The following is a 288,358-nucleotide window of genomic DNA, read 5'->3' as shown; positions in this document are numbered from 1 at the left end:
TCATGTGCTTCCTTTGCCTCTGTCTGGTTCTCAGATGTATCTGAAAACTTAAAAATGCTGCATTTTGGAGGACACATTCCAAGGTACTGTTATTAGCTTCATATTAGCTAATGTTATTAGCTATATTAGCTTCATTTCCTGTCTCCTGAGATACCTTCATCTGATTGATTTTTGAAGGCAGCATAAATGTATCCTTCACTGCCTTTAATATCCAACAATCCTGTGCTTCCATTTGCAGACAGAAATAAATATGCCGTCTGAAAGTTGCAGTCGTTGGTCAGTTTGTGTGCGTTCACAGCATGTTGAAATTACCGCAATTTCAAGGTTTCAACTTGTAAAAAGCGTTCATGTCCTTGTAGAGCTCGTAATTACAGCTTGTAAGAGCTTTTCTGAGAGCTCCTACTTGTACCACGTGACCTCCGTACCACATGACTGATGCAGATACATTTGGGCGTTGATAGTGTTGCCATAGAAACACATAATTCCCAGTCTGAGGACAAGAACAGCTCCTAATAGAAAGTCACGTGTTGTCATCTCGAGCCTAAGATAATTACGACAGGGCGTGAACACAGTATTTTTGTACGTTTTTGACCAACGTTCTTTACTTCTGATGTCATTTCTAGTGAGATGTCTAATTGTTGTAGATCATTAAACTGTTATGCGGCGTCAGAAGTCTGTCAAAATCAGTTTCATGAAGTACCTTTATGCGAAAATGCTACCTACTGTCACGGTCCCCTGTCTTTTGTTTTGTATGGACTCTTGCACCACACTAACTGTTGCACTTCACCCCGGACTACATTTCCCATGATCCGTTGCACTGATTACACACACGGCTGCAGCCAATCACACACCCTACATAAGCCACGGACTTCCTCTCTCTCATCGCCGAGTATTGTTTAGCATTTATGCTGTTTAGCATTTAGTTTTAGTCTATGTCTAGTCACGTCTTGTTTCCTGATTACCTCCCTGTCTTGGATTTCTCTCTCGTCTTGTCGTCTGATTTCTATTCGCACCTCTCTTGGATTTATTATCTGTCTATGAATTACTCACTTGACTCAACCTTTGGATTATGTTCGCCGTTGATTGACCTATGCCTGTCTGTCTTGCCCTCTAAATACCTGTGTGCCATTGTCATACCCTTGCCTGTTTCTCGTCTCAGTCACCTCGTAACACCTACAAAGTCATTGCCTAATAATGCAGCGAGGCAACAAGTCAGCCGCCTAAGTTTTCGGACACGGTCAAAAAGTATGTTTGACTTGAAGCAGCACTACTCAAAAATTGTCTTGATTGCTTTCAGGTGTGTCTTGTTTAGTTCATGTGTATAGCCCTCATATTCCTATTATCACTTGTCTAACTTTGGTGAGTGTAGTCAGTTCTTTTTATGTCTTCTTTACAGAGTGTAAGGATAATGATAGCATGGAAGGTTGAACAGAAACCCCTTATTTGGAGATGTTTAACTGCATTATTAATACACAGCATGTTCAAAGGTAGACCATGAGCTATTACCATTAACTTCAGGTTGCTGTATGAAGACAGTCTCTGTAATAGGTATAATGTCATAACTCTCCAGCTAAATCACAGCATGCTATATAATATATATTTCAATCAAAGTACCAACAGACACCAAAAAGACCACACTAATTGAGGAATTCCTGGAGTGTCAAATGAAAATACACATTGTGTAAAATTTATAGCCCATAAAATTAGACGACCAGGCTATTTTAGTGTTAAGGCAATTATTAATGAATAACACCCAATGATAACATCTGTTGTTGTTTTTTTAAACTGTTTTCTACTTCTGGGTTTTAAATAAGTCATCATTAACATCACTGAATGTGTGACTTTGCACTTTTGACTGACACTTCAAACAGTGAGTTGATGACATTGGCCACAAGCGTTTGTTTGCATGGTACAAAAATAATTAGGTGTTTTTGCATGGCTTCCCTCGTGATATTGACAGACCAACAGGCTTTCAATTAATGACCAACACCTCTGAAAGGTTTCATGCAGCAAACGTTTTTGCATTTTTGCAAATGTGGAAACAAGAATAGATAGAATGTGTTGAAACAGTTGGCTGCTTCATCTTTCAACAAAAGTTTCTTTGCGAACTCTCCATTACACTGTGCCTCTTTTATAAAACAAAATGCTCCGAACAAACATATAATCCTCTGACGCAAACCAGAGCCGGCCCCTTATATAGGCAGTATAGGCAAGTGCTAAGGGCGCAATCTCGCTAGGGGGCGCCAAAGAGGTCGGATGTGTGGACAGGGGCGGATCTACCGGGGTGGCACGGGGTGTCACTAAGAAAAAGCTTTGCCACCCCAAAATTATCACAGAATAAAATATATAAGTAGTGTTTCAAGTACTGCTTTTCAGGAGTGGCGCTTCAATATGATGTCTAAAAAAATTGCGTAACACAAAGAAAACACGTCTTTCAATAAACTGTGCATGATGGTTGCACGCAGCGCGCCCAGTGTGCTTCATTAACAAATGACTCTTGTGAACCGGTTCTTTGAGAGTCAAAAACACAGCGCAGCCAAGTTCACTTGCGATTTTTTTTTCCCCATATTTGTACGCGAATCGGAAAATTACTGCTTCCCGGCTAACTCAGAAGTCATGTGAGAAATGTAGTCCCATCCGAATATGTCAGATTAATTTTTGTAATTTTTTGGCAAGCTGATTCAGCGACCGCCCGCTTCACTTTCATCATGGATAAAGGTATTTTTGCCATCCGACGAACCAATAACATGAAATCAATACGGAGATCCCGATCACAGAAACTAATAGCAGAGTTGGGGTAAGAATCTAAACGTATTTTAGCTTTTCTCGATTGATAACACATTAGAAGTGATTCAGTTGGTCCAGTTTCCCAAACCATTCGTTCAGTTCTCAAAACAAAGACACATTTCTCAAAACATTTAACAATGACAACACTAGTGTTCACTGGGCAGTGCAGTAGTCTGTGTATTTATGTTTTGTGTGTCATCTGATGCCAAAGTTTGATTTTGTCAGACAAGAATAAGTTTTTGACTAGAACATTTTATTTTGACCTGGATGTTTGAGGTTTGTGCAAGTTGGTGTATAGCTGTGAGAAAATGTTGAATTGTTTCATGAAAAAAAATAGAGACTGAAAAGTTTGAAGGACAAATTTATGTTGGCTTGTCATAAACCGAACTTCAAGTCTTGTTTAAAAATGTAAAAACTTTGGTCAGTTAGTCCAGAATAAAGATGTTCTGGGTGATTGCTAAAGTTTTGCTAGGTGGTTGCTAAGAGATTCTGGGTGGTTGCTAGGCTCTTGCTATGCAATTGCTGATGTGTTGCTAGAGTATGTGGTTGATAGGGTGTTCTGGGTGAACACACACAGACATTCCCACCTAACAGAAACTCAAAAATAGTTTTGTTGCTCTTTAACGTGCACTAAAATGTGATTTATACCATTGAAGTAGCCTGTGTAGTATTAATAAAACTGCTCATCTCCTTTAGTGAGATCAGACTCATTTAGAAGTTTTTCATATAGTGTTTACTTGGTGCCATGATGGATATTGAAATTTTCTTATTTATTAATTTCATACAGTTTATAGATACTTTCTGGTAATGCAATGTTTGTGAACACAATTGTGTATGTAAGGCTATAAATCTCCAAAAACTATACATGAGCGCTTGCTTTGGTGTTGCCACCCCTTTGCCACCCTATAAATAATTTTGTAGATTCGCCCCTTTGGATAAATCGCAATATAATGGGGCGCCAAAAAAAAATCTTGCCTAGGGCCGGCACTGAACCAGGTTGCCATTAAAATAAACCATCCAATTGTGGGATCCTTCTGAAGTCTCTACAGAGATGCAAACAAACTGTTTAAACTGGACCCGTTAAAAGCAAACATTCTTTCACTCTTTCATTTGTCCTGTTTCGACAGACTCAAATGTGAGGAGTATGTCAGAAACTGAACGCGCATCTGTATACTGTATTCCAGTGTAGCAAGATCAGTGATTATAATGGATTCTATTTGCTTTTGATGTGACGCTCATATCCGTGGTGGCAAATGTCAGCCATTAAAAGGTGCTAAAGAGGATCTTTTCGTCAACTGAGAAACCAAAGACTGTTAGTGAGTTTTTGAAATGAGCGCATGCGTAAGAACAACCCCCCTCCTTCACAGCTCATTTCAAAGGAACGCCTCCCAAAACTTGTGCACGAGTATTGGAAAACGAGTGTTTACCACCGGCATTCGCTGTGTCATGTTAGTGGATTCATTATGTTGGACTCACCGCAGGTAACTCATAATCTGCAGTTGTTACTCCTGTCTCCGGACAAAAACATTGCATGCAGAGCCTGTGGAGTGTGGAAAGTTACTGGAGCGCGCAGCCGTGCTCGTCTCTCACAAGGAACGTCATGGCAGTGATTGACAAGCCAGAGGGCTAATCGTTTACACGATTGGCTGATGTTTTTAAGGCCCTACCTCGTGCATAGATGATGTATATTAATATTATTCCTTTCAGTGCACCTAATAAATAGTCTTTTATCAGTTAGTAAAGACCGTTTCAAGTATTGCAAAATGTATAAAACAAAACATCCTCTTTAGCACCTTTAAGCGACTGAATGCCAGGGGGCAGAGCCTTTGGTGCGATGATGTAACCATTCATCGATGTCTTGCTCTAGAGGAAGTCATATGCAAATGCCTTTGTCTTTGTGATCTCACAAGTAGCACAATATCCAAACGAGCCATTTTTTGGAGCTTGATTAAATAAACACTTATAATGAGTACGTTTTAAGCTATGAAACTCAAAAGCAAGGTAAATTTGATTTCTCATGTCAAGACCCCTATTTCTTAGAGTACAAATAACAACAGCTTGCGTTTGTTTTTGAATGAAACGACAGATGCAAAATGGTCTTTGTGTATTTGTGAATTGTATTATGAGCTTACAAAACTAATATATTTTAGCATTTTTTTAGTAAACTGTTTTGATTTTCGTTGTGCATTTGTGAGAAGGGATTCTGTTTATTACTATCCCCCTTTTCTCAACAGCTTTCAAAACTGGTGAGAACCGATAGAGGGATTCATGACACTTTGCGTAAACCAGAGCTAAAAATACACAGCTATAAAGTGACACTAAAGAATTCAAGTCTACAATTTATGCAGCACGAACAGCAATGGAAAAAATAAAAGCTATAATTTATTTAGAGAAAATAAATTACATGGCATGTTTTTGAGTTGCTGACAGGTTATCATGAGATGTCAGGTGAAGAACATTTATAAAAAAAATAAAATAAAAAGTCAGAGCTAAATATGGAAGAAAATCAATTATAGGGAACAGCTCTCATTTAAATGTAACAATTCCTGAGGTAAAAGACATTGCAAATGTTAAGCAGAGGCCATATGATGGACTGTTTCTAAACAAAAAACAGAACCTTCCTGTTGCAACAGATTGTGTTGCAGTCATATTTTTTTTGTGAAAATCTAGTGGATATGGATATAAAATTGATAGTTGGTGAAGTAAAGTGAGCTAGTATTAGGAACATGTCATTCATACAGTTTTGTATTGCAGCTAACATTATTTTTAATCATAACTTTAATTGTAACATTCCTTTAAACAACATCCAATATATCTATCACTCTCTCATGAAAAGAAAAAGAAAATAGCTAGCTCTCTTGGTTGTTCTTTGACTATGAGTTGTTAGCTATAAATAACAAAGAAAAAAAAAAAAAAGAAAGAAACTTTCAAAAGGTGAACTGCAACTTTGTGCTGCATACATGTTGCAAACAATGTTATTTCAGTGACAACTACCTGATTGCTAGTAGTTCAAATTGAATGCACTGAGACCTTGAATGTGGTAATTATGTTGCTTTCTATAGGGGATAAAAAAAACAACTATTTTTAATCAAAAATATCTTAACTCATGTTCCGAAGATGAAAGAAGTTCTTACGGGTGCGGAGCGACATGAGGGTAAGTAATTAATGGCAGAATTTTTTTTTTATTTTTTTTTTTCAGGTGAACTAACCCTTTAACCACATTCAAGTGTTGATAAAAAAATAATGCATGAAGCTATAATAAAATGGGTTTTTTGTTTTGTTTAAAAGCAGAGGCTTTTTACTTTCTTTTGATATGTTGCATGTTCAGATATTTATACAACAAAATATTCCTGGGGGCCATGAAAGTTTTGTCAAAATGATCAAAAATGCTGGCGGTAGCTGGCAACTTATATATATATATATATAAAAAACACCCGTGATAGAGTGACATTGCCATATGTGTTGCCCATAAGGCAGTGTATTATTATCACATAGATACATCCTCCGGATATATGAAGAGATAAGTTTATAACATATATAAAATACCCACAGTACAATTGTATGTATACATTTTAATGACATGTATTTAATTATGTTTAATGTAATATTATATGCAGAAACTTTCTCTGCACCCAAATCACATTTCTCTCCGGGTCTGTTTTCATCTGATCCTGCAAAACTTTATTTTCTCTGCTATTTTCTCTTCTTTTCTTCTAATCCCTGTATATCATCCTTTACTTTGAGACTGTTGTCAGAACATATGTCAGAATGACAGAACATTTTTAAGTATCTGTCAGTGTTTTTAAAATAAGCTAATCAGGTAATAATAATAATAAAAAAAAAAAAAAATTAGTTAATGAAAATATTTGTTTGGTTGGATTTTATTGCTTCTTATTCTATTGTCTCAGTCAAAGCACAAATCAATTAAACATGATATGTGCTGAGTGTTGAGTAATGTATTACATTTTGAAAATGTGTCCATGTTTTCTGTGTTCATTATAATTAGAGGTCCAGGCAGTAAAGTTATATTGTTTCTTTTAATATTCTTCCTTTTTCAAAAAAAAAAACAAAAACAAAAAACATTAACTTGGTGACTGTGTGCTGAAAGTCAACAAACTTTGTAAGCAGGTTATTTTTGTGGCTAAATATATTAATCGCAATTATGGGGTAGATTAGTGCTATGGTTGCTTAGCAACAGATATGCAAATTTTGAAGGACCAACGGAGCTAACTCATTTTTGAGCAAAGGACTTCACACACACATATGAATTTCACACACACATATCCCTCATCTCATAAAGAGTGCATTTGCATCCTGTGATATCCGTTTTTGGGACATTAACTGATATGTGTTTTCCCATGATGATGTGTGTTATTTATACATTTCAGAGGATAGTGGTTAATGTATGAGTGATTTTCCTGGTATTGAAATAAATTATATGCTTCTGTAAAGACCACATTGCCATCTTTACAGACAGACTACATTCATGTGTACACTCACTTGGGACATATTTGAACAGATTTACCAGCTGCTGTAAACCCAAAGGTAGGATAACTGTTGTCAAATTGTACTGTTTATAAGCAGATGTTGTATGTGTTCATAGTGATAGATTCCGTCTGTGTGGAAAATGTTATTGCAACTAAACTGCTTGGCTGTAGCCATAGAAATAGAATAAAACTGGGCTACATTGTGATATGTTTAGTCCTTTGTGTTTTAAACAAGCAACGTCAGACTGTGTGACATCAACTTTATCTTTGGTCACAACCGACAACATTACTCCACATTGATTCTGACCGTCTCATGATTAACATTTACAGTTCCATTTACATTTATTCATTCATGAGACTTTTTTATCCAAACCAACTTACATTTGAGGAAATGTACAATATTAAAATGATACCAAGCAAACCCAAGTGCTAATGTTGGCAGTGTTTTGCCAAGAATATTTTGGCAGTTGTCTGTGAAAGAAGAATTCTCTTGGGCGGCACGGTTGCTGTGTGCAGAAACAGCTTGCCTCTCAGACACTCAATTCCCATTCGGGGCAGTTTGCACCCACTCTCCATTTAAGTCACCCCTCCCTTTGAAAATGAATTTTGTTGTAGCCGATAACTTTGTCTGAGTAGCATTCTGTGATTTACTTTGCCGCCTCCTCTCACTTGAGCTGCTATCTGTCTGCACCATAGAAATAGGATAAGTGGTCTGGCAAAGAAGAAAGTCTCTTTATCTGCATAAAAGCCAAAAATGGGGCAGGGATGATATTAGTGCGGTCAAGTTAATGAAACAACAAAATAAAATGTGCCCCATGCCTAATATCCACTGACACTTGCGATTTGACTTGGTTTCTTAAGAATAAAAATATGCAACTTCAACTGCAACTTTTTATCACTCTATAGCAGCATTCACAGAACTTTACCAGCTGGTTAAACAGAAAGCACACTAGTGTGATAAAGAGTTCAATTTTTGTTTCATAAGTTATTAAATATTGACAAAAGTATCCACTCAAAATCTGAGGTGCAGAAGCTCAGATCAATCAGACCCAAAAAAAGAAATACAAAACCTGTGCTAATTGAAAGAAAACAAGCTGACAAAAAGACTGAATGCAATATTTGGTGATAAAATAGCATAACAAAAGATTTATAAATAATTTTTGTGTAGGCTAGACATTTTTGTCTGGGAACACCACAAGTTTAACAAAGTGGGGGAAAAAATGGGAAGTATTTTTACCCTGTGTAAGCAAAGTCAGTAAGTTTTAGTCCACTGTGATAACATTAACATTTTCTGGAAAAAGAAAATCCTCTCCGGGTCAAAATGACCTGAACACAACATAAGGATTAAAAGGTACAGTGTGTAAATTTTAGCGCCATCTAGCAGTGAGGTTGCAAACTGCAAATAACGGCGCACACCCCTCCCTTGCGGAGAAGCTATGGTGGCCGTCTGGCCGACATGTCATCGTCTGAGAGACAATGAGGTTTTTTTTCTTACTTCTAAAGAACGGTCTCTGCTTCTAATAAACCAGATGACTACTCCTACTACTTGGTGCATATTCAACATAGTGACGATGTAAGCTGCCTCTAAAAACACGAACGATTTAGAAGAAGAACAACATAGTGATGAAACGCGCTCTGTAGAGTGTTTATCCGTTTAGGGCTGCTGTAGAAACATGCGACTTGAAATGGAGGGGGGATCCGTAGTGTATGAGATAGAAATGGCTCATTCTAAGGTAATAAAAAAATAACGGTTCATTATGTAAGGTCTTTATGCACCACTGAAAACATAGGTATGTATATTATATTGCATTTTTGCCAATAGATCCTCCAAAATTTTACGCATTGCACCTTTTAATGCACCACTTTTCTATCTTTAATTATTAATTTTTGGTTAATATTTTGTTTTATTTTTTTATACTATAATATAATTTAGCAAAACTATGATTATATTGTTGCATGTATTAATATTGGCTAACTTATATTTTAGATATATTGCCTATTACTTTTCTATTTTTGCTCCACAAACAAAAGTTATTGTAAAGCTAAAATAAATGGAAGTAAATGAGACCGGAAGCCTTGACACAAAAAAGTTACAATAGCCACACCCACTTCGAATAAGGTAAATACAAGCAACTAAACATAATAAGTAACCATGGAAACCAACAGGACAATCAGAAACCAAGGGAACTAATGGAACAGGAACCAAAACTAAAAAACAAAAAGCTACAATGCAGAAACAATGTGATTTAAATTGTGATTGATATTACCCTTAAGAAAATTAACCATTGTTTTACTACAAATAAAACCAATATATTGTAGTTATAGTTAAATTATAGCTAAACCATGGTAACCACAAATTAACCATGGTTTTGCTACTCTAACCAGTATAACCATGGTAATTGTGATAAAACTGTGGTTATACAAATGGTAATCAATCCACCAAAAAAACTTGGTTACTACATTTTTACTAATATTTAATTTTCATAAGGGTAAAATTAGAACTGAACTTATTCATTTACTTACTTATTACTTAACAAAGGTGACAGTGCCCCAATGGCAGTAGCTGCCCTACACAAACTGTATCATTTCTGTATAGATTGAGAGTGGCTGACATGTTTTTAGGATTATGCATATGTGTAACAAAGCAATAATCTATCGATGCTCTCTCTTTACAACAACAGTGCCACATTATCAACATGCATTTTAGCAGTGTTAAATTTTGTTAAAGGGTTAGTTCACCCAAAAATGAAAATTATGTCATTAATGACCCTCATGTCGTTCCAAACCCGTAAGACCTCCGTTCATCTTCGGAACACAGTTTAAGATATTTTAGATTTAGTCCGAGAGCTTTTTGTCCCTCCATTGAAAATGTATGTACGGTATACTGTCCATGTCCAAAAAGGTAATAAAAACATCATCAAAGTAGTCCACGTGACATCAGTGGGTTACTTAGAATTTTTTGAAGCATTGAAAATACATTTTGGTCCAAAAATAACAAAAACTACGACTTTATTCGGCATTGTCTTCTCTTCCGGGTCTGTTGTCAATCCGCTTTCACGACTCCGCAGCGACGCTGCTTGTGACAGCGGTTGCTGCTGTGTTGGAGCTTCTTCCATCACTCTTAGTTCTTCTTCCATGTATTCGGGTTCAAATAAATATGGCTGAGCAAAAAAATGCAAGTCTTCCTCTGTGTCGAATCCTTAGACATGTTTGCGACGGTTGTTTTGTTTACAGCGTGTGTCTCCCTCAGACTGTAAACGAAGCTCGGGCGCACCAGATAACACGTCATCAGCATCTTATGTCAGCAGGAGTCGTGAACGCGGATTGACAACAGACCCGGGAGAGAAGACAGTGCTGAATAAAGTTGTAGTTTTTTGTTATTTTTGGACCAAAATGTATTTTCGACGTTTCAACAAATTCTAACTAACCCACTGATGTCACATGGACTACTTTGATGATGTTTTTATTACCTTTTTGGACATGGACAGCATACCGTACATACACTTTCAATGGAGGGACAGAAAGCTCTCAGACTAAATCTAAAATATCTTAAACTGTGTTCCAAAGATGTCATTAATGACATAATTTTTGGGTGAACTAACCCTTTAAGGCTACAGTGACAAAAGTAGCATTGGTTCGAGCGATTCATTGTAAAACTGGATTGATTAAACATGATGGAGTTTTGACTTCATAAAAAAAGGCACTTTTATTTATTTATTTTTTGCGTGGAATTACTGAACTTAGGCGTAATTAGCACTCGGATAAACAAACCAAAATTAATGCACGCTTTGGGATTCACTGAACAAACAAAGCCAAGGCTTAACTCCATGGTTTCTATTTGAATACAGACAACACAAAGCTTACCTCATTTAGCTCCTCTTCTCTTTCAGCCTCCATGACAGTCTTTCAATGTTAGACAGTATTTCTCACATACTTTTGACACAAAACTTCTCCATACCATCTGAGCATGCTCTAGGCATTCAGGTGTCAGGGGAGACTCTCAAGTGGATTCCTCTAAACCCAGGTCATCTTTGATATGCAGCACCCAGCTCTTTGCAGCCAGGGGATTTCTCTGAGGTAGCTCTCTGATAGACAGTGATGGAAAAATACAGGTAGAGACACCAAAGATGTCTCAGCAGACCCTCTCTGAAGGGTGATGAACAGTGTTCTTTGGTTAAAACTAGTTACAAAAACTGGTTTCTTCCTCAGGTAAGGAAGACTATGTGAGTAACAGCTCCACCCCACCTGTGAGCCTTTAGGGCTTATGTTTCTCCAGCTAGTTTCAGACAGACTGATATTTGTCACAGAGAATGTTTCTAAAGTATTTATTTTTTTCAGCCTTATGTTTTATTCATTATAATTCTTCTGACAGAAAAAAACAGTTCTTCTTCTAAAGATGGAGTTCATGATTGTAATAGTCAAATTAAAAAGTACAATGCAGAAAAACATGTTGTTTTGTGAATAATCATCACAGTATTCCAGTATTCACAGCAGATTATTTCAGTCTTTGAAACAGCTTCTTTCATTTAGAGAGTTTTATTTTTCACTCTCTGTTTAAAATCCCAAAAGCAAAGCTGCACAATCTGCTGTCTTTCCAAGGAGCCCTAAGTCCTTTTTGAATGGGACTAAGTTTCTCTGAGGACATGACGCAAATTCGTATTTCAGAAATGCACTTTGTGACTTTATTCCTTTCTGAATCAAACACATCAACTTTTCCTCGCACAACCTTTGAAATCGAGGATAGGAATCTCTCTCTCTCTCTCTCTCTCTCTCTCTCTATATATATATATATATATATATATATATATATATATATATAGACTATATTGCCAAAAGTATTGGGATACCCCTCCAAATCATTGAATTCAGGTGTTCCAATCACTTTGGCCACAGGTGTATAAACAAAGAATATACACTAACAAGAAGCGACACTCAATAGAATGTTCCATTGAAACACCGGCGCCCAGCAGCGGCGCTGCGTTTCCGCCATTTTGTGGCGAAAGCGATTCGTCAGTCCACTAGTTTCTATGGCAATATCAGCTGCTTTGTTAAAACAAAACATATATAGAGTACCTCAGGAATGACGCATTTTTGTAGGCAAAACCCGGAAGCGAGTTAGCATTTTAGGGCTTCCGGTTCCAACGCCGTAAAGTCTATGGGTTTTTTGAATGGATTTTTGCAAAATCGCCTGAAATAAGGTCTGGTTAACAAAGCCTCTAAATATTTTCACGTTTTGATCTATGACATAAAACACACCAGTTATTACCCGCTTGTAATTTTTAAAACCTTTACTGTGTCTTAAAAACGGCGGTTGCTAACAAATTGCTAAAAGGGACTACTTCCTTTGGCGGGGACTTTAGACGTCATCATGACAAACAGGACATTTGGACAGCATTTCTCATGAAAAAGTGGATAAGTATTCATACACAGCACAGATCATAATCAGCGAACATGTTTTTAAATAATATTGTTCCCTTTCATGGGAACTATCGACGCTACGTCGAAACGACGTGATGGGAATCCCTTATTCAGGGAACCAGGGTTACACAAGTAACCCGAGACGTTTTTTAAATAAAGTTTGAAGAAGCTTGGTGGTGATGACGTTGATCCGCAACCATGGTGTGCTGTAGTCCATTTATAGCCTACTGTTAGCTTTTCATATCTGACGACTTTATTTAGGCTTCAAAATGTATTTATGTTGTTTTAACTTGTAAAGATTATCTTGATAGACAAAACATGTAAGTGTCATAACCCTTTGTTATACACAGAGCTTATTTTCTGTGATTTTACAAAAGTCTATGGGAAAAATGCATAGGCTTTCAACCGAGGGAACCCGTGCACCGCTAACTTCCAGGTTGGCCTACAAAAACGCGTCATCCCTGAGGTACTCTATTACAGCTGAAATCCAACATGAATGATGACAACACAGAATAAAATACTATCACTAATGATCATTAAATCTTTTTTACAGTTTATTTTACACGCTTTGCTCTCTAGAAACCCAGTCAGTTTGAGTTAAAATTCTTTAAAATATCTAGTATTAACATTATAAACAATGAATTAATACCAACATATGAAATTAAATTAAGGACATGCATCAGAAAAATTGGGAATGTTGGACAATAAATATATGAATATAACAGCTTGATTTTGCAGTGTTGTCTAATGTCCGTTAAAGCAAAAGTGTCCAAAAGTGGGAATTATGCGATAACGGACACAGCAATGCATCATGTATTATAAGATCGTTATGTTTGTAGAGTGATCCATTAAAACGTACAATAGCCTATTTCAATACAGACCTAGTGATACTATTATTAATAGGCTATTACTCCATTAGGTCTGAAATATATTGTTCGCTGCAAACATGATGATCTTAAATTTATTAATTATTAATTTACTATTAATAAATGTTTAAAGTTGCATAAAATGGAAATACTTAAAGTAGGCTAACTACATTACCTCAGATGGAATGGTTGGATTCCACAACTGGTAAAACAAAACATATATAAGACAATACAACATTTACTGTAGGAGCCATACAATTTACTGGTGACTTAATTTAAAAAAAAACTGTTCTATTGCACTTCTGATTTGGCAGTGAAATTCGCCGATTTTGGGTGCGTAAAGCCGAGTTCAGACTGCACGATTTTCAAAGTAGTCGGGTCACTGTTCTTTTCACACTGCATGACTATCTTGGCCAGCATTCAGTCGCTGCTGTGTTCAAACTGCACGATGGATCGGCGACAGAAGGTTTCACACTGCATGATTTTACAATAGGAAGAATCACCGACAACTCTGTCTGACACGCAAACTACGTTTCACAACCAAATATACGCAAGATGTGACAAGTAAACAACGTGATATCATGTGTGCAAGAGTTCTCACGTGAGACTGGGTTTATTATTAAAAATGGTAGCCCGCAAGAAGCTTGCAATACGAATTGCCTTTGCGCTGATTTGCAGCAAAAACAAGAAAAAGAGAAGAAGAATATGGAGGAGGAACTGGTTGGGGAGACGCGAGAAACAAGGATTGTGTGTTCTGCAACTAGAGTGGTCTATAACTCCTCCCCAAACTCCCGCTACTCTGTATCTTGCTCTCTCATTGGCTGTCGGTCATCGCTGATGTAGTTTTCAGTCAGAACACTTTTCACACAGCAGGATTTTGAATCGCTGACAGGTCCAGATATTTAGCATGCCAAATATCTCACGGGCGTCGGCGACTCGTCGGCGATTCTCTAAGATCGCGTCTTTGCTCATGAACATTGCGTGATTTTCGCACACGGTGGGATTATTATTAAAAATAGTAGCCCGCAAGAAGCTTGAAATATGAATTGCCTGTGTGCTGATTTGCAGCAAAAACAACATAAAGAAAAGAAGAATATGGAGGAGGAAATGTTTGGGGAGAAGCGAAGAACAAGAATTGTGTGTTCTGCAATGACAGTTGGAACTTTTCAATGTGCTGCTGTTGCGAATGGTCAAGCAAATGTTTGTGCTTTGTTTCTGTTTGATAGAATTGCAATGTTTATCTGAAACGAAGCCATGCTTGCTGATATTGTGGTCTATAACTCCTCCCCGAACTCCCCGCTGCTCTGTATTGTAGCGATGTACAGTTATTAATCAATTTATGGATGAAATATGAATATCATAATTCAGAAAGCTTTATGACGTTCATATATCGACCCAACGGGGAATTAAACATATATGGTGAATTAACTACAACGAATTATAATCAATCACATATATGATTAGTTCTGGTTGAATAATTATGTGGAAAACTATCAGTTCGTCCACCGAAACGGACAATTATCCACAGATTATCATGACAGAAATGTTATTCTCGGGCCGGGAGACTAACTTTCTATCATAGCCTTCAAATATAGAGCAAGGATATTAGAATCAGAACGTTAAAGTGACTCGGTTGTTGCTAAAATGAGCAAGTGAACAAAAAGCATGGATAAAATGAGTTTAATATACGAAACGGGTAATACACAGGTTATACGGCTAAATGGACACAAGTAAATACAAATACATACAAAGTAGAGGGAAAGGCAGAAACGAAAGAGATGATCAAAGTAGGTCAAATTGCAACAGTTCACCTTTAAGAGCCAGCAAGGAACCCTCAGTATTTAAGATCGTAAAAACGTTATACTTGCATAGGTTAGTCAGGGTGCTTGGAGTTTTGGAGCGCTCGGTTTGATAGTTGCTTCTTCTTCCGGAGGTTGTTTCGGCGAAGTTTCAAACGAAGGTTTAACTGTTGTAATATGACCGGAAAATAAAGAAGAGAGTCCGTCTTGACGGCAGGAACTCGTGCAGAAAACTTGTGCCTCCAAAAGACGCGTGTTGTGGTATTTTAAAGACAACAGACCAGAACGCCTTACTGATAACGTCCTCCAATGATAGCGTTGCAATTTGGCGGGTTTCCACATTCCTTTGTCCTGTCTCCCGAATAAATTTATGGTATGTTGAATCAGTGCATTTCCTTCATAGTATTATTAAACATTGAACGATGCATTTGGCAGAAATGTAACGTACATGAGTGAGTAGCTCGGATTCACAGCTTTACGGAGAGATCAAACTCGACAGGTGTCGCTCGTCATATAAAGAAGATACACTTTACACTCTATTACTATCGTTTAACATGAAAACTAACCTACTACAGTCAATTCTACGATTCTATACTAGTAACACATACATGCAGCGAGCACTACAATGGCAGGTACATTCATATTTGCAGGTATAATATTTGTGTATACAGTCTTTGTATGTGAGTGTGTGTCTGTGGGTGCGTGCGTGTATTTTCTCTTTTTATGACCGTTTGGAATTCGGGCCTGTCTTTCGAAACCCGATCCGTGGCGTTCGCATCTCCTTTGAAGTCACAGAGGAGAGGTTTGGGACTTATCGAAATAGTCATAAAAAGAAGGTCTCGTGGTCCATTAGTGTCTGCCGGGCCGGAATCGATGTAAGATTTACAAACCAAAGTTCCGTGAATTGAGGCTTAAACACAATTTATGGTGGGACCTGCTCATCCTTGAGACTGTGCAGACCCTACAGTTTCCCTTTCGGCCAGTGAGATCCCCGTGCGGATCTCACAGGACGTTAGCGAGGTCGGATGGCACAGATGACCGACAGCAGTTGGTCCCTACTGGTCCTCGGTCTTTGGGTCGTCGAAGGGAGAGTCCATTTCGATGAGATTTGGTACGTTCTCCATGTTGGTGCCTCCTCTCCTTGGTTTCCTCTGAAACCCCGGGGAAGGGCAGGCAGGCACTTGTCCATGGACGTTTGCATCCCCTTCATCCTCTTGAAAAGGATGAAGGCTAGGCCTAGGTCAGTATGTATCCGATTGCCATGGAGAGGCAAAGGGCTGTGTCGGCGGCAGTCCAAGCTTGGGCTATAGGTGAGCTGGTCAGAATGGGCAGTCGGGAGAGTGCTTGGAGGGCGGCGTCGACAGGAGCAATGTCAATTAACTGGGACCCCCCCTTTCTCAATCCTCAGTTCCAGCTCGGGGGCCAAAGTGAGGTTGTGGTTCATGAAAAGGGTGGGATCTCCAGTTCTGACTGGTACTCCTCACTTGAGATGTGGTACAAGGCCAGGTCATCGAGGTGGAGGATGGCACCCAGGGGTACCTGGATCCACATGCTTTGACTGGGCAGGCTGACCCGAGTGGCAGTGTCGTGCTGATCGTAAGTCAGGGTGGCGGTGCGAGTGGGAGTGTTAACAAGCCATCGATTGCCCACAATCTCAGCTTGTGTTCCGACGATTTGGGTGCGAGGCTTGGCTCGGCAGGGCAGCGTGTGTCGCTGATCATGGGCTGTAACCCGCAGATTCCTTCAGTATTGTCTCTGAGGAAAGGTTTGCTAGGGCAGAGGTAATGAATGTCTTTGGTCAAAACACACATGCGTAAATTGGGAGCCAGGTACAGTTGGGGGTTGCTGTCGTGGTATGCTACCACAGCTGGAGTGTGTATCTTGATGTGGGTGTTACCCTTCCAAAACCCGACATTGACAATGTCTTTGAGTCGGTAGATGTTATCTGGTTCGATGATAGGTAGGTTTAGGAGGAAGGCCAACTCCCTTGTTCGGGGTCGACATGCAGTAGGATGGCACTACCCAGGGAGTAGGCAAGGTGGGTTTGGATAGGGTCCGTGGGTCTGACGGCAGCAGAGGCCAGCACAGTTTGTACGAGGCTCAGGGGTACGAGGTATGGGGGAATCCTTCCCATGGCCAGGTTGTCCATGGAGGAGCTCACTTCCCGCAGCATGTCCGTCATTAGAGCAGTGACGAGCTGAGTTTGGGCGAAGTCATTTTGGAAGACAGTAAACAGTTGCTTCCTTGAGTTCACCGTTTGGATCAGCAGGAAACTGTGAGTATAGAGAACCACCACAATACCTTTCCGGGATTTGCAGGTGGTTCGTAGTGTTTGGCTCTGTGTTGCGAGTTGTTTTCTCAGTGGTAGGCGGAGCTTGTTGCGATGCTGATGAGGGGAGCAGGCTGTGATGAGACTCAAGTCTCCCGGTTGGTACAGGTGCAACGGCAGTGGCACCTGCCGTGCCATCAGTAGTTCCGTGGGGAACACCTGAGTTGACTCCTGTATGGTGTCTGTGATGGCCATGAGCATCAGAGGAGGTTTTACAGTCCAGTCTTTCTGGTCGACTGACCGTGGAAACGTGACTCCTCGGTTTTGCAGTGGAGCTCGGTGCTTTGCGTTTGCAGTCTGGACGTGACGGCAAACTTGACATCCTCTGGCGTGCTCTGCCACATCTTGCTGCATGCTGGGCCAGTACGCCACTTGTTTTAATGTCTCATGAGTGATTCTGGTGCCATGGTGTTTGGCACATGGTGTGTTGTGGGCGTACATCAGTTCACCCCCCTTTTGGCCCTGTGGCAGTACAAGCTTTGGCGCAGTGAGGACATCAGGGACATATTTTAGAAAGTTCACTCCCACACGCAGCATGTGGTTGGACTCATGTAGTCGTTTGTGGCCAGGGGCCGTCGTGGGACCATATGCCGTGAACGGGAGGTTGGAGGGGTCTGAGTGGTGGCGCAAAACATTTCGCATGGAAGTGTTGGCAAGTTTGGTTGTCAGTGGCAGTGGCAGTAAGGCGGGAAATGTTGCAGGAACAGTCCGCTGGCTGCGGGTTGTTGTTGCCACACTGAGGGTGGGTGAATGGGGTGGGTGTGACCATAGCTTGTTATGCAGTGTGCCAGCCTTGGCAAGGGCATTAGTTTGGCCTTTGTCACGCCCTGGTTGCTTTAAGCATCTTTTCACCTTTTCCCCGTAAGTGATCGTGTCGTGTGTTTGGGTGATGTCATCACGTGTTTGGAACATGTGTTGACGTTTCACCTGCTTGTTGCATTTAGTCTTGAAACCAGTTTGTTTCCAGCCCAGAAGATGGTATGTGAAACAAGATCTAGCATAGTGTGCGTCTGTGCACATGAGTCCTCTGATGTTATGGACAGAGGAGACTTGAAGGGTTATGAGGGTAGCTGCTGCTTCACCATACTGACGTGACTGGGGACCCCACCTGCCGTTCTGTGGTTGGCAGGGTTGGTTGTTTAACCATCGTACCCCTGCACTTGCCTGTAGGATGCCCTCATGGCTGTAGGAACGTCCATCGACGTAGGCCGTGGGCATTCCTTGGCACGCATTCTCTTTGAGGTACCTGTGACAGGTTGGTTGCTGTTGTTGGGGTACCATTATCTCAAGTGTCAATGCTGGTGTGCTGTTATAGCCGTTTTGGCAGGCAGCTGAATCTCCGCTCCGTGCAGACTTGTGCTTTCTGGCACGTCGTGGCAGTGGCACTTGCTGGTTCAGCTTCCTGAAGTCGCTGGTGGGTCGCCACTTGCTGTCTGGTTTGACAATGGACCAGGTAGGGACTGAATAGGTGCTGTTGCATGGGCAGGTGACACCTTTTCTTCCATGAAACGACTAGTTTCCTGCACTGGTTCATGTGAGGCAATAGGACCATTGTACTGTTTGATGCAGGTGGGAGGAGTGTTTGGGTGTGTGGAAACACCCATTGTATGAAAGTTAGTGAGGCCACAGTCTAAAGAGTCTTTGGCAAATGACACTCTGGATTTGTTCAGGAACTGTTGAAGTTTTTGACAGTCTGCATCATTCTTTGGGACATTTGCATTTTTCTGGATCTGTTGGCCTTTAGGCTCAAACCTTGGGAATGGCTCCTCTGTTGTGGGGTTAGTTGTCAGGTTGGCTGTCAGTGGTGCAGCGCCTTTTTGAGTTTCGCAGGCAGGCTGGTCAGAGACTGTGGGTACTGCAAGGTGTTTGTCCTCCATCAGCTCCGTTCTGTGCACCTGTTCTGTGGGTACCAGTTTGATGGGGGTGATGGAGATGCTCTTGAAGGATGCTGTGAAACTTGTGTTGCTTAAGCTTCCTTCTGGGGCCATGGCAGCTGGTATTAAGTTAATGACTGTTAACCTGAGTTCAAAGTCATAGGGGCTGTGGTCCATTATCCATTCTAGATGATAGGCTTTGGGAATGCTGATGTCTGTGACCATGCATTCGTTGAGCCAACTGTGGACTACATAAGATGACACTTCAGTTAAGGGTGTGGCTTTTTAGAGTGAGTCTAAGTTCCACGCCTTCAGGTGAAAGTGTGAAGGAGCCCAGCATGTGGCTTAAGGTTTGACCACATTGCCTGTTGAGCCAAACAGCACCCCCTTTGGTGTAAGGTGGTACTACAGTTTCCTGTGTGTGGAGCCAAACAGCACCCCCTTTGGTGTAAGGTGGTACTACCGTTTCCTGTGTGTGGAGCCAAACAGCACCCCCTTTGGTGTAAGGTGGTACTACAGTTTCCTGTGTGTGGAGCCAAACAGCACCCCCTTTGGTGTAAGGTGGTACTACAGTTTCCTGTATGTGGATCAGGATGCAGACCTCTTGGGTGGTCTGGCCTGACAGGAAGTTGGCAGTGTTGACAGGGACAACAGGAAGCTGTACAGTCATTGGGGCCCACGACAACTCATTTGCACTGTCCGTGTGAGCATTAGAGTGCATCAGGAGGTCTGGAAGGACCAGGAAGGGATGGGTTAAATGCCGGTTGTTCCATTTGCAGTTCAAAACGCAGATGTCCTTGACAGTCATCATGGTTGGCAGACGAAAGTCTAGTGGAAAGTGTGTTTGCTTGTTGACAAATGGGAGGTCCGGTGTTCCTTCACTGAGAGCACTTAACAGCGTGTGGCTGAAGGCTGAGTTGTCTGCCCACAGTGTGGGAATAATGTCTGTGGTTGTTAAGCCATTCAGCTGCAGGTCTGGTGTGACCTTGGGGCAGAAGGAGTCAGAGTCTGTGGTGAGCTGAAAGGTGCAGAGGAGCGAACTTGAACTTTGCCCTGGTGCTGAGACGGGGTTCCCGCAGCTAGCTGTGGGGTTTCCCGTGACCTCTGTGACCTGACAGTCTGGCTCAGATGACCTGGGTGACTGGAAAGGCCGCGGTTCTCGTACTTGAGCCCAAATTTTCAGCTGTCTGAAGTCCAATAGGGGCTCAAAGCGATCTAGCAAATCTTTGCCAATGAGCAGGGGAAACGTGTCCATCGGTGAGATGTATACGGGGTGTACCAAACTCATTGGACCGATGGTTAGATGAATGGGAGCTATTTGTTCAAGTTGGATCTCAGTTTGGCTGTATGACTGCACATTTAGCTCACATTTTTGTGATTTAAGAGTTCGATTTTGTTTCTTTGCTTCATGTCTGAGTCTTTCAAAAAGGTTAGTTGACATCAAAGTTAGGTCTGCTCCCGTGTCTACAAGGGCCTCAATCCTCACATCATTTTCCACAGTGATGGCTATGTACAGCTTTCGGGCCACCCCTTTTCGATAAGGTTTCCCAGGAGTCTTGGTACCGGGGCTTGGGTGCTGACCGATAAGCAAGTGGGGCTGGTGTTATGTGATTCGTTTGGGAGGCAGACAACCAAAACGGCACTTTCTGGTACCGTGGCGTCCTGGTCGTCGGTGGGTTGATGTGAGCTGGTTTGCTCGGAGTGTGCGGTTGTTGGCTGAGGTGACTGTGTGATGAGGTCACTCTGTGATGTACTAACTGACTGTGTGGTAAGTCTCTGGTCAACTGTGAGTTGGGTGTGAGGTTGTGTTAAAGGGCTGTCAGGGCAGACGTTAGGGGCAGACCTTGCTTCTAGTCATAAGGAGTCTGACTTGTCCTTCTTGTCCTCCTTTTTGGGCTTTTCCTGGATCAGCTCTTTCAGGACTTTCAGAATCTCCGCAGACTCAGACATAACTGCGTTGCTCGACTCCTGTGAGGGCTCGGACTTGGACTTGTTTGATGCACGTCGCGAGGCCTTCTGTCTTTGGCGATTGGGGCTTGAGGCTCTATCCGATGAAGGCCTGCCATTTCTGGGTCGCCGGCTGGTCTCCCATGCGGCCCCGCCCTTTGGTTGCTGGCTGGATGTGGCCTGTCCCAGAATCTTTCAGAGTGTCCGCTCTGGTGCTTGGGACGGGCGCCCTCGTGGTGAGGCTGCCCTCTGCTGGCTGGGAACTGTCTTGCCTCTCGGTTGAACGGTCTGTCACTGTGGTGTGTGTGTGCGCCCTCTAGGGCCAGTTCGGGGCAGTGATCAGAGACCGGGTAGATGGTTGGATTTTTAACAGTCTTTTCAGATATGGCCCTTTGCTTGGAATAAGCTTTGTAGGCTAAATCTCGCAGCTGTTGAATAGACATACTTCGTGGGCAGGCCAGGACTCCCAGATGATGACTTACTGCAGTGTGCAGGTTTCTAAGAAACAAAGTCTTAAAGTTGAAATCTTCCTCCATTCCTGGTTCGTTGCGTGCTCCGAAGTAGGCCTTTCGTATACGGTTGTAATATGCTTGTGGAGTTTCCAGTCGGCCCTGTTTAAGATCCATGGCCGCGAGGAGCCCTTGGTCCGATTCAGGGTCAGAAAACTCTTTGATCAGAGCCTGTCGCAGCAGCTGGTAGTCTGCTTTGACAGCTTCTGGCTGCCGATCCAGGAAGCTGCGCACGTCACGGCTGGACGTGATGCGGAGTAGATACAACTTGTCCCATGCACTCACGTTGGCCACATTTTGCAACAGGAAGTCAATGTCTTGCAAATACGCGTGCACGTCGACACCCCCTGCTGGGTTTGGAGTGAAAGTGGGGATATTCTTTGCTAGCTTGTCCAGCTCTTTGGGAATCACGCCATAGCTCGCAGCGCGGCTTTTCTGGGGTGGCTCCCATCCCTTTGCTCCTGACCATGGTTCTTGGAGGCTGGATGTTTTTGGCAGTGGGCTTTCACCCCCCCTCGCGAACTAGGGACTCCTTGACTGGGGCACTTAGGTCCAGTGGCTAGAGGGAGCTGCATGGCATGCAAGTCTCCTCCCAATTCGCTTTGCAGTTTATAGGAATGCTTTAGTTCTCGGTGCACAGTGTCCAATTCATCTCTAAGATAGTCTCTTTGCTGTTTCAGAGCAGTGATCTCACTTCGGGCCAGTTTAAGGTGATTTTCACAGGCCCGGGCTTTAGCATCTCTTTCTTTCAGTTCAATCTCTGCTCTTGCTAGAGAGCTTCACCTTGCTGGAGTTTTCCAGTTAGTTCCTCTATGGATTGCTTTTCCATCTGCTCTCTGCGCCCCGTCTCCAAGTGGAGCTCTTCGAGGGCCTTTTGGAGTCTCTCGACTTCCTCCTGTAGCTCAGGATCAGATTCCTCCGCTGTCCTACGCTGATCTGGGGTTTCGAGGAGTAGCTGATCAAGACGATGTTGGGTCTGAGCCTGGTTCCTCCGGGCTTCCTCAGCCTGGAGCTTGAGCGCCGCGACTTCCTGCTCCAGAAGTGCGTTGCTCCTTTCATTGAGCCTTGCCTGGGCGATGAGGTTGTGGGCGAGGCCTCCGATGAGTCTTGCCCATTCTTTGTGACTGTAGCTCTGCATCGGATCGTGGGCCATCAGTCGATTCAAGTCCCCGTCCAGCTGCTCGCGGCTCAGATGCTGGAGGTCGCCGGCGGCATTGGGCAGGAACGGGTTGGTCATGACGCCCAGCCAGGTCTCGAGATGGTCCCAGTGGGTGTCAGGGCTGGATGCTCGTGACATAGTGGCTTCTACTGTTGACGAGAGAAAGACAGCACAACAAAGACAAGAACCAATGCAAGCTTGTGCAGGGATTAGCGGTTACGTAATACGTAATTAGATAATTCTTTTGTGTGGTTCCAATTAACTGGTGCAGACAGTTAGTGGGAAGGTAGGTTTGACACTTAATTGTCAAACCAAGAAGGACCACGTAGGTCAATTTGTGTGAGTGAGTGCCGGATTTAACTATAGATTTTGACAGGCGGTAGTTCTAAGAGTCCTTTGGTGACTCTCGCTGCTCGGTCGTCTATCTATTACTCAGTTTTCCGTGGTGGCTCTCACAGGTTCTGCTTCTACGTGAACTGAAAGAAACAAACACAGCAGAAAAGAAAACAGAACAGAGTGGATGCAATTAAATGAGAAATAGAACAGTAAACAAAATAGAAAGGAATAGACGTAGAATAGCAATAAAACAAAATGTGAAGGGCTAAAGGGGAGAAATTGAGCTTAAACTTCCTATCGCCTCTGGGATTATGACGGGGCCAGGCGAGGGCGCCGTTGAGTCATAAAACTGAGAGGGAGGGTATGGCTTAAAAGTAACAGCGTTGGCCAGAACCTAAAGGAATGAAAGATATGTAATATCTTGTAGTTTTCACTAAGGGAAGGGACTGTACGTTGTTACTCTAGGCCTGGGGTGAATTGCGAGTGCCCAGATGAGAACTCAGTGACGGGGCAGCCTCTCCTAGACGTTCCCACACCCGACTGCGGTGTCCGCGGACGTCCTGTCCTTCTTGCACCACGACGCAGCCTCTCAAACAGTGACCTTCAGCACAATTGCGTTTTCAGGCGAGGTATTAACGCCGACGGCCAGATTGGCAGGTCAAAATTGAATTTTTCCCAACCCCTGAGTCTGACCCCGCAGGCAGTTACTCAAAGGGCGGTTCTGTCGAGCAGAAACAGGGAAATTAAACAAAATTGCCTTGGGTTCCAACTGGACTCGTCGCCTCCCTGCACCTGACACACCCAACCTGCTAATGTCTCTGCGTGCTGCCCGTGGTGTGAGGCCAGAAACGTCCTGCGATTCACACACAGGCACGTGTCAGATTCGCCAGGCCAGGCAACTCCACTTCACTGGAACCCACTGGAACAACCGTCAACTCACCACCGGGTGCTAGAGGGCCTTGTCTGCAAGTACACAAACAGTCAAGTAAACACAACTTAATTGTACATTCAAATCTCAATTTAAATCTTGTTTAAACCAAATTTAAATAATCAAGTGTGTAGGATGACAGGATAGGGATCTTAACTGAGCTGGAAGCCGGACAAAAGGCAAAATAAAACAAAACAATTCAGATGCATTTGATTCAAATTTGAATTAAAGCCTGTTCAATTAAATTTAAACCAGTGCATAGAAATAGAATGGGAAAGGAGAGAGAAAAGAAAAACACAATTCAGAGGCACTTGATTCAAACTTGAATTGAACTCTTGCTCAATTAAATTGAAATAAATGCACAGAAGAACAGCGTGGGGCAAAGAGAGGAGAAAGCCTTCCCTATTTGTGAATTCCCTAAAGAGGAGTGCTTCTTGGTAAGCAGAATGCCAACTGATTGACACTACTTAATCTTAAATTACAATTGAATGTTGTTCAATTAAATTTAAAAATAAGTGTATGAAATAAGGGAGGCTTGGGTGTGTGTGTGTATGTTATTGCCAGCCAATAACATACAGGACACAGGACTAAGAGTGAATAGAATACAGCATTAAGTAATACAAGGGAAAGAATTTCCGAAGTAAATAAAGCAAAATAAATAAACAAACAAACAAAAAAACAATTACTAATAAAATAACATAAAATAAAATAAAATAAAATAAAATAATAACTCAAGAGAAAGAGAGGGAGAAGAACCAACAAAACTGAGTTAAACCAAAGGAGTAGAATGGAGTAACATAAAATAAAAATAGAATAGAATAGAATAGAATAAGTCTGTGACCAAAGGAACCAAGGAGAGGAAAGGACACACAGATGGCAGGGAATTGACTTCCGGATCCGTCCACACGGGGGAGCACTTCCAGGAAGTGAATTCTCTGGTTGGAAGGGCAACTTAAACTAAATTAAAAATTTAAAACGTGTTTAAACCAAATTTAAATAAGTAAACCACCTTCCAAAAACGATTGGAAAGCATAACCATCAACAAACAGTTATAACAGCAACGTTGAAGTAGTCACGGGCGAATTTGGAGACAATTCAGTTCAAAGTACGGAGAGCAGCTTTGACTCAGAACGTCCACACGGTGGCGTTACTGAGTCCACACAACAGTGAAGTAGGGGGGTGCCCCACCTGGACAGACTGCCCTCTGGCGTCTGGTCAGCGTTACTGCATCCACCTCTGTGATATTTTTAAATTAGCGTTTCAGCTGATCTAACTGCACATATCACATACAAACTCTTTTTAGAATCTCGGCGGATTCTTCTGTGCCAGTTCACTGACTGGTGCAACCTTTTATCCTAAGTATAAAACTTTGGAACCTCGGGGTTTAGTGACCCCGTTTTTGCACAAATTTTAGTGCACAAATATGTAACTGCAGGATAATTCACTGCTGTTATTAGTCACGCTGGATCAGGGCGTTTTTTCGACTGGCCTAACTTTACAAGTCAAATCGGATAAAGCAGGAACTGTTTTCCGATTAGACTTGTATTTGGTAACGTCTTTTGGGTAGCTAGTCCAATTAGTTACCAAGGGAGCGAGACGCTATTTTTGAATAATTGGACGACACAAATAATTCAATTAAAATAGCGGCAGATAAGGCCTTTGCAGAGATTAAATAGGAAACTCGCTACAAAATCTCGTTTCAGAACACGCTTAATGACGATCAATTCGTTTATTCAAGCGGAAATTAATATTCAAAACTGTAACTTACTGCAAAGATTGTCGTCCTTCACAGATAAGAGCTTGACATATTAATGGACTGCAGTGTATTTCACGTTCAACAATTTACTACCGTGTTTTTAGACACAAAAGCAGCTTGTTAACGGTGAGTAGTGTGAGGACTCGTGCGTCTTCTCACTGAATAAAGCGCGCATGAACATTAAATCACACACCAATTATTCTACCTTGCTTTTTTTTTCAACAACCAAGTTTAAAACGCTGCTCGCGAATACTCCACCAAATAAATGTAGCGATGTACAGTTATTAATCAATTTATGGATGAAATATGAATATCATAATTCAGAAAGCTTTATGACGTTCATATATCGACCCAACGGGGAATTAAACATATATGGTGAATTAACTACAACGAATTATAATCAATCACATATATGATTAGTTCTGGTTGAATAATTATGTGGAAAACTATCAGTTCGTCCACCGAAACGGACAATTATCCACAGATTATCATGACAGAAATGTTATTCTCGGGCCGGGAGACTAACTTTCTATCATAGCCTTCAAATATAGAGCAAGGATATTAGAATCAGAACGTTAAAGTGACTCGGTTGTTGCTAAAATGAGCAAGTGAACAAAAAGCATGGATAAAATGAGTTTAATATACGAAACGGGTAATACACAGGTTATACGGCTAAATGGACACAAGTAAATACAAATACATACAAAGTAGAGGGAAAGGCAGAAACGAAAGAGATGATCAAAGCAGGTCAAATTGCAACAGTTCACCTTTAAGAGCCAGCAAGGAACCTCAGTATTTAAGATCGTAAAAACGTTATACTTGCATAGGTTAGTCAGGGTGCTTGGAGTTTTGGAGCGCTCGGTTTGATAGTTGCTTCTTCTTCCGGAGGTTGTTTCGGCGAAGTTTCAAACGAAGGTTTAACTGTTGTAATATGACCGGAAAATAAAGAAGAGAGTCCGTCTTGACGGCAGGAACTCGTGCAGAAAACTTGTGCCTCCAAAAGACGCGTGTTGTGGTATTTTAAAGACAACAGACCAGAACGCCTTACTGATAACGTCCTCCAATGATAGCGTTGCAATTTGGCGGGTTTCCACATTCCTTTGTCCTGTCTCCCGAATAAATTTATGGTATGTTGAATCAGTGCATTTCCTTCATAGTATTATTAAACATTGAACGATGCATTTGGCAGAAATGTAACGTACATGAGTGAATAGCTCGGATTCACAGCTTTACGGAGAGATCAAACTCGACAGGTGTCGCTCGTCATATAAAGAAGATACACTTTACACTCTATTACTATCGTTTAACATGAAAACTAACCTACTACAGTCAATTCTACGATTCTATACTAGTAACACATACATGCAGCGAGCACTACAATGGCAGGTACATTCATATTTGCAGGTATAATATTTGTGTATACAGTCTTTGTATGTGAGTGTGTGTCTGTGGGTGCGTGCGTGTATTTTCTCTTTTTATGACCGTTTGGAATTCGGGCCTGTCTTTCGAAACCCGATCCGTGGCGTTCGCATCTCCTTTGAAGTCACAGAGGAGAGGTTTGGGACTTATCGAAATAGTCATAAAAAGAAGGTCTCGTGGTCCATTAGTGTCTGCCGGGCCGGAATCGATGTAAGATTTACAAACCAAAGTTCCGTGAATTGAGGCTTAAACACAATTTATGGTGGGACCTGCTCATCCTTGAGACTGTGCAGACCCTACAGTATCTTGCTTGTACCGTGATGTTGCCACCTGTGCAATAAGTGCATTCGTGAAATTTCCTCACTACTAGATATTCCACGGTCAACTGTTAGTGGTATCATAAAGTGGAAGCAATTGGGAACAACAGCAACTCCGCCATGAAGTGGTAGGCCACGTAAAATTACATAATCACATTTCAGAAACACAATTAAATTAGTATATGACACAAAAGACATACTAACTGTAATCCAAATTTTCCAAAAAGAATCCAAAAAGAAAATTAATTCCATCTAAACAATCTAAAATCATACAATTTTCAAATGTACAGAAGTGGTTCAAGTCCCCTCCAAATGACAGCAGAGGCATTTCTGGGAAAAAAACAGGGTTTATAACACTGAAGCAATGAGGGCTTGTAAAGTTGTGTGCTGACACTGCTCTTTCTGATAGCTCGTCGTCAGCCCTTTTTCAGTCAGTCTGGGAACATCCTCATTCCAGGGTTTATGTGAATGGATATGTTTTATTGTGCTTATAAAACACCTTTCTTCTTTCAGGTTAATTAATTTAGCTGTTCCTTGCTGAATAGTATTTTGGCAGGAGCAGTCCCGTAAGTTTGGGAAAGCCAGTTAGAATTGCCTAGGCCGCCAGAATCGTTTAATAAACTCTGCTGCCGTCATGGCTTTTCAGATACAATTTGGAGATTGGCAATAACCATGAAAGAGCTTGTAACAAAGGACTTTGACATCTCATTGAAGTTCCTATTGATGTCTGGCTAGAAACTTTGTAAAAAAAAAAAAAAAAACACAAACTGCTTGTACCCTCTCTTAGAGATAAATCAGTGATGAATACAATTTGAGTGAAGAGCAAGTGGTTTCAATGATGGTGAGAAATCCTTGTTTTAAAACAAGATGTGACAGTGTCATGACGTTCTTCCCTTTAACAAGCAATCAAACTGGAGTGTGTTGCCAGCACTTCAGACATACTCCAAGAAGTGTGGAGAGGGGTAGGGTAACAGGGTGTGTTAATTGAAGTAGAGAAGCCCTGCACCCTGCAAGTGTCTGTCGTAAACACGGCTCTTGGATCTTAAGTACCGGGTAGGGACCAACATGGAAAAACTACAGAATTAAAAAAGGTGATTGTCAATGTGAACATCAGAGTGAAGCATGGACTATGTCTGCAACTGAAAGCAGATGCCCTGCTCCCCATTTAGTCACAGACTGATATATTCACAAGTGCCAAAACCATTAATTTTGCAATGTGGGGTGTTCTGCAGCTGCAGATTATTGCAGGAATAGCAGGGGCACAATTAGTTGCACTCCCATGCATCACTGCTGGAGAGAGATGGAGAACTTAAGTCAAAAAAGCCAGTCTTGTCTTGAATAAAAGTCGACCTTTTACTTAATGTCTTGTGTTTTAACACATTGTTATGCAGTTGCTAGAATGATATTGTTTCTGTGTGGTTGCTTACAAGACACCTCCAAGTTTAACTGATTTTCTGGTATCTATATATGTGACCCTGGACCACAAAAGCAGTCATAAGTAGCACGGGTATATTTGTAGCAATAGCCAACAATACATTGTATTAGTCAAAATGATCGATTTTTCTTTTATGCCAAAAATCTTTAGGATATTAAGGAAAGATCATGTTCCATGAAAATATTTTGTAAATTTCCTACTGTAAATATATCAAAACATTATTTTTGTAAGAGAATATGCATTGCTTTTTTTCATAGATTTTTTTGCACCCTCAGATTCCAGATTTTCAATAGTTGTATCTCGGCCAAATATTGTCCTCTCCTAACAAACCATACATCAATGGAACGCTTATTTATTCAGCTTTCAGATTATTTATTCAGCTTTCAGATGAAAATTTGACCCTTATCACTGGTTTTGTGGTCCAGGGTCAGATATGGCTTGAGTCCCACTTCAATAGCTGAATTAGCTTACACCCAAATAATCCATTTGTATTCAGATTGATGGCTCAATCAGACTGAAAAGCTTTTTCCAGGTGAAAAAAGTACACTTCTATAATGTATTCAAAGTGCTCTATTTTTGCACTCTAATTTCGTACTTAAGAAGTACTAAAGAAGAATTTTAGTATTTTAAGATACTCTTAAAACATCTAAGTGTACTCAACAGTGCTATTTTGAGACACCATGAAATATGAACTAAAATGTGCTTTCAATATACTATTTCTGTATTTAACATTTTAGTTCATATTTCATGGTGTCTCAAAATAGCACAGTTGAGTACACTTAGATGTTCTTAATATTATCTTAAGAAGTACTAAAGAAGAATTTTTAGTATATTTAGTACAAAATTAGTGCACTAAAATAGAGTACTTTAAGTACATAATAGAAGTGTTGTTTTTTTTTTCACCTGGGTTATGACTGAGCTCAATCCAAGTGAAATTTTGGCCGAATTGAAAGAGGTGGTGAAGACCTGAAATAATCTAATCAACAGGAAAAAATTAAGCATTTAAACAATTAAAATTGACCATATGTTCTCAATCAGATCAGCAGTGCCGTTATGTGTATGTTTACATCATATGAACATATGTTCATGTCTCATGTCTTACAAATTTGTCAGTAGATGAGACTAAATGTCTACTAAATATTTACTTAAAAAAAGCTCTTCTGACATAAATCATGAAGGAAAAAAATGTGGTAGCTCCATACGCTGCACTTGGGTTTTTTTTAGAATACATGTAATGCACATGTAAACTAATATGTCATTCAGATTGCAATGTTTAGGGTTCATGTAAAGAGCACTTTCAGAATCAGAAATCGAATTGGATTCATTCCGACTGATGAAAATTTGTCCATGTAAGCATACCTACTACTGTGAGTCAATGGATTTTTTTCAACCATTTTTCTTTTATGATCACTTAGAAAACCACTAAGAACACTTCTCCTCAATAAGTTGCACTTTTGGGGTTGCACAATTTGGGGTATCATTCATGTTTGCAACACAGAACTAGTTCCAGTGTTTAAAGGTGCCGAAGAAAATGTTTTCAAAAGATGTAATATAAGTCTTAAGTGTTCCCTGAATGTGTCTGTGAAGTTTCAGCTCAAAATACCTCATAGATTTTTTTAAAATATTTTTTGTTAACTGCCTATCATTATAAATGAGCCGATTCAGGGTACGCGGCCCCTTTAAATCTCATGCTCCACACCCCAAGAGCTCGCGCTTGCCTTAAACACCATAAACAAAGTTCACACAGCTAATATAACCCTCAAAATGGATCTTTACAAAGATCATGCAGCATGTCTAATCGCGTAAGTATAGTATTTATTTGGATGTTCACATTTGATTCTGAATGAGTTTGAGGCTATGCTCCATGGCTAAAGCTAACATTACACACTGTTGGAGCGATTTATAAAGAATGAAGTTGTGTTTATGCATTATACAGACTGCAAGTGTTTAAAAAAATGAAAATAACGAGTCTTGTCTCTGTGAATACAGTAAGAAACGATGGTAACTTTAACCACATTTCACAGTACATTAGCAACATACTAACGAAACATTAAGAAAGACAATTTACATCACTAAAAATATCATGATATCAATGATCATGTCAGTTATTATTGCTCCATCTGCTATTTTTCGCTATTGTCCTTGCTTGCTTACCTAGTCTGTTGATTCAGCTGAGCACATATCCAGACGTGCCCTTGTGTAATGCATTGAACATGGGCTGGCATATGCAAATATTGGGGGCGTACACCCCGACTGTTACGTAACAGTGTGTGTTACGTTGAGATTCGCCTGTTCCTCGGAGGTCATTTAAACAAATGAGATTTATATAAGGAGGAGGAAACAATGGAGTTTGAGACTCACTGTATGTCTTTTCCATGTACTAAACTCTTGTTATTCAACTATGCCGAGGTAAATACAATTTTTGAATCTAGGGCACCTTTAATGTTTAGTGTTTGGAGTTCATTGAAATCCCTAGCCCTAGAATTAGTAATAGTAAAAGTGATACTTACCTTAGCAAAAATTTGGTCCTTTGACATTTTAAGAATCTCCAGAATTTCATTTTGTCTTTCATCTATTTAACATGCAGACATCTGTTGCAGCAGACATTTCCCTAAACTTCCTGCTTGGGAAGATATGATAGCAGAGAACAAAACCCAAAGGTGTCGCAAAACCCAGCTTGCCTCTGGAACAAAAATACTGGGGGAAAAACAACACAGGATAATATATCTTACTTTGATGTATTTATCAGTTCTGTTTTACAAATAACCCAATAAATATGGCAGTTAGCACATGCTGATAAGTGAGGCAAACACATTGATATACATGAATGAAACCACAGAGAAAACATTATTCAGAGTCTGTCATGAGATTATGTAACAATCCCACCATGAGAGCTTCAGCAATCATATTTCTCCTGTGATCTAAAATGGACTGACTGGCTATGGATTGACTATGATTGGACAAGCAAATGTAATCATACTGTAGGTAAATGTTAGCTAACCAAATGATTCAGTGGAAATTGTATTTAAAATCACAAACGGCTAGAAACATTATTTTAAGGGAATAAAAAATCTCTAATGCGCTTTATCTTTGGAGAAGGTTCTGCAACAGTAGATTATTGCAGCAATAGCGAGGGAACCATTAGATGTGAACTGTGCCTACACCTCCATGCATCACTGCTGGAGAGAGAAGGAGAACTTTAGTCAAAAGAAGCCAGCCAGCAGAGATCTGCTTCTGATGAGAGCATACTGAGACCCCCTGCAAACATACACCATTCCTCACTGCATGGGAAATGGAACTTAGCGACGCTAAAAGTTAAAACTTTTCAAAGGTGATCCCGGAATTGCTTCTGTGGAAGGCTTTTTTAAAAGAATCTAAGGCCTCATTTGTCCCTGTCACAAGATTATCTCTGAAAATTGCAAATAGGACTTTCTGTTTTGCTCTGTCACCAATAAGGACTGTTTTGTGCCTCTCCAAATGACCCATGCTGTGCATCATCAATGGGATGGAGCAAGACATATCTTTCCATTAGGATGGTGTTATTTTAATTACTCTAGAAATTACAGCAGATGGTCCATATTTGCCAGGAGCGGAAACAGAAGTCGAAGATCCAGTACATTGGAGAATTGTCTATTGAATAATGAATTAATTTGAGCTTCACACCTCCTTCCTTCGAGATTTGCCCATTTTGGAAGTGACAGGCTGGAGCTGTGTAATTAGATGCAGCTTTACAAATGGTGAATATCAAACATGCCGCGTTCTCCTGATTTCTTCCCAAAGTGCCTTTGTATCTGGCCTTTTGTAAAACATTTGGAATGGAATGCTACCATATGCATATTTTGTGCTGATTTTGCACTGTCAACATGGTACTTCAATTTCATTCAGCCACAACAAATAAATCTAAATACAATCCTTGGTGTAATTGTAAGGCAAGTATCAGCGCTCTTGGCTACATGTATTCTGGGAAGCTTAACTCAAATATGTCCCCTTGGAATAGTGGTGCAATTTACAGAAATGGCTATTTCACTAAATGGCTTTCTTTTATGTTTGCTGTTTAGAGGCACTTATCTTGCTGATTCATTTTTACTGTTCCCCTGGTTTTCTCTATCCAGGACACTCTGTTCTGTTACCTTCTTGTGTTGTGATAAAGATTTTAAAAAAAAAAGAAAAGAAAGAAAGACATAATAATATGGTGGTGAAGGTCATCCATCTCTAAAGTAAGGATGGGACACATTAATCTTCCCCCACTGTCAATACAGTATCTAAGGCCACATGTAGCCATAACTTCTCAAGCATGTGATGAGGTGTTGACTTACCAAATTTTTGCCAAATTTTAGTCATACTCAGAAATTTTGGAATATTGTTTCTTGAGAAGAGGTCCACTAAAAGCCTATATTTCATCAAAGGTGAATCTGAACTAATTGTTTTAAATCAAAAGCACTGTACATAATTATTTCAGCTACATTATTGAGTGGTCATGTTCTAATAAGGCACGATGCAATAAGCAAATTTGCCTGTCCTCACCAGATGTGACAAAATCCAATAAAAAATAAAAATAAATCAAAGCCAATCAAAAAAGCATGTGGGCAGCTTTCACTCGAACATTTCACAGTACATAATCTAACAAATATTGAATTATTTTAAAATTAATAAAATTATGATTGACTGATCTTTGTCATAGAATTGACTTGTTTGTTCAGATATAGAGTTCATAGTTTGAGCAATCTTGTTTCCTTTAATTAATTTTCAAGATCTGAGGTCAAATATCCATTGTCGCTTTTAGTATTGGTTACTGTTTAAAGGTCATGCAAAATGATCTTTGAACCTTTTTAACATAAACAGTTTGCATGTTCTTTTTGGCTTGTTAGGAAAAAAACTTAATGTTATTAACATGATAATTATTGTCAGGACACAGTGTTAGTGGTCACATCTTCACTCCCTTATACATCTTCAGAAAATCCTACAGAATCTGGCTCATCCTACAGTAATGTGACGGTGTTTCATACAAGTTAAGCTCTGTGGACCACATCTGTGACATGCTATCGATTACAAAAGAAAAAAAGACTTATCCCTCAGTTTGTTAAAACAAGCACAAATCATGTTTACAGCGATGCACTTGGAAATAGAAGTCAACCCGTTTAAAGGAGTGAGTGCACTACAAGTTTGATTGCCTTCTTCAGAAGAAAGGTCAGGGATGATTTCACATCTCAACTTATATGATCCGTTTACTTAAAAGTTTAGAGTCTGGTTGAGAGGATGTTTCCCTGAGATAAAGGTAGGGTAGGCAATGTTTTTCATAAACACTTTTTGTTATACTAGTTGAAACTCTCTTCACATCCCAATAGTAATCAATAATAGAAGTGGTCTATATATATATATATATATATATATATATATACTGTTACAGATCCCTTGTTCCCCTGGACTCCATTTCCCATGATCCTCCTGTTCTCCACACCTGCACCCACTTCCTCGTCATCTCCCCATCTTCACAGATCACCTGCACCTGGACTCTCTCATTAGCACACCCTTTATAATGCACTCACTCCCTGCACTCCTTGTCCGTTCTGAATGTTGTTTGATGTGTATGTTGGCTTTCCTGGCCTTTGTTTCATTAAAGTATTGTCTTTGATTGTGGAAATCCGCATCTGCCTCATCTCTCAACCAGCATACCGTAACAGAAGAACGGACCCAAACCGACCGGATTTCCACAGTCTAGAAATATGGAGACACTCCCCGGCTCCCTGGCTACCGCTCCTCCAACGCCTCTCACTCACCTTTCTGCTGGCGATCGCCTCATCGGGCTTCTTCAGGTTGGTCGTTCACTGGAGAGGTATGTGGAGGAATTCGTTGAGCTGGCTTATCTGACTGACTGGCCCGATGCTAATTTAATCGCCCTGTTTTTGGACGGTCTGGATGACAACACTCTCCGTCTCCATGAACCTGATTATCGTCTCTCCTTAAGTGAAACTATCAATTTTATTTTGTTTTTGAATAATTCCAAATTCTATGTGGATGAGTGTTGGTCTCCAGTCCGTCCAGAAACACGGTCGGCTGGGCCAGTTAGTCAGCCTCCGTATTCCTCCGCTTACCCCTCCAGTGAACGTCCTTCCTGCCCCACGTTGGACCCAGACTCTCCTGCTGGGTCCGGAAAACGGAAGAGGAGGAAAAAACCTTCTCCAGAGCCCGCTCCAGTCTCTCCAGAGCCCGCTCCAGTCTCTCCAGTGCCCCGCTCCAGTCCCTCCAGAGCCCCGCTCCAGTCCCTCCAGAGCCCGCTCCAGTCCCTCCAGAGCCCGCTCCAGTCCCTCCAGAGCCCGCTCCAGTCCCTCCAGAGCCCGCTCCAGTCCCTCCAGAGCCCGCTCCAGTCCCTCCAGAGCCCGCTCCAGTCCCTCCAGAGCCCGCTCCAGTCCCTCCAGAGCCCGCTCCAGTCCCTCCAGAGCCCGCTCCAGTGCCTCCAGAGCCCGCTCCAGTGCCTCCAGAGCCCGCTCCAGTGCCCGCTCCAGTGCCTCCAGAGCCCGCTCCAGAGACCGCTCCAGTGCCTCCAGAGCCCGCTCCAGTGCCTCCAGAGCCCGCTCCAGTGCCTCCAGAGCCCGCTCCAGTGCCCGCTCCAGTGCCTCCAGAGCCCGCACCAGAGCCCGCTCCAGTGCCCGCTCCAGAGCCCGCTCCAGAGCCCGCTCCAGTGCCTCCAGAGCCCGCTCCAGAGCCCGCTCCACCGCCTCCAGAGCCCGCTCCAGAGCCCGCTCCAGTGCCTCCAGAGCCCGCTCCAGAGCCCGCTCCAGAGCCCGCTCCAGAGCCCGCTCCAGAGCCCGCTCCAGTGCCTCCAGAGCCCGCTCCAGAGCCCGCTCCAGAGCCCGCTCCAGAGCCCGCTCCAGAGCCCGCTCCAGAGCCCGCTCCAGAGCCCGCTCCAGAGCCCGCTCCAGAGCCCGCTCCAGAGCCCGCTCCAGAGCCCGCTCCAGAGCCCGCTCCAGTGCCCGCTCCAGAGCCCGCTCCAGTGCCTCCAGAGCCCGCTCCAGAGCCCGCTCCAGTGCCTCCAGAGCCCGCTCCAGAGCCCGCTCCAGTGCCTCCAGAGCCCGCTCCAGTGCCTCCAGAGCCCGCTCCAGAGCCCGCTCCAGTGCCTCCAGAGCCCGCTCCAGTGCCTCCAGAGCCCGCTCCAGTGCCTCCAGAGCCCGCTCCAGTGCCTGTGGGGATCTTAATTGTATTTGAGGGAATGAACTGGCCCTCAGCTCCAGTCCTCCAGTCTCCGCCGCCGAGCAAAGTTCTCCAGTCTCCGCCGCCTACGAGCCCTCAGCTCCAGCCGGAAACATAAAGGCCAAATCATTCATCACAATGAGTAAAACCAAAGAATATAGTTCTGATGTGCAGCAAAAGATTGTTGGGCTTCACAAAATAGAAAGTGGCTGTAAGAAAATACCTAAAACATTGAAAATCCCCATTTCCACTATCAGGGCAATACTTTAGAAGTTCCAATCAACTAAACATGTTACAAATTTGCCTGGAAGAGGATGTGTGTCTAGATTGTCTTAATGCAACACTGAGGAGAAAAGTTTGAGTGGAGTTTAAGTTTGCCAAGATGGTGAGAAATAAGATTCTCTGATCTGATGAGACCAAGATAGAACTTTTTGGCCTTAATTCTAAGCGGTATGTGTGGAGAAAACCAGGCACTGCTCATCACCTGTCCAATACAGTCCCAACAGTGAAGCATGGTGGTGGCACCATTTTTCAGCTGCAGGGACAGGACGACTGGTTGCAATCGAGGGAAAGATGAATGCGGCCAATTACAGGATATCCTGGATGAAAACCTTCTCCAGAGACCTCAGACTGGGCCGAAGGTTTACCTTCCAACAAGACAATGACCCTAAGCACACAGCTAAAATAACGAAGGAGTGGCTTCACAACAGCTCTGTGACTGTTCTTGAATGGCCCAGCCAGAGCCCTGACTTAAACCCAATTTAGCATCTCTGGAGAGACCTAAAAATGGCTGTCCACCAACGTTTACCATCCAACCTGACAGAACTGGAGAGGATCTGCAAGGAGGAATGGCAGAGGATCCCCAAATCCAGGTGTGAAAAACTTGTTGCATCTTTCCCAAAAAGACTCTTGGCTGTATTAGATCAAAAGGGAGCTTCTACTAAATACTGAGCAAAGGGTCTGAATACTAAGGACCATGTGATATTTCAGTTTTTCTTTTTTAATAAATCTGCAAAAATGTCAACAATTCTGTGTTTTTCTGTCAATATGGGGTGTTTGTGTACATTAATGAGGGAAAAAAATTAACTTAAATGATTTTAGCAAATGGCTGCAATATAACAAAGAGCGAAAAATTTAAGGTCTGAATACTTTCTGTACCCACTGTATATTATATATATATATATATATATATATATATATATATATATATATAATTTGTTTGCGGAGCTCAGTGACTGTCTGTACAACTCTGAATAGCCTCATGGAACACGCTGATGATGTGATGTATATGTATATTATAGTACATATCTTCTGTGGAAGTCTTAGGATGTCTTACCTACCTGTCAACTTATGCATTTCCATACCTCCGCACACCCTGCTTGCGCAAACATCACACATCATCAGCGTGTTCCATGAGGCTATTCAGAGTTGTACAGACAGTCACTGAGCTCCGCAAACAAACAGCAGCCACATTATACAGTTCTTCCTGAACCAAAACAACGAGTTAATGCTGCATTACACCATGTTGTAATTACCGAATTAAGAAATGGCAACCCGTGACATTCTATTTGGAGCTGTTCAGAATTGTGTTTCAATGGCAAAACTGTCAATGACAAAATGAGTCTGCAGCAGTCAGTTGTTTACGTTCATTATTTCTATAATGTTATGCGCTCTGAGACATGAGGTAATTTAGCGCCATCTCTCTGAAAGTATTGCCATGTGTTTTGGAGGAGACGTGGTTTTGGAGAGTGCTCTGAAGGGAGGGTGGGATCTTATATTTTAAAAGCCAGCTTGCTATTGCTAGACACTCTGAAATTGCCTACCCTACCTTTAACATTACCTGAAAGACATGCTTATATCCTAGTCATGACTCTTGCTCTATCAAATTCTGGGTTAGGGAAGACCAACAGTTATGGATCTTTTTTTTTTTTTTTTCTGGGCTGCTATTGGATCTTTTTGTCTGTCTGTCTGTCTGTCTATCAATCTGACAATTCTTCTACTGTAACAGAAGGCTAGACATCATTATGGTCATAAGAGTAAGATGTAAGCTGTCGCTGTCTATAGGAACAGGCTGTGTGCTGTCTTTCAAGGTAAGAAATGCTTTAATCCTGTCTTAGCAAATAAAATACTGCAATGACCTTTACATACCTTTGCGTGGTTGGAACTACAGCTCTCGACTACAACTACAGCATAGTTTCTTGTTAAAATGACATGTTGACTTAAATAGTCATGGTCTTGGGCACAATAAGCAACATTCAGTACATTCTATATCTTTAATCCCCTTTAAATCAATCAACAACATTCTTACTACAGTAGATCCAATACCCACTAAATTACTGAAAGAGTTGTTACCTGTAGCAGAAGAACTCCTAAGCAGAAGGCTCCTAAACTCTGGAACAGCCTTCCTCATAATGTTCAGGGCTCAGACACACTCTGCCACTCTGCCAAAGACACATCTCTTTAGCCAAGAAATCACATAATACATTTTATAACCTTGTACTCCAGTTATATCAGATGAAATGCACATGGATATCTTTTGCTTGAAATGTTATGAACAGTAGCTATGCTAATTATTTTCCATTCACTTTTCTGTTTCTAACTTGGGATTCTCCAGTTTGGACCGAACCTCTTACAAAGATATCAAATGACCCTAAAACTAGAAGAGATGACACCAACCCCTGTGAGGATTTCAGATGATTCCAAGTCTGAATCAACATACACAAGCGCCAGATTTGCTATGTATTATAATCATTATGATCACAATTTATAATAATAATTGCTTTAATGAGATCATTGTTTCTGCCAAAATGACTACACTAACACCATGATTTGTACTATCTTAGAATTGTACATTTCTGGACATATGGACATTACTACATATCAGTCACTTCTGATAACAAATTACTCTAAACTGTAATGTAGAAACATGCATTTTCTGTAGAGATGCTTTGAAATAAAATAAATAAATGTATTATGATTATGACGATCATTTACTCACTCTCATGTATTTCCAGATCCATGTTATTTGAAAAAAATTACTTTTCCATGTAATGAAACTGTGTGGGGACTGGAAGGAAAAAAAGTAATGCGATTATGTGATAACAAGAGAGTGAGCAAATGAGATTTAATTTTTGAGTATTATCATTTAAACCAGACTGAACTCTCTTTCTCTCTCTCACTGGGATTCCAAAAGCCGTTGTAGTCATGTAACTTTTCAGAAATGTTCCAAGTTTGGACATTTTTGTTGAATACCCACACAGAGAACTTTAAATTAAAACCAGAACATCAACTAACGTAATCACTACAAGGCCAAAGTGAGCAGTTAAATTGGATAAAAAGTAACTATTGATGCATATTTGCCTCTAGCTGCCACTACTGGCATTAACTTAATTTGTTCAAGAAGAAGACAGTTAATTAACTGAATCACTGTCACTTCTGCTCAGAAGGAGCAGGCCACGAATCTGCAGTATGAATGATCTTCGGTGACTTTTCACAAGCTGTCAAATGCTTACTGGATTTTACTCAGAATGAAAATTTTGGACAGGGAAAGCATGTAGCCCACTATCTGGTGAAATTAATTGGGGACTATAGGGAGACTCTTCACCCTCAGCTCATGGAAGTGAAAGAAACATTGAAGACATAGTGTCCCGTTTTTTGTTTTTTTGTTTTTTTTTTCCACATTTAATTCCTAACCATGAGCATTTCCCTCATACATCATAATAACACCAAATTAGTATTATCTCTAATGCATTGTCCTCCAGTTTTATGTTCACCTCACAATTCCTACAGAGTTTCATGACTTAATTAATCACATCAAGTTTATGAAGCCCATAGTGTTGGCGAGAGGAATTTGTTTAAATAAGCCAGAATAAATGGCTTAGTGTTTTGTTAACCATATCACAGGTTCGCAAGGTTTACAATTCAAAATGAGAAAATGAGTGCATGTGAAAACATGTTAATATTTGTTCACTTGGGACTGAAATTGTTCCACTGAATATGAAACAAAGGTAATTTTAACAAGCAGACAAAGCCAGCAGTACCAGTTATCAATTATGTGCACAAAAGTTACCTGAGATGAAGAAAGTGTTGATGTAATTGTTATCACCAGTATTTTGTCAACCTGTCAAAGATAGAAAAGAGCAAGAGAACAAAGTCTCTGGTAACAATGGCCATGTTCACAAAGCAGAAGAATACGGTTGTCAGTCCTGTATTTGAGTCCTTAAAGTATTATTTTACTTTCAAATTAAAATGACCTCCAGCTTTACTCACCCTCAAGCCATACTAGGTGACTTTTTTCTTTCTGATGAACACAGTCAGAGAAATATGAATAAATATCGTGACACATCCGAGCGTTATAATGGCAGTCAGCGATAACAAAGAGCTGAAGAAAGTGTCTTCATCCACATCCATCCATCATAAACATATTCCACATGGCTTCAGGGGGTTAATAAAGGCCTTCTGAAGCAAAGCGATGCATTCGTGTAACAAAAATATCCATATTTAACAAGTTATGAAGTAAAATATCTAGCTTCCGCCAGACTGCCTTCCGTATTTTATTTATGTAGAAAGTGTAAAACTCTCACAGTTCGAAAAGCTTATACTAAATCCTATACCTTCCCTATTCAACTGACGTGATGCCAGTTTACACTTTCTTCGTAACTCGAATATGGAAGGCAGTCTAGCAGAAGCTAGATATTTTACTTTATAACTTGTTAAATATGGATTTTTTTTTACACAAACGCATTGCTTCGCTTCAGAAGGCCTTTATTAACCCCCCGAGCCGTGTGAGTACATGTTTATGATGGATGGATATGAATGAAAGCACTTTCTTCAGCTCATAATCGTGGGTCCCGTTCACTGCCATAATGCGTCAGGATATTTATTAAAATATGTCCAAGAGTGCTTGAGGGTGAGTAAAGCTTGGGCTAATTTTCATTTAAAAGTGAACTAATCCTTTAATATGGTTACATTCACACACAGTTCAGTTATTTACTCGCACCTGTAAATTTTCAGGACTAACAACCACAATCTTGGAAAACCCGCGGTGCAAGAGAGCTGCTCTGTGCTGCACAAGCACGTGTCTGTTTCCGTGTGTTGTTTCTTTAACTTACAGCGACAGAGATATGAGCTGTGTGTCATCTGAAGGTTTTATAAACAGTCACTGTTCTCCACCGGATTGGCTCCTGTCAGTTTTGTTTTTTAAATGCGACTGAAATGCTTTACTCTCAACCCAGATATAAACGGTACTGTCAGTTAATGAAGGTTTGATGGATGAACTCGCAGCTCAATTGGACTCTTGTTGTGTCAAAAGTTATAAGATTTTCAGTTTTATGGATGTCGCCATCTTTGCTATAATGTTGGTCACTGTCGCTGTGGTTACTTGTAAAAGAATACAGGCTTGACTCCAGTTGCACATTCATACAGACAGTATTTAAAACACAACTGTAAATTGCTGTATGAATGGTTCATTTCGAGACTCACACCGGTAATTAAATGTGGTTTTCAATCCCAAAATATGACAGTGTGAACTTAGCCATTGATGTTTGTTAAACTATTACTTTTTAATTAATGATAAAGGAATAGTTACCTTCAAAATGACAAGTCTGTCAACTTTTGTCCTTATAATACACAAAGATAACTTTTCAAGTGATAAAATTTCTATTTTTGGACTAACTACTCTTATAAAACTACAGAATGTAAAACTCATTTTCCCACCAGCATTTTTTTTTTTTTTTAAGTTGCCAGGCAGCGCCAGCATTTTTGATCATTTTATACAAAATTTTCATGTTCCCCTAGAAAATTTTGAATATCTGAACATACAATATTTCAAAAGAAAGGACAGAGAATCTGCTTTTAAACAATGTAACAATGTAGAATATTATATATATATATATATTCTAGCTTAATGCATTCTCTTTTTATCAACACTTGAACATGGGTGTTATATATATATATAAAAAAGCAAAAAGCTGAAAACTCATGTTTTTGTCAAAGACTATGTCCAGAATGAATTCAGAACGATGATAAAAAACATAGATGGAGTAGATCCAGCCCATCGACACCCCCAAAGCCTCACAGTCCTGTACCTCTTGACATTTCATTTGGTAACACTAGGCAGTTTTGATTTATATGCTGCTTTATGTTTTATGATCATGCTAGATTACACATAAGCAATGCTTCAATCACTTGTTTCTGCTTCTTCGCATGTTTTTGGACCTGGAGATTCATTTCTCTTTCAGGAGTTGCGTAATAGTGCCCCCTACCGTACAACTGTTAAAACCTGGATTGCTGGAAATGTCCATCAATGGCGGGGAAAAAGTTATTAATCTCATGAATCACTAAACATGTTTTTGCCAACAGATATGTAGGTATATGTGTTGATAATAACTGACCCATGCTGGAAATGGAGAAGGGTGGCAAATAATTTTGTTAAAAATTACATATGATTTGATTTACTATATTCAAGCTGGTTTTCATCTAGTGAACAGTATAGTAGATTAAGACCCCATGTCCACCAAAGCGTTTTTAGCCTGCTGAAAAGGCCTAGCTGTGAGCGCTTCTGCAGCACAGTGGGGTTTTTTTTTCAGTCGAGACGCTTTGTTGCTATGATACAGAATATCCGCGGCACTGTTACTTGTAACTGATTTCACAGATAATTTGTTTCAGATTAAATATGTCAACACAATGTTGAGTACATGCTATGTACGGAAGAGGATTAGGGCCAAGCAATAATAAAAAATTAAAACCATCTCGAGATTAAAGTTGTTAAATTTCGAGAAAAAAAAATTTCGAGAAAAAAACATTTTATCTTGACTTTTTTCTCAAAATTAAACAAGTTTTTTCTCGTAATTTAATGAGTTTATTCTCAACATTTTATGTTGAATTTTTTTTGTAATTTAACCTTATTCTCAACATTTTATCTCGACTTGAGAATAAAGTCATTAAATTACGAGAAAAAACTTTTTGTTAAATCACGAAAACAAATTCGTTAAATTATGAGAAAAAACGTTACATTTCGAGAAAAAAGTCGAGATAAAATGTTGAAAATAAAGTCATAATTTAATGAGTTTATTCTCAACATTTTATCTTGACTTTTTTCTCAAAATTTAACGAGTTTTTTCTCAAAATTTAACAAGTTTTTCTCATAATTTAACGAATTTGTTCTCGTAATTTAACGTCTTTTTTCTCGTAATTTAATGACTTTATTCTCAACATTTTACCTCGACTTTTTTCTCGAAATTTAATGAGTTTTTTTCTCGTAATTTAACGACTTTATTCTCAACATTTTATCTTGACTTTTTTTTCGTAATTTAACGACTTTATTCTCAACATTTTATCTTGACTTTTTTTTCGTAATTTAACGACTTTATTCTCAACATTTTATCTCGACTTTTTTCTGGAAATGTAACGAGTTTTTTCTCGTAATTAAATGAGTTTATTCTCAACATTTTATTTCAACTTTTTTCTCAATTTAACAACTTTAATCTCGAGATGGTTTTATTTTTTTATTATTGCTTGGCCCTAATCCTCTTTCATAGCTATGTATGTTCGGAGACCAGCAATATTATTTTCTCATCCATTTTGTTCCGTTCTTTGCTCGTTGATGTCGTACAGCAAGAATGTTGTGACAATTGGTCGGTGTTGTATTTGTCCTTCCCCTCCTCCACTTTGATTGGATGGCTGGCAAAAAAGTGAGTGAGGAACACAGCATTTTACTCAAAGTTGAACATTCTTCAACTCAACGAAAAAAAAAAACAACTACAAAGGACGTTATTGAAAATGAATAGTCAAAATGCAAAGTTTATTTTGTTGAAAGTGGTGTTGTGTAAATGGCCCTCAAAAAATCATTAAGAACACATGAAAAATGAGCTTATACATACAGTTTCTAGGGACCACATTTTTGAGACTTGGCCTCTTTTGGACACCTTAGCAACCACATAGCAATACCACCTAGCATCATGGTGGCAAGTTTTGCACAAGCAAGTGAAAAAATGAAAATAAAATTTCACATTAAACTGTAAATTGTTTTTTTTGGGTAACTGAAATGTTTTGTGTAATGTCCCATTTTAGTGTGATGGGTAGTTTTCATGTTTTCTTTTACAATTTATCAGCACTGTACAACTGCAACTCTATGACAGTGCAGCAATAGTCATTTGATGACAGATCTGTCAAACAATATTCACACAAATATATATTTCAAAATGATTGATGCTCTGGGACTCATTAATTACATTGGGGAATCGATTGAGCACAAACATTTCCATATGTTTTGTTAAAGATTGTCTAAACACTGCAATGTTTGATATGGGGTCATCAACCTATTTGCTGTGGCTAAAAAAAAGGAGGCATGATTGGCTGCAGAAGCAATGAAGCTTAAGCAGACCAAATGGCCAAGTTATTAAAAATGAAATGCTTTTTGCTTGTCTGGTGAAATTCACGTCTCACAACAGATACCTTAGTGGCTGTCAGTCCCTTGAGGCCCAAAATCCAATTTAATGGAAGTATTCACTCCATAAACGGCAACAGAAAAAAAAGGGTAGGCAGGGTCTGGGAAATTTAAATGGAAGGCTTAACCCTTTCTGGTCTTAATAGTGTTGTAGTCTCAAGTGAAAATGTTCGCTGGTTTGAGTTTGCTGTTCTTTTGATAGATTTTAGTCATGATACACAATGCAATTGCACCATAACTAAGAGTATTAACAGAGAATTGCTGGAACTGAAGATATTGTGTCGTCAAAACATGTTCCAAAGACAATTGTAAATATTGATTATGATGCACTGCTAAATTATGGACTTGCTTGATTTTTCCTCCTTTTGGCTGTAATATAAGCTGTGAAATTCTAAACAAAAAACATACATGCTGGAATGGATTTTTCCATTGACCTACAAGTGACCTACAAACTGAATTGAAATGCTCGATTTCGTTGTTTCCCCACAGGAAAATCCTTCTATGTGTGTGTGTACACAAAGCTGAAACATGACTGACGCATGTACATCATGACTGTATTTTTAATGTGAAACCATTTCACCCAAACATGTAACGGCATTGATGTTTCAGCACTTCGGACAGGGATTGTACAGATCTTATTAAAAGCGACTAGGTGTGAAATGACTAAAATCCTCCTGCCAGATCCACCTGGAATTATAAGAGACTGAGGCTGTTCACTACTCAGCACACATGCACCACCAGCTCAAAAGCGTTGTCTAACATCCAAAGCAGATCTGATACCTGGAGAAAACAGTGGACAAACGCTATTAGTCACCCGAACCTAGACACAAAACAAGGCGCGTTTACCTCTGGCGCTATAGCTCAACAAAACAGCTCATGGGAATACACTCTATTTGGATGCCACAAAGACAATTGAGACCAGACCTAAATCTTGAGTCCACAAGCATTTGTCTCAACTACATAACAATTCATTATGTCTGCCACTGCAGTCAATAACAGCGATTTTTCTCCCTCCCCCTTGTCCTCGATCTTGCGATCCAGAGGAAGTACCATTGACAGAATTCACAGCGAGCCATTTATAATGACTGTTTCATCTCATCTGACCCTCTGCACACATTTTTCATTTCCTGGTTGGACAGGACAATCTCAAACCATCCAAGAGCATTTCGCACATGATGATAAATCCCAGAGTTAAAGACAATAACACTTCCCTATTTCAAAGGGAGAGGCCGCAGTGTGAGAGCGGGGCATAGTGAGCTGGTTTAGAAAGTATGGAGAAATTATTAGATTGGTTTCGAAATCAGAATCTACAAATCACACATTACTTTTTTGTTGTTTTTAAAGGAGAACTGTCGAGGAGAAGATAAATGTATTCTTGTGTTAAGTTTGTTCTTTTTTCCCAAACTTATAAAGTATGGAACACAGAGTTTAGGCAGTTGCAACAGTGAGGTCTACTTTCACATTAATAAAACAGCAGTTTCAGAGTTTAAAAGAACATTTCAAATGTCAGAAAACTGCTTATGCTAGCAAATTTCAGGAAAATGTAAAAAGTCTTCTTGGACCTACAGCAATGGAAAAGATTGGTATGATTTCTGCCAGTTTAATACAAAGAACAGCATATATGACATAGCATAAGGCATATTGACATAAATCATAAAAATATCTTCAGAGTTGCCTGTTGAAATGGCTTTTTTTTTTTTTAAGTGTTTTTGTTTGGGTACAGAATCCTAAATACCTTTGTGCACTATGGCATGAATAAATTATGCACATTTTTATCCGCTAGTTTATTTCACTGTTTTTTTTTATTTATTTTAGTTGAGTTTTGTATGCTGAGTGTTGATCTGGTTGACAACTCATACTGAAAGTTCTGAACAACTCGCCACAAATGCAATTTAAACAGAATTCATTAAAAGTGAATAAGGTCTAAGATCCCAGCAGTTATTTTCTATATAATAATTATTATTAACCTGCAGTGCAGCAGAATGTTTTTGTTATGTGCAGTATTTTGTTGTGTGATGACCAAAAATTACCTAGTCTGTATTCAATTTTGATTAAAATGTATCACTGTAAGAAATTACTGTGAAATCTGTGTGTACAGTATATTGTACGGTGGCCCAGTAGTGCACAACACAACGAAATTAAAAAAGCAAACATAAGTTCACAACACAACGAAATAAAGCCACAACACAACGAAATAAAGCCAGAACATAACGGAAATGCTCCCGACCACTAGGGGGCTCTCAGAGCTTGTTAATATTAGTATTCCATTAATATTAGTATTGCCAATGTTCTATAAAGTCGACAGTCTTACAAAGATATCAATACCATGATTAGTTTTAAGTATGTAAACGTTGTATATCGACATGAAATATTAATTCAAAATCACTTGAGTGCACAGTAGCTTCATATTTATACCTGTGAATGATTTGACGTGCTACCACGGATGAAGGGAACGACTGACAATTCCACCAAGTGGTTAAAACGTATAATTTGTATTCATTACAATGACTTTGTTTAACATTTAAAAACAGACATGTTCACATTCCAAAGCTTGTTACTTCCTGTTGGTAAGACAGACAGGTTTTGTAATTTGAACATGTCTGTTTTTAAATGTTAAACAAAGTCATTGTAATGAATACAAATTATACATTTTAACCACTTGGTGGAATCGTCAGATGTTCCCTTCATCATTCGCCGTGGTAGCGATTGTTATTAATTGTTAATAATGATAGCCGTTGTGTTGTGGCTCAATTTTGTTGTGTTGTGGCTCGATTTCGTTGTGTTGTGGCTTTATTCTGTTGTGTTGTGGCTCGATTTTGTTGTGTTGTGGCTTTATTCCTTTGTGTTGTGGCTCCATTTCGTTGTGTTGTTGCTTGATTTCTTTGTGTTGTGGCTTTATTCCGTTGCGTTGTGGCTCAATTTCGTTGCGTTGTGGCTCGATTTCGTTGTGTTGTGGCTTTATTCCATTGTGTTGTGGCTCGATTTCGTTGTGTTGTGGCTCAATTTCGTTGCGGCTCGATTTCGTTGTGTTGTGGCTTTATTCCATTGTGTTGTGGCTTTATTCTGTTGTGTTGTGGCTTTATTCTGTTGTGTTGTGGCTTGATTCTGTGGTGTTGTGGCTCGATTTCGTTGTGTTGTGGCTCGATTTCGTTGTGTTGTGGCTCAATTTCGTTGCGTTGTGGCTCAATTTCGTTGCGTTGTGGCTCGATTTCGTTGTGTTGTGGCTTTATTCCATTGTGTTGTGGCTTTATTCTGTTGTGTTGTGGCTTGATTACGTGGTGTTGTGGCTCGATTTCGTTGTGTTGTGGCACGATTTCGTTGCGTTGTGGCTCAATTTCGTTGCGTTGTAGCTCAATTTCGTTGCGTTGTGGCTCGATTTCGTTGTGTTGTGGCTTTATTCCATTGTGTTGTGGCTTTATTCTGTTGTGTTGTGGCTTTATTCTGTTGTGTTGTGGCTTGATTCCGTGGTGTTGTGGCTCGATTTCGTTGTGTTGTGGCACGATTTCGTTGTGTTGTGGCTCGATTTCTTTGTTTTGTGGCTTTTTTTCCGTTGTGTTGTGGCTCGATTTCGTTGTGTTGTGGCTTTATTCTGTTGTGTTGTGGCTCGATTTCGTTGTGTTGTGGCTTTATTCCTTTGTGTTGTGGCTTTATTCCGTTGTGTTGTGGCTCGATTTCGTTGTGTTGTGGCTCGATTTCGTTGTGTTGTGGCTTTATTCTGTTGTGTTGTGGCTCGATTTCGTTGTGTTGTGGCTTTATTCCGTTGTGTTGTGGCTTTATTCCGTTGTGTTGTGGCTCGATTTCGTTGTGGCTTTATTCCGTTGTGTTGTGGCTCGATTTCGTTGTGTTGTGGCTCGATTTCGTTGTGTTGTGGCTTTATTCCAGTGTGTTGTGGCTCGATTTCGTTGTGTTGTGGCTTTATTCCGTTGTGTTGTGGCTCAATTTCGTTGTGTTGTGGCTTTATTCCGTTGTGTTGGGGCTCGATTTCGTTTTGTTGTGGCTTTATTCCATTGTGTTGTCGCTCGATTCCGTTGTGTTGTCGCTCGATTCCATTGTGTTGTGAACTTATGTTTGCTTTTTTTATTTCATTGTGTTGTGCACTTACTGGGCCACCGTAATACTGTCTTAAAAATGATCAACATTTGACTAGCCCTATGTTCACATGTGCACCAATAATGTGATTATTTACAATAATCTGAGTAAAGAGCAAAAAGATTTTTACTCCTGTTTATGCAATTTTCATTATGATTATTTGCTAAGTGTGGTTATGTTTACCGCCATTCTTCACACATAGCACAAATGATGAACTCACATACAGTAGGTGTGTTACTGGTGATATTATTCTGCACTATGATGAGCAGAAACATAGATATGCCGCTGAGGGTTGCCTACGCTGCCGTCGTGCTCTTCGCAGTCTCTGGATGAAGGTAAGGAGCAGAGAGTTGTGTTTGACAGAGTTCGATTTGGAGTGGAGGGAAAAGTGCAGCATAATATCAGAGTTCATTCATGACGTTAGCTGTGTCCCAATTCAGAGGCTGCATTTTTCGAAGGACGCAGACTTCAAAGGCCACGAAGGTCGGAACGAGCGTTGTTAAATGGGACGGTCTAGCCTACGGTGGATTGTAGCCTAGCATTTGCACTAGACTAAAACCATAATAAAAATGTTTGTTACTTAAGTTGAAATAAAATGAAATTAAGTAAAATTTAACTGAAATAAAACATTTTAAAAAAATGTGAATGAGAAAAAAGAAACATTCTCCTTGTCATTTAGTTTAACTTGATGAGCTATAGGCCCATAACTAAAAGTAAAACTTAAATTAATCATTTTAAAAAATATATATATTATTATTTAACTGTCACAGTAATACTTCACAGGATAATACACAAAAACAGAGAAGCATACAACACATACAAGAACTGACGACACCAGACAACTTAAACAGAACTGAACATATTGAATAGTTTATTAAGCAATTCCTTGCTTTCAACAAAGAAAATGTTTCTAAAATGTGTACTTTTGGTCGAGTTTCAAAAGTCATCTAATCATCTTAAAACATTAAATTTAAGATATAAGAACAGAAAACATGCTGTTCCAAGGTGTTTGGAGGGTTTGGATTCTCCTCTTATTTGAATATGTAAATGAGCTGGATCAGAATGTTAACATGAGCATTCACACTCAAGTCACAGCATCAGCACATCTGTGAACATACATCAACTCATGTGGAATTATGTCAACATAATTTATCCATAATGTGTTTGCATTGTATCTCCAAGGTTGTTCCCTCTTCATATAAATGATTTTATTAAAACAGCTCTTGTACCCAAGGGGATCTTTAGCTCGGTTTGTAATGTATGTCTGTAGCAGCCATGATGTGAGTGCAGTTAGCCTTCTCTCAGCTTCCTGCTCAAAATCCAACTGCAGCCAGTCTCTGGGGAACACTTCATATGGAAGCACCACAGAACCCGCCTGGGTCCTTGTCCTAAAATACACTCTTCTAGTCTCAGAGCTAAAGTGTCCCAATAGTATTTTATTTTGGTGATTATGGGTCTGAAGTCCCAAGAGGTGAAATCAGTATAGGGTACAATGGGGCTAAAGGTGCCTTTGATTTTATTTTCCTCTAAACCACTAGGTGGCACAAAAACTTGCTGTAGCACTTTCCTAAATATCCGCTTTTCAAAATGCACGTGTAAATTTGTCTGATTCTGAGGTAGTGTGATCTAATATTTGATGTTTTTAAAAATGTTGTTGATTTAAGTAGCAAATGAGAATCTATTAAATTAATGTTTATATTTTCAGACAAAGGTCTTCTTAATGATTTTCAGTTTTGTTCAAGGTAATTAAAGCAACAGTTTTTCAATAACAGAAGGATATGTAAAAGTATGGTATTTGGGGTAAAAAGCACATCTGCTGTTGGGGCGAAAGGCACAATAATTAACATGATAATGAACAGTTGGCTGACTATTCCATTTGTTGACATGATATGGTTAGATTCAGATGGTAAATATTTTATCAAATTGTGTATCCACCTTAGAGATAATACCCATATTTATAACAAAGGAATCATATTTAGAAATATGATATTAATCATATGATAATAAAATATCACTTATTGTTACTACTGTAAATCTAAATTAGTAAATATTATGGGATCTCCTTCAATGTTTTCAGAATCTTTACTTTTTAAAATAATTTTGTTTCTGTATTTTTAAAATATTTTTTATATTAACATATTTTAATGACAGTAGCCTATATTTATTGAACGAAAAGTAATTATTTTATTTATAAAAATAAACGGATAAAGTGATTCTTTTGAACAAGTATTAACCTATACATTATTAAAGACATAATATTTTAGCTAAAGTTTCGATACTGTGTGCCTTTTACCCCATGTTTGGGGTAAAAGGCCCCCTCGCCACCTCATACATTTATAAGATTTTTAAACAAAATAAACCACTTTTACGAATTATTTTCACACAAAATCTGTTTTTCCATCAATGTTCAATACAAGCATATATATATATATATTTTCTGCAATCATACATTTTGAGAGTAGTGAAAAGTTAATTTTTCTTAAGGTGTGCCTTTAGCCCCATTGCACCCTACTTCATTTGTTTTAAAAGGTGCTAAAGAGGATGTTTTGCTTTATACATTTTTGCAATATTACTTGAAACTGTCTTTACTAACTGATAAAAGACTATTTATTAGGTGCACTGAAAGTAATAATATTAATATACATCATCTGTGCACAAGGTAGGGCCTTAAAAACAGCAGCCAATCGTTTATGCGATCATCACGTAAACGATTGGCCCTCTGGCTTGTCAATCACTGCCGTGACGTTCCTTGTGCGAGACGTGCGCGGCTGTACGCTCCAGTAACTTTCCACACTCCACAGGCGCTGCATGCAATGTTTTTGTCCGGAGACAGGAGTAACAACTGCAGATTATGAGTTACCTGCGGTGAGTCCGACATAATGAATCCACTAACACGATACAGCGAATGCCGGTGGTAAACACTTGTGTTCCAATACGAGTGTTTACGAGTTTTGGGAGGCGTTCCTTCGAAGGAGGGGGGTTGTTCTTACGCATGTGCTCATTTCAAAAACTCAGTAACAGTCTTTGGTTTCTCAGTCGACAAAAAAATCCTCTCTATCACCTTTAAGTCAATGAAACCTTGCAATACTGAAGTTCCAATTGACACACTATACACTATGAACTCATCCATGTAGTGTATGAATGTTATAAGGTTATTTTGTCATTCAGCATCAAAGTCTAATAGCCCCTCCCCCTCCACAATGTAATTAAAGCCAGCTGAGTGCATAAAGTGTCCAACATTCCACACTTTGTTTTTTTCTGTTAATTTAGTTTTACTTTTCACTTTTACTTTTTGGAATTTTCCACGTGAACGCACTACTCACCTTATTCATACTTAAAAATGTAATAGAATAGGCCTTCCCTGTTTAGATATCCACTAAGTTTACGGACATTTCCTTTAAAGAGGCTATACAATATGCATGTTTTAATCGCTTTTTTTTATTGCAAATGTGTGAACAGCTTGTAACAAAACTTAAAAACGAGACCTTCCCCAACTTCCTAGGTTACCTACGAAAGCCTTTAGACAGGCTTACAATGTTCAGGATAATGGCGAAAGAGCTTTTCTGTACTGTAATGTCAATGTGCCATGCAAAGAAAAGGGATTAATTTAAACTATAGTCTCAAATAGCCAAATCTTTATAGTCTATAGTCTCAAATATACTTTATAATCAAACTATCATAACAGCGTAATGTTAATTACCTCATCTGTCGACATGATGCCGGTGAATTGCAGAGCTGGTGCAAACATATCCACATCGCTATGATCAGATGCTTTCTTAACTGCTGTTTTCTCATCGCTGTCATTTTTGTTGCGTTTATTTTGTTATCGAGAGTAAAGCGCACATCATATATTCATCCAAATGTCGCTCTGAGCAGCGGGGACGGCACTGGAATGTTCGTTAACAGCATATGGCTCCAATGGTATTTGACTTATTTTTTTTTACCTATAAGTGAAGAACAAAAAAAGGCTTCGCCATGAGTATATCGTGACCTTGAATCACGTTCAGGCTCTTGTACTTTACGTGTCCACAAACGCAGCACTAGTAATAGCTGGCTGCAGTTCACTTAACGGCCACCGGTGTCACTAATAACAAGGGTTTCTGAATTCTACATACCTTCTTTAACTCTAAAACACAATTCATTGCAGTGCGTAATTCAAAATACAGGTAAAACACCTGTGAAAAATATTCCTTCTTATTAACAGTACTTTGGGCCCTATTTTTACAGACTGTCTTTGAGTTTAGCTTGTTAATGATTTTATCAAAAGGATGGTGGTCTTGGGTCAAAATGACATTTTACACTGACTTTTTTTTCCCCCCATATGCTTATTTACTCTTATCTTAAAACATATCTGTCAGGGTTATGTTAGCAAGTAAGTAAAGCTTCATTTATTTAGCACCTTTTTAAATAGTGTTACAAAGTATTTTACAGAAGAGAAATACACAGAAATAAAAACATACATACACATATAGAAATAAGATAGGGCACCCCTATCTGAATAGAAGAGTCAGAGAGCCTCGGTTTGTGATTTACACTAGCAGCAACCCTCGGCTTCCTAGTGTCTTTCCACCTCTACTGAAGTGGAGCATCCAAAACACACCGTCTGCCTCTAATGGCATCCAGTGTCTTTCCACCTCTACTGAAGTGGAGCATCCAAATCCACCTGTCTAGTATGTCTAGTTTCATTGTGTTTCTGTGCATGTGTCTTGGTATCTTTTAAGTTGTGTTTTTTTGTGACCTTAATTACTCCCTGTTAGTTTCCTTTATTACAGATCACGTTCACCTCGTTTAGTTCACGTTTGCTCCTGTGTATTTATATCCTTGGTTCTGTTCAGTCCATGTTTTAAATTAATGTGGTTAGTGTTGTATTTCTATTTTTTTCTTTTCTGGATATTCTCCTTGTTAATTAAAAGTATCCTTGTTATATACTCTGCGTCATGCTTCTGATCACTACATGTTATATACATGACAGTATAATCTAGAAACAAACAAAATAGCCAGTATAATGCTGGGGAAAGGAGGTTGACTACGTTTCCATAGTGTTCATTTCAGACGTACTGCTCAGGTCCAATTTTTGTTTAACTGTTCACCTTTTTTTTTATGTGGCCAATATCAGGTCCTGGTCACAGTCCTGAGCTGCCCTGCATGCATAAAAAAAAAACAATAACAAAGATGTCACACAGCACAATGTCATGAGAGATCACACTGGTAGGAAATAGTGAATGAAATGTATTTTTAGCAAGGTCCTCGATCATTTCAGGAAAAAAAACTGACATTGCAATATTTTTTTTTTTTACTGTGATATTAGACATGAATACAGTTTCACCTAATGACTTGAATAGCTCTATTTGGAATGAATTAATCATTCTAGAACAGTACTCAGGTTCAGAAACTGAATAATCAAATGTAAATAACACTACACAGTTTCCACTGTATAAATTAAATATAATGAATCTATTTTAAAGCTACAAAATTTTTGTCTTTGTATTTTGTTGTTTGATAAACATTAATGGCAAACAGCAGCAGGAATATAAGGCTGCTGTCACTTTAGGACTGAATGCACGGATCCAATATAATGATACGCATCCGTTTTCTTTCTCAATTGTTTTATGTTCACATAGGCCATAAGCAACTGTGTTTACGAGGATACACACCGAGATGGGCATTTGCCGAAGATGCCGAAGAGACTAGAATTCAGTGTTCAGGTGCTGTTTGCACACACAGAAAACAGTGAGCGAGATCCTTCTTGTGCTTGAATTGTTTAAAATCGCTTGAATGTTTATACTGACAGGACCTAAAACACATGCAAATGATAAACGTTCATTCTATAATGGTTAAACTTTGCAGTTAATCTGGGAATCACCTGGGTTTTGAACCGTGTGGCCTACGATTCCAATACTTGACTGCTGCAATGTGATGCAAAGACACTGTTGTTGAAGGATGGGGAAGTGTCAACAATATTGCACTTGACAGCTTACCTGACGCCAGTTACTAATCTAAAATAAGCTTGGTTAAAGGATTAGTTCACTTTCAAATAAAATTTTCCTGATAATTTACTCACCCCCATGTCATCCAAGATGTCCATGACCTTCTTTCTTCAGTCGAAAAGAAATTAAGGTTTTTGATGAAAACATTCCATGATTATTCTCCTTATAGCGGACTTCAATGGCCTCCAGACAGTTGAAGGTCAAAATTAGTTTCAGTGCAGCTTCAAAGGGCTTCAAACAATACCAGACGAGGAATAAGGGTCTTATCAAGCAAAACAATCAGCCATTTTCTAAAAAAAATGGTCATTTTCGGGAAAAAAATACAACTGTATATGCTTTATAAACACAAATGATCACCTTGCATGTGCTTCCGCTTTACATATTCTTCAAAAAGCTTACGCTGTATGTCCTACGCCTTCCTTATTCTACTTACGGAAAAAAAGGGAACAAGCACCGCGTTCGTTCCATAAGTAGAATATGGAAGGCGTAGGACATACAGCATAAGCTTTTTGAAGAATATGGAAAGTGGAAGCACGTGCAAGGTGATCATTTGTGTTTAAAGCATTTACATCTTTTTTTATTTATTTTTTTAGAAAATGACCGATCATTTCGCTAGATAAGACCCTTATTCCTTGTCTGGTATCATTTAAAGCCCTTTGAAGCTGCACTGAAACTGTAATCTTGACCTCCAACCATTTGGAGGCCATTGAAGTCCACTATAAGGAGAATAATCCTGGAATGTTTTCATTAAAAACCTTACTTTCTTTTCGACTGAAGAAAGAAGGACACAGACATCTTGGATGACATGGGGGTGAGTAAATTATCTGGAAATTTTTATTTGAAAGTGGACTAATCCTTTAAACTTCAGGAAGTGTAATTTTAGAGCTATATGGTGATTTAGGATTGGTTCCACCAAACCTGTTCCAATAAAATGGCTCGTCAGCCTTTCACACCCAACCTGCATTAAATCTGCCGATAGTAATTTGTGAAAATCCCCTTTCCCCACTAGTTGATGAAAGCTGAATGGAAATGTGGATGAAACTCGTAGCTTCATTTCCAATGGCCCCTCTAAATTCTTCCAAGTGATATGAAAGTCATCCAATTACTCAGATAATTAAATCTGCAGAGTGGTGACAGTGGAGAGGAGCAGGTGGCCATCATGCCTCAGCGTTATAGAATCCTGCCTGCAGTTAATGAGCACAGAGCAGAGAAGCGCCTTTATCTTTGGATCTCATGTCTCTATATCGGATGTGATGCATTTCATACTGCGTCTTAGACCCGTATTCTGTTTGAGAAAATAAGATTGAATATTCTAAAGATGCTGAAAGGAACAGGTCAGAAAGATATCAGTAGTTAAGAATTTAAATTCAGTCATTATTTATTTATCATTGCTGTTCTAAACCTGCATGCTGTTATTTTTTTCAAGGAACATCAAAAGGCAATTTTTTTAAGAATCTTTATGAGGCTCTAACCAGGCAAGACTAATAGTCTCATGGTTTGTTAATACAGGATATGATCAAAATATGGAATGAAATATATTTTATAAATAACTTCTTCGGATGATATTCTTTTTTCAAGCAATTCTGCAAAAGGCTTAACACTGAAGCACATTGAGTGCGTTACCTCCCCAAACCCCCAAGTTCCTCCAAGAGATCTCATGAGCTTTAAAAAATGTTAACCTTAAATGAACCAGAGTGTAAGAGAAGAGATTTCAGCCTCAGTTGACTAACCTTGTGGTTTCATGAATATAAAATAGGCTTTGCTCAGAGAAATGTCAAACCATAGTCATTAAGATAGTGTCCCTAAACAGTCTATTAGCAACCAAGACTTTTAGCAATTAAAAGCATATCGCTTTATTTAAAGTGAATTAATTAAATGAAGGCTGAATATTAACAGACTAATGATAGAAATTGGACAGTGCTTCTCTTAGCTTTTATTGGATTATTAACTCTTACGGAATTATGTAATTAATCAGCACCTATTTTCTCAATATATCTCAAATATATGATGAAATTAATGCTGCAACTTAAGATTCTAATGATAATCAATAATTATTTGCACACATCAAGATGTATTTGCTTCATTGTACCACTAAACTTTGTCAGCAAGGCCGGCTAATACAACATTCAATCTGTATTGTGATCACAATGTATGCCTTATTAATAAAGTGTGGTCTAGACATTTTCTGTAAAACATTTATGTAAATTGTTTTTTGCAGCCTGACACCCATGAGTTGTCAGTTACTGCAGAATAATGTTAAACTGAGAAAAATGTTGGTTATAAATACAGTCTTTTTTCTCCTCAAGACTGGATTACTGTAATGCTTTGATGTCTCTCTGGATCTCACAGCTTATTCAAAACAACAAAACTTTTTGCTATATATGAGAAAATGTATACACATCATGCTCATATTTATGCATCTTGTTATCATACACTGACTGACAAAAAAAAAAAAAAGTCATTAGACTACAAAATTTCTCACAAGTGCAACAAAAAACTGCCTCCCACATCTGCTTTAACATGGTTAACCGTATTTACTATAATAATCTATGTACTATGTAACGAACCAAACTGAACAAGAAGTTTTTAATGACAATTATAGGTAAATCTGAGGTGAGCAAATTACATGATACTTGGATTTATTATTAAACACAAAAGAATATATTAGGGAATTCCCTTTATTTAAATGTGGTACTCACTGCCAAAACTTTACAGTGCATATGTGGCCTGAATGTCATAAGACATGCCAGTAACAAATATGCATGTGGACCGACAACACTAGACTCACTGTCATATACTCTTACAAAAGTTGGCAAAAAAGTCTATTTACTTTATTTTAGAGATGGAGAATCTACCCACTTCTTTAGGCAACACTATTGTCATTGTTTTTGAGAAATGCCAAAAGTAAGCTTGACTGCACCCCACAGCTAGATACTGTATAGGTTCTAACATTCTTCTTCATCATTTGATGAAACTGCTGTTAGAAAAGGTACACACACACACATCTCTTTTAAATAAAATTCTGGTCACATTTCATTTTGTGACCTTATTACAGTGTAACTACATTGTAACAGTGTAATTACACTGTTAATTACACCTTATTTCAATGGTTCACCTTAGACGTTATACTAACTATAAGTAACTTTGCAACTACATGTCAACTCTCATTAGCATATTAGTAGACTGTTCGATATCTGCCAACATTTTATTTTGATGCTCCCCAATACTGAATATAAGTGACTTTGCAACTACATGTCCACTTATACTAGTACTACTACTACTTCTACTAACCTGAACCCTAACACCAAACCATGTTGACATGTTGTTGCAAATCTATTTATAGTAAGTAGAATGTCTAAAGCGGACCATTGAAATAAAGTGTTTCCGTAACAAGGTGGTAATAGTGTACCAGTTTGTGAATAAAATATATTCTATGAACCTTTAATATTCTCTATTTTATGAGCCTATAAATAACATAGAAAGAAGCTGTGTTTATGCTGAAAAGTAAAACTTAATTTAAAGCACAGCACTATTTCAGTACATATACAGTGCCCTCCACAATTACTGGCACCCTTAGTAATTATGAGCAAAGGCGGATGTGAAAATAAATCTGCATTGTTTATCCTTTTGCTCTTTCATTCGAAAAATTCACAAAATTCAAACCTTTCATTGAAGGAAAACAGTTGAAAGTGAGGGGAAACTCACATTATGAAATACATGTATTTCTCCAATACATGTTGGCCACAATTATTGGCACCCCTAGAAATTCTTATGAGTAAAATATCTCTGAAGTATATTTCCATTCATATTTACATTTTTTAGCACACCAGGGTGATCATGGACATGAAATTGTGCAGCCATGACTTCCTGTTCCACAGGAGAATAAAGATGAGGAAACACAGAGGCCAAATTCCCGTAATCATTCATCACAATGAGTAAAACCAAAGAATATAGTTCTGATGTGCAGCAAAAGATTTTTGGGCTTCACAAAATAGAAAGTGGCTATAAGAAAATAGCTAAAGCATTGAAAATTTCCACTATCAGGGCAATACTTAAGAAGTTCCAATCAACTAAAGATGTTACAAATCTGCCTGGAAGAGGACGTGTGTCTAAATCGTCTTAATGCAACACTGAGGAGGAAAGTTTGAGTGGACAAAGTTTCAAAATTTCTGGAGAATTGCAGAAATTAGTTGAGTCTTGAGTCTCAGAAAGCCTAAAAAAAATGATCAAACAGCACCTACATCCCCACAAGATGTTCGGGAGGGTTTCAAGAAAAATCCTCTGCTCTCATCCAGAAACAATCTCCAGCATATTCAGTTGCCAGACAAGACTGGAACTTCAAACGGGACCGGCTTCTGTCAGATGAAACTAAAAAAAGAGCTTTTTAGAAGCAAACCCACCAGATGGGTTTGGTGCACACATGGATAAAAAGTACCCCATGCCCACGCTTAAATATACTGCTGGATCTTTAATGTTGTGGGCCTTTTTTTCTCCTGGAGGTCCTGTACATCTTGTTCAGATTCATGGCTCATGGATTCTATCAAATACCAACAGATGAAAAAATAAATAAACCTGACCGCTTCTGCTAGAAATCCAATAATGGGCAGTGGTTGGATCATCCATCAGGACAATGATCCAAAACAAACATTAAAACCAGCACAAAAAATGTGTCACTGAGCCCAAAATGAAGCTTCTGCCACGGCCACCCCAGTCCTCTGACCTGAACCCTAAAGAAAATGAGTGGAGTGAACTGAAGAGAAGAAGCACCAGCATGGAGCTGGGAATCTGAAGGATCTGGAGAGATTCTGTATGAAGGAATGGTCTCTGATCTCTTGTCAGGTGTTCTCCAAACTCATCAGGCATTATAGAAGAAGACTCAGAGCTGTTATCTTGGCAAAAGGAGGTTGCAAAAAGTTTTGAATAAAAGGGTGCCAATAATTGTGGCCAACGTGTTTTGTAGAAAAACATTTATTTCATAATGTGAGTGCAATGCAGATTTATTTTCACAGCTGCTTTTGCTCATAATTACTAAAAGGTGCCAATAATTGTAGAGGGCACTGTATATAACACAAATCCCCTCCTTCAGCTTTGAGTCAGAGTTTTAGAAAGCTCAGTCTCTTTTTACTTTTAGTAGACCTAGAGCCCAGAGTTGAAATAATCAGGGTTTGGTTCCATCTTAAAATTTGACAGTACCTGTTTGGTCAGGTCACAGGGTGGTTTGGAGGGTTGGATTGGGCTTCAACTTAATGCCTGTGGAGACCTCCACCCTGTTGCACTCACACCTGTCATAATGGAGTGATTTGTGCTGCTGATCTTGACCCACATCAAATCCTAGACTTCAGGCAGTCAAAATCCATGAACAAACCTCACAAACTGTCAGCATCAAGCCAATTCAAATGTTTTGTAGATAATATCAGCTTTAAATGTTTTTGATTTTAAAATTTTTTATACCTTTAAATTTAATTTTAAATTTTGGAAATCTTCAGTTCACTTGCAATGCTAATGTTTCAAAATGTAACTGATTACAATGAAATCGTGATACTTTCATACTGATTTGATTAATCTCTTTTTTTCATACATCTATTTAAATAGTGAAGTGTTGATTTATTCATTCCGTATTTAACAATGTCAGCCACAATTTGCAATGCATAATGAATGTGTTAATTCATTTGTGCAGCCAAATGAAACCAAGATGCATGGTGAGGGTTACGTAAAGCTTTACCACTATTATTTTGCTACCTTGCAAGTACTGGTATTTCCTTTAGGAAATGCAAATATAGTTGTTTAGGAGTTAGAGGTGGAAATATTCAACGCATTTTTCATACATATTCAACAGGTTATTTGGGGTTCATGTCATTTAACCTCTCTTACAAATTGAATATCTCCCTTTTGAAGAAGGCGCAACCTGCATTTCCTCAAGAGGCTGAAAATCTGTGTAAAGACGGACATGCTCAGAGGAACTGTGGATGGCATCCCCATCTGGTTTGGGCTGCTCCACCTACAGCTAGTTTAGACTGTACAACATAGTACTGGGTCTAATAATGATTGATGATAGACTCCACCTTTGGCCTATCTGCCCTTCCTCTTTCTGGGAAACGGCTCAGCAATGTTCATTCCAGAATCACTATCAAGCGTATTTTCTGCCCACAGGCTATCGGAGTAAAGCTCTACCCCCTACCTCTCAATCACAAGGTCTTCCAGGCACTGAGAAGACAATTTTTTCTATATTGCTGTGTACTATTATGCATCATTCTATTCCTTTTTACAGTAAAAAATGTACACAGTTTTGATTCTTCCCCTAAATTCAAAAGCATTCTGTGTTTCATCTCTTTCATTTAAAGAGGTCCCATTATGCCCTTTTACGAAGTCTAAGGCTATAAAAAATCTATATCTATATTATATAATCTGCTTTTTGGTGCACAATTGGAAGTATTTTTCTATTTTGATTCAATACCATGTTTTGTGGCACAGAGGTGTCATAAATGTATTTACGCAGCAATCATGATTGCAGTTATTTTACTGCTCAAAAGATGATTGTTCGTTCACATACTCAGCCATGATTGTCATGACAACTAGGATTCTGGTGCCTTTGAGAGAATATCATGGACTTTGAAGTAAGCCTAAAAATATTCTCTAAGACATCATGACTTTGGAGGAATAAAGTCTTGTTAACCATTACACTAGTTTTAATTGAGCGCTTACATTTACTATTATGAGTTAACGTATTAGCTATCGCTAGCAGCATCACAGTAACTTTTACCATCACTACCCTATTGCTCCTAATATTTTGTATGGCTTCAGGGTGTTTTTCATTTTGTATATATAAAAGCATGATGCTCATGTGGAGAGCCTATTTTACACAATTTTACACCATTTTTTTTTTTTTTCAGTCACATTTTTTCTCCTTGCATTTTCTGATGCATTTGCTATTTAGGGTTGATTCTTCCTGCAGGTTCAGACTTTTTCCACTTAGAGGCAGATGAGGAATCCAGTGAAGTCAATAAATAAGCCAAAGAAAAAATAATTATATTCCCAGAAAAAAAGTACACTACCATAACTGTACTTAAAGTGCTCTATTTTCATGCACTAATTTTGTACTTAAGATAATCTTAAGAACATCTAAGTGTACTCAACTGTGCTTTAAGTACATTTTCTTCATGTTCTTTTTTTTTTTTTTACCTGGGCTGTTTATGTTTTGGGCATTTTAAAGCAAAAATAAAATAAAATAATCCTTCTGACATTTTTCTTTGTAACACTAATGGAACTTTAATGGTAATTTCATTTCCTTGAAATCCTTTCAAGTCATTTTCTTGAAATACTACAGTAGAATCGTTAGAATCTTTCACAAAAGATCCTTAAACAAGTTGTTGAAAATGTCTCAAGGACCATACTGTCGAACAGAACATGATGATTCATAATTTGATTTTTTCAGTGAATGCATCAGAAAAGCTGTTGGCATCTCAAAACATAACCACTACATTAAAAGAATAAAATTACTCTCTGTGACACTAGACTTTGCTTTACAAACAAAGCAATATGGCATTTCTGCCAAATCAGCCTCACATGGTTTGTTATATTCAATGTAAATGTTGGGGGAACATATTGCTTTTGGTAAGAATGGATCAACCATGAGAATATAAAAATGAAATTTAAGTGTCATAAATGAAAAAAAAAAATTTACCATGAAAGTTGAATTGCTCAGTCAACTTAACAGATATTGTAGTTGAACCAAATGAGTAGCTCCTAAAAATTCTTCAAGAATTAAAAAAATAGAAACAAACAAGAAAATAATCAACATACAATAACAATATGAGTGTAGCACAGTCAAATGAACGTGGATAGCTTATAGCTTAATTAGAAATGTTATTTGAGTGAAATCTATGACTTCTAAGAAAATGTAAGTAAATCCTTATCTTGGCAGGCATTTAAAAATTCCAAGAGATTCATTTGGATTGTATCCATCATTATCATTGTTCAAAATATACTCTATGACTTGGGGACTTCACTACCTTTCAATGTGGCAGCAAAAGCAGTAACCATGGTTATCAGGCTTCTTATCCAGCCCACAAAAGCAGGTGGACTGAAAAACGTTGCTTCTCCACAGAGAAACAGCCCAGCATAGTCCTGTCGGAATCCACATGACTCTTCATTTGTCATTCATAATAAGCAAGCCCTCAAATCGTGAGGCCCACTAGGATTTTCTTAAGTGGATAATGAGTTTTCTGTATCTTTTTAGCTGTTACCTAATTATACAGTGTGTGTCATTAAAACGCCTAATGGAAACCAGGCAATTGTGTTAAAAACCAAAGGGAATCTGTAATATTTGCCATTCTTATTAAATGCTGAAATCTCTGATCTGTAACCAATTTTAGTCACCATATGTTGTCCACATTTTCCACACATTGTCCTTTATTTTATTTAACTATCACTGTTATTGTCATGGTTAAGGGCTTTATATTCTGTTTTGTTTCCCTTAGTTCCTGTTTTTCTGCTCAGTTTAGTTTTGGTTACTGATTATCTCCTCATATGTTTTTATGGTTACATATAATTAATCACTTCTCAGTCATTATGTTTGTCTTTTATTTAAACTCCCCATTATGTTCGATCCCTTGTCAGTTCTCATGTGTGTTTATTGGTTTATAATTCCTCCTATGTATGGGTTCCTGAGTATTATGAAGATTGAATAAAAATCTATTCTGAGTTCATCTATTTTGTCTATTTTGTTGCAGACCAGACCAGTTATATTGGTTTAGTGTCCAAGCACTAAACAGGAAATAAAGGAAACAAAACAGAATATCAAAATAGGAGTTTATAGTATGGTGACAGCTTGGTTATCTTGTTTCAGGCAATTTAAATGTTGATACTGTACAAATACACATAATAAATCAAAATACTTGAAAATAATCAATAATCTTTAAACCCTAAACATCAGTGGGTTAGTTAATGATATTATTTGCATTCAAATAAATGAGAATAGATTAAAATTATTTTTTGTTATGAAAGGCAATTGAATGAAATATATATGCTTTAGAGAAAATGTTACTTTTGCAATTTTACATACTGTGATAATCAGTTAAAAATGCCTTGTCATTAAAAAAATACAATTAGTTTGGAGTATTAGAATTTAAAAATGGCTTAAAATAACTAAACTCTGAAGAGGTTTTTTTTTTAAATTTTGTTATTTTGAATTAACGTACTGCTCACAAGCAAGCAAAGGCGAGAAAATAATTAATGTATTATGTGTCTTTTCTTTTATTAGAATCAAATAACATCTGACACATTGAATATTTCAATTTTAAGACCCATGTGTTATTTGCAAGGTAAAATTGTCGTGTTTCAATTATTCACTCTCGCCACAAAATATGAACATATACACTAGCGCTTTACTGCTCTACTAATCACATAAAAGTTATCTTAAGTCACTCAATTTACCCCAATGACAGAGCCAAGCTCAAAATGTCTGCTCTTTATGTCAAGCAGCCATTAAAAAGGATGAATTATCCATACTGTAAATGTAGTTTCACTTGAAAGACATTATAATTCTGTAGAGCTGGAGACTGACATGGATTTTTGAAGATCAGATTCAGGAGCGACTCTAAACACTTAGTTTTAAATGGAGGTAATCTATGGATCAGATAAAGAACTCGGTGCACGTTTCCTCGCAGTGGGAGACAGAGTAATGTATTCTATTGAGCTGGAGGGAATCTTTTCATGTGAGAGGGCAAATCATACGGTTGTTATTCAGTATTTGGCAATTTAATGTGGTTACTGGAGGTGGGGATTAAGAATTTGTACTTAGTAAAGTTTTGCGTAAATATGGAAGCCTTCAATGTAATAGAATATCGGGTCTTTAAGTTCATTGGGAAATTGGTGAAAACTATAGTCGCTAAGCAAATCAAATCCTTTGCAACTTCAGTGAGAAAGAAAACTGCAATAGCCTTTGGACACTGGTCATAATATGCTGACATTAAATCAGCCATTTTAAATGAGAACTTCGGTGCTGCTAAAAGTTCTTACGCATCAGCAACTTAATATTACTACTTTCCTGCAATTTTGATCATCTGTCTAGAAATACCAGCAGGGAAGGAACTCAAAGTTACGGAGCACAGTTCAATGAGAAGGCAGAAATACTCAATGCAGTATGACCTTTTGTCAGCACAAACGAACGTTTCGCATATTCTTTTAAAGGTTACGGTTTGTGATACTGCCCTTCAAATACAATACAGCTCTACAAAAGAAGCCAATGAACATGTAACACAAAGAGATTTGAAAACCTTTGCGCAATTAAACAGCAAGAGTGACACATTTAGTTGTGTACGGCCCAGTGTGCTGATGATTCTGCATTTTAGTGGCATCAGGTATTCAAACAGTACAGAAATACTTCTACTGTCAGCAAAAAGAGACCTAGTAAACAATGTGATTGATTCTTAAAGCAATTATAAAAATAAAAGTAACAATAACAATAGTACTGTATGTGGCATTACTTACTGACATTACAGGGTAATTAAACTTAAGAATGTTATAGAAAGGTTTTCTGAAATTGAAGAGGAGAAATTGTTTTGCACTGTAAACCCAAATAAGTTGGGCTAACTCAAAGAATTTGAGGTAATCAGTTACATCAAAATTTTTTTTGTTATGATGTTCCCAATTTTAAGTAAGCAGAACAATCAAGTTGAGTCTGTAGTACTCATGCATGTTAATTGCTCCTAACTTGAAGTACTGAGTTAGCTAACTCATACATTTTGATGGCAATTACCATAAAATATTTAGTTAATTAACATTTTTTTTACTTCTGATTATTAGTTCTTGCAACTCAAATGAGATTTAAGAAAATAAAGTGTAATAAAATTGACCGTTATACTATGATGTTCGATCTTAAAGGTGCCCTAGACATTTTTTTTAAAAGATGTAATATAAGTCTAAGGTGTCCCCTGAATGTGTCTGTGAAGTTTCAGCTCAAAATACCCCATAGATTATTTTTTTTTTTAATTCATTTTTTTAACTGCATATTTTGGGGCATAATTAGAAATGAGCCGATTCAGTGTGTGTGTCCCTTTAAATCTGGTGCTCCACACCCCAAGAGCTTGCGCTTGCCTTAAACAACATAAAAAAAGTTCAAACAGCTAATATAACCCTCAAAATGGATCTTTACAAAGTGTTCGTCATGCAGCATTTCTAATTGCGTAAGTACAGTGTTTATTTTGATGTTTACATTTGATTCTTAATGAGTTTGAGGCTGTGCTCCGTGGCTAACGGCTAATGCTACACTGTTGGAGAGATTTATAAAGAATGAAGTTGTGTTTATGAATTATACAGACTGCACGTTTAAAAATGAAAATAGCGACGGCTCTTGTCTCCGTGAATACAGTAAGAAACAATGGTAACTTTAACCACATTTAACAGTACATTAGCAACATGCTAACGAAACATTTAGAAAGACAATTTACAAATATCACTAAAAATATCATGATATCATGGATCATGTCAGTTATTATTGCTCCATTTGCCATTTTTTTGCTATTGTCCTTGCTTGCTTACCTAGTCTGATGATTCATCTGTGCACATCCAGACGTTCTGCCCTTGTGTAATGGCTTTCATCCAGACATTAATGCTGGCTGCCCTTGTGTAATGCCTCGATCATGGGCTGGCATATGCAAATATTGGGGCGTGCACCCTGACCGTTACGTAACAGTCGGTGTTATGTTGAGATTTGTCTGTTCTTCTGAGGTCTTTTAAACAAATGAGATTTATATAAGAAGGAGGAAACAATGGAGTTTCAGACTCACTGTATGTCTTTTCCATGTACTGAACTCTTGTTATTTAACTATGCCGAGGTAAATTACATTTTTGAATCTAGGGGACCTTTAAATACATGCTTTTTTTGTTTACTGACACATTCAGTTCCACAAATGCTCACTAATCAATTTTTTTCATAACATGAAAAACTCTTTTCATGTAAATTGTTAATATTGTGTCATTAAAATAAAACAAGAATAAACCCCACTTTACTGGTATCTAAATAATATAGGCTCATTATGCTGAACTTCATTCTTGTACATATACAAGCATAGTATTAAGCAGTAGCTAAGTATTTAATGAACGTCTGTTTATATGACAAAAGCTGACAAATGCCTCTAACCAACTTCATATGCAATAAAGACAGCAAACGGCGTGAGCATCACTACAGGAATTACAGGGTGTCTGTTTTGAACGCTCAATTTCCAACTCCTCTCCTGACTTCAAGGGGAAAATCTTGCCAATCGGTAAGTTCATTTGAGATGTTAAACACCTTGCCTTGAAAGTAAACAAGAGTAGGCGGCTGCAGTCATCTTTTAGCACAAGGGTGCCCAATCCTGTTCCTGGAGATCTACCTTCCAAGTTCAACTCCAACCCTGATCAAACACAACTGAACCAGCTAATTGAGATCTTCAGGAACATTCGATAATTACAAACAGGTGTGTTGGATTATGGTTGGATCTGAACTCTGCAGGTAGTCATCTCCAGGAACAGGATTGGGCACCAATGCTCTGGCAGTATTTGTGGCGGATGTACAAGAGACTGGATGAACTATGCTGGCGGAAGTAAACGCACCATTTCGAATCAGAATGGAAGTTATGTGACATCATGTGAAAAGGGTCTAGGTTTTTGATTTGATGGTTGTCGTAGGAGAAGCCACACTGCTAGACTGCATCTCAAAACCTCTGCCAGATAAAATTTGATCGCAATGGTCACGTCAAACTAGTGATCCAAGTCTTCAGAGGAATCTTTTAGGATTCTCAAATTTGTCTCAGACAGCCAAATCATGGCCAAAATCAGCTTTAGCAACCAATTCGACAAAACGTACCATGTAACCATGAAAGGGTGTTGGCAAAACCATGATTTGCTACTGGCTGTTATGGTCTCACTTCACCAGTGGGAATCTGTTGTGTGTTGTGTGATCTGTAAATGCAATGAAGGCCATGGAACTAAAGCAGCTCCAGAAATCACAACAAACTAAAACGCATGTTAGTCACAATCTTGTTGCTTTATCTAAATTAATATTAGAACAGATCATGATAAGAGTCCATAGAGATCTCAATTATGTTTTTAGACATGGGAAACAGCTAATCATATAAAGCGATTTTATGCCGTCCAATTTAGATTAGCTTTCTGAATAACTTTCCTCAACCTAAAAAAAAAAGTAACACTATAATAGTCTAATGGTTAAGAAAATGTAAGAGAACTTGAAACATTTGAAACCTGAATCATTTGCAACCCTGAACATACGTGAATGGTGCAAATGTATCTGAACTACAAAGATGGAATATTCCTGACTGGTGGGTTGAAATTTTCTGGCTGCAGGACATATTACACCTTCCACAACATTGAAATTACCTTTGCTCCCTTTTAAGCCACATTTACTCTACACTTCACTCACAAGCATATATGTTTGTAAGCATCTTCAAGCCTCGTGGGTATAATTATCTGCTGGAGTTCTGAACATGTTTCCATTTAGTGAAAATACTTACAGGAAATCACAACTGCCACAGGAGATGGGTAAAACGGATAACTCTCTCCGGCTCAAATACAGCTTGTTCATGAAGCAGTATGCTCAATAAAAGCAGACACAGCCCAGTGGAATATCGAACACCTGGAACGAGGTTTTAACTGCAGTGTGTGGATGTGAATATGACGGTGTGGTGCAGCACTGCCCCCTGCTGTTTCCGTGATCAAAACAGATCCCGGAAACAACATCCAATTAAACTGGAGATGAAGTTAGAATAAAGAAAGGTCTTTGGAGACGAACGTAATGAGCACAAGGACGGGAAACAGTTATTTTTTTAGTTGGTCTGGAGATTACAAAGATCAGGAAAATAAAGTGTAGACAGAAACATTACAAATTCTTCACACAAACAGGTTCACAAATGGCGTTTTATTCTTTACAAAACTACATCTGTGGAAATAATAGATTTTAAGATAGCTTCTTGTTTGTTTAGAAGCCTGCACTGTCCAACAAAATACATTTTAGGATGATAAATTGTAACATTTTGTTCAGAAAATCCTTGCCAATTGCAATTATCATAATTACCACAACGTAAGTGTGTTTTCAGTGTGCTGTAGTTTAGTTCCTAAAACACTACTTAAAAATGTGATTTTAAACTCCAGATTAGGGGTGTCTTATATAATCATTGTGTGAAAAATGATACTGCAAGTACTGTAAATAAATGTTTCTTGCTCAAATACAGTATTACAATGAGAATCAATGAGAAGTACAAGTAAACTCAAAAGGCGCATTAGAGTTACCACAATTTGAGGGGTAAAACATGCGTATTTGTCATGAAAATAAGGTCACAATGCATCTACAAATAGAACTATGTGGCTTTCTTTTGATTTTGGGGTGAAATACTGTATGACCAGGATATGTTTTTGTGAGAGAACTGAAATAAAACGTCCTTGAAGTAGCCACTGGAAGCCCACAACAATTCATTATGGAAGCTGTGTGATTGCTATCAAGTGTTGGTTTCTCTTGACTGAGTCTCAGAATGCATTGTTACCTGGTGAGGGTGAGAAGCTAAATTTACACTCAACCAGACTGATTTTAACAAAACAGTTTTGCCGCAGGTGGCTAAGACAATACCTCTGCTGTGTCGCCTGGGAATGTGCAGGTAATGAAATGGTCTGCTTATTTAACATGCAGATTTATGCATGCTGTAATTAATTTGCCATTACTCCTTGATTGATGTCCCTGTGTGTTTTGAAGCAGACATCAGGCTATAATTACTCCCCATGTTGCGCTCCCTCCATTGTTTCGTTACAATAAACAGATGCTAAATTTACCATGGCAAACAAGTAATTGTCCTGCTCAATAATTGGGTAAAACAGTGACCGTCTGCCATTTGCTGGGAGATCATTCAAACACGCATGGTATTTGTTTCTTTCGTTTAATTTCACTAAAAACTTCCATTCAAAGGTAAAACATGTAGTCCCAAAAGAAGGTGGTACTATGCATTACAATGATTGTGGAAGTGCTTTCAGTCTCTTTATTTAGACGATAAAATCACTATACTTTTCTCATCCGTTTCTTTGGCCGCTGGGTGAAAGGTGACGTGCCCATGAGAGAGTCTGGTGAATGGGACATGTAACTTCCTTCTGAACCGCCAGGAGATGGTGGGATGCCAGCTTCACTCATAGTGGACATGGGACCCTCTTCAAAGACGTCGCTGCCCAGAACCCCATGACCTGATACCTGGCCCTCCTCACTGTCCTGAGGTTCCATCTTCACCTGGGCTAGGTGCCACAAGGGAGAGCTGTTGCCTGCTGCTCCTGTTGAAGATTAATCTGGATTATTAACAGACTTTCCGAATAATGCAAATCCTTGCTGTTTCCATTATTATGCTCTTTTACAAAGCCTCGGGTTACGTTCGAAATCGCATACTGTCCGAATAGGTACTACATTTGATTATGACAGTGGACTGCTGCAAGCTAGTGGCAAAAACATTATTATTTATTATTCAGAAACTGCATTTGGAAAGGAAAATATATTTTCGTATGCAAATTTTATTAAATTCTATATTTGAGATAAATTGCTTAACGCTTGACAGCCCTAAAATAATTCTCTGTAGATGTGCTGAAGGCGGAAACACCTGATCCATAATAAGTAGAATTCTGAAGTAGTTGTGTGGACAGTTTTGCCTTAACTCATCCTCTTTAAAGTACCACCACTACAGCCGCTTGTGTAACAAATTCGGTGCCTTCAACAATAAATTTCAAAGACAATCGCAGTCGGACGTTAGATTGCCTGCAGTGAGCAATGCTCCTGTTATTATGCAGAATTCACATGTTGATTTGTGAGGTGTTATTTGCAGATTAAAGGACAACACTTCTCTAAAGTCTGTTGCTGATTCTTTATGCTGTGCTGCTCACTCCTGATTGTCTGTCAGAACAAACGGATGACTGCTTTATAAAATAGCTGCTGTAGAAAAAAAAAGGATAACAAACAGCTAGACTTCAATTAGATGTTTTGAATGCAATAATTCTAGTCTATCAATTAAACCTATTAATTTTGTGATTATATGTGGGCTTTGAAAATGTTATAGTAATTTACACCATGGGTTTTCAAACCTCCACGGGGCCACAATGGCGTGCTTGGGGGTCAGCAGAAAATTTGGTAGAATTTTTTTTTTGTTGTGATTAACAATATACAAAAAAAAAAATAAAAAAATTTAAAATGTTTCTATTCTTATGTTTTTGACTTAAGGACAATATAAATATATACAATAAAAATATATACATATAAAAGTATATAAGTGTGTGTGTATATATATATATATATATATATATATATATATATATATATATATATATATATATATATATACATACATATACATACACACACAAACACACATTTATATATATATAATTTATTTGTTTTTTTCCCCCTCACTCACTGAATAAATGGCACTTGATAGATTTATGAAAACATATACCTGCCTTTATATTTTAGGAAAGGTGTTCCCTGCACAAAGATAATATTTTTTTGGAATGCTTAACATCAGAAAGAAGGAAAAATAAAAATCCTGATTTAGTCCATACTGTATATCCCAAAGATACAGCTGACCAGGGTGTGGTGAACATAATGCAGCCTAGTTACACACAGCTTCCTTAAGGTTAAGGTTAAGGTTAAGGTTAAGGTATACTTTATTGTCCCTGAGGGAAATTTGTCTTGCGCTAAAAAATATAGTCACTACATCAACATAAAGTAAAAATAACAAAATAACACAGCAACAACAGCAACAACAACAACACATACATTAAAAACCACAACCAATCAACTAAACATTCAGATAACCCACTGACTAGTCGAATACAAAAGCATTTAGTTCACTTCAGATTTCAAATTTGATCATTTAATCACTACCTGTGTCATCCAAGATGTTCATGTCTTTCTTTCTTCAGTCAAAAAGAAATTAAGATTTTTTAAGGAAAACGTTCCAGGATTTTTCTCCATATAGTGGACTTCAACAGGGTTCAGCCAGTTGAAGGTCCAAATTGCAGTTTCAATGCAGCTTCAAAGGGCTCTACACGATCCCAGCTGAGGAATAAGAGTCTTATCTAGCGAAACGATCAGTCATTTTCTAAAAAAAAAAATCAAAAAATTTGTATACTTTTTAACCACAAATGCTCGCCTTACTCTAGCTCTGTGATGTGCCACACATTACATTGGAAAGATCATGTGTGAAGTAGGCGGGAAGTACCAACCCAGTGTTTCAAAAGATTTAAAAATCCAGGATACGCACACGAAAGGACCATTATGAACAATAAATCACAAATACATATATATATGTGTCATTCAACATAAAACAACTTTTGAACAGTCCTCCTCCACGTTTGTAAACACTGGGTTGGTACTTCTGCCTACATCACGTGTGACCTTTCCAATGTGACTACGTAATGCGTGGCACATGCAGAGCTAGTGCAACACAAGCATATGTGGTTAAAAACTTTTTTTTTAGAAAATGACCAATCGTTTCGCTAGATAAGATCCTTATTCCTCAGCTGGGATCATGTAGACCCCTTTGAAGCTGCATTAAAACTGCAATTTGGACTTTCAAACTGTCATCCTGGAATGTTTTCCTCAAAAACCTTAATTTCTTTTTGACTAAAGAAAGAAAGACATGAACATCTTGGATGACATTGGGGTGAGTACATTTTAATTCTGAAGTGAATTAATCCTTTAAAAAAATTGTTTTATTTAGACCTCAAAGAATAAACTGTTTATGAAGATGTCAAAGCGAATGGTGCATTGCGATGCAACGTGCAACAAAGGATGTGTCAATACAACACCATCATACGTTTCCAGTGAAGACAGCCTCAAACAGCTGTGTTGCGTCATGTTAAAAAATGCACCCGGTGCAGATACGTTGGGGTTTATTTTAAGCAAGATGCTCACATTTGCTCTAGACAGAGTGTTCTTCTACTCGCAGCAACCCAGTTCAAGTATAGCTAATATGCTGGACCTTTTACTGAAACTAGCCTATTTTTACCTGTTGAAATATGCTTTCACAAGCACCCATATGAGCTGTATTTTGTTTTGAAGGGGGATGAAAATATGCTTTATGTTTGTAATTCCGCTAGATGCCACTAGTGTCGCAAAAACTACATACTTCACATTTAAGGGACTCTAAAGTAAAGTATGAATAAATAGCATGATTTTCTTTTGAACATTTAAACTTGTCTTTCTTGTGCACTAATAAGGATCCTTCAGAAGGGAGTGAGGTACCTGATGTGTGAGGGGAATGTCCTTCCTCCAGTCCTCCAGCCAGTCTTTCACTGGATGTTCCCAGCACACCGATGGGCAGGGCCTGGTCACCTGAGGCCAGATCCGCTTCCATCTCCTCGTTCAAAGGAAACACAATATCACTCACTGGCTCCTCTTTAACCTTCAAGGGTTTGGAATCCTCCAGAGCCTTTTCTGGATTCACGAGTCTCTCGTACTCTTCCGAGAGCTCCTTACTGACCTACAGTCAAAGACGACACTAGTCAGTCAGAGTCAGAGCAATGTCAATAAAAGCTATATGTACAGTCATGTAGCCGAAGCTGACAGAACATTGGAGATATCTCACCTGCAGCATGTAGCTGTGGTAATCTTTGATGCGGACCTGCCAGAAGCGTTGAAGCGCTAGGACGCTGCCAATGCCCACCTCATGAAATACCTGTTCCACCACATCAGGGAAGGGTGTTGTGCCCTTACAGGCCTCTCTATCAACAGCCACACGCAGTAACTTGGTGAGCCGCAGGTAGTGTTCGTGAACCATATCGGTCAAAGTCTCCAACACGCTCTCATTTGCTGACTCAAATCCAGCATGAGCGAGCACTGTGGCGACCGACTGGTACAGAAGCTGACGGCAGGACAGCCAGCTCAACTCAGTGACTGGTTCACCTTTACCTCTAAAAGGAGGGAAATATGGAGAAATTGGGAAAACAGGTGAAAGATAGAGAAGAAAAAAACGATTTTTAGAATCACAGGACAATAAAGTGTGGACTTTTTCTACACAATCTCAAAGGAGGAAATATTTCAAATGTGCCGGTTTAAATTTGTTGCTAACCAATGTGTTTTGTTTTGTTTTTTAATAACTAATGATATCTAGGTAATAGTTTCATATTCGTAATCAGAATCAGAAAGAGCTTTATTGCTAAGTATGTTTGCACACACAAGGAATTCATTTTGGTGCCTGGCTGTTCTGGTGCTCGGTGCTCTGTAGCGCCGGCCAGATGGCAAAAGTTCAAAAAGAAGGTGGCTTGGATGTGACCCAGAGTGATTTTCTGAGCCCTTTTTCTCACTCTGGATGTATACGGTTCTTTGGAGGTTGAGCAGGGGAGCACCAATAATCCTCTCAGCAGTCCGAAGGGTCCTCTGTAGTCTTCTGATGTCTGATTTTGTAGCTGAGCCAAACCAGACAGTTACTGAAGTACAGAGGACAGACTCAATGACAGCTGAATAGAACTGCATCAGCAGCGCCTGTGGCAAGTTAAACTTCCTCAGCTGGTGGGAGCCTATGTGACTGTCCATTTCAGTTCTGAGAGATGGTAGAGTCCAGGAATCTAAATGAATCCACTGCAGCCACAGTGCTGTTTCATGATGGTAAGTTGGGGAGTGCTGGAGGGTTTCTTCTTAAGTCCACTATCATCTCCACTGTTTGGAGCATGTTCAGCTCCAGGTTATCACTGCACCAGACTGCAAATGACGGGAGTGCAATTTGCAGGAGTTTGTAGGAGTTTGACAGAGGGGTCTTTGGCGTGCAGTCATTCGTATACAGTATATTTCATATGCATTTGATAATATTTCATAATTTGTATTCATGTTGGTATTGTATGCATTTGATACTATTATGCTATTTTTAAAAAAAAGTTGGCAGAAACCTAATAAACCTGCTGCTGTCTATCTCTCTGATGTTAAATAAACAACACAACACAGAGAGAAAATGACTCACTGCTCTTGACTGAATAACTTTCGTAGCTTTAAGAATCATGGTATGTTTAATTCAAACAGTGAAGTCTATGTAGTGTTTTATTTTTGCATTTTTTTATTCAATGTCTTGAATGCTACTGTTACAGCAAATACTCTTACTGTAGCTGAAAATATTAATACACCATTTATTCAATTTGTATCTTATATTGCATTTGTCCTTTTATTTATAATAGTAGGTATGAAATGTATGAAATCATTTCCTGCTTTGAGTTTTGCTACATATTTTGTTTTCTACGAAAAAATAAATATCTGCTTAATAAAGTTCTCTTTTAATGAATTTCATTCTTTCAATGAGGCTTTTTTTTCTTCATTATAATAGAAAGATCACCCTGACATTTTAACTTTATGCACCCATCAAATATCTTTCAAAATTCATTTTAATGCAGAAATTAAAAACGTGTTCATCCTAGAAGTCATTTTATGTAGGCTATGAATTGCATTTTAATGGATCTTTAAAATATTTTTAGGCAAACAATGACCAATATAATACAGTCCACAGCATAAATGAGTACACCCCCTCTGAACAAATACAAAAAATGTAATTTCTTTATGATCACTAATACAATTCATGGAAAGAATTAAAAATGTATTAAACATATACAGTTGTGCTAGAAATTATTCATACCCTTAGTAAATATGACCAAAAAAGGCTGTGAAAATAAATCTGCATCGTTAATCATTTTGATCTTTTATTTTAAAAATCTACAAAAATCCAACCTTTCATTGGAGAATAATAATTTTAAATGGGGGGGGGGAAATCTCATTTTGAGAGAAACGATGCAGATTTATTTACACAGCCTTCTTTGGTCATATTTACTAAGGGTATGAATCATTTTTAGCACAACTGTATGTCATTAATAGCCATAAAATAAGTAAATTAGCCAATTTTGTTTAAATTAAGGATTGCAGAAATGAGTACACCCAAGATTTAATTAAACAAATATATAATATTCTAGTACTTAGTATGACCTCCATAATTTTGAATATACTGCTCTGACTTTTCTTGGCATGGAGTATACAAGTTCATGACAAATTGTAACATCTGTCCTGTTTAACCTTAAATGCCCACAGATGCTCAAAAATATTAAGATTGAGTGTAGTACATGTCCACAGAAGGTTTTTCGCCTTTTTCGCCAGTGAGAATGCATATCCTCATTGTCATGTTGAAAAAATGCCCAACAATGCAGGGAATGAGGAAAGGGTAACATCTTCCGTTTTTTTAAGTTTGTGTATTAAATTACACAGTGGTGTGGGAATTCATGACAGCATTGATAAAGCACAACTCCCTCACACCTTCCGCACTCATACATCCCTATATAAGAGCTTCACTCCACTGAACTTTACTGTGGGAACCAGGCACTTCTCACTTTACTCATTCTCCAGCAACACCATAACATTTTGGATGCTTTTAGATCCAAAATGATTGATTTGGTCTCATGAGACCTGAGTATTGATTCCCAGAATCTATATTTTGAAAATATGGGCTTTGGAAATGGCTAACTGACTTTGTTGTGCTTTGGCTACAGTAGGTAGTTCCAGTGAGAACAACAAACATGCATGCCATTTCTGCCTCTTACTCTGTGAGATAAACAGTCACTCTTTTCATAGCTTTTGCTGGCTCTGAGACACTCACTTGGTATTTGTCCTGCTCTTTATCTAGCAAAAAAAAAATCCCTCATCACTAAATGAAAGCTTAAAATGAAGGCCTGATTATTTCAGGGGCCTTGTCACAAGTCCATTGTTTTTGAATTTCTGTGTTACTTTTGCTATATTTTCATACTTAAAATGATTTGGTAATCCTCTTGTATCACTGTCCTCTTTTGTGCTAAGAAATACATCTCCTGACAGGTCCCTCCCAAGTGGTTCCATTGTTGTCAGCATTAAGTCTGAGAATGATTCAATGGGCTATATAACACATTTAAATTGTCAAAAAATTACTTATCTTTAAATGTTTTGTTTCAACATACTTACCTTTTGATCAAACATTGCCTTAAACTTACACCAGAAAAATGTTATTTAATTTTATTTAGTAACATTTAGGAGGGTATACTCATTTTTGCGACTCAACATTTTGACACCTTGATAAGAAAATCTTATTTTCCAGAATAATTTTGACATGCTTCTTTGGTAATTGATTAAGCAGACTTGCTGGAACATTATATCTGTAAAGATCTCTGACATGTCTTCTAAGTAATTGAGTAATTGCTGACTTTCAGAAGTTATAGAGGGGGTGTACTCATTTATGCTGTGCACTGTACATGATGATACTACGTACTTGTAGAAGTCGCTCTCTGGGTCACTATGGCGTAGCTGGAATGGCTGTCGAGGAGCTTTACTATCCAGTGGAAGCAGATCATCAGGTACAGTGGGTGTGACAGGGCGGGGAGGTAAAGCATCCACATCCTCAGGTTTGAAGACACCCTGGGGATCTAATAATGTGGGCAGAGGCTGTTGGCCCTGCTGGGCAGCAGCAATGAGACTCCGGAGACGACGCGCATGCTGGCTCAGCTGCACTGTGTGGATTGTGAGGCTGCAGGGCTCTGAGGGGATGTCCAGCATGGTGGTGGGACGTGGACGCTGTGCAGAAGGTTGGTGCAGGGGAGGGTCCTGCATCTCCACCTGACGGAACTCGCGCTGCAGAAGGTCAAAAGAACTGCGGCCCGAGGGAGCCGAAGCCACTGGGAGCTCACCCCAATAACGCATCATCTTCACACAGTGCTGTCAGTGCTTCGTTTGACAGTGGTACAATTCTTCAGGACAATCTGAAAACCATAGAAAAAACTGTTCAAGTTGACATTACTATCATTACTATAAAGAAGTATCACAAACATTTCCTATCACCTGATGCACATGTAGAGGTTATGGATGATTACCTTCAACATAAAAAAACAGCAACAACAATAAAAACATCTGTTTTCAAAATTTTCAATTTATCTAATTAAATATACCATAATGTGCACACATAAAATTATTTAATTAAGGTATTGATATAAAAAATGTAGTATTTGTTGTGCTGCCTTTATTCAAAGCAAATTGTAAAAAAACAAAGTGTTTAAACAAAGTTTTTAAAAAAAAAGTGTATTACAACAATGACAATCTAACGTTAGACAATCACAAATTCAAAAGTAAAACAACAACAGCTATAATAGTCCTAAAATATGATTCATTTCTTTTATCGTTTTTTCTTTTGATTTTGGTATGAAAGACCTGGACATGTTCTTGATAAGATTCCCTTTCAGTACTGAAGATTACAGTAATTTCTAGGTAGAAACCGAATAATATACTATAATATGCATATCAAAAGTTCATTTTCTTTTTACAAACTTTCTTGCTTTCGTTTATTTATTAACTTAAATTTTAAATTGACACTACACAACATTAGACGCCCTGCAGACTCCATGTTTAATGTAACAATTATAAAGCCTAATCATCAGAAAACAAACTGCTTGCTTTACCTTTTATGAGCAGATAATCATAACGATGAAGGATGGCAAAATAATGTAATATGTATCATTTATTATCAGTTACTTTCAACAAAAACGACATATAAACGATGAGCGGTTGTCAGGTACAACACTCAAATATTTCCGTGGAAAATGTAAATAGTTCCTAGACAGTGAAGATAACGGATAATGATTTAAGATGATTAATTGGCTATAAATATATGTCAAATAATTATTATACATCCACAATAAAGTGTTCTGATACATTTCTAGTTATGAAAAAAAATTAGATCAATCAATATCACAAATTCAAGACTACAGGAACGGAATAATTAAAGTGTTACACCAAACACACCATGTCGACTGCTGAACACACGATGGAGTCTAAATGCAGTGGGCAAATAGAAAATAATCTCACTGAAATGGAAACAGAGAAGAGCTCGGACCCTACCTGTGATGATAAACAGGACGTCACCAGCACTAATGAAAACACAGATGATCCTTTTAAGAAACCGGTTATTTTCGTGGCTCCGTCTCTCACGGTGAAGAAACCAGGAGGATCAAAGTCAACCAAGAAATCCACAGAAGAATTAAGCAGCAGCAGGTCAGAGAATAACGACGCAGATCTTGATACTAAACAGCAACAACCATCTGCAAAGCCCACAGACACTCAGACAGACCCATCGGATCATCCATCATCCGAGAGATCAGAGGCACCGAAGGTCCAGCCCAAACCAAAAGACATCAGACCCAAGATCCCTGCCAAACTACCCCCGGCGGGCAAATTTCCCCCGCTCCCGTACACTGAGCCCCCGTGGGGGTGTGTTCCTGACATCAGCTACTCATTTGAGCTGCTGAAAAATGGAGCGATACTAGATACGGTCCCTCTGACCCAGAGTAGTTACTTCGTGGTGGGTCGGCTGCCGGTGTGTGATGTGTCTCTGGAGCACCCGTCCATCTCCCGCTATCACGCCGTGGTGCAGTACCGGGGCAGAGCTGGGCAGGACGGAGTCGTGGGAGAGGAGAGGGGCTTCTATGCTTATGATTTAGGCAGCACTCATGGGACTTTTGTGAATAAGAACAAAATACCCCCTAAAACATACATAAGGCTCCGAGTGGGACATGTTATAAAGTTTGGGGGAAGCACGAGACTCTTTATTTTGCAGGTATGTGTTTATTAAAAATAGCACATATACCACACTTTGACTACCTGATAGAAATCACTGTCATTCCGTGTCTAACCAACCAAATTTCAGAAACTCAGAGAGGTATGCACTATGAAGTTGTTTTGATAGAGGGAAATAAGATGCATTTCTTAAGTATTATTTGTTCTTCAGATATTATTCTTTAAATCTTCTTAAAAGGATTTTAAGATATCATATTCAGAGTTATAGGCACACAAACCTTGGAAAATGACTTGATGTTTGGTAGAAAAAAACAAAACAAGATAAATTTCTAGTTTCAACATTATTTGCTCTTCACATATTCCTCTTTAAAAAAAACAACAACTAACAGCTGTATTCAAAGTGAGTCATAATTAGTTGTTGACCACTGAAAATGTGTACAATTTAACAATGTACTTATGGAGCCACACTGAAATCCCCATATTTTTGGGATTGAACCATTTAGGGCCTTAAAATGAAGAAACCAAAAGAGAAGTTTAAAAGGATATTAAGATATTTTTTGGAGTAAAACTGTAAACTTAAGGCAAAAAACACAAGATGTGCTTTTTCCCATTTTTGAACAGTCACTGTTGGCATATAATACAAAAAAGATTGCTAAATTCAACAGATTTTACCAATAGACCTACCAAACTCTGTGTAAAAAAGTAAAACGATGCCGCCATTTTTCTAAAGTCATTTTTACCCCCCCCCCCCCCCCCACCAGAAAAGAAATGATCAAAATCAAGATTTTTTTGACACGGAACGATCCTGTGTTTGTTCTGAAGAACTCTACTGTTACTAAAAGTCCAGCAGTTGATGAAATGAATTTTTTTATTTGAATGTAACTAATGATTGGTTGACCCAATAATTATTATATTATTTAGGTTATTTTTATATTTTTATTAAGTAAATGACATGTAACTAACATTTTTGCCTTTTTTTTTTTTTTTTTTTTGATTAGATGTTAAATCTCGTAAACAGATTTATCTCATGCTCATCAGTATTATTTCTTGAGCGAGAACATTGATTATTCTGGATTACGTCTTTTCCCAGGGTCCAGAGTTTGACGAAGAAGCAGAATCTGAGCTGACGGTGACAGAGCTCAGAGAGCGTGCTAGAAAACAGAGAGAAGCCCTGGAGAAGAGGATGATGGGTGATGGCTCAGATGAGGAGGAAGAGAAAGAGGAGAGTGAATCCAGTGCTACAAGGAAAAGCTCCTCAGAAGATATTGGCTGTTCTTGGGGAATTGGTAAAAAAGACAACAGATGATCCTCAATTATAACTACCTGCCTGTTTTTAGTGAATTTACACATTGTCTTTGTTATTTGTTTAGCTGAAGAGGCAGCGCCAGAAGAGGATGAGAATGAGGAGAATCCATTTGCCACAGAATTCCAGGAGGATCAGGAAGCAGCATACTTAAAAGATCCTAAAAAGGCTTTACAGGGCTTCTATGATAGAGAAGGTAAAATATTAACTCAAGACAATTAAAAACAGAAAACTTTTTATGCATTTTGTCTGTTCATTTACACGACAACCACGTTTTGGGAGTTTCATGGTGCAAGTTTTTGAAAACTATACTGATATTGCCTCCATGTAAACAATAAAAACGCATATTTGTGAAAACAGTGATGTTATGTGAATGCGTATTACTACAGTCTATAGGCGCGTACCCGCGTAGTGATTTTTTACAAAGTGATGTCGCCATCTACTGGCCTGGCAGCATAATACAGCCTTTTTAGTCCTTTTTGCGGATCCATGTGAAAGGGGATTGTTTTCACAACATTGTTGTCTGAATGCAAAACTTTTCAAAAACGCAAAGGAAAACTTCCCGAATTATAGTACATCGTTGTTGTGTAAACGTACCCTTAGATATAGAATCATGAAATTTCTGTGAAGTCATTTACATGAATTTATTTTTGTTTCAGGAGAAGAACTAGAGTTTGAATATGAAGAAAAAGGCCATGGCACTTGGCTCTGCAGAATTAAGTAATCACTACATCTCTATCTACAGCCAAATCACATTTGCACCTTTTTTGGTTTTATAGCAATTTAACACCAGCTCAGTGTTCAGTGGCTATACAATCTCCACTTAATAATAAACAATACAGGTGATTTTGGTAACATTTATATGGAAGTTGAAAATATCTTGTTTGATTTCTGTGTCTTTTAGGTTGCCAGTGGATGATGCTCTGGGCAGGCAGCTGGTGGCTGAGGTGACCCACTCTGGGAAAAAGAAAGAAGCAGCTGTCCAGTGCTGCTTAGAGGCGTGCCGCATGCTGGAGGCCCGTGGTCTTCTGAGACAGGAGGCAGGTAGGCAGACAACAAGCAGTCACACCGAAAGCAGACTTAAAGGGTTAGTTCACCCAAAAATGAAAATTCTGTCATTTATTACTCACCTTCATATCGTTCCAAACCCATAAGACTTTCGTTCATCTTCGAAACACAAACATAATTTACAAATATTTACAAGATATTAATCTCCAACACGCGTTCACACAACATCGTCTACTTTCGCATCAAAACCACATGCATGCATTGTGGTGATCTCGTGAACGCGCCTTGGAGGTAAACATTTTGTAAATATGTATATATATTTTATTGCGTATGGACTATTTTTATATTTTGTAGTATACTATAAAAGTATGGGCCATAATAAACTACTAAAAACAAACAACATTCATAATCTAATAATCAAAACGTTTTTTGTGTTCCCTTGCCATCTCTAAATAATTTTTCAAATTATAACATTGTTTATTATGAAATGCTCTTAATATGCTGATTAATAATGCTAAATGTATGGGAAAAAATCAAAACGTCTAAAGGTGCCATGTGTTAAATGGTCACAGACCTGGTTTAGTTAAATGGTCGGGGTCATCTGTATAACAGATAAAAATAATTGTATTTTCTGCATTCTTGTTTTCTGAAGTGTTTCAGTGCAAGTATCTATTTTGCGGTTTACTGTGTTTCTGCTACTGTTGTGAAAATAACCACATCATCTGCAGCTCTTAATGTGGCACTTTACGTCCTTAGCAGGAGAGAGAAGTAACACGCACAGAGCAGAAAGGGCTAGAATGAAGCGCGTTTGGCTTTAGATAAAAATATCAGAGGATCTAGCGCCGAAAGATCATCACCATAAACGACCTTGAGCACTTGTGGTGTGAACCACTCCATTGTTTTGACGTGATGTTCACTTTAAGCTATAGAAATGGTAAAATGGCACAATTGTGTCCCACGGTCTGGATGGAACCAAGAATTACACATTTGAAATTCCAGTATTATGACAACATTATGCTTGCAGATTGCAAGTAAAGTACCTCTCAGTCTGCGCCCTCTAGAGTTTTATGACTGAAATAGATATTTGTCATTGAGAACCTGTAATAATGCAGATTTTATTTTTTTATTTTTTTTACCTCATGTTAACCCACTCACACGCATTCCATTTTTGTCTCTTTACAGTGTCCCGCAAACGCAAGAAGAAGAACTGGGAAGATGAAGATTTTTATGACAGTGATGATGACACGTTCCTTGACCGGACAGGTGCGGTGGAGAAGAAACGTAAGGAGCGCATGAAGAAGGCCGGAAAGATTCAGGAGCGTCCTGATACATATGAATCACTGGTAAAGAACCTGCATCATATTTCTTTTGTGATCACCCATGCTCTGTGTGTGCTGTACCTGGTACTGATGTAATACATTTTCTTTCTTAGCTAACCAAACTGGCCAAGGTTGAAAAAGAGCTGGCTGACACTGAGAAAAGGCTCAATTCCTCTGGGAAAGGTGTGGTGAAAGTCTGTGTCCTTATTTGTATTTTTCTCCAAATTTCATCATGTAAAAGGCTACACTTTCTGTTTGTTGTGCTCCTTCAGGAGGCTCCAGTTCTTCCACAGAGGATCCACTGGATGCTTTCATGAGCGCAGTACGGAGCGAGGTGGCTCTGGATGGGGTGGAGAGAAAGAAGCTACATTTACATGTAGCTGAGTTGAAGAAGGAAGGTCAGAGACTTCGCAAGCTAGCGGATCTGGCTAAACCTACCCAGCTGCCCTCATTACAGCCCGGCGGGTGAGCTCAGTGTTCCCTCCAGATCCGACTGGGCATTTGAATATAACATGCATTTCATTTTGGATACTTGATTTACTAAAGGTTTAAAAACAAAACGTTCTCTTTTTGCCAGCACACTTTTCTCTGTTCAGCATTTGTTTAGAACAGGTGATTCCCCGGAGGTTGGAGATTTAGCTGCTCCATGTCAACCTTTCTCGCTCGTTGACAACTAACCTATGCCAATCCCACACCAGACTCTTGCTGGAGCAACTTTTCTCTATTTATGGACATGACGAGACACGCACAAACGAGATTTTCATTTGATAAAACTATTGTCAAATACACACAGAAACTCAAAGGTCTTCACTACAACCCAACAAAATAAATGTTTGGCTTAACTTGATGAAAATTATGAAAGAAATATATTGGTATTGTACAGCAGAATGTATTTCTCAAAGTAATAATAACAATAATAATACAGTTTATCAAAACACTTTTTTAAGAAATAATCTGAACCTCTAAACCTCTGTTGTTCAGCACTTTGTTTGCCAAAAATGTGTAATTTTATTACATTTTAAAAGTTTAATTATATTTAAGGCTGTTCATTTGTGTGATTACCGTTGTTTTTGTTAATAAATTTGTATTAAATCATAAAAGGAAAGAATCCAGAAAAAAAAAAAAATGATAACAGAGTTTCTTTAGAAGAAAAAAAACATTTCAAAGGGCAATATTATTGTAAAAATTTTATTTAATTTAGACATCCTTTTATTTATTAACTTTTTAATTAATTTAACCACTAAAACGGAATCCAGAAAATGTTTAATAGCATAACAAAAACCAATAAAACTGATTTCATAGGGTCCTAATTGTGATTTTTTTTTTATATATATTACAGCTCTAGTCAGTCCACAGACAATGAGAAACCTAAGAAGTTATCTCTGCCTATGTTTGGTGCCATGAAAGGAGGGAATAGATTCAAACTGAAGACTGGAACTATTGGAGTGAGCCTTTTTAAATTGATATAGAAAAAATAGATAATTACATTCAAATGAGTACTGAGTTAATTAAATATAACTCTTTCTCTCTCACCTAAATGAGCAGACGTTGCCCCCAAAGCGTGCCAATCTGCCTGCTGAACTCTTCAATATGAAGGAATTGCCCCCTGGTGGTGAGGAAGAGGAAGAAGAAGAAGAAGAAGAGGAGGAGGAGGCGGAAGAAAAAAACAAGACGACTAAGGATGGTGTCACAGACGGTGATATGGAGGATATTCAGTCTGCCGATTCAGTCAGCTCAGAACATGCCAGTGCAGACAGAGCTGAAACCCTGACATGCCACCCTAATGGTTAGACCTTTACCAAAATATCTACCCATTGCCTTAATAGCAGGTATTTAGGAATGTGTTAGGAATTTCAAAATGATTAACTCTAGATTTGCAGCATAGAGCATAGTGTAATTCTATTTCCGACCACAAGTAGGCGCTGTTGTGCTGCTTAACTAGTGTGTTATTTGTTGTCCACCTTTGAGATTTGTTCACAGAATCCAACTAGAATCTACTACATTAGATAAAATCTAAATTAACCTGTAATCCATAGGTTCATATCTAGTAGGTATTTACAAAAACATTTCTATTTGTGTGTCTAGAGAAAGAAGACCATGAGGACCAGCCTGCTAAGATAGCTAAATCTCGTGAAAAAGAAAAATCCAAGTCATTCCATCTTCAAAAGAACAAAAGTGACTCTCCTCCAAAAGGTAGAAAATCATATATTTTGTGACATAAAGGTGAAGTTTCTTCCATTGGTTCATTGATCTAACATCATTTTTAAGTGAATAATGGCTGATAATTGTCTGATCCACTTTAATTATGATTTATATCCCAACAGAAGGAGTAGACAATGGTGTCTCAAATGTCCAGAATCCAAAGACAAGTACAAAGAAGAAAGTTATGGGCCCAAGCAGGGTAAGTGTTTTAGTAATTACTATTTATGTAAATGACTCTACTGAAGACATAATAAGATATGTAACCAAATATTATTTAACTAAAGTGCTTAATAAACCAATTATGAATTGTATTTATATTGGCCCCAAAATAATAAACAAAGTGTGATTTATTTCATTGGTTTTAACAGAAATAAACTGTTTTGACAAGAAATGTTTCTTGAGCAGCAAATCTGCATATCAGAATGATTTTGTTTAGTCTGCATGTTCTGAGATGCAAGTCATTTATGATAGAAAAAAGAGCCACAGTTTCTTCCCCAATTGCATTTTTTATTACAGATATTTCGCGCCAATTTCACTACTAATAAATTTGCTACTTTGTTTTCAAACATAGCTAGTGAGGTTCTAGTAGTTGGTTTTCTTCTGCCCTGATATTGATATATTTCTACCCATATTTCTAGCCTCCTGTGACCATGTCCAAGCAGTACCCAGAGGACGACCCTGACTACTGCGTTTGGGTTCCTCCATCAGGTAAAAAGCTACCCTTCTTCATCCGTGTAGGCTGTGATATTATTATAAAGTTCTACCCGTACTGTCATATGAAACCCTACATAGCTTCTTATTTCTTTGTGCAGTCAGAAAAATGCATCAGAAATCAAGCGTTCTTGGCACTTCACCCTTTAATCTCAATTTACAGGCCCTCGCTGAACACTACTAAACATTATTTTCAGTGATTATTAGCTTTTTTGATCTTAGGACATTTCAAACACAGTTCTGACATTTCAGAGGATTAGAGAAGTTGCATTATGGGAAAACATTAATACCAGGCCAAGGAATTTACTTTAAAGTCACAAGGTTATTACAAGATAAGGTTCTCTTTATTTCTTAAAATAATGATTTCCAGTTTCTGCCAGAAGCCTTTTTTTTCTTGCTTTGGTGCTTAAGTTTTAAGTTGTATTCATATTATGCATTATAAATCATGTTAAGCTAACCTAAAACAAAAGCAAATGGTCCTCATCACTACACTATATTAACCATATGGTTATCTATGACATCGAAAGATAAGGATTTAAGGATGTAACGTTGGCCTAAAATGTTATATACTACCATTTAAAAGTTTTAGGTTGGTAAGATTTTTTTAAATGTTTTTAAAAGAAGTCTCTTCTGCTCACAAGGTTGCACTTATTTGATCCAAAACACAGCAAAAACACATTTTTACAATTTAAAATAATTGTTTTCTATTTTAAAATGAAATTTATTCTTGTTACCAAAGCTGAATTTTCAACCTTATAAACATTTTTCCTTTTTTTTTTTTTTTTCAAGTTTGGGGTCAGTAAGATTTTTTTTTTTTTTTTTTTTTTTGAAAGAAATTAATAAAAGACATTAATACTTTTATTCAGCAAGGATACATTTAATTTACATTTATAATGCTACAAAAGCTTTTTTTATTTCAGATATTTCAGATAAATGCTGTTCTTCTGAACTCTTTGTTCATCAAAGAATCCTGCAAAAAAATTGTACACAACTCTTTTCAATATTGATAATAATAATAAATGTTTTTTGAACAGAAAATCAGCATATTAGAATGATTCCTGAAGGATCATGTGACATTGAAGACTGGAGTAATGATGCTGAAAATTCAGCTTTGCATCACAGGAATGCATTCAATTTTAAAACGTATAAAAAATAAAACCTGTTTTAATAATATTTCACAATATGACTTTTTTTACTGTTTTTGATCAATTAAATCCAGCCTTTGCTAGACTTCTTTTTAAAAGCTTTTGAATAGTAGTGTATTTTAGAGACTTTCACATTAGACTTTAGATATTTTTAAATTGTTGACCATTTCCCATAATCCTTTGTATGTATCCTTTCCTGTTGACAGACTGAAGAATATTAGAATTTTATTGTATGAAAAAATCTTCACATAAAACTGGTCTTTCTCCCATTTACAATCTCAATAAATGTCAGTAATGGAAAAAATAAAGGGTAACACTATACAATAAGGTTTGTTTGGTACTGAGTTAGTTAACAAAGAGCAATACATTTGTTACAGTATTTATTAATCTTTGATAAAAATACAACTGTTCATTTTTAGTTTGTTAGTTCAGGTCCATTGATTAAATAATATTAACAAACACATTGTGATTTTAATAATGTATTAGTAAATGTTGAAATTAACATTTAACTACACTCTAAAAATGCTGGGTTAAAAACAACCCAAGTTGGGTTGAAAATGGACAAACCCAGCAATTGGGTGGTTTTAACCCAGTGGTTGGGTTAAATGTTTGCCCAACTTGCTGGGTAGTTTTATTTAAACCAACTATTATTTAAAAATTGCTATATGGCTAGCTTAAAATGAACCCAAAATAGTTGGGAAATTAAAAACCAGATGCAATTAGAGACAACAATAATAGACAAAAGGTGAATGTTTATAAGCTTTAATATTTTATTAATATAAATTTAATAGTTTATTCATATACATTTATTAATAAGCAATTTAATAAATGTTTATTGTTTAATAATTATTCATTGAACATTAATAAATGTTCATTTCCAACATACTTTGGGTTAATTTTAATTAAGCAATACAGTAATTTTTAAACAATAGTTGAGTTAAATAAAACTACCCAGCAGGTTGGGCAAACATTTAAACCCTACCTCTGGGTTAAAACAACCCAATTGCTGGGTTTGTCCATTTCCAACCCAACTTGGGTTGTTTTTAACCCAGCATTTTTTAGAGTGTAAGAATAATAAATAATTTAGAAGTATTTTTCACTGTTCATGAAAAAAAATAAAAATAAAAAAAAATTGTTTGAAATTAATGTTTTTGACTTTTAAATCACATCATGGAAGCATTGCAAATGCTATTTCATGTCTTTAACCAAACATTTTAAGCGGGTGAAACAAAGACATGATTTTATCCTGTGTGTCTGTTTTGAACAGGTCAGACTGGCGATGGTCGGACACATCTGAACGATAAGTACGGATACTAAATACAACAAGTGAAGACCGCCTCACTAAAATGGAATCAGCCCATCCATTCATCTTAGCCTTTAAGAGTGGACTCTCTGTGTCTCTGTATTCCCAACCTCATACTTCATCTGCAAACAAGGAACATTTTGACTCGAGTAGCTCAGATGAACTGAGATGTTTCTAGCACTTGGTAATGGAAACAGTTTGGTCCTGTGACTAATTTTCACTTCCCTTCGCCCAATTTTCATTCAAATGCATTCATTTTCCACACCTGGTCTGGGATGAAGTTGCCAAGGATAGTTTTGTGGTAGTTTTGAAGGGAAAAGATCTGTTTTCAGGATTGTTTTCATAGGCACTTACTGACTGGTTCGTCTGCACGCTAGCATAACAAACAATTTCAGCGGTCCAGAAAAATGAATTTCTCGAACTATATTTTGGAGTTTCACTTTTCTGCTTAGCCAATTGGAATATATTGGCTTTGACATTGCATTTGCTTCAAATGAATCATGCCGGTGTCATGCCAGTCCACTTATGTTTAAGCACTGCTGTTGTTGACAAATCTCTACCCACAACTTGCTGTTCTGGGATCATTTTGACAGCCTTAAGCAGGCTCATTGAGCACTCAATCCGCCGTTCTGGGTCGTTCTCTGAGCAAAGCCGGACTCCCTCCTCAGTTTGGCTGAGTGGCCACGCTCCGTATGGCGAGCGCTCCTGTTGGATGTGATTCTGTTGACTGCTAACGATGCCTCCTCGGAGAGAGGCGGCTTTACCAGCCATCTGGACACTTGCTTGGCATTCTAGGATTGGGAGCAAGCTGTTAATGAATCAGTTTGTGTGTGAGCTCTGTGTACATTATTTGTGTGTATATTCGCTTCTCTTGATATTAATGAAGAGTGACTCAGTGTTGGTGATGTGCGAGCGTGTGTTGGCGTGTCCAATGAAGGATTAGGCCCCCCACGTTCACTACTACGCGCTGGTCTCTCCCTCTGTTTATCCAACCCTTTTAATTCTCCATTGTTTGGAGAGTGTGATTAGTCGCATAGAAATTGTGTATTTTGTTACGTATATTTTGTAAAATAAACTTTTTTTTTTCCTGTCTCTCGCCAACAATGGGGGCTTGTGTTGAGTGTTTGGGGTCTTTTAAAGTTTTAACCCTATAAAGGCTACTGTATCATCATCTCAAGGCCTTTAAATGATCATCATTATTAAAACTTTGCTTAAAGACCTGTTGTACACATTCTACTGCATGCCTTCTTGTCATCTGACTGATAGTTTAGACTTTTGTTTAGCAAGTAAAAGTGATTCTAAACACACAGTACACATAATTTAGGCTGTGTTTGCATACCTTTGCTCAGTTTGAGCCTCTGAATATTTTTTATTTTTTTTCCTCCTAGAGTGCGAGTTTAAAAAGCCTGAAGTATCAAATATGATAATCAACTTTTTTTTGTTGTCATAGTCGAAAGGTACAATAAACTTTCTGATTTTTATCTTATATGCCAGGCTTTATATAATATGGTTGAGGCATGTTCAGGCATGTCTCTGGTTACACTCACTGGCAAAATTATCAAGCACCAAACCCACTAAAATACTTTAATGTACAATATTATCACTGATCTTTTAAAGTAATGTTAAAGGTTCAATAAAAGTTGCTTGCCACAAAAATAAAATAGGACGGCGGCTATTTGCACTGCGTAATTAGCGATGGATGCTATTCACACTATGTGAAAATAGCAGTATTTTCTTTTACTAAGTGTAAATAGATTTATATGTAGTACAAATATTGGCAGATACTGTTTGCATCTCAGTGTATTGTAATATTATATTATTAAACATTATGTAATAAAAACAACAAATTCAGTGTATATCTATTACTTTTGTTATATTTTAAATGGATGCTGCTTTATTGTGACATTACTAACCCTACCCATTACTTTAGCCCCACTACTAAATACACATTAGGAAATTTATTTCCACTTTTTGTATATTTTCTTAATTTTTATTAAAAATATCTCTCCGGGCTGATTTGCAATGGGAAAATAATACGTTTGGGAAAATAATACGTTTGGGAAAAGGCGGATTCAAACTCGGGTCATTCGCATTAAAAGCTAGCAACTCTTGCCTTGACAGTATTTCTTTTTATAATTTTGTTTGGCTCAATCACACAATGGTGGACGGAGTTAGTGTAAATAGCTTCTGCCATCAAGGCGGGCTATTTGCACTTGGTGTAAATAGACACTGATTAAATAAATAAATAGCCTTCGATCGGTTTTGTCAAAACAGATAAGAAAAATGTTTGCAGTAACACAGTAAGGCATTCCTGGAGTTCTAGAGGGTGTAGAGCAGATTACCAATCACATAATGTAAATAAGTTGTCACAGAATAAGAATATGTGAATAACTTAAATTTGACAAAAATGTCAGATAGAACCTTATAATTCCAAGGGGACGATATATTGATGTATAGGCAGACCATGTTATAAGCAATTTTATCACATTTATATTTAAGGATGTTTAATGATTGTGACTACACTGTCTTTTACTGTTCATCCCTGTGCATTTCCTTGCAACCTAGACTTTCAAGTCATGATAGTGCCATACAGTATTTTGCAACACAAGTGCTTTAGATTACTTTGCAACTGAACAATCAACTGAACCCATTCCAAACTCTAAACTGAGTGTGTACATACTGCTTATCCTACAGGAAACTGGATTCGATAGGCATCAGATTGAACTGTATTATTCTAGGGTATCTTCTGATCAGGCTGCACACACCCATCTTGATGTCTTCATTCCTGGCTTATTTCCTTCAGCCCCTCATCATAGTCGAGCACTGACGTCACTCTCTGGTTCCCTGTACACAAACACACAGCTTATTTCTCTGTTTGGGATCTGGCATGGTTAGGCCTGTGGAATCAGCCCACGCTGGAATGAGAATGCTCCTTTAGGGTGGATATGGAACCTGCAATGTTGGCAAGCTCGGTTGTCGCCCGACAAACACAAACACCTTATTACATTAAGAAACAACTATCGTGAGATTGGAAAGTGGCTTTTGTAAGGTTATGTAATGTAATCACTAGTAAAATGTGAGTCAAACATTTAGACAGCTCTTGCTTACACTCCATCCACCCCCAAATGATGGCTCAAAGTTGATAAAAAGCTAATTAAACACCATGTAACTTTTCTAGCAGTTTTTTGGTCCACAAACCATGCATTTTGCAGAAGAACATTGTTTTGGTTGTACTTCGATTCTGCATGAGGTAGCCCCAGTAGTAATGAAAAGATTTATCTTGAACTATGTCATGTATAAACCTTAATTAAACAATTTAATAATCAATTAAAAAGGAATTTATACCTTTTTTCATTTATACCTTATGATATAACAACCATTGTGTCAACTCCTCTAGGGAACACTAGGGGCGCAGGGTGGTGTAAAGGCAGGAACACACCAAGCTGACGGTCGGCCGACTAAGTTTTCTCAGTGTGTTCCGCACCGTCGGCTGAAGTTGGTCCTCGTCGGCCTTTTTTCGGCCGATTCGAAATGTTGAATCGGCGTTGGAGCTCGTCGGTCCGTCGGGCCTTCTGATCATTCTGATTGGCTGCTCAGCTACTGCCGCCTGCTGTTTCGGAAAGGCATTTCATCTCACGCAGGCGCAGAACTGACGTGCTGCTTGGCCGTCGGCTGTTTAGCGTCGGTTTGGTGCATAGTGTGGCAGGGCAACTTTGGACACTGACGCTGCCGACGTGAGCCAACCCCCCAGTTTGTTTTCGTCGCCACTAATTCGTCGGCGTCGGCTTGGTGTGTTCTGGCCTTAATAACCCAGAAAAGGGTCAACATCAGTTCCAGACATGCCTTTGCAATAAGAAAAAGCATTTGAAGAAAATTAACAAGACACAAACTGGGAAGAAACATTTATTCCCCTCATTTTAGGCATAAAGACAGAAAAGGACAACTTTTCACGTTGCAATCATGTACTGTAATGTATGTCCATATAGCTATATTTAAAAAATATTGTATTTGTTTCACATAGATACATTTAACACCTAGGTGAAACTTATGCAACAACTATGAATTATTGTCCTTATTGATCACCCTCCGGTTGGCCTAGCTTATCGACCCTTACGGGTTCCAACTGCAGTTTACATTCAGTATTAAAGTATGCTGCTAAGTACATTACATCCATAGTCAAAATCCTCAGAAGAATAGTTTCTGAAATATACTGCATGGATAGGATTCCTGTTGTCCACATATCACATGTTGAGTTCTGTAATTTTCTACACATCAGAAGAATAACACATAGGCTATGTTCGGAATAGCATACTAGCATACCCATGTTACTATTTCTGCAGTATGTTGTTTGTATACTGTGCACAGTATGCATATTTTCTGGAGAATACTACTGTATATCCCACAGTACATTGTGTTCAACTTTATCTTTCATTTAAAGTTTGATTAATGACTGAATGCAAACAAACCTTCCCAAATAAACAACATACCTTTTGCAACATTTATTGCAAATATAATGTATCCTGTTTCACATTCTATTTTTTTTATTTATTTTTTATAGTAAACAGTATACAGTGTGTACTGCAGTACGCTAGTATTTCATTCTGAACACATCAACTGTGTGTAAGGGCTATGATTTAATCCCTGGTGTGTGTTCAAACAGTGTCAAACATTCATAAAACTAGATATTGATGGCAAAAGTCATTATATTTTAGGTACATAGTACTGAGTATGCTACATAGTAAGGCGCACATTTAATATATGATGTTGAAAGACTCTAGTATAGTGTTTTTTTGTTTTCCCCGTTCTCCATTTGAGATTTAATTACTTTGGAATACATATCAGATAATCTGTGATTACTGACACATTGTTATGGTCAGATTGCGTAACATCTGAAGTCGAACAATGACTTGGAAGATCTGTCCTGTGCTGTCATTATGATTGTTAGTTTTCCGGTTTACCCTGGTTATAGAGCAAAAAGCTTTATTTTATTAAAAACCGGTTTTAATAATTAAGGCCCATTCTGGCATCAAACTGATTGTCTCTCATCACATTTCGCTGTCTTAACAACCAAATGCCTTAAACCTAAATAAGGTCTTACACTTTACCTTCAACCCAATGGTCACAACATAACCACGTGGCCCAATCATCAGACGTTATCTACAAACCGCTGACCAATCTCTGCTCACTCCTATTAAACACATCAGAGAAACCACCAAACCATTTGGTTATGGTTTTATAGATAGCGCAGTGGTCATGGCCTTGTCATTATAATAAGTTCTAAGTGGGTTTCCTGAGAGATAGAGAGGATGAGACGGCTAAAGGCGAAAGGTTGCGTCTCCTCATTCCTCTCATACATTCTGGCCCTGATCATATTTCCTGTTTTGTCCACAAGCCTTATCACAGGGCCTTTGTTCACACTAATATCCTGCAAAATAAAAGGCAATGCAAACATACATTGTCTTTATGTTGGGGATTTTTGGTCCACAAATTTGTGATGTTTTGTCTTTGCAAATTTCCAGTCCTTTCCCTCAAGTACACGGAGGTTCCTCAGCAGAAAGCAGGGGGCTGCAGGGCGGAGCGTTGCTCAGAGGGCGGAAAGCGAAGATGGATGGATCGTAGGAGTATCGGGGTGCGTGACGGCCGCCACTCAGGTTCTGTGAGGGAACCACAAACAAAACAGAAAAAGATGAAGTGGGAAGAAACTGGGTTTGGTTTATTAGTGAAGTTACCTTTATACAATACAGATTGTTTCAAAGCATCTTTATTATTCAGCCCTTTCAATGACTGTGTAAAGTTAATCAATTATTAAGCAAGTTCAATTCAACTACAAGCAGCTCTACAGAAGGCAATAGTCATTATTCAGCTTGAATAAAAACTTATATTTGGGATTTAAAAGCCATTTAAAATAAAGAGATTAGATTCGCCTAATCAAACACTTAGGAAAGAGTAAACAAAGAACAAATTAATATTAAAGGGTTAGTTCACCCAAAAATGAAAATTCTGTCATTTATTACTTACCCTCATGCCGTTCCACACCCATAAGACCTTTGTTAATCTTCGGAACACAAATTAAGATATTTTAGTTGAAATCCGATGGCTCCGTGAGGCCTCCATAGGGAGCAATGGACACTTCCTCTATCAAGATCCATAAAGGTACTAAAAACATATTTAAATCAGTTCATGCGAGTACAGTGGTTCAATATTAATATTATAAAGCGATGAGAATATTTTGAGCACCAAAAAAAAAAACTAAATAACTTATTTAGTGATGGCCGATTTCAAAACAATGCTTCAGCATCGGATCATAAATGAATCAGTGTATTGAATCTGCTGTTCGGACCGCCAAAGTCACGTGATTTCAGTCGTTGGCAGTTTGACGTGATCGGAATCATGATTCGATACACTGCTTCAGGAAGATTCGGAGCACAAATGAATCAATGTTTTGAAATCGGTTTTTGGCGCTCAAAAAATATTCTCGTCGCTTTATAATATTAATATTGAGCCACTGTACTCACATGAACTGATTTAAATATGTTTTTAGTACCTTTATGGATCTTGAGAGAGAAAGTGTCATTGCTCCCTATGCAGGCCTCACGGAGCCATCGGATTTCAACTAAAATATCTTTATTTGCGTTCCGAAGATTAGCGAAGGTCTTATGGGTGTGGAACGACATGAGGGTGAGTAATAAATGACAGAATTTTCATTTTTGGGTGAACTAACCCTTTAAATAAACTAAGGGTACATTTACACGACAACGTCGTACTAAAAACGGAAAAGTTTCGAGTACAGACAACATCATAAAAACGATCCTCGTTCACACGGATCTCGAAAACAACTAGAACTGCTGTATTCTGCATGGCAGGCCAGTACTTGGCGATGTCACTTTTCAAAAAACACTACACGCCTATAGACTGAACATACGTGCGCATGACGTCACCGTTTTCACAAATTCACGTTTCTGTATCTACACTGAGACAAAGATGGTATTGTTTTCAAAATCATGCACTTTGAAATCCGTTTTCAAAAGTTTGTGTTTTCAGGCCCCCAATATGCTATTGTAGTGTAAATGAACAGAAAAAGTTTTTAGTTGAAAAATGTGTCGTGTAAATGGCCCGTAAGACTATTTTCTTTCAATCTTTGTCTGTCAAAATCTATCCATCTGCTGAACTTTGTCGAAAATGTTCCTCTAGTGTATAATCACTGGCTTACATGACCAAAACAATCTTTAAAACAAAACCGGAGTAAAACCAAATGAGCAAAAACCTGAAACAACCAATGAAAGGAGGGGTTCCTGTCTCGGGGAATGAAAGAAGTAGTTAATATGTTTCACATATGGTCATCTAAATCTAGCCCGGCTTAAACTGCACAACTCACAAAGATATATATACATGTACCACAAGGTTAAGCTCTTTTCCTGTCAAATAGCCACTCTGTTTGAGGTTTTCAAATCCATCAAGGGGCCAGATCAACACTTCATCAAAATAAAAAGAGTAGGCCTCAGGGTTTCATTGGAGTGATACATGATTCCATTTACTTTCTACAAGCAGCTGTTTTCCATGAATCTCCCTCCAGGAAGCAATGTTCTGAGTTTAATCATTTTAAACTGGTTTCATCCATGCATTCCTAACAGCAAATGACAAACTATCAAATACTATTCTTTATTTTATGTTTTTAAGAGCCCTATAGGCCTTTAGACTGACAAATACCTGCAACTGTAGGAAGACTAATTATTATTAACTAATTATCACAAATAGTTCAGGCTTTTTTCCCCTGGTACGTTTTACGACCACAGAATGCTTTTAAAACATTACACTATACACTATACTGCTTATACATGGGAACGAATTAACCCCTCAAACCATAACATCTGTCTTGTCAACAAGTTTGGACCATCCAGGCGATGAGACTGTCTTCTCTGGTTTCATCCACCAATCACTTTCTTTTTTTCCCCCCCTCCCTCCTTTGGTTTCATTTCTTTCGTGTTTCTGAGCCCTCATTCTCTCTGGTCTTGTCCCAGACCTCAAACCCCCATGATGATTTTCCCTCTTCCCTAACAGGCCCCCAGATAGCCGCTTCCCACTCCATCACTAGCTTTCACCTGGAGCGTGGCCAGCAGAGACAGGGGCTCTGAGATAAAACGAGGGGCCCAACCACTACATGTGCAGTTGGGGAAGGACAGAAGGGCAGAGTGAATGGGAGAAGCAGGGTTATTTTTGTACTCTAAAACCAAGACAAAAGCAAATGATTTAAAAACTTTTTCACAAACTGAAAAATAAATGAAATAAAACTAAAACGTATTACTTAAGGGTTTAAAAGATAATTATTATTCAGTAATATTATCGATTTAACCGCACAGATCGGAACAAAACTTGAACTGAATAGAGCTGGATAATATCCCCATCTTTGCAAAATAAACACTGTTATTGAACTGAACTGAATATACATTGAGCTGAATAATGACAGTATTGTCTTATGTAGAGCTGCTTTGAAACAATCTGTATTGTATAAAGCGCTATGAAAATACTAACATAATGAATAAAACAGATTTTCTGGTCTCTTTGTCTGTATGAGAGAATACATCCTGCCTGTAGATGGCGATATATCATGTATCATGTAAGGTTGCCAATACCACAGCTGAAATTGTCTGAGAAAGTCTGTTTAAGTCCATTTTTCTTGTGCAACTAAATCATCCAAGTGAACAACAGAGGGAAGTGAGCAAGTAAAGGGCATAAAAATGGACTTAAACGCAGCCCTGGTACTACATTTTGGATAAGGAACTTACTTTGCAACGTTTCCATGCAACTGTGCATGTACGTAGTATGAATGCAATCCAGATATACTACATTTGCCATGTTGGCACTGTCATGTAATCTACATCAGTTGTTTCACTTCACTGCTATTCACAACTTCTCTCCCTCATGGGAGTCTCAGGGGAGTAAAGTGTAAAGTAGTAATGTGTCATTTGGATTCACACTCAAAAACTTCCCCAGAAGTAGTAAACCATATTTCTCACCTATTGTTTCATGAATAATAAGGATTTGGATATATATACTACTCTTCAGCTCAGGTTTTACCGATCATAAGGCATCAATGCCAGAAGTCAGCTCTGTTAAAGGGATAGTTCACCCAAAATTGATCCCATGATTCTCACCCTCAAGCCATCTTCTTTCAGACTAACACAATCAATCAAAGTTATATTTAAAAATATCCTGTCTCTTTCAAGCTTTATAATGGTAGTGAATGGCGCTTCATCCATCATAAAAGATATCCACATGGCTCCAGGGGGTTAATAAAAGCTTTCCGAAGCGAAGTGATGGATTTTTGTAAGAAAAAATATCCTATATAATACTTGAACAGTGTGCATATGGTTGTCTGCTGGAAGCTAGTTATTTTAGTTTATAAAGTTTTAAATAGGGATATGAAACCAATCACTTCACTTCAGAAGGCTTTTATTAAACCCCTGGAGCTGTATGGATTACTTTTATGATCGATGGATGCACTTTTTGGGACTTCAAAATCGTGAGTGCCATTCACTACCATTATAAAGCTTGAAGGAGCAAGGATATTTTTAAATATAACTCTGATTGTGTTCATCTGAAGGAAGATACTCATATATAGCTAGGATGGCTTGAATTTGAGTAAATCATGGGATAATTTAAATTTTTTGGGTGAACTATCCCTTTAAGATGTAACATTGCTTAAAAGCTAAAATAACCTTAGACTGGACTAAAACACTTAAAATGATTCAGAAGTCCACCACATACCACTGGTGTAAAATGTTTTTTTTTTTTTTTTTTTAAATATATATATAATATGACAATAAAATATGAGTCAACAATCAAGGACAAAAGGCAAAGGAAAAGAGAGTGGGAAAGCAAAAGAGAGAGAGAGTGGGAAGAGTGAAAGGAAGTTGAAAACAACAACAAGGCGGAGGAGTGAAACGAAGAACATCTTTCTCTCTGACTGTAGATCCTGCAACAGCCGGCACTCTATAAATGGAAAATGACTTCATCCTAACACACACACACACACACACACACACACACACACACACACACACACACACACACACACACACACACACACACACACACACACACACACACACACACACACACACACACACACACACACACACACACACACACACACACACACACACACACACACACACACACTTCCTTCTCCCTCTCCTTTTTCATCCCTTGCTCCTCTCCTCACCTCTTTCCATTAATCTAATAAAATGGTCATCCAATCTCCTGCAGATGAAATGGAGGTTTCTTGATGTTCATTGGATAGAAAGACTATTATGCAACAATTATTTTGCAAATAGAATAGTCTACATGAGGTAAACTGCATTTAAAAAAAAAAAAAAAAAAACATTTTAGCACTGCAAAATCTGGAGACTTGATATATTTTGGACACTGAAGGTGTTCAGAGTGTTTTTTTATGAGTGAATTTCTATGCGGTTGCTAGGGCCTTCTAGGTGGTGGCCTACTAGCTCAGACCAAAAGAATTCCAAGGCACCACAGTAGTAACACTAGGGGCTTTTGCACCGGGTAGTTATAGGAACTCAGTTATTGGAACTAGTCACAAGGGCGGTCCCCTGAGAACTATATGTTCCCCTAGGGCCATTTTCCTGGTTGCATTCACACCGCCAGTAGGAACTCTGAACTAAGTGACGTAAGCCGACCAACAGCGACATCATTTAAGCGCAGCATTCAACAACGTCAACAACTCTTTAGCATAAGGGTTGAGAAGTGCCTGGACTTCAGAGTCGGTCCATCTATTGCTGTTTTTCATGTTTGTTAAGTTAGCTCATGGAGTAAGTATATGTAAACATTGTGTTTTATAAAATGGCGGGCCAATCAACGTGCATACTTACGTCACTCGTAGTTCTTTTTGTGCTTGGTCAGACCCAACTCTGAATTAGGAGCTGATTTTGCATTAATTCTTCTAATGCAAAAGCCTATTTGTTACACAAATTTCAAAGGCCTCTTAATAATCAATAGGATCAAAAGTTTTCTTAAAACCTGTTGTACACAGTCTACTACATGCCTTCTGTCATCTGATTGATAGTTTATACTTTATCAAGTTAAAAGCCTTTTAGTATAATTTAAAAAACCTTTTATATATATATATATATATTTTTTGATGTGTAATCATTACTGATTTGTATTAGGTAAATATAAGAATAACTTATATTGTTAGTAATATTTCAAGATAAAAACATACTGACTGAAGCAACTTAGGTTTACTTGATTATCCATACATCATTTTTTTTTTTTTTTTTTTTTTAGAAATTTTAAAATATAAGTATCAAATATGATGCAAAATGCTTTTGAGGAATGTTTATTTGTACATCTCTCAATTGTAATACATTGCATTATATGTTTTGCCCCATAATTAAAACCACATAGCTTTCATCATAAAGCATTTATATATCATCTTACTAAGACATATTATTGGGAGATATAGAGTTACAGCTGATATTTATAGACATTGTATGATTTACATTACAAGCTATCAGAATTTCATGGCCACTTTTTGGCCATATAAATATAAGCAACTGCACCATATTGCATATTTGCTAAGGTGGGCCTCTGAAAAAAAATAAAAAATAAAAAATACCATAATATTTTTTCATGTGAGCCATAAAGTCCTGATGTATCGAATATGATACTCAATTAAAAAAAACATATGCGCAAACTTTTCTTTTCCTTCAGTTTTTTTTTTTTTTTTTATGTCTAAAAAGGTTCAATAAACCATTCCATAAACCAAGATTTTTCTGGTATTTCAGAGAATACAGCGGTATTATTATTATTATTATTATTATTATTATTGGTAAGGGGCCCCTGAGAGATAAGACAGATTTTGTTTCTAATTCATTTCTCTGACTCCAGCAGCCTGGTCTGCAGCCAGGGTTTCCCATGAGTGTTCTAGTTCCTGTGCCATGCATGAACGGAGGTGGCAAGCAGGAGTCACTGTTCTGCAGTCCAAAAGGTGCCGAGCTCATAATGACATCACACACTGGCATCATTCAGCTCGGGCCTTCTGGACCAGTGCGATGAGTGCCAAAGAAACACCCGGGGTCCACGGCCATTGCTATGAGGGTCAGCGGGTGCGCTTTGGCCAGGCTCCAGCGGACCGCCGAAACGAGGCATGCTCACAGGTCAGGGTTTTATAAAGCAATCCAACCACTCTCATTCAAAGAATTCATGCTACTGTATTGACCACATAGACCTGATCCAAGACCAGAATTACAAAAACATTTCTAAATAATTTACTTTCTGCAGAAAATTAACTCTTTGAAAAATGCCACAATCCCCTTCAGCTTGCAAACAAATTGTGTAAACAATGACCACATAAAGTATTTAGATCATTAAGGTTGAATGTCATTGCATTAGAAAACAAAAATATCAAACCATTTTATTTTCTAGATGTATGAGTAGAGTAGTTCAACACATTAACTATATTAACTCTTTCCATGCCAGAGTTTTTTTTTTTTTTTTTTTTTAACATTTGCTAGCCAGCGGCAACATTTTTGATCATTTTTATTAATTTTCCATTGCCCCCGAACATTTTGTTGTATGAATATCTGATCATGCAATAGATCAAGAACAGAGTCTATGCATTTAACAAACAAACAAACAAACAATTATTCTAGCTTTATGCATTACGTTTTTCAAAATCAACCCTTGAATATGTGTAAGTTTCATAAACAAAAAAAAAAAAGCTGAGAAAATGGCGCTTTTGTCAGACTACATCTGGATGGGATTCCGAACGAAGATCAAAACAAAGATGAAGTAGATCGAATCCATCAACATTCCCAAAGCGTCACAGTCCTGTACCTCTTTCTAGGTCAACATTTCAGTCGGTAACATTAGGTAGTTTTGATTTCTATGCTGTTGAATGTTTGATGATTGTGTTATTTTACATGTGTGTAAGCAATGCCTCTATCACTTGTTTCTGCTTCTTCGCCTGTGTTTTGATCCGGAGATTCTTTTCAGAAGATGCATAACAGCACCCCCTACCATATAACAGTGAAAACATGGATCACCGGAAAAAAAATTCCATCAATGGCAGGGAGACCGTTAACATATTCTTCAAGATTTGAGACCCAGATAGTGTTAAAACACTTTTTTTTAATTGCATATCTGTTTTATAATTCTTTTTGTGAAATGTTATTCTTGAAAAGTGTGCTTGTACCATTTCTTTAAAACAAATGACACTTTGGTTGATATTTTGTTACCTAATGCAATGACACTCATACATATTTAAGTGTGGTTTAAGTGTCTAAATACTTTTTTGGGGCCACTGTATGAAAAAAAAAGAAAAAAAAAAATCATTTATTATTTTGACACACTCACCCGAATCTTGATAGTCCTTGTTTTCCCTCCACAGTTCTTTTTTAGAAGCATTTTCTGAAGCAAAGAGCAGAAAGGAGAAAATATGGTTAAAAGGAATGACATAAACCTTCCATAAGCCTCACATGTTGTCTATGCAAAGCCAAACTCCACACAACAGCACACACTGAGGAAACAAGTTTCCATATTGTCAGTATAAACATTTACTGCTTTTTTGCCCTTGAGCTGTTTTGGAAGATCCCTGGAAGCTCTGGTCCACTGTGGCTACCAAAACTAAGGAGTCTTTATGTAACAAAGCAAAACATCCTGTGGGCTGCCCTTTCAGGACAACCATGGAACTCTGTTTGTTTTCCTTACCCAGAACTCTACTGTTAGTGCTAAACTGAGGCAGGGAGACTCAAAATCAGAGGTTAACTCTGTTTCTTTACAGGACAGAGTATAAACTGTTCATTACATTAAAAACAATCAGTGCTCCTCAAAGATTACATTTATTTTAGGTTTTAAAAAACTGATAGGAATGCTTTGCCCAAAATGAAAATTCTGCACTCATTTCAAACCATGTGATTTTTCTCTCTCTTTTTTTTCATTTTCTTTTTATTGTGTGTGTGTGTGTGTGTGCGTGCGTGTGGGGGGTGGGGGGGGGGGTAAATCCAAATGACTATGCACCATATTCCAAGACATGCACTGGTCAACCAGCCAATGATCCAGAACCGGACGGTTTTTGCTCCAAACAAGTTTTTTTTTTTTTTTTTTTTGGCCGATCTCTGTTCCAGACTAGCACACAAACTGCATTGCAATCATTTCCCAAAATGTAATTTGTGGAAATATTATGAAGTCTGTAAAGGCAGGCCAGAGACTGGAAACACTGAATACAGAAGCAAACAGGAGAGGAGAACACAGATGCACTTGCAGAGCAAATATACTGACTGCTCAAAATATAGGAAGAAAAATACAAATACTGACTAAGGGGTGGGGGTTTAAATGAATGTATCTCTGAAGGGAACTTACGGTCTTCAGAAAGGTTTCGATGGCATTTTCTTTTCCTCTTACCACCATATACAATACAATCCTAAACCTAACCCAAGGAAACGAAATTGCTGCCGTTTCATAAGCGTCACCTGCCATCACAGACCGAGTTTGCATTTTCATTCAGTCCGTCTGCCGTTTTTGTTTTGTGTAGGTATGTTTTATGTAGCAATTTCACAAAGCTAAAGTCAGACCATTCTGTATTTGCTTTAAATCTTAAAATGATCTAGTTTAAATCAAATACATGTGTAGCATCTTTGTTTGGATTGTGATGCAGTGGTTGCCTGTAATTTCAAATGGCTACAGATATTTTTTGTTTGTTTGTTTGAGGCCAGTTTGGCTTGTAGTAGAGTAAATAAAAAAATTTGCTTAAAGAAAAAAAAAAAAATAATAATAATAATAATAATAACAACAACAATAATCGGCAATCGGTATCAGAACCTGCAGAGAAAACAATTGGAATTAGCCATGAAAAATTATGACTGGGGCATCCCTATATTTAAGTCATTATTCAACACTTTGTATGCATCAAAAAGAGAAGCATGAACGTGCTGCAAAACATCTTTCTTTTTTCAATATATAAATAAATAACATGTCATGCCTCTATGACAACACAACATAAATGACAAAAGTAATAAGTTAACCCTTTAACTTCGAGAGAATTAAAAAACATTAAGGACAGGGTTTTTCGTTACAGTAAAAACAACCTCTTCAAAGTTAGTATGTTATAATAAATTTATGGCAAAAAACCTATAGGCAATGACAGATTAATGTACATTTCAAGCAGTCTCTTTGTTCTACAAGGGAAACTCCCAGTAAAAAAAAAAACAACCCAGGAATTGTCAAATTTGTCCAGATCTGCGTGACTGGAAGGCAGCCATGGTTAAAGCCCAAGTGAAGTTTGAAATGAGCTCGGCCTCATTTCAAAGTTCCCAAAAAAGGAGATAATGTTTGTCAAGCTCACTCAACCATGGAGGGCAGCATTTAGACATCTGTCAGACAGACCATTCATTTCGCTTGAACAATAGCTGGACCCCTGCATTTGAGATATAAGTAACTGCATATGCAGAAATGGATTAGTTGGTAAGGATTAATAATGAAAAACTAACATGGACTGTCGCCCAAATTTGGCTCAACATATTAACATAACAGCTGTTGTATATAATTAAATGTGTGATACGTAGTAGGGTGAGGCTGGATATGGATTATTTCTTGTTTAGTACTGAAGGCAATAGGGATGACTTAATTTGTGTATGTTTTTGGATAAAAACTGAAGTGATTTTAAAGTGCTTTTTCGAACATTACCTATATAATATAGCCATTTGTGAATGTAAAGGTCTGCAAAGTTTTAAAGTACATAAATAAAGTTGTCTCCTAAAACAAAGAATCGATTCTGAACTGCCAAAATGAGTCCTCAGTGGCTGCCTGCGAACATTGTCTACTTTAACCCCCCTTGAAGCAGTGTAGATGTAGCTGAGACCTGGAAGAGTTTAGTTCATGTTGCCTACATGCCGAGAAGACGCTATTTTCAGTGCTGCGCATCTACTTTTCATGCACTTCAAAAGGACTTGCACTGGAATTGATATTGATAAAAACTGATGGCATCATCCCTTTTCGTATCACTGTTTATAAAGTAGAAATTCAGATATGGTAACAGGCGTTTCTTTTATGACACGCGGAGTAAGCGGTAGACCAATCACAACACACTAGGCCGTCTGACCAATCAGAGCAGAGTAGGCTCACGGAAAGGAGGAGTTTAGAGAGACTGAATCGAACAAACCATTTTCAGACTCCTATAGAAATTAGCTAATGTTCAATGTACATTATGAGAAAATTAAAGTGTTTTTTGATCTTGGATGCATGTAAACCTGTTGTAGGAGATCTCTAAAATAAAATTAGGAACCTTTAAAATAGCATTCTAGGGGCACTTTAAAAGAGTTGTGCTACCAAATAAGCTTTTAGCATATTGTTTTTCCATCAACACCTCCCATTCCACTTGACCAAGCACACACACAGTGCACTCCAAGAGTCATATGGTCCCTCTTTTCTCTGCTGTTCTCGTCTTTTTGCTCTTTCCGTCTCCACATATCCTTTTTTTTTTTTAATCTGGCACAATCTGGCCTGTATATTTGAACACCTGAAGACAAAACAACTAGGTTAACATTTCCCACTTTGCCATTTCATTCACTCACAGATTCACTCAATCGGGCTTTTGTTTAGAGTGAGGGAGGGGGGCTGACATCTGTCATCCTCTCTTTCTCTCTGGAGGTGGCGGGCACAAAGCCCTGGAGCACATGGAGTTGTCTGAGTAAGTATAGTTGTGTGCATTTGTCTTGCATTGTTTTCAAATTCAGTTACTCTTGATCTGAAACAGTACACTGAAGAGATTCTATACCAGAAAGAGTCTTTATTAAAACTTCAGACTAAGGTTTTTTGGTGGCTATATAAAGTCAGTTCAGTTCCCCTCAAGTTTATACAGGTGTCCTAGCAAAGTAACCACAGTTTCCCATACTTTTTGAGAACCAGAAAGTTTCCAAATACTTTGAATTGAACAATATCCATTGTTTTATCATTTAAAACCCTACCTTTTGTGAATGTTTTGTTTGATAAGTGAGCTCACACTTGATCTAATACTTTGTTTCTAATGCAATGATATTCATGCATTTTTTAAGTGTGATTTAAGTTTCAAAATATATTTATACAGTGGCCCAAAAAAGTAAGTACTCTACTTAAAAGACTGCATTGATACAGTGATACAGTGGTGCAACTGATTAAATCCATGTCCCGGATTTAACCAAAAACAAGTAAATTATACTTTTGATCTGTGTCTGTCACTCTTCACATTCACACTTTTGTACCATGATTGATAAATCAAAGTTCCCCCATATTTTTTTTACTTTGTCCCCACATATATTATAGTTCATCCGTTTACACAAAGCATGTTAGGTGAATTTGACACCGTTTGCATCCCCATGCTTTCCTCTCTACAAATTTTTCCCACATCAATTTGTGTTTTTCAAAACTTATCAATATTAATGGCCAGTACTGAAATATGGGGTTTTCATGTCATATCAGGAACTTTTAGCTATTAACTATTACAAACTATTTGGAAAAAGCAAGTTCTTGGTGACTGATTTTGCCAAAAATGCTTTCTGTATATGTATATACTAGTTGGTCATGGAACAACAGCCCTATATCAATCAATTAGACAGAAGGGTTTCTTCTACATTCTTAATTATCGACCTATCATATTTCCCTCTGATTGTAAGGGTTAAGACTACGATTGTTGGATAGGATATGTTGTTCAAGGACCAACAAAAGATGCTCAGTGCTTCCCACACATAGACTTTACTTGGGCGGGCCGCCCACATATAATAACGGCCGCCCAAGTATATTCGGAAACACATTTTTGCATTTATTATTTTTATCCTCTTATACTTTTATATCCGCGCAAGATAATGAAACCATCCGCTATTGATTAACTAGTCGTTTCGTACCTGCTCGTTATGTGTGCGTCAGAACTGTTTACTCCCACTAACATTCAAACGGGCGCTGCATTTTGCAAAGTCACAAGGGGGTGCTGTTGCGCGTTCTACAAGCTCACGCGACAGCGCTTCAGACTGCTTCAAAGTGATTCTCAATCAATGAAAAGCGCAGATTTATGCCAAGCGATTGCTAATGAACTCAGTTGATGAATTACAATGTCTACTTTATGGCCTTTATATAATATGTTTTAGATGAATGTAAGAATCTGAAGGATCAGCCCGCAATAGTGCAGACATTTCAAAATAAGAGTACCTGTGTATTTTGGGCTTGTTTATAACTTAAAGTCACACGCTAAGTTTTTTCTTTTTCTTTTGGGCATTATTGGCATTTTGGTTACACAATAAATTGTATTTAATTTGATTTCCATTTAATTCATAGTAAATTATTGTAGTCTCCCCCACAAGAAGAAAACACTAAGAACATTATTTGACACATATATTATTCATTTTATAAATTTTACTAGTAAAATCTGTGTCCCATTCACTGAGAGAGACACTATATGACAACAAGGAGAACATAGGAAAATGTAAACCATTTAAATGCTGTAATTTTGCATAATTTACAAATGCATAATAATGCATAATATTAGTATGTAATTAAATGCAATATGTTATGTAATTAAAATTAATTTTAATAAATAAAAATACTGTTTAAAAAAAAAAAAAAAAATCACACGTTATTTGTTTTCTCACATGTAGTAGACCATATTTTTGCCGTGGGAAATAGGAGGATTTTTCGCCCGGCTACCACCGCAAGTATATTTCAAACCTGTGGGAAGCATGTCCTCCCTTGCAAAACCACCCAAGTTCTTTCTGGCTAAGAAAGGGAGGACATCAGCATAAATGAGTGTCTCTTACCTGCTGCATTTTCTCCAGGTCTAGGCTGGGGCGACCAGGTTCTCCTGTGTAAGTGGGCCGGTGCCGCCAGTAAGGCATGGATGGTTGTTCAAAGTGGCTGAGAATGATGGGCCTAACAGGGAGGCGGGTTGGCGTGTGGGAAGGCTTGAGAGCTCGAGGAGGGGAAGAGCTGAAGAGAACAGGGCTGGGAGAGGTGGCGCTCAAGCGAGCCCCGGCCGACGGTTCATTTGGCCCACACAGGTCCTTCACCTCCTCGTCACTAGAGGCGCTGCTCATGTCTCCATGTCTGTGCCACTTCCGGCCCCCCTCGGCCCCTGTGGCTCCTGAGATGCGCTCCAGCTCCTCTTCGGAGCTGTGGCGGTCCAGGGTAGGGTCCAGGAGTAAACGGAGGCGGCGTAAATGAGCGGGAGAAAGAATGCCCTGGTTGTGTTGCTGACTTGTGGCTAGAGGGGTCAAGGCGCAATTCCGCCGGCGCTCTGAAGAGGGGCGAAATATAGCAGAAGGTTGTCATTCAGCGGAACTTTTTTAAAAAGAAACTTAAAATATATTTGATACATGGACAATCCCATGGAGTATCTTGGATTTACGTGTCTTGGGTTTTGAGAAGTTTGCGAATTTTCTGATAAAAATTGATTGCAAATTAAACTGATTAAAAAAAAAAAAAATTCAGAATAACTGAGCATGTTTGTAAGTGCTGCACAGTTTGGCCAAAAAACTTTGTGATTATGTATCAATATGACTATAAAATAGTAGTAGTAGTAGTAGTAGTAGTAGTAGTAAAAGTGTTGGTAGTAAATATAAATCCTAAAAAAAAGCAAAATAAGAAATATTACTATTGTAATATTTCACTGTACATTTAAAAAAAAAAAGTATTTAAGAAAAATAATATAATAATCATTTTATTTTACATTACAACTGTAAACTTACAACACTATTATTTATAGCTGTCTTAATGGGTTTTTTTTTTTTTTTTAAACGTTGAACCATCAAACTTTTATTTTGATGGAAAACCGCAGGTAGCCCCTAAAGCTTGTCTTTTGATGATAAGCGCTTCTCATTACTAATTTAGGAAGATGCTTGACACATGGTGTTTCCCAAATGAATGTTAAAGCGATGCAAACTCAGAGTAAATGCAGAGATGGAGTTTGCTCTGAGAAACTGCAAACACAGGCGGATAATAAGATGTTCATGTGTAAGAACACAGTGCTACACTTCACACTGATACATACATGTTTATTTAATAAAATCACAGCCTTTGCCATTTGATAATCACACTAAGCCATATTGCAATTTTGGTTCTTATTTTGATTTATCATGCAGCCCTACCGATGAAGACAAGATTGCCAAGTCAGCATTCCTACTGGACTTCATGAGACGGATCACTGTTTTCATTCCTACTGGTAGTCGCCATATTGAGTCAGTGCTCACTCATTTGCATAAACTTCAACTCTGCCCGACTGTGTTGTATCACTAATGATCGCTGTTGCAACTTGCCATGTCTCACTGAAAATGATTTGACAGGCCTTTAGGGGAAACGACCTCACACCATATTATATCAGACCAAACCATTTCTCATTTCTCTAGCTACAGTTATGGCAGGAAGTACAGAAAGTACAAGCAAAGTATGATTAAAGTGCGTATGTGGTGTAGATTTTAGATTCCTGATAAAGTTTATGGTTTTGAGGTTGTAACCTAGAAGGACCTGTATGTGACTGACTATTAGGGTTTCAACTAATAACTACTTTAAATTTGTGAATTTTATCAGTTTTTAATCAGTCATTTATCAGTGAAATGTATGTTATGCATTGTGTACAAAAAGGTTAAAATCGGATTTCAAGATCAAGTCATTTGAAAGCAGCAGAAACAAATTTATGAAAGCACAGAATATTCTGCAGGAACACACATATTTCCAACTTTGATCATTGTGATGATCTAATTTAATCATATTACTTTTCCTATTACGTCTAATGCCACATGTGTAAACTTCATTTAAGTAATCCCACTACTGTAGATATAAAAAACAGCATAGTTGCATTGCATAGAGGGTTTTAATTTTGTTTCATTTAAAAAAAAACAAAAAAAAAAAACACACATTTTATGTTTTGTTTTTTAATTATTTGAATGGTAATAATGACAATACTTCAACTTTGCTTTCAAGGCACTATTTAGCAAAACTGAAAAGCTTGCTTCTAACAACATAACAGCAAATTTATTTATGTATTATCATTGATTTCATCAATTAGTTGTTGAAGCCCTGTATGCTATAGGTATACACATGTAGCAAAAAAACAAACAAACAAAAAACAAATACACACACCTCTGTCAATCTGTGCCAACTCTTGGTTTTCACCTTCCGAGTCTTCACTCTCCCCCCCTTCCTCACTGCCATGGTAGGAAATCTGTTTCAAAAGCAAAGCAAAGGTCAAACAAACCTGAAATCACCATGATACACACAAGTATACTCAAACATGTCCCACAGCTCACACAAACAAATGGAAAAGGTTATTCATGAATCTGTATTTTAGTTTAGTGGCATAAAACTATTGCTTATTATTTGCTATCACAACAACACCAGTGACTAACACTTGGGCAACTTCTTAGGAAACCTTCTATACCAAAGGGTGAGATAAACTTATGCTGTAAGTGCTGAAAGTTCCTTGCAAACAATCCAACCTAAACAGGGATTATCTGTTTACTAAGAAACTTCTAATGAAAATCACCCATGCAGAAGATGTCTTCATTACGGAAGAGTGTTATGGGTGATTGCCAGACATTGCTATGTGGTTCCTAAGGTATTCGGAGTCGTTTTTAGCAAATTGTGCTGTTGTTGCTTGCAAGTTCTAAGTTGTCTAAGTGATAAAAACTCACCACCAAATCTCCATGAGAATCTGTTCGCTAGATGCAAGTCTATGGGACTTTTAGCCAATTTTTATTCCATGTTACATATGGCACAATTAATGGGTTATGTGTGACATGCCAATGTTTAATACCCAGTTGAAATCTCTAACCCCAAGTATGAGCAATATTTACAGTGATCTGCACTTCAACGTTTCACAGATCTACACCTCAACTGAGATAAGAGAAAGGTGTTGTTAGACTAGAATGTGTGATAAAACGGAAAAGATCTGCCCACTTGCCAAATGAAATGCATTTCAATTTAACTTAAGCATATGCATTTCCTTGTTTCCCTGTTTGAGTTAAGATCCGAAAGTGTGAAAAGAAGAAACAGAGCATGAAGTTAAGAGAAGTAAAAACAAGAGGCACACCCAATACCACAACACCAATCGCTGTGAAAGTTTAGCTGAGTCTCAGTGTGCTAGTTCATTTAGACAAGATTATTTTAAGAGCAAAATTGTTTAGAAGTCTATCAGAGCACAAAAGTATGGAACAGGGACAAAACCCAACAGATTGCACCAGTAAAGAGTTAAGTAACACAGTGCATGGTAATTACCTTGTCTAAGCCCAGCTAACCAGCTGCCATCTGTTCTCAAGTACACACACACACACCACTTCTCTTCTCATCTCTTTCGCCTTTCACTAAGCAAACAGTGAGAAACTGAATGACTCAAATGTGTCACTCTTTCTCACAGGCACTAAAATCTCACAACAGCTCAGGGCCCCCAGAAGAGCCATTTCCACTCACTGAAATCCAGTCCGTCTCGAATCTCAAAGCCACCACAAATTACCATTCCCCACCACCAAAACTCCTGCCAGACAGTGTCTCCGGTTGTAAAAAGTCATTGGCAATTTTTATTTAATATTCTAATGTATTTGGAAACTTCTGCCAATTGCACACTGCATTCTGGGGCATTACAAAAGATTTATGGGTGATAACCATACTTAAAGGTGCAGTAAGCGATTTATGAGAAAAATCAGCAGTAGGGGGCATGTCCACTCATGATGGAGGAGGAGAGAGAGTGAGCAAGAGGGAGATTTGAACTAAAGAAAGACTGGCTGAGAGACATTACAAAAGAGAAAAGAAGGGTTATGATCAGGCAAGAGCTTTAAGACCCATGTTAAGATTAGAAAAGATTTACAGCTCTGGAGAAACCTCATTGGGAAGGCCTGAAAATGGACGCAGAGGTTGCGTTGTTTCTGCTCCATATGTGAGTAACATTGGTTTTGCTGTGTGTCACAGAACCAAGATATGCTGTTGTTGTGATGTTAGCTATAGTAACAGGACAGTTTTGAGTGTCATTGTTTGTCTGGAGCTGGTGTGCTGCTGGAGACTAACAATGAACTCTTGCTTGTATACATTCTTGTGTACTGTGTTAATTTTTCTTCTTCCTTGTTGACCGTCCATTATCTTCACTTTATCACTTTATCACGTCACTTTGCTATGATAAAGTGACATCCAATCTTGCATCGGGTGTCCGTGCATTTTGGGGGCGGAGCAATGAAGGGAGGGGTGTGTTTGTGTGGGTTGATTTCAAAACAGTGTTTCCGAGAAAGGGGTAATTATTTAATGGCAAGATGAGCTTTTAATAAAACTTGGCTGTCTATGCAGTAGAAATGTGAAAAAAATGAAATGAGAAGAGAAACAATGCAAATGCAAAATGGCCATTTTGCCAAAAACACCCATAATGCACTTTTGATTTTGGCACTACCCCCTTGACGATCCGACTGTAGTTCAATTTGTAGTTTTAACAAAAATACCTGGAGCAGTCAAAAGTCTATCGTGTGATGCAAAATTATGCATTTGGTGTCATCCGAAGACTTTTGCTGACAAATAAACAGGAATATATGGAGCAGGAAACACAGAGAAAGAGCAAATACTGTTAATTTACATACACTACTGACAATATAACAATAAAAAGCTGGTTGAAAAATGGCAGACCTATCTTTTATAAACTGGAGTGAATCCCCCTTATTGTTCCATGTGTGTACAGAATACAAAGTCAAATCGCATTACCATGAGAAAACAAAAAAAAAAAAAATCAGTTTGGTTCTGTTGCAACTAGAACAAGTTTGGTTGCAGAAATATCACCCCTGAGATTTCTGTGTGCAGAACAGTATTACACACTGATAAGTGAAGGTACAACAGTATTTATCCACAGTAGGTGGCAGTGTGAAGTCTATCATCTTTGAGGTGAACAGTGTGTTTGTATCAAAGATGTGCAATATGAAATATTATCAAAATTGTTTTTTAATGGGGTTATTTCAGGAAACCCTGTATAAATCAGAGGCAGGTTTACAGTAATGACCATTTCTTTGTGATGTATGCTTGCTAAAGCGCAGCCTTTTAATAAGTAACTAACAGATATTCAACAAATAAAAAAGCTAAAACTGAATTGTCAGTTATTTTGAAATTGAAGGTTATGGCAGGAAGTACAAACCAAACAAACTTACTCCCATACTTTTCAGATGAAACCACAGTAACTGAAAGTGTTTCTTTCCTCAAAATATTGTGTCTATAGGTAAGGATCTATGTATATCAATGTACAGTAAAATTTCCAATTCTATTACAATAAGAACTACAAGCTTACAATATAAAACTGTCCTAACTAGAAAACAAGTTTCCAGCAAAACATAATTTGAATCCCTGTTAACTTTTTAATCAACTTGGCTGTTTACACATGGTTAAGACTACAACTTTAAGGGCCTATGATCAGCTGAGGTGTCTACTGTCAACACTATTTCTATGGCTCTACGATGAAAGCAGAAAACTGCCCAAATCCTGAAGCCAAATGATAAATGAAAAACAATTAAATGAAGGATCATAATATATCTCCCTGTAGATTCTTACTCCTACTCCTACTGCAAGGCTGTATTGTGACAACAAAAGAGTAATCGCTGGAACGAAAATGCCAACCAGAAATTCAAACATTGCGTATAGCATTAGCAAAACTGTTTTTTAATTTTTATGTAATTATATATTACGAATGTATACATTTATATCATGTATAATGTAATGTACAATCAACCTGTAAATACTGAAAAATAAACCTTAACATTGTGTTCTTGTTTCACTCTGACAGGGTTTACTTTGTGATAGTGAACGACTGATAGTACAGTAAAAGTATTTATTAATGATTTGGTTATGTAAAGCTGTTTTACCATCCCAATAAAGTAAATATGACTAGGAACCAAAAGTTATAGCCAACATGTGTGCCTTTACTGTACACACCGACCTCTTTGTCATAGCTTTCTCAAGTAGGCAGAGGGTGACAATGCCAGCGCTACAAGCCCTGAACAACATGCTGGCAGGTGACCTTGACAATGGTGACAGCCAATCAATAGACCCCCAGTGTCCTTATACATCCAGCCTCGTTTCAGCTCACTTCAGTGTTGAAAGAGAAAACATCACTGATACTGATATACTGAAGTTGACTTCTGCATGGTTCTTTGCCTGCACTGAAAAGCTCTGATAGGATATCATGGGTGCAGACACAAAAAGCTGCTGAAGAAGGAAACAGCAGTTCCAGTAATACACAACTGGAAAAACAGGCTCCGTGTACACCGATGGGCCAAAACACAATGACCAGTCCCAGGTGATGTGAATATCATTGAACATCTAACAAGGCCACATTTTAAGGCCACAATCAATTCTCATGATCAATGTGTTAGATGCAGGATAAATGGGCAGGAATCTCCGTGACACGGACAAGGGCTAAATTGCTGTGGCAAGGCGACTGGATCAGATTATCTCTGAACCGGCAAAGCTTGTGGGTTGCTCATGGTCAGCAGTGGTGAGAATTTCACAACAGTGTCTGGGGAGGGACAAACAACAGGGTGTAGGGAGCCAAGGCTCATCAATGCATAAGGGCAACAAAGGCTGTCTAGTCTGAGCCAACAGAAGGTGTACTGTGGTCAAACAATATTTTAATGATGGTTATGCTGCTTATTGGGCTGCGTAGCCACAGACCAATCAGAATGCGTATGATGACCCCTATTCACTGCCGAAAGGGCCTACAATGGGCAACTTTTCAAGCACCATTGCCGACGCCAGCCAATCAGATTACCAAATGCCCAAGTGCAGATGCTAGCCAATTGCATTCAGGCAACACAAAATAGAGGAACACCAAAATGGAAGAAAAGCTTATCAATGAAGTGGATAATCATCTGGTTCTTTACAATCAGTCTTTATATACGTACCGGGAATCATACTAGCCTGGAAGGAGGTGGCAGAGGTGGTTGGTTAATCTGGTGTGTATTGTGCTTGTATTTTGTCAATGTACTCTGTTTATCATTGAATGACAGCTAGCATAGCATATAAATAAGCTGGAAGTAATGTGATTGGCTGTTGTCACTATGACGGTCACATCAACACCAAGCATCAGACACGTCCTCCATCAAGCATCGATGCCCCGTGTGAATGCCCCATTAGTCCAGTTCTCTTTTACATCAAATGAACGGCCGTGTACGTGTGCCGTTTACCTGAAGAAGTAATAGCACCAGGGACGATGACAAGCCGGTGGAGAGAGTGTGATGTACTGGGCAATGTTCTGCTGGGAAACCCTGGGTCCGGCCATTCACGATGTTAATTTGACACATGCCACCTACCTAAACATTGATGCAGACCAGGTACACCCCTTGATGACATTGGTGTTCCCTGTTGAAAGTGGCCTCTTTTAGATAATGCACCTTGCCACACTGCACATATTGTTCAGGAATGGTTTGAGGAACATGATGAAGAGTTCAAGGTGTTGCCCTGGCCTCCAAATTCCCCAGATCTCAATCCAATTGAGCATCGTTAGGATGTTCTGGACCAACAAGTTTTATCCACGGTGGCTCCACCTCGATACCCATAGGACTTGAAGGATCTGCTGTTAATGTCTTGGTGCCAGATACCACAGGACACCTTCAGAGGTCTTGTAGAGTCCATGCCTCTGCGGGTTGGTGCTGTTTTGGCAGCACACGGAGGATCAACAACATATATTAGGCAGGTTGTCAATGTCTTGGCTCATTGGTGTATGTGTTGCTTCCGGTCTGTTCAACTCTTCTGTTTATTGATGCAGATTCAAGGCATTGAGATAATGTCTTGTAGGGTAAAAGACGATTGACTTATTTTGGCTAGTAATGGAACCCTACACACATGCACACGTACTGCTGAGTGACTGGACTAAATACTGCAGCACAGCATGAGGCCTGTTACCCAGGAAACCACCCCCAGATGGGATGACAACATCTTCACAGGAGATTATGAGATGCATGTGTTTAAGTGAAAATATGTTGACAGAGCTATTGTCAAAATCATCAGCATCAGGGTCAAATTACCCATCAAGCTATTCACTATGGTTTTGGACAGAAATGAAAGCACACCTTGTTTTTCCTCAAATAATTGTTTAGGCATTATATTTGCTTAGTAAAAAATGCAGTTCAAAGCAAGCCAGTGCTCACATACCACTGTCTTTGAAGATAGCCAACAACATTTTTATCATGCTATGTTTTTTTGAATACCTTTAAATGCTATTCACAGTATGATTTTATTTTCAGTTATAAGAGAAGTAGGTTTCAGTGAATCTCTCTCAAATTGAAGCATTACAGAACTTTAACATAATAACAAGAAAAACTGTCTCTCTTAAAAGAAAAGTGCCATGGCACAGTTATAGTATTACATAACAGGTACTCTGATACTGAGTGATTAACAAGTTCATGTACCATCAGAATTCACATGGTACTCTTAGATATTCCTAACAATATATCCAAACATATTGTTAGTGATTTTTACTATGCTATAGGTGGTGGTAGGCACAGAGTTTTTTGAAAAAAACAAAAAAAAAAAACACCAAGTTATAACTTAACTGTAAGTAATATGAGCAGCTGTGTGTATGTTAGCAACAGTATTTTCATATCTAATAATATTTTAGAGCTGTATCTATCAATAAAGTACTATGTTAGTTTCCAAATTTATGGATGTAAAAGCATGCTGAAAATATAAATTTGAATATGGAAGAATACAACAATTCTATATCACTATTTAACTTTGCCTAAGCATGACCGAGTTGCATAACTTAAATTGAACAGGCAGCACATTCATTCAGAAAATGATTATTCATCTGAATAACTGACACACAAATTTAGTAGGGCAGGTGAGCAACACAGGAATGTGGCTGTACTTGAATGTTTATCTTTGTAACTGTACATGATAAGAGAACCAAAGCACAGGTTACAGTACATGTTACAAACATAATCATAACGTTAAATCAAACCAACAGAGACAGCACTGTTTGTTAACATGACTGCAAGGGCGCTGTACTCATGTAGTTGTGAATCACACGGTTGGTGGTTTATAGCCCAGCCCGTTCCTTCTGCATTTGCATGTCTCAAGCAGTGGACCTGAACTGATTTGCTTACACATGGATTACATCTTTTCTTCATCTCAGGGAACACAACATTTACACTGACATGAAGTACAATTGGGAAAGAAAAAGAACACGTTCCAAATAAGTACTATGACAGTGACAATGCTTAAAGGTGCCCTAGAACTAGTTTTAACAAGATGTAATATAAGTCTAAGGTGTCCCCTGAATGTCTCAAAATACCCCATAGATTTTATTTAATTCATTTTTTTAACTGCCTATTTTCAGCCATAATTACATATGCACTGATTTAGCGCGCAGCCCCTTTAATTCTGGCGCTCCCCCCGCCCACGAGCCCTCGACTGCCTTAAACAGTATTTAAACAAAGTTCACACAGCTAATATAACCCTCAAAATGGATCTTTACAAAGTGTTTATCATTCATGCTGCATGCATGCATCGATTCCAGTGAGTACAGTATTTATTTGGATGTTTACATTTGATTCTGAATGATTTTGATAGTGCTCCGTGGCTAACGGGCTAATGCTACACTGTTGGAGAGATTTATAAAGAATGAAGTTGTGTTTATGAATTATACAGACTGCAAGTGTTTAAAAATACAGTAATAAACAATGGTAACTTTAACCACATTTAACAGTACATTAGCAACATGTTAACGAAACCTTTAGAAAGACCATTTACAAATATCACTAAAAATATCATGATATCATGGATCATGTCAGTTATTATTGCTCCATCTGCCATTTTTTGCTATTGCCTTGCTTACTTGATTCAGCTGTGCAGATCCAGACGTTTTGCCCTTGTGTAATGCCTTAACATGGGCAGGCATATGCAAATATTGGGGGCGTTACGTAACAGTCGGTGTTATGTTGAGATTCGCCTGTTCTTCGGAGTTCTTTTAAACAAATGAGATTTACACAAGGAGGAGGAAACAATGGTGTTTGAGACTCACTGAGTGTCTTTTCCATGTACTGAACTGGTTATTGAACTATGCCGAGGTAAATTCAATTTTTCATTCGATGGCACCTTTAATTCATGGTACTGAATGAATACCATATTCATGTACTATGGTATTTACATGATATACTTCAAAGAACACCATAATATTACTATGCTACCATGAATGCAACAACCGCAGCGCACACTTAGAATAAACCAAGCGATACTGTCCATTGATGTGGACGCGAGAGTTATCATTATAGTTATCATTCTTGGTGTGAACAGGCCTTTTGAATTCAATAATCCTTTAATGTGAAGAAGATTTAAAATGGTAATATTTCACAGATTTCATCAAAAATATCTTAATTTGTGTTCCAAAGACAAATGAAAGGTCTTACGGGTTTGGAGCGACATGAGGGTGGCGTAATGACATAATTTTCATTTTTGTGTGAACCAACCCTTTAATATAAATTCTTGTTGGTGTGCCTAACAGGCAATGCCTGAGTTTATCCAGTTTATAACTGATCCCAGACATTTTCTATGACAAACTAACACAACCCGTTTGCATTAACATATGCACCAAAACAGCATTTGCGTGAGGGTTTGATGCTGACTACAATGCATTGCTCTTTCAGGTAGAGCTGTTTGCATAGCTTATGGTTTGCTCTCTCAGTGTCCTCCAGCCTTGTTTGAGCTCGTAAATTGTAGGGTTGTCAATGTGTTTGTATGTGTAACATAATCAGCTGCCCTGTAGCCTCAGGGTCTACAGTGCCATCCTGCAAAGCAGAGAGGCTGGGAGGTGCCACTGCTGTCACGGCGTGCTGGATTAGTATTGGCTGTTCTCATTTGAATGTGTGGGATAGATTAGGGTCAGTGATGACGGTCATGGATTACAGGCTTTGGAGAGGGTGTGTGAATATGATATCAGCTCAGAAAGCTGTTGGCACACAAATTAGTTAGTGTGATAATGCTCAAAGGTCAATCACGTGACAGTTTAACGTCCTTATGAGGGCACCTAGGCATATGTCCTAAAACAGATGAAAACAAATGCACATATAAAGCACAATAATATGTAAGAGTGCTCTGAATTCTATCCATCATGTGTCCTGTAACACGTCAATAGGTTCTGATTTTGCAGTGGCCTGTAATGAGAGGTGATCAGATTGGTTACTGTTGACCTTTATTACAGTTGCTAAAGGTGAAATGAGTAATTTAATAAATTACTTTGGTAACACTTTGTTTCGATGGTCCTCTTTAGATATTTTACTAACTAGGGATGCACTGAAATTTCAACTACTGAACATTTTCAGCCAAAACAGCCATTTTCGGTTTCAGGCCTAAATGGTTTGGAGAGCTAAAAAACCTGTGACCGAAACAGACAATAAAAAGGGTTAGTTCACCCAAAAATGAAAATTCTGTCTTTAATTACTCACCCTCATGTCGTTCCATACCCGCAAGACCTTCGTTAATCTTCGGAACACAAATTAAGATATTTTTGATAAAATCCAATGGCTCAGTGAGGCCTGCATTGAGAGGAAGTTAACTTAGACTTTCAAATGCCCAGAATGGTACTAAAAACATATTTAAAACAGTTCATGTGACTACAATAGTTCAACATTAATGTTATGAAGTGACGAGAATACTTTTTGTGAGGCAAAAGCAAAAAAAAAAATATTGATTTTATTCAACAATATCTAATGATGGGAATGAAGCTTGAAGCTTCAAAGCTTTACAAATCTTTTGTTTCGAATCAGTGGTTCGGAGCACTGCCAAAGTCACGTGAACCATTGAAATTTTACTGAAATCTCATGACTTTGGCAGTTTGAAATCATTTGATACATGCTCTGAACCACTGATTCAAAACAAAAGATTTGTAAAGCCTCATGAAGCAGTGTTTTGAAATCGCCCTTCACTATATATTGTTGAAAAAAGTTGTTTTGTTTTTTTGGCGCACAATTATTCGCGTCACTTCATAACATTAAGGTTGAACCACTGTCATCAAATGAACTGTTTTAAATATATCTTTAGAACCTTTCTGGGCATTTGAATGTCTACATTAACTCTCAATGCGGGCCTCACGAGCTATTGGATTTTATCAAAAATATCTTAATTGTATTTCGAAGATGAACAAAGGTCTTACGGGTGTGGAACGACATGAGGGTGAGTAAGTAATGACAGAATTTTCATTTTTGGGTGAACTAACCCTTTAATTAGCACTTCACCAATGGCATGTTTTGACTGTGTTCAGCATCTATTTCGTGCAAACAATGTGGATAAGCTACGACAGATAAACATGTCAGCTGTGTGGATATGGTTTCACTTTATTTTGATGGTCCCTTTAACACATTCTGTTGACTATAAGTAAAGTTGCACCTACATGTCTACTAACTCTCATTAGATTGGTAGGGTTAGAATAAGTTGAAATGCAAATTTACTTATAGTCAGTAGAATGACTGTTGGGGAACCATCACAATAATCAGTTAGCAGAAGACAGTCTACTAATACTCTAATGCGAGTTAGATGACTTGTAGTTGCAAAGTTACTTACAGTCAACAGAACATAGAGCAACCCAATTACTGGGTTAGTCCATTTTCAACCCAACTTTGGTCGTTTTTAACCCAGCATTTGCTAGAGTGTACTAACAGTCTACTACTACAGTCTACTAATACTCTAATAAGAGTTAGTTAACATGCAGTTGCAAAGTTACTAATAGTAGAATGTCTAAAGAAGAGCATCGAAATGAAGTGTAACCAATCCGCTTGTTAAGGACATAAGGGACGCTGTTTCTGGGTCCAAGCCTCGACTCATTTCACTTGCAAATGCCATCAACAGCCGTTTATGAGTGCTATTTATTCGTATTAAACATCAAAAACATTTTAAAAAGTTAAACATTTTAAATACTTACACTCTACACAACAGTCTCCATGCTCACAGCGTCACAGACATTAATATTTTAATGATTTATAAAAGATGAATCACTGTCTGGCCATCTGGAATTTTGGTATGGAGATAAAGGTTATGATTATAATTTTTTTGTAGTATTACACCACATTGTGTGTGTATATTAGCACTGTTTGTTATTTTTCTTGTGGTATGAGATCGAGCATTTGGACCTGTAAGTGCTGCCACATGACGTCAGACTTAACCAAATACTTTCTCCGAAGTAAAACATTTGTAGATCAAATTCCCCAAAAAACTTGTGGGACTGTAACTATCAAAAACAACCAGCTAACACAATCTAATTGTATTTTGTAACTATTTTATGTTTTGCTTTTTTCCCTCAAAAATTATGATTTTCATATGATTCGCATCATACAAATTCATATTAAATTGCCACCTCATGAAATGGTTACATTTTCCTATGAAATCGGGTTGGACGAACCCAAAACAGCAACACTGGCTCAACCACTGGCGTGAATTTGGGGTGGGACTATCTATTTGTTGACCAAGGGCAGGAATGGGGAGGGTTTCCTTGATATCAATGGAAGTGATGTGACAATGCTATCAACACAACGCATAACCACAAGTTTCTCTAAATTAACTTTATAGCTCTACTGTCTTAACCTGAAGAATTTGTGTCAACAAAAATATGACCTTCACATTTCTGATTATAAAACCTCCACATATTTGCTGCTAGGCTTCCAATGCTTCCATTGTAAGTGCACTGCTATAAACACAGTTATCATAAACTAGGTATGAATCCACATTATTTTCTCTGGTAATCAGCAACAGACCACAGATGCCTCAGATATAGTTAAAATTTAATGTAACCCAGAATATGCAAACGTCAAATTCAATGGCATAAATTCCCTAAAAATATATCCACAACACATGGAGACCAGAACTTGTCCAAAACTGCCCTTGCTGTCTACAGTTTGGTGATGTATGGAGCGTAGACTGTTGGGTGGTAGTCTGCTATTAAGTCAGCAACAGTGCTTAGGTCACAAAAGAATGCACTGACTGTGGCATCAAAGTTGGTGCTCACCCTTCTGAAAAACATAAATTGAAAAATGGGTCACCCCACAGAGATGTAAAAGTGTTATATCAAGTGTGCCCTTTGGGAACGGGCCCAAGTCTCTTATTATGCAGCAAAAGAGTTAAAACCATAAAAATCTCCTAATGTTGATGGCTAAATCAATGGATTAAAAAAAGTCCTAACCCACTTTCCACTACAGCCCTCAGAGAAACTCCCTCTAAGAGTTTTAATGGTATCTGTGATGTCAAAGCAGAATGCTGTGTAGTGGGCGGTAGGTGAGAGTTGCATACTGGGCGACAACACGTGTGTCACAGCCATGAGTTCTAGCTACGCCATCTGCTCAACAGTTTAGGATGGTGGTTGGTACTGTAATCATGGCCAGTCTCTGTGTTTGTCTGCGTGTGTAGATCATGTGTGTTCCACAGACAGCAAATGACTAAGTGTGACCACTGTAACATGCCACCCTGCTCCTTCCATACCCTTTAAAATTAAACACTTATATGCATGCAAACACACCAGTCTCATAAATCAAGATACATTTTAGATGGAAATATCCCAATTTACAAACTTATAAATCCCACTAAAATGTACTTCTACGATTCCACATACTACAGTGTACTTCTTAAATGTACTTCTATGGTTCTACTATAGACAAGAACCACATACTATAGATTATTTTATACAGATTATATTTTTTTAAAAAGTTTCAAAAGCTTACATAACTTCATAATTAATACAACTCCATTATGACCTTAAAAAGTTGAAAGGGAACCGCTAAAAATGTCTACTCTTTAACATTCATCTCCTCAAGGGTTTGTGGGCAATATAAGAAAACATGTTGATGTGTGAAAATCTACTGAAAATATTTGAGCTTACCATCTACGCACCTTTGAAACACTAGTTTTAATCTTGCATATTATTTAATATTATAATAATATAATAATATAAATGCCTCCATAGTGTTCAATGCAGGGCTTTAAATGTCATATAAAACATTTTTGCTTGTCCTCAATTGATTCACAAGCAATGAATCAATGAAAATTACTCATTTATCCACCCCCATGTCGTTCCAAACCAGTATACCTTTTTTATTTTGTGGAACGCAAAAGTAGATATTTTGAAAATTTTTGGGTAGCACTGACTTCCAATGTACCAGTCCAAGGAAAAAAAAATAATAATACACTGTGACATTTCTCAAACCATCTATGTGCAACAGAAAAAAAAGCCTCTTTTTGAACAGCATGAGGATGAGTAAATGACAGAATGTTCATTTTTTGGTTGAACTACCTCTTTAATAGATATCTTCTGATATGATTCTCAAACATAACCCTTCTGAAACAAGCAGATTTTATGCATTTCATGTGCTTTCAGCTCTAACACTTCATGAGGGTTTCACAAGTCTCAGCATTTACTGACGATAATAATGGCCAGCCACAGCTGAATGCCGAACAACTTGCTATCAATGTCCAACAGAAAGTGCCTAATCACTACCAGCCACAACCCTGCATGTTTCACATTTTCACCCAGTGCAATAACAGAACTATCAGTTTTGAAAGACGTTTTGTTGCAATTAGAAAAACAGAAGGAATTAATGAGACAGTTATGCCAAACGCTTGACAAAAATATCTGATAATGTTTTTGTAATTACAATAACATGCGTGCTTAACAGCAGTCCTACTTTAAGCTGCCAGTTATGTCAAAGGCCTATAAAATCTACTGCAGCCCAAAAAGCCAAAGTACGTTTGCATTTCTGCCTTTAGCTAACCTCCTGGCTGACGTCTTGATATTGCCAAATACCTTTTTCTCATGCGGACTAAAACCACAAGTATACAACTTTCTGTAGACTGACTATAAGATTAAGTGCTTGGCCAACATGTAATGACATTGGGCTAGAATTTCCAGTATTTTCTCTTCTGGCTTATAGAAACGCAAACATTTGACAAACTGTTCATGGTTTGGCAATAGGATTTAGGTGAGTGTGTGAATCCAGACACAAAGCCAATGACCGTTTTGGCTAGCGTGTAAATATAAAACAAAGTTTATGCAAGTTGGCTAATGTTTTGTAGATTGCAAATGAATGACTACATGAATCTGATAGAAGTGCTGTACTTTCCAACAGAGTCTTGCAAAATTAGCAAAGGCACTTTGGTAACATTTAGCAGTCTGCTAACCATGGGAGTGTTTAGGCTAAGTCCTCTATGGTCAATTTAAGTTCACACGTAAAAAAAAAATAGCCACACACTCACAGCTGCGTTTTTCAATTTCTGCACCAGTGCACAAGAACAAACCCATCAAAGGGGGATCAAGTAAAAGGCTACGACACACTATTAAACTCAAACACAGGAAAGACACACAATAAACAGTGTTTCAAGACTCAAACAAACATGCTATCCCACAGGGGCCATGATGACTGCAGCTTTGTGTGCGAGTGTATGTGTGTGTGTGCGAGTGTATGTGTGTGTGTGCGAGTGTATGTGTGTGTGTGCGAGTGTATGTGTGTGTGTGCGAGTGTATGTGTGTGTGTGCGAGTGTATGTGTGTGTGTGCGAGTGTATGTGTGTGTGTGCGAGTGTATGTGTGTGTGTGCGAGTGTGTGTGTGTGTGCGAGTGTGTGTGTGTGTGAGAGTGTGTGTGTGTGTGTGTGTGTGTGTGTGTGTGTGTGTGTGTGTGTGTGTGTGTGTGTGTGTGTGTGTGTGTGTGTGTGTGTGTGTGTGTGTGTGTGTGTGTGTGTGTTCATGCATGAAGGAGACTTCTGAGTGATTATAACTTCAGGTCTAGCATAGGTCTGTTTATGTCCTCTTACAATGTTGGTTCATTGTTGATGTACCCTAACTTACATTTGAATAAAATTTCTGTATTTTTTATCTAATAAGGCCCTTCCACATGACTTGTGTCAAAATTCCCCAATGCACTAAACTCTATAGAGCAAAATATTACTGCGGACAGCAAGTTGTGTGCTCAGGTCAAAAGTTGCAACACAACACTCAAAGTTTAATGTCAATGTGAAATATTAAAGGTATGTCGTGACATTTAGTTGATAATTATTATATTATATAGGACATTACAGATCCTATGCAAATTAATGCATGGCAAAAGCATCCTTTTGTAGCTCTATCTGCAATGCTTTTAATGAGGAGGCCAAATCTGTGTGTGATGCTTTCGTGGAAAGGCACATTTAAGCCCTGATGCTTGTCATGTGAAAGGGCCATTGCTCATAATTTTTCTTCTGGCTTGTATCTGTGGAACACTCCCACAAGGAATTTCAAATTTCTTTCAAAGCTTCTCCATCATCTACTAAATCTACTCAAACATACAGACACTTACACACACAGCTTCTGTCAGCAACACAGCAGTGTCAAAGACGTTTCTGGCAGAAGGCCACACTCCAACCACCGTAATTGTATTTATTAGTGTAAGCCATAGGGTCAAGCTGAGATCAGGACGTGCGTCCGCTGGTACAGGAATAACAGTCTTTGGCAATGCGTAGCCACTGATGTGACTTCCATATACTTTGAATATCTCTAGAATGTCTTTGATGTTAGATCATAGTTTTGTAATTATCACATCTAAAGCTAAAACTTGAGAACTTGGAAGGGACTTTGTTTTATCAATTAGGAACTTACTGGATCATGAAAGGTAGGAATTAGAAACCAGAATACAGTCAATTAAGACTACACCCGCAATAATCTGAATTATCTTTTGGCCTTCTGTCAACACTGAGGTGCCATTTTTGTCCAATGAAAATGTTTTTTGAAGATGCTCTTCCAAGTGGATAAAATGGACTGTGAGAACTGAGGTACTTGAAAATGATTAAACATGTTTAGTCGTGATGCGATTTTAGTTATAGGAACATCTTTTGGGGAGACTAAATTAGTTCCTACTTCAGATTTGGGTCTAATCCAGCACAACAGGAACTACCAGTGACGTATAAGTATGTTGACTGGCCGAACACATACCATGCAAAACACTGGCACCCACCATTTTATAAAGCCGTGCAAACACACAGTTTACATACTTACTCCACTAGCCAACTCCACGAACATGGAAAACAGAGATAGGTGGACCGACTCTGAAGTCCAGGCACTTCTCAACCTTTACGCTACAGAGTTGTTGACATTGTTGAATGCCGCGCTTAAATGATGTCACCATCGGTCGGCTTCAGAGTTCCTGTTGTCGGTGTGAATGAAACCAGGAAAATGGCCCTAGGGGAACATTTACTTCTCTGGAGACCACCCTTGTGACTTGTTCCTTTATCTACCCGGTACCCATTAGTCCATAATGTGGAAAAGCAACTTCTGGAAAGGCTTAAAAATGCTAGTGTGGACAGAAAGCGTTTTGAAGTGAAAACATTTTCAGATATATCCAGATTGATGTGGACGTAGCCTAATGAGGATTAGTCCCATTCTATAACACTGACACCTACTTTTAACTTTTAAGGTTTTTTGACTGGGATGTGAAAATGCATCTTTTAATCTGTTTTGGCCTTCTGTCAACACTGAGGTTCCATTTTTGTCCAATGAAAATGTTTTTTGAAGATGCTCTCCCAAGTGGATAAATTGGACTGTGAGAACTGAGGTACTTGAAAATGATTAAACATGTTTAGTCGTGATACATGATCTACCAATATATATCTATGGTTGTACTGGGAATGTTGTGACTGTTGTGACTTTGCAGAAGTACCCGCTTTTTGGCGTGTTCGCACCGCAGGAACTGGGAACGATTTTAGTTATAGGAACATCTTTTGGGGGAGACTAAATGAGTTCCTACTTCAGATTTGGGTCTAATCCAGCACAACAGGAACTGCCAGTGATGTATAAGTATGTTGATTGGCTGAACACATACCATGCAAAACACTGGCACCCACCATTTTATAAAGCCGTGCAAACAAACAGTTTACATACTTACTCCACTAGCTAACCCCACGAACATGGAAAACAGAGATAGGTGGACCGACTCTGAAGTCCAGGCTCTTCTCAACCTTATGCTACAGAGTTGTTGACATTGTTGAATGCCGCGCTTAAAGGTACAATTTGTGATTTTTTCCGCTAGAGGTCGCTAGAAGCCTATTCAAAACAAAGGCGTAGTTTGATGACGCCAAGTTTTAGAGCGGAAACTTGGGACATGTGGTCTCCATCTCAACAGACGGTGCAAAAGAATAGGGATTGGAGTCTGGAAGAACTCATGTTCGTGGATGCGATTATTAACGTTACTGTAGTATGAAGCAGAGCAGGACCGAGTGTTGCGGGAGCTGAACGAGGAGCTGGAGCGATTGATCAATACACACCTCACGAGCAGTGGGACTTTTATTATGACACAGTCGCCGGCGCCGCTTCCACTTTTCCGGTCATGAGTTTACGGGAGCTGTCCTTGTCGACAGAACCAGCGGCAGATGGTAAACAGTAATTATGTTCCATAAATAAGTAACACAATCCACCATAAAACGTGCAAGAAGTAAATAAGGAACTGCTTGAAGCAAGCTAGTGGTTTGCTGGACACTACTTCCGCATTTGTCCACGGCACTGTTGTCATGTGGTTTCTACGTCAGTAAAGGCGGTAACAAAGGTAACTGACGTCATTGACAGGCGACTGCACTGCCCCGTGTCACTGTTTAGAATGGGAATTTTCTCATTATTTACAAGTAGTTGAAAACATTAGAGATATTGTTTGTAATCAGCTGGACAAAATATATAACACTAGCCTAGTGGTTTTTGGATATTTTACTGCAAAGATTTTACATATTGTACCTTTAAATGATGTCACCGTCGGTCGGCTTAAGTCACTTCAGAGTTCCTACTGGCGGTGTGAATGAAACCAGGAAAATGGCCCTAGGGGAACAATTACTTCTCTGGAGACCACCCTTGTGACTAGCTCCTTTATCTACCCGGTACCAATTAGTCCATAATGTGGAAAAGCAACTTCTGGAAAGGCTTAAAAATGCTAGTGTGGACAGAAAGTGTTTTGAAATGAAAACATTTTCAGATATATCCAGATTAATGTGGACGTAGCCTAATGTGGATTAGTCCCCTTCTATAACACTGACACCCACTTTTAAGGAGGTTTTTTGACTGGGATGTGAAGATCACCATGGTCATCTCATCGTATCCCAATGGTAACTTCATTTTCCTTGTTATTGCCTTAACCTTTATTACATTAACATTAACAAGCATTAAATTAATGTGTTGCATTACCTACAATAGTAAACTATAACTATGCCTAAACAGTTATTTAGCTGCATTAACAAATAGACCACATGGCCTAGTTGATATCAGCCAAAAAGAAAATCATTTCAGAGGCAGAGCAAGTTATTTTTTCTTTGGAATCTTGATAATGAATCTTGCACAATAAGACCAGAATCATGTATTAAAGGGATAGTTCACCAACCAATAAAACAACAAAAAAACAAAATTCTAACATACAGGTTTGGAACGACATGAGGATACCTACAGTGCATACTATGTATGCTATATGTGTACTACTTAAATATATGTCTTATATACATCCTCTTCTTCCTCATAACAAAGACAAGCTGGTCACACCTTTATAGCAGCCTCTCCAATTGAATTTATTACTCAACGGTTTTAAAGTAGCTTTCCATTCTGCTATTGCCAAAGACATTGAGGAGATAACTCCTCACTGGGAAGGAGCTAAAACATGTGGCTGAAGGGTACAACCCTCATGACAAATAATGAAACTGAAAGAAGCAGTTGGTCAGATCAATCAACTAAAAGTCTAATACGGAAAATGTAAAAAAAAACTGCCATGCGGTGACCCACAGAATGAACCAAGAAGTGGACTCATACAATTCAAGCTACATCTTTATGGAAGCATGTGCTCAAACAAGAGGCATACATGCCAATGCCTTCAATAAAAGTTGTTGTGGTGCATTTATGAACAATTTATGACTTTATAGCAATGCAGCAGCAGCAGAGAGCCAGCACTGGGTTCAGTATGTCAAGTATTTATGGATTCCAGAAAGGTGTTGTATTACTTTAAGACTGTTCTTCAAGATGGCGTAAGCCAGATGCCATCATGATTTCTCTTGCTAAAACTTTTACCTCAGAAGTTCAACTGGTCATTTAGTTTATCCTTCGAATAAATTATTTCACATATTTTTTTCTATAGTCTCTAAGGGCACCTTTTCATGTTGTTTGTAAACTTCCAGTTTCGAGTGTTTGTGATCACTTGAGTAAATATGCACAAGAGTCTGAATGAGTGGGTTTTAAAACTAGTCCTTGTAACAAATCCACCTTGAGCTTAAACATTCTGAAGTACACTGGGACATGAATATGATACATAGGAAGCTTCTGTATTCAAGTGGAACAAAGCAGCAGCAGTCATAAGACAAAGTGCTTTACAGTAACACTTTGCATTACAGTGTTCATATAATACATGTTACTAGAAATTATTACCAAAAAAAAAAAAAAAGAAGAAGAAGAAGTGTGATTACAATCAGTTCATTATATCCTTCTTATTTATGTACAGTAACAATGTATTGTGAAGTGTGGCCAACATAGTTCTGTGTACTTCGTGCATCTTGGTCAATAAAGGTACTTTGTATTACAGACAACTTACATACGTTTTTAATATAGTTACTGGTTTACTGACTTACCTTAAGTTGAAATGGATGGATCTCATTTAGAGAGTGTCTTCTGAGTTTTTTAGTGAGGGTCTTCAGCATTCTGCCCTTCTTTGATTGTTCTTGGCTTTGTTTAAGATCACTTCTTCAAAATTACAGATTCCAATCTATCTGATTCATAATTGGATCGATCAGCTCTTTCTAAGAACAGTCAATTTGTGTATTCAAAGATGTTCAGCTCCATGCAAACAAAGTCATGCTGAAACACAGATAAACAACGATTATGAGTTCCCAGTGCCAAGACAACAGCAGATCTCCGTGCAGCAAGGAGCCGAGCTGTTTTTAAAGTTAAGTCTCATAACTTGGTCTAAACATCCATCACTATGATGAAGGTAAATTAATTAAATCGAACTATTTAAGTCCTGTGTTGTTGAATTGATAAGCGACAGTGACATTCGTCATCAAAACGTTTTTAAAATCCACATGGGTAAAAATCAACGTTAATCTTACTCCAAACAGCAGATGGACGATGAAGCTGAAGTGTGTCTAATTAAGAAAAAGCCTCCATAGAATCTCAATCGCACTCATACACGCACACACTCACACATACACACATACGTATGCGCACTACTCATACTACTCTCTCTAGCTCATGCTCGTCGCGCTCTCTCATTGGTTGCTTAAACTGATGATGTCATTGCGTTCTAAAAGGAGGCGGGACAATAACATCTTAAAGGAATATGAAGAGCTTGCAGGGTATGGGTCAAGTGTGCTGCGTTTCTTGGGCACAAGTAGATCACTCCTTATCTGAAGGTTCATTTTAGATGCACTACAGTATTTTTTTTATTTCAAATGTACAAATTTTGCAAGAAAAATGTGAGCCAGTTCTAATGTGTTGCTAGCAGCCAAAGTATCTCTAAAGTTCACATGGATTTAGTGTCATTTAAACAGACAAAAGTGTTAAGAAATTTTTTCTTAACATCGTTTTTATTGCCTCTTATGTACTTGTTTTCATTGGTTTCAATACTCATGTGACAGTTTCCCATAAAGAAGATTGAAATGTAGGAACACAATATGAACACTAGAGGGCACTGTCTTTTTAAAAATGAATGTGTTGCCCATGGCTTTTTGTCCTGTCTGTTACTCAATAGGACTATTGATGGATCCTAAACTTAAAGGGTTAGTTCACCCGAAAATGAAAATAATGCCATTTATTACTCACCCTCATGTCGTTCCACACCCGTAAGACATTCGTTCGGAACACAAATTAAGACATTGTTGATGAAATCCTATGGCTCATTGAGGCCTCTATTGAGAGCAAAGCCAAACTCTCAAGGTCCATTAATGTACTAAAAACTTATTTAAATCAGTTCATGTGAGTTCAGTGGTTCAATATTAATATTATAAAGCGACGAGAATACTTTTTGTGCGGCAAAAAAATAACAAAATAACGACTTTTCAACAATATCTATACGGGCAAAACACCGCTTCTGAGCTTTATGAATCTTTTGTTTCGAATTAGTGATTCGGGTCTCCTATCAAACGGCTAAACTGCTGAAATCACGTCACTTTGGCGCTCCGATTCACTGATTCGATTCGTAAAGCTCCAGTGTTTTTAAATCGGCCCATAGATATTGTTGAAAAGTATTTTTTTGTTTTTTGGCGCACAAAAAGTATTCTTGTCGCTTCATAATATTAAGATAGAGCGACTGAACTCACATGAACTGTTTCAAATATGTTTATAGTACCTTTGGACCTTGAGAGTTTGAATGGCTTTGCTCTCAATAGAGGCCTCACTGAGCCATCGGATTTCATCAACAATATCTTAATTTGTGTTCCGTAGATGAACGATGGTCTTACGGCAGAGGGTGAGTAATAAATGACATTATTTTCATTTTTGGCTGAATTAACCCTTTAATACATAATAGATTAACCTGTTCGAGGCCGAGAAATTAGCTCTATTTGACATCAGATGTGTATTGTAATGCATGTTTTGAGTACGATGGCCATACCGTTTTTACATTTGACTTATTCAGACCTGCAATTTGTATGTTCCATAAAGGAAGAGATAGGAGAACGATGGGAGATTTGACAAGGATCAAATCTTGTGCAGTTCATGCCAGTGTCCTGTTTTCACACTCTTTTTATTTGCATTAACACGGTGTTAAAATCCAAATGACTACGAAACTCTGGCAGAAGCAAAGACTCTTTTTAAAATGTAATTACAGAAAAAAAAAAAAGTATTATAATAATCTCAATTACACAGTTTGTCAATAGGAGGCGCTGTATAACCGACTACTGATGAAGAGCTCCAGCAAGAATAACAGGAAGTACATCTACCTATGTATGCATGTATGTATCTAGTTATGTATGTAGGCCTATGTATAGAGAGAGAGTAAACATTACCTGTTGTGTGTGTATATATATCAACAGATAATTCGCTTTTTGTTAAGAAAGAATAACATTAAGTATATTATATGACCTTTGTTTAAGTCAAGTTACCTTTATTTGTATAGCTCTTCATGCATTACATATTGTTTCAAAGCAGTTTTACAGAGATAAACGGGAAAATAATAATCAGTAATGCAAACAGAATTCAATTCTGCTGTAAAGCAGCTTAAAAAGACAAAAGTGTCATTATTTTGCTGAAGTGTGTAAGGTTCAGTTATGAAATGAGTTTAAATCAGTTATAAAGCAGCTCTGGAGAAATATTATACACTGAATATTAAGTGTTCATATATGGCAACAAAAGGTTTAGTTTGTTGAAGTTAATTAATGTTTAAGGTATGTATCATGAACTAACAATGAATAATACAGCATGACAATGTTAAGTATATCCGTTAATTTATGAGTTATGAACACAATTTAACAATGTACACCTACTGTATGTGTGTGTAGAAGGAAAAATAATAAATCTCACATGTGATGAGAACATTTCACTTTTAGTCTGCTTATTAGTCATCATGCCCAATAAATGGCAACAACATCAAACAAATCTGTTGCATTCACGTCAGTGTTTTTCTTAGGTTCCCTTTGTGCCAAACAGAACTAAAAACAAACTGATGACATGCGGAGCGTTGTGACCTTCACACCCTTGTTGCAGTACACAAACGCTCTCAGCCTACTTGTCCTGAACGACACTGACTTTCCAGGTGCGCGCAGCCCACACCGCCCACCGTTCTCTGGACCAGTTCAGCCCATCTCTTCCTCCCCTGTGGTCTCCCTCCCTCTCTCACCCACTGACCCACTGGCGGAAAGCGTGGGCACTGTGCGTCCAAGAGTCCGCTTTTAGAATGCCAGATGGCTATTTTCTTCCCCAAGCACTCTAAAAAAGGACAGAGTTACATAAAACTACCACAGCTAAGAATGCTGGTCCTGGAGAGATGTTTAGAGAACACAGGAAGCATATCTGTATCAAGCAAGAACTTCATAGCACCTATCTGTGCTTCTTTTCAAAATAACACAAGCAAATGTGTGAATATTACGCAGAGATGAGTCACTTTAAAAAAGATATAATGCGTGAAAAAAAATCTAATAAAGAGCCACTAACTTTGAACACATTGACATTTGATCTAATGGCATGTGATTCAAGGACAAAACATTAGGTCACTTTTTCCATTTTAACACCAAAGTCAAATGTCATTGATATTTTTAGCACAAATCATGACTTGCACATGCAGATGCGATATACATAGTTGTATGACTTTTGTTATATTTTGTTATGACATTGCTGGTGACAGGAAATGACCATATCCTCTTGGGGGACATGTGGGTGTGCATATCAGCATATCTGCTTGTTCGAAGGTTAAAAAATGAAGCAATGTCAGCTTTAGTGGTTAAAAATGACGTGCATGATTGATATGTAAGTGCATACCACAAAATAGAGTCCTGTTTTGCTAAATGGACACTGATGGAAAAATGGAGATAAAAATGGAGATTGTCCTCCTGCTAAACTGATTCAGATCCACACTGTGGATTTCGACATGTTCCAATGATCTCAGAGACAAGGTTTACATATCTGTTAAATATTATGCACTGTATTATTTAACCATTGCCAAGAATAGATTGTTTATCTAGTAGATTAGTGGTGTCAACAGATCTGTTGCTCTGTATGGTGATTACTTACAAAGGAAGCTCTACTACGAATTCCAAGTTTGCAATGTAAACTACTTTTTTTTTTTTTTTTTTTACAGTTTTTGTAAAAAAAAGAAAAGAAAACTGTTTGTTCCTTACCTGTGCAAACCCCTCTAAGATGGCAGTGTGTTGGTTGCTTACAATCTTACACAAAAATGAAATTGAAATGAACAGATGTAACAGTTATGTTCTGTTTTTGGACTCTTATGTGTCCTTTAGTTTGTTTCTTTGCTTAATTGATTATGGTCACCTGTGTCTTGTTTGGTTTTTCATTTAGCTACTTTAAGTCTTCATTTCGGTTTTTCCGCTTGTCGTGTATTGCCTTTGCATAAATGAAGTTGTTATTGATTCGTGCCTTCTGGATTGCCATTTTTGTTTTTGTAAATAAAGTAAATCTGCTGCAATTTAGACCCTCTACCCCTATTTACTTGCCTACACCGTGACTAGTGATGGTAGAAATTAAGCTTTTCGAAACTTTTAATCAATTGAACCAACTGCTTCGCAAAATAATTTACTGTTTCGAAGCACACAAAACGCCACACGCTGGTCAGAACGGTGTAAATGCAACAAAAACTCTCCTCAAACATTCATAAAAACACCTTTTACAAAACAACTGAATGTTTAATCTATTACATGCAATAAAAAAGTAATCTAATACCATTAATGTATTTATAATGTGTTATTTTATTAAATTGTAGAGCTTGTTTTGTTTGTTTTATGTAGAGCTTGGTTAATCTTACCAGAGAATATTAACTACAACTCTTCCTTTTTATTATACAAATGTGTCATTATATGTCTAAAATTGATCAAATTGATCCGAGATAAGGTAAAAATCATATAGACACTGGTTCATGGGTTCATAGGGGTCATCGCCCCCTGAGCCACTGAAATTTTGAAACATTTTGAAACAGTTATGACAAAGCCTCATTTACTGAAATCACATACTTTGGCAGTTTGATTCTTGCTTGGAATCACTATTTCGAAACAAATTATTCAAAAATATTTCAAAGCATGTTTTGAATGCACCCATCACTGTGACAACAAAATGAATGGACAGAAGTGGACAGAAAAAAATTATGTCATCATCGTCCCAAATCTGTATGAATTTCTTTAATTAAAAAAAAAAAAAAAAAAAAAACCTAAAAGGATTTTTCCACTGGCTTTAAGATTATTGCTGAAAATATTCTCTTTGACCAACAAAATATTTCTTAGATCTTAGATAGAGGTTATGTTAATCATGATAATCTTCACAAATGAACACAATGTTTATGAAATTTTAGAAGCTTAAATACAGTCAGCAAGATAAAAACGCTAAACATAAGCATTAAAAAAAACTACACCGTGCTGCATGACTTCAATGTCACCATTAAGTTTAACTCTTTCAGTCTTGATGTAAAAAAACATTTTCCCTGAAAATCTGAGTTAGAAAGTGCTTGCAAGAGTGCAGTTATAAACACAACAGGGCTGTAAAATCAACTAATGAGTAGATGAGTTTGACTGATGAAGTTTAATGTCCCAGACAACCTCCATGGTCAAACCCCATGTGTTGGCCTATAAAAACACGATATCCCTGCAGCACTCTATTCTGGGGGTTGCGTCACTCCTTTAGTGTAAATTTGATACTTTTGCTCATTTTATTGTCCAGCTGATTGCTTTGACAAAAATAACACTGCACTTCACAACATGATGTGTGATTTGACGTATCTACGTCTGTAGCACAAACTTGGAGGATGAGTTACGTGCCTGTGTTTAATATTTAGTGGTTTGTTCCAATCCATGACATTATATGAGTAATAATCATGATAACTGGCTTAGACTTAACATCCCAGCAACTCGCTTCTGTATTTAACTCTGAGGACAGAAATTTGAGCATATCCTTTGCTTCTTCAGTAGTCTCAAAGTCAGTTCCAGGAGGCCAACTCTCTGATTGGTTGAACTCTCTGTATAGCATCATGGGTAATGTAGTTTTTCATCACAAATTCCGCTGTTAAAAACTAAGCTGAAATAATACAGGCTGGCGGCTTCAAAAGAATTAACATCCTTGTAGATCACAGAAAAGCTGTCTTTAAAGGTTTATAAGTTTTAGTTAAAAATCAGTTTCCCTGTGGAGAAAACGAATGAAGTTTTTGACTTCTGGTCCTGGAACCCAACTGTTGGACTCTGTTGTTTTGTACAATCAGTCTTAATGTCGTGTGAAATGAAATGAAGACTATTAAACTCTTCAGTGCATTGCATGTAAATGATTCAAATGCCTTCAAATCTTTCTCTGTGGGAAGTGATGCTTTCACAAGGTCAGGCCCTATGAGACATGGAGAGCGGAAGCAATACAATCAGAAGTGTTCCAGTGACTAATCTACGCCTGGGTTAATAAAGGCACGGATGTGTTTGGGGTGCTACTTCCTGAGTAACCTTGGTATCAGTTGCTAGGTGATGGATGGAGTGGAGACAGAAGGTGTGAAATTTTACCTCAGAACAGAATTTAGCAAATGGTTTCTATTTTCTAAAAATGTTCTATTTTTTGTTCCAGATGACAATTTTGTTGTACTTTAACCATTTAGTTAATACTCGACAATTTAGACATAGACAGCTAACTGAGTTTAACATAACCTAAAAAAAAAATCGAAAAGAATAAAGGATATGGCAGTGATTAGAATCTGAAGTGACTCAATTTGAGACACTTTATTACCAGCATTCACTGTTTTTCCACCAAGCAGCTTTTCCAGAAGAATTTAGTTTCCGGCAGTGAGCGTATGAGTGTACTGATCTTGTTTTGCCCTCCCTGTTTCTTTCATTCATTCATCTTTTCTCTCTGCCTCCTCTTTCTCCTCATGGCAGATGTCAGCAGCCTCCTCTCCCCTCAGTGGGAACAGGAGGCAGCCCACTCCTACTCTCGCTTGCGTCACGGAAAGGAGAGAGGCTTCCGAAAGTGCAAGACAGATGGGAGAGGCATCCATTGATGAGAACTAAATCCACACAAACTGTGATTGAGGCATTTGGCACTCTTGTACTAATGCATTTGTGAGTGGTACTGTAATGTGAGAGTTGTGCGCGTAAGATGCAGATGAGTAATGCAAGAAAAACATTGATTTATTTTGTTAGATCCTGTGGGTATTTCTTATCGAGTAAAATTTTAGTTTTACTTAATATGATTGATCTTAGTCGCCAAGGTCTGTCCAGGATCTGAAGAACTAATTTCAGTTTATTTTCTAACCTGCAGCCTAGGAAAATACTTTCTTATCAGTGCTTATCAGCTGAAAGCAGTGCTTTCTGCTATAAAAACTCAAGTGTTTTTTCTTTCTTTTCGGTAGTATTCTGAAAATGATTTCCTGAAATGCTTTTGTTGTAATTCAGAAATGTGTTACATATGGAGGACTCAATGAGAGGGTACATCATCATCTGGTTCTCTGAATTGCCATTGCCATGGCAACCTGATGCACATCCGTATGACATCACAGCCCACTCGGTCAAACTAGCAGGGACAGAATGTGATTTGAGTACTCTGTTTGAGCACCTGCAGTCTGCAAGAGTCTGACCAATTATTATTATTTTTAGTCAGAAAAAAATAATTATTTTTTGATATGGCTCATATGATATAAGAGAGAATATGGAGCACACAGTTGATGAGGGGAAAAAACACCTAAATTTATTTCAGAGGCCCAAACAAAATATGCATTTTTTGTAATGTTTTGATGAAGATGATGACGAGATGAGATGGAGCAGATCTTTAGCAGCATAAACAGTTATTAAATTAAACAAAAGAATGCTATCCAACAAGAGAACAAACGAAACAAACTTAAAGTCCATGAAAACAAAACACAAACGCCAACAGGATGTGACATTTTGGTGCAGCTGCTGATATTTATATGGCCAAAAATGAAAATGAAATTAGCTTGTAATGTAAATCATTGAAATCTTAATAACAGACATAAAATGTGGGAGGTAAAACATGTAATGCAATATAATATAATGAAGATTGAGAGAATGTTTAGAGAACGTCAAAATGATGTATGGATAATCAATCAGTTTTTGCTTCAGTCTAGTAAGTGCAGTAACAGTATTATTCAAAGTTATTCTAACAGTGGACGTTATCGAGTGCACTCATTCAGTCCCACAATACACTGCAATAATGACTGTACAACCGATGGTCACTCAGCTGCTAGAGATACCCATAATGCACTGTGAGAATGAATTCCTACATCTGACCAGAAGATGATGCCTGTAGCTGAATCATCCATCCATTTTCCAAACTGCTGGTCCAATAGAGTGCCCCAGGGATGACGTGTTTTTGTAGGCCAACCCGGAAGTTAGCGGCACATGGGTTCCCTCAATCGAAAGCCTATTCATTTTTCCCATAGACTTTTGGAAAATCGCAAAAAATAAGCTCTGTGTTTAACAAAGGGTTATGACACTTACACGTTTTGTCTATCAAGATAATCTTTACAAGTGAACACAACATTTATAGATTTTGAAGCCTAAATAAAGTCGTCAGAAAAGGCTAACAGGCTATAAACGGACTACAGCACACCATGGTCGCGGATCAACATCGTCACCACCAAGCTTCCTCAAACTGTATTTAAAAAACAACTTTATTTAAAAACATGCTCTTTGATTATGATCTGCGCTGCGCTTTTTCATGAGAAATGCTGTCCAAATGTCCTGTTTATCATGATGACGTCTAAAGTCCCCGCCAAAGGAAGTAGTCCCTTTTAGCAATTTGTTAGCAACCGCCGTTTTTAAGACACAGTAAAGGTTTAAAACAATCACAAGTGGGTTATAACTGGTGTGTTTTATGTCATAGATCAAAACGTGAAAATATTTAGAGGCTTTGTTAACCACAGACCTTATTTCAGGCGATTTTGCAAAAACCCATTAAAAAAACCCATAGACTTTACGGCGATGGAACCGGAAGTCCTAAAATACTCGCTTCCGGATTTTGCCTACAAAAATGCGTCATCCCTGAGGCACTCTTTGTGGGTACAGTGTAATTTCATACAGCAGGGGTTCCCAAACACATTCCTGGAGCCTTCCCAACACTGTGTGTTTTCCATGTGTCCTTAATCAAACACACCTGATTAAGATCGTCAGCTCATTAGTCGAGACTCCAAGACCTGAAATGGGTGTGTCAGACAAAGGAGACATGCAAAATGTGCAGTGCTGGGGAGGCTCCAGGAATGTGTTTGGGAACCCCTGTCATACAGGTATAAAGCGCTTTTTAATTGATTATTAAATTGTTTAATTAAAGGGATAGTTCACCCAAAAATGAAAATTTGATGTTTATCTGCTTACCCCCAGAGCATCCAAGATGTAGGTGACTTTGTTTCTTCAGTAGAACACAAATGCTGATTTTTAACTCCAACCGTTGCAGTATGACAGATGTATAATGCATGGCAATGGTACTAAAATCTATGAGAGTTAAAAAAAAAAACATGCACAGACAAATCCAAACTAAACCCTGCGGCTCATGACGACACATTGATGTCCTAAGACATGAAACGATCGGTTTGTGCAAGAAACCGAACAGTATTTATATCATTTTTTACCTCTAATACACCATTATGTCCAACTACCTTGAGTGCGCACATGGCATCCGATGCGTGAGGTGTATAGTTGTAGTACAACAGTTGTTATACAAATGGAAGTAAACCACTAAAAAACATGGTTTTAAACTATGCCAAAGCGCGTTGGCATGGAGAACATGTTGGTTTGTGATTGGCTTCATTGCTCAACACTGCAAAACAAATTGTAAATAGAAACCTTTGATGCCCTCAAAAGTGCAAACATCAAATCCGTCTTGCTAATATGTTATTATTACGGAGAAAACTGTTCTTAGACCAGCAGTTATGGGCAGCTCTTCCCTCTAAAAGCAATCAGAAGCAGCAGTTTGAGTAACAAAATTCCACGCTAGTTTAAGTTTGTCGCTAAGATAAGCTGGGGAAGGCTTTAGAAATATACTAAAATGCCTTTTTATTTGTTATAAAAATTATAAACTGTCAGTTTAACAACAAAAATCATGTAGATTTTGTACAATAGCCTCTCCAGGTTTTTGATCATTTGCAACCTCAGAAATTTGCATATCAAATATGATACAGGATTAAACCTTAAATATTATCACTATGTGAAACTAAATTTGAACCTTCACACTCACAGGTTTAAAAAAGAGATAAGTGTCTTTCTGTCTATTTCGTAATTGTGGAATATTTGTCATTTCAAAACGATCTGTAGGCAGATCACACTTGACACCTTCTCTCTTGCACATGTGTCTATTGCAGCATGTAGTGATGACATGCTTCTTGTGTCAGTATCAGTAAGCATGGGTGGTTCCGTCAATAAAATCCTGGAAGATGTGAGCTAATTTAGCAGCCTGAATGAAATGCTTCTTCTGCCTCTGTCAGGTCTCTCCACTGAACCATCAAGTAGTGACGCAGGCAATTTCACACACATCCTGCCAGCTGGAAGCAGTGTGGCCCATCCAACAATTAATTTCCTGAACCCTGTGACGGTCTTCCTCTTGGCAGTATCGTTTCCCCTCTCCAAGTCATCTTTTCTAGAGAATCTGCACCCACATTGATCAATCTTGAATATGTGCTGCTGGTCAGCAATTCAAGCACACCCTCAATACCACATACACACTGTGTTGTTGTTTGAATGACATCCGCATTTAAATGCGAGACTGAATGCCCCAAATTATCGTTCTGATTGTGTACAGAAAATTTCAACTAAATTTTTATGAGTGCAATAATTCAGTACAGAATACAGGAGTTACTCCAAAATATTAATTTTCAAATAAAAAAAGTAATTTGGCAGACTTAAAGGGGAACAATTTTCAATCAGTCGAGAGATAAATGAACTAGTCTATATTTACTGTTTCTCCATGTTACCTGCATCGGGATAACTAAAGATCATACCTTTGCATTTTTGATACCATTTTATATATATATATATATATAAAAACACAGTACAGTCCAAAAGTTTGGAACCACTAAGATTTTTAATGTTTTTAAAAGAAGTTTCGTCTGCTCACCAAGGCTACATTTATTTAATTAAAAATACAGTAAAAACAGTAATATTGTGAAATATTTTTACAATTTAAACTATATATATGACAAAGTAATTTATTCCTGTGATGGCAAAGCTGAATTTTTAGCATCATTACTCCAGTCATCAGTGTCACATGATTCTTCAGAAATCATTCTAATATGCTGATCTGCTGCTCAAGAAACATTTAATGTGTACAATTGTACAAAATATTTGTGTACAATATTTTTTTTCAGTATTATTTGATGAATAGAAAGTTCAAAAGAACAGTGTTTATCTGAAATCTAATCTTTTGTAACATTATAAATGTCTTTACTGCCACTTTTGATTGATTTTCAAAAAAATAAAAATTCTTACTGACCCCAAACTTTTGAACGGTGGTGTATACTGCTACAGAAGCTTTGTATTTCAGATAAATGCTGTTCTTTTGAACTTTCTATTCATCAAGGAATCCTGAAAAAAAAGTACACAACTGTTTTCAACATTGAGAATAATCATAAACGTTTATTGAGCAGCAAATCACCATATTAGAATGATTTCTGAAGGATCATGTGACACTGAAGACTGGAGTAATGATGCTGAAAATTCAGCTTTGCATCACAGGAATAAATTACTTTATCAAATATATTTAAATAGTACACAGTTATTTTAAATTGTAAAAATATTTCACAATATTACTGTTTTTAATGTATTTTTAATTAAATAAATGTAGCCTTGGTGAGCAGACAAAACTTCTTTTAAAAACATTAAAAATCTTAGTGGTTCCAAACTTTTGGACTGTATATATATATATATATATATATATATATATATATATATATATATATACAGTCCAACAATAACTAATAAATATGACAAAAATTCACAACAAAACTAACTAAAACTACTAATAAAAAAGAAAATACAAAATAAAAACGAATTCAAATATATATATATATTTGAATTCGTTTTTATTTTGTATTTTCTTTTTTATTTCTTTTTAAAGAAAATACAAAATAAAAACGAATTCAAATATATATATATATATATATATATATATATATATATATATATATATATATATATATATATATTTGAATTCGTTTTTATTTTGTATTTTCTTTTTTATTAGTAGTTTTAGTTAGTTTTGTTGTGAATTTTTGTCATATTTATTAGTTATTGTTTTTTAATGTCTTAATAATTTTATATAATTTTAGTTAATCAAATCAAATTAAACAAAATGAAAATGGGTTGTTTTTGCATCTAGCTTTTATGCAAACTTTTTTATTTATTTATTTTTTTTAAATCTTAATATTTAGAAAGGGTTTTCATATCCACATCCAAAACCCATAAGCGAAATCTTTTTTTTTATTTTTATTTTTTTATTAAATGCTGGAAAGAAAAAAGTAACATATGCCAGAGTCCGCGAAATCGGTTTGGTTCCAGTGGTTCCATTCCGACAAAGACGTGCAGTCGCACATGACACCGGAAGCACTGTAGCTTTAGCCGGAAACTTTAAGTGACATGAGCTCAATGTGACATTTAGGAGCCGTTATTTATTAACTGTTATAGACGAATAAGAATGTTTCTCACTACTGTGAACCGTGAGTACATCTATAATCATGTAATATCTGCAAGACCTCATTGTCAGCATAATTGTGGTCAAAATTTGTAGACTGCAGAAGAGATGCGTTGAGTAGCGGCTAATACTGTAACTAGCTAACGTTAGTAGTTTCATGTATAACGTTACATGTATAATATGCGCATTTATGTGTCACAGTTCAAATATATACCATAAATATTTGTTTTTAGATGTTATTTGGCGATTATGTGTTTACAAACAAACATATACACACATCATATGATGCATACTGTTAGTTGCTAAAGCTAATCATTTTTGGTTTCTTTTATTTCTTTCTCAATCTAGTTGCCAAGAGCAAATCTAAGTGAGTATTCCCTCATCTTCATTGTAATCTGTTTACAAACTGTGTGAGCACTTTGTGCTTTATTCTTATGCAGTATACACTGCTGTCATGCTATTCTATGTGTGGAAAAAAATCTATTTTATATCATCTTTTCTCTTTTAATGTTAGATAATACAAATCTGTCATATATTTACCTTATTTTTAAACGGAGGATATACTGGATGATACATTTCATTGTCAAGTACTGCTATATGTTCTGTTGTTGAACGTTTAACAAATAAAATTGTGAACTTTTATTTAGTCTGGTGAAATGCTTGATTTAAAATGAGTTGTGAGATGTTGCTTGGTTTAATGTCTTGTTGTTATATGACAAATTGAAGTCAGTGCTTTGTACTACCTGTGGCCTTAAATCTTTTTTCAGGACATTGCTGGTTCAGATGGTGAGTGCGGCTGGCACGGGTTACTGTTTTAACACAAAGAGGGGCCGATTGAGGGATAAGTTGGTTTTGCGAAAGCATGACCCAATAGGTGAGGTGAACAATCTATTTTAATTTCGTAGATCCTGTTTTAATTTGAGAAACACAAACTAAGTGGCTCAAAATGAAATATTGTGTGTTATGTCATCGATAGTATATTGGTAGAACCTGATTTGAATTTCAAGGACCTCCAAAAATGATCATTTTGAAAAGGACCCTGTTGCAAAGTATAAAGGCAGCTCTAAACCAGTCATAAGGTTTAGTTTTTTTAAATTGAGATTTCAAAAAACTTCATCTGACAGCTGAATAAATAAGCTAGGATAGGACAATATTTGGCCGATAGATTTATTTGAAAATTTGGAATCTGAGGGTGCAAAAAAATCTAAATTTTGAGAAAATCACCTTTAAAGTTGTCCAAATGGAGACCTTAGTGATGCATATCCACTCAAAAAATAAGTTTTTGATATATTTACGGTAGGAAATTTACTAAATATCTTCATGGAACAATTGTTGGCTATTGCTACAAATACACCCGTGCGACTTATGACAGGTTTTGTGGCCCAGGGTCACGTATTCATATAAAAACACCCATTTATACTGTGCAAGAAAAATATTATGTTTTTTTTTTTTTTTTAATATATATATATATATATATATATATATATATATATGAATGGCTTTTATATTGTCATTGTGCTAAAGCCAAATAATTTCTCATATATTCTGGAAAATTCGGTTTGTATTAAAAATATTCAGTTTGTATTAATTTGACAGTTTACTTTTTCTACCCACTATTAATGTTAGACATATAGACCTTATGTATCTACGATAAGTGAATCCACATTACCAGCTAATTACTCTTTTACTGCATTGCCATAGAAATATATAGAGCTACTGCAAAAACGCTCAAACACAATATTCTCTGGTGCATAAGGTCTATAAGAAATGTTTTTTTATTGAATTGAATTCAAATGTGTTTATATACAATTTTTTTTTTATATATAATAAATATCATTCCACAGCTGTTTTACAGAGGATATTGCCCTAAATATTCCCAGTGAACAAGATAAACTCACTACTGAAAGATAAAACAGATATGCAAACTACTGCAAGAAAAGAATGACCAACACTTTACATTAAGGTTTCATTAGTTGTTAACACTAGGCATGTACGTTATTTAAATTAAATTGAACAATATGTTTACAGCATTTGTTAATCTTACTTCAGTAAAAACTCATGGAATAGTTTAGGCATGTTAATAAATATGACGATGTTAATGTATTTGGTCTTGGCAGATTAGATCTGCTACGCACGCTGTTGCTGCTACAGAGCAACTATGGACTTGCTACTGCTAATAGATACAGACACACTGCTGTGAGCATGTAAGATATGCTGCTGTTGCATGAATAGACATACATAAATCCCGTATCAGATCTAGGCAGGTGGAGCTGGGGGAGGTGGAGGGTTTCAGAGGAATTCTGATATCGCGCTGCAGGACTAGAGTACATCAAACACTGTGTACCAGACTATTTAAATATCGAGCAAGCAATCTCATTGGCTACTGAATTGCATGCAAGTACCTGAGCATCGTGAACAGCGAGGTTGCTGTGTCTGGTACAGTGTTTTCTCTGCTGGTGCATCTGTACTCTCCGCTCCTCTTTGTGTCCGTATTCAACATGTCCCATCTCCGGCCTTTGTTAGCATCCTGTTTACATACTTTGTAATATTTCCACACAAATGACATTTTGGGAAATTATTGCAATGCGGCCCGGAACAGAAATCAGGCAAAAAAAAAAACATGGTTGTTTGCTGATCTTGTGTTTGAGCAAAAAAAGTTACCATTTATCGCCAGTCGACTGGTGCATCTCGGCGTGAAACAGAAGTTGTGATTGTCTTTTCTTCCTATTTTGCGTATATCTGAGTGATCAGGACTTGACTTTGTCCATGGGGAATTGATTAGATGGTTTTGGTTTGCTATTGGTCGATCTAATGTGAATGACAGGTTGCCCCGCCCTCGTGCCAGTAAACACATTATCAGAGAAGACGTCACTGCAAGTTATTTTAAAGATTACAAGGGCACATAAAAAAATATTAATAATAAATATGTGCACAGATAAATAATTTATAATAAATACTGCAATATTACATAATAATAAGGATTGTCAACTTGATTTCATTGTGATTTTGATAAGTTTAGCATGTACTAATACATTTTTCAAATCAAAAGTTTAATCTGTTAACGTCAAATCTGTTAACATTAGTTCTCTGTGAACTAAAATGAACAGGCTAGTTCAGCAATTGTATTTTTATTAATGTTATTACAAGAATGAATAAAACTCAAATATATATATATATATATATATTAGTAAATAATTGTGATCTCACAATGTCATTTTCAGCACTTATATATTTCAGTTAATGTTTTTTTTTTTTTTTCTCTTTTCATTGCTCTCCACAGTGAACAAACATGTTCTGTTCTTTGAGAAGAGGAAGATTCGCTCTCTTTAAAAATGGGAGAAACTTTTGATACAGACACTGAGAAAAAGGACTTTTAAATAAAGTGTGATTAGCCACAGTGTGGTGATCAACATCCAACATACGAAAGTGTCACTAAACAACTATGGAGGAAGATTGACATCAAATTAAAGACCCGGCATCACTGCAGCTTTGGATAGCTGGTGTAATGAGACCAGAAAGGAGATGCACATCCTGTCAGGATAATATGTGTTTTTAAGACCATTACAATAAGTGTATTATGTTGGATTTGTTCAGTTCTTTTGTTTCTTTTTTCTATCAAGGCAAAATTTTGACCTACTGCAAACAATGAACCACCTACTCAATGACAGATTGCTTTAGGCTGAAGTGGATTTGTTGGGATAATTAGCTAGCAAAATTTATTTTGTAGAAAAAATGAGATCTGTGTACATAATTGTTACCACAAAAATAACACCAATTAAAATATACAAAACCAGCTGTGCTGTTTGTACTTTATGTATATTGACATGGTTTGTAATTTTCAACCAAAATCTTTATCATGCAACTTTCAACCACAGTAAGGAACACCATCACATTATATTAATTCTGAATTTACTCATAAATTCAACATTATTTAAATTCCTTAACTTTCTACTATTTTTACTAATGCCCTTTGAGAATTGCCTACTCTTGCTTTGAACAAAACTGACCAGTATATAAATCTCTTAATAGTGAATTCTGGAAAGTGCTCTACAAATAAATGTGAATTTTCAGAGACATTTAAACATGTTATGTATCATATAATGATATAATCATTAAGAAATGAATGATGCTAGGAAATTACATTATCAAGAACTCTCCAGTACTTGGTATTGTTTATTATACAAACAGTAATTCTGTGGACACTGTGCACAGATTAACAGTGATGAAACCTTGGCTTCACCTTCAGAATAGTTCAGTTGGCAGATCCTTCCGAAATGGAAAAGATGTCTGCGTGCCGACAGTTTGTACAGACACTGCTGCGACGAGGTTGGCTCTCCTGGCCATCTCTTCCAGCGGCATTGTGGGATAATGGGCCATGTAGAAAGCCAGAGCACCAATGAAGCTGTCGCCTGCTCCCTGTTAAGAATTTTTTTTTTTCAGTTCAGTTTGTGCCATTAAAGCTCATAATGCAGAAGAACACTGATTTTTCTTTACATTACCACTTAGAAAAACAAATATGACAGCAGGGGGTGCCATCATACTTTTCACTGCTAGTAAGTCCAAAGGTTGAAACTTTTTACACACACACACACGCACAAAAAAGAAATCTGGGGAACAAATGGCATCATAATGTGCATGTCCTAAATAATTATTAACCCCTCAATTGATCCTGAAAATATTTAATGATGATGACATGACTTTAATTCCCTATTTGAGTTCTGGTGAGTCATTTGTGTTTGCCATTGTGCAAGGCATGGTGAGTAAGTCTGTAGTTGCTGACTTGGGCACAGGGGTCAGTGAGAAACAACACGCATGCTTTAAGCTTTTCGTGACCCCTTTGTCAGTGGTGTAGTGTAGCCTCATGCCTCAAAGTCTTGCGAAGGTCTTCTGTTTTGAGTTGCGCGCTTGCTGAGACATGCAGTATGACATTTTGTGTGCAAAGTTCTGCAACTTTGTTTTCCCTCCCACTTAGTAATTTCACTATAATAGACATTTATTTTTGGGTGAATCTTTTATAGCCTGTCAACATGTCCACGTCATATCTAACCTCAAACTCAAAAGCACCATGTTTTAAAGGGATACTCCACCGTTTTTTCATATTAAAGTATGTTATTCCCTTAACTAAGACGAGTTGATACATACCTCTCTCATCTCAGTGCGTGCACTAAATCGCTCTGTCTTGCGGCGAAACTTTGTTAGCACTTAGCTTAGCCCAGTTCATTCAATAGAGAATACGAACCGACGTCACGCCTCGTTGCATGCCGGGGCGGCGCCACCATTTTGACAGGATCGCCCTCTATTACTCGTACTGAAATTAATACGGATTCTTGCTTACCTTTTGTTTTGTTTCTGCCATTAAGTGGAACATTAACATTTTAATGGTATCGTTTGCAGGGAATATAAGCTATTTTATCGCGTCGCATGATCATTTTATTTATTTATTTATTTTTCACTTAAGTTTTGTAGAATTTCGTTTACAGTGTTGATCTGTTTACCATGTCGGACGCTCGACGCTCACCACTGCTTCAGCCATCGTATGAATATCCAAAGAAATCTATGTGATCAACACGCTGAGAAAAGTCGATTCATTTATTTGTTGGAAACATTTAAATTGTGCTTAAACGAGAATACTGAGTAGGCCTACAACTGTTGTCATTGTAATCCCCCTTTTCCACGATCACAGGAGAATCAGAGATTATGGGTCAAATTCAGCGGACAGACGGACACGAACACACTGTATTTTTATATTTATTTTAACAAATGACAACCACACAAAGCAATTTCCTACCTTTATAAAACCGTTATGAAGAAAATATATAAAATGCTTGCATTTTAAGTGATACTGAAAGTTTGTATTTTGGTCTAATCCGTTTATATGCATTTGCTTTATTTGTAAATAGAATTTGGTCTCTTTAATTTCAGTCTAAGTGCATTAAGCGTTTTCTTGAGATGACATGAGAGGAAACTGTTTAAGATATAAACGTGTTGCGTTCATATTTTGGGCTCATTTGCGTATCTCCACACAGTATGCTTTAATAAATATGTACAGAATTGTTTGTTTGTCACATGAAGCATTTTTCTTGTTAAGCATTTGAATGTCCCCGTCAAGTTCTGCTAATTCACGAGCGCAGTGAGAGTCAGACTTGCAAAGGTTATGTTAATTATTAAAACAAACAAAATCAAAACGTTCAAAAACACTTAGCAATGTCATTATTTTATTGAGTGATAAGCAGTGGGTTTAATCAGTGCCATTAATAATAGATTTGCCATCCGGCGTCTTCTCGTCATCTCGACCTACTTCCTTGGTGTTTTTACAAGTAGAAAAGGCGAAAAAAAGTTTTTCACTGTCTTGTTTTCTCTCAGAACGATGATCTGAGTTAGTATCACGATTATCGATGCAGCATTAATGACATACAATGGTGACATTTTTCACAATCATGACAGAAAAAAAATTACTGCACTAAACTCAATAACGGAAAGGCTGCGCGATCCTGTTAAGATGGCGGATAAACAAAGAAGTTACCCAGAACTCAATGCGGCGTGACGTCAGATTCGTATTCTCTATAGGGGCCAAGCAGAGAAGCTACCAAACACCTCCACGTTTTCCCTATTTAAATACAGTTACTCGAGTAGTGTAACTCGACCTAGGACGGTGACACAAAACAAAACGTTGCGCTTTTCTAAGCGTGTAAAATGGATAACTATATTGTATACCATAGCAAGTGCTCGGGAGCACTTTGACTTGGCGCAGTAATATCTTCACTCGTGAAAAGTCCTCTCACCGGCCCCCGCTCCCTCTCCTGTAAAAGTCACGTTGGTTCTATTGACGGAAATGAGGGGGCCGGTGAGAGGACTTTTCACGAGTGCTCCCGAGCACTTGCTATGGTATACAATATAGTTATCCATTTTACACGCTTAGAAAAGCGCAACGTTTTGTTTTGTGTCACCGTCCTAGGTCGAGTTACACTACTCGAGTAACTGTATTTAAATAGGGAAAACGTGGAGGTGTTTGGTAGCTTCTCTGCTTGGCCCCTATAGAGCTTGGCAAACTACGTCACTGCGCGTTGCATTCTGGGTAGTCGCCGCCATATTTTATGTCACGCTCAGGAGCGTACTATGGGTGTCATTCATGAAACACGAGCAGAACGAATTTTTGTTTAAATCGTGTGTAAAGTGGTTCTGGCGTAAATTTTCGGATTCATTAAAATGTTCGTATTTTCCAAATGTTAGTTGGTACGAAAGAAATTTACACCTGCTCCCAGCCACGCGTAAATAGTGCGTTTAACATCCGAACGTTTTGCTCATTAATAAGGCTTCATTTTAATTCACCTTAATAAGGTACATATTTACAGCATTTTGAAAAAATATTATATACAGTAATTACATACGTTTTTTCTTTTTACTTTTATTGTGAGAGGCAGTAATAGCGTCTGCAAACGGAGCACTTTAATCAAATAATGGATAGATTTCAATATGGTTGGGCAAACTAATGGCCCCTTATTTGTTATGGAAATTGTTTCCTATAAGATGTCCAAAATCCTTCGTTTGGTGTCATAATATGATGCCCATATATAGTTGTCAGTCGGATTTAATGGGCGGGATTTATGGTAATTGAGAATGAGCGTGCACGCGTGTCCCATTTACGACTGATTTGAATTCATTAACACACACACACATTTCACTATCACTTCTGACGTTAACGAAGTATTTGTGAATCAGTAGAAGAGTTTTCGGGAAAGTCTCTTTACGCGCAAATCACTCGCATATTTACTCGTATATTTACAAATGTTTCATGAATGAGACCCAATGACAATAAATACAAATCACCAGATTTATTTACGTTAATTTTTTAAAGAGCTGCTTGTACTTGCTGAAAATAAATGGACTAATATTTGAATCTCTTGTGTTCATTCGATCGCTCAGTCGTGTGGCCAGGACACGATATACACACGCATAGAAATCATACTGACGCCTTCTATCGGACCACACACAGGACAAAAGAGATTTCTCTATTTCAGTTTTTAATAACTAAGTGGCACCGATATATCTGCCAGATAAAATAGATTGATCTCAGCCAGCATATCATCATATCGCCCTGATTTCTTCATGTTAAAGCATTAAGGGATAACATAACAGCATGATCCTCTGTAATGCAGCTCTGAAATGAATTATATTGTGGAATCGCTACACCAAGTAAGTTTTACTGGACCAAAATGGAATACATGATTTCTTACTGAGACAAGCTGAACAATGAATCAGAGGTGTTGCTTTATCAACACGGAGAGTGATCGCATAGGCCTATATCACAAACGCGTTTTCGTACATTCATGGCGTGAGCACGTAGCTACATATTCAAACGGATCAGAAGTTATTAATCTGTGACAAAGCCAAATTTTGGTCAAAATTATTTTGAGTTTCACTTTCACCATTGTGTTTCTAAGCCGGAAGGCAGAAAATGAGGGACATTATAACATGCTTAACATGAAAAAGCTTAACGTGGCTTAATTTACTAATGCTAATGCTTTATTAGTTTGGTGTTTACTACAGAAAAGCAGATACGCCCAGAATATGAACGCACATTTAACACAGGCATTTTCCTCCCATAAAGAAAACCCTTAATGGACAGTGACTTAACGTGTAATAAGACGGGTTCTGTTCATATTCTAGGCTCACATCTGTTTTGCTGTAACTGTTACTTACAGTTTCTATGGGAGGAAAACGTTTAACGTGAAATTAAACGCGTTGCGTTCAAATTCTGGGCTATTAGTATGATGTTTACTTACATTACGCCACGTTAAGCTTTTTAGAATGTCCCGAAAATGGGACAAAATGGCGCTCCATTTCACATTCATTTTCCACGCTGGTCAGTATATGCATATAGTTCATACCACAGCCAGCGTTCACCATTCTAATATGTTTTTAACTGTATAATATAAATTTTAACATCTTCCTCCACTACTTCCCAGTCTCTACTGTACTGTACGTAACCTAATGTCCCAGAATGCAATGCACTGCTGATGTCACGTTCCCAGACTCTATTAAATGAACTGGGCTAAGCTAAGTGCTAACAAAGTTTCACCGCAAGACAGAGCGATTTAGTGCACGCACTGAGATGAGAGAGGTATGTATCAACTCGTCTTAGTTAAGGGAATAACATAGTTTAATATGAAAAAACAGTGGAGTATGCATTTAACACATTAACGCTAATGACAAGTAACAAAACAAAAAGGATGAGCAGTCCGTTTCATACGTACTAATATGTTTGTTAACTGGAAACTCAACAGCTACACTACCAGTCAAAAGTTTGGAATAAATATGATATTTTAATGTTGAAAGAAATCTCTTATGCTCACCAAATCTGCATTTGTTTGATTAAAAACAGTGAAAATTTAAAATAACTGTGTTCTACTTTAACTCTTTCTCTGCCAGTATTTTTTTTTTCTTTAAAAACCTGTTCGGCCAGAATTTTCAATCATTTTCACAAAATGTTCATGGTCCACAGAATATCTTGTTTTTTTTTTGTTTTTTGTTTTTTTTTATGAAAATCTGAACATGTAATATATCAAAATAAAGAACAGTGAATCTTCTTTTAAACAACAACAACAACAAAAACCATTTTATTCTAGCTTCAGGCATTCCTTTTTTATCAACTCTTGAATGTGGGTAAATTTCTTTCTTTTATTTATTTTTTTTTAAAAAGCAACATACTAAACAAAAAGCTGAGAAAATCATGTTTTTGTCAAAGACTACATCTAGATGGGGTTCAGAACGTAACGATGATAAAAACATTGATGGAGTAGATCGAGTCCATCAACACCCCCAAAGCTTCACAGTCCTGTAGCTCTTCCTGAGTTGACATTTCACTCAGTAATGTTTTGATTTTTGCTGTTTAATGTTTGATGATTGAGTTATTTTACTTGTGCGTAAGCAGTGCTAAAAAGTATTTTTTTCCTGTGGTGGCTTAATTTTCAGCAAGCATTAGTCCAATCTTTACTGTCAAATGATCCTTCAGAAATCACTACATGTTGATGCTAATATGCTTTGGTAAGCATAAGAGACTTCTTTCAAAAACATGAATATATATATATATATAGGAAACACAATATGCAAAGAAAACATTATTTATTTTTAAAGGATCATTCTTTTTCTGAGTTATTGGCATCACACACTAAGCCCCACTTTTCCATCTCGACTTTTATCTGCACTATGAATTTGATAAGGACACTGGCATGTTTCACCATGCCTGCAGGGGGTAGACTGGGATCTACGGGGGAGGGGTAAAGGCGGGTGTTGAATTTATGATGGGAAAGCACAGAGGAATGTAATGATGTGCTCAGATTTAACCGCAGATCGACCTGTCACTGGTTCTCACAAGTCTACTAGATTAGTCATCTCAATGGCCTGCCTCTTAACCATCGATCTCTATTACACACCTCTGACTGTCCATTTGGTCTCCTCCATATAGCCACAAAGCCAAAGGCCACAGTTGTCTAAACTCCCCTACTGACTGATGACTAAATGAAGTGATCTATATAGACAGGAATCCATTACAAAATGATCACAGTCCACCTTTACCCAGTAAAGTACTACTCATGCATATCGTCTGTTTGGTTAAATGGAAAACCATTTGCAGTTAGACATACACTATGGTGTGGTCAAAAAATTCTCCTGAAATTTAGGTAATGTCTCCACCTTGTTCAGTCAAAGGCTAAACCTTCCATCTGCATCTCTTGCTCTAATAAGTTTCTTGCAGCAAGGAATGTGACAAACAGAAATAAAGACAATTGTGATTTTATTACTGGATTTCACTAAGTGGCTGTATTGTTGGTCATTTAGTGCATTCAAGTCCTCCTGGGAAGTTATTTACGAGTTGGGAAGTTGTGTTTACAGCGTTCAAGTCATAGTCATCGGAGCAAGATGGCGGTGTACCTATCTAGTGCAAAAGGTAAATAAATAAAGCAAGGTTTTTAAACTCTACTACTTCAAGAAAATGAAGAACAAAGAATAGGCATCAGGTGTGTTAAGTAATTTATGAAGCCACTGTAAACTTATTGTTATATAATATATTGTTATATTATAACATTATTATATTCTGTGCAGGCAAATAGCGTATTTTGCTGTAAATAATAAAGCCTGACAATGTCATTGGTAAATACCTGCAAATATTGTGGCATGTCATGTTTCTCACTGACATGCCGTAAAGCTGGGGCTGAAAGAAAATCCTGAGCTTCCCACTCGTATTTACAACTTTGGTGGCATTCATGTGCATTCAACTTCCGACATTCTGACAGTCCTTGAAGCATTTTACATAAAAAAAATTTAAAATCCACATTTGAGGTATGAGTATAAAATTAATGTTAAAGGTGCCATTGAACGTTTTTTTACAAGATGTAATATAAGTCTAAAGTGTCCCCTGAATGTGTCTGTGAAGTTTCAGCTCAAAATACCCCATAGATTTTTTTTTAATAATTTTTTTAACTGCCTATTTTGGGGCATAATTAGAAATGCGCAGATTCAGGCTGCGGCCCCTTTAAATTGTGCGCTCTCCGCCCCCGGAGCTTGCGCTTGCCTTGAACAGTGCATAAACAAAGTTCACACAGCTAATATAACCCTCAAAATGGATCTTTACAAAGTGTTCGTCATGCAACATGTCTAATCTTGTAAGTACAGTATTTATTTGGATGTTTACATTTGATTCTGAATGAATTTGAGGCTGTGCTCCGTGGCTAATGGCTAATGCTACACTGTTGGAGAGATTTATAAAGAATGAAGTTGTTTATGAATTATACAGACTGCAAGTGTTTAAAAATGAAAATAGTGACGGCTCTTGTCTCTGTGAATACAGTAAAAAACGATGGTAACTTTAACCACATTCAACAGTACATTAGCAACATTCTAACAAAACATTTAGAAAGACAATTTAGAAATATCACTAAAAATATCATGATATCATGGATCATGTCAGTTATTATCGCTCCATCTGCCATTTTTCGCTATTGTCCTTGCTTGCTTACCTAGTCTGTTGATTCAGCTGTGCACAGATCCAGACGTTAATAATGGCTGCCCTTGCCTAATGCCTTTCATAATGTTGGGAACATGGGCTGGCATATGCAAATATTGGGGGCGTACACCCCGACTGTTACGTAACAGTCGGTGTTATGTTGAGATTCGCCTGTTCGTCTGAGGTCTTTTAAACAAATGAGATTTATATAAGAAGGAGGAAACAATGGTGTTTGAGACTCACTGTATGTCATTTCCATGTACTGAACTCTTGTTATTCAACTATGCCGAGGTAAATTCAATTTTCAATTTGATGGCACCTTTAATGAACAAAAGGTGAAAGTTGAAAGGTGAAAGGTGAAATGTTAACCACAGACTAAAAGTCTGCCATTCTTAAAACCTATAACCCATTGTGAATTGGGTTTTACTTGGGTTGGCCTACAAATTATCATCATGAATGATCAGTTCCATTTCCAAAAAAAGATGCCATTTTATTGACAAAGAATTTTGCATATTTTAACTTTCTCTCTACTTTGAAACAGCCACATTGTATCACCAACTGCTAGTGAAAGTGTAATACCTCCAGTCGCTACAAATCATAGTCAGTGTGAATGCCCCATGTTAAAAAAATGTGGTGTTTCTTGACAAACAACAACAAATCTGATTTGACACCATGTGTTTACCATGCTGAATTGGGCAAAAACATTATAGTTTCCAATTCTGCATTAAAAACAACCATCCATCACTTTTTAAAAGTCAGCTTTTGTCTTTACAGGCTGCATGGTTAGCCTTCAAATGACTTCTGACAGCATTTGTCTGAAGCTTGATGTATTTGTAGTGACAACTGCTGTGCTTTCCAGCGGCTTCCAAACAGACTCAGACACATTCTGGTACAGGTTAGATAGAGCTGTCTGTCAATCATATGACAAAATTATTAGATGTGGTCAGTCAAAGACCAAAGTTCGTTTTACAATACAGCTCTACAAACTGTACAAACTTTAAAGATGCAGGACAAGTAGTGTTCCCCAAAAAAGTACAATTTATCCAGGATTTCTGTTGTAAAAGTTATTCATGTCACGAAACAAACAATAGTTTATTGAAATTTTGTTTACAACCAATTTTACTTCTGTAATCTGACATATTTCCAAATGAAAAGATATTTAGAAAAAAAAATGTAGCCTTGATTTTATCCATTGCGAATTAAGTAGATTATGAAAAAAGGGTCCTGTCAGAATAGAACCACATGGTTAAAGGGGAGGGGTATGAAAAAGAAGAGGCAAAGACAAACAATTTTTCTTTGGAATAATGTGCAGATGAATTAAGGACAATAAATCCAGGAACACGTGTTAAGGAAATGGACAAGATTCATTTTGAATGCAAGTTGAAGTCTGCCAATGTGATATTAAACTAATATCTACAGTAATTTCGTGCTATGATTCGCATGATTATCACCTCTGGAGTAAAAGCTTGGGAAAACTGGATGGTCATCACTGTTGGTACAACATTTTATCACAACAATGTACATCTGCAAGTCCTCAAGCTAAAAAATATGTTAAAGGCTCCAAAAGCAATGGCTGGAGAGGATGACTCACGGGTGACGTGAGCAAGATGGCATTCAAACGTCCAAAGCCAAAGAGGTTACTGAGTGAATGACCAGTGGGTGGGTTGCATAAAATCACAACATAAAGATTGCCTAACAAAAACTGTTATTCTGTTGCCGTTTAGAAACCATCAGAATTTCCAAAAGGTTGGTGTATCATTAAGAGTTCCTACTGATGTTCCAAGAGACGTACAGTCCAAGGTTTAGCGTTTGTTGACGGTCAAATCTCTAATCTTTTAGAAACACACTTGGGGGTCCGAGTGGTCATCTTGTGTCACCAAAGCACATGTTGCTAGGGGATGGTTTCCCTCAAAAGAATGGCTGCTGTCCAATGCGGCTCAGTGTGGGTTCCTCTTTGTGGGTTTCATTTACAGTGATGACATCAATGTCGGGTGGAGGCATGCATTGCTTTCCGGTAAAAACTCACCACCGTCTACAGTAAAGATCCCTGTGGTGGGTCCTCTATGTCTCTTTTCATGGAGGTGAAGTTTGGCTGATTGTGATTGTCTGAAGCAACTACAAGCCGTGTTGTCTGGCTTGAAGGCAAGGTTCTGAAATTGGGTTGACATCTAAATGCAAGAGCACCGGCCACCCACAGTCCATCTGAACTGAGTGTGCTGTAGGTATGGGTCTTTGTGAACACACACGTAGGCTACAGATAGGATCACTTTCTCATGAAAGGGTCGGTCAGTGTTGGATTTATAAAAGCCTTTCGTAAGATTTATGGAAGAAAGGGAATGATCTTAGAATTGGTGTGTAGACACACAGAGGGAAACTGTGTACTTGCCCTTCCAGATTTGCAGTAGTGTTTAACCGTGCTTTTCATGTAGTGCCATACCACACGGCTTTTGATGTGATGTGAAGCTGTAAAACTGCCAAAAGATCCTTTTAACATGAGACTGCTTAGTGTCCAAGAGAAAGGATTCCTTGATCAAGTGTACACAACGGTACGGTCCATTTGAGATGTGCGTAATGTCCCCTTAAGGGTGACAGATGCTAGGTAGCTAGCGAAACACTCACTGATACTCTTTCAGTGCCAACAGCCCAACCAACTCAACAGCTGAGTTAACAGTCCTACCAACTCTCTACGCAACCCCTGGGAACAACATAAAGATGGGAATTTCTCAGTTGCTGTTGATGGGCGGTCTTTTATGGCATTGGCATAACCAATCCACTAGCTGTTGTGAATGCGTAACTCCTCCCCACCTCCAGTTCATGCTTAAGAACTGACAAGCCATACTATCTGCAATCCAACAAATGTTTGCTTAAAACTTTTTTGTGGCATTCCTCGGTGAATGCAAAGGAGCACATCGCAACCACACCAATTGTTGTCCATGTTATTCACTATATTCACGTCCACATGGTGCTTCTATTCTTATTTCTGCAGACTTAATGACAATTGGCTGATGAGACGCTGCAGTAAGTGACAGAATCTGTAAGACATATTTAAACAATTACATGTTTTATTTCTAATAAGTAAATGTAACAGAACCAACAGTAAGGAGTGATTTCAGCAACAACAGATAAATGTGACATTCTGTTATTGAGGTGTTTCCCAGTTTGGGCAGCTGGCTTAAAATAGACTATATTCTTATATTCTTACTACAATCAAACTAAAATATTCTCATTTCTGTCCATAAACGATGGTTGCTAAGTATGAACTGCAGTGCAAACTGAGCCACATAAACAAAAAGACTTCATTTAATTCATGCAATACCAGAGCTGAGACCATTCCATGCCTGTTCTCTGAATAACCGGGGTTGTTTAGTATGGAATACTGCGATTTGGTGACACTGCAGAAAACCCTGGATTTAATCCAAGGAGCACAGATCAACGCTGGGCTTCGTGACTCACACCACTTTGCTCAGAGAGAAGCCCGGTAAACACTTTAACCTCCTATTGAATGTTTTTTAATGACTAAAGATAGTCCTCACAAATAAATATAGTTGCTACATACTCTTAAAAGATGACGACAGTTCTTTTTTTGGTCTAAACAGGAAAAAAAAACACATTTTTTTAAAAGTGATATGCCATCATTCTTTGAGAATAAACTGATGGAAACATGCCTTGCTTCTGTCTAGCCATTGAGATAAAATCTGGCACTTGGCCCCATTCCCTCCTCCTTTTTAACAAGTAGGGGAAAAACAGAGTTACTGGAAGAGGGATCAGGGCATCCAAAAGAGTTAAACAACTCAGGATTTATGGGTCATCAAAGTGCGCGGGAACAGGCCGACCGCCACGTGGAGACCACAGCCAGGCGGACTCCCGCTGAGTGGATCACATAAGCACTGAGTCACCTAGAGAGAGAGCAGGGGAGCCAGGGGCAGCCTACTCTGATGAGACTGGACGTCACATACTGTGCATTATTTATCAGAGTGTGTGAGTTTATGAGAGGCATTACAAGTGTGAACAAAACAAAAAGCATATTTAAAGTCAGCATGAAATGAAAGTTGTGATGGTCTTTGCAAAGTGAAAAGGCTTCTCAAGCAAGAAAAAATTTAGGGTGAGATTTGATTTTTTCCATTGGGAATTGATTGGATCATTGTGATTTACTATCTCATGTGAGTGACAGGCTGTTAGTGCTTATAAGTACTAATAAACAGCCAACTATGTAATTGTGAATATGTGTTCCCTAATCTAAAGTGTTACCATACATTTTCCTTACCACTTGAATACACAAGTCTATGCATCTTAAAGTTGGTATGAAACGGAAGTTGTTATAGTATATCCAAGTGAAACGGCTTCTGGAATGAGAAAAATGTGAGGCAGGATTTGATTTCGTCCTTCAGGAATTGATTGGATCATAGGAAGTTGGGCATGGCTAATTAAATGGAGGCAGATCTGAATGCCAGTTTGCAATAAGTTGTGGAGGATATTTAGTCCCACCCTCTGCCGAGACACATTTCATGAAGAGAAAAGATCAAAGGTTAACGTTTTTGATTAAACATTACGGGGCATATGAATAAAAAAAATAATTATGTGAATGGATAAACCATTTTAAACACGCAAAAAAAAAAAAAAAAAAGAATTGTCCATTTTAATTTCATGGTGACTTTAAGCAATATATATATACATACACACACACACTCATGAGTGTCCTCCTTGATATTATTTCCATTTTTGATGAAATTAGATTTATGTAGTTTTTTTTTTGTTTGTTTGTTTTTTTAGAATTTGCAAAAATGCTTTGGTAAAAAAGACAACTCTTTTCAAAAGCTTTCATTCTTTTAATAAGGCTTTTTATGATATCAGGGCAGTATCATTTTTCTTTAACGTTATGCCACCAAAAGGAATTTTAATTTAGAAATTAAAACATGGGCATTATAAAAGAGATGTATTCAATACATTGTATGTATGAACTGCATTTTTAATATATTTTTAAATAAATTAATAGAGAGAAGAAAAATGCTACATCATCTCCCAACACCTACTGTAGGAACCAGATATTTTAAGAGACTTTTTTTGACTCAGGCCTGTAAGCAACTACCTACAACATCTTAGTATTGTTGAGGCAACGCTTGCACTCACAAAATCTATATATATATATATATAAAATCTAGACAAATAAGTGTCCGATGCTTTTGGTACTACACTTGCCAAAGATCAGGCACACATGTTCAAATGTAATTAAAGACGCAATAAAACGGAAGTAGCAACAGTTCTTCCATATGGCGTACATCCAAGAAAAATAAAAACATGTAGGGCAGAGACTTAATTCTATCCATCAGTTGTTAATTGTATTCTGGAGAGGTGTGCATTGCACTCAAAAATGAATGCAAGATTGCAGCCGATTGAGGGACTAAATGAAGCAGACTAAATGATTGAAGAAGCCGGCATACATCACCAGAGAGACTGATGTTTTTCCTGGAAGTCATCTTTCCATATGACCGTGAAGTATTTTTCTGAAGAATCGTTGACTAAAAGAGATAACAATGACTAGAAAAAAAAGGAAAAATGGGCATGGTCTATTAAGAATCAAGAGCTCATTCTGGTGGAAACTAAAAGGATTATTACGGGGGGGGACAAAACATTTATTTCTCAGAACTTTTCCAAGTAAATTGTTTTTTCTTAGAACTTCAGCTACTGTATATAGAGTGATGGTGGTCTGCACTTCATGCTAACAAGTAGGTGTGGGATGAATTTACATGTTAACCAAGTAAGATGTGGTTTAAAAAAATGAAGAACTGAAATGCAAGACATTTTCTAATCCAGAGAATAATAAAAATAAACAGAGAAGCAGTGCTACCTTTTTGGGGGCATTTCTGGCCACTGACGGGACATATATATTGCATCACACTATGATGCATCCACTTTTCTTTCTGGCTTGACGCATTCTAATACATGACTAATAATTGATCTTGTTGTTCTTCACAAGACACACTATTTGTGTTTATAAAAAATAAACAGGAAATATGAGTTATTATGACGCCAGAACTACCGAATCCAAGAGTGAAATGAGTAAGCCTCTTTAGAGATTACAATCAGTAGAGAAACCAGAAGAACCACATCCACAATTAACATGAGACTGATGTCAGACTTGTGAAAATGTGAGGCAAATAAGTAGCCATATTCAATTAACATATACGTAGAACACCAGACTGAACTCATGACAACCAATCAGCAAAACATGCAATCTGTTTTAATAAGAAATGACGCAAAACATCAAGAAATGCCTTCTCATAACTCTGATCTCACTTTTTTTTCTCTTCTCATGTCAACATTAAAGCCTACAGCAGAATCACACTAGCGGAAAAAAATTGTTTACAACCCATTCAAAACATACTACTTCAACTATGAATCATGCTTGTGGATCATATGTTATGGGCATATTATGACTGATGACTCAATATCATTTGCACAGATGACTGTAGTAGCATGGCAAACTTGTAGGGGTATAGAAACATCAGGTTTTCTCAAACACTATGTAATACAGTTTTAGCTTCAGGTGGACCACCAATGGACCATTCACAGCCTACCTGATGTGGATTACACACAAATATGTAAAATTGATCTATGTGGTCTGATTGGTGCATAGATCTTCAAAACAATTTGTGTTATCTATAAGTTTGTGGCATTTATGTTACTCAGATGCGGGTTTATATAGCACAATTTTTAATTCTTTCTTTGTTTGATGTCTTATTACTCAAATAATACAACTTATGACTTCTGAAGAGATGGAAATCTAGACCATATACAAGGTCTACATACATTTTCCATTTCCATTCTCTATCGTCAATGCAACCATTCACTCTAGAATTTCCAATGAGAAGCCATTCTTTAGTCTATTACTGGTCTACACGTGAACTGTGGTTTGTTTGTGAGTGTTATCTAAGTAAGCAGTTCTTGGCTAGAATAAGTTGCAAAGTAAACCAGATAAAAATCAAATGTTTCTTTCTTGTGAGACTAACTCAATGAATGTAGCATGCTTTTATAACAAGTAAAGTGTTAAAGAACCAACCCATGAAGTACTCCTAGTGTGTGGTGAGTCACAGACTTTGAGCAGCAGATATATCTGCTGCAGATAACTACCTCAACCTGATACATTTATTCTACTTAAACTGCCTGAACACATTTGGAGCACCATTAGCTCCATAATAAAAGAGGATTAGGTGTATAATGTTCTTATTTTCTTGAACTGTTACATAAAACTTGTTATAAACCTGCCAGACAGCACTTTTGATTAAAAAACAACACTTTGAGGGACTGAACAAAACTAATATACTGTCTATATATTACCCAGCCAACATTTCATGGAGGGGCCAATGTAGGCACAATATAAGCTTGAGGTATGGCCCCTAAATTGATTTATCCACGTGCTTCATGTTGGTCCTATCTGAATTAGCCCATATGAATCTCATATAGAATCTGATTGGGGCTAATTCACATGAAACCTGTGGACAAACCCATTTGGGAAACATACCTCAAGCCTATATCATGGCCTACATTGGCCCCACCAATAATTGTTGGCTGGGTACACACATACATGCAACTACGACAACTGCAGTCTTACCGTGGTATCCGCAGCAGTGACTGCAGTGCTGGGAATGTGTTTAGGGGTCGTGTTTGTGGACTGACACACCACACAGCCCTGTGGCCCCAAGGTCACAATGACTGAACCACAACCTTTGCTTAGCAGCTCCAGGCCTACTCGACTGGCATCCTCCACTGTGATAACAGACAGACCCGTCAACAGCTCTGCCTGAGAGGAACACCACAAGATAAAGAGGAAACAGTCATATTTATGCTAATATCAGTTATGCTAAGAGCTAATATGCAACTACGCTAATTTGTTTGTATCCTAAACCACGATTACAGGTGCCAGAATCATACTCTATGTCCGTGAACTCAAACGTTTCTTTATAAATCAGGTCTTTTGTATGCGCTTTGTTAAATAATGAGGCGTTTTACTCAAGATGCCTTCAAAGGAGCGAGGGAAAATGCATATGCAGATTGATATCTTCTTCTTCTCACTAACATTTAGATTTTAAATTGAATAAAACACCAACAATAAAAAGAACTAGCTAGCTTAGCTCATTAAATTAAAAGTCCATCGATATTGCCGTCAGTTCATATTGCCGTTAAAAATTTCTCCTACAAGCAGATACAATGAGACCTCTTTTCCTGTTTGTTCATGCGACGTTTGGCATAAAGCCTGTTAGACTAGGAATGAAACCACATGGATTTTCTCGGCAAAGGAGAAGTGCTCACTAACATGGATTTAGACAGATTTATGAACAATATTTGAGAGAAATAGGCCTTTGGGGACATAGAATAAGTCTTAGATCTTAGAGTTCAGCTCATGAAAAATGGGGGTAAAAACAAAAGTGTTGTGTTTATAATTTTGTTCAGTGTATATACAACGGGGCCGTGTACTTAATACACTGACCAGGCATTTGTACCTACTGGACATTTATGAACCTGTGTAGAGTATGTTTCTGACTAATCACTATTTATTGTTTACCTCTATGTGATAAAGTGGGCGAAATCCAGATATTCCAATAAGAATCCGGATGATCAGAATTTTAATGTAAGGTGATGCATATTTTGTTCATTTTGAAGTTGGTCACTTGAATTTGCCATGCTGACCAACAGCTGCTTGGTTTGAAAGTGACTTCAGTGAGAGCTGTGCTTTACACATTTCTGCGCTATATATAAAAGACAATCAAACTTTTTTTTGCCCACAGAATTTTGCTAATGTAACCGCAACATTTGCTGTATGTCACCAACCTTTATGTCATTCATGAATAACAGAGGGTATGAATAAGTGTGTAAAGCCTGAGATCAATCTGATCAAAGAGTCTTCTACATGGAAAGATGTAGTGTTGGCATTATCAGTTCCTTTAGGTTCGCTACTACAGGTGCAAAGAATAACCCCCACTCAGGCCCACCAAACGAGTGGAGATAGTACTGAAAGATCAGGCCAATAAGTATCCCCTTTGTATTTGTGTACTTTAAGCTTTGCCATCAATCTTTCCTAGCTGGCTGCCAAAACAGAAAAGCGCACACATTACTCATCAATGTGTGGTTATCTACTTCTGTAAACTGCTGATGATTCATCGTTCACTCTTGCAACTGAAGTCGTCGGGTGAGAGCCAAGCGTGTACACGAATGCGTGCGCTGGGACGAAGGCTGAATCTAAGGGGTTGATTTGTACTGAGGGCTCTCACTTTTAAGTCCCACCTGTACATTTTTCCCCCTCCAACCTCCCAGCCACATCAAAGCTGCCCTGACGGAGCACTCTAGTTCAAACTCTCAGTCACGCTGGAGCTTTCGCCCCAGGCCATACTGACACACCATCTGTGCATCTGTCTGCCTGGCCGTTGCTGCTTTAACTTTACTGTTTCCCATCAATCCAAGCCCTTGTCTGTCATCTTGCCCTGCCACGATGTGAAAAAGGACGGCCTCAAACATAACAGTTACTGTAAGACACAGCAGCCAACCCCATAATTTCTTGCACTTGGCAGGTAGGTGACTTTTCGTGTGGTTGTATTTCATTTCTAGTATGCAGGTCATGACCAGGCAAGATGCAAGAGCTGTTGTTTTACTCTAGTAACCTGCTTTAACAAACCTGAAAACCGACATGCAAAATAAGCTCTACAGGTTAATGCAGTCAAAATATAAATTTGGGTTAAAATTTCATGTCAACTTTTTATAATGACTTTTTTTATTGTCTAAAAATGCAATATGCTAAACACCGCTTTTAACACCGGGTAAAGGAACATTTCACGCTTGTTATTTAGAAACGGGGTTAGCACCGTTTTTATCCAGAGTTATGAAACCCTGCTCCGGAGAAGGTTTAGCACCACTTTTGCGGTGTTAACCCCGTATTGTGGTGCCAAACTATGTGAAACGATGCAGACAACCAATTGCGTACTCATATTTGCCTGCTTTGGACAGTCACGGAAACACTGTGCATTGTATATAAATATTAAATTCAGCATTTGAGAGGAAAAAAGTCAAATGCTGACAGAAAACGCAACAATTTGAGTGAAGAAGAGACCATTTTATTCTTACCTTTATTGACCAAAATGTCCATTCAGTATAAACTCTGTTTAGTACAGTCGGCATTATGAGGATGGGCAATGCTAGTGTTATGTAAAAAGGTTGCGTGCTGCGTTTATCCAATCAATGACAGTGACACCACTAATGCAAATAATAACATTAACCCTGGGTTTAGGAATGTACAATATGAAACGTCAGCATATGAATACCCAAGATTAAGTGTTAACCCCTGGTAAATTATGAGCAGTGTTAAACGTAAAGCACAATAACCCAGGATTCAGTTAACCCGGGGTTTAGTATGATCCAGGGTTAACTGTTTCAAGTGTGAAAAGCCTTATAGTGACACACTAAAATCTGAACATCTTAGCATATCAACGCCGTGTTATCACCCATAGCAATGCTGAACAAACTGAAAAGTGCATTTATGTGATATTTTTCTTTATGTAAAATGACTGATATTGTCTTTCACCTCAGACTCATTGCAGCAGAAAACATCAGATGCTTTGTAGAAATCAGAATGCAGGTCTGCGACAGCAGGAGCTGGATTAAAAATGGTTTTCACTGTAAGAAACATAGAAAATATTATTCATACATTGCGTTAAGGAAATGTATTTTCTTAGAACAAAGAAATGCAAATACCACAAGTAAAAATGCAAAGACCAAGGTAAAGAATTTCTATGATGTCAAATTTTTGTTATGAGTTCTAATTGGTGTGCATGCAGACACAGATCAGTCACAGATACTGACACACCGCAGTTCACGTCAGACAGCAGTCAGTATGAAACTCGCCCTTTGAGCTACATTCATTTAATTTGATATAAACTCCTTTACTTTGCTCCATTCTCAACACAACTATAGTTTTATAACTGCGTCAATACTTGGCTAACAACCCTTTCTCTCTTTCCTTCTCTCAGTCCTAAACTTAACATGTTCTGTAAAATCCAACCACATAGGAAGTGACTATAACCAAGGCACTATCTCCTTACTTCCTGTCGGTGAGGGGATTTCTCACTTGTTAGCTTAGTAAACAACACATTCTAAAAGGTGGTTTATTTAATATGTCATAAGATGTCTCTTCTAACCCTTAATATTAATAATTGCAGCAAGAGTACCATAAGAAAATATTTTAGCCAATAATGGTGAGCCTTTGGGTCAAAAATTTTGAAAGCCACTGCTCTAGTGGACTCAAAAAATATTTGGACACTTAAAAATTATTTTTATAATTACCTGTAACTGACTGGTCCCAAAAGACATTCTTAGTGATTTTTATTGAAACTGCAGCGACTATCACATACAATTCATATGATTAATTTGACTTAAAATTAACAACCATGATAGTTTATTAATAGCAGAGGTGCTATACATGAACAGTGTATCATGTTCCATTGTGAGTTAACACATTTCCTGCCAAGTTCTGAAATTCACTTTCTGAATGATAAGTCATTCTTTGGCTGTACACATGAACAAATTCCTGTTTTCACACCTGAAAGTTTATGTTTAAACTGAAAGTTCATGTTTTTCTTTATTTCATATTTTGAATAATGTCCTATACCTGGTATTTTTATACAATGAATAGTGATTCAGACTGTCAAGCTCCGAAGAAGACAAAAAAGAACCATGAAAGTACAATAAAAGTAGTTCATATGACTTGTATGCTATATTCAGAAATTCTGAGAAGCATTCAGAGAAATCGACCGGAATGACATTGTTATTTACTGTAAATAATTGTGTGTGTGTCCTTGTTGGAGTACTGACAGAATTTTCATTTTCTGGGTGAACTGTCTCCTTAATGAAAGTGAGAGTATTTTAGGAATAGGCAGTTAGCCCCTAGTTTTCTTGAATGATCTAAAGAGAAATCAACATGCACTTGTGAAGTGGACAACATACTATAGAAGAGGAGGGAAATAATGAGGGAAAATAAACGGCAAAACTAACGAGTAGCCACGTGAGATGAATGAATGAGTCATGTGAAACCTCACTGCTCAGAGATCCTTTAAAAAGCTCTAAATGAAAAACAACAGAAACACAAGTTAAATGTGAGCTAAATTCATGCTAGAGTGAACAAACATCCCTTCAGTAGCTGATCTAAAGTATGAAATTACATGTTAGCTACATATTAGCTTTGAAGTTAACTGAAATTAACTACACTTGAGGAGAGAATCAAAGCTGGATGGCCCTTATATTAATTTATTTAAAAATGTGGTTAGGAAAACGGTTCTCGGATTCTTCTCCAGTGAGCCTGTGGGGGTGGCATGTGCGTAATCCAAGCCTTGAGCTCCGGCTAAGTGCTATTTGCGCACGTCATTGTCTGATGAATTCATCCCAAGTGATAGGCGCATAATCTGGGCTAATGGCCTGTCTCTTAACACTTAATATGGCCTGCTAACGGGCTAAACAGCATGTATCTGGGAAGTTCTGAGGTGGTGAATGTGAATATCGGGGTGCGTTGGTGTGGTGGTGGTGGGGGGGGTATCCATCTGTGTCATCCATCTGTGGAATAAGCTTGTTGCATCATTGTGCATCTCCATGACAAGGATAAACAGTGTCTCTGATCAGCGGGGACCTGAACATACAAGGTGCTAATGATATCTGCGACACAGCCGGTTGTGTTATTTTCACAAGTTGTGCTTTACTCTCACCAATCATTTGGTATAAGGAACTAAAAATAAGTGGAAGTGAAAAGGAAATAAACTATTGTTGGTAAATGATTATGCTAGCACTCACACAAACCATTTGGTGATTAAACAAAGATAGGACCCCAACAGTGTGATTTTATGAAAGATGTGGACCGTAACGAAGGGGAAGACCATAACTGGAAACTGATATTGGGATACTTTACCTGCATGCATACAGTAAACTTCCATAAAGTTTATTTAATTTTATCCACATGCATACCGTATGCTCATGTAAAGCGATTTATACTATTTAGCAAATATAAACTTTACCATTGCTTATATCGTCGCAAAATGTAAACTATATTTTCAGCCAGCTCTAATCTGCTAAATGTGATTATATGTCATTAAATATTAACATATTATAAACAATAAAGCTTTATTTAAAAAAAAAAATGGTGTAACCAACATGCAAAAACAAAAATGGAAATAATATCAAAGAGAGGACACTCATGAGTACGTGTCATTAAAATATCAGATAATTTGAGTAATAAAGGTTAAAGGATTAGTCCACTTTCAAATAAAATTTTCCAGATAATTTACTCACCCCCATGTCATCCAAGATGTTCATGTCCTTCTTTCTTCAGTTCAAAAGAAATTAAGGTTTTTGATGAAAACATTCCAGGATTATTCTCCTAATAGTGGATTTCAATGGCCTCCAAACAGTTGAATTACAGTTTCAGAGCAGCTTCAAAGGGCTTTAAACGATACCAGACGAGGAATAAGGGTCTTATCTAGCGAAACGATTGGTAAATGTATATGCTTTATGTAAACAAATGATCACCTTCCAAGTGCTTCCGCCACTTCCAAGTGCTTCTACATGCAGAAAAAACTGAACTGGTGCTTTGTTCATTCTGTAAGTACAAACCCGATTCCAAAAAAGCTCAAGTTTAGGAATAGGAATGTTGTCCCATTCTTGTCTAATACAGGTTTCTAGTTGCTCAACTGTCTTAGGTCTTCTTTGTCGCATCTTCCTCTTTATGATGCGCCAAATGTTTTCTATGGGTGAAAGATCTGGACTGCAGGCTGGCCATTTCAGAAACCGGATCCTTCTTCTAGGCAGCCATGATGTTGTAATTGATGCAGTATGTGGTCTGGCATTGTCATGTTGGAAAATGCAAGGTTTTCCCTGAAAGAGACGACATCTGGATGGGAGCATATGTTGTTCTAGAACTTGGATATACCTTTCAGCATTGATGGTGCCTTTCCAGATGTGTAAGCTGCCCATGCCACACACACTCATGCAACCCCACACCATCAGAGATGCAGGCTTCTGAACTGAGTGCTGATAACAACTTGGGTTGTCCTTTTCCTCTTTAGTCCAGATGACATGGCATCCCAGTTTTCCAAAAAAGAACTTCAAATTTTGATTTGTCTGACCACAGAACAGTTTTCCACTTTGCCACAGTCCATTTTAAATGAGCCTTGGCCCAGAGAAAACGCCTGCGCTTCTGGATCATGTTTAGATATGGCTTCTTTTTTGACCTATAGAGTTTTAGCCAGCAACGGCGAATGGCACGGTGGATTGTGTTCACCGACAATGTTTTCTGGAAGTATTCCTGAGCCCATGTTGTGATTTCCATTACAGTAGCATTCCTGTATGTGATGCAGTGCCGTCTAAGGACCAGAAGATCACAAGCATCCAGTATGGTTTTCTGGCCTTGACCCTTACGTACAGAGATTGTTCCAGATTCTCTGAATCTTTGGATGATATTATGCACTGTAGATGATGATAATCTCAAACTCTTTGCAATTTTTCTCTGAGAAACGCCTTTCTGATATTGCTCCACTATTTTTCGCTGCAGCATTTGGGGAATAGGTGATCCTCTGCCCATCTTGACTTCTGAGAGACACTGTCACTCTGAGAGGCTCTTTTTATACCCAATCATGTTGCCAATTGACCCAATAAGTTGCAACGTGGTCCTCCAGCTGATCTTTATATGTACATTTAACTTTTCCGGCCTCTTATTGCTACCTGTCCCAACTTTTTTGGAATGTGTAGCTCTCATGAAATCCAAAATGAGCCAATATTTGGTATGACATTTCAAAATGTCTCACTTTCAACATTTGATATGTTATCTATATTCTATTGTGAATAAAATATTTTAAAGTTTATGAGATTTGTAAATGATTGCATTCCTTTTTTATTCACAATTTATACAGTGTCCCAACTTTTTTGGAATCGGGTTTGTAGAATATGGAAGGTGTAGGACATATAGCGTAAGCTTTTTGAAGAATACGAAAGTGCGGTTTTGGCGGAAGCACTTGAAAGGCGATCATTTGTTTATATAAAACATATACATTTACATTTTTTTTTTTAAATGACCGATCGTTTTGCTAGATAAGACCCTTATTCCTCGTCTGGTATCATTTAAAGCCCTTTGAAGCTGCACTGAAACTGTAATTTTGACCTTCAACCGTTTCGTTGTTTTCATCAAAAACATTAATTTCTTTTCAACTGAAGAAAGAAAGACATGGACATCTTGGATGATATGGGGATGAGTAAATTATCAGGAAAATTTTAATTGAAAGTGAACTAATCCTTTAACGTCAATTTTCAGTAAAAATTCTTGTGCATTAAGAAATTTGACTTTACAGGAAGTGGGGTGAGACAATCAAGTACATTGAGATGAAACAAAGATGCGTAACTGACCGTGGTTCTCTTTGGCCATTCTCAAGGCCTGCAGTGATGCATCTGGGTTGATCTCAAGCTGGCAAAGGAGCACCTTGGCATTTACTATGGCAGATTGTGCCCGCTGTAGCTCCTCTTGTCCCAGAAGCATATTAGCGCCAGCGACAATCACTATGGCATTTTCCCCTGTAAATACAATATATAAACCGTGACCACAAGATGCTTATAAACCAGGAGACATCACTGTTAATTAGACTAAAATGAAATTTTTAAATATCCAGACATTTAAGTCACGCTTAAAAATATATGAATCCATTGCATATCAAACTAAGTGTCTTTATTTTAAAGAAAAAAAAAGAAGCATTCTTCAAAATAAAAAAAGAAGTTTGGTTTTAGGTTTTAAGTAATAAAACAATACATTTCTTATACTGTTGAAAATTAAGACAAAGCATTTGGATTTTTGTTTTGTGTCCTAAGTATTATGGAACGTGATGAACTAAAATGACCTTGGGACCTTTTTTCTGTCTGAACATATTTTCAGTCGCCACTTTGATATTTTGTTATCTAATGCAAAGTGTGCAAATATATTTTAGGGCCATGGATATAGGAGTATGAAATTATCTCAGTATTGTGATATGAACAGACAGACACATATAAAGTGCTGTTTTAAGCATTCAAAAACCACACTGCAGAGTCAGGAGATATTATCAAAGCTTTTTCCTCATTTCAGCTTCCTTGTTAGCTTGCGAGATAATTGTTCAAATTCACATTGCTGTGATATTCACACAGGAAGCTGGGACACTGAAAGTAGGTTGTTATGGTGATCATGACGCCAATCTGAGCTCTTCATGGAGTGCTCACTGTGGTGCTTGTAGACTGCCACGAGGCTTAGCACTTATGCTGGATCACTAAACCATGGCATTTACAATGCAGCAGGCCTTACATTCAGAGGCAGGCTGGCTTTCTTTAAGTCCAAGTAGTGCTACATTAAACTGGGTCTAAAATAACCCTGTGTAGGCGAGGCGGACACAGGTAGAGAACTTCTCACTCATTTATGTCTCATTCAGAAGAGTACTTAGCTGTGTTTATGTTATTTTAGGGGCTTTTAAAGATAAGGGATGCAGCAAGGCTCGGTACTCAGACCAATTTAATTTTACCTGTGTCATTTACAATGATAGAGGCAGCTCCAGTCGCAGCATTTTCAGTCTGTTCTGCATAGGCTGAGAGAGGAAGAGAGAGAAGTGGATAACCTAAATTGCTTACAGTATACAAAACTGAACTGAACGAATCAGAATGTCCATATAAAATCTTTACAGTGTTTATAAATTATGACAATAGAGGCAGCACATATGCAGACTTTTAAACAATGCTGGGGAAGCAATTTTAAAAGTGTAGCTTGCCAAACTACAGGTTACTGATAATATAAAATATCTAACAACAGATAAAAAGCTGAAATAAATAATAAAGTTGATCAATTCAGCACAAAACCTAATAAGCTAAACTACAAACAAAATGTAGATAACTACAAAAAGGGACAATATATTTTAAATCATGTTATTATCAGATTGCAAAATACACAACAAGGCATTCCAGGGACACAAATAAACTGCAAAAACGATCATGTTCATGCTCTGTATTTTTTCTTGCTTTCAAGTAAAAATATCTAAACATCTTCAAAGCAAGATTTTGTTTTTGATGTTTGTCACTGTTCATCATTGAGCAAGCAATGAAATCAGATATGCTTGTTCTGACAGTGTAATCAATATATGACATATCTACACTGGCTGCTAGTAATAATGACGTAGACACCGGAATGATAAGAGTAGCTGTCATCATGTAAATTACTGGATGTAAACTGGAAATTTTGCTTCTGCTTATGACCATCATAGCATCTCACCATCTTATCAAGGTCCATGTGATGACAAATATTGGAAGCATTACTGTATTTTACACAATCATACATATAAATGTCAGATTTATTCGATGTTCACAGAACATATATTTTTGTTGAAATATGAAAAAGTCACAAAAAATGTGTAAATTCAGACACAGCTACAAGCAATATTGCACACTTTGTATTGAATTAAGTTACACACATACTGCAACCCAAATAATGGAGAAAAAAACTACTTCAAATACAATCTTATTCATGATTACTTCATACCAAAACATTATTTTAATTTGATTTCAAACCACCTACTAATTTGTATTGTCAGGTTTGTAAAAAAAAAAAAAAAAAAAAAAAAATCACATTTTTTTTTTTGTTTGTTTTTTTTTTTTGTTTGGCTGCCTGTCTGTAGATAGCCATAGATGTGAAACAACGTGAAAGCATAGTTTGGCCATTACCAGTCGATATGCCATTATTTTTGAAGTTTTGAATGTAGTCGTTCCCAAAAACGTCTCTGCCGACCTGAAGAGAAAAAGCAACCAAAGATGAAAAGCGGAACTTGAGATGATATTTTCTAGCAACTCACTGACCGGCCAAAGTTCTGCATTGCTATATCAGGCCAAGCCTTCCAGATATAGCACCCCCAAACAAACGCCTCCACTCTACAAATACAACTTTAATCTCCCCCTCTCTCTTTCTCTACCTCTCTATGAGACATTCAATGTTGAGGTAGAGGGCAAAAGGGTTCCTTTTTTCCCAACTGGGTCTGCTTTTATCCCACACTGGTAAAGACATGCCAAGGATGGGGTCCTAAGCCCCAGCAGTAGAGACCCTTCACTACCTGGCCTTCTGTCTTTGAAGTATGATCTCTCTTTGAATGTTTCTGAAAGCATAGGAGTCTATTTTTACACACTACATACGCTTCGGTATTGATTGGGGTCTTTGCACTGACAAAATGAAGAGCTTCATTACTCTTGTGCGGTTAAATGCTGAAATACATGAATTGCTCAGGTATCAACCTAAACTTGATACTCTATGTGTACTTCAGGCTATATTCAGTTATTTAGGATGTTCAGAAAAGCAGACTGTATTGGGTACCTTGCACACCATGGCAGTCTTGGCCCCCATTCGTGCAGCTTGGACACACTGATTGGCCCCTTTACCACCAAAACCGATAAAGAACTTGTGTCCATGTATCGTCTCTCCAGCCTTGGGAAGTCTTGGTGCCTGACTGACAGAAAGACATATGGGACTAGGCTATAAAAAAGTACTGAAAAAAATGAAAGCATGCATCAAAAGTTATTTAAATACAAATCCAAAGTATCTAACCAAGAATTTAATTGAGGGAAGGCAAAAAAAAGTACCCACATTTTATTGTAATGAAATTCGTTATTTACTTACACATGTCATTCTGTCAACCCATATGCAGTTTTTTTTGTTGTTGTTGTGAGTGTGTAACACAAAAAAACATAATTTGAAAAGTGTCTCAGTGTTTTAGTCCATATTACAGTGACTGAGAGGGGACATGTTTAAATGTGCCCTAGAACTTTTTTTTAAAAGATGTAATATAAGTCTAAGGTGTCCCCTGAATGTGTCTGTGAAGTTTCAGCTCAAAATACCCCATAGATTTTTTTTTATTCATTTTTTTAACCGCCTATTTTGGGGCATAATTAGAAATGAGCCGATTCAGGGTGTGTGGCCCTTTAAATCTGGTGCTCCACGTCAACGGAGCTCGCGCTTGCCTTAAACAACATAAAAAAAGTTCAAACAGCTAATATAACCCTCAAAATGGATCTTTACAAAGTGTTCGTCATGCAGCATGTCTAATCGCGTAAGTACAGTGTTTATTTTGATGTTTACATTTGATTCTGAATGAGTTTGAGGCTGTGCTCCGTGGCTAAAGGCTAATGCTACACTGTTGGAGAGATTTATAAAGAATGACGTTGTGTTTATGAATTATACAGACTGCAAGTGTTTAAAAATGAAAATAGCGACGACTCTTGTCTCCGTGAATACAGTAAGAAACGATGGTAACTTTAACCACATTTAACAGTACATTAGCAACATGCTAACGAAACATTTAGAAAGACAATTTACAAATATCACTAAAAATATCATGTTATCATGAATCATGTCAGTTATTATTGCTCCATCTGCCGTTTTTTGCTATTGTCCTTGCTTGCTTACCTAGTCTGTTGATTCAGCTGTGCACAGATCCAGACGTTAATACTGGCTGCCCCTTGTGTAATGCTTTGAACATGGGCTGACATATGCAAATATTGAGGGCGTACACCCTGACTGTTACGTAACAGTCGGTGTTATGTTGAGATTCGCCTGTTCTTCTGAGGTCTTTTAAACAAATGAGATTTATATAAGAAGGAGGAAACAATGGAGTTTGAGACTCACTGTTTGTCATTTCCATGTACTGAACTCTTGTTATTTAACTATGCCAAGGTAAATTCAATTTTTGTATCTAGGGCGCCTTTAAGCTTGTGGTTTTAATGGTCATAAATATCGTAAATCCTGCAGTTTTTTATATTTTCATTTTTTAAAAAACGTATGTACTTTCATAACACTATACTATACTATATTACCTTTGCATCAAATTACAATAAAAATAGTTAATGCTGCTGTGAGGGTCGCAGCGGCTATGGGAGTGACGGTAAAAATGATATCTTTCTCTCTTCTGACTGCCGTTATCAATCGCTCTCTATTTTTTTCCTCTTTTTGAAAGTTGTGAAAACACTATTGTGGAGGGTTTCTTTTGCTATTTGAGCAAATGGAAACACAAAAAAATATATTTAATACATTCTCTCATTCACCGCTATAGAATTTTACCCAACTATGACGACTTCTGCTTCTGAGAAACCTGGGAATTTGATAAGGGTTTATATGTCGTGGATATTAATTTGTGGGAACGTGATAATAAGTCGTGGCCTCGAGATCATATGTTGAGGGAAAGACATTGAGGGAAAGACATTATTTCTCATGGCCACGAGTTAAATGCGTAAACAACCTGCGCGACCATGGCAACCTGGAATTATCATAAATGGATAGGCCTATAATAATATTTATTTTGAATTAAGAATGATAAAATAAGGGCGGAATTAAGAAATTATTATATCAATATATTATTTGAATGCTGTCTATATAGTCAACATCGCGCGCAATGTAATAAGCTATTAATAGCCTATTATATTGCACACGATGTTGCCAATAGACAGCATTCGAATGAAGTTTATTATCAATTTGATAATAACAAACTTGTTAGAACATTAAATAATAAAGGCCTAGCCCTAGAAGAAAACATTTTTATCCATCCAATCTCACAGCTTTTTAAACTGATCATGTCCTTATTATTATTATTATTATTATTATTATTATTATGCCTGTTAAACCTAAATACAATTATATATAAATGATAGTAATTTAATGATATATAAAATGATAAACAAAATTAAGTTTAGCATAGGCTTTATCCGTAAATGGATTTAAAAAAAAAAAAAAAAAAAACATTTGTGTATCTTAAATATTCTTTTAACATAACCTATTAATAATAAATTATTTGAACTTGGCATGAGGGGCTACAAATGATAACAGACGCTCATTTAGCCTATCTTCAAACAGGCTACAGTCAATAGTCATAAAGTCACATTTTTATTGCATGATCGGGCATTTAAAGTATTTACAAAATATAGCTAACATAATATAGACCTACAGAAATGAAAGAGATACAGGAAATGAAGGGGAAAATAAATCAAATAGGGCTAAATAACAATGAATAAAAAAATGTAAACAATAATGATAATGATAATATAAAAATTAACAATCAGTGAATGGATTTAAAAGACTGTTGTATATGATTAAAATATAGCTACACGGCATATTCTAACATTTATTGATTAACTTCATTCGAATGTTGCTATACTGTAGGCATTGCATACAACACAATCAGCAATATGTTAATATAATCATTTCTTAATTTTGCGCTTTTTCTTAATTAAAACTAAATATTATTAAAGGCCTATCCATTTCTAATAATTCCAGGCTGCCATGGTCGTGCACGTTGTATACGCATTTAACTAGAAATTATGTCGTTTCCTCAAAACAAAGAAGTCGTGGCCACAAGACAAATATACTTTACATCGTGTGGCCACGTCCTAAGGATGTTGTTACCTCGAAAAAATTATCTTGTGGCCACGACATATTATCACGTTCCCACGAGTTAACGTTGTGAACCGAGCATGTCCTCTACGGGTCACCGTACCATACAATGAAAGTCAACGGGGTCCAATTATGACATTATATGGACAAAAACTGAAAGTCAACCCTATCCAACCAAAAGCAGAAGTACATTCAAGTAAAAAGGAATTGATGAAATTCAGAGATTTACTTCACAAAGTTTGTAAATCAACTTCAGTTGTCTTCATTTTAAAGCAATTGTTGAATTAATGCATTGTGAGTGTTCAATTGTTGCACTGTGTTTTCGGAGGAAAGACAGATGGTCCATTCACTCAGTTCTAAAAAGTCCATATTGTTTGAATGAAAGGGACTTTTACTGGAAACATGCTATGTTTGTGAGCTGTAAATGAAAATAATATGACATGACAACCTGAGCCCTTCTAAATCTAAGGCAGGTGCCCTGAACTCCCTAAAAAGCTAATTGCTGTGCTGCTTAGTGCGTGACATTTCAGAGCGGGGTCCATCAGCCTTTCACCCGAGCAGAACTAGCAGCTATTACTCATTCTATTGAACAACAGAAAAAAAACCCAATCCCAGACATCTAGTTACGGTCTGGCCCCAATCCAAGTCTCCGGGAGCCCGTGTTTATGTGATGGCAGAATGAGCCGATAAAGTTGTTTTTCACATAAAGGTTGTTTGTGTGGTGTGGTTAAGAGAGGGAATATTACAGGAAGTCAGTGCAGATGAATATAGATACTGCCGAGATTTCAGTAAAATGAGCGGTAAGTGAAGATATTTTAGCTTGTTGTTTATGATGTTTTTGATGAACTGTGGTAAATGATGTTGATAAAGAAAAAACCTGAACAACTTAAAATAAAGAACTAATTATATACTTAAAGCGATCATAAGGCATATTTTCCCCACATTTTCAACAAAACAAGCAAACAAACAAACAAAAAATCTTAACTGAATTTTGCATGAGTACTCTGTTTAACTGAATAATGGATTAATATATTATAAATGATAAATAATGAAAGAATGTATAATAAATAAATGAATTGTTGCTGGTCAAAAATGAGGAAGACAACGAAAAAGGATAAATAAAACACTACTATTGCAGTCTAATTTAGTAACAACTTCAAATCTGCTATACTTTTACCACAAACAATGCTCTTGGTTCATTAAAGATAAAGAAAATTGTAATTATGACCGCACAACTTTCTATTTGCACGGATTCAACTGGACAGCCAATAGGAATGTGCAAAGTCCATATAAGAAGTCATTTCACTGGTCGGCCATTTTTGAAATGCCTCTCAGGCAGCTATTTCAGTCCAGCTCCTATATCTCTTTGAATGGGGAAACATTAAGTTGTTCACCAAGTTTACAATTAAATTTCATATTCGAAATCAACAATGAAATCCAACAACTGTCTCATAAATCTTGTTTCTAAACACTCAAATCATGACAAAAAACAACAACAACAAAAAGAAGGCGGCAGGACTTATTATGCCATATTGCACGTTGCACTAAAATTCTTTAGTGTGGATGCTTTATTTCACAACTTGTGCACCTAACCAGCATTCTAAGGTTGTCTGATTGAGTCATCGTCTGCGTCGAAGGTTATAGACAGTCTGGTCTCACCTTAACACCTCACTTATAGTTCCTCTATTGTTTTATGAGCAATAGTCATTTTCCCACAAACCCAGTTCTGATACAAATGCTGTGACTTTCCTGTGCCAAGAGGAAACACAACAGGTGTTTTGTGACGTAGGCTGTGGTTCAAGCAGATGTTTACTACTTTATAAAGGCAGGACCTAAAACAGCCTGCATGAGTAACAGTATGTGCTGTACATTGTGGTCCATGGGGCAATAAAATAAAGGAGCAAGTATTTGTTTATAACAAAAGAATTACTGAATAATAAGAATTACCATGTTTTTGGACATGGTAATTTCATTGTATTGTTCAAGTACTTTGGAATATTATGTAAAATACCATGTTATATGAATATGGTGATTGATTATTAAGTACTATAATAAACATATTATATATATATATATATATATATATATATATATATATATATATATATATATATATATATATATATATATATATATATATATATATATATATATATATATATATATATATATATATTATTCCTATAATATGTATTCCTTTTTTATGGATGTTGACAGTTTTCTGATTTCTGAAAAAAAAAAAAAAATATATATATATATATATATATATATATATATATATATATATATATATCCACAATCTGCTCTTTAAACTCTCTTTAACTCTTAATATGTCAACAAAATTAAATTAATTTTGAACCTAGCTTTAACCAATGTTCAGATTGTCTAGCATTTAGACTTTTCTCGAGCCGGTCCTAAATTGTGGAACGATCTCCCTGTCACTATTAGATCTGCCAAATCTTTACCTGTGTTCAAAGCCATGTTAAAATCACATTTGCTAAACTCTGACTGTGAGTTTTAATGATGGAGTTTGATTTTTATTGTGTGTATGTTTTCTCTAAGGTTATATGTTTGTTTATACCGTTTTATTTTTTTCTTTAGCTTTTTGGGATTGTGAAGCATTTTGGACAACCAAAGTTGTATTAAACTGTGCTATATAAATAAAAAAAAAAAGAACAAAAACGAACAAAAGAACATTTGCATATTTAAACAACATTTAGAAAACTTGTATTTGAAAAACAATTATCTTAATGCACTGTGATGGTATGGTGATTAGTTAAAGGGTTAGTTCACAAACAAAATTAAAATTCTGTCATTAATACTCACCCTCATGACGTTCCAAACCTCTAAGACTTTTGTTTATCTTTGGAACACAAATGAAGATATTTTGATTAAATCTGAGAACTTTCTGTCCCTCCATAGACAGTGACGCAACTGACACTTTGACACTTCAAAAACTTCATAAAGAGACTGTAAAATTAATCCATATGAATTGAGCGGTTTATTCGCTTTGATCGCTTTATATGATGAAAAGATTTAATTTAGGCTTTTATTCACATATAAAAATTGATCAGATGCTCAACCGAACCTGAATGACGCACGAGAACAAACCTCTTGCGGAAGCTCAAATGTGCTGTGTAACACACAAGAATGAAACTCATTGGTTCTCACACGTCAAGTAAACATGTGAGCTGATGAATGACATTACATGAGGGTGAGTAACAAAAGAGAGAATTTTCGTTTTTGGGTGAACTATCCCTTTAAAATGTTTACCCTAGTGTCTTGCCTTAATTAAATATACTTGCAAAAAGATGTAGCCTAAGTGAAGGATAAACAGAAATATTCAACTCAAATACCGCACTATGATAGGGCTATGACATTTATCAAAGTAACATGGTATTATCAGTTATGTCTCTATTACAAAAATGGCCCAGTTTGAAGCAAAGATAAAGTGCCTTAAGTTAATTGTTATGTGAATATTTGAGAGCCCACCCAAGAGTATGCAGAACTTATGTGTGCCACATGCACACTTTAGACTAACATCATGTAGCAAGTGAAAGATATAGACGGCTCCAGTGATAGCAAACCAATCGGTTCAAATTGTAATCAGCAGGTGGCACTGTCTGGCTTCATCACAAACACACAAATGTTCCACACAAGACACGTTTCAAAGTGTCTGATTCCGTTTGACTGTTACAAACACAAGCCACATAGAAAACTGGATTTTACACTTCAAAGTCATGCATAGCACTTTGATGGGTGAAATGTGTCAGCCACTCCAAAAAAACAAACACATACTTCCCATCAGAACTATTGCCTAATTGATGCAATCTCTTCTGTTCAAAGGCCAACAATGATGACTGGATTTTTAAATGGTAACATATATGAGCAATTGGAACTTTGGTTTTCAATAAGGTGTTTGTTTTGATCACATATGACAAAGAAAGAAATGAATATGATGTAGTTATGTATGGAAAGAAAAATTTACCACTGGATAACATTTTCTCTTCTGAACAAACACCTAACCTGAATTATTCAAATTTGGCATACCTTGTCCTACCCCGATTGCGATACCTCAAATAATAAGGTTTGGCTATGTTTTTTTATAAACAATTGGACCTTTGTTTAAAAGAAATACCCCATAAACATTAAAGAAATAGGGATTAGTATAGAGACTTGGGGTATATATATATATATATATATATACACACACACACTATACTGTTCAAATGTTTGGGGTCAGCAATCATTACTTTTATGCAGAAATGATACATTAAATTGATTAAAACATTTGTTGCAAAATAATAATAATAATTAATCTTTCAATTCATCAAATAATCCTGAAAACAAATGTATCACGGAATAAGAAACACCAAATCAGTATATTTCTGAAAGATCATGTGACACTGAAGACTGGAGTAATGATGCTTTGCTATCACAGGAATAAATTACACAGTAAAAGTAAAAATAAAAACTCTTAAAAGTTTACTACCAGTTTGCACAGCTGCAAGTTTAGGCCGTGTTCTAGTCAAAAAGTACACCTGAGCTGAAAATACTGCAGCCAGTATGACTAGGACACACTTGACGCTGGAAAAAAAAATTGCCGACGGCAAATGTGACCAGTGAGCAGTGAATCAGTTCCCTAGGGAAATATTAATAATAGACAGAGCTGGCAGAACAGAAGGCAGTTCCCCAAATCTGCCTTTGTTGGACCTTATTTGGTTCCTGCTGGAAGGACTAATTCCTTTCAGAGTTATTTTAAAATCTTTAAGTCTGCCTTCTGCAAGTGGAATATGTTCCACAATCATAGCGATTTGTCACATGAGCATGAAATCATCATCTAGAATGATATATGAGGTCTCAGCTTTAAGTAGATTTGTTTTGCTATACAATGAGCAAAGCGATTAATATAAATTTCAAGTTAAGCATGAAATTGAACCTGAGTATTTTTATGATTATTTTTCAGAGTCAGAAAGATATCTTTATTAACGTGTTAATAATTAAAGTGTCTGGGTCCTTATAACTTTTTAGAGGCACATGAACATGATTTTTGTTTTATGAAGGCATATTTTTCTTCCTAACAATACATCTATTTATGTTAAACTATTGAAATATTTGAAATAAATTCTCTAAAATGTATCTGAAAATGGTTGTACAAAAAAAAAAAAATGTATTTGTAAATATTGCACAATATCATAACTGCTTTTCTAGAATACATACAGTAAGATTACATTATTCATTTTCACTGTAGATTTTGCTGCAATCACTGCTTTCTTTTCCTTTTTTGTTCATTTGCCCCCACATTTTAAACATGTGGCACATATTTGCCCCAGGCCTGGTTCACCATGACATGGAAATCCTTTGATGACTTACCTTACTAAGTCGGTCATACAAGAACCCACCACTACAACACTCACGTCTTCAGGCATGCCCTAACAACATTAATAATAATGAAAAAAAAAACATTTAGACTGAATATTAAAATACTAAAACATCAGACATTATTTACATTCATTTCTAACAAAATGTTGAGATTAAATTTCAGAGAGCAACAATTAAATGGTTTGTAGTTATGCTCCACATTGAACATGCCTACTCTAATGTGGATGATTATTTCAGGACTGGATCATGTGATTGACAACAACCATGGAAATCCTTAATTAATTCAATCCCTTGCGTGTAGGCAACGTATGTGAATAGTAGAGTGTTAATCTGCTCAAATCTCCCAGCAGGCCTCAGGGGACCGTAAAAGCCTGCCGCTGGCTAAGGAACAGCCTACATTTTCTCAAAATAACTGAAGTCCAGGCTGCATTTTCTGCATACTTTGATTCAAATCAGTCTTAATGGCTTGAAGTGTTTTGCTGACACTTTGATATATTTGATCCTCACTGCACGATAAAACAAACAAAGACAGTTACATGTGAAAGAAAGAATTTAGTGATTTAATATACGTATGGATGTAATATTTTATATGAGATGCAATATATATATATATATATATATATATATATATATGTAATATATATTTACAATTACCTGACAAATCATAAATTATTAGTCCTGTTCTTGCAGCCCCAAAATGTTCAATGTTGGGAATAATAGTATCCAGTTAGGATAGAAGTGTATTTTATTTACAATCAGACATTATGTGAAAATGATTTTTACAAAACTGTGTTATCTAGGCTGGTTTAGCAGGACAGTGGTTGTGATCAAAGTCTACTATCGTCCCTATTATCTGTGAAAATAAAAAAAAAAAAAAAATCTGAAACTGTAAACAACACAGATTATTGAAGATTACTGATGTACATTTTACAAAAAAAAAAATAAAAAATAAAAATCAGTTTTCTAATTCTAAATTTCTCGATTAATTCAATGTGTTACTTGCCGTTTCTTTGTAATTGTTTGTGAAATGTACTAGCAACTGGTATGTTTTTCAGTGTATGGGATATAGTTGATTAACCGTTTTATTCACAAGAATTCATGCAATATCACATTAAATAATTTCAAGTGTATAGCATTTGAAAACATTTGGTACATTAAAATAGTTTACATTGTACCTACTTGTCCACTGAGTAAAGCGATTTCTAATTTGCCAAAGCAGCACTTTGTACTCACGTCTATTTGACAGCACAGAAACACATGTGACTGGACGGAAGACCATTTGAGCTGTCCCAGTATTCTCCTGTCTTTAAGAAATAATTATTTATGCTTTTAAAACGCGCCCAAACATTTTTATCATGTAGAAAATGTAGCTGTGTCTAATACATTATACTACTGAACACATGCACGTATTATTCACGTAGTCATTCTGTAATGTTGTGGTAAAGGTATCAGGCATATTGATGAACATCCATAAACAAGTCTCAATAACAACAGCGGAAGTAAGGAATGAGTTCATACTCAAAATTTGTGCTACATTACATATAAAAGGTACTGAAAAGGCTTTTGTTACTTACCAAAAAATTACTTTATCGAAACGACTCCGTTGATAATGAAAGAAACATAACTAGGCTAAAAAGACTCATTCATAATGCTGGATTAGCATGTTAGCCAGTCTGTTAGCATATATTTGCAGCTCCAAAACAAACTGAATAACAAACTAAATCAAATTAAACTACACAACAAACACAAATTATTTGATTAATTCATTCACAGGGTTAAGCTCGGCGGCGGTAGTGTTGTTTTTTCGTGTGTCAGTGCAGCTGCTTGACAGTACTAGGACATATCAGTGTTTATAATGTGTTCTAATATAATAATGCGGTTTACACAGCTGAATATCACGCTGATGGCGATTTCTTTTTATTTACGTTTTGTGTTTAAATGATTTAGTTCTTTTATACTGTGGAAATCCACTTATTAATTAGTGTCAACAAGGACAATACATCCTATTCTGATTTTATATCTGATAATCTCTTATTTAAGGTGATAGTGGGGGTACACTTCTCAAAAAATTTCTAAAAGAAGTTTAAGTATAAAAATACTGTTCAAAATGAAGAGAGCGGTTTTAGACAGTTTCTGATTGCCTGATAGTGGAATCTGTTCATAGTTGTGGTTACAAGTGTTGAGGGAACCTGATTCATATTTCTCCTACCAGTGACAGTGGGATTAGTTGATGCTTGCAGACATGATTCAGAAATTTTAGTACTGAGAAAATGTTTATCATCGTTATTTGCTCATACAGATTTGATATCTTGTTATCTAATCCAATTACATTCATACATTTTTATGTGCAACTTAGTGCAATATGTAAGAATTTTTTAGTAAAATATCCAAAATCAACAGTGTTATATATTTTGTTCACTGTAGTACTTACAATATCCCAAATGTTTAGAACTATTTGTAAATCATGAGAAAATTGCAATTTTATCCAAGGCTCCGGGACGTGTGAGGAGTTGCCTGTCAATTGCGTCATACCCGCGTTATCCTCGGTTTTCAGTTTTATTTTGTAGAAACCATGGAAACACCAAAGAAGCTTTAATATATTACATGTTTTAATAGGCAAGGGACCAACTGTTTTGATATATTTATAGACAGAAAACTAATTATTGTTATATAGCTCAACATGTTTAGTCTTATTGTTTAAATCTAATTTTCTTGATTTTTTGCGAGTACCATGTTTTACCATGCCTCAAAGAAAAACAATGTTTTTTGAAGTAGCTAGCATAGCATAATCAGAAGCAGCTTTATTTTTAGTAACAGTAATACAGCATTTTCTCCATCACACAATATGTTTTAAAATTAATTTATCAACACAAGCCATCCAGCATTTAATATGATATTTGAATATCAATCTAGTTTACTGCAGTGTGCAACAAATGTCTCACAGCAGCCGCCGAGCAAACGCACAGAGTAACGTTATAACTTATAACATCATTTTCAACACACTCAAATGTATCTAATATGATAAACAGAGCTGTGTTACCTCATACTCATGACCGGAGAAGCGGCGCCGGCGACTGTGTCATAATAAAAGTTCCGCTGCTCGCGGTGTGTGTTGCGCAATCGCTCCAGCGGCCTCGTTCAGCTCCCACAACACTCGGTCCTGCTCTGCTTCTTACTACAGTAACGTTAATAATCGCATCCATAAACATGATTTCTTCCCGAGTCCTATCCCAATTCTATTCCACCGTCCATTGACGTGAAGACCACATGTCCCAAGATTCCACGCTCAGACTTGGTGTCATCAAGTTACGCCTTTGTTTTGAATAGGCCTCTAGTGACCTTTAGCGGTAGCTCTTTAAAATATAACATATTGCACCTTTAAGTGTCCATACACTTTTTGGGGCATCTACATTTGCATCTTTCTTTTTTTTCTTCTTCTTCTTCTTTTTATTCAAAGTCTTTTTTTTTTATTCATATCTGAGTTGACTGAGAATGTTTATACTGAATTTTGTTTTGTCAACTCTAAACCTACTCTGAAACTCTGAGTTTGTTCAGCTAGCTTCATGCAACAGGCCTCTGACCTATTCTAAACCATATTAACTTTTTGAAAGCTGCATAATTTCAGAAGTCAAGCAATAATTGCAGTTATGATGTCAGTGTTTTCAATTTTGTGAGACTATGGGAGGTGGACCTTGGTTCCTACTGGATATGGATCCAGCGACTTCCTTCGCTGAAAGAAAATGTACATTTTAAAGATACATATGCATCAATCTGGAGCATTCTGAGAGTTCAGAAATAGTTCCAGCTCATTTTCAGAGTCGGAGTGCAACAGAGAAGTCAGATTGCAAAGTCTTTTCATTGACTTGTACCTGGACTTTAAAGTGGACTCATATCTCTTTTTATTTGTAATAGAGTCTCAGTCTACATTGCATTCACACTGGTATTTTTAGGAAGCCAATCAGTTAGAATAGTAATAATAATAATAATAATAATATCCATAAAGGCCTGTTCACACCAAGAATGATAACTATAAAGATAACTAAAATATTAGTGTTAATTAGTTTATTATTATTTATTAGTAGTGTATATTAGTGTTTATTTGAAATGCACAGTTTTGTTGTCCGCTGCTTTAAATGCTCAAGCTCTTTAAAGCAGGATGGATTCTGATTGGCTGTCAATGTTTTTATTATTCATCAGCAGGAAAAAATCATTCTGAAATTGATCCCAACCGCAATTGAACACAATATTAGAGATATTTTGTGTTATTATTAAAAGAGAAGAAATGATTGTTATTTTGTTATGAAACTGTGGTGGGACAGAATAGACCAGGGCTTGTCAACTCTGTCCCTCAAAATTCATCTCCAACCCTGATCAAACTCACCGGCCTGTAGCGTTCTAGTAATCCTGAACACCTCGATTAGCTTGTTCAGCGTTGGAGCTAAACTCTGCAGGACAGTGGATCTTGAGAGCCAGAGGTTCCCACCCTTGGTTTAGACTGGTGGTAATTACTATTGGCATGTAATTAATGGGAAACATTGACGATGAATGTACATCTAAATTAAATTTCTGCATTGTCATGGTGTCTCATTACATTGACAGAGCCTTGTTTGGAAGATGAACAGTCTCTCTCCAGAAGTGGCACTAAGCCGGATTTCTCCTGAACTGCGGCCTTTACTCTGCACTGTGGTGCGCAATGGACGGGTCGGTTTAGACTCATCTAGCTGTCTCCGGATCACTGACCTCAAGAGTGGGTAAGTGTTCTGTGAACTACACAATAAATGATAACTTTTGGAGAACAATGCTTTTGTAAGTTCTCCAAATTATATGACTAATATCTTGAACTAAAATACCCTACTTTTGAATTAAAATCTTATCACAATTGCTTAATCAGAATTCCAGAAAGCTGAGGGGACTTTTCAGGATTGATCAATCAGGAGCTTACTATATAAAAACTACTTCTTCAAATCTAGATTAAAAATAATATCAAAACAACTACAGTGCAGTATGTTTGCTGAAAAAGTGATTGGCTGTAATTTTTCATCCCTTGCTGAGCTTTACAGTTCAGGGCCTTTAAGATTTTTGCAAAGCCTATTCATGGTCCCCATTTTTTCAATTATTATATGTATATTCATAACTATTTATCATATTAACTATATATCATAACTTGCTTTTATTGGTTCCTTAGTTTCATGTGTCATGAAGTGAGTTCGACTTAATGCAGTGCCGCACAGGCCGATCAGTGGCGGTGCCTGACAAACACAATGCATTCTGGTTAGAAAGTTTGTCATACTTTGAACGGCACCGCTGCTGTGTCACGATCACGTGTGCTATCAAAGTAACTCGAGATCAAGATGAGAACAGCCGCCTGGGTCAGGCGCTGCAGTCCAAATCGGCAGCACGAGATCTGATGATGATGCAACTGTTTCACGATTGGCCGATTTTCACCAAATTAGCTTGAATGATTTCTGACAGATCATGAATGCTGAAAATTCAGCTTTGACATCACAGAAATAATTACATTTTAAAATATATTCATGTAGACAACAGTTATTTCAAATTGCAGTAATATTTCACAATATTAGTGTTTGTACTGTATTTATGATCAAATAAATGCAACCTTGTTGAGCATAAGAGACTTTAAAAAAAATCCTACTTGTTCTAAACTTTTGACTGGTAGTGTAAATGTACTTCATATGTTCTGATGAATAAAGATGGACACTGTGTAGTGCCTCAAAATCATACTCTGTTATCAAAGTGTCATTGACATTTTTTTTTCTCTTTTCCCTTTAGCTGCACATCACTAATGCCTGGTCCTTGCTGTGACAGATTCAAACTTCATATTCCATATGCTGGAGAGACTCTCAAATGTAAGTAGTAGTTCTCTTCTAGAGTATGAACAGATCAAAGATCATATATGAAATTTGCTGATGTTTTATAATAGTGGTTTGCAAAAGTGATATGTTCTTGCAACCTATAAAGTGTTTGCCTAACATCCCAAAATAGTGTTTATTTAATGTGTGGCCCTTAGTAATGTGTAGAGATGCAATTCTGATTTATTGCATTTTCAAACTACAGTGATACAACACTGTTTTATACTTATCACCTACAGAAAACTGTAGAAAGGATAGGAATGTGAAATACAGTAGAGGGCAAAACATTGCGGTAGCTTTTGTTTGGCTTCTATTCTGTGTGTTTGTAATTTTTGACATGTTCTTATAAACTTCAGCTCTGGAATTTGTCATCAAAGTGCTATGAAGTGATTGATTAAAACCTTATTAAAGCTGAGGTGATATTTTTTGTTTAATGAACAGAGTGTATTGGAGTTCATTATTACTCATTCTTTCTAAGGCAAACATCACTATCATTTATAATTAGTTCACCCAAAAATGAAATTTACTCACCCTTCTGTGGAACACAAAATTAATTTTGAAGAATGTTTAATTTTTTTATCAGGTTTCTGAATCCAACCCTTCAAAAACACATAAAATTAATCCATACACACAGGGTTATTATTGTTAACAAAACTAAAACTAAAACCATCCAATTTTTAAATTTTTACTTTAAATAATAATAAACATTAGCTGAAGAAAAAACCCTTTATTTCAGGAAGTTCGCAAAGTAACATTTCTCATTTTTGTTTAGTTTAAGTTGAAGTGCTAAAATGTGTGTGTGTGTGGGGGGGGGGGGGGGAACTAAATAAACAGACTAAATATATTTTTTATATGTTATTTTTTGTTTGTATATATATATATATATATATATATATATATATATATATATATATATATATATATATATATATATATATATATATATATACAAAAAATAACATATAAAAAGTAAATAAAATGACAAAAAACAACTAAATTAAATATAAAAAATAAAAATATAAAAGATTATAAATTAAAAAATCTAATTCAAAATATTAACAAAATCTATATGAATAGTATTAAAATAACACTGCTTACTTCCCGACTGGCCAAGTTCCCCAGGTAAGTTGTCGAATATGTTTGTTGTATGCTTATTGTAACGTAGGCGGGACTCAGAGTAAGATCCACATGCAAAGCTTTATTAAATGTTGAGCGTGGTCGTACAGGCATGGTCAAACGGGGCGAACAGGAACATCAGAGACAGGCAGAATCGTAGTCAGAGAACAGGCAGAGGTCAAAAGGCAGGCAGCTAACAATCACAATTGTAGAACCAGACAGGGATCAGCAACAGGAACCAGAACAGACAGGGAAACAGAATAACAACGCTTGGAAATGTCACACAGGGAAAACAAGACCTAGCAGTGAGGTGATGTGTGTAAGAGTCTTTTATAGTCCTGGTGATGAGCTGCAGCTGGGTGTGGTGATTAGTGATTAGTGTTAAGTGTGTGCAGGTGAGTGGCAGAGAGGATGATGGGAGATGTAGTCCGGGAACTGACAGGAACAGACGGTGATCATGACACTTATAAGGAGACGGCGCCAAAAATTAATTTCACAAATTATTACATTATTTGCTAACTGCATTCTTCTAATATTGTAATTTTGACATGCATTATCTGTAAAGCTGCTTTGAAACGATATGTATTGTGAAAAGCGCTAAATAAAGAAATGTGAATTGAATTTAATTGAATTGAATATGCTTTAGTTATCCAGAGCAGAGGGGCCCCATTCTAATATTGGTATAAAAATATAATAGATACTTGACGATAGAACTGCACGATTAATCATTAAAAGATCACACAATCTTATTCCTAAATTACAGAGATTGGCCATGTCTATTAAACCTTTGACAAGTACGATCACAGTGATTTTGATCTGCGTTGGGGCTGCCGCTGACCCAGAAAGAGCAGTTGTATAGGAATGAAACAGCTTCACAAACAGTCTTTTCAACCACACAGGATCATTATTTCTGTCTTACAATAATTCAAATTATTACAGAAGTGCTGGGATAAAAGTTTATAGTTCAGATATAAACACTGATGTCTACAATAGAGATAATCAAAATAAAGGAAATCATCTTTTAAAAGTAACTTGATGCTTCAAATAAAAATTGTATCAGTTAATTAATAAGTCTTTATGATTGAGTCATTGAATCATTCATTCAACCTGATTAAAAAGAAATTATTTCAAATAAATAATTTTTTTTTTTTTTTAATGGACTGCAGCAATTAACATTTTTTCAGGACCTTTAGTAAATTATGTGTTTATTTTGTTTAGTTGTCTATTCAGAATTGTGATCTCTATTTAAAAAAAAAAAAAAATCTTGATTCTCAGTTTATCCAGAATCATGCAGCTCTACTTGCCATTATGAGCACCACAGCTCAACATTTCAACTGTTGAGCTCAGGCCTAAAAATTCTTACCTTCTGTTTATTAGCTTTATTTTGTAATTGATTGTATTACATGTTTCATACAAAAACCCAGAGGCAAGTTAGGGTCTTCATTTCCCCATAAACTAGGAAAAGTACATTCTTTAAAGGGTCGTGCAATGCAGCCCATTACACTATGAACATTTTGCAAATGTTAGGCCAATAAAATATTTTACACAGATTCTTCAAGACTTTGTAATGGCGGTGCACTGAGCACAATTCTTTTGATTTGGAAACAAGCTTCTGAGAAGAGCTTTTAGAGGTTTTGTCTGAAATGCTTTCAAGGACCACAGCTCAGTGATGTTTAATGAGGTTGGATAGTAATTATATCTTGGCAATGATCTTAATTGGGAGTTCCTGTTATAACTCTGAGTCATGAGACACTCAAACACTCAAGCAGTTTTTCATGGAGGCCACATATGAACAAATTTCTCGGAGCTGGAGTTGATTATGTAGTGTGGCAGTGAGCAATTGAGGTTACTCAGTGAAGCTCTCTTCCTTTTGGAGGTTTATGGCTTGTTGTAAAGTGTGTCTGATCAGACAAATTATAAGAAAAACTATGGGTTTGTTAATGAAGAAGTTTGGTTGTTGGTCATTTTGGGGGCATTGGTACATGCGTGAGGCAGTGCTTTTAGTTGTGCACTATCAGAGTGTAATGTAACATTTTTGCATTAGTGGCCTTTACTGACAGTCAGTGCTTAAGTGCAAATTAAAATGGAAAATTGCATTTCAAATCAAAACACTGTCACAGTTAACCATAGTAAAATCATATTAATCAGTATTTGAATTACATCCATATATTCTTATGTTAAGTAATAACATGCTCCACCGTTCAAGAAGTAGTCCATTAAACATTTTATTTAATTTATTTATTTTCTATTTAGATAGAAATAGGTCTAAATGATTTTCTTGGAAAAATTATGCATCCACATATCCATTATTCATAATATCTATTATGTTAGAAACACATTAGACCTTTTTTTGCATCTAAATAATCAAGAAAACTAGCAGAGTTAAGTGTTGTAATTGCTTTCTGGGTTTGATTTTGCAGCTGACAGTGGGTGACAGCTGATAAGACCTTTTCAAAACTCTCGCCTTTGTTTTGCCAATGATTTGCCCTAGAATTCCAGATGTATGCAAATCATCAGAGAATCTTCCATAAACTCCATATTGTATGCTTTTTGATGCATCTGTTTTCTAAATGTCACAGTCAACCTGCTGTGGTGTCGTGCTGTATGTCTCAACGTCAGTGGAATAAATTTTCTCCGGTAATTGATTTAGAGCTCAGGAAAGACAGTAAAAAAAATGACAAATAATTATCTTAACATTATGAATAGTGTAAGAATATCTGATACTATTCCTTACAGGTACTGTAACTTACAATTGTTTACATTACATTTAATCATTTAGCAACTTACAAAAGAGAACAATAGAATCAGTTAAAAGGTTAGTTCACCCAGAAATGAAAATTCATGTAATTCCAAACCCGTAAGACCTTCGTTCATCTTCAGAACACAAATTAAGAAATCCGAGAGGTATCTGACTCCGCCATAGACAGCAATTCAACCACCACTTTCAAGGTCCAGAAATGTAATAAAGAAATCGTTAAAATAGTCCAAGTGACTGCACTGGTTCAACCTTAATGTTATGAAGCGAGGAGAATACTTTTTGTGCGCAAAAACAAAACTAAAATCACAACTTTATTCAACAATTTCATCTTTCCACTGTCATTCTCATACACAGTTTCCATTGTATAGACAGTGCAGACTTCTGTGTTCTACGTCAGAACGCAGGCTCAGTAGTGGCCGACGCTGTTCATGTGAGCAGCACAAACGCAGGCGTGTGACGCTGACGCAGGAGCTGGCCAATAATGAGTCAACGTTCAGACCTGAACCTGGAACCTGGAAGTGCTGATCGTAAATAGTGTACACTCTTAAGAAAAATGGTTCAAAACAGTACCAAATTGTGGTTCTTCAGCTTCAGCAACCCTTTTTATAAGGTTCCATAAAGAATCATGCTTTAAAAGTGCTGTATAGGACCTTAATGGTGTTATAAATAACCTTTTTAATAATAGTTTATTTTATCAATATTAGTATATTAGTATTTTCATATTAATAATTTTTATATGTTATTAATATATATATATATATTTTTTTTTAGTCCTCTGTTTTCCTGGTTATATAATATGATTGTTGCCTCTAAAACATACATATTTAGTCAATTAGGTACTTTCATTTTTTTTATTGACATGGCAAATTATAGCAAAAATGCTCTAACAACAGTTATTAGCTGAATACATTAATAAATAACAATTGACATTAAACATGATATAGATGTAATGAAGATCAAGTTACAGTGAAATGTCTTTATGTCCATCATTATGTGTGTATTTTGATTGCCAGTTTTTAAAATTCAAATTTAAAGATATTGTAAGGAAGAATCAAATAATTTACCTGTTAAGAGTGTGTTGATAATCTGTGTAATTGAATGGCTGACCTCCAGAAAATCAGTATGAGGTAACTTTGACAGTTACAGATTTGAAAAACAAAAAGGGGAGAATAAAGAACCCTAACTCAAACACAAAGAACCATTTCAGCATATAAAGGGTTCTTCAGGATGATATGGTTCTAAATAGAACTGTTACTATGTGTAAAGAACCTTTAAAGAACCATCGGTAACACTTTACAATAAGGTTCATTAGTTAACATTAGTTAAAGGATTAGTTCACTTTCAAATAAAATTTTCCTGATTATTAACTCACCCCCATGTCGTCCAAGATATCCATGTCCTTCTGTCTTCAGTCGAAAATAAATGAAGGTTTTTGATGAAAACATTCCAGGATTATTCTCCTTATAGTGGATTTCAATGGACTCCACTGTTGAAGGTCAAAATTACAGTTTCAGTGCAGCTTGAAATGGCTTTATACGATACCAGACGAGGAATAAGGGTCTTATCTAGTGAAACAATCTGTCATTTTCCCAAAAAATGTAAATGTATATGCTTTATATAAACAAATGATCGCCTTTGCAAGTGGTTCCACCAAAACCGCACTTTTGTATTCTTCAAAAAGCTTACGCTGTATGTCCTACGCCTTCCCTGTTGAACTTAAGGAACGTAGTTCAAACGTATTTCAACGGAACGTAAGTAGAATAGGGAAAGCGTAGGACATACATCGTAAGCTTTTTGAAGAATACAAAAGTGTGGTTTTGGCGGAACCACTTGCAAGGCGATCATTTGTTTATATAAAACATATACATTTACATTTTTTTCAAAAATGATGTTGTTTCGCTAGATAAGATATAATCATAACAATCAATAATAAAATAGAATCTCTGACTATTTCCAAATAAGAACCTGGTAGTGGAAAGACTTGTTTTGTCTAAACCACTTTGCCAGCTGGCCTGCATTGCGTGGCAAAGTGCAGAGAGTTGCACAGGTTGTGCAGCCTGCATTTCTTAGCTGTTGTCTGCTCTCTGTTTTTTTCTTTTGTTGCTGTACTTCCAGGAAGAATGCTGATTGTTTACTTGTGATAGTATTGCTCTGGCAGGAGTGCTGACTGTCTGTTGTTTGCATGCAAAGAGAGCACTCCAGTCACTAAACAACATCCGCAGCTTTCTGCTCCTCACAAGAGTTTGCAACAGCTGGTATGATGTTTCTTGAGTAGTACCCACCTCAACTGCCCTCTGGGTGTAAATTTGGAAAGTGTTGCATATTTGCCCAACATTTCTACTGCTATCTCATTTCAGATATTTGGCAACAGCTTTTCCAAGATGCCATTAGATGTGACAGATGTATGACAAACATCATCCAGACTCTTTTCCCCTATGCTCCATCTGTGGAAAATTACTGCCTTGTGTTTGTTTTGCTGTTTTTTAGCCATGGAAAAGACAGAGGAGCAAACGAAAGAAGGAAAGAAAAGGAGAAACAAAATGGCTACAGTATGTAAATAGAAAAGTGTATTATTTGAACAAAAATCTTGAGTCTAAAATCTTCAGTCTTATGCCGTTATTGATAGAAACTGAGCTACAAAAAACAGTGCTCGAAACAAAATCACTTTATTTAGTGGTGGCAATCAATTGTTAAGCTCTGTTAAAGCCAAAAAAAGTGCCAGAATTAAAAAAGACTTGTGTGCTACCACATCTTCTACAGCCATATAATAGCTATGTGAAACAGACTGAACATTACATCATTAGTTAGTAGTTTTCATTAATAGTATCATTAATAGTTTTAATAATACATAATTAACACTAGCACTACCGGAATTCCATAACTACTAGAACTGCCAATAGCGGTCATTTTGACTGTTCATACCAGACAGCAGTGAATGTCATTTTTTTCATGTTATATTTACTTCAAAGCTTCCATGGTCATGTTTAATGAAAAATGTGGGGTAATTTAAGCATACATAATATAATATGTTCATGATATTATTGTGTAAGAGCTACTAGACCTCCGCTTTCCGCAATTTGCATCCGGCAAGCTGGAGATCAAAGTTTTTCACCGCAGTTAAAATGTTGTTTTTGAAAGTCAAAATGTCAACAAATATAAAATGAAGCAGAATATTTCGTTAGATAAAAACATATTGTGAATTTTGGAAATGATTACATCTGTCTTTATTCAATACATTTTGACTTTTGGAGTTTACAATGCTTTAGCATTATCGGAAATGTTTGGACCACACGAATCGGAAACAATTTTATGCAGCCTCTAATGAAATCTAGAAAATCTTTTTTTACGAACCGGAATTATCTCTGAATCACTCTCAGAATCAGTGTCAGACGAACTGTCAAGAGACCAAGAGACATCGCTCTCTGCTCCTCCATCAGACTCTGCATCATCAATGTTCTCAAGCAAGGATAAAACCTCAGTGACAGTCATTTTCTTTCTTGTTGCCATTTTGACGGTAAAGCTAAGTTTTAGCTTATCAAAAGCATACAAAACTGCCAGAGAAAGGTTGCTAGGCAACAGCTACGCACATCTTTAACCGCGGGAAAAAGCGCTGAGGAGATACAACGCCTGCAATATGTGCGGTCAAATTGACCGCTATGGCCATTCAAGGTAGAAATACTCAGAACTCTTTTGTGTTTTGTAATTTTAATAAAATAACAATGTTAAAATAAAATTTACATTAATTTAAGAAAAGTCATGGAACTGTAGTTATATGGGTTTTATTTCAACAAAGTTATTACATTGCAAATCTTTAAAACGGTCAAAATGACTGCCTTGGTAGTTCTAGTGTAAATTAACTTAATTTTACCTGAAGTATTCAATACACAATAACTAGCATAGTTTTCGTGTGTATAACTGAATGATAGTGTGTGAAAGAATTTTGGAAAAAGTTATAAAATGACATTTTAACATGTCCAGTCCACTAATTATACAGTTAAGTGCTGAGTTATAGTACTTAACAACATGTACTAACTTTAGGGTTAGGGTTAAGATCAGGGTTTGTTTTAGGGTTTGTTGCATGTAATTATGCATAATTTACTGTTATTACTAAGTACATGTAATGTGTATCAAGGACACTGTAAAATAGTGTTACTATGGTGCTTAAAAATGATAAAGAAATAAATAGCCTATGTACTTTGACACTCTCCAGAACATGTCAAAGTACATAGGCTATTTATTTATTTCCCATCTTTGTTCCCTGAAAGGTATTGCATTCTATTATGCAATAAAGCTTGTTCATGTGCTTTGTTTGGGATTAATGGAAAGGGACTTATTTTTCTTTGAAGTATAGAATTTGTTCCTCATGTACCTTCTTTTGAGATTGTTATTCCTCACCTGTTCTTTTAATTAACAATAGCTGTTTCAATCTAAAGTTGTGAAATTAACTTGTGTGCAAAATTGGAATATCGCATAAAACATTTGTGAATAAAGCAATGTTTCTATCCCTTGTTTTAAAGAGAACAAAATCATCACATCCTAGGAAATTGGTGTAATATATCTGTGATAAAAATGTTAAGTTGCTGCAATCGGGGAAGCCACTGTGGCTCTATTTTACTCCATCATAAATGACTTGTGTCTCAGAACGCGCAGACCAAACATGAAAACTTTTATGTTATCTTGCATTCGGATGCTGGTGTTTGAAAATGCAATCGTGCGAGACTCTTCTGGGAGGTCATTATACTAAATCATTCTGATGACAGACTTTGGTTCAGGCATTTCATTATGATCACACCAGCATTTGAGATGCTGTGCGATGCAGTTGGTCCGCTGGTCAGTCCAGTTATCCAGTCACATCCACTGTTGAGGCAAATTCCGCCTCAATTGAGCGCATACGTTTTTTTTATACACATTTTTAGAATTTATGCGCACCATTGCGTTTCCATTCACCATTTTTTTAATGCTATATCCCAAAATGCGCATAAAAATAGATGGATGGAATCATGGCTATTGAAAGATCCCAGTCAGACCCAGCGGTCATAATGTTTACCTCGAACACACAGATAAAGCCCATCAAAAACACCTGTCCAAAAGTGCTTATAACATTGATTGAAAATTTTGCTTGTTTAATGGCTTGCTAATGTCCTTTAGTACTACACTGTTCTTTGAGAGTTCCACAGTGTTACTATAAGAGCCATTAGACCATGGATATAGAAAAGCCTTTGATACTGACATTGATTGTTCAGTCTAATAAGATCATGCATTGGTAAACAGCCATGCAACCTTTATCTTTTACATAAAGAGCGTACATGGATCTGTAAGTACAGTGTGTGAATGAATATCAAATATAATTATGTGCAAATATGTTTCATTATGGGTGTGTCCACACTTGGCAGGTTTGGTTCTATTAAAATGAACTCTTGTACAATTGATCTGTTAGTGTGGCTCTTTTGACTAAGTGTGAATGCTGCCATCCGAACCCTGGTGCGCACAAAACAAGCAAAACCCATGAACAGGTACCCACAAGGGTATGCCAGAGTTCGGTCCGCTTCCAAACAAACTCTGGTGCAGTTCAACTAAAATAAGAACGCAAAATGGACCAAAGATGGTTTTTACATGGTATTCTACAATACATCTTCCTAATAGTCAAAATTTACTTGGCTTTGCTTTTATGACAGAACTGGTTGTAAATCTCTGAAGTGTTTCACTTCATATGGTTTATGAAGTAATTATCTGTGTGATTAACTCTTGATTCTTACAGGGGACATCATCTTTAATGCCAGTGACCCAGAACTGCCTCCTGACTTTATCTTTGGAGAAGATGCTGACTTCCTTCCTGAACCATCTGAACTCCCGGTGTGTATTAAGATTATAGTTATACGATGCTATTATCCTGTATTCTAAATATAGAGCTTTTATATCAATATTTGGGTACAGAACCATAGTTAAGTAGACAGACTGTACAAATATTGTGGTTTTCGAATAGTAGTAAGAGGACCTAATTGTACAACAAGAACAATAATTATTTTTCAAGATTAAAACAACAATATCATGCATTCAGTGTAGATGTTCTATGTTCAGAGAGACCACATTTAGCAAAGTCTGACAAATAAAAATAGTCTTGTTTTAGTGAAGTGTTTATGCTTGCTTTAGGGTCACACTTACCCCTCACCAAAAAATTCTCAAATCTCCAGTGAACCAAAAATGTGTTAGCTGCAGGCCAAACTCAGTTGTACAGAAATACACCAAAGAAGACAGAACAATGGCTCTGTTATGATTGAATATCTTTGAAGTAGCAGTGCAGCAGAGCTTTCAGCTGTTTTAACTTCTTTTAGTGCAGTTAGTTAAATCAGATGGCTGGTATCGATGTGCGTGGTCGACTCAGCAGCCAGATTTGACCCGCGGGGCTTCCAGCGTTCTGAAGAGAGAGTGTTGGTGAATTACATAAGCGCTGCATCTGCGCTTAACACTGTCGTTCTTCTAGTGCCACTTTTAGGATTGCACAGTTATCACCAGAGGCTTTACTGCTGCAAAACACACTCAAAAAGAAGCATCTAGGTAGACAGCTCGACAGGTTTTGAAACAGTCATTAGTTCTTTATTAAGGCATGTTGTTGATTTATTTTTTGTTGTGTTCACTGAACATCATTTTTGGCATAAAGAGCTACTGTGTTTTTCTACACAAACAGTGTGCCACATGCTTTTTTTAGATTTGTAGCATGTTTCCAAATATACACTTTAAAATGATTTTTGTAAGTTGTAAATTAAAAAAAAAATCCAAAAATGCATACAGTGAGTCATAAATGCACAGGAAGTGATTCATACATGTGTCAGGGTCATTAAAAAATAAAAATATAAAAAAATGTTAACTGATAATAATAATAAAAATAACTCAAAATTGAAATAACTATACAGACACATTTAAAAACAATAACTAATAAAAATGACAAAAACACAGAACAAAATTATTAGAACTTTAACTAAAATGAAAATGGATAATACAAAAATAACTAATTCAATATTTAAAAAAAACATATCTTGATGACACAAAAATAACATTTTATTTTTATTTCTAAATCTTACTTGATTTATTTTTTAATTACATTTTTCCTAACACATATATGTGGACTTTATTATTTTATCTGTAAATTTATGGATCTCTCTCTCTATACTTATTTGTGGATTGTAATCTATTTATTTGGAAATATGCAACAAATCTAACCCCCATAGTTATGTGTCAAACCTCTGTTAATTTATGAAGAGTTTGTGGTCAGAGACATAGTCCAACAGACTGTTTCATGTGCACTTGAGAAATTTCACAGATCTACAGCATTCCAGGTCTGTTGTTTTGTCTCTCAAATCACAGTATGTGTTGTTAAACACTCTTCTTCCAAGTGGGAGACTTATCAAATGTATTATTACAAACAGTCCGTAGGGTGCTGGTTCAAACCCCATAAGAAACAAGTCATAATCATCATGGAGAAAAAAAAGGTGATGATTGCTTGTTTTTATTATATCCCTTTTATAAAAAAAATGCTGTTTCTCTATAGTGACATTGTGTGTAAACCACAACAGCAAGTTCCACTGACCATTGTCATATTACTGTAAATTCTATTCTATTCTAACTTACTGGCAAAACTTACTGGCATCTCATTTGGGGCCACCAGATTTGTCTTTTGCTGCATTAAATTACTCAGTATTGACCGTTATTAATCAGAATTCATCATATGGGTTGGTTCCTTAAAGATGATGTTTGCAAGTGAGACAGAGTTTGTGCAAGATGTGGTCTAGTTTTGTCTGGATTGTTTTGTTAAGACTCTTCATACTCTGATTGCTTAAAGCTGGCCTCCAGGCTATTTTTAAGAAGGAACAAAATGAAAAAATCCCCTGCTTATGTCAGAGTCTGTGAGACGGTGACTATTGCTCACCGTCTCTTAAATCCAGCTAAGGGGGGGGGAGCACCTCTGTGCTGCCAGGGCTGCACTCTTCCCATGTGTTTGCCTTGCGTCTTATAGCTTCTCCGTTGTGGCTTGTGTGTGGCTGTGTGCAGCCGTTCTTTTCCAGGGATATTTTTCTTTCACTGGTTTGCAGCTGCTATTCCACTGTCTTGTTCTTCATCCTGTTTATTCTGCACTTAGCTGGATTTTTTTTTATTTTATTTTTTTTATGTGTAACCAAACTTGAATGATCCAAAAGGCCTGGCGATATTAGTATGCCACATCATTGGCAAACATAATGTCATAATGTAAAATTGGTATTAATTTGATTTATATGCTCTTATTCTGGCTTGTTCATCTTATTTGCTTTCATCCTTCCCAGACGGTTCTGCTGGTTCAGTCTGTCTGTCAATGCCTCCCCTGCAAACTGATAATTTTCACATTGCCATGTGAGAGACTCAAAATCAACAAAGACCTCTTGCGTCCTGATCTTTCACACCTTAATATGCAGCTCTGTTCCAAAACCTGCTGAGCTGCCATGCTGTCTATTGCTTATATAGAGAGCTTCCTGTGTGTTATAGAACCTAGCAAGTAAATGATTTGGAACGCTGTATATAGTCAGCAACATGTAAGCAGACAGGAGACGCAACTCATTCTGCAAATTCAAAATTCCATTGAAGGGCAAGTGGACGCTGCGAGCGTCTTAACCCTTTCACGAAGTGCCTTCCCACATGGCCGTTAGCAAAGGGTACATGTGGAGGTCACTTTTAAGGGAATAATTTTACCGTTTACATTCACATGAACCAGGTTGGAAAGTCCTTACATTTGTGTACATTAAAATATGTTGTTTGAAGACATGTAACTGCAGGTTCATTCATATCATTTCAAGATATACAAAGACCAGTGACATTTGGCGCCAAACCTGTCTTAAATGCATAAATGCAAATAAGACTTTTATCATATTTCAGGCAAATACGAGGGGAAAAAAATAAAACAAATGCAATGAAATACACCATAAACAACAGAGATGCTCTGATGCTTCTTTTTGCTCTTAGTATTGGCTTTGTAATATGATTTCCTTGAGTACAAGCACTTATAACATTATGACCAGGCTGAAATTGTGTTGCTACCACAAAGATGACATGTTTGAGAGGCTTGCGATTCATTTTAAAAGTAGGTGGCGGGAGAATATGAGTTCATATATAAATGTAAGTATATTAGAATACTAAAAAAGTTTTGTTTAGTTGTGATATATTATACACATTTATCACACTTTGTAAATGAACAGCAATAAATAATACGGTAACATTCCATGTGAAGACAGACCATGATGTTGTCTTTCATTACTCCCTTCATCAAGTTTGTTTCAGACTTGCACATTATGAGGCACAATTGACATTTTGATTTTAGCATGTTGCTAAGCTGAGGACAAATAAATCCACATTTGTTCTCACTGTTAATACATTTGGTGATTCTAATTTTCACAACGCCAGCGTTCAGATGGTGGACACATGCTTGTTTTCCAGCTACATGTAATATCGCCCAGTTTTCACACTGCTGTGAGGAATTCCTGATGTCTCAGCAAAACTTGAGGTTGTTTACAGTCTGTCACAAGTATTATTAGCTGCTAACCCCCATTTTGTTTCCATGCCTCGAATTGTCGGTTTACGTGAAACGCTGACACCAGAAGATTTACTAAGGTGTGAAAAGTAGTGTTACCAGAGTCTTCTCATCAAGTTTTCTTTTAAGTGTTCAAGTTTTAATTTTGTAAACATCTGGCTTATTACAGACACATTAATAGCTATATTCTCAGAGATTGCACTTAAAGTAATAGTTCCCCCAAAAGTGAAAATTCTATAATCATTTATCAACATTTAACAACAAATTTGGCAGAATTAAGCTCTAAAAATGTTGAAAACACCCAATAAAAGTATCACAACTGTATTTTATATGACTTGTGTAATTTTTTTTTTTTAAGCCAAATGCAAGCTTTGTGTGAGGCTAGGGATGTGCAACGATTAATCGCGATTAATCGTTTGCAAAGTAAAAGTCTGTGTTTACGTAATATATGTGTGTGTTCTGTGTATAATAACTATGTATACATAAATACAGACACATACATGTATATATTTAAGAAAAAATAGCAGGGGCTGTGGGGTATGTAACTGCCGATTTGACTTCAGTGATTTATGAAGACCAGTGACATTTGGCACCAAACCTGATGTGCATGAATGCATATAAGACTTTTATCATATTTTAGGCAAATATGAAAAAAATAAACAACATTTGTAATGCAATAAACTGTATAGAAACAACAATATAGATGCCATTAGGCTCATTTTTGCTCTTAGTATTTACATCATAATATGATTTCCTCAAGTAAAAGCACTATAACATTATGACCAGGCTGTGATTGTGTTGCTACCACAGAGATCACAAGTTTGATTTGGCTAGCTGTGAAATCACTGCATGAAACACAATATGACTCAGCGAGCTCCAAGCAGTAGTGGCTGTATCAGTTTCATTCAGATACTTTTCATTCAAATTGCACCTGAGCACCTGAGAGACTCCATTGCCTTCCATTGATGAAGGTCAGAGAGTGCAGACAGAGCAAGCAAAAAGATATCAAACAGATATCATAGACCAGTTTAGAAGAGCATGAAGGGTAACACTTAAAGCTGCAGTCCATATTTTTTGGTGTTCTAGCGGTTAATAAACAAAACTGCATGCATCTTGCAGAAGAACATTGTAGCCGGAGCTACTTCTCTCTTTTTATGTCTATGACGAGTCACGCAGGTACTAGGCTACTCCGCAGCGGTGGTGACCCGACCGGTCTAAAATAGTGTGTATTGGTGTTGTCAAAAGTACCGACTTTGATACAGAATACAAAAAATGTGGCGCTTTGTACGCTGTTGAGCGGATTCATAAACACCTCTGATTGGCCATTGTGTTCATGCGCTCAACATATATGTCTGTGATTAGCTACAATGATCAACGCACGAGAGCGTTTGAAAGCACTCAGAAGTATTTGAATTTGAAAGCGGGAGTGTTTGAAAACAGGCATCTATCAGCAGACCGGCCAATCACAGACATATCTGATGAGCGTGTGAACACAATGGCCAATCAGAGGTGTTTGCGAATTTCAAATTTCAAATTCCAGTACTGACTTATCCCGTAGTGATTCAGGATAAGACAAAAACACGGTTTGGAAAATTGATTCATGATGTACTCGCTCAGTATATACATATTGTACATTTTGAACACAAAAAAAGTTACAGACAGCAGCTTTAAAAATGAGACACGCCCCTCATTGAAAATTTGAATGGGAGAAATTGTATCATTCAACAGGATGGCTGTAGGACAGGATGTCCTGGAAAGAGCTACAAACCCGATTCCAAAAAAAGTTGGGACACTGTACAAATTGTGAATAAAAACAGAATGCAATGACGTGGAAGTTTCAAATTTCAATATTTTATTCAGCATACAACATAGATGACATATCAAATGTTTAAACTGAGAAAATGTATCATTTTAAGGGAAAAATAAGTTGATTTTAAATTTCATGGCATGAAAACACCTCAAAAAAGTTGGGACAAGGCCATGTTTACCACTGTGTGGCATCCCCTCTTCTTTTTATAACAGTCTGCAAACATCTGGGGACTGAGGAGACGAGTTGCTCAAGTTTAGGAATAGGAATGTTGTCCCATTCTTGTCTAATACAGGCTTCTAGTTGATCAAATGTCTTAGGTATTCTTTGTCGCATCTTCCTCTTTATGATGCGCCAAATGTTTTCTATGGGTGAAAGATCTGGACTGCAGGCTGGTCATTTCAGTACCCGGATCCTTCTTCTACGCAGCCATGATGTTGTAATTGATGCAGTATGTGGTCTGGCATTGTCATGTTTGAAAATGCAAGGTCTTCCCTGAAAGAGACGACATCTGGATGGGAGCATATGTTCTAGAACTTGGATATACATTTCAGCATTGATGGTGCTTTTCCAGATGTGTAAGCTGCCCATGCCACACGCACTAATGCAACCCCATACCATCAGAGATGCAGGCTTCTGAACCGAGCGCTGATAACAACTTGGGTTGTCCTTGTCCTCTTTAGTCCGGATGATATGGCGTCCCAGTTTTCCAAAAAGAACTTCAAATTTTGATTCATCTGACCACAGAACAGTTTTCCACTTTGCCACAGTCCATTTTAAAGGAGCCTTGGCCCAGAGAAAACGCCTGCGCTTCTGGATCATGTTTAGATATGGCTTCTTTTTTGACCTATAGAGTTTTAGCCGGCAACGGCGAATGGCACGGTGGATTGTGTTCACCGACAATGTTTTCTGGAAGAATTCCTGAGCCCATGTTGTGATTTCCATTACAGTAGCATTCCTGTATGTGATGCAGTGCCGTCTAAGGGCCCGTAGATCACAAGCATCCAGTATGGTTTTCTGGCCTTGACCCTTACGCACAGAGATTGTTCCAGATTCTCTGAATCTTTGGATTATATTATGCACTGTAGATGATGATAACTTCAAACTCTTTGCAATTTTTCTCTGAGAAACTCCTTTCTGATATTGTCCACTATTTTTCGCCGCAGCATTGGGGGAATTGGTGATCCTCTGCCCATCTTGACTGCTGAGAGACACTGTCACTCCCAACTTTTTTGGAATGCTTTATTACATTTGCATTTACAGTATTTACATTGATGCATTTGGAAGATGCTTTTATCCAAACATCTTGTATCGAATTCAATGCAGTACCCTTTTTTTTCTTCATTGTTAGTTCCATGTTCTCAGTCCTCACTTTAGAACATTTATGCACATTAGCTTGAACCTGAAAATTAAGATTTTTTTTTTAAGCTTGATTTGAGCTGGAGAAGAACAAGATATTCATGATATGATATTATTGAAAAGTGAGCTTGGTTTTGTTCTTAACCCTTTTAAATAGACAGGAGGACATGCATGACTGAAGTAGCTCCCCAGCATTGCGTGGGCTGACATACATTAATTGTGTGAAAGTTGTTAGATTGTATGGATCTCCACATCAAAAATATCAGATCTGACACTGGATCCTTTCAAAAGATATCTGTTTTGTCTGGAATCCAAAACCAGTAAAACCTGTCAACAACAAATCTTGTCTGGTGCCCAAAACTCTAGTAACAGTCTTCTATCAGTCTGAGAGAAGCAGCAGACATAGTTTCCAGTTTATAACATCAGTGTAATTTTAACTTTAAAATATTGTAAAAGTGCTTTGGAAAAAAACCCAAAAAACTGTTAATCGGGTAACTGTTAACCGTACCATATACAAGGAAAAACTGAAAAAACTGACATTTCATGTAATTTTTACAGTAAAATACTGTTAAATGTGCCATTTTTAGAAGTAAAAAAATGTCAAATTATAAAAATCACAAATAAAAAAAATGTTTCTTAATAGTTTTTGTTATCAGTTATGCACATTTGGGTTTCATGTTGCATCTTCTGTTGGTTAATGAATGTTTGCATTATTTTAGTGTCATGTGTGTTACCATGATGGTGTTTTGTGTTTCCATGAATGGCTGTGTACCTTCTGTATTCTAGTATAATTCAGCTTTTGGAATGGCTACCTGTGATTAAACTTCATGATTTGTCACGTGGCTTCGTTTTTTTACCCCCTGCATTATTATGGTGGTTGTAAAATACAGTTTTATATACAGGTTGTTCTGTAAATATGTTTACATTTTTACTGTATTTTTTACAGAATTATTCTGGCAACCACAGCTTTTTTTTACACTGTAATCTTCATTGAATATTTTTCAGGCCTCAGACCTTGTCTGACCAGTACAAATCCAACAAGTGTTATTATACCAAAGGAAAAGCAAAATTACTGCTTCACAACATCGCCCTGCATGTGACGTTAAAAACCTTGAAATGGAGACATTCTCTTATCTCTTACTTGTGAAGACAAACATCCCTTTGAAATCACATAATCATAAGATTAGACAACAATAGAAAGAAAATATAGTAATGTAAAATATGAAAACATAAAATTACAAATGAATAATAATAAAATGATAAATAAATGATTAAATAATAAATCAAATGACTATATAAATGACTACTAATTATAAAATTAAATCATAAACCAAAAAATGAAACACAGATGTATGGTTGCTGTTTTAAAGTAACGCACACAGAGGTTGCTACTGAGAATCCTTAGTCCTTTGTTCCTCATTAGTTGGGGAACCATAACAATGCTTAATTTTCAGACTGAGCACAGCCTATGCTGTGGTGTAGTCTAATGTAACATTGAACCAAATTGATTCAGCATTCTGTGAAGAGGACCAAAAACCATACTTTATTCCATTCTTACGTAATTCCTCTAACCATTCACTTGCACAATTTGGTGGAAAGTTCAAAATTAAGTGACAGTACTTATACATTCAGGTTTAGGAAGCCAGACATCAATTAGCAAGTAAAGCTCTGATATATTTCAGGCGAAATCGAAGAATGAACTGGTTTGAGATCTTTTCGAACAAAATCAGGTCAAAACGAAGTTGGCTTGGAGTTGGTTTTAAAGGGATATTTCACCCAAAAATGAAAATTTGATGTTTATCTGCTTACCCCCAGGGCATCCAAGATGTAGGTGACTTTGTTTCTTCCGTAGAACACAAATGATGATTTTTAACTCCAACCGTTACGGTCTGTCAGTTGTATAATGCATGCAATGGGAATTCCATCTATAAGAGTCAAAAAAAACATGCACAGACAAATCCAAATTAAACCCTGCGGCTCGTGACGACACATTGATGTCCTAAGACACGAAACGATCAGTTTGTGCTGCAAACCGAACAGTGTTTATATCATTTTTTACCTCACCACTATGTCCAACTACCTTGAGCATCCAGTTGGTGAGGTGAACTATCCCTTTAAGGAGGCTTGCCAAAGTGAACTATACTAAAATAGTTCTGTTGAAGTCAGACACAAGTAAAACATCAACACACTGGAGAGCAGCTTTATAGTACAACTTTTCTAGATTAAAGTTGTAATTCTAATTGAATGCAACACTGACACTATGTTTTTTTTTTTTGTTTTTTTTTATGTTTCATACTGTAAAGCTGCTTTGCTTTAAAGGGATAGTTCACCCAAAAATTTTGTCATTTACTCACCCTAAAGTTGTTACAAACCTGTATGAATTTCTTGAAAGATATGTGGAAGGATGCTGGTAAACTAACAGTCGACCCCATTGACTGCCATGGTATGGAAAAAATTTATACAGGTTTGAAACAGCAGTTTCTGTTTCATACTGACTAATTTCATGTTAATTCATCACCTTGGCATCCCCTTTACAAACCTCTTTTTCTATAACTGAAACAAAAATATTATGTCTGGTGAAAAGCAGAATGAGAGTGAAAGTAAAACACATCTACGTTTATTTAAACATGGGTAAGGGATGCCTGTCTGCTACATGCCTCCATTTAGTGTCTCTAATTAACCTTTGTCAAACACTAACACTGCCGTAGAGAGCTTTACTACTTTTAATTTTAATTAGTGGCTTTTCTGGTCGTTGAGGAAAGAGCAGCTAATTGTGGTGAGGTGGCTGAGACAGTGGTCTAAGCTCTGGGATGGAACATCTGACGTTAGCCATGGGAAAACTGGAGAGATCAAAGCACGCTCAGTTTAAGTTTCACCGGGCTTCAGAGAATGGAGGCTGCAGTCTAGACAGCAAACATCTCAGCCTGTGGTGATGTCTTGTTTAGGCTTATATTAATGATTCATGCGACGCATAATCCTGTTATATTCCACGTTTTTGTGTGACCTTGTTTCGACCGTGGTGCAACCGACACTTTATTAAAGAGCTTCAGGTTTAAAAGGCATTGTAACCTAATATCATAGTGGGTCTATTGAACTGTTTGAATGTTGTAAGGTGAAAAGAATAACACTAAATCACTGAACAAGTGAAACCATATACAGTAGAGTCAAGATACAGGCTTTTTCCCCCACTGTATGAGTACATTTAAACTGTAATCAGAAGATTAGCATTGGTTGATGTGTCATTCACTTCGTTCTGGGATATACAGTACAGTCCAAAAGTTTGGAACCACTAAGATTTTTAATGTTTTTAAAAGAAGTTTCGTCTGCTCACCAAGGCTACATTTATTTAAGTAAAAATACAGTTAAAACAGTAATATTGTGAAATATTATTACAATTTAAAATAACTGTTTTCTATTTGAATATATTTCACAAAGTAATTTATTCCTGTGATGGCAAAGCTGAATTTTCAGCATCATTACTCCAGTCTTCAGTGTCACATGATCCTTCAGAAATCATTCTAATATGCTGATCTGCTGCTCAAGAAACATTTAATGTGTACAATTGTACAAAATATTTGTGTACAATATTTTTTTTCAGGATTATTTGATGAATAAAAAAGTTCAAAAGAACAGTGTTTATCTGAAATCTAATCTTTTGTAACATTATAAATGTCTTTACTGCCACTTTTGATTTAATGCATCCTTGCTGGATAAAAGTATTAATTTCTTTAATTTCTTTTCAAAAAAATAAAAATAAAAATTCTTACTGACCCCAAACTTTTGAACGGTAGTGTATAATGCTACAGAAGCTTTGTATTTCAGATAAATGCTGTTCTTTTGAACTTTCTATTCATCAAGGAATTGAGCAGCAAATCAGCATATTAGAATGATTTCTGAAGGATCATGTGACACTGAAGACTGGAGTAACGATGCTGAAAATTCAGCTTTGCATCACAGGAATAAATTACTTTGTCAAATATATTTAAATAGTACACAGTTATTTTAAATTGTAATAATATTTCACAATATTACTGTTTTTTACTGTATTTTTAATTAAATAAATGTAACCTTGGTGAGCAGACAAAACTTCTTTTAAAAACATTAAAAATCTTAGTTGTTCCAAACTTTTGGACTGTATTGTACATCTGACCTTAAACAATTGTTTGGTTCTTTTAAAATTAGATCTATGTTCACACCACAGCTGTGCCCCAAATATGTGTTTGTTTGTATATTTATTTATTAATTTTTGTTATGAGTTTGAACAGCTAAAATCACTGAATCTCAGATTTTCTGTTCGATCTTAACCACTGTCATTGGCTATGTTTCCATCCAATTTGTGAATTTAACTTGTGTGCAAAATTGGAATATTGCATAAAACATTTGTGAATACAAATTCTACATGTTAATGAGAAACAAAATCGTCATACCCTGGGAAATTGGCGCAAAATATCTGTGATAAAAATGGAAGTTTCTGCAATTGGGGAAGAAACCGTGGCTCTTTTTTCTTCCATCATAAATAACACGCAGACGAAATGCTATAAATGCTTTCATTTTATCTTCCGTAATGTTTGGGAATACAGTCATGTGAGACACTTCTGGCAGGGAATTATAACAAATCATTCTTGACAGACTTTGGCTAAAGCATTTCAGAATGATCAAACCAATATTTGAGATGCTGTGCGATGCGACTGGTCCACTGGTTAGTCCAGTTATCCAATCACATCCACTGTTAAGGCAAAGTCACAAGAGATGTTTGTTGCACATTGAGGGATTCATTCGGTAAATGTGTTTCCATCACAGTTTATGGCCGTTTATGCACATATTGGCATTTCCATTCAGCATTTTTTAATGGTTGGAAACATAGCTATTGTAGAAAAATAAATTACATTCCTTTTTTTCTTTTTGGTCAGATTTCATAATTAATTTTACATTATTATTTATATCCATATAATTCAACATTTATGATGTTAGACATATGTTAAAATCATATGCTTGTTTAAATTGTATGCTTGCAATGTATGCTTTCGTTTACATGGAAAATATATCCATGTAAATTTTGTACTTTTTTGTTGTCATTCTAAACTTAAATTCCTCTAATGATGCAGTAGCTTTATGAATTTAGGTAGAGTTAGTATCACAGGGTTACAAAAAGTGGATATTGTGTCATCCTTTTATGGTTAATTTTTATGTTAAAATGCCTGTCATTTGCCCCTACCCCTCCTTCTGGATACATAATTTCCCATCAGTCCCCATGGGGCATTTCATTGGTCTCCTGGAATTGCCTAAAAGTTCTTTTAGGCCTGCTTCTGGCAATCACACCGGCAGTTCTGTTTTTACGAGTCACTTGGCATCATGGGAAGGATGAAGCATTGACAATAGAGAGGTAGGAGGGGTTGTGTTTTGGCATTGCCTGAATACACCGTTCATACCGTCCAGGAAACTGCCGGGAAGTGTGTCGGCCAGAGAGATTTTGGGAACAGCCAGTGGACACTAATGCCTGGATAAAGTGTTAAAGAGATAGTTCACCCAAAAATGAAAATATGTTATCATTTACTCATCCTCAAGTTGTTCCAAACCTGTTTGAATCTCTTTCTTCTGCTGAACACAGAAGAAGATATTTTGAATAATGTTCGGTAACCAAACGCTAGCCATTAACTTCCATAGTATTTTTTTTTTCTATACTATGGAAGTCAACGGCTACAGTCTTGCTACCCACATTCTTACAGGTTTGGAACAATTTTAGGGTAAGAAAAAGATGACAGATTCTTTTATTTCTGGCTGAACTATCTCTTTAATGTACAGCCTGTCACTTTTTTTTTTCTAATTCGGTGAGTTGATTCTGGTAAAATTATGGAGATTGCATTGTTTTATTGCTTTATCTGTATGGCCTTGTTTTGATTTACCCAAGTTGCAGGGAACTAAGTAAATTTATTTCTGGAACAAGGCCTGAACCCTGGAGACATCTTATTTACAACCAAGATTAGGTTGGTAAGAGCTAATTTTCTGAAATGTCTACCAGACAAGAAAACTAAAGAAAAAAAAAACAAGAAAAAAAAAAAAAAAAAACCCAGAATGAATTCCAAGTGGAAAAAAACACAAGACAGCCTGTAGTCTTAAGACACTGTCATATCAACTGGCCTGACAAACACTTTCACCTACAGAATTATATTTTTACCATTTAAACTTTTTTTTTTTTTTTTTGTAGCTTCTCCAGCCTCTTAAATCTGCCCATCTGGAATTTCCTAAACATTTTGCAACAGTCTGTCCTGAGTGACCTGTGTAATTTCAGCCCTTTCAATCCTCCAGCCCTGTTTGCTTCCAGGTCTCCTACACACCAGGAATTCTGCTTTGAACTGCAGTTTAAAGTGTTTAAAGTAATAATTGTAAATATCTGCATCTAGCCTGCACCTGAACCATGAGTGTATGGTCGGAAATACCCTCAGCTGCCATAAATCCAGACGTATGCGGGAGTGTGAAGGCATCTCGGCACCATTTGCTGACTTTAAGTGCTGTAATCCTCTCACAGAAAAAACGGTTAGAGACAAAAAAAAAAGCAGGTTTACCTGCAGTAACAAAGCGCTATTTTATATTTAGTGTAGTTTTAGCTCACTTGAGATCACCACTTCGTGGTGACCATTGAGGTCAAACTAAACAATAAAGTGGTATGAAACAGTAAAGCCATACAAATTATCCCCACTTTGTCATGTTAAAGCAGTTAAACTGGATATGTCAATGCCTCATTCTTGCTTTAACCCATACTGAACTCTTGGCATGAAAAAAACATTTTAGATTTTGAAGTAAGAGACTCCAGAATATCATAGAGACTTTTAAATTGAATATTCAGAACAAATAGCAACTTTGTCGCTAGATTAACATCTTTTCTTTACCCCTTTAGCAACTTTTTTTTTAAAGAAACTACAGACAAATCTAGTGACTTTTTGGACTGCTGGTTAACATGTAGTCAGTAACTATATCATACAATTTCCATTATCTGACAGAAAATATGTAAATTTGAGCAGCTTTATTGGACTTTCAGCTAAACATTGTGTCACAATACAGTATGCGAGCAGGAATTACATCATCTGGCAACATTTAGCTACTTTTTGAGCAGGATTTAGCTACTTTCCATTGGAAATAGTTGGCATCACTGCATAGCAATGCCCTGGCAACCACTCATAACACCCTAGTGTTATGCCATTGAGTTTTTCATGACAAGGTATCATATATACTTTAAAAAAAGTAAAAAATATTGAAAGGAAAAGTTCTTTATAATGTAAACTATTCTCTTCCATGGGAAAGGAAATGCTGAATGGAAGGCCCTATGGTGGATGCAGTAAAAATCATTTTAATAGAATTCTCTCTTCTATCCTGCTGAAGGAACACCTCATCTCCCGTTACACAACAATGCAATGCAGGGTGACCATATACAGACGCAGGCGAACCTGGGCACACTTTGTTAACCACCACTTCCTCTTCCTTCCTGTTCTGCTAAAGCAAGTCCCAAAGTTAGTTTGCTGCTTTGTTTAAAATGGTATATTTATGTATGAATGGTAAGGTCAAGCCAATGTTTTCTACTTGGGAAATTCTCTTGTTTCTTGTTATCTGTATGGTTAAATGCATATTATTGACACTTTGTTTTGGAAAAAAGTTTTTTGTAGAGTTTAAATGCCTATTTTGTACCCTTTTTATGGGACATGCCTTCAGGGTTTTTTATTTATTTATTTATTTATTTTTTATTATTATTTTAAAGCATCATGTTCATGTGAAGAGAACATTCTGGACCTCATCAGCCAAGTCCCCTTTAACACATGACAAAATCAATTTAGCGTGATCTTAAACTTGGCACACTTTAGACACTCTTCATGAGAAAACTGAACACTTGCCCACACACAAATTAGACGCTAGCTCAGATTAATTTAATACTCAAAATATTTTTTCCTCTTTTTAATTTGCTGCTCAAGTTTGTTGCTATTTATTGGGGCTGTTTGCCAGCGGCTCTAAAAATTATATTAAGGTGCTTAAATATTAGCAGTACCCTAAAAAATTATCTCTGAATTTCAGATGACAGCTCTTCCTATAAAGAAAAACAGAAACAAGTGTTAAAAGAGTTCAACCTCAAGACCTTACATTACATTTGCTCCCTATTTACAGATTTTCCTGTTTTAAAATTTGAAAAGCTTTAAGCTCCTGACAGACTGCATCGATCTACCCAATACAGAAAGTCCTCTTGTGGTTTTATCAACAAAGTTCCAACATTTAATTAGCTCACCAACAGATTTTGTTGTGACTGATGCATTATTATGCAGAAAGCCACTGTCAGAGGAGCTCTTGCTGATTGTGTGTGCTTGTGTGCGTGTGCACATGTGCATGTGTGGGAGGTTTACTCTGAAGGTGAGGAGGACAGGGTGTGCCTCTCGGGCGTTACTGAACCCGGAGGCGTCACGCCCACGGCACATCAGCCTCGGCCCAGCTCTGACAGATAAAGCTACAGGAACTCGCACTCCCCTCTTAAAATGCTCCCAAGTGTGGCAACATAGTAACAGGGAAACAAAAAGACTTTATAAAATCTGCAGATTTTTTTTTTTTTTTTTTAATGATAAGACTCACTATTTCTGTCTCTTCCCCAGTGCATTTAACTCTATGTAGCAATTGTAATTCAGAATAGTAAGAGACAAATAAAGTGACTGTTACATTAAATACTTATAAATGATCTTAAAGCTAACCACAAACATTGTTGTAATTATAGCATGATACAACTGAACAAGAAAAGGTTGTTGTTCAAATCACGTAAGAGACTGATGCAGGTTGGATTGTTGATTCCATATTTATATAATACACTATAATATACAAATATCTACACTGAAAAAATAATAAAATAATAAGTAAAATGTATGGTAAAAAAAAAAGCCACGTGTTGAATCATTGTTTATCACAAATAGTTTTTCCACAAGCTGAAGGAAGTACTAATATATAGTAGGTGCATGTTTCATAAACATAAAACACTGACACTAAACATTAATTTAACAAGATGTAACATAAAATCCTAATGTCCATAACATATATGAAAAAATTGATACAAAAGGAAGTTTAAATGGAAATAATTTAAATTGAAATGAACAATCATCAAATGTGAACTTTCTTATTGTAAATTATGACGACTTGTTTTTTACTTCCAGAAATGAATTTAATTTGTATGAACCCCCCCCCCCCCCCCTTTTTTTTTTTTCGAGTAAGGAAACTTACAGTTAACCAATTAGCAGGAGTTTACAGTAGCATTACAGTCTTTTCTGTTAAAATTAGGATGATATTATGTTTAAGAGAATACATTTGGTCTGTTTTGATTTAGGGTGTCATTCATTGAAAATGAATCAATTTTAAACACCTTTTGTCTCTAGCATGTGGTCAATTTTTCATTTCTGTGAAATGTGTGTAATGATGGGGTGTTACAGAATGAAGTATGTGTTGAAAGATTGCATTGAAGAAATGGTTTCCAGGCAGACAGGACTTGGAATGACTCAGAACAAGTGTAAATATTGCATCACTGTACCTGCGTAGGCCTTTTGTTTTATTGGCTGTATCTACCATTTTGCGACAGACTTCTGTCTCAATTGTATTGTCTAGGTAGCATAAAGTGACAGAGAAACTCCAGGGGCCCTGGTTAAGTCCGAACGCAGTTCTTCTGACACAGCACATTCCTCACGGTGGCTTTCTTTAGTTTTTTCTCTTCCTCAACTCTCCTCAGGCTGTTCATTGCTTCATCCTAAAACATACCTAAACAATATCCAACTTGTTTTCCGTCGCCCACTCGTTACGGGAATCCTGTTGTTGCTGGTAACCGTAGACAGCCCAGGACGATGAGGTCATTGCTGGTGTAAGCTTCGTGCCTCTGCCCCTGCTTCCTCTCCAGGCAGAAAGGATGAGCCCTTCCCTCTCCAACACAATGGCATCTTTCTCCTTACTCAGATTGATCTGTGGAGAGACATACAGACAAGTGGCCAGACGGACAGAGGTCAGACTGAAAGACGAGACTGTTATTGTCAACTCTTCTAGCCAGCACAAGAGTTTTGCATTTAGTGCTTAACTCTTTCTTTCTTGTTGATGTGGCATGCAAATAGCTTTGACTTTTGACACTTTTGATCTTAAAACAGAAAGATCTTAAAATAGACCAATGACTAATAAAAGTGGCTAATGGAGATGGCTTGTGTATGTGAACCACTGTGGTTATGTCATCATCAACTGGCTCATACTGTTTCTGGCATGAGTTTAGCTGCTGAATGCCTCAGATGTTTTCTGGGGTCATTTATACTCAGTATTTGTGAAAAGCAGTCAAATAAGAGGTTGTGCTTTACACAGCCGTCATGATTCTCATATGAAGTGATGTCATTCACAGTTCCTTCAAAACACAGTGACGTGGCAAAGGCAAAATGGTCTATGGTTTTTTTTTTTTTTTTTTGTGCTACTCTGATCATCCTAACACAATCTTCCAGTTAAACATATCTGTTAAACATCTTTAATCTCGTAACTGTTTAATCTAAGGGTATGAATCGATTTACCATTCATAGGTATTCGGTTCAGAAACAATTTTTGCAAATTCAGAACAATTTGATTAATTTAATCAAATTAAATCATTAATTAGATTTGTTTTAATGATTCTCTATTTTTTTTTTAAGTGCATTCATAGTAAGGGTGGGTAATATAACCAAAATCTTACTTCATGATATGAGTAATTTTATTTCATTATTAAAGCAGAACTAAGTAACTTTTTTTACCTTCATAAATAGTTTTCTAAGTTCTTACGATGGTTAATTGACTTGTAGTGGTGTGTTTGAGGCGAGCACTAACCCCCTCTGGCACGTCTACGCCAGAATACAGCACTTGCAACTTGAGCTGCACCGACCCGAAACAATCTCGTCTCATGTTCACGTTCACGCGAGAGTGACAAAATGCTTTACGGTAATTCAAAAACAATGTATATATTATGACTTTATAAGACAATTTCGAAAATTACCCACCTCCATCGAGTGTACTGTATTTGCAAATTACCCACCTCCTCTTTCTTGTACTGTATTTGCAAAACTACTGCGCTGGCGAGTGTTGTAGTCGTTGTAGTCCAGAGCTGCGCTTGGAGTATTTATGACAGTGTGATTCACTGAAGGAAACTGTAGGGGGAGCTTCGCGAATCTTGCTTAGTTCTGCTTTAAAATGCATATTACAGTATATTTATTTAGTGGCTGGAAATAAGGTTGTTGGTAAGGTTTTAACTTTAAATGCCAATACTTGCTACCAATTTCGATACCCATTTCTAATACAGCCTAATATAAGAAAAAAAAAATCCTATAAGCAAATAAACAGTTAATAATAAATACAATAGAACAAAGATACAAATGGAATAAACAGAGCTTAATTTTTTTCAGGTAGGTCAGTCTAACTAGTACTAATAGTATTTAAGTAAGAATATTTATTTTACATTTTTATTACTTACATTTAAAATTTAAAATTTTCACAGTTTAATTTAAACTTACATTGATTCTTATTAAAGCTACAAAAGTTAAGAGCAGTGAGTGATTCTTTATTTTTCTTTTGTTGTTTGATTAACATGAAGGACATAGTATAGTATACTGTATTTGGCTGCTGTCACTTTATGACCTTATATTTGCATGCTTACAATCTTATGTTTATTATTATTATTATTTGTGAAGGTTTTCCCTAGTTGTAACATGCTTCAGTTCTGCAGATTTCCTACAGTTCTCCAAGTCTGTACTTTGGTGACATAATGTAGTAGTCTGCTAATGTAGTAAAATTGTAGTAAAATTCACAACAGTGCACACTTTGCAAAAGAAAAGTCATTGTGTTTAAAATGACAAATGAGACTTTTATGGTCTCATAGACTTTGCAGATTAGGCCTCAAGGGTGATCTCATCACGTGTACCATCTTGGACAATTCCTTGGTTACCGCATCATAGTGTTCAGTGTACAGTTCACAGTGTTAGTTAATGGAGAATAACATATCTAGGCTTAAATTGCATTGTAATGGAAATGTTCCTATTAATCTCAAAATGAAAAAAGATATCATAAATCTAAATTAGGTTGAATTGCATCTTAATCGCATAGCTGACTGTAATACTGACTTGTTTATCTTTATCTTTTCCATAGCAAATATCCACCCTGTATTAATATGATTAATAATGGCCATCTTAGAACACACATGTTTCTCACACATGGCTTACTCCCTACCAACGGGAGTTATGCTGGGCAATGATGTCATCTCACTTTTAAAGTAAGACTTAAAACATTATCCAGAAAACCACTCCTCATATGTGGAAACATTGACTTTCTCATGACCCCCTGATCCCGTAAAGAATTTGAAATTCTGTAACAGTTTTTAGGGTGTTTTTTAGGTCATTCTCAACCAGGATGAGGAAGATAATTGTTTAGCCATGACTCAATACAACACTGGGAAGTCTTTCCTAAACTCCACATTGTATCAGTGACACATATTATTCAGCGAATTTATTTGGATTGGATTGAAAAATGTAAGCATCTTATACCTGAATGAACCTGAATGCAAGCTGGTTATTGGTTAACATTATCAAATAGTATACCTAGGTTATGCAGAAAAAGAAAGTTCACTTCTTTTTTTTTTCTGATGATCAATTTGATATTCACTGAATATGTTTTTTGTTTTATTTTATTTCATATATTTATTTAATTTATTTAACATTATTTAATTTTATTTTATCCTTTTGTATTACCTATAATGGGGCACATGTTTGAATAGTTTTATTTTATGTTGCCTATTTGAACACCAGTGTGTTAAAGCATGTGTACTAACCACTCTGCAATTGCTCCAAACAGTTTACTATTACTGAAAAGGGAAAAAAAAATTACAATTTCAGGAAAACTTTTAAATTACTTGGCTGTTTTGAAAACAGCTTGTTTCTTATTTATCTGTGAAAATATTGCCCTGCAACACTCTTTCCCTGATCATCATACTCGGTCACGGCTGAAGAGCTCATCTCTTATCTTTCCGTTCCATTTTTTCCTCCTCTTTTCCATCAACTACGTTAAGACGTTTTGATTTGATCCAAGAAATGTAACAAGCTCAGCTGTATGCTGTAGGTTGTGCTGTTAATGAGTTGTGTAATGTGTGCCTCAATGGACAGACGGCATGCTCTGTCCCCTTTCTTCTCTTCTGCTCGTACGTGACTCAGTCAGGCTCATAGATGGAGTGATTCATGGGAGCGATGAAAATCAAGCCGAAATTGCATTGCCGTCATTTAAAAATCCAAGACAGCATGTGACAAACTCATTTTAACACAGCCTGTGTTTGTTTATGCCTCGCAATGACAGCAATACTTATTTGTTTGTATTATTTTTAACCCCTGACAAGGAGCCTTCTTTAAGCGAGCTACATGCAATGTTTATTTACTTGCTTTTAAAAATTAATATTCTGCATTTTATTTTCAGTCAGTGTCACTAAAATTTAATTTCAACTTGTGTACGTATCACGCATCAGCAAACAATTGGGCCTCGGAGTCAGAACTGGCTGTTGGGTAGAATTAGGCCAGTGAAAAGAATGGTGGAACACTTCGTGAAAAGGTGGCAATTTGGTTTTTGCCCCCTCACTCTGAATTTGCATACCTGTGCACTGCTCCAGTCAGGGAAGCTCATGCAAATTGGGATCACCTATGCAAATGAGGTCAGCCTGTAGGAGGAGAGGAGGAAAGGCAAGTAGACCGTGTTGGCATGCAGGCCTTTTCCCGCTCACGCAGCCCGCAAGAACACGGCGATGCAAACTCTGTGATGGGCATACACCCACTCAACTCGCTTCTTTCCCTAATAGCAGAGTGTTTACAGTAAGAGAGACTGGAAATAGCCTGCTCTTGGTTGCCATCTAAACCATCAAAAATCTAGCTTTCTTACCAAACCATTGTTCCCTGCATGCATTAAACATATGGCACAGACTCAAGGTCTTGTGCTGTCTTATCTGAGATCTGTGCGAGAACAGTGTTTCCTCTTTTTTAGTGCCTTAATTTCCCATGCTTTGAGGCACATTGTTAGAATGCCTCAGCAAGAAATGGAGCTGGAGTCCTTAGTCTTTTGGCGTCTGGACTTGGGCTTCGTAGAGTCAGGAGATGAAAGCCTCCTCGCTGATGCAGGATATCCTGTGGTGTCGCCATTTGCCTCAAGATGGTTTGGGGGGTTGTGGGGGGGCATAAGTGCGGAAACCACCACATCAGGTTGACATGGTGACAATAAAGGGTGATAGGATCCCGGTTCAGCATATTAGAAACTGCTACCTGCATTAAATTGCCTCAGTCTCATCATATCTGCCTCAAAATGAGTCATTCAAAGATGATTTTTGATAACTTCATCATTCATAAAGCTAGAATAAGGTTAACCGGTTGTACTTGAGAGTATTTACTGTTAAATGCCAAAAGAATTGCACTTTTATTCGGGTTATTTCCCTCAAGAGTTTGGATATTCTGAACTGTTTGTTTAAAGTCACCATGAAATTAACAGTTATTATTTTTAATGGAAATGTTAGGAAATGTTAGAGTGTTTATTATAAACAATTTATCCCTGCACATAATTTTTTTTTAAAGTGCCCTTATAATCTTTAATAATATCATCAAAATTATCAAGTGTCACCCTACATATTTTCCTAATTTTATATATTTCCTTTTGGCACTTGGAAGGGTTCATTTTGAGCAGATGTTTTTCCATCATCACTGTCATTGTCAGAGCTCATTTCCCCAGTGCATTCAGCATCTGGCTTATATTTGTGATTTCAAACATATTCTCAAAACTATAATTTTCACCATAAGATCCACCATCAAGTGACAGTGGCACTAATGTTTGATTGTGTACAGTACTTGCTCTGCTGTAAATTACTGAGCCATTTCAAGTTTTGCTTATGATGCTTTTGTATTCTTTTGTTTTATCTGTGGTAATTATGACTATGAGTGAAACATCATGTCATCATTCTGTATCAGATATTGCCACCTTGAAGAATAAAGGTGAATTGCACATATTTCCTGTAAGTGGCCTTGCAATCCAATGGGCGGGAGGAGGGGCGATACTACCTCTATGAACCATGGCAGATGGGGAAATATCTGGGAAAACTGTTTATGAATCAGCCGTTATTTCCATTTGATGGCACAGAAAACTCACAATGTAACCTTTAAAGTCGTCATGACTTCAAAATTATCCTATTTGCAAAACACCTACTTTATAAACGACTTTCCTATTCTGCTGAGGTCACAAAGACCACATACTGTAAGTTTCAACCAATGGGTGTCAACAAAGTTTCATGTTTGCATCCATTCAGATATTGAATGCTAGGGGTGTGCTCAAAATATCGATTCTTAGATACATACCGATATAATAAAAAAAGATACAGTATCGACATTCTAGCCCTTAGTATCAATACTCCGCCCATTTACGGCCCGCCCTCCAACTCTACCCGGCCCACAACTGATATCAAAAATAAAACATAATCCGGCCCGCTAAATTATTATTATTATTATTATTATTATTATTCTCTAGTTGCTACCTGTCTGATATGCAACGAAAAAGTCGCGGTTTTATGAGGGCATTCACAAATCGCGTCACATAAACGGCCGCGCCGCATTGCTTTCGCTTCAGTGGCGTCTGTTGTTGCTATGCAACCATGAGCCGCGCTCTCAACCGCGTCGCTTCTATTATGAGCGCGCTCGCCTAAATTACAGTAAAAGCACTCGACTTTACGTCACGAGCGCCGATGTAAAAATTAAACGTTACCTATGCTCAAACAGCATCTTGGACAAATGAGTCTCAGCTGTGTGAGCACAAGCTCTGGTGTCTGTCAAGAAACAGAAGAGTGTACAAATGTACTCAGGGATTGTATTTGTTCTGTACAGTGTTGTTCAGTGCAAGATTTTAATGTCACAGCTAACATAAACTAAGGGAAAATATTTCCACTAAATGTTAAAAACTAATAATGTATGTAACAATGAGAGATTTGTATTTTTTGGCAAAATAAAGTTGATATATAGCTCCAGTTTTTTGTTTACTTCTGACCCCTCCACGCCACAAGTGTTGCTGGTTTTGTTCCTAAATTACTCTTTTTTTTTTTTTATTCCATGCACCTTGTTGGATGTGAGAAGTTGCACCAGACAATTGCAATTAATAGTATTACATTAGTAGTATTATATTACTATATTAGTAGAATTATGTTAGTAATAGTATTATATAATTATATTACACTGTGTAACAATGAGAGAGACACTGCTGTTTACATTTAGTATGGTAAATAAAATATTTATAGTATAGGTATAAAAATATTTTAGTAATGAAATTTGAAGTAAATGAGAAATAATGCAAAGGAAAGTAAATTTTCTGAAATGTTGCACTTTCTTGCGCTTGAATGTTAAAATGGCCCTCCTATGAGGTGTCAATCACAGAAACGGCCCCTCGCCAATTTGAGTTTGAGACCCCTGCTCTAAAGGCAGATGTTTGGACACATTTTGGTTTTAAAGCAAAGGAAGGAAACCAAGGGATCGATAAAACAAATGCAATCTGCAAGCATTGCCAGGCTTCTATATACCGGTAATTCATTTTTTTCAATTCAAGATTTTAAAAATCCATCCTGTTATGAGGTAGATTAGATTTGTTGTTGTGCCAAATGTTAAAGCAAGATGAAGCATTTAAGTGATTTCATAGTGAAATATGTAATGGCAGTACATGGTGTCACAAAAAAGAATTATAAGAAGATTTAATAAGAAGAATAATAATAAGAAGATTTTGTGCTTGTGTGAGCTCAGACTGTACCCTTGGAAAGTTAAATGTTGACTTGTGGTAATTTCCAGATTAATACAATTTGTGTACAATTAATCAGAGCACTTAAAGTTGCAAATATTTAAGCTAAATGCACTTTGTTATAATGCACTTTTGTCTTCAATAAAAATTCTGTTTGTTGAGTAAATGTGTTCAGCATTAACTAACTGGCTCTGGCCCATGTATTTTTATTGAATCGTATTACATTGTATCAAATCGTATCGAGACAGCTCTGTATCGAGGTACGTATCGAATCGTGACCTGTGTATCGAGGTATGTATTGTATCGCCAGGTTCTCCAAGGTATACAGCCCTATTGAATGCCCACTCTTTACAATCTCAACAAATCAACTCCTAACACTACTTTTTTTTTTATTGCCATAATGCAACAAATTTCACTCTGAAATATACCATATTATTGTAATAAAATAGGTTGCAAATGCTTTTTCTTTAACTTTTAACAAGCTATTAATATTCACTTAATAGTTTTGTATAATATATATATATAATGTATGTATGTATGTATATTTGCTTCACAAAACCTTAAAAGTTGGCTGAAAAGTACTAGATGTTTCTGTTTCCCTGTCTACTCTTTTTTTTTTTTTTTTTGTGATAAAATGCTGACTCCCACTCTCTTTCTTTCATTTTCTCTCCTCTGGCAGCACTTGGTGTCGTGGGATGCGGGTAAACCGGAGTGTCTCCTGCAGCTGGTGAAAGAGCTGTTGCAGCAGTACCATCAGTACCAGTGCCAACGGCTGCGCGATAGTTCCCGCCTGCTCTTCGAATATGACAGCCTGCTGGAAGACCCTGACTATGGACGCAGTATGGAGATCTACGCCGGCCGCAAGAACAGCTGGGTACCTGTCCCGCATCACCTCATACATTTCCATTAACGCACTAGTCCAGTGTTTCCATTCAGTGACATTTTTATAAACATCCATCCATCTATACATTCTCCAAATCACTTGTTATATGTAGGGTATAGGGGATGCTGGAGCCTCTCCAAAGGCAAGGAATCAGTCACCCTGGACGGATTGCCAGTCCCTGTGATATACATACAAACACTTTTAGTATGGACAATTTTATTGATGATATCGGTTTAAACTGGGACAACCCCCTTTCATTTTTAAAGTATTTAATTCACAAAATTATCAACAAAAGTCCACCTTTGCAATTCTGTACTTTGCAACAGTACTAATTTGTTAATTAGCTAACGCTTTTATACAGTACGACAAGTTCTCTTATTACAGGGATATACTTCCTGGACGACCTGAGGTTAGGTGCCTTATTCAAGGGCTCAGTGGTGGCTGGTAACCATTCTTCCCATTTACGGTTTGAAACGACAACCTTATGTATGTGCTGTGCTGTTAAAATCACAGACTATGGTGTGAGCCTGGGCATCAATGTCACAGGATGCCCACACAGGGCAGTGGGTTCATGGTGAAGAGCAAAGCGAATTGCACAACCGGACAAAAACGAACAAACACTCCCTAACAAATGGACACACAGAGGGTTCCGTAATATGGTCATGTTTTTGGGAAGAGTGCTGTGTTTTGGGGTGTGGGTGTGAATGTGTTGCTTCATGGGCTTCAATCTTTAAAGGGATGTGGTGAACTGTGGTCTGTGGGATAACAGACTGTTATTAGGAAACATTTGTGTAATCCTCATCTAAAAATTATGTAATCCAAGTTATGCATATTATATGAATGTAAACAAGGAGTTGAAAGTGAATATGACTATGGCCTACTTACTCTATTTGATGAGAATTTGAAGTGAACTCTCTGAAGGGAGCAGGGCATTAGTCTCACATGTGTTGCCAAATATGTACTTCACGTTCATTTTAAATTAAATCAAAATTATACCTTTACAATAGCGGCTTGACCACATAGCTGGAAAATTATCGTTTATAATTTTTGCTGCTAGTCCTTGGTAGTGACTGATTACAGTAGGTTCCCTAATCCAGCTCACAAAACTGATGGGAATGATTCCTTCACAAATCAGACTGATTTGGTTCTTCTCACTGATTCAATGAATCAGTTGTTGCATTTAACAGCTGGAGGTGGAGATGCAGACTATCAGTGAATACTGATTTTTGACTTTTTGAATCTTATGACTTTGGAACAACTGGGCCCAGAAGACTAGGAAAGTGTATGTCTTCCATCCATCCATCCATCAATTTTTCAAGCCGCTTGTCTTGTGTAGATTTGCAGTCTATTCCAGCATCTTGGGTCACAGCCTGGAATGAATGGATGGCCAGGGCTAACAGTCACAGAAATATTTTATGTCTTGGACTTTATAATTGTATAGATGTCTTTTATGCAGCTTTTACATCCTTTATGAAGCCTGAAAGCCTCAGTCCCCATTCATTCTAATATGTTAGAAAAGAGCAATCAGTGCAATTTTTCAGAATTTCTGAACTTTTGTATTTTATGCCAGAAATATAGTCAAATGGGTTTGGGACAAAGTGAGAATGAGAAAATAATGAGAATATTATTCCTTTAACAAGTGGGTTACTGTGTGAGAAATGTTACAATGTGTGTGTGGGTTCATTATTTCATGCTCTTTATGTGTTTTTTTTTTTTTTTTCTTTTCTTCTTCTAGACGGGGGAGTTTTCTGCTCGATTCCTTCTCAAACTCCCTGTGGATTTTAGCAACATTCCCATCTATCTTCTCAAGGTAAGACACATCCATCAATACTCACTCTTGCAAAGCACACAAGCCCCTGTATCTTTGATTTGTTTGGAGATGTTAATCTGTTTATCAATGCATAAAAATGTCTCCACACAACGTTGCATGTAAGAATAGGTCGCTCTTGTGCGAGCGCTCATTTCTCCGCTCTTGTTTGTGCGTGTGTGTAGGCTGCGAGTTGACTAATCAGCAGCCTGTCACTCCCAATCAACTCTGAGCTGTGTTGTGTCTGCAGGCCCTCTCTCTCTCGCCTCCCCTTCCAGTCACCCTGTGTCTTGCCCTCCCTCCCCTTGTTTTTTTTTTTTCTTTCCTATTTCCCTGTCTCTGCCAAACTACCATGTGTATGTTCGTGTATGTTTGTGGGCATGTGTGCGTGAGAGGGCGTGTACGGCCTCGGGAGGCCTTTGCTCTATGGCCTTTTCCAGTTGGAGCCATGTTTGTCCTCCGCAAGAAAGCTGAAATGATGGTAAACATACGGAAAACAGCAGCCTTCATCAGCATCACCATCTCACCATTCAGTCCCTCAGCAGTACACTACACTCAGGCATAGACATGTACAGTTCACTCCCAGTGGACCATACTGCACTGGAACTCACTTTAACTACAGGTCTGCGGCCTTCTGTAAGGTCGCCGGGGTCATTATTCCCAGCTAATTTGTCGTGAAGCTTGACATATCAAGACCCTGATATATGGTATGATATTTCAAAACTCCATTATATAATTTTAGCTTTACTTCTGATTCAAATGAGTGGTGTTTGTACGCTTAAATTTGCAGTGTATTATTTCATTTTCATTTTACATTTATGCATTTGCCAGATGCTTTTATCCAAAGTGACTTGCATTGTATTCAAGGTATACAGTTTTTCAGTTCATGGATTCCCTGGGAATCGAACCCATTACCTTGCCATTGCTGATAGGATGTTGTACTGCTTATTCTACAGAAATGCTTAAATTATTTCTCACCACTAGCTGCCCCAAATGAAACTGAAAAAATATGTCAGGCTTAAACAGATTTTGGTTCCATTTGGTTTCCAGTTTTCTGTGAAACTGTTGTCTTGATATTAGCAGGTCCAAGTATGTTATGCTCATCATGTAGGGATTTTTTTTTCATCAGTACCTAGATTTAAGCTTTGTGTCTTCCACTGAGATTTCCTTTGTAGTACAACTTTTGTAGTCATGATTTGCCATAGATGGCTTCATTCACTGACCCTTTAACACTGAAACAATTCGCATCCTGATTTAGCTCTGTAAGAGGTGCTTGTGAAAGGCCAGTTTAATGCGTACATCTGTACAATGGAAAAGCTTTTTAAATTAGCACCTAAATTTGCCTGAATGCCATCGAAAAGTAGCCAGAAATGGTCAAAGGGATGCAGTGAACAATTTGCAGAAAATCAAATCCATATGTCGTTGGTGAATATTATTGCTGCCTTAGGGAAGAATTATTTTGAATTAGTTAATTAATTAATTTGGGAGTTTGTACTGGAGTTTGTTTGAGGTAAGACATGGCCATATGCATGTCAAAAGAATGCTTAGTCTGATAAAAAAACAAACAAACAAAAAAAAAACATTAAGGCCTTAAAGTACTTTAAGAGAAATCGAACAAACGAACAGGTGTGGCATCATTTCGACTTCAAATTGCCATTCGTCCATGAAGGTTACTTAAAGATGTGCTCTTGAGCTGCACCTTCTTTGACTTCTTTTGGAATCTTTTCTGGTTCTTTCTTCACGTCTATTAAGGTCAGACATGAGTAAACTTGAATACATTGCTGAATTGCAGAGCTGTTTAAACATATTCTCATCCCTATGATCAGATGCTTTCTTAACTGCTTTTTCTCACCACTGTCATTATTGTTTTGTGCTTGTTACATTTCTGAGAACATAGCTCATGGCATATATTTAAATACTCATGCTCCCAACATCATGAGCTCTTTTGGAATGTTCACAAACAATATACTTTTGCTCAGCTATTTCAAACTACTATTTACCTCAAGCAAAGAATAAATAACTAGTATATCAGGAAGAGATATTGAGGTCTTTAAGATAATATTCTGGTTACTAGAAATTCAAATAACACTGCATAAATATATACTTACATTTATTAGAAATTTGGGTCATATAAACAACTTATTCAGAATATCCACTGCAATAATACTTGCATGCTAGAGAGAACTCTGCATTTGACTGGAACCACCAGTTGTGAAATTCTCATTGATTAAAGTTATGGTTGCATGTTGAGAAAGTACTTTACTGTGCAGGCACCCTAATAGAAGATTGATTGATTTCTGCACATGACCAAATTAAAGTAATTTTGCCTACTACAAGACCAAGGAAGTTTTAGAAGGTCAAACTCTCTGAGAAACTGGAGCAAACAAGAGATTTCACAACTTTTTTGAAAAAAGGCTTAACCCCAGGGGTGTTCAATCCTGCAGTTTAGCTCCAATCGTAATTAAACACACCTGAACCAGCTAATCAAGGTCTTCAGGATTACTGGAAACTTCCAAGCAAGTGTGTTGGGAAAGGGTGGAGCTAAACTCTGCAGGAAATTGGCCTCCAGGATTTGACACCTCTGGTTTTAGACACTGGCATTTGGACCTTAATCTGAAAATGCTCCAAGTAAATGTGGTAATTGAGTTTCGCTTGGCAGTATTATCCTAACTTGAGAACAGAATTGATTTAATAGTACATAATATCATATCACTATCTCTCACAATAAAGATGGAGATGCTTGTTAACAATGGAGAAGTTGAATTTCCACTAGGTCAGAGATCTCTAGTGTGGGGGTTCCATCACTTTCCTGTCCAATACCTTCCATTACAAGAATTCATAAGACGTTTGAAAGTCAGCAAACATCTCAGCCTTTTTATCACTCCTCCAACAAGCTGCTGGTAGATGACATTTTGACTGTTCAAATCTTCATCAAATCTCCAATGACATCCTCTCCAGGTCTGCCTTTGCCCTCTGCCACAGCACAGCAAGGCTATGTAGGCACCAGGAGGAATGGTGTCATGTACCATGATAGTTGCCTGGAGTGTGCCATCCCGCTGGTTTTATCTCAGTAGGCTGGACATGTTTACCTTCCCAAATCCACTTGTGTACTTCAGGGCATCGAGGGCTAATCACGAGAGCAGTCTGTAATGGTGGAGAGAAATAGAGGACAATGGCATGGTGTAGCAATCTAGGCATCAGTAGTTTCTTCCCTGGTAAAGAGAAAGACCTGCAATTGATGTGTTGTCTTTCTTCTTTTGGATTGACTTAGGGAGCTTGAAGTGGGAGCCTTAACCTTTCCAAAAATGTTTAACGTTTAAAATCCGATGCAAAATAGGAATGTTCTGATTTTGATGATTATCTAAATTCAAGCTCATTTTAGGCTTTAGAACAAAACATGAGTACTGTACCCTGGACAGATCAATCCAGTAGACTTGGACTGGGCACTGTTCGCTGCTCTTTTGTTGCTCTGTTTAGCATGGTACCCGTTAAGCTCTAAATGTCAGCTGTCCTAGTTTGCGCAGCCATCGGTGAAGCGAGCCGAGTCTCTGTGTTCGTGACAAGCCTGATCAGTCTCACTTGACTGGAGCCGTACGGGCCGCTAGCCGAGACCTGACTTCCTGTGCAACGGGTGAGGAGGAGGATTGCGCCGTTGGCCCTCAGGGATACCACAACCACCACCGTTGATTATTTTAGACAACTCCGGAGAGTCACGTGCCAGGTCTACAAGTTGCTTTTTGGCTGCTGATAAAGAGCCAATCTGTTGCTGTTGAACAGTCAAAATAGTGAAATTATTGATTGCTTGAATGAAATATGAAAGAGAAAGAATGGAAGTGAGAGTTAAAAATGAAGGCCTGCTTCTGTCATGGTTTTAATATCTCCAAGGAGCACTTATTAAAAAGCAAATCTCGCTACAAACCTTGTAATTACAACTTTTTTTGTTATGTTATGTTATTTTATTTTAAAATCCGGTTAAAAAACAATGTCTCCAGCCCTATTCACACCATGAGTGAAATGAAAAGCAAAACAGATCACTGACGACAGGCCTATTCACACCAGGAATAAAATGAAAAGCACAGCAAATCGAAGATGACAGGTTTGTTCATGTTAAGAGTGAAATAAAAAACAGCATTCCAGTTATTCACATGCAAAATACAACCCATCTGAATCTACATCATGCATGTATCTTGACATTTGAGCTTGGGGGTGCCAAACCGCGCCAGTCACATTTTTAAACACATTTTTGTTTCTCCATAGTAAACCTACAAATTAAAACTCTGCATACCATATTCAAGTGATTTTACAATGGCTATGTATCAGCAGCAAGCGCGGGAGGTTGTTAATCAGATATTTTGCGCGCAAAGTACTTGTAAAGACGCTGCATCTATTTTTGATGTGTAAAACTTAGCACATTGAAAAGAATGCTCTATAAACATGTTTGTCAACACAATGTCAAAGTAGGCTTTTATTAAGCAAATCAGTTTTCAGCAAATTTGGTTGGCAAATTTAGTAGATGCTAAAGAAGAAAAAAGGAAAAAAAAAACGCTGAATATCCATTTATGCCACACAACAGGCAAGCAGTATACAACACACTATTATCCGGAAATAGCCACACAACTGGCAAGCGTCATACCATACACTATTATCCACGAAAATAAAGAGTCGCCATGCGACAACTTCTTAAGCAAATGAGATTAGATGAAGGCCTTTTTAATTGGATTTGTTACTATAATTCCTTTATAAAATTACAATTTAAAAGTCATCAAAATACATTGCATATATTTACTTTTGAGATTAAAACAAATATTTATGTTTAAAAAATATTTCATAACATCTTTCAGTCACTACAGCCAATCCCCCCAGGCCCCCTGCAAGCTACACCCATGTACTATAAAGATTACTCGCTTTACCGCAGTAATATGGTGATTAATATGGATTAATATTGTAGATATACTGACTGTAATGGCAATATTACATACATATTGTTTCATCTTTGTTGTGAATATTCATTCATTCATCATTTAAGAATGCACTGAGTCTTGGTTTCTTTTTTTTCCAGTACATCCGCAATTTACTGTACTTTCAGATGGCCACATAATGTTCATCATCCTCCCTGCCCTTCCTCATGCCACTTCAACTTAAATAGTTGGCCAATTAGTTTTACTCTAATTATTTTCAGAGTACTTTTCCTTGTTAATTTAAGTACACTCTTAAAATCAGTGGAAGCAGTCGCCAGAGTGCCTCCATGGTAAAGCTGGTCCCGAGGTCTGTGCCTTTCTCCTCTCCTCCGTTCCCCAGCCTCATTTATGCAGGAGACACCCTCATTTTAGTTCTCTTCCCTTATTCCCTTATTCCCATTCTTTCATTCAGTCCTTCAATGAGATCTTAAGATGTGTCTGACAAACATTTTGCATATAAATTGAATTGTGGTTTCCCTTTAAAAGGGAAAAGATGAACAATAATGTAAGAAATGTAACCTCATCATCATTAAACTCTTATGCAACAATTAATTTCAAGGCTGTCTGTGCCAATTAAAATCTTGATTATTATATCAATTAAAGCAAATAAAAAAATAATAGGGGAAATGTTTATTTTTTTCCCCCCTGATTTGCTTTTCTCTTATGCAAGGCACATGAACGGCATACAAGATCAAGATCCTTAGGGGAGGAATTAATAAACACTGTCATGGACTTTTGTTCAACAGCCCAGGGCATGATTTGATAAGCATTGACCATGTCCAAGAGAAATGGAGAGTGGGTGTGAAACAGAAAGAAAGAAGGAGAGAGGCATTAGAAACATGATTGAAGGATGAGGTTTAATGAATCGGTTTAATGTCAGTGCCATCGAAACCCCCTGCTGCATTAAGCACACATTGAATTAGACCATGAATTTTCTTGACACGGTCACTGATTGACGTCACATACTCTGTCATAAGTACAGATTCCCAAGATTGTCCTCTGTATGTTTAATATGTGCTCATGAACCACACAGAGTGTAATTTAAAATATAAACATGTATGTGAAATTGTTTTAGTATTGATATGTGCTGTCACTTATTTTGACCATAAACATGGTTATTGCTTATTTTTTAATCTTTCCTTACCAATGACCCATTTTTTCCAACAGACAGATTATTGCTGCCTAAAAAAAAAAAAAAAAAAGTGGTATTTTACACTGTCCTATCTTATTTGCGTCATAGCTCAGCAGCACATTATGTACCACAAAGCAATCTGGAAATGCATGTTTATTCCAAAGGTTGTTGTCCGAATAAAGGGCGTTGTACACTATTAACATTTAGGCCGACGTCGGATTTATTCAGGTGTGGCTTGGACCTTAAAACCTTGAGAACTAAATGTGGGGTATTTAAATTTAAGGTGGAGCACCAAGGAATTTAGTGTTTCTGTTGGTGTGGATGCAGTTTTCTTGTTGAGATACCAACTAGTAGGATATTGTAGGACAAAAGCATTATTACACAAATAAGCATTTTTCTGCTAGATAACTTGTAACTGTTATTCTAGGAGATGTATATTGTTCAATTCAAAAACTAGGCATCCTGTCAAACTCTATCTATATTACAGAATTTTGGCCAAAATTCATCTGTCGCTTGGTAGAAGCTAACCGAATGCCCACATGGACAGTTTGCATGTCATGCCCTCTTTCTCAGAAAGAAAGAAAGAAAGAAAGAAAGAAAGAAAGAAAAAAAGAAAAAAAGAAAGAAAGAAAGAAAGAAAGAAAGAAAGAAAGAAAGAAAGAAAGAAAGAAAGAAAGAAAGAAAGAAAGAAAGAAAGAAACTAGGTAAAAGGTAAAAGAAAATGTAACCCAGCATTAAATATGTCTAGTAAGTCACACTTCTGTTGTTCAAACATTTATAAAATTGTTCATTTTCCTGTCTATGTATTTAAATACTTTTGCATGTTATTGAGCCTTTGCACTTCATAATAATACACTGCAGTATTTTCTTTTAAATATGTTTTGTTACTTATATTTAATTGTATTATTGATAATCTGAGTCCTAAATCTACACCAGTTAAGAACCTCTGATATTCACAGTGTCTAGAACAGCTATTTTATGACATAGCAATCGCCATCCTGCCAATCTTGTTCTGGTTGGCCTTTAGATCCAGGAAAGATTCATTGACTAGTTCTTACATTGAACTCTTGGATTTATTGCAAGAGATGTGAAGAATGTGAGCTGCTCTCCAAAGGCAATTTATTTTGGAGAAAAGAAGCTTTGTGAAATGCATTATACTATGATAACTTTGACTGTACTCAGAGCAAGCAAAGATGCAAACTTTTATATAAATTGTACCCCAGACAACTTCTGAAAAAGGGAGCTTAGTTTCAGTGCTTTCACACCTTCAAAATGAATGACTTATGACAACAAACAGAATCACACCAAAAGCTCTAGTGTGAAATCACCTATAAGATTTAGAACCTCTTCTCAACACCCTTATAATAGGGATGCACCGATACCATTTTTAAGGACCGAGTACGAGTACCGATACTTTTGCCTATACATTTATTAATTTCTCTCTCTGTGTCTCTCTTTTTTTTTTTTTGGTGATGTTGGAGTTTTCCAAGCACAACACAGTGAGACTAATGAATGTAGGACAGCTTCATTATTATTACTCTAATGAAATAAGTAATAATTTTTATGTGCTTGTCACAAACTTAAAGAACAAAATTTCACAGTGTCCAATAACCTATATAATTACCTATATTTATAGGTATACCTATATATAACCTATATATATATATATATATATATAATTGTTATATTTAATTGTTTTACAAATTAAATAAACTAGTTTTTTTTCAGATACAGTAGGATTTTTTACCATGTATACATTAATTTAAAATATTTTGTTGTTTTATTAACATTAATGACAAATATAGGCTACGGTCCCTTTAAGACCGAATCCATGGATACTGACACATATCCTGTTTTCACTCAAATGTTTACATCCACTTAAAGTTGCACTAGAATCAGAATTTGAATTTACCTCGGCATAGTTGAATAACAAGAGTTCTGTACATGGAAAAGACATACAGTGAGTTTCAAACTCCATTGTTTCCTCCTTCTTATGTAAATCTCATTTGTTTAAAAGACTTCCGGAAAACACTTGGATCTCAACATAACACCGACTGTTACATAACAGTCGGGATCATTAATATGTATGACCCCAATATTTGCATAATGCCAGCCCATTCGACGCATTAGACAAGGAAAGGCAGTATTAACGTCTGGATCTGTGCACAGACAAGGTAAGCAAGCAAGAACAACAGCGAAAAATGGCAGATGGAGCAATAATAACTGACATGATCCATGATATCATGATATTTTCAGTGATATTTGTAAATTGTCTTTCTAAATGTTTCATTAGCATGTTGCTAATACTGTTAAATGTGGTTAAAGTTACCATCGTTTCTTACTGCATTCACGGAGACGAGAGCCGTTGCTATTTTCATTTTTAAACACGTGCAGTCTGTATAATTCATAAACACAACTTCATTCTTTATAAATCTCTCCAACAGTGTAGAATTAGACGTTAGCCACGGAGGACAGCCTCAAACTCACACAGAATCAAACGTAACCATCTAAATAAATATTTTACTCACATAATTCGAAGCATGCATGCAGCATGCATGACGAACATCTTGTAAAGATCCATTTGAGGGTTATATTAGCTGTGTAAACTTTGTTTATGCACTGTATTATAGTCGAGAGCTCGTGGGGCAGAGGAAGCGCATCTCTTAAAGGGGCCGTGCTGAAAAAATCAGTGCATAGTTAATGATGCCCCAAAATAGGCAGTTAAAAAAATTAAATTAAAAAAAAATCTATGGGGTATTTTGAGCTGAAACTTCACAGACACATTCAGGGGACACCTAGGACTTATATTACATCTTGTAAAAAAACAATCTAGGGCACCTTTAAGGCTTAACCGACTGTACTTACGTGAGATACTCCACACGATCAGCATTTTGACTACTATGTGTGCATTTGACCATTCAGGCGTGAGGAGAACTTATCGCGCACTGCCTGAGAGAACTGGAAGTGTGTGCAAGAAAGCGAGAGAGAGAACGCTTCTGGTCTGTGTCATTCAGCACGATTCCGGCCATCCCGAATTGTGATTAATGCATGCAGTTCGCAATGTGTGGGTTGTCATCTTTAATTTTAAAGTATTTCCACACCCCTGAGACTGACGTTGTGTCTGCTGCTGCCACCGGTGTCTCTGTGCGCGGAATATTCTGTCGGTTGAGGTATCGGTCTTTGGTATCGGGGGTATTTTTACGAGTACAAGTACAAGTACATACATCCCTACCTTATAGTAACCCTTAGTAACTTGAGACATTTGATTTCACCAGCCTTTAATAGCAGAATTGATTTATTTAGTGACAATTATTATGTAAGAGAGTAATATTGCTGTTCTCTCTTATTGCTCAGTCAGATTGTGAAATTGTCAGAACTGTACTGCTCAACTGACATCAGACGTACTTGTGTCTGGGTTTTATGATTCATCTGCAGCATGCTGTGTTATAAGGGCTCTGAATTTAATTGGCTCACTTTCTTGTGCATGTCAAGCACTGAGATCCTGGAGTGTAAGACATCCGACATGGAATTCAAGGATTTTATTTTTTATTTTTGTTAGTAACATTGCTAGTACCGGATTGGACCCCCTTTTGCATTCAGAACTGCCTTAATTCTTCGTGGCAGAGATTCAGAAAGGTGCTGGGAACATTCCTCAGAGATTTTGGTCCATATTGACATGATAGCATGAAATCTGGTGAATGTGGAGGCCATTTGCATATAGTGAACACATTGTGATGTTCAAGAAAACAGTGATTAGATAAGAGTTTTGGCACATTATACTGTTAGAAGTAACCATCAGAAGATGGGCACACTGTGGTCATAAAAGGATGGACATGGTGAGTAACAACACTCAGGTTGACTGTACTGTGATATTTAAATGACACTCAATTGGTACTAAAGATCCCAAAGTGTGCCAAGAAAATACCAAACACACCATTACATCACCAGCAGCCTGATCTATTTATACAGACTGGATGGTTCCATGCCTTCATTTTGTTAAATGTCAAATTCTGACCCTACCATCTGAATGTTCCAGCAGAAATCGAGACTCGTCAGACCAGGCAATGTATTTCTAATCTTTTGTTGTCCGATTTTGGTGATCCTATGCAGATTGTAGCCTTAGTTTCCTGTTCTTAGCTGACAAGAGTGGCACCCAGTGTGTCTTGACTTCTGCTGCTGTAGTGCATCTGCTTCAAGGTTGGACGTGTTGTGCATTCAGAGATGCTCTTCTGCAGACCTCGGTTGTAACGAGTGGTTATTTGATTTACTGTTGCCTTTCTATCAGCTTGAACCAGTCTGGCCATTCTCCTCTGGCATTAACAAGGCATTTTCACTCAGAGAACTGCCGCTCACTGGAATTTTTTTCCCCTGACCATTCTCTGTAAACCATAGAGATGGTTGTGCGTGAACAGTAGATCAGCATTTTCCGAGACCAGCCTGTCTGGCACCAACTACCATGCCACGTTCAAAGTCTCTTAAATCACATTTCTTCTCCATTCTGACGCTCAGTTTGAACTTCAGCAGATTGTCTTGACCATGTATAAATCCCTAAATGAATTGAGTTGCTATATATATATATATATATATATATATATATATATATATATATATATATATATATATATATATATATATATATATATATATATATATATATATATATATATATATATATATATATATATATATATATATCGCATGGTCACTTTGATTCACAAACAGAAACCTGAGACTTTCCTTTGTACTGCATAAAACTCAAAATATGTCAAATATATTGTATGTAACTAACAGCATTTAACACTGTACTGTATACAAAATAATGAATAATAATAAATAATGAATCACATACTTGTTACATTTTTCCTTTTTGTATTATTGACAGGTTTCTCTCTATCGCTCTGTAGCCGCAACCACAATGAAATCTCATTGGTCCACATCAAATAAAATACCTGTGATCGTATGATGCCACGCAGCATTTCTACTACCAGTGAGGATAGACAAATTACCTGCTGAAGCTGTTACATATTTTGAAATTTGTTTCTCAATCTTTCTGCACTTTCTTTCTGAGACTCATGAAGCACGTTGTAGGGTGCCCACATCCTGTCAGTGATCTCTCTCAGCGCCTCAGAGGCGTATCAATCTGAGCACCTGACGTCTCCTCTGAAACGCCACCCCCGACCGGCTCTCCCCGCTCCAGCAAAGCTCAGATTAGGAGAGAGCAGAGTGACATAAAGCCCCTTTAACAGCGGCCTACACCCACCATTCAGCTTTATGCCAGCAGCAGCACCGAGCTTTTGGCTGCTTGTTTGTTTATCTGTTCTGCGCTGCATGTGGAGTCTCTATCCTCTCATGTATTAGCACCGCTGTTGAGATATGTCAAACTGACTGAAGAGGTCACGTCAAGAACTTCATTTCTGCCGAGATGATGTTGTTAAAAATATTGCCATTTACTGAATATACCTGGGATTATCCACTATTTGGAATCAGAGAATTGGGTGACACATAAGCAGAGAATGTTTTAGAAAGTTCCTCTTTGCTTTGAGAAAGCATGCATGCGTAGGACTTTCTCAAAGGATGAGTTTTTCCCTAGTGTGGCTGCAATGTTTCTGGAGAACTGTTTGCCCAACACAGCGTGTTGAGTAATGTGATGACAGGATTGAAATGCTATTCTACCTCAAGAACACTCATAATCTCATTGGCACTCCATGACCACTCACTCACTGTCTCGTTCAGAAAACAAACAAACACACGTTTACACCCTCTATTACTGTGCAAACATGGACACATGGATCTGACAAGAATGTTATGGTGGAGACTGTGGATATGACATCAATGGCTATGACTTCAACACCCTTCATTAAGACGACATTCTGTATATAATTAACTGCCCAACAGACAAGCTGCTTCTCTCCATTGCTTACTTTCTTCTCATGTGTACACCAATTTATAATTGTTGGTGTTTCAGTTAATTATGTGTAGGGAATATGTCAGTAAATTAAGTTTCTTTGTGTAAAACACTCCAAACTGTCGTTACTAGCTCAGAAAAGAACATGGCAACGACGTATGGAACTGTTAACCTCTTAACAAACCATAATTCATAATTGTGCAGTTATAGTAAATTAATAAAAAACTTAAAGACCCACTGTGGTGAAAATCAAGTTTTTAATGTTGTTTATGTGTCTATGTGGTGTTTTTAATATGCTTTAAGACAAACCATGTGCAAATTCTTATGTCAACAACATTACTGAGTATTTTCTCCTTAAAACTGTTGTGAAAAAGGAGTTTCAAACCCACAGTTTGAAATTGCTGTGGTGTCACAAACTACCTTGTAACCAATCACGTCATCATGCCGATGGGCTTTAGCATATCATTATTCTCGAGAGAAGCCAGGTTATCCCGGTATTTTTTTTCTTTTGACATGAAGAATCATGTAGATTTTGCAATATGGCAGGTATTATGTATATTACGATGTTATGATGAACTATATTCCTTTCTCCACCAAGAAGTTATTCAAGCATTTGTAAGGATGCTTGAATATGACTGATTGTTAGAAGGCAGCTGTCTGTTTCTGACATGGTGAAATGGAACATGGTTTGTGTAACATTAGAAACACATTATTAGCTGATTGATAACATATTCAAGCAAAAGGCTAATCATATTAATTACTGTTATGTGTCTAATGTTGTGAAGAGCAATACCAATGTGCAGCGTTTACCTCAGTAAGTTGACCGAGTGGATCTCTGAGCTGCGTGAGTGAGTGGAGGTCAAAGATGAGTTTTAAGGGATAAAATTATTGACTACAGGGGGACTTTAAAACATTTTTAACCAATCACTATCATGTATTCCACTATTTCATACTGTTTCAGTATGAGTATGTAAGTCTTGAAATCAAAAGTATCATACCTTTTAAACGGCTGTGAGAACTCTGAAATCATATCCAAATGTTTACTTAAACAACATCCCAACCATATCACAGCTTTTTTTTTTTCCAAGTTGTCAAATAACACCATATAGCTGCCAAATAATATTGTTTACGACTAGTCATAGAGAGAGAAAAACAAGCAAGAGATCAGGACATTACACCGTGCACCTGTGTGATCAAAGCAGATTCTTATACAGTACATGGCACACTGTGCCCATTTGAGACACTCCCTGCTCTGTGCGTGACTGCAGAGCATTTCATGCCAATGCCAGTAGTCGTAATTTTCAGGCGGATCGAGCACTCCAACAGTAAACACTGACTAAGGCCCAAGGAATCTTAAAAGCTTTGAAGTAATTGCAGGTTCCTCCTGTTTCTCCACCATCGCTCGGCCATCAGAAGCCAGAGCTGTTCCACAGCAAACATCTGTAAGAGGGGAAATAAGATGTCGAACACAGAACTTTATAGGGCTTTCTGATCTCGGTGTTCAGATTGAGTTGTCTACTGTTTTGCAGCTCTCTATACAGCCTAAGATGGTGTTTACATAAGTATAAATATATATATTTTCCCTGTATTCTTAATAAATAAATGCAGCCTTGCTGAGCATTAGAGACTTTTTTCAATTAAAAAAATCGTAATTATTCCAAACTTTTGACCAGAAGTGTATATGTATCCCTCATTACTTATTATGTAAATAATCTCAGTAAGAATGGACCAGAATATCAAAGCGATTAGGAGCAAACCCCCCCCCCCCCCCCACCCCCAACACCGGCGGTAATTTTGCAATGACAAGACTAACTTTTATTTTCTTCAAAAGATGTAAAAATCCAGCTCATGTAGATGTGTAGCCTATAATGTATACAATCTATACAATCGCCCAGTGTGCGTCAATAATGGCTTGCTTTTTCTTTCTCCTGACATTCATAATATTCACTTGCTGTGCCTTTTTATAGCAATAAAGCTAGCAAAATCTCTGCAGAAACTCAGCATAACTCTGTGAACCTTCGAGAATGCCACTGCTTCATGTTTAGCCGAGATACCCCTGACATTAGCATCACTTTTATTCAGAGTGTAATGAGTAAAAAAAAAGAGTGAGGCAGAAAAAAAGACAGATAATTGCTGGTTTGAAGATCTTTAATGCAACAGGCGATGAAGCATTGAAAAGAGCAGCTAAGCCCATCACTCCGACAAACAATCAGGCTGCTGTTTAAGAGGCCAAATTATAGGTTGGGCTGGGCCTGAGGATCAAAATAAAATGTCAGAGGAGAAGTTCACAAACAAGAGTCAAATTGGTTGGAAAGACAATGGATCTGAGCAGTCTGTTGGCATGGAAGCCAAGTAAATAAGTAAAGATTTTGGTCAGTGAAGACTTTATAAAGTCCTTTCTTCCATTGCTCTGAAAACGTGCTGGAAAATGTTTGAATGTAGTGCACAAGTCATATGGACTTTTATGGTGTATTTAGTCCTTTTTGAAACTTGACAACCCAATCCTTTTGTTATATGGAATATCTCTTTTTGTGTTCCATGAAAGAGACAGAAGAACTATTACTCTTTTATTGTTTTATTATCTGCAGAAACAGGGAACATATTTTTTGCCCATGTGTTTTAGTACATAGAAAGGTTTTGTCTTGGCAGTTCAACCTTGAGTGATGTGTCAAAAACCTTACCCGTAATACAGGAAAGGAACAGCATTTTTGCTGACTCGATTTTTACACATCCGGTGTGTCACAAGTGGGTGTTTGTGGTTGCCAAATCATAGAAATGTGTAGAATGCATGCGTTGGCAGCTTGCCATCACAGTAAAGGAGGAGTTAAGTGCCAGGTGATCATACTTTTAAAATTAGTATACTTTTTTGTCATTACAAGGATCTAGATGTATTATCCACACCTGTCTGTATGCTATTAATGTTTTAATTGCTCATGATTATTGTAATTATGCTCAGTTGCCCTCATAAATATTGACTATTTCTATCTATATTGATTACTACAGTATTAAAGGCAGGTCACATATACATTTATTATTATTACTTGGTAATCGTTTTGACTTAATCCAGCATCTTTGTTGATATTGTCTTATTTTTCTTTGTCATGTGTACTGTCTCATAATTCCATGAGTAATCACACTTAATTACCAGAGAAAACATTTTGGACATAATAACCCAATTCAGACCACTGAACCCAGTGCACACCCTTTACACACACTCGCTTGCCCTGTAAAGTATTTTGTTTTAATCCCACACTTGTTCAGACAATTTTAATATCCCCATTATAAGATACAACAAAGTACCCATAATTTTAAGCTATTAAAACTGATTAACCAGTGATGTGTCAAATCCACTGTAAACCACTTGTCTGGCTCTTTGTATATACAGTACAGGTCAGTTGTTTGGTTGATGTTTTTGAAAGAAGTATCTTATTCTCACCAAGGCTAAATTTATATAATCAAAAATACAGTAAAATGTTAATTTATTCTAATGATAGCAAAGTCCTTACAAATTGTAGCATTATAAATGTATTTAAAGTCATTTTTGATCAATTTAATGCATCCTTGGGGAGTAAAAGTTTTTTTTTTTTTTTGGCCTTAGGAAAACGGTGAATAGTGGGTGACATGCATGTGAGTAAATACAGGAGAAATATGGCAAAGTCATTTCAAAGTGCCTCCTGCTGCCAACAGGTGGCACTTTGACTGTAACTGAATATTGCCATGTAGATGTCTTTAGGCCAGGACTATTATCAAACATGTGAAGTTTGGGGCAGATTGGACATTTTATGTTTGAGTTACAACAACTTCCTGTTTCATGGCGTTAATTGCATATATTAGCACTTAGCCAAGTGTTGCATGATTTAACGTGTTTCTAGTATGTTTGGTACTTCATGGCATATGGAAATGTGTTTCTGGGAGTGAATTACAGTGCAAAGCATGCCATTTCCTGTTGCCTGCAGGTGGCCCTATGACTAACTTAATATTGGCATGTAGATGTCTTTAGGTCAGGACTCTTATCACACATGTAGTGAAGTTTGGGGCAGATCGGACATTGTATGCTTGAGTTACAACAGCTTCCTCTTTTATGGCGAAATATTAGACTTTGTCAGGCCGCCACGGACACGTCCTTCAGCGAAAACTCAAGATCTTCGCAATTTAACATCGCTAAGGCCTTAAGATTAGACTGAAAACATATGATGTTGATCTGATTAAATCTCTATGAGGAGTTAATCACAGTGTAAAACATTTAATTTTCTGTTGCCCACAGGTGGCACTATGACTGTAACTGAATATTGGCATGTAGATGTCTTCAGACCAGGACTGTTACCAAACATGTGAAGTTTGGGGCAGATCTGACATTGTATGGCAGAGTAACAACAATTTCCTGTTTCAAGGCAAAACATCAAACTTTGTCAGGCCTCCACGCACACGCCCTTCAGCGAAAACTCTAGATCTTCGCAATTTAATGTCGCAAAGGCCTTAAGATTAGACTGACCAAATATGATGTTGATCTGATTAAAGCCCCAGGAGGAGTTAAAGCAAAACTGCAAAAATTTTGCAGAGAAAACTCAAAATATCTCACTTCCTGTTGGGTTTACAGATTTTGCAATCAGGGGCTTTTTTGTAGTATTGGGCTCTTACACGTGTCTACCGAACTTCATACCTGTACGTGTAACGTAGTGAGAAGGACGCTTAATTGAAATTCACCACTTCTAACAATTGTTCAAAGTTTCATGAGTTTTCGAGCATGTTTAGGCCCTCAAAAATGTGATTCATTTGGGAGAAGAAGAATAATTGACTGAGCAATTACAATAGGTTCCTCACACCATCGGTGCTCTGCCCTAAAAATACTTTTAAATTGTAGTTTATCAGTTTCCTGAGCAAAAACTGTTTTCAACATTGATAATAATAAGAAATGTTTCTTGAGCACGAAATCATCATATTAGAATGATTTCTGAAGGATCATGTGACACTGAAGACTGGAGCAATGATTCTGAAAATTAAACTTTGCATCACAAGAAGAAATTACACTTTAAAATATATTAAAATAAAAAAGTTATTTTAAATAGTTATAATATTTCAATATTTTTACTGTGATTTTGATTAAATGAATGCAGTCTTGGTGAGCATAAGAGACTTCTTTAAAAAAATTCTTAATTGTTCCATAATTATAACTTTTGAACGGATGTGTGTGTGTGTGTGTGTGTGTGTGTGCACGTGTTTTTGTGACATATCAGGACACAAATGTGTATAATGACATGGGTATGACATAGGTATTACAAGAAGAGGTGACTTATGAGGACATTACCCCATGTCACCACTTTTCAAAAGGCTTATAAATCATACAGAATGAGTTTTTGTGAGAAAGTAAAAGTGTGCACAGTTTTGTGTGATGGTTAGGTTTAGGGGTAGGGGTAGTGTAGGGGGATAGAAAATATGGTTTGTACAGTATAAAAACCATAGAATGTCCCCACAATTCACAAAGTGCGTGTGTGTGTGCCTACATGATGCAAGTATTTTGGTTGGTTGCAAAGCAGTTGCAAGGTGTTTTGAATGCTGTGCGGTTGCTAGATAATTTCAAATTAATGTCAAGAGCCCACCCTATGATATTCTGTGCATGATACTCTGGTCTCTAGATATTGTCTGAGTCCATCCTTCACTGTAAGCCTATAGAAAAATTGTTCCTATTAAATAGTCCATGAGATGCGTGCAGAATGTAATACTTGGGGTTAAACCTTAGTAAGTATCAACAATAGGAAAGCTAGGCAAGCCTCACTAAACCAATAGTTTGCATGTGATTGTCGTTAAGACATTATGGTAACACACTATCACATGTATCTCTAGGATAAACATCTGGCAGCTGTGAGGGAGTGATGCAACTACATGAAACATCAAAAAGAGACCTGCCTGCATTCTGACTCCATGTGTCTCTGAACAAACTCACAGACTTCAGCCCACCAAAAATACAAGCCAACACAGCTGAATCTTTGGTCTTAGCGTGTAAACTCACTATTATCATTGCAAAGGGCTGGATCAGCTAATAAGGGCCCATCCATTCTGTTATAGCCCCTAGGGAGGAATGGTTCTTCTAAACTCTCCAAATGGTGGGTGGCATCCTGTTTGAAGTAGTCGAGATATTACAGAGGTCTAGATGGGTGGTTGTTGGGCACCTGCTGCTGTCTGTGGGAGGGCTGCATGGAGAAGCCTTGCCTTGCTGATCACAGAGCTTGTAAACACATACACCTGATGCAGTGTTGTTGTCTGAACTGACTTGAGTTGAATAATGACACTATTATCTTTTGTGGAGCTGCTTTATTTGAGCCGTGTTCATAAACTTTCAACTAAACTGAATCAACATTGATCTAAATTGAGGTTAATTTAATTTACAGCTGCTTTACAGCTGAAATTGTGTTTGTTTTTATAATTGAAGAACTTTGCCACATTTGCATAGTTATTTTCTTGTTTATTAGTTGCTTTGAAAGAAAAGAATCTGTATTGTATAAAGTTCTATGGAAATAAGTATGTTTGTCAATTAGCTAAGCTTAAACTAAATGAAAACACAAAGAAAGGAAATGTCTTCGTGTTTCATTGGGTGGTATCATGTTATGTGAATTCACTCACTGGACATTTCAATTCGAACGTATCACAAAACTTGCAAGAAGCAACATAATATAATTTTGCATAAATGTCACCACATGCACTTTTTTCAATGAGCCTGGGTTAAGTTTTTAATGGTTTAATGTTCTAATGGTCTTAGGATTGCCTATGGAAATGACTAGGCTCACTCGGCTCCCTTCACATTCTACAGTCACATATTCCATGTAAGCAAGTCATTTTCTTTCTCTTTTACTCTTGTAGTGCTAAATACTTTTTTTAAATGGCTGAATTCTGTGAAATCCAATGCCAAAAAACTTGGAGAGTACTGCTCTTTTATTGGTGGCTTAAAACTACAAATTAGCCAAAATATTTATTAAACAAGTCCATAAAACATTGTGAAGACATTCTGTGGAAACATGCAAGCTTTTTATAGAGTTCTTCAGACTGCACAGAACCAACTTAAACCAATTTTAAAATGGTGCCTTAGTCTCTAATAAAGTCTGCCCAGGTTTTACTGTTTGTTGACCCCACTGCTGCACCCAAAAGCAATTTACTGACAGAACAGAGGCAATCTTGACCTTCAAAACTGTTATTGCCACAAGCAATTACAGCAAATGCTTATTTTTTGTACCATTTGTCCTCCTTTCTGCCTTCCCCTCCTTGTGTTTGAGCTAACAGTTGTGTTTCATTTGCACAACGTGTTAACTAATTAGATTAATTAATCAAGGTTAATTAATCCGAGAAGCGACGACTGACTGAGCAGAGGGAACGGCGAAGGGGTGGGCTCACGCGGCACTCTCAGCGTGAACTCGACACACACACATACGAGATGAGAGAAAGAGAGACCTCTTAGCGCTACTTAGAAAAACACCAGATCTGTGAGGAGAAAAAGGGGATCTTTTTCAAAGCTGAGACTGCTTTGAATAAACCACAGGAAATCTGTGACAAGGAAACAGCAGAGCTGTAGAGGTGCAGTGTAAGCTGTTACCGATAAGATGCTGGAAAGAGAGACCTGTACGCCATAGTCGTGTGGGAGATGGAAACACAACAGTAATTTACTGTAAACACAGGGTTGGGAGGAAGACATCTGTATAGCTGCGGCTAATGTCCGAGATCAGGGAAAATTTGGCTCATGCCTGATCATAAAATCATTTCTTGTCTTAATCATTACTCTATTTATTCTAGAATTAAGAGTATAGGCAGTCACTTCATGCTCTTAGGCATGTAGTTAAACCAGTGTCGTCATTTGAAACAGGGAAAATCATGAAACAGGAAGTTACTTTGGAATTAATGAGCTGTATTGCATCATGTCATCATCATCTTACACTTTCAGATAAGACAGAAAACACTCCCTCAGATTCTGATCATATCTGTTCTGGCTTCTAAAGAAAATTGCAAATTAGGGTTGTAACTTGGGAAAAAACAGGTTAAAGATCAACAGTCATAATTTACTTAAAAATTCAAAACCTGTGTAACTTTCCTTATCGCATGGAACAGGAAAGGAAATGTTTGCCAGATGTTTAGAGAAAAAAACATTATAAAAAAAATATTTAAAATAAAATTTTATTTATTTGTTTATGATGGATGGACGCACTTTTTTCAGCTTCAAACTCATTGCCCCCGTTCACTGTCATTATAAAGCTCGGGCATGTCAGGATATTTATTAATATAACTCTGATTGTGTTCATCAAAAAGAAGAAAGTCATATACACCTAGGATGGCTTAAGCGTGGGTAATTTTCATTTAAAAATTAACTAATCCTTTAACGGCTGACATTTGCCTTATCAAAAGCAAATTTAACCCATTATAATCACTGATGCTGTCTACACCGGATACAGTATTACAGATGTGCATTCAGTTTCTGAACAAGTTTGATTCTGACAACAACAGAACAAATGGAAGAGCGAAAAAACATTCGCTTCCACGCATCTAGTTTCAGCAGCTTGTTTGCATCTTTGTGGAGATTTCAGAAGGAATTCAGCGTCGGAAACAAGTGGATGGTTTATTTTAATGGCATCCTTGATCACATCGGAGGATTATATGTTTGTTTGGAGCATTTTGTTTTGTAAACGAGGCACAACGTAATGGAGAGTTTGCAAAGAAGCTTTTGTTGAAAGATGAAGCAGCCCAACTGTATTAGATCTGACTGCAGCTGCGTCACAATGATTTCATAATGTTTTGTCTTTAAATAATGGTTTTATATGGATAATATAAAAAAAACTTTATTAACATTATAAGTGAACCTCAAGGTTTATTATTAATAATAAAAAAATAAAAAATAAAAAAAAACTTCATGACCCCTTTAATAAATTATAGTGCAGTTTACATTAATGGCACTAATAAATCATATAAGATGTATTTTATATAATTTTCCAAAATCAGATTAGAAAAAGTTTATCTCAGGGAGTTTCTTGACAAGATGGCCATAATTTTCATTGTAATACATTAACAACTAATAGTTTCCATATTTAAGAATATACTGGATGATGCATCATCATCCTGCACATACCTCCACGTCATCTATAAATATGTTAGTATTTACCAATTGCACACTGTTCTTACGAGGGCATCTCATTTGCACCAATCTGCATGTTCAAATATCGTCATTACAAGACACTAAAGAACCACTGCCGTTTAGCATCATTAATGTCAAATGTCACACGACATTTATTTGTGACATTCAAAATATGTGAACATGCAAATGACATTTAAGAGCTATGGCATAGAGGATTATTCTCAGTGAAGAACAGCTTATAGTCAATTCAAAACACTTGGTATACAGTACACAGTCCTTTTTGAATATAATTACGGTATGTAGATAAGCAGGAGACACCTTCTTATGGTTATGAGGTTTTTGCTGGTTTGAAAGAAAGTTTTATGTAGGTACAATAGGCTTACTGTTTTTCATTGTGAGGAAGAAATTCTGAATGCAAAGGTTTAAAAAAGGGTGGACACCTAACCCTGAAAAATATTACAGTTGACCTAATTGATCTTAAAGAAGATATGAGCCGCCCTTGTTGAAAGCCTGCTACTAATTAACATATATCATGCTGTTCTTTTTCCCACTTGTATATGGCTGTATTTTCTTTTTATATTCATAAAATCGATGAGGTAATTAATTCACGCTCTTAATGCAACTTAATTCCCTATTGTGCATATTTTTTGCGTTTTTTTTTTTATTTATTTTTTCCACTAAAAAGATTGTGACTCTTCACTTGGCCAGAAACTTTATTAGAAAGTCCAACATAATACAGGTTTAAACTGAATTGTAAAAGATAATATGCTTCTCACTTATGTAAGTGATGTGCAAGATTCAAATCAGACCATTTATTGTATACCATTTTACACTAATGTCACGAAATGCACATCTTCTTGCAGCTCTTTCCTCTGTTCAAAGTTTACCATCAAAAGTTTTTTTTATTTCATCAGGACACAATATATGTCAACTTTCCAAAATAAAGGAATACTCTAGATGATAAAATATGAGAAACAATTTGTCCATCCCTTTATAACCACCCATCTTCTGATGGCTACTTACAGCAGGATAATGTGCCATGTCACAAAGTTCTGATCATCTCTAACTGGTTTCTTTCACATGACAGTGAGTTCACCATACTCAAATGGGCTCCACAGTCACTAGATCTCAATCGAATAGATCACCTTTGGGATTTAATTTATGATTAATGACTAAAAAAAAATGTTTATTTAAAAAGAAAATCCCCAAGTTGTTGTTCGTTTTGTCAGTGAGTGTGGGCTCCATGTATGATTAATTTTTCTGAACACTTTAAGCAGAAAAGGGATTTAAATAATCTCATCAAATGATCCTGATTCACCAAAGATCATACTGATCGAGAAGTCATGCCGTCATATGACCTAATCTTTATAGGTTATATATTTGTGGAAATTATCAATCGCATTTTCTTCCCATTTGCATTTGATTTTTGTCATTGGTGTGATCACATGCCATATATATTATGTATTTATTATGTATATTACGCAATTTATATACAATCTCTATTATAGTTTTTTTTTTTTTTTTCAGACAAAATATAAGAACTCATTCTGATTCATTCTCTCTCTCTCTTTTTTTTTACCTATTCATTTCTGGGCCTGAGAGTTTGCATCAATTTTGACAATGTGAACTTTAAAAGCAAACTGATATCCTTAAATCCAAAGCAAACTGTTGGACTAGAGTCAAATATACTTGTTTTAGTATTTAATCACCAGAAAAACTGCTACAAAGACATGATTCCTATCTTCCTCTGAGCCAGGTTAGAACTATTTGTTCAATTCCCAGGTGATTTTTACGTTTGACAATTATTATATGCCTAATCACGATTTCTGTTACGGGTGGTTGCTAACTAGAAGCGCACAACGAAATAGAATTCAGAGAAATAGTGTTTAATCCAAAAAAATCTACATACAGGAACACTCAGGGAAACAGAATAACAACCATTTAACACTGATGACACCAAACAAAGAACTGAACAAACACCGGACTTAAATACAGAGGAACAAAAGAGCTAATAAACTGGACAACAGGAGAACTGAATTATTAATCAAGGGAACACACTGACACACATTAACTGGGTCACACAGGCAAACAGGCACAGAGAAAAACAGAACCAAAACACAATTAATTTACTTAACCAAAACATAACATATCACGTCAATATGGAATTTCAATCAAAACAGAATAAAGAGAATATAACCGTTTCAGTTTCAAGGTTAGAATTATGGGCAATGACAGAACAAAATTCAAATATGACTCAGATTTTTTTCTGCTACATCTGTGGGTGTTTCATTACATCCAAACAGAAAGAGAAAATTACGATTTTGTAGAAATAAAAAAACTTGACATTTGACTGCTTTTGTTATTTTGATACATGCCTTAAAGCTGCTATAAAAAAAAAAAGATATTAGGCCTTTTTTTTTGCAAGTGAACCTTTTTTTTCCAGATGCAGGACTATGTACACAATAATTTTCAAGTGGGCCACAAAAAAAACAAAAAATATATATGAAAAATAATGAAAGGAATGAGACTCTATCCTACTTTCAGGGACCTTTTCACTTAAAATCACCTAAAGTGATCTGATTTTGCTTGTTAAAGAAGACAAATTGACAGATTGTTGTCTGTCTCATCTTTAATTTTTTGTAATTACTATTTTCATCGTATTACATCTTCCTTGCACCATATTTATCACAACCATATTATTATTACTAAAAATACAGTTATTTTAATCATTATATTGTGATACAGTTCTGTGTCATGCCATCACAAGATGACAAAATGATATCACTATTTGCATTTTATCAATACAAGTGATTCTATTATAAGTTTTTTTTTTTTTTTTTTTTTTTTTTGTGAATTACTGGTATGTTTCATTGTATGCAAACTTTTCTCTTTGATTAGCAGAAATTTGTTTTGCTCGTTTGGAATATTTTTTCTGGCTGATTTGTGAGTTTTTGTCACATCGTTGTTGGTTTAAATGTGCAATAGGAATCCATGCTATTTTTGTGTGTGTTTGTGTGTGTGTTTGAGTTTTGTTCTCACTTGAATGTGATCACTTTGTATTCATTTAGTTATTGTGACCAGATTTATTTGTGGTTACCCTCGTCCCCTCGCTATTCTGCTGGGAATAAACTCAAAAATCGCTGGAGAACATTGATGCATCTGTTTCTCATTTTTCCCAGTGTATTTGTCCCAGTTATCCTAAATTGCATTGTTCGGTATAGTGGTTGTGGCCAGGTCTTGCTCTCGGGCGTTGGAATGAGTATAATCAAACTTTACTTCACGTGCCGCTTGGCACATCTTCCCTTATTATATTAGCTACGTGTGAATTACTCACATTGACTCACTGCATCGTGAGCACCCTGGTGTGTTGACGCTTCTCAGACAGGATCAAACAAGCGCGTAAAATGAGGACATCACCACGCCGCTATCACAACCACACGCCCCAAGTGCAAAGCTTATGACTTTCTCCTGGCAACATATGATACGGATTGATGACAAGTCATCCTTATGAATGCATCATACTGTGTAATAAATGCGTCTGCTGTTTTGCCTCCACAGAGACGGGTGGCACCAAAAGGGGCAAGATGGCTAGTGAAGTGTGGGATCTTAATACTTTAATGGGATTTAATACCTTTATGTTTGAATGTACCTTTAATGCCTTGTTAGCTTTGGAGTCATTGTGTAAAAACTACTGCATAGTGTACCGCTTATATAAGCATGTTGCATGCTATAGTACTTTAAAAAAAAAATGTACTATTTCAAAAAATGTATGTGAAACATTATGCTATAGTCATAATTCATAACTCACTGTTTTAAAATGTACTCAATATTTTTAAGTACATTTCCCCCCAAAAATTAAGTACATCGTAGTTTAAGATTTTAGAGGGTTTTTTTACACCGTTTCTTTTTCAATACTATTAAGGCCTGTTCACAACAATATTTTCCGCTGATGTGGACGATAATCGTTATAGTTATCTTTATCCTTCTTGGTATGAATGGGCATTTATTCCACATCATTTTGGTTTAACAGCTTTTTCCCTGTTTCCAGTCATCGATGAACCTGGGTCACAGGTGTGTGTGTGTGGGAAAGAAAAGGTGAGGGAGCGTGTGCTGCTACATGTTTTCGCTGTAGACCACAACTCATGGCTCAATATCAAGCAGCTGTTGGTTGTCCTCTCTGAGTCACACACTGCTGCCATTTCCAGGCACTGCTCCCTTTCAAACTGCTGTGTGTGCTTGTGTGTTTTGGTGAGAGTGGGTGTACATGTTCTCTCTATATTTTCTGTTTTCATTTTACTGCCTGTAGTTACCTGAAATCATTTCACTCCGTTTAACTCAAGGAAGCCATTTTCTGTTCTTTGCTTATTCTCAGAAGACTTAAAGGTCTGGTTATTTTAACAACAGTAGCAGAAACACTGTGAGCAGCAAAATAGATGTTTTTGATAAAACGCTTCAGGAATTGAGAATGAAGCAAATACATGTATTTTTTTTTTTTATCTGTCATTCAAATGACACCATTTAACTAAACCATGTTTGTGACAGGTTAACACGTTGTGCCTTTAGAAATTTAAGTATTAAATTTATTTATTAAATTTAAGTATTAATATAATATCCATATATCCATAATATCCATATAATCAGCTTTATTAATCAGCATATTAAGAGCATATCATAATAAACAATGTTATAATTTGGAAAATTATTTGGATATGGCAAAGGAAAACAAAAAACTTTAAAAGTACTAGTTAACTTTATTTTGTCCTCATGATGAGAATTTTTATTATTAGATTATGTACATTGTTTATTTTTAGCACCCCCAGTATGTTTTCTCAGTCCCAAGGCCTTCTATGTGCCATACACATTGGTGTATAAATGTAAAAATAATAATAACTAGATAAAAAAGTTTGAGGACAAACTTTAAGTTGGCTTGAAAAAGCATAGCCAGAAAGTTTGAGAAGTTTTAAAAGTTTGAAGTTTGAAAGTTTAAGTTTTATTAGATAGATAGATAGATTGGTAATTGTCACAGATGGATACTATGGAGTTTTTATAGAGTTATTAGCATGTTCTTAGCCCACTCTAGCACTTAGCTAATCACTATTAGCATGTAGCTATTCACTGCTAGCATGTTGAAGTCCAGATTGCTAGCATGAGTCAAAAGAGCCAACCGCCATGTCTCTACGATGTACTGATGCAGAGATATAGATTTTGCAAAACGGTTGCTAGGGTACTCTGTTTGGTTGCTAGGGAGTGGCTTGGCAGCTACCAGTGATGATACTCCAAAGGCTGCTTGACAATATAAACCAACCCCCATGTCTGGAAGATGTTCTGATGCAGAGATATAGATTTTGCAAATTGGTTGCTAGGGCACTCTGTTTGGTTGCTATGGTGTTGCTATGCAGTTGCTAGGGTACTCGGGGTGGTTGCTAAGGTGTTGCTATGCGGTTGCTAGGGTGTTGCTATGCGGTTGCTAGGGTACTCGGGGTGGTTGCTAAGGTGTTGCTATGCGGTTGCTATGGTACTCGGGGTGGTTGCTAAGGTGTTGCTATGCGGTTGCTATGGTACTCGGGTGGTTGCTAGGGTGTTGCTATGCGGTTGCTAGGGTACTCGGGGTGGTTGCTAAGGTGTTGCTAGGGTACTCGGGGTGGTTGCTAAGGTGTTGCTATGCGGTTGCTAGGGTACTCGGGGTGGTTGCTAGGGTGTTGCCATGCGGTTGCTATAGTACTCGGGGTGGTTGCTAAGGTGTTGCTATGCGGTTGCTAGGGTACTCGGGTGGTTGCTAGGGTGTTGCTATGCGGTTGCTAGGGTACTTGGGGTGGTTGTTAGGGTGTTGCTAGGGTACTCGGGGTGGTTGCTAAGGTGTTGCTAGGGTACTCGGGGTGGTTGCTAAGGTGTTGCTATGCTGTTGCTAGGGTACTCGGGGTGGTTGCTAGGGTGTTGCTATGCGGTTGCTAGGGTACTCGGGGTGGTTGCTAGGGTGTTGCTATGCGGTTGCTATAGTACTCGGGGTGGTTGCTAAGGTGTTGCTATGCGGTTGCTAGGGTACTCGGGTGGTTGCTAGGGTGTTGCTATGCGGTTGCTAGGGTACTTGGGGTGGTTGTTAGGGTGTTGCTAGGGTACTCGGGGTGGTTGCTAAGGTGTTGCTATGCGGTTGCTAGGGTACTCGGGGCGGTTGCTAGGGTGTTGCTATGCGGTTGCTAGGGTACTCGGGGTGGTTGCCATGGTGTTGCTATGTGGTTGCTATTGTATCCAGGCTGGTTGCTAGGATGATGCCAGGGTGATTTGTGTGGTTGCTATGCAGTTGCCATGGTGTTCTGGGTGGTTGCTAGGTTGGTTTGGGTGGTTGCTAGGTTGGTTTGGGTGGTTGCTATGAGAGTTGATCATAGATAGATAGATAGATAGATAGATAGAGAGATAGATAGAGAGATAGATGAGAAGTGATAGATGAGAAGAGAGATAGATGAGAAGTGATAGATGAGAAGATAGATAGATAGATAGATTGATAGATGAGTGATAGATGAGAAGAAAGATAGATTGATAGATAGATGAGAAGGGATAGATAGATAGATAGATAGATAGATAGATAGATTTAGTTTGATAGATAGATAGAGATAGATAGATTAAAAAGAGAAATAGATAGATAGATAGATAGATTTAGTTTGATAGATAGATAGATAGATAGATAGATAGATAGATAGATAGATAGATAGATAGATAGATAGATAGATAGATAGATAGATAGATAGATAGATAGATAGATAGATAGATAGATAGATTAGAAAGAGAAATAGATAGATAGATAGATAGATAGATAGATAGATAGATAGATAGATAGATAGATAGATAGATAGATTTAGTTTGATAGATTTAGATTTAGATAGATAGATAGATTTAGTTTGATAGAGTTAGATTTACATAGATAGATTTAGTTTGATAGAGTTAGATTTAGATAGATAGATAGATAGATAGATAGATAGATAGATAGATAGATAGATAGATTTAGTTTGATAGAGTTAGATTTAGATAGATAGATAGATAGATAGATAGATAGAATGAGTTTGAATGAGTTTGAATGAGTTTAAATGGCTTGGAAATAGGAATGGCAGTTTAATTGAGTCTGTGTGTTTGAATTTGAATTTTGACAGTTGGACGGAATGTTCAGATCAGCCAAGGCAGTTCAATGAAAGTCAATGGGAGTTTTTTCCAGGTTTAATCAGCATTTTTAGGAAAACCGTAAGTCGGATCAGTCTGAAAAGATATAGCACACTAAGTCAGAACAGTCTGAAGGTCTAGTCCGAGTTTGGTGGTTGTAGCTTGAACAGTCTAGGAGGAGATGCATTTAGAAATTTAGTCTAAGAAGAATAATAATAAGCTTAAGACGTAGATCAGTAAGTTGGCTTTTTCAAGCCAACTTAATAAAAAAATAGCCTGCTAAAATTTTATTTTATATTTATTTCCAGTTAGGAGAAATCATTACTTTTTTGGTAAATATTGTTTACCAAAAAGTATTGTCCGAACCTCCGTTGGGAGGGAAATACAGAGACCGGACCTCTTGGAAATTTAATTGAATACCCCTGCTTTAGATTATGTTACAAGTATTCAAGACGCAATGACACATTAACTGTCATTCCGTGTTAGTCTATTGGCTATGCTTTTCATATTTCAGTGATAAGGTACAAGAGGCTACATTGTGAATATGTTCAATGAGCGTTACTAGGGAAAACTTGCAGTTGAACTATATCCTTTTTATTATGTTGCCTTCAGTGCCTTTATTGCTTTTAAACAGTTAATTTATAATAAAATAAAGATGCTTTTTTTTCTTTTTAGTAAATTTATTAAGTGCCATACTTCTGCTAGAAGTAACCAACATGCTGCGCTTAGGTGTGTTATGTCTTGGCTGTTACTACATCATGTATTTTATCTCTGTTTGTATTGACCTGTCAGCATCTGTTCATGTTAGACCAGTAGCAACTGCTTTAATAAGCTTTGTGATTTGTGGCTTTTAAAATGATATGTTTGTTATTTTAATACACACATAAACAAAGTGATTTTCATACACACATATACTTATATATGTTCATCTAGCAGTATAAGGGTCATAAGAAAGGTGTCTGGTTTGGTGTCTGGTGTCCTTTGATGTATATGGAAAATGACTCTCTAATTGTTGCTGTTGTTGTTTTAATCAAGGAAATATCACTTTCAATTATAAGTTTTTTTTTTTTTTTTTTGGTCATACACCAATTAACATCTTTAAAATATTCATATCATCCATAAATCACAAGTATTTTAATAGGCCAATACTTAAGTGTCTATGGATGGATCATTGTTACAGTGAATATTATTTTTCTAGCATGTTATATGATTGGCAACAGTTCTTCTAACCCTAAAAGATGGAGTGTGTATTTCTTAAACAACCATGTATTAAGATGCATCATGGCCATATTCCAAGATGACAATGTCAAAATTCATCAGCCTCAAATTGTGAGAGAATTGTTGGGAGGGAGCATGAAGAATCATTTTCACACATGAATTGGCACTGACCTTAACCTCAGTTTATGCACCTCTCGATGGAAATAAATGTTGTGATGTTATTTCCATCAAGAGGTGCATCAATTTTTGATCAAGGTCTTGTATTGACAGTGCAAGAGGTGAGCACTCTGTAAAGTCTACTCCAGCACATCCCAAAGACTTTCAATGAAATTAAAATCTGGGCTCAGAGGTGCCAATTCATGTGTGATAATGATTCTTCATGCTCTCTGAATCATTCTTTCACAATTTTAACCCTGGTGAATCTTGACATTGTCATCCTGGAAAATGGCCATGTTGTGTCTTCCTACATGGTTATTTAAGAAATGAAAAGCTACACACTCCATCTTTAAGGGTTACCACACATTTAACATGCTAGAAACATAATCATTGTAATAAGGATCCATTCATAGATTCTTAAGTATTTGCCTATTACAATCCAAGCAGCAACTTTTTTTTTTTTTTTTTGGCTGAGCATTGTACAGTGTCATGAAAAAGTATGTGAATCCCTTGCAGAACAAACAAGAGACTCATGAACAACATATCACAAAACAAAAAAACAGTCGTGGATCATCCAGGTAACCACACACAGTATTGAGAATCAATGGTTCACATACTTATGAATGGTGTTATTTTAATAAATTCAGCTATTGTTTTGTCTTGTGAACTAAATGCAAACATCTTTTATGTAAAATATCTTACTCAGGACAGTACTAAACAAAAAATAACATGCATTTTTTTAGTATCCCTCTTATTTTATTAAAATAATTCTCATTTTCACAGATTCTGCAAGGGGTTCACATACTTTTTCATGCCACTGTATGATTTCATCATTTCATGAAGCAGTTTTTAGGTTCATCTGAAAGTTGCCTGGATATCATTTGATGTACATGAAAAATGTATGAAAATCGCTAAAACTATATATTCTATTCTTAGCGTCCGTTTACATGACACTGTTTTTAACAAAAAACTCAAAACGTTTTATGCATTTTGGCTGTACACGACAATGGCTTTTTTAGCGGCCAGAAAATGCTAACTTTTGAAAACTGGTTTCAAAATGCAAGTTTTTGAAAACAATACAGTTGTCCTTTCTATGTAAATTACAAAAATGTGAATTTGTGAAAACAGGATGTCATGCGCATGTGTATGTGTGTTGGGTCTATAGCACTGTAGAAGAATTTGTATTTGCGCAGGTGCATAGCGTTTTTTTTACAAAGTGACATTGCCAACTACTGGAGTGGCCTGGCATGTGAACAGATCCTTTTGTCAACGAAAGGAAAATCTTTTACATCGTTGTTGTGTAAACGTACCCTTAGGGTTTTGAGTTTTATATATTTGCCTCAGCTCAAAGTAAATTTTTTTGCAGACAGAACAGGTGACTTAATATTCGTCATCACAGTCCACTGATATCTGTGCACACTGTCTATGCACATTTGCAAGTGATTGAACGCTCATATGGAAGGCTCCGCTAGGTAGAATGTGTTCATCCACACTCGCAGTGATTGGAATATACTTTGAAAGACTTGCATGCTCAACTGTGCTTGAGATGGAGTGGAATGTGGAAAACAAAGTATTCCCTGACCTTAAGACTTATGTGGTTAGAAATGTGATTTCATTGTAGTTGTTCATCATGAAGCCTGGGATTGGCCACATGACTATTTAATCATCTCTATGAATAAAATGTTATCATCTTCATTGCATCAATTGATCAGATGCATTGCAGCTTTCTGGTCATTCAGTTGCCTCAGCCACCACACCCATTTTAAATGGTATCTGGCTCAAGCACACACACACCCCTTAGATACAGACACTATGGCCCAGCTGTGTTCTCCACCTTAGAGGGTGTGCCCAGATTGTTAATATGTTCCACAATCCTCCACCACCAAATCCACCAAAACAAAAAAACACCTATTTATGGAGCATGCAACCTGTTAGAATTATATATATATATAATGCAATTAACATCAAGCCCACACATTTGGATTTGAGCTGAATGCAGGCCCAAGCTTATTTGTGTAGCACATTTCCCACAACCTGGTGTACAAAAAAAAAAACAACCAGCTTGTTTTTCTCTCAACAATGCAGTTTTGACCCAGTGTGACTTATAATCAGGTGCAACTTATTTTGCGGAAAATATGGTACATTATCATTTTTGTCACAAACATAACCCGATAAAGTGACTAAAGTAACACTCTAAGGATTTCCTGTGATATGCTGTGCAATTTTGAACACAGTATTTCGTCACATTTTCAGTACCTTTGAAGAAATGTTTGTCAGGTTTATATGTTACAACAGTTGCCTCTGCTACACCGATGGTCTTCTGTCAAATTGTTGCTTCAGGTAAAATATCCCTGCCATAAAATACAAGGCGTCCCATTTAACATCTCTTCAGTGGGCTTTCATGACTGTTGAAGTCAACATTAAAATTAAATTCGACCCTGTTTACATGTTCCTGGTCTTGTTATGCACAATTCATCAGTGAACATTATCTGCATAAACATTCATTAAAATATAATGTAGCAAATTAGCCCCAAAAAGGGAAATATGTTTAATTTATCATGATATATAAAGGTGTTTGGATCAGATAGCTGTTTGGGGGTTTCCCCATTGGAATTAGTCTTAGACGTCCCAACAACACTCATCCAGCGAAGCTTAGTGAGAACATTATAGTAGGATAATACTCTTTTGGCCATAGACAATAATATCTTATTACTTATCCAACGCTTTATAATAGCATGTAGCTGTGATTGGCATAATTAGGGACTAGAAAGAAAGAAAGAAAGAAAGAAAGAAAGAAAGAAAGAAAGAAAGAAAGAAAGAAAGAAAGAAAGAAAGAAAGAAAGAAAGAGAAAGAAAGAGTCCTAATGCAATTTGTTGAGGCATCAGTTGATCTTTGCTGAGTTTATATTGATGAGAGAGAGAACCAGGTTGATGCACAAGGTCATGATTAGAACGGCTATAGCCTGCCGCAAAATTAGGGGTCCTTTAAAGACTTCTAGCTCAGCATTATTTTCAAGTCAGAATTTTTCTCTTGAAAAAGTGGCCTGATTTTGTGATCAGTGATCTTTTAAAACATGAAGATGTCACACTCTCAGGAGGTGAGCGAGCCGATAAGGAGATGTACTTTTGGAGGGAAAGTTTACAGTGCTCTATCTTTAAGATGTTCTGCATGTGAAATTGGATTTAGTATTACTTTTGGGAAAAAAAATTGGAAAATTGGATACATGTTTATACTTTACACATGTGGTGATAGAATGTAATGTATAGGATTTAAAGGGTCTATTTGTGTATTTCAAAATGAATGAACTGAAGTGAGAGTAAAACTCTCTCTGAAATTCCTTTGGATCGTAAAACAGTCTTATCTTGCTGTCTTTATGTCTTTGCTGCTTTGGTAACCCGCCTGGTTCTTCATATGGGTATTATTTATTTTTTTGGGGGGGTACATATTTATACATATTACAACATAGTGATCCAATCTGTCAAACGGGTTTGAAATAATGCATTTTGTAAAGCACTTTACAAATTAACATGTCTTAAAATGACTATATTTTCCTATCGCTAGTTCCACTCATTTGCAAGGTCCACTTCATTGGAATTATCCGCACACACATTGGATTTGGCATAGGTTTTACGCCGGATACCCTTCCTGACGCAACCCCGACCCACTCACACACGCTCCAACGGCCAATTTGACATATACAATCCACCTAACCTGCATGTCTTTCGAATGTGTGGGGGAAACCAGAGCAAATCGCAGGGAGAGCAAATTCCACACAGAAAGGAGCCACCGGGCCGCCCTCTGTTTTAAATTCACTATTTTGACTAAATTATAGTTATGAATTGGCACTCTAAGATAATGTTGAATGTTGTGGTTTTATGGGAAAGCACCTGCTCTTCAAGGTCATGGTTGTAGCTGATCACTTATGTCTTTCCATATGAGATGGCACTGAAAACACAGAGCAATTCAGGCCCATCTCTTCCTATAGTGGGGCCAAACAAATCAACTTCACCTCAAGTTTTGATTTTAGACAGCTCTCGGCTTGGAGACAGCTGTCACATCTCTACGATGTCACAGCACGCAGTATGGCAAGCACCCACGGGGAGGTCATAAAAGAAAGCAGAGTGGGCACCCACGTGAGGGTCTTACCCGGGGCACTCTTGAGCCCTGTGCCCTACCCCCGACTCCTTGACATTGACTCACTGGTTTAAAGAGGAGGTAGGGAATGTACAATACTTCCTCTCTCTCTGTCCTGGACTAAGGGTCACTGGAAACACTCATTAGTCATCACTGTCCGCTTCATTAGTTCTTTACAGAGAACCTTTTAGAGTTTGTTTTAATGATGCTTATATTCTTATTTAAGCAGCATTTTGCCTGAAGCACATACATACCCAGTTCACATGCTCTTCATATATAGTTCAATAAGTGTTCTTGTAACCTACTGAAGATTTATTATAGAAATAGAGCATTTATGGCACATTTATTCAGACGATTATGCCAACTACAGTTACCGAAGTCATAATAATTGTCACAATATATGTAAAACTGTTTATATAGTATTTTTTTTTTTATTAATGAACATTATTAGATGTTATTTTTTTGTCAAATATTCTATTATTAACACAAATCTTTTAACAAAAAATATAGACCTTTTGCAGGACAACTTCTTTAAAAGACTGTGTTTTTTCTTTGACTTTTTTGGAGGAACCTCTAGTTGACACCCTGCAACCCAGTCCTTTGTCTGCTGTCTCAATGTTTGTGTGGAGCAAAAGCGGCATTGATTATACACTTACATGAATTTGCTTTGGCAGATGCTTTCTTGCCAAAGTAAGTTAGAAGAAAGTGCATTTATTGTGCTCAAATGGGTTTCATAAGCAAAAAAAGTAACTTGATGCTAAAGACAATAGACTGCTTCCGTGCGCAAGGTTATTGACTTTTCATCACAGCATTACTGCTTTCTTGATACTTTCATTTGTACTGGCGATGTCAAACAAGGAGCAGAGAACTTTTTGCCTGGTTATATTTTGGAACTGCTTCTTATTGTAATAAAATGTACTGAAGTTTGCAACATTTTATTGACCTTTGCATTTGTTGTTGTTGAATCCTCAAATTTGGATAATTACGTCTTTTAAAGTTAGTTTGAGCCACATTCAAAGTTGTAAAATGACCAATACATTATCTTACTTGTCAAAGAATTATTTTACCATTCAAAATGTATTCATTGAAAGTGAATGTAATACACAGATTTTCATAGCTAATTAATTTATTAAACTGATTAGAAATGTTTGTTCCATTCTAGTCATTGTATCTTCAAAATGATATTCAATGTTTGGTCTTATGCAAAACGCAAGAATATCTCTGCTCCATCTCCTTCTTCTTGTGGCAGTCATAAGCCAACAATCCCACCAATGCCCATAAGCAAGAATGAATTTTGTCTCTGGGAGCATGGGTCATACCATAATGCTGTACTGATGCAAGCTGATTAAATCAAGCAACACCTTGGGATGTAGACGTAACCCCCCACCCAGCTCAGGTCCATGTTGTAGGATAGCAGATGATGAACAGCAAGAAGAGACAGACGACAAGGGTATAGCCATCAGCTTTGCGCTTGACATTTTGTTCCTCCTGTGTTCATACAGATTCACACGTTTGCCCTCAGAGCTTCATCAAATAGATGCTTTTCAACAGCTGCCCCGTTCCGCCGACTGAATTACAAACCCTTCTTTTCATTATTGAAAATTAGATTTTCTAGCCCCAGAAGGTCTGTTCTGCTTGTAAAACATTTTGAACATTTTTCAAATCGTCTTGAACTAATGAACTAAAACTTTGTGAGTCACAAATTTTAAATGCTTACATGCTTTGATTTTAAATGCTATGAAGCTCATCTGTTTGGATGTTTCCAGTATCATTCCTAGAAGCTTACAAAATGAGCTTACAAAACACAATATGAAAACAGAAATCGATCAGAAATCCTGATGTGTGGGGGAGAACACCGAGGACAAATGTGCACACGCTTTAGAGATTATCACATGAAACGGAACAATATTCAGTCAGAAAGCGGGCTGACAGAATATGGAAGCATAACAAGTGCAGTTATGGCACAGCACAAGGTAAAGACCATGTTCCTGCTGTCTCCACAACTTCACCCAAACCTTTTTCTTTTTTTTCCCTGTGAATTTTCTGTCAAAATCATTCCAAAAACTATCATCGCAATTTCTTCCTGCCTATTGTCCGCCATGTTTATTCTGAAGTATCGACAGGTTTTGCGAGATTTCTCGTGTTCACAGTTAGGATTCTGGTTGAAAACCTGTTTTTGTGTGGTGTGTTGTCTTTGTCACATGGTGTCAAATGGTGATGGAAAACATCAATTGGTGTGAAGAAGAGACCATTTAATTCATACCTTATGTAGGATGTATGACGTAGGTGTAGTGTAAGCTCAGGTAAGAATTGATGAATGCAGCAGGGCAGAGGATAGAGCATAACAAAATGCCTGTCACAAATTGTGTCTAAAATTAGAAGTTTTGAAAAAGAATGTTGGAGTATTTCGATATAAGAGAAGAGGAGCTACGTTATACGTCAGATCAGAGGTCACTCTTCTGCCATAACTCAACTCTCTCGTTAACGTGATTTTAAAGTGATTGTAGTTTATAATGTTTTAAATATGGATATATTTCTTACAAAAACCCATCGCTTTGCTTCAGAAGGCATTTATTAACCCCCTGGTGTCATATGGATTAATTTTATGATGGATGGATGCATTTTTTGGTGCTTCAAAAACTTTTTGGTGAACTATTCCTTTTAACTAAAAGCAGCTTTTATATCTGGGTGGAGAGTGGAGCATTTGTGTCATGTGTAGAACACAAAACTGATGAGAACAGTGACCAGATCTAAAATCTTCAGATGACACAGAGCTCATATCTCCGTTAATGAAAGCGAAACCCCACAACACACGGGACACACGCATTTGTGCAGTGCAGAGCAGCTCTCAACAAGATAACCTACACTGTGCTTTAAAAAAAAAGTCCTCAAAAATAGGGTCCAAAATACTGTGTTAATAGTAAGGTTAATATGTGTTAATACAACTTTCCATGATGATTTTTCACAGGTGTTTTACCTGTATTTTGAATCATGCACTGCATTGTGTTGTGTTTTAGGATTATGGGTTTTACGGAGATGTCTGTAAATGTAATGGATAATGTCCTGGCAGAAAATTACCATTATATCTTTTTTTTTTTTTTTCAGGGTTTCTTCTTTAATCAACGTAAACATATTAATTCAGAAACATACAGTATTCTATGCAAGTACATAAACAGAAACAATTCTAGCTACACAAACTTGACTTCATGCATCATTGTCAGTTGTGTTCAAAATGCCAACGTTGCATTCCAGCATTGCTGCAAGGAGCACCAACATCACACCAGCATCTCAAGAGCAAACAAAAAACTTGTAGTGTGTGTTAGAATTAACTGTGATTAGAATAAATTGAAACATTTGTTGTTTTTTGGATTTTAATGTATTCTGTGTATTTCTAATGTAGCAGATAAATCTGTTGGCACTCATAATTGGACTAGCCAGAGCGGTACAATTGTATTAGAGATGAGAGAACCGTTTTGATATAACATCAAGTAGACTGTCACGCTGCTGCTGAATATGAGTCCCATTCACATATATCAAGGCTGAGCTCGCTGTTTCTCCCCAGACCTCAATGTGCCTCAGTGAGTTATGCGTTAGCTTATCCCGCACACGTCCCCTCTAACTGGTAACGTCACATATCCAACACACGCGGCTCACTCTAATGGGAGCAGAGTTTACACGGCAGGCAGCAATTATCACAAATGGATGAGTTCAAACCAACTGAAAGACATTTGATTAAAGCCCTTCGTTACCGCCATGGTGCTAATGACGTGCATCAGGGTCTAGCTCTAGGAAAACTGTATAGGAACAGAAAGTATCATCTAGAGTCCCTGCGGAAACTTCTGATGTGATAAGCTTGAGATTGGCAGATGTGGCCGTAGCTGAAGCTAAAGCTAATTCAGCGTGAATTCTGGTTGTAGTCTTTTCCTGCCAAAATCTCACACCACCTTCAGATGAGAAGTTGCTCAGCACCAGCCGTGCTGGTCTGTCTGCCAGCTAAAGGCCTTCAACGTTTCCCAATTTGCATCACAGTCTTTATCCTCAAGCATCGTAAGATAGTACCTAACATTAAAACATATTTATTTTCTGCGTTCCTTCTAAGGACATCAAAACGTGTCGTAGCAATCTCGAGGACTTTTATCTGTTCTAAGCTTTGATGCATGTACAATACCCTCTTTGAATGATTTTGGATCGGATCTGTTGTATAAAACCAAATATTTGCCACCCACCAGTTAAATACTGATCAGGGTAGTCAATGCACTTCTTATTTTATGAGACAAATTCATTTTACACATTATTTAAAAAAAAAAAAGAAAAGAAAAAAAAGTGCATTCTGATGTTTGGACGTCTGTTTATCAGCCAAGCAGACGCAGTTGTTGCCCAATACTGATAATCTCAAAAGGCAAAATATGAACCGATTAATAGGTTTAGCATTAGCATTCATGGCCTTGTTTTGTAATATCTTGCCAACCGCATATTTGATTGTCTATACAGTCTATAATATAACAATTTATAAATATTTATTTTCCTTTATTCCTCTCTCAGGACACAGCACTGGATCCAGGAGAGGACGTGGCGCTTCTATCTGTAAGCTTTGAAGATGCTGAAGCCACACAGGTCTTTCCAAAACTCTACCTGTCTCCCAGCATTGAGCAGTGAGTGTCTTCATCCTATTCAAAAATTATTTCTCCTAGGTCAAACTGAATTGTGATATTAAAGAACCCTAGGAAATTGAGACAGGACATATGATGCTGGAGTCATATGATGCTTTGTAATGTTTTCCTTTTCCTTTTGTGTGTAATGGATCTGTTTGTGTATGTATACGATCTGCAAAGTTACAAACCGCATAGTCTTCCAAAAAGGGATTTACTGATCCAGACCTGCCTAAATGCCTCGATCCAAGTCTAGATATTACTTCCTCAAACGTCTACATGAAAACGAGTTCTGCTCAAGTTGTGCTTGCAAAGTTGGTTTCTGGCAGCTGACCAATCAGAGCACTCTGAGCTTTTCAAAAGGAGGGGCTTTATAGAAGTCACCGTGTTTCAGACAGAGCTGGAATAGGGAGCTGCAACGTACAGTGTGAAAAATTATGTTTTTTGAACATTAAAGCATTTCGAAGGATGTACATTCTTATTCTAGCATTTTATTTCCTTAAAAAGTAGGGCCTATTTTCACAGAAATAAAAGAATACATTTTAAATGTCTGTGGCCTGGTTTCACAGACAGGGCTTAGCCTAAACCAGGATTAAGCCTTAGGTCGATTAGGGCATTTAAGTAGCTTTTATAAACATTCACTAGAAAAAGAAAAAAAAACATTACTGGTGGGCATCTTGAGACAAAAAAAAATGGCTTTGACTTATTTTAAGATATGTCGGTGCAAGTTGCTTTCAGTTAAAACAGCTTAAACTTGCATTTTAGTCTAGGACTAGCTTAAGCCTTGGCTGTGAAACTGGAGGTAAATCTGCTAAAAGGATGGATTATTGTCCCGCCCTAGTGCTGGTTCAGACATCATCACACATTGTGCGCCAGTCGAGGAGGAGTAGAATTTAATCTTTTTAATTAGTTGTGCATGAAAAAATTATTTATAATAAACATTGCAATATTCCATAAAACAAATAAGAAAATTCCATTTTGATTTCATGCTGACTTTAAATTACAGTTCTCAGCGTAAATGAGTACACCCCCTTTGAAAAGTAACATTTTAAACAATGACAATGTCAATGAACACAAAAACAATTTCCAAAATGTTGACAAGACTAAGTTTTATATAACATCTGTTTAACTTATAACATGAAAGTAAGGTTAATAGTTTAACTTGGAGAACAAAATTTTCAGTTTTACTCAAATTAGGGTGATGCAAAAATGAGTACACCCCACTGAAAGTCTCTGGAGCAAAGCTAAATTTTAGACTACAAATGTCTAATTTAACAAGAATTCAACCACAGGTTAGTCTAATTATTCATTACACAGGTGTCCAGCAGACAGTTGACTATAAAAGGGTGTTAAAACCCCTTTCCATTTCATGCTGTCAGCAATGGCACCACATGGAAGAGAAATGACACTAAAACCTGAGAAAGAAAACAATTTCTTTACACCAGAAAGTTGAAGGCTACAAGAAGATCAGCAAAGTGGTACAAAAACTTTAAAAAAGATGGAACTGCTACCATCTCACAGAGACGTCCAGGTTGTCCATGGAAGTTAACACCTCGACAGGAGCGTCTTCTGATGAGAAGGGTTGAAGAAAATTGGCATGCAAGTTCACTGCAGTTATCTAAAGAAGTAGAAAGCCAAACTGGGGTGACTATTTCCTGCGACACAATACAGCATACACTGCAGAGGAATTACATGCATGGGTGCCGTCCACGAAAGAAGCCTTTCCTAAAGCCCAGGCACAAAGCCCGCCTAGAGTTTGCCAGGGCCCATGCAGACAAAGATGAAGACTACTGGGACTCTATACTCTGGAGTGATGAGACCAAGATAAATGTTTTTGGAACTGATGGCTTCAAAACTGGATGGCATCGCAAAGGTGAGGAATACAAAGAAAAATGCATGGTGCCTACAGTGAAACATGGTGGTATCAGTGTCCTTATGTGGAGCTGCATGAGTGCTGCTGGAGTCAGGGAGCTGCATTTCATTGATGGCATCATGAATTCACAGATGTACTGCTCTATACTGAAAGAGAACATGCTACCATCAACCCGTGCCCTTGGGCGTCATGCACTTTTCCAACATGACAATGATCCTAAATACACATGTTGGATTTCTGAAGAAGAACAGGGTGAAAGTGATTCAGTGGCTCCTGATCTGAACCCAATCGAACACCTATGGGGAATTCTGAAGAGACAAGTTGAGCATCACTCTCCATCCAACATCCAGTCTCTAAAAGAGCTCATTCTTGAAGAATGGAAAAAGACAGATGTTGCCAACTTGTTCATTCCATGCCTAGAAGACTTGGTGCTGTCATTACAAATCATGGAGGCAAAATAAAGTACTAAATGTAGTAGTTTTTGTTGTGGGGTGTACTCATTTTTGCATCACCCTAATTTGAGTAAATGTGAAAAATGTGTAATCTAAGTTATATCATTAACCTTAATTTCATGTCATAAGTTAAACAGATTCTGGAACATTGACAGTCTTGTCAACATTTTGGAAATTGTGTTTGTGTTCATTGAGAGATTGTTTAAAATGTTACTTTTCAAAGGGGGTATACTCATTTACGCTGAGCACTGTATAACAGATCAAAGTATAAAATTTCTTTTAGAAGTACACAAGCATATAGAATACCTCACATCTAACAGATGTTGTCTAAAAAGTACATGTGCTTCATTTTAATGTACGAGCATTATTCAAAACATCCAGTGTTTCTTGAAGAGTTATTAATACACAGACAGTGTGCAAATTATTTTCCAGATCTGTGCGCTGTTATTTAAGAGATTCAAGCTCTTGACTCATGACACACCTTATCCAACCGCCAACTTGAGTAAATGAACTAAAGACAGCACTTCCTCTTCTGCTATTTACTTCCTGAAATCCTGGAGGAATTGAGAATTGGTCAGTAAAAAAGATGTTCTGTTTACGCAAGGACAAAAAGAGCCGTTATTAAAGGGTTTGTGCTCAGTTATTGATGTGTCTTGCAGAGAGTGACGCTACTGACTCTGTTTTCGGTCTGTGTTTTAGTATACAAAACAAAATTCTTTCCACCTGTTCAGTTTTCTACAATACTTAGAATTAATTTTATGTTTTGCACAATAAAAGAGCAGTGGAAGATGTTCATAAATAGTGATACTCATCCACTCCTGGTTTATTCATTTCATGTGACCTTGCTTCAGCTTTTTAGCAATTTGTAGATGCTTGCCATAGTAGAACGAGAACTGTGTCTTCTGTTCTTTGCCCCTGAATGCATAGAGCAATATAATGAGTGCCAATGAAATTGTTTTCATGTATTTATTTTCTCAGTTTCATCATCATAGCTCATAGTAGGTCTGTAGTAAAAGGTTTATTCATTCTCACTAGCAATCCATTTTTCTATGGAAAAATGATACAGAGCTTTTAAGCTGGATCTGTATATCCTGGGGCTTCATCAATAAATTTGGATTGATAATTGAAGCTAAATATGCAGTATAAACTTGCAATCTTGTCAACCATGAAATTTGCAAAAATTGCCCTAGTTAGCCTGACATTTCCCTCTGCCCTCTGCATTAAGTGGAACACAAGGTCACTCCTCAGAAGGAATGGAGGAGACTTCAGCGTGACTTCACAACAGATAGATCTCAATGGGCAAGGTCTGCTAATGCCAGCCTCTGGGTGCCTGATGAATTTTTTTTGTCTTTCATTCTGTGCTGTCCTCCATCCACTCAAATCAGCACAAACAAGCCCGTTTGTTTGCTCTCCAGCCATGTCAGCTTCTATCTGTCACAGCCACGCTCTCTCCACCCCGTTATATTACGGGGGTTTGGATAATCCAGGACCACATAGGGTTGACCTTGCCTCCACGCATGCACGTTAACAGCTCAGACTAGGGCGACTTAGGAGAAGGGACAGGCGGGTGGGCGTATATGTGTGTGTCTGTGGGTGTTTTTTTTTTTTTTTTAACAAAGGTACAGCCAGGGGGACAAAGCAATGCTGGGAATGTGGAAACTGGGCTCCTGAGGACATACCTGAAAAATAATGAATGCTAGAACAGCGGCACAGTGTTTTTGAAGCCCACTTTTCTGTCTGTGATTTGAACTTTTCACGTAGATACAAATGCTCATACAACACACAAACTTGTAAACAGACTTTTTTCATGTGTGGGTGGATGTTTATCAGACTTGTACCTGATTTGACTTGAATTTGTATCAGGCTTCTGTTGTGCTGATGATAGTTTTCTGTGTGTGTGTGTGTACACATGTCCTGTGCCGCCAGCTCTGTTCTATCGTTTTACCATTTGGTGCTGATGTTCATGTTCTGTTGGCTAAACTTCAGCACAATGGAAGTATTAGTACTGGAATGTACTGGAGTATTATGGAAGTTGCTAGAAAAGAACCTTTTGTTCTCTGTGGAAAGCAAAAGGAAAGGCAGAATGTTCATGCTGCTCTTTTTCATACAATAAAAGCATTGCATCTATATTTCAATTCTTTTGTAATGATAGCTTGAAATATAAATTGTTAAAGAGCAAGTTCACCCAAAAATAAAAATTCTGTCATATACCCACCCTCATGTCGTTCCACACCCGTAAGACCTACGTTCATCTTCAGAACACAAATTAAGATATTTTTGATGAAATCCGAGAGGTATATGGCTCGTCCATAGACAGCAATTTAATCGACACTTTCAAGGTCCAGAAATGTAGTAAAGACATTGTTAAAACCGTCGACGTGACTGCAGTGGTTCAACCTTAAGATCATACGAATTCATACAATTTACCGAACAATTTGCCTAAAATTTAAATAGCTACGAATTGTCATGCATTTATGTTGGATCTGCATTGGTTTTCATGTGACATGACCAATGACAATATTGGCAAGTTTGATTGCGCAAAATAATTTTTTAGAAAAAAACACCAAGTTCTTGGTTTCCTCACACAGAGCTATCATATGGCTTCAAAGAAAATTTTAAATGTAAAGCAGAAGACATATAGATTACTTTACTTAGTGTTCAGTTTTTGGAGCATGATAAGCTGGAGCCAGGACATTTAGCTAAAGATCTACTTTGGTGTTCCACAGAACAAAGAAAGTCACATACAGTGGGTACGGAAAGTATTCAGACCCCCTTAAATTTTTCACTCTTTGTTATATTGCAGCCATTTGCTAAAATCATTTTAGTTAGCAAGTTCATTTTCATTTTCCTCATTAATGTACACACAGCACCGCATATTGAGAGAAAAAAATAGAATTGTTGACATTTTTGCAGATTTATTAAAAAAGAAAAACTGAAATCACATGGTCCTAAGTATTCAGACCCTTTGCTGTGACAATTTAACTCAGGTGCTGTTCTTCTGATCATCATTGAGATGGTTCTACACCTTCATTTGAGTTCAGCTGTGTTTGATTATACTTATTCGGACTTGATTAGGAAAGCCACACACCTGTCTCTATAAGACCTTACAGCTCACAGTGCATGTCAGAGCAAATGAGAATCATGAGGTCAAAAGAACTGCCTGAAGAGCTCAGAGACAGAATTGTGGCAAGTCACAGATCTGGCCAAGGTTACAAAAAAAATTCTGCTGCACTTAAGGTTCCTAAGAGCACAGTGGCCTCCATAATCCTTAAATGGAAGATGTTTGGGATGACCAGAAAACCTTCCTAGAGCTGGCCGTCCGGCCAAACTGAGCTATCGGGGGAGAAGAGCCTTGGTGAGAGAGGTAAAGAAGAACCCAAAGATCACTATGGTTGCGCTCCAGAGAAGCAGTCGGGAGATGGGAGAAAGTTATAGAAAGTCAACCATCACTGCAGCCCTCCACCAGTCGGGGCTTTATGGCAGAGTGGCCTGACGGAAGCCTCTCCTCAGTGCAAGACACATGAAAGCCCGCATGGAGTTTGCCAAGATGGTGAGAAATAAGATTCTCTGATCTGATGAGACCAAGATAGAACTTTTTGGCCTTAATTCTAAGCGGTATGTGTGGAGAAAACCAGGCACTGCTCATCACCTGTCCAATACAGTCCCAACAGTGAAGCATGGTGGTGGCAGCATCATGCTGTGGGGGTATTTTTCAGCTGCAGGGACAGGACGACTGGTTGAAATTGAGGGAAAGATGAATGCAGCCAAGTACAGGGATATAATGGATGAAAACCTTCTCCAGAGTGCTCAGGACCTCAGACTGGGCCGAAGGTTTACCTTCCAACAAGACAATGACCCTAAGCACACAGCTAAAATAACGAAGGAGTGGCTTCACAACAACTCTGTGACTGTTCTTGAATGGCCCAGCCAGAGCCCTGACTTAAACCCAATTGAGCATCTCTGGAGAGACCTAAAAATGGCTGTCCAACAACGTTTACCATCCAACCTGACAGAACTGGAGAGGGTCTGCAAGGAGGAATGGCAGAGGATCCCCAAATCCAGGTGTGAAAAACAGTTTTTCTTTTTTAATAAATCTGCAAAAATGTCAACAATTCTGTGTTTTTCTGTCAATATTGGCTGCTGTGTGTACATTAATGAGGAAAAAAATTAACTTAAATGATTTTAGCAAATGGCTGCAATATAACAAAAAGTAAAAAATGTAAGGGGGTCTGAATACTTTCTGTACCTACTGTACAAGTTTGGACCAACGTGAGAGTGACAGAATTTTCATGTTGGATGAACTATTTTTTTAAACAAACCCAGCACATATGAGGAATCCCCTGCTTCAGCTCTCATCCAGGCTGGCACAGAAAGCATCCCCTCCAGCCAGCCAGTCATACGGCCGTCCCTGCGGCCCCGTCACAGAACCAGAGAGAGAGTGAGTGGGACTTGAAAGAGAAGAGCAAGAGAGAGGTCGCTCTCAGCCTGCCTGAGCTGAGTGAAATAAAACCCTCCCAGGAATCCTTCCCTCTATCTCTGTCTCTCTGTCTCTCTGTCTCTCTCTCTCTCTCTCTCTGAATCCACACATCCAGGTTTACCCAGCGTATCGCTCTTGCAGTGATGGCCACTCTCTACTCCCACACAGCAGGCTGTGTTATTATGACTGTGAAGTGCTCACTGAGTTTGACAGTGGACTTCACATCTCCTTCAACATGCGATGGTGCGAGATCAACTCCTACACATTCTATAGTTTGACAGAGCGCCGAACACTTTTTTTTCCTATTTGCACCCTTCTTTCTCGATCCAGTTTTTGATTGCGTTTCTTAGACAGCTATTTCATGGTTATGCTTTGTTTTATTGTGCAGTTTGTTTGTATGTTTTCTCATTTGTCTCTGGTTGTTATTTATTCTGTCCTGTTCTTTGTTCTTGTGTTTGTAAAACTGTTTTCTCCTTGCAGTTCTGTTCACTATGGCCTAATAACATTCTGAAAAGCACAAAAGAAACCTGAAATGTATTTTTTACACTTGAGAAGTGATATATCTGCATTTACTCTACTGGTCAAAAGTTTGGAATAATTAAGGTTTTTCTCTTATGCTCATCAAGGCTACACTTATTTAATTAAAATACATGCAAATAGTAATATTGTAAAATATTATTACAATTTAAAATAACGGTTTTAACTATTTTAATATATTTTAAAATGATCCCTGGCATAACCGAATTTCCAGCAGCCATTATTCCAGTCTTGTCAGTGTTACACGATTCTTCCGAAATCATTCTAATATGCTGATAATAAATTATTATTGGTACTCATTTATTAATAATGTTTCTTATTATTTTCAATTATGAAAACTGTTTTTTTTTTAAATAAGTAATAATAATTAGTGATAAATAAAAATAATTAAAATATTCATTTAAAAAAATCATGGTTTCCTCAGAAATATTAAGCAGCAAAAACTTTTTTCAGCATTAATCACAATCAGAAATCTTCAGCATTAAATCAGCATATTACAATGATTTCTGAAGTATCATGTGACACTGAAGACTGAAGATGGCACCAGGGCTGTCCTTAGGGCGCCGCAACAGTATGCGACTGCACTGCGATCCAAGCTTTAGGGGGCCGGTGGTGAACGAGAATGTCCTGAGAAGGAAACCACACCCTAACCCTGAGCCCCCCGTAAGGCGTTCACGAACAGAGATGAGCAATTTTAAACCTGAAGGGCCACTGTCCTGCAGAGTTTAGCTCCAGTTTTAATCAGAACCCATTTTCAATTAATTCTGGAGATGTTGGTTGGATTTTCCAGGTGTTTGGGATGGAGCTAAACCTTGCAGGACACTGGCCTTCCAAGACCCGAGTTGTTCATCGGTGCCTTAAAGCATTTTTTGGCTGACTGACAATGATATCCAAGATATTATACCATTCTCATACCATTTATTTCACATAGCTTGTTGAATATTTCTGTCTGTTGGCTTCTGTGAATCCCTGTAATATCTGCTTAAGTCGGAACAGAATATTCTTAGACAACTTCAGTTCAAGGTTGTAATTCCATAATCTTCCCTAAAAATATCGCCTGCTGAGATTTTTCTTGGTTGCCTCAAATAGCTATTAAACAAATATCCCCCTCCATAAGCCTATCCTATCCCGACAGACAAATTCTCATCTACTCTGGGCTGCTTATGACTGCTGGCGTTATGCCTGCACACAACCTGCAGATGCAGATCTCAAAACCTTAGTATTAAACATCGATGCATAACTTGCGATATCTAGGGACCCACTAGAATGGGCAGTTACTAACGACCTAGCAACCACCCCGAAAGCACTAGTAACCACATAGCAACACAATGGCAGCAACACCGAACACCCTAGAAACAACATTTACACAGGCAGGCATCACTCACATCAGAATCAAGCCGTATCTCCATGGAGATGCTGCTCTATTGTCATTGTAACACAGCAACAACATTGTGTTATGACTGAGCCCGATGTAGAATTGACAGCTGAATAGCGTTTGAGTGGCGTCCCTCATCATTTCCTGTTTCTGCAGTTGATAAATAACATGTCTTTGCATTAACATCTTTAAACAGCCCATGAATTTACTTCAGGAGCTTGATGGATGTGAATGACATTTCCAAGCTTGTATATTGCCAAAGACTGTTTCAGCAAAAGGTAATCTTTCTGTCAGTCAAGGGCATTGTTGATCTAAACCCAATTGACAGAGGATTCTAGTTGCTATTCTTCATATATTCAAAGAATAGTTGCAGAATATCTGAAATGTTTCTTTTGTTAATAAGTAAGTATATTATAATCTTCCTTCATGTTCTATTAAAAGATGTTCTCCCTTTTTTTTTCAGCTGTTGCTAAAAGGACCCTCTAACCAAAATAAGCATCTAATAACCAAACCTCCAACGTCAGAGCCACTAATGGAGCTTCTCTTTTTCACGTCTACATCATACTTTTTATGAACCTCTCACATCTTCTCACCCTTCATTGAACTGGCGAGTTCAAGTGTTCTCTTAGAATCCTTTCTATTTGTTGGGTTTTTTGTGTTCTCTCTTCCTGTCTGCTGTATAGCAAAACACTCATCTGATCATGTGTAAAGCAGGGGCAGAACGTATGGTTTAGATTTCTAAGATACAGATGCAGTGCAGACCAGACCAGCAAAGTCCATGTCTGGGGAGGAAAAAAAATTCTAGAATGCACAAGGCCGTGACACCAAGCCGACATAAAAGAACTAGCAGTGACAAAAGCTGACTGTGATTTCGCCTCACTTCGGCTGAATCTGGGCCAAAAAGTTGTACTTGAACACACCAAAAAGACTACAGGCAACTGTCAACTTATGTGTTCTGCGCCTGCGTGTAAGGAAATAGCTGTCTATATCAGCAGGTAACAATAGTCTATATTCGTCATTACAAAAGGGAAACTGAAACTAGGACTGCAGATATAAAAACCATAAACAAATCAATCATGCTGATCACTTTCTTCATTCCAGGCAGCTCATGTTGTTATGAAAATAACATGCATTGGAATGCTTAGGTAAGATGACGTAAAATTGGAACAGCCTTCTGTCTTCAGTCTTGACTTATTTGCTCATTTTCATCACTTCCGCTTTTTTCTCTTGCAATGACTCGTTCGCTAAGCTGAACAGCCAATCAGAGTTCTGTCTCTCACTGACAGCTATTCAACATGTTTAATTGGCCAAATAGCCCCCCCGAAGGGTCCAATTAGTGCCAATGGTGGGGAACGCACGGCAAAAACTGGGCCGGCTGACACTCAACAATGACTCGATGTTGGCCGACAACTGATCGCAGGCTTGGTGTTTCAGGTCCTTAAGGGGGTGTTTACATGACATTGTTTACAACTAAAAATGGAAACTAAAAACATTTTGGCGATTAATTTACATGACAACGGCATTATGGGGGCCTGAAATTGCAAATTTTTAAAAACCGGTTTCAAAGTACACGTTTTCAAAACGGTTTCAAAGTGCACGTTTTTAAAAACAACACCGTTATTGTCTCTGTAAACTACAAAAACACAAATTTGTGAGAATGTTAATGTCATGCGTATTAGGTGTAGGTACGCACAAATAATTGACAACCAAAACAACAAAGTGACATTGCCAACTACTGGCCTGGCATGCATAATACAGCATTTTTTGTTTAGGTTTTTTTTTTTGTCATTTTTGTGAATCCATGTGAATGCTGTATGTAGAATTTTTCAAAAAAGATAAACCACCGTTGTGGTTTAATTGTAAGTTGTTTTAGATAAAAACATTTTCCAAATGACTAAATGTAAATCTTTTTGCAATGATATTGTGACATGCAAATTATTTCGATCACAAGGTCTTGGAGAAATTTAAAAAAATTTAATTTTATTTAATTGATTGAACCTCTGTTTTTTATATAACATCAACAGCCTTTTGATGTATAATGCTTGCAATTGGTTTTATATACAAATAAAAACTACAGTACATGTGAAGTTCTTCATAAAACTATAGTCAAAAAAGCTTTTGATTTTAATAGATGACTTGGATCGACTAGTAAATAAAAAACAGCAAGCAAATTCCCAGCACACATGGGAACTCTAACACTGTTGGAAAAGCGTGCCAGAAGAAATTGTTGTCATGAAAGTGTTTGAGAAACACACAGAGTGTGCAGAGCTGTAATCTTCTTCAAATGACTACTTTTAAGTTTTGGTCACAGTAATTCCCATATTTCCATTTGTTATTTCTTAATTTTCAGACTGTAATATTATTATAAAATGTGAAAAATAGTAATTATAATGAATTAGTAGGTGAGATAGTTTGTGTCAAGTTACAGAAATGGGTTGCAAATACTGTTTCATGTTCTGCACACTAATGAAGTACTCCAAATAAATGTAGAGGAGTGTTTAGGGAGTGATGCTAGACAATCAGCAGCTTTAGGGTTTCACCGAATGCTGACCTTCAGAAACACAGAAACACTCCCTAAACACATGTTAGCAAAAACGAATTTTGCTGAACAAGTCTCATTGTTTTTCCTATAAATAAGTGGCATGTAAGGAGGAATTAAAATGTTTTGTATACTTTTATCTCTTCCTCTCTCAGTGCACTTGGAGGGTCTTCTGCATTACATATCCCAGCATTCCCCGGTGGAGGCTGCCTCATTGACTACGTGCCTCAAGTGTGCCAGTTACTCACAAACAAGGTAAAGAACAATCCTTACTTTATGGTTGAGTGTTCCTTCATTTAATTACTGTGATCACAGAATCGATCAGGTTACACTACCAGTAAAGTGTGGGTTTAGTACGCAATGATGTGCTGGTAAGTTCATGAACACGTGCTAAGCAAGTTCTTGTGTTTGTATGAATTGCATGCATGTGGTTTTTATTTATTTATGTACATCTCTGGTCAGTTTAGACAAGGCCATATGACAAGTGGAAATAAGATGGAGAAAATGTGACCGTCACTGGCCTGAGGAGTCACTGACATTCCTTTCCCCTGACATCTCTCCTTCTATTCAGCCCCGCTCCTCATATCCACACAGACAGCATGAATAATCAACCCTTCCAATCTTCCATTTCATGCCCCTTCAGTGGCCACCACCTCCTCAGGACACACTCACCTGAACTTGGGTCAAAAATGATAAAAATTGACAACAGAGAAATTTTCTTGCCCCCAGTTTATGTTAATATTAAATCAGATTCATATAGATTAGTGGTTCATGTGTTTTTTTAGATGCCTAATATCTATTTCGTTGCTTGAAGTCTAGCCTACCGACTCAAATTTAGTGTTGTAAATAATTAGAAGAATAAAAATTCTGTCTTCGCTTACTCACCCTCATGGCTAAAGCATTTCAGAATGACCAAAATAACATTTCATCATCACGTCATCACACAAAACCCACAAACTTGTTTACTCTCTAGTCTGCTTTCACAGCCATATTGTGTTTATAATCGCACTCTTGAAAATTATTCTGACTCAAATTTTCAATAAAGACTGAAAGTAGTTTGTTTATAGCCTATGTTTACTTTGTACTTCTGGCAGATGTATTTAGACTTAACAATTCATAAAAGTTGTGTTCGTTTGTGGAGATTATCATGTTGAACAAATAATCATAAAGGTTATAATAATTCAAAAGGCACTGGAAAAATCCAATTGGGTTTTTGTCAAGGGAACCAGGGTGATGCAGACTTCTGGGTTAGCCTACAAAACTATATTATCACTACAGCGCTCTATAGTTTGCGTGAAGACAGACAGACCAAAATTGAAATCATTATTCACTGATATTCTTCAACTCTGCTACTGCTCTCAGATCAGGTATACCATGACAGAGGATTATACCATGTTTCATGACCTACAGCACATTATGTTTGTGAAAGTGACACTATTTTAACAGATTACATGTCTGTCAGTAAAACTAGTTATGAATGGTATTTTCTATTTCAGAATGAGCACACAGACACTGGAAGCTGGACTTTGAACTTTTGTAATAGAGCAGGTTTTAGCAGTGATCTCACCTGTCAGCTTCTCCCACGCTCCCTGTGTGGGTGTAGAGTTCACTGATCCAAAGTTCCTGACACACCTCCTCTTAACAAACAAGGCTTAGGGAAACAAAAAGAGCAAGTGTGTGTGTTCATGTGAGTGACTTTTTCATTGATCAGCATAATGTTTCTTCCAGATGTGGGTCTTCTCTGAACACACTCTGAGTCATGAAACAGAGATTGATTCTTACATCACACATCATATACAGTCAAATCAAAATTATTCAGAGATGTTTTATATATTTTTACTAGTGGGTGCAGGACACTATAGTTCATTTATGTAAGTGAGGATAGCAAAATAAAGTAAACTGTGACATATTATACCCAAAAATTCTTCATACAGTGGACTACCAGTAAAATAAATCAAAATCAAAAATTATTCAGACGTTTTGACCTGACCATGTTTTGCTTAAGTGTTATCTGACATAATTCGTGACACAGTTTAACTCTAATGAGATCTTGATTTTTTTATACTATAGTGAATAAACTGTATTACTGAATGAAATGTTCAAGGTGTCTGACTGACTGTACACCAACATCTGAGCTGCTCTCCTCCTGATCTCACCTGTAAAAAAAAATGTCACTCACTTTGCAATGAGCAACTATATCTAATCTGATCTAATAGATCAGTGCTGTAAGATATTTCAGTCTTCCATCTGAAAGAAATTCTCACCTTGTTGCAGTCATGGCCAGATCCATGGGAGTTGTTTCTTATACAGCAATGCAAGTGATTCAAAGACATACAAGCGCATACACCTCAGTAGTAGCTTGCACATTTTCGAATATATTTTACTCCGTAGAACATTTATCAGCAGAAGAGTGATTTAGGATTCTTTACATTTTTCCTTCAGAATTTTGAGTTTTGTGGTGACAAAAAAAAAAGGTACAAGCTAGGGGACTGCAGTCTGCCTGAACAGGATTTTATAAGTACATCTAAGAGGTCAGCGTGTGTAGGTCACCATCATGCAGGACCTGAGGGTCTCTCACCTGCGTCCAGTGGGGGTCAGAGCTATGGCTTTGTCTCTGACCGCCACAAGCCATCCATCTGCCATGCAGGAAAACAAACACTGGTTAGGCAAACACCATTTCTGGATGCTGAAAAGCTTGAAATGTAGAGCCATAGATATGCGGTCCATATATAACTACACGGTGTGATTATGAAATACAATTTTTATTCATTTCAAAAGTACGTGTTGAGTGTTGAAATTGAAAAGTGATTCCTGACATAACCCCTGGCCTACTGGTTAATGCACTTTCACTTTCAGATTGAATCGTGATGCTTAATCAAGCAATCCGAGTTGGAATCTTGAATGCTTTACTTTGTTTGATCAAGCAAACACTGCTAATATTTTCTTCACACAATGTCAAAATTTGCAACTTCATTCTTTCAGCCGTATGCGTTTTGATCTTTTTCATCAATACACTGTCATTTAATTCTGATGTTTTTCTTATCTCAGGTTCAGTATGTCATTCAAGGATATCACAAGAGGAGAGAATACATTGCTGCCTTTCTCAGTCACTTTGGAATGTGAGTCTGTTTTTACCCCTTAAAGACTACTTGATTCATCTCTGTGGCATTTGGAGTAAACTTGGAGTAAAAATGACCTAAAAATGAGAAGCTATGTATCGTAGAAGGAGTGTTATTACTTATTTCAGTAGTAAACTAGAAATGGGACACGTTCATATTCTCTGACAGAGGTTTTTCTATGTAAATGTCTAGCCTTATAGAAAGCAATGAGTGATGTGATAATCTTGAGACACAGAACCCTTCAAATCGAGACACTGAATAAATAAAACTACAAGTCCAGACCTGTAGTGGTAACCAGTATAGCTACTCACCACACCCATGTGATCATGAGAAATTAGTTACCAACACTAATTCCTTTTTTTTTTTCTTAATTACTTCGTAGTTCTGCTTCTAATCTCATAAACAAGTACAGGCAGTCACTTTATAATAGGCTGTAATACACAAGGCACCAAGATGTCTCCGGTTTATTAACACACCTTAATACATTGTCAGACAAGGCAGTCTGGCAAGAGGCACAACCTAACACGTTGATTTATTAAAGTGGTATTAATGAAGGTTATTATCGGAAACTTGCTTTTTGGGATTTAGTAGGGCAACACAATATTCATATCTCTTACCATATCCATGAATAAATGGTTCTTCAGTTGTGTTCGCTTTATAATTGTCCCAGAAGAAAAGTATTTGTACTCTTAAAAATGTATGAATATCATTGCATTAGATGACAAAATAATTACAATTTTAATGTTGGCTTACTGTAACTGTGACTTAAATACTTTTGGGGCCACTGTATATTTGATTCATTTGCAGTGGGTTTGAAATCAATTTTAAGTCTTGATTAAATTGCAGTTTAAAACTGCAGATACTGGCAACGATGGCTGTGGGAGCATTAATTCTTTGTTATTTCGTATTGGTTATTTACTGTCACGTGTGTACAGGTGATCACTTCCGTTTGCCATTTATTATTTCCTATGGTGGATTGTTTGATAGGGAAGGAAAGGGTGAATAGTGTTTCTGTTGACTGTATTGCATCGGTTTGAATGCTGTATCATGTCCTCATATCAAAATAAAATTGAAAGCAAGCATAGATCATTAGTCTTCTTTTTGATGGAAATGACGACTGATTGCGAACGAGTCACGAAGGATTGTCCCACTACCTAGCCGCAAATAATGGCATTATGATATGGCTATGCCAAGATTTCATATTTTATCCAACTGTATTCTTAAGTGTGAAAATATCTCTATTTTGAATACACAGGGGGGTGGTAGAGTATGATGCTGTTGGGTTCACCAAGCTCACCCTTCTGCTTATGTGGAAAGACTTTTGCTTCCTGGTCCATGGTGAGATACACAGACATGTTTCCTTTACTTGTACACCTTTATGCAATCCAGACTCATTGGAAATATGTGAATCTGGCTACATTACTGTAGAACCTGAAATGCATTGCTCGAGGTACTGTACATTTCACTGTACATTTTAGGTGACACATCCACGAGAGGCACTATAAGAATTTTTTTTTTTTTTTTTCATTGTAGATGCGGGTTTATTAAACAGACCAGTGTCATGAAAAAACATGCCTGTGTGTACATTTTTTGTTGCTTGTATAATGGCAGTTTTAAAGTGAAATGTCCAGAGACTGGCACTAAATAGTGTGTTCAGTTTTCTGTAACAGTTTTCTGAAACAGTTAAACGTGACTCTGGAAACATTTTAGTACATTCTAAAAAATAATGTGTTGGCTCAACAACAAAAAATTAACGCAACAGTTTGCGTCAATTTTTATTTTGAGTTATGACAACTTTGAGTGAATTTACGTTCAAACTACAATGAGGAACTTATATAACTTAATAATTTGTAGCATAAACAGAAATTTTTAAGTTGATTACTCAAAAAAACTTTAAATAGCTCCAACTACCAGGATTGTAGCTCTGGAACCAATTAGGGTCAGTCCAGGGTGATTGGGACACTTTTTGCCATTGAGATGACTTGGAAAAAGTGTCCTAATCAACCTAAATTCACCCCTAATCTGATCTATTTCTCTTATTTCAGTTCAAATCAACAGCTATCAAAGAACATGCTAGCATAACTTATTTAACATGTATATTTACTGAACAAGTAAGACATTACTTGTCACTGGCATTAGCGCAGTCATCGCTTATAGAGTCAATGGTGTTTACTTGCATGTACATTTACTCTTCAGCACAATGGTAACCACAAAAACTTAAACATTACAGAAACTCTTTTAAATATCAAACATAACAGCATTAAACACTAAAAGGTCTTAAGAACAAATAAATTAACACTTCATTTCAACACTTATTCTCCTCATCCAGTCCTATGCAAAGCATGCTGGGAACTAGAAATCCACTGCCTAATTTCCAAAGCTCTCAACACAATTTCATTAAGTTCCTACAACCTATTTTTTTTAAAAAGCCAATTGACTATTTGCAAATTTTAGTTACTGTTGCTACGTCAGACAAGCCATGCCGCTCTCACGCCACACATCGTGTTCTCACGCAGTGAAAAATACATAGCGGAGCAAAGAGGACACTGACAACACGCCGGCAAACAAGACAGAGCAGGTTACTTTTGAAATGAAACAAAGTTTCAAATTTCAAATTTTGTCATTTTTTAAGAAATTTAAACAAATACCATTTTGTGGCTCTTTAATGTGTCGTGACAGATTGCTGTAGCGCCTCAGTTCAAGCGGCTCGTGAACCGATCATCTCTCCCTACTAGTTCATTTATAGCATCACGCATATTACGCAAGGAGCCGCTCTATCAATAGCTCTTTATTAATAGATAATCTGCCCCCTTAATCACAATTGAAGTGAAAAAGAACAAAAGTTGTTTGTGTTTTACTGCGACTCGTGTTCAGTTTTATTATAAATTTATGTATAGGTAGGTATGTTTTTGCAGTTTTGCAGAAATGTTGCTAGAGTCACGTATTTCCATCGAGTCTGTGTTGCCTTTATATACTGTGATGAAAACATAAACTTCTCTCTCTGGTTCATGGTGGTATCTTTCATGTGTCTTGTTTCTGTTCTGAATGATCTGTATTTGAGCTGTTCTCCATGCTGTCTTCCTGTAGTGGACCTGCCTTTGTACTTCCCTCGAGATCAACCCACCCTCACGTTTCAGTCTATCTATCACTTCACCAGCAGTGGGCAGCTCTACTCTCAGGTGCAGAAAACTTACCCTTACAGTCCACGCTGGGACGGCAACGAGATGGCCAAACGAGCTAAGTAAGTACAAATGAATAATGAATCCTCCCAACAAATAGCAACATATAGTTTTCTGCCTGTGAAATGGTATTTTTCTCATTTGGTTCCACTTCATATGTAATGGTGACCTGGATGCAGTTGAAGTGTGTCTTCTAGAGGCTACTGGAATGTGTAGTATTCACCTTTGGACTTTTCTCCCAGCCACACCTCATAGCTGGAGAGCACTCTTTGTACTGTGTGTGATAAGTGTCAAAGATAATAAATTTCTTCTGTTTGTGTTCGGTCTGTATCTTATCTCTGTTCGGGTAACTTTTCTTTAGGCGTTCTGGCTTGGCTTGAATCAAGCAGAGATTAAAAATGTAGGTGCTGTGATTACAAGCACATATTGGACATGTATTTAATCTTTTCTGTAACCTTATTGACCTTATTGGTTGTAGTTTGTGTTTCCTCTCTTTTTGAACATAATTTATTAGTTGTCATAATACTAAAATGACAGTAGTCAGAGTAAATTCATTATTATTTATACCAATTTTGTGATACCACTTAATATTTGGCAGTATTAATGATTTGACTGATAATATTGGAATGAGAGCTGAAGTGAGCTGCATGATGACATCACTGTTTTCTCCAGAGCTGTTTTTATAGCAGAATTGAACTTATTTCATAATTGAAAAAATCTACTACTCTTGTATTTCAATAATGAAAACATTGTTTTTCTAGTAATTATTCAACAGTCAGGAGGTCAGGGTGATTTCACATTTAAGTTTCTACATGACACTTCTGTCCCTTTCTCTTTCTTTTCTGTTTCTCTCACTCTCGTTTTCTCTCTCACCCACAGGGCCTACTTCAAGAGCTTTATCCCTCAGTTCCAGGAGGGGGCTTTTGCCAATGGTAAACTGTAGATTTACAGTGTGGTTTACAGTAGGAGTTCTCTGATTGTACAGTTGGAGTTGAATGGAGGGCCTGTGGACATGATGTACAGGAGACAGCATGTACTCAGAGTCAAACAGGAGTCTGTTGAAGAAACCTGTGACGCAAGTTTCGCAACTGGCCCTCTTTAATGTTTCTGCCCTTAAGCAATGTCATTTGGTACATTTAAATGTGCTGTGTGTATTTTTTTTAATAATTTATATGCTGTTTGTTTTTTTTCTCATATTCTTTAAGAATATAATTACAACAATAAATCAAGTTGCTACTTTCCTCAGTTTCTGATTTTGTTGTTCTTTTGTTGTATTCTTTGTTTTTATTTTAAAAGTGTTTTAGGTTTCAAATTCATCCACAAATTGTTTTGTTTTGTGCCCTTTTTAGGCAAATAAAATAATTAGCTGAGCTCCAGTGTAACACTTGCCTGCAAGGATCCATTTGACTTTTTAACATTAGTTAACTGCAGTAGTCAATATCAGCTAACTATGAAAAATACTTACTAATGTTAACTAAAGTATTACCGTTAAATCAGCTCCAAATCTACTGTCCAATATGGACATGCTTAGATGAATGTGAACATGTTGGATTTGATTGGAGTGATTGTCACTCGTAGCTCTCCTAGTGTTAGCATAAGACCTAAATGCTGTATACACCAATGAGACAAAACAATATGACGACCTGGCTAATATGCCGTTGGACCTCCATGTGCTGACAAAACAGCACCGACCCACAGAGGCATGGACTCTACGAGACCTCTGAAGGTGTCCTGTGGTATCTGGCACCACGACATTAGCTGCAGATCCTTCAAGTCCTGTAGATTGTGTCATGTATTGAACTTGTTGGTCCAGTACATTCCACAGATGCTCAATTAAATTGAAATCTGGGGAATTTGGAGGCCAGGAAAACACCTTGAGCTCTTCATCATGTTCCTCAAACCATTCCTGAACAATATATGCAGGGTGCATTATCCTGATGAATAAGGCTACTTCCACCAGGAAACACCAATTTCATGAAGGGGTGTACCTGGTCTGCATCAATGTTTAGGCAGGTGGCACGTGTCAAACTTAAAAAGAAAACATGACTCCTCAGACCAGGCGACTGGTCGACTGGTTCCACTGTTCCAAGGTCCAGTTTCAATGCTTGCGTGCCCATCCCAGGCGCTTTCAATGGTGGACAGGGTTCATCATATGCACTCCGATTGGTCTGCGGCTATGCAGCCCCATATGCAGCAGAGTGTTTTGACATTCCTCCCATAACCATCATTAAAACTTTGTGTGACTTGTGTCACAGTAGACCTTCTGTTGGTTCAGACCAGACGAGATAGCCTTCATTGCCCTCGTGCATCAATGAGCCTTGAGCGCCCAACACCCTGTCGGTGGTTTGTGTTTGTCCCTCCTCTGTTGGTATATTCTCAGCACTGCTGACCAGGAGTGACCCACAAGCCTTGTCGTTTTATTCACAGATACTCTGATCCAATGGTCTTGCCAAAACAATTTGGCCCTTGTCAAATTTGCTCTGATTTTTATTATTCTTATATATCTTTAACATTCCTGCCCATTTCTTCTACATCCAACAATTTGATTATGAGAACTGATTGTTTGCTTACCATCTAATCTACCCTTTTTTAACCATTTACTTTTCATTTGATTTTGACAGGTACTATAAAATCATGACATCTGAAAATACGCAGTTTAATACTTTGGATCAGTATCAGTATGTTGCATTGCACAGCTATACATATTCATATCATATCTAGTCCGTAAATTTGTGTGAAAAAGTCAGAAAAGGTCATTAGGTTTTTTCAGTTGAATTATTCCCCAGAACTGAAAAAATCATCTAAAGTATGAGCACTCTTTTATTTCTAAATTTGGTAATTGTAGTCAACGTCTTGTTTTGTTTATTCTTGTAACTTTCCAAGGAAAATGTAGTTGAATGTGTTCATCTGTGCACTGGATTTTGAAGAATTTGTCCCTATTTGCATCTATGTATGTGTGTGTATCTGCATATATATATATATATATATATATATATATATATATATATATATATATATATATATATATATATATATATGTTGTTTTCTTGTGCTCAAGCCCCACATTGATGGAAAAGTGTCTTGACGTGTCGTCACTGTCAACCCTGATCACTTTTAAGCTTTTAACAGGGTTTCAAATATGAACCAGAGTGAGCAGTATGTGTGTGTTTGTTAAGGGAGTGTAGTCATGAACGGGATGTGTGGGAGAGAACCTACAGCTGAGAGAGGGAGAGACTCTAAGAGCGAGAGCGCGCTTGTTTTCATCATTAAGCACAAGGGTCATTGTCAGGGGTCTTTGTTGGCCTGGGGATCTGCCCTCTGCTATATTTATTGTTGGTAATGTAGGAACTGTCATGTCTAATTGGGAACTATGGGATGAATGTATTTAGGCCATTTAATAGAATCGAGTCTCTTAATAAAAGAATTAATAACAAGATTCTTTCTGTCGGTTTTCCTTCCGTCCTCGCTTGGCACTGTAACCTTTCCTGAACTGCTGCTAAACTGGCCCTGTCAGAATGTGTGCGGACCCCCATTTAAGGGGGTGTTGAGAGAGAGAGGTAAAGGAAAAGTTGATGGCCTCTTTAGGCCGAAACAGCATTTAGATTTGTTTCTTTTTTCAGCACCCACTCAATCATCTCTAGTGCTGCATTAACAGTAAAGTGTAGTGCATTATGGATTGGGGTAAAAAAACAAAGTGCTTCCTCCAGTGTATTTCGTGCATATGTCAGCAACTTATATATCAAAGTATACTTTTTTATTTCAGTAGTTTATATCATAGAGTTGTAATAGGGATGCAGACGAACAAACAGCTGTAAATGAGGTGTAGTATATGAGCCTATTTTCAAAGACCTTGTTTTCTTTTTGCTCTCCACTTTTAGTGCCGGGGTCTTGCCTGCCAACTTTGCTGCTAATTCCCCAAATCCACTAATCCTGCCTTATTTAAACCATCTTGATGGCAGCAGGCCACAGAAAATAAAAAGCTTGGCAATCTAAATGATGCTCAGATTCATCAATTGCAACGGTATTGTCATTCCAAGCGGGTAAGTTAACCTTTGAAGGAATTGCTGCTGACAGTTTCAGTTGTTTGTTTAAGTACAGGCTATTTTAAAATGACTTCAAACCATCTGTTAATCTGAGTGTATACATATTATTTCTAAACAGGTTTAGAGGAATCCCGGCCACAATCGTGTTTCATGTTTCAACATGAAAACAAGTTTCCTGCTGGTTTTTTTCCAGTATGCTAATGGTGATTACTTGAAAGATAAAAAGCGAGAAAACAACAAAAATGGTTGCGGAAGCATATTACAGAAGTTACTCCAGACTGTAATGTAATTAATTGTACATGTGACAGTTTTAAACTTGGTGTTAGATAACCATAACTATAGATATAGCTTTAGAGACAACGTCCCCATTTGACAACTAACCCTAGTGTCCTCTATGTGCTAACATCTCTAGGTCAAATCTCCGATAGCGGATGTGACCTTTGCCTCATCTTTCTCCAGAAACGATAAAAAAAGAGAGGCGGGACAAGTCCAGTCATTCTGACCCTCCCAAAACATCTTTCATCTGCAATGCAAACTCCAGCATTGGATAGTGTTTTGATGTCCACAATAAGATAGAAAAGAGAAAGCAAATGATTGAAAATCCCATTTGCCATCTTAGATCACCTCACTCCCCCAAGACGCTAAGAAGACAGGGCAGCGGCAAACATGAGAGGTAATCGGAGCGAAATAAGGAACATTACGAAGGCCTGAATATGTCAGAGCGAGGCTAAGAGAAACGCGGCCGCCGCCTTTGCCTGTTTACCACTGCGGAGTTCCCCAAGCTGTCAGGCCTAGCGATTTTATACACAATCATGGTTATTTAATGCATTCCTCTGAAAAACAAAAGCCAAACACATCATTAAAAGAAAGTCACTGAAAACAAACATTTGAGACAGGGGAAAATGAGAGACAAAGTTTCCTGTTCTGGTAACTCTGGGATACGTTCTGTTCTGATGTCTCCAAATTCAGAGTGACATTAGTAAGAGTTTATTCTCCTCTTCGTCGTCGTCTTGTTCTAGTGGGGGAGAGGAGGGGGCGGCAGGGATTGAGGATTGTGAATTTCAGCAGTGGCGGCACTCGTGAACGCGGCTGGGGTTGTTGACGCGAGCCATGTTTGGGATGATGGAGCTGAGAGGCTTAGCTAATTTGGAAGAGTGGGGGAGATTTGAGGCCTTTTGTTGGAGCCTGTTTGATCTGTTGCAAGGGAAAAAAATGGCCTCCGAGATGTCATGGAAATGAGAGAATTACAGTCTTTTTGCTTTGCTTTGTCAACGTGCAAGATATGTTTTCACTCTCGCTTGATAATAACTTCCACTCGTTAAGCTCTGATTGTTAATTGCTAATTACTCTCCTCCTAGCCATGCATCAAAAGGCAGGAGAGAGCCATGCTAAGCGGATCAAACACGGTCTGTTTCTGGCTTTGGCTGGTTTTTGCTGTTGTCTCCCCCTCACATTTTTGGGTCTTGCTTTATTTATTTATTTTTTTTCCATTTTCTTTTGGGTTATGATGGGGGATGACAAGATGAATGCAGATTTTGTCCCATCTTCCTCTGGGCTGCAAATTGTTAGCGTTCGATTTAGACCTGTCATGGATTTATAGAAGCAAACCCCTCAGGTGCTTCAGCCCTGGCACAGAGCTATTGGCTTTCCCCAATTTAACATGGAATTAAAGGGACTGACATTCCATTTGGAATGGAACATTTGTCAGTGACTAAAGGGGCTTTCGCACCGGAGGATCTTTTTCATAGTTCCTATAACTATTGGCAGAAGTACCCGATTTTGGCGTGTCCGCACCTCAAGAACTGGGAATAGTTTTAGCTATTGGAACGCTTTTTTTGAAATAGCTCCTATTTCAGAGCTGGGCACAACGGGAACTACCAGTGACGTATGTCGATTGGCTGAACGTATGCCATATGAAACACTGGCACCCGCCATTTTTAAAAAGCTGTGTAAACACATACAGTTTACATGAACTAAGTCCACGAACATACAGAAAGCTAATGTTAACTGCATTCACTGTCACCTTTGCCTGCATCATTGTGTACTTTTCTCAGCCTTGATCATATATAGCACTGAATTTGAGGTTTTCACAAAAATGAGTTCATTAAGCCCTCATTTAATGATCCAAATGCTTCAAATAGCAATTAAACATCTAAAAGTATCTTTATTTGTATATTGTCTGAGAGGAGTACCTTTCCTTTGTCCATGAAAAGTACAGTTTTTCTCTGCTCGCTTCCCCACAGCAACTTCCTCATTAGTCTAAGTTTGGTATGGTTTTAAAGCGCAGCATTCCAACTTCGAGAATATTCATATCGAATTTTTGATAGCACTGAAATGTGATTTTCAAACCCATGCTGATGTAAACAAAACATACATTTCCTATGTATATATATTTGGTTTTGATGAGGTGTGTGCCAAATTAGGTGTTATTAAGAGGGATTTTAAGGTATGGTTGCTAGGTGATTTCATTTTGAAACCTTCAGAAAACTTTTTTTGACTCATTTTGCCAGCACGGGTCACATATGTCAGTGCCATTGTTTTGTCTCAAGATGAACACCAGTAATGTTTTTTTCTAAGGCACGTTTATGAAAGCTACTTAAATGTCCTAATTGAACTAAGGCCTAATCCTGGCTTAATCTAAGCCTTGTCTTTGAAACTGAGCCTGTGTCTCTTAGCCCTCCTTTTTGTTCTTTTTAATCGCATAACTTACACTTCTGCATTCCATCTCCGTTATCACAAATCCCACGACACGATAATAAAAACACAGCTCTGATCATGGAGTCCTCCATCCTCCAGCTGTTGACGTTGTTGAATGCCGCGCTTAAATGGCGTCGCTGTCGGCCTGCTTACGTCACTTCAGAGTTCCTACTGGCAGTGTGAATGCAACCTCGAAAATGGAGCTAGGGGAACATTTCATTTTCTGGGGACCGCCCTGGTGACTAGTTCCTATAACTGAGTTCTTAAAATGACCTGGTGCGAAAGCCCCTAAAATACATTTACCATTGCTCTGCGGACTCTGTGCGATTGGGGCAAAAAAGTTCCCTATGCAGATCTTGCTCGTTTTTAAGTTGGTCATGTCAATTCACAAAACAGAAAGCTGCTTGGTTCTAAAACGGCCTCTGTTTGAACTGTGCATCGTTACATTATTGACAATAGACAATAGAGCTTTTTTACCCACAGAATTTTAACTGACATTTTATTAATGTGACCTCACTTTAAAGATACAATCATATTATTGTCTGACTTTTTTGATCAAGTCTTTTTGAGATTTGGAATCTCATTTTGTGAATGCTTACAGATCTCTTAACTACTTTTCCATCCCCAAAGACTCATCCCCTTCCACGTTCCTCACGTTCCTCCTCCTCTCCATGTGCGGTAGTGCCTGGCTGGCGGCAGTACCTGGTCAACTGTCATGCTGGATTGAGTGTTGACCGCTGTCAGGCTGGAAGATGCGCTCTGATGGCCTGTCTGGCTGATTGACCTGTCAGAAGGAGTGATGAATTCAAGGTAGAGTCGCACGGACAGGTGCACACTGCAGATCAAAAGGCAGGAATCTTTTTAGGTGTTTTTTTGAACCCTACAGTCCTCTATGTATTCTAAAAGAATATTTACATGAATCTCAGACATTTGTTTAATGCTGGTGCATAAATCGAACATTTCATAAAACAGATAGTTCAGACTTGAAGGAGAAGATGCATTCAGAGTTGTTGCTGCATCCTGTAATAACTCTATGAGTCAAATAGTTTAAAACAGGGTTCGGCAACCTATGGCACATGTGCCAATGGGGCAATCGCTGACACGTGAGCAAAAGCGAAAGTGGTGTACTTCATTTAGATAAATGTAAATATAATTTTGAGGTAATTATTCCTCCAAGTACACAGCTTGTTTTATTAATTTAGGACCTATAAATACTGGTAAAGTGTGAGAATTAAACTGCGCAAGTCATGAAAACACGCAGATCAAGACATATATCACACAAGCTAAGTCCAATGGAGTGACAGCTTACAGTTTGTTCTGCTGGATTTGTTGTGCTTAGCTTTGAGGGAAAAAAAATCAATTTAATGCCATACATTTTGGAGATATTCAACTAAATAGAGTCAGTGATGTGCAAACTCTGTTCACATGTAGAGATCAGTAGTGTCACACTGTAAATCTGTTATTCAACATCTAATTTAAACCTAAAAAACATGCACTTTCCCATTTTATTATTTAATTAAGCAATTTTGTGATTGATCAAGTTCAACTGTATAATGTGTTAATCTTTCAATTTAGCCATTATGATTTTTTTCAATATGGTTATGGGGACTATTAATTGTCTGTAGTGTGCTAGACCAAAAAACATCCTCTTTTAATTCATTTTTGATCCAGAAGTTAAATGCATCACTACTGCTTAATGTGACTACAGCACAGCTGTAAACTGTTTACCTCTGAATGCGACCTTGAACTTAGAGATCCTGCCCTGCAGGGCTTCAGAAGGGGATCAGGCAGTGGGCAGCAAACTCAATGAGTAGAGTGAACGGAATAATGGGGGAGGCTCGTGCCGAGTGCCTGAAACCCCCCTTAGCTGCTTAATTAAATTTTCCACTTTTCCACACTCACATTACGCTTTCATTCAACCGGACAGAATGGATGCTTCGAAGGAGTAGACCCCCACAGAGGGACTCTGCCCCCAGACTATTCTCCTTCCTAAGAATTATGTGTATGGCTATATATGAGGGAAATAAATGTTCGTGTTATAGGAAATTCGACAGGGTCACGGTAACACTCGATGTATCGTCTGTTTCCATTTCTGTAAGGTGGAAAGAATGTCACTTGCTTTGTCTGTCTCACCTCTCCTGTTCTTTAGACTTATTATTGGGTGTTATACAAAGGCAGGTGGAGACAAGTGAAGTTCAACTCGTGTAGCAACAGGTCATTCGCGTATAGACGGCTGCTCACTGAGTCAACATGAATCGTTCTCTTCAGGATTGACAGCAGGGATTTACATCATGAAGAGATGATGCAAGAAATAACGGAAAATAAGACATTATGATCAGTTATTTATTGCATCACCTCTTCATGATGCGTTTTACCGCACCACAGCTTGGGTAGTACAATGCAAAGGTCACATCCGACTCGTGCCTCGGATCTTTAAGAGGAATCCCATACTCTAAAATCCACTGAAATGATAAAACAGAGTTCCAATCCTAGATGCTGATTGCCTGATTCCATTGGTGCTAAAACACTCAATATAGTAATAGCTTATGCTACCTGTTTCTAGGCAAATATTTAACATTGACCTTGGTAACTCCTTTCTATAAAATGTCATATTTACTTTTTTCCACTGAAGCACAACATTCTTAAATCCAATTGTAAAATCTGGTTGCAGCACACACTTCAGGAGAATCTTTGCAGATTTTCTTCCCTCAAATCTTAAACATGCTCACTCTACAAGATTTGAAATTCACGGAGCATCACACACTACAAAATATTATTAAGATTATCTGCCAGAGGAAGCGCGTCACGTGATCTACGCAGCAGATCGAAAGTGGATGTAAACAAAATGGATAGGCTACTGAAACAAGGAAACTTGCTGTAGCAATAATAATCGTTTGTTGTGAGAAAACACAAAAGCGGAAGAATAAACGAGTGTGGATG

At 37.2% G+C, this 288,358-nt stretch overlaps 6 protein-coding genes across 18 annotated transcripts; 3 read left to right on the top strand and 3 right to left on the bottom strand.

The window, feature by feature from the left end:
- Positions 1 to 69,027: 69,027 nt before the first annotated feature.
- On the bottom strand, positions 69,028 to 79,118 carry supt7l (SPT7 like, STAGA complex subunit gamma). Of its 2 annotated transcripts, none has more exons than XM_067366732.1 (5): positions 78,982 to 79,118; positions 77,363 to 77,849; positions 73,682 to 74,006; positions 73,339 to 73,576; positions 69,028 to 70,379 (listed from the first exon to the last, which is right to left on the bottom strand). In XM_067366732.1, exons 2-5 carry the CDS (start codon positions 77,791 to 77,793, stop codon positions 70,117 to 70,119), a joined length of 1,257 nt encoding a protein of 418 aa, XP_067222833.1. In that variant the 5' UTR covers positions 77,794 to 77,849; positions 78,982 to 79,118; the 3' UTR covers positions 69,028 to 70,116. The 2 variants fall into 2 exon arrangements, with proteins under 2 accessions (XP_067222833.1, XP_067222832.1); XM_067366731.1 differs by lacking the exon at positions 78,982 to 79,118 and adding an exon at positions 78,543 to 78,674.
- On the top strand, positions 78,889 to 90,529 carry slc4a1ap (solute carrier family 4 member 1 adaptor protein). The gene is made up of 14 exons (XM_067366730.1): positions 78,889 to 79,696; positions 80,747 to 80,942; positions 81,027 to 81,155; positions 81,619 to 81,679; positions 81,864 to 82,003; positions 83,150 to 83,310; positions 83,400 to 83,469; positions 83,559 to 83,751; positions 84,626 to 84,731; positions 84,832 to 85,072; positions 85,372 to 85,479; positions 85,611 to 85,687; positions 86,127 to 86,196; positions 88,612 to 90,529. The coding sequence occupies exons 1-14, from the start codon at positions 78,908 to 78,910 to the stop codon at positions 88,659 to 88,661; spliced, it is 2,391 nt and encodes a 796-aa protein (XP_067222831.1). The 5' UTR covers positions 78,889 to 78,907; the 3' UTR covers positions 88,662 to 90,529.
- A 181-nt stretch (positions 90,530 to 90,710) lies between these two features.
- On the bottom strand, positions 90,711 to 129,846 carry si:dkey-16j16.4 (uncharacterized). Its single transcript, XM_067366733.1, has 6 exons — positions 129,707 to 129,846; positions 129,230 to 129,455; positions 109,762 to 109,843; positions 107,445 to 107,920; positions 102,019 to 102,072; positions 90,711 to 94,301 (listed from the first exon to the last, which is right to left on the bottom strand). The coding sequence occupies exons 2-6, from the start codon at positions 129,296 to 129,298 to the stop codon at positions 94,176 to 94,178; spliced, it is 807 nt and encodes a 268-aa protein (XP_067222834.1). The 5' UTR covers positions 129,299 to 129,455; positions 129,707 to 129,846; the 3' UTR covers positions 90,711 to 94,175.
- An 11,958-nt stretch (positions 129,847 to 141,804) lies between these two features.
- On the top strand, positions 141,805 to 145,716 carry mrpl33 (mitochondrial ribosomal protein L33). The gene is made up of 4 exons (XM_067367044.1): positions 141,805 to 141,948; positions 142,272 to 142,290; positions 142,691 to 142,797; positions 145,204 to 145,716. Exons 1-4 carry the CDS (start codon positions 141,927 to 141,929, stop codon positions 145,251 to 145,253), a joined length of 198 nt encoding a protein of 65 aa, XP_067223145.1. The 5' UTR covers positions 141,805 to 141,926; the 3' UTR covers positions 145,254 to 145,716.
- Positions 145,717 to 145,842: 126 nt separating this feature from the next.
- On the bottom strand, positions 145,843 to 182,032 carry rbks (ribokinase). Of its 10 annotated transcripts, XM_067367036.1 has the most exons (10): positions 181,943 to 181,985; positions 181,418 to 181,616; positions 180,755 to 180,813; positions 172,316 to 172,448; positions 171,676 to 171,739; positions 170,487 to 170,549; positions 169,351 to 169,515; positions 164,495 to 164,586; positions 161,534 to 161,722; positions 145,843 to 146,339 (listed from the first exon to the last, which is right to left on the bottom strand). In XM_067367036.1, the coding sequence occupies exons 2-10, from the start codon at positions 181,427 to 181,429 to the stop codon at positions 146,166 to 146,168; spliced, it is 951 nt and encodes a 316-aa protein (XP_067223137.1). In that variant the 5' UTR covers positions 181,430 to 181,616; positions 181,943 to 181,985; the 3' UTR covers positions 145,843 to 146,165. The 10 variants fall into 10 exon arrangements, with proteins under 10 accessions (XP_067223137.1, XP_067223141.1, XP_067223138.1 ...); XM_067367040.1 differs by lacking the exons at positions 181,418 to 181,616; positions 181,943 to 181,985 and adding an exon at positions 181,997 to 182,032; XM_067367037.1 differs by lacking the exon at positions 181,418 to 181,616 and having other exon boundaries at positions 181,943 to 182,019.
- Positions 182,033 to 182,224: 192 nt separating this feature from the next.
- On the top strand, positions 182,225 to 279,916 carry babam2 (BRISC and BRCA1 A complex member 2). Of its 3 annotated transcripts, none has more exons than XM_067368244.1 (12): positions 182,225 to 182,311; positions 185,363 to 185,514; positions 186,554 to 186,630; positions 196,266 to 196,360; positions 220,706 to 220,900; positions 222,645 to 222,719; positions 261,021 to 261,130; positions 272,536 to 272,635; positions 275,429 to 275,499; positions 276,755 to 276,837; positions 278,587 to 278,740; positions 279,558 to 279,916. In XM_067368244.1, exons 2-12 carry the CDS (start codon positions 185,378 to 185,380, stop codon positions 279,619 to 279,621), a joined length of 1,161 nt encoding a protein of 386 aa, XP_067224345.1. In that variant the 5' UTR covers positions 182,225 to 182,311; positions 185,363 to 185,377; the 3' UTR covers positions 279,622 to 279,916. The 3 variants fall into 3 exon arrangements, with proteins under 3 accessions (XP_067224345.1, XP_067224346.1, XP_067224347.1); XM_067368245.1 differs by having other exon boundaries at positions 182,234 to 182,262; XM_067368246.1 differs by lacking the exon at positions 182,225 to 182,311 and adding an exon at positions 184,818 to 185,264.
- Positions 279,917 to 288,358: the final 8,442 nt, after the last annotated feature.

The sequence above is a fragment of the Chanodichthys erythropterus genome, chromosome 18, assembly GCF_024489055.1.
Source record: "Chanodichthys erythropterus isolate Z2021 chromosome 18, ASM2448905v1, whole genome shotgun sequence".
Lineage (NCBI taxonomy): Eukaryota > Metazoa > Chordata > Actinopteri > Cypriniformes > Xenocyprididae > Chanodichthys > Chanodichthys erythropterus.
This window is presented reverse-complemented; position numbering and strand designations above follow the sequence as displayed.

What these genes read in the sequence shown, in the direction of transcription:
- supt7l (XM_067366732.1), bottom strand. Translation starts at nt 77,793, where the DNA reads ATGATGCGTTATTGGGGTGAGCTCCCAGTGGCTTCGGCTCCCTCGGGC. An exon ending in CCAGAGAGCGACTTCTACAA is followed by an intron (nt 74,007 to 77,362) that starts GTACGTAGTATC and finishes CCCTCCTTTTAG; the next exon opens with AGGTAAAGGTGAACCAGTCA. An exon ending in ACCACAGCTACATGCTGCAG is followed by an intron (nt 73,577 to 73,681) that starts GTGAGATATCTC and finishes CTTTGACTGTAG; the next exon opens with GTCAGTAAGGAGCTCTCGGA.
- slc4a1ap (XM_067366730.1), top strand. Translation starts at nt 78,908, where the DNA reads ATGGAGTCTAAATGCAGTGGGCAAATAGAAAATAATCTCACTGAAATG. An exon ending in CTGATACATATGAATCACTG is followed by an intron (nt 83,311 to 83,399) that starts GTAAAGAACCTG and finishes TTTCTTTCTTAG; the next exon opens with CTAACCAAACTGGCCAAGGT. An exon ending in CCCTCATTACAGCCCGGCGG is followed by an intron (nt 83,752 to 84,625) that starts GTGAGCTCAGTG and finishes TATATATTACAG; the next exon opens with CTCTAGTCAGTCCACAGACA.
- si:dkey-16j16.4 (XM_067366733.1), bottom strand. Translation starts at nt 129,298, where the DNA reads ATGCTGAAGACCCTCACTAAAAAACTCAGAAGACACTCTCTAAATGAG. An exon ending in TCCATCCATTTCAACTTAAG is followed by an intron (nt 109,844 to 129,229) that starts GTAAGTCAGTAA and finishes CTTTTGAAACAG; the next exon opens with ATTTCCTACCATGGCAGTGA. An exon ending in CAAGGACTATCAAGATTCGG is followed by an intron (nt 94,302 to 102,018) that starts GTGAGTGTGTCA and finishes GTTCCCTCACAG; the next exon opens with AACCTGAGTGGCGGCCGTCA.
- mrpl33 (XM_067367044.1), top strand. Translation starts at nt 141,927, where the DNA reads ATGTTTCTCACTACTGTGAACC. An exon ending in GCGAAAGCATGACCCAATAG is followed by an intron (nt 142,798 to 145,203) that starts GTGAGGTGAACA and finishes TGCTCTCCACAG; the next exon opens with TGAACAAACATGTTCTGTTC.
- rbks (XM_067367034.1), bottom strand. Translation starts at nt 173,487, where the DNA reads ATGTCAGCCCATGTTCAAAGCATTACACAAGGGGCAGCCAGTATTAAC. An exon ending in CAGCTGAATCAACAGACTAG is followed by an intron (nt 172,449 to 173,404) that starts GTAAGCAAGCAA and finishes TCTTTCTGTCAG; the next exon opens with TCAGGCACCAAGACTTCCCA. An exon ending in AAATAATGGCATATCGACTG is followed by an intron (nt 170,550 to 171,675) that starts GTAATGGCCAAA and finishes TTCCTCTCTCAG; the next exon opens with CCTATGCAGAACAGACTGAA.
- babam2 (XM_067368244.1), top strand. Translation starts at nt 185,378, where the DNA reads ATGAACAGTCTCTCTCCAGAAGTGGCACTAAGCCGGATTTCTCCTGAA. An exon ending in ATCACTGACCTCAAGAGTGG is followed by an intron (nt 185,515 to 186,553) that starts GTAAGTGTTCTG and finishes TTTTCCCTTTAG; the next exon opens with CTGCACATCACTAATGCCTG. An exon ending in CCGGCCGCAAGAACAGCTGG is followed by an intron (nt 220,901 to 222,644) that starts GTACCTGTCCCG and finishes TTCTTCTTCTAG; the next exon opens with ACGGGGGAGTTTTCTGCTCG.